This window comes from Alosa alosa, chromosome 17 (genome assembly GCF_017589495.1).
Source record: "Alosa alosa isolate M-15738 ecotype Scorff River chromosome 17, AALO_Geno_1.1, whole genome shotgun sequence".
In the NCBI taxonomy this organism is placed as follows: Eukaryota; Metazoa; Chordata; class Actinopteri; order Clupeiformes; family Clupeidae; genus Alosa; species Alosa alosa.
The window spans coordinates 4154317-4442674 of NC_063205.1; the positions used below are offsets into that span (position 1 = coordinate 4154317).

The 288358-nt window shown below is 41.0% G+C and overlaps 17 protein-coding genes and 3 long non-coding RNA genes across 35 annotated transcripts; 7 read left to right on the forward strand and 13 right to left on the reverse strand.

Annotated features, from left to right (window-relative positions):
* Positions 1 to 34430: 34430 nt before the first annotated feature.
* LOC125310850 (protein ATP6V1FNB-like) lies at positions 34431 to 35636 on the reverse strand. The gene is made up of 2 exons (XM_048268596.1): positions 35098 to 35636; positions 34431 to 34670 (listed from the first exon to the last, which is right to left on the reverse strand). Exons 1-2 carry the CDS (start codon positions 35489 to 35491, stop codon positions 34555 to 34557), a joined length of 510 nt encoding a protein of 169 aa, XP_048124553.1. The 5' UTR covers positions 35492 to 35636; the 3' UTR covers positions 34431 to 34554.
* A 1544-nt stretch (positions 35637 to 37180) lies between these two features.
* Positions 37181 to 40703, reverse strand: zgc:193726 (uncharacterized protein LOC561161 homolog). Its single transcript, XM_048268687.1, has 6 exons — positions 40647 to 40703; positions 40428 to 40478; positions 40110 to 40160; positions 39981 to 40004; positions 37720 to 37734; positions 37181 to 37561 (listed from the first exon to the last, which is right to left on the reverse strand). Exons 2-6 carry the CDS (start codon positions 40454 to 40456, stop codon positions 37447 to 37449), a joined length of 234 nt encoding a protein of 77 aa, XP_048124644.1. The 5' UTR covers positions 40457 to 40478; positions 40647 to 40703; the 3' UTR covers positions 37181 to 37446.
* A 1014-nt stretch (positions 40704 to 41717) lies between these two features.
* On the reverse strand, positions 41718 to 43943 carry atp6v1f (ATPase H+ transporting V1 subunit F). Its single transcript, XM_048268199.1, has 2 exons — positions 43624 to 43943; positions 41718 to 42866 (listed from the first exon to the last, which is right to left on the reverse strand). The coding sequence occupies exons 1-2, from the start codon at positions 43779 to 43781 to the stop codon at positions 42665 to 42667; spliced, it is 360 nt and encodes a 119-aa protein (XP_048124156.1). The 5' UTR covers positions 43782 to 43943; the 3' UTR covers positions 41718 to 42664.
* A 249-nt stretch (positions 43944 to 44192) lies between these two features.
* On the forward strand, positions 44193 to 46056 carry lamtor4 (late endosomal/lysosomal adaptor, MAPK and MTOR activator 4). 2 transcript variants are annotated; one of them, XM_048268200.1, is made up of 4 exons: positions 44193 to 44302; positions 44572 to 44652; positions 44871 to 44988; positions 45393 to 46056. In XM_048268200.1, exons 1-4 carry the CDS (start codon positions 44300 to 44302, stop codon positions 45488 to 45490), a joined length of 300 nt encoding a protein of 99 aa, XP_048124157.1. In that variant the 5' UTR covers positions 44193 to 44299; the 3' UTR covers positions 45491 to 46056. The 2 variants fall into 2 exon arrangements, with proteins under 2 accessions (XP_048124157.1, XP_048124158.1); XM_048268201.1 differs by lacking the exon at positions 44572 to 44652 and having other exon boundaries at positions 44203 to 44302.
* Positions 45818 to 52481, reverse strand: rint1 (RAD50 interactor 1). Its single transcript, XM_048268198.1, has 13 exons — positions 52232 to 52481; positions 51759 to 52000; positions 51482 to 51655; positions 51249 to 51389; positions 50940 to 51090; positions 50736 to 50846; positions 50178 to 50403; positions 49941 to 50078; positions 49495 to 49694; positions 47717 to 47934; positions 47234 to 47414; positions 46979 to 47097; positions 45818 to 46722 (listed from the first exon to the last, which is right to left on the reverse strand). Exons 1-13 carry the CDS (start codon positions 52445 to 52447, stop codon positions 46512 to 46514), a joined length of 2328 nt encoding a protein of 775 aa, XP_048124155.1. The 5' UTR covers positions 52448 to 52481; the 3' UTR covers positions 45818 to 46511.
* Positions 52482 to 88445: 35964 nt separating this feature from the next.
* On the reverse strand, positions 88446 to 92994 carry cdkn1ba (cyclin-dependent kinase inhibitor 1Ba). The gene is made up of 3 exons (XM_048268606.1): positions 91127 to 92994; positions 90530 to 90663; positions 88446 to 89791 (listed from the first exon to the last, which is right to left on the reverse strand). Exons 1-2 carry the CDS (start codon positions 91590 to 91592, stop codon positions 90539 to 90541), a joined length of 591 nt encoding a protein of 196 aa, XP_048124563.1. The 5' UTR covers positions 91593 to 92994; the 3' UTR covers positions 88446 to 89791; positions 90530 to 90538.
* A 100-nt stretch (positions 92995 to 93094) lies between these two features.
* On the reverse strand, positions 93095 to 98293 carry cdpf1 (cysteine rich DPF motif domain containing 1). The gene is made up of 4 exons (XM_048268607.1): positions 97991 to 98293; positions 97768 to 97879; positions 97447 to 97627; positions 93095 to 93449 (listed from the first exon to the last, which is right to left on the reverse strand). Exons 1-3 carry the CDS (start codon positions 98101 to 98103, stop codon positions 97508 to 97510), a joined length of 345 nt encoding a protein of 114 aa, XP_048124564.1. The 5' UTR covers positions 98104 to 98293; the 3' UTR covers positions 93095 to 93449; positions 97447 to 97507.
* A 2202-nt stretch (positions 98294 to 100495) lies between these two features.
* pparaa (peroxisome proliferator-activated receptor alpha a) lies at positions 100496 to 139777 on the reverse strand. Of its 4 annotated transcripts, XM_048267697.1 has the most exons (8): positions 139443 to 139777; positions 138403 to 138474; positions 106957 to 107193; positions 106047 to 106201; positions 104630 to 104768; positions 102165 to 102364; positions 101438 to 101900; positions 100496 to 101066 (listed from the first exon to the last, which is right to left on the reverse strand). In XM_048267697.1, exons 3-8 carry the CDS (start codon positions 107153 to 107155, stop codon positions 100822 to 100824), a joined length of 1401 nt encoding a protein of 466 aa, XP_048123654.1. In that variant the 5' UTR covers positions 107156 to 107193; positions 138403 to 138474; positions 139443 to 139777; the 3' UTR covers positions 100496 to 100821. The 4 variants fall into 4 exon arrangements, with proteins under 4 accessions (XP_048123654.1, XP_048123655.1, XP_048123652.1 ...); XM_048267698.1 differs by lacking the exons at positions 138403 to 138474; positions 139443 to 139777 and adding an exon at positions 130205 to 130394; XM_048267695.1 differs by lacking the exons at positions 138403 to 138474; positions 139443 to 139777 and adding an exon at positions 113043 to 113730.
* Positions 108873 to 109929, forward strand: LOC125310365. Its single transcript, XR_007196291.1, has 2 exons — positions 108873 to 108992; positions 109172 to 109929. It is a non-coding gene; the product is annotated as an uncharacterized LOC125310365 (long non-coding RNA).
* Positions 139778 to 148705: 8928 nt separating the features above from the next.
* wnt7ba (wingless-type MMTV integration site family, member 7Ba) lies at positions 148706 to 156248 on the forward strand. The gene is made up of 4 exons (XM_048267699.1): positions 148706 to 149316; positions 150854 to 151080; positions 153267 to 153538; positions 154416 to 156248. Exons 1-4 carry the CDS (start codon positions 149234 to 149236, stop codon positions 154893 to 154895), a joined length of 1062 nt encoding a protein of 353 aa, XP_048123656.1. The 5' UTR covers positions 148706 to 149233; the 3' UTR covers positions 154896 to 156248.
* A 102-nt stretch (positions 156249 to 156350) lies between these two features.
* On the reverse strand, positions 156351 to 165089 carry atxn10 (ataxin 10). Its single transcript, XM_048267694.1, has 11 exons — positions 163947 to 165089; positions 163583 to 163768; positions 163380 to 163465; positions 163092 to 163188; positions 162732 to 162899; positions 162540 to 162620; positions 162270 to 162432; positions 160666 to 160774; positions 159929 to 160107; positions 158556 to 158619; positions 156351 to 157845 (listed from the first exon to the last, which is right to left on the reverse strand). Exons 1-11 carry the CDS (start codon positions 164075 to 164077, stop codon positions 157661 to 157663), a joined length of 1449 nt encoding a protein of 482 aa, XP_048123651.1. The 5' UTR covers positions 164078 to 165089; the 3' UTR covers positions 156351 to 157660.
* A 528-nt stretch (positions 165090 to 165617) lies between these two features.
* LOC125310364 lies at positions 165618 to 168907 on the reverse strand. Its single transcript, XR_007196290.1, has 4 exons — positions 168633 to 168907; positions 166940 to 167806; positions 166706 to 166846; positions 165618 to 165727 (listed from the first exon to the last, which is right to left on the reverse strand). It is a non-coding gene; the product is annotated as an uncharacterized LOC125310364 (long non-coding RNA).
* Positions 168908 to 169708: 801 nt separating this feature from the next.
* LOC125310360 (fibulin-1-like) lies at positions 169709 to 175461 on the reverse strand. The gene is made up of 13 exons (XM_048267692.1): positions 174660 to 175461; positions 174372 to 174480; positions 173637 to 173772; positions 173417 to 173558; positions 172592 to 172729; positions 172343 to 172480; positions 172001 to 172144; positions 171557 to 171682; positions 171335 to 171460; positions 171134 to 171253; positions 170874 to 171005; positions 170633 to 170756; positions 169709 to 170325 (listed from the first exon to the last, which is right to left on the reverse strand). Exons 1-13 carry the CDS (start codon positions 174715 to 174717, stop codon positions 169950 to 169952), a joined length of 1869 nt encoding a protein of 622 aa, XP_048123649.1. The 5' UTR covers positions 174718 to 175461; the 3' UTR covers positions 169709 to 169949.
* A 116-nt stretch (positions 175462 to 175577) lies between these two features.
* trim24 (tripartite motif containing 24) lies at positions 175578 to 185065 on the reverse strand. Of its 2 annotated transcripts, none has more exons than XM_048267691.1 (18): positions 184143 to 185065; positions 182937 to 183055; positions 182620 to 182767; positions 182101 to 182230; positions 181890 to 182006; positions 181681 to 181795; positions 181423 to 181569; positions 181208 to 181325; positions 180691 to 181097; positions 180465 to 180605; positions 179683 to 179803; positions 179497 to 179554; positions 179242 to 179377; positions 178276 to 178562; positions 178061 to 178187; positions 177863 to 177937; positions 177613 to 177768; positions 175578 to 177496 (listed from the first exon to the last, which is right to left on the reverse strand). In XM_048267691.1, exons 1-18 carry the CDS (start codon positions 184429 to 184431, stop codon positions 176885 to 176887), a joined length of 3303 nt encoding a protein of 1100 aa, XP_048123648.1. In that variant the 5' UTR covers positions 184432 to 185065; the 3' UTR covers positions 175578 to 176884. The 2 variants fall into 2 exon arrangements, with proteins under 2 accessions (XP_048123648.1, XP_048123647.1); XM_048267690.1 differs by having other exon boundaries at positions 182101 to 182233; positions 184143 to 185064.
* Positions 185066 to 185668: 603 nt separating this feature from the next.
* On the forward strand, positions 185669 to 205507 carry kdm5a (lysine (K)-specific demethylase 5A). 2 transcript variants are annotated; one of them, XM_048267701.1, is made up of 27 exons: positions 185669 to 187337; positions 188164 to 188241; positions 188493 to 188615; positions 189066 to 189236; positions 189564 to 189755; positions 190383 to 190461; positions 190681 to 190772; positions 191428 to 191586; positions 191682 to 191801; positions 191930 to 192088; positions 192307 to 192488; positions 192647 to 192809; positions 192946 to 193065; positions 193237 to 193431; positions 193742 to 193923; positions 194389 to 194513; positions 194732 to 194882; positions 195047 to 195161; positions 195289 to 195644; positions 195884 to 196022; positions 198955 to 199134; positions 199475 to 200194; positions 200324 to 200452; positions 200585 to 200729; positions 201042 to 201262; positions 201842 to 202279; positions 204395 to 205507. In XM_048267701.1, exons 1-27 carry the CDS (start codon positions 187191 to 187193, stop codon positions 204638 to 204640), a joined length of 5127 nt encoding a protein of 1708 aa, XP_048123658.1. In that variant the 5' UTR covers positions 185669 to 187190; the 3' UTR covers positions 204641 to 205507. The 2 variants fall into 2 exon arrangements, with proteins under 2 accessions (XP_048123658.1, XP_048123659.1); XM_048267702.1 differs by having other exon boundaries at positions 194732 to 194876.
* Positions 205508 to 206588: 1081 nt separating this feature from the next.
* LOC125310369 (sodium- and chloride-dependent GABA transporter 2-like) lies at positions 206589 to 212145 on the forward strand. Its single transcript, XM_048267712.1, has 15 exons — positions 206589 to 206689; positions 206956 to 207147; positions 207572 to 207706; positions 207871 to 208011; positions 208133 to 208220; positions 208315 to 208447; positions 208602 to 208736; positions 209879 to 209982; positions 210109 to 210233; positions 210361 to 210473; positions 210606 to 210743; positions 210876 to 210978; positions 211073 to 211173; positions 211336 to 211506; positions 211595 to 212145. The coding sequence occupies exons 1-15, from the start codon at positions 206683 to 206685 to the stop codon at positions 211745 to 211747; spliced, it is 1839 nt and encodes a 612-aa protein (XP_048123669.1). The 5' UTR covers positions 206589 to 206682; the 3' UTR covers positions 211748 to 212145.
* LOC125310370 lies at positions 207042 to 213091 on the reverse strand. The gene is made up of 4 exons (XR_007196292.1): positions 212757 to 213091; positions 207774 to 208021; positions 207592 to 207677; positions 207042 to 207125 (listed from the first exon to the last, which is right to left on the reverse strand). It is a non-coding gene; the product is annotated as an uncharacterized LOC125310370 (long non-coding RNA).
* An 854-nt stretch (positions 213092 to 213945) lies between these two features.
* On the forward strand, positions 213946 to 233866 carry LOC125310367 (ubiquitin carboxyl-terminal hydrolase 15-like). Of its 9 annotated transcripts, none has more exons than XM_048267703.1 (23): positions 213946 to 214072; positions 214974 to 215101; positions 215301 to 215431; positions 216949 to 217075; positions 218027 to 218172; positions 220832 to 220951; positions 221497 to 221558; positions 223652 to 223741; positions 225757 to 225901; positions 226004 to 226177; positions 226298 to 226456; positions 226549 to 226773; positions 226894 to 226977; positions 227097 to 227191; positions 227431 to 227619; positions 228742 to 228854; positions 229027 to 229305; positions 229398 to 229468; positions 229572 to 229687; positions 229863 to 230012; positions 230704 to 230807; positions 230895 to 230983; positions 231861 to 233866. In XM_048267703.1, the coding sequence occupies exons 1-23, from the start codon at positions 213984 to 213986 to the stop codon at positions 232098 to 232100; spliced, it is 3126 nt and encodes a 1041-aa protein (XP_048123660.1). In that variant the 5' UTR covers positions 213946 to 213983; the 3' UTR covers positions 232101 to 233866. The 9 variants fall into 9 exon arrangements, with proteins under 9 accessions (XP_048123660.1, XP_048123661.1, XP_048123662.1 ...); XM_048267704.1 differs by having other exon boundaries at positions 229030 to 229305; XM_048267705.1 differs by lacking the exon at positions 223652 to 223741.
* A 9771-nt stretch (positions 233867 to 243637) lies between these two features.
* Positions 243638 to 258703, reverse strand: LOC125310371 (protein phosphatase 1H-like). Its single transcript, XM_048267714.1, has 10 exons — positions 258056 to 258703; positions 254789 to 254957; positions 251668 to 252018; positions 248426 to 248538; positions 247833 to 247917; positions 247487 to 247605; positions 245609 to 245672; positions 245380 to 245487; positions 244536 to 244687; positions 243638 to 243842 (listed from the first exon to the last, which is right to left on the reverse strand). The coding sequence occupies exons 1-10, from the start codon at positions 258286 to 258288 to the stop codon at positions 243695 to 243697; spliced, it is 1542 nt and encodes a 513-aa protein (XP_048123671.1). The 5' UTR covers positions 258289 to 258703; the 3' UTR covers positions 243638 to 243694.
* Positions 258704 to 267491: 8788 nt separating this feature from the next.
* On the forward strand, positions 267492 to 287977 carry il17rel (interleukin 17 receptor E-like). 2 transcript variants are annotated; one of them, XM_048267715.1, is made up of 18 exons: positions 267492 to 267761; positions 269231 to 269258; positions 269531 to 269674; positions 270104 to 270210; positions 272722 to 272836; positions 273090 to 273134; positions 274511 to 274650; positions 275469 to 275540; positions 275627 to 275681; positions 275814 to 275974; positions 276398 to 276442; positions 276559 to 276616; positions 277174 to 277319; positions 277660 to 277725; positions 284498 to 284555; positions 286721 to 286864; positions 286998 to 287060; positions 287161 to 287977. In XM_048267715.1, the coding sequence occupies exons 1-18, from the start codon at positions 267663 to 267665 to the stop codon at positions 287346 to 287348; spliced, it is 1734 nt and encodes a 577-aa protein (XP_048123672.1). In that variant the 5' UTR covers positions 267492 to 267662; the 3' UTR covers positions 287349 to 287977. The 2 variants fall into 2 exon arrangements, with proteins under 2 accessions (XP_048123672.1, XP_048123673.1); XM_048267716.1 differs by having other exon boundaries at positions 286721 to 286868; positions 287161 to 287271.
* Positions 287978 to 288358: the final 381 nt, after the last annotated feature.

Sequence of the window (288358 nt, forward strand, 5' to 3'; positions counted from 1 at the left end):
ATTCGAACATTACTGGGGTAAGTGTTATGGGCTATGTTTTTGATGGTAACCCCTTGTCAGTCAATAGTGAAAATAATTAACTGTGTAGAACTGTTTTATCATTGACTATGAGACCACGGTGAAGTTAGTCTCACTTTGCCTATGAGTTCAAATAATAGGTGAGTGCAGATGCAGGCTATGTATAGTTACAAACAGCTTTTAGTAGAGCAAGGTTTAGTGAAATCCCTGTTCCATACGGTCTCGCTTGCAAGCAGGGGAGACAGATTTATTATATAGATTTATTTATACAGATTTACTATGCCGATGACTCTGTCATCGTAAGCCTGCTGTAAGAAAATGAAACAGTTCATGGTCCAGTTGTCCAGTATTTTGTAGACTGGTGTGATAGGTCCTTTCTACAGATAAACATTTCCATAACAAAAAATATGTGTATAGACTTTAGGAAACTCCCCAGGGCTAAGGAAATCACCAGCATAAAGGGTCAGACAGTGGTGTGTGTCGATAAATATAAATACCTTCGGACCATCATTGACGATAAATTAAATTTTGAGGCAAACTGTTCCCTCAGCTATCAGAATGTTAAATAGCACTAGGCTATTGTTAGACTATACACTAACTTATTTAACTTATTGACTGCATAGCCGTCTTAATTTATTTTTATTTTTTTTTCTGGCTTAGCTTCTTGTGTCTGCTACGATGACTTTTATTCTGAATTTTATCCCCTGAATTTTGATACTATTGATATATACTTTTTATCTATATTTCTATGTCTGGAGCACTGTTGCCACTGTTATGTCACTGTCTTCTGTCAATGCTGTTAATGTCGTCTATGTGTGTGTAAACAACCTACTCTTTTTTACCTACAACCAAATCTACCCTTGGGTACAAATAAAGTCACCTTAAGCAGATTCATTCAAATGTCTATAAACTTTGCTCCTCTGACCATCTGTTTCTGATCGCCAAGAGCTGCCAGTGTGGGAGGGGGTGTGTGTGGGGTGCCTTTGCATTGCATGTGTGTTATCCTTTGCTTACTTCCACACCAAGGTTAGCCTACTGTACAGAGACTCAAAGACCATACTGTCAGAGCTTGTGCTGATCCTCTGAAGTGGCTAATTTCTTTTGTGTAAATAAAAACTCTCCACTGAGAGGATCTCTCTCTCTCCCCCAACCCAACCCAACTCCACTCCTCCTTATCAAACAGACAGACAGCCACACACACACACACACACACACACACACTGAAGTTATGAACAAGTGTTTGCGAAGAGTGTTATGTCTCCCTGCCAGTATTTGAGAAGTGGGAGTTGAGTGTCAGTCAGAATATATGAGTGTCAACTGAACTATCTTTGACGGCAGATCTGCCACTGTCCCCTATAGCTAAGCCCTTCATAAGGCCTTTATTAGAGTTTCTGACCAGGAAGAGGACATACAGGAGAGGGGGAGGGGCGTCCTCCACGCTGCCTGCCTGCCAGATAGCCCTGCTCAGAAACCTCATGAAAGATAGTGATTACAGGGAATGCAAGAGCGGTGACTCGCCGCCGGTGAGTTATCTCTCTCTCTCTCTCTCTCTCTCTCTCTCTCTCTCTCTCTCTCTCTCTCACACACACACACACACACACACTCACACATACACATTGATACACTAGCACTGTGTGAGCTGGAGGGGGTTTGAAGAATGCATTTGAAATGAAGCTCTCAGTAGATAAATACAGAATCATAAGCATTTCATCACTTTGCAGCAGGAGAAGGAAGCTCTACAAGGCAATGGCTAATTCTGCAACAGGTGCTCTTTAATAATGAGGGTGCAATTAGAAGCCAAATTCCAAATATATAGGCGTATGAATTTATTTATTTGTAGGCAGACAGACCTACCGACTCATATACTTTGAGACACATGACAGCAGAATTGCTTCTTTTTATGGAAAGCTCAGATACTGTATCAACCTCTCTGTTCTTTCACAGCTAAATAAGGCGAAGACATGATGTGACTGTTTTAAAACAAAATAGAATGGGTACATTTGGGGGTTTATTGAACAATACAATCAATGCAAAATCACTTTCCAAGTGACATAACAAGATTTCCATATTTCCAACCAACAGTAAATGTGTAAGAAAGGGAAAGAGCAGGATTACAAAATCTGCCAAGGACTTTCTATTTTTCAACTCTTGGTATACAAGACATTCCAAATGATCCAGCATGATAAGTGTGTGACTGTGGAGTTCTCTTGTTATGATGATGTAATTATGATTCTGCAGCCACATGTAGATGTCTCGTCTGAATTTACCAGTATGTTCTCTCCCCCCTTACACAAACACACACAGACACATCAGCGCAGACCTTTGGCAGACGAAGTCGTGCAAAATGGGCCAGGCAGCTGTTCTCTGTGGTGTGTCAGGTCTTAATTGGCATCTCCTGCATAAGTAGTGTGTGGTCAGAGCCAAAATACTGTGCCCTGCAGCTCCTCCCTCATGACCTGTGGCAGTCCTCTCACCTCTGGTCAGCATCACTGCAGGTGATGTCCAATACCTGGCTGGCTTCCAGTGACCGTTGGTGCTGAATTTCAACATTCCAACCAGCGTTGGAAGCTAATGGTCTTTTTCACACTCTTTTGTGTATATGTACTAACCATATTGTTGTATTTTCCATGTGCAGAACTGAATCATTAATGTGATTTAAATGGCAAAAAAATAAAACAAAGTATTTGGTAGGCCAACTAGATCAGACATGGACAAACAACAATAACTTTAACGATAACTATACAAAAATATCAACTTGTTGTTGTTGTCCTGTTGTCCTGAACACTTCTGAACACACTTCTGCTGCTCTTACATAACTTGCACCACTATGCCACTTGCATAAACAAAACTACCTCAGCCATTTATTGGCCTGACTTTTGCACTATTATATTGACTGTCTACTGTATGCACAATTGCACAATTTCTACCAAATTTTGCTGCTCTTATTTCTTCATTGTATGTGCCTTCTTATTTTTACTTTTTATATTGTTTACTTGAATGTTATGTTTGTCTGTGGACCTAATTGGTAAAATATGTCTTGTCTCCACCGTGGGATAGTAGGAAACGCAATTTCGATCTCTTTGTATGTCTTGACATGTGAAGAAATTGACAATAAAGCAGACTTTGACTTTGATATCATTCTAGTTCATATATATATCTAGTTCATAATGAGGACGTGAAGAACGATATCGTTGGGGATCACTTTCAGAGCAATTTTGAGAATGCTAAAAAGCTAACAGCCAATCAGAAGCCATGACATTTTAGCCATCACATGTATTAACACAAGGAGAGACTTTGCTTATTGTTGGTCAGTGTGGAAGCTATTATCATTGTGGTTATAGTTATGGTTATTGTTATCGTTCCTGGTGTGAACGGCCCTTTACTTACGGAGGAAATGAACAGTGGAATGACCTGACAGTTGTTAAATCACCAGGAATGGACTAATACTGCATCCTCCCTTCCCTTCAAATCACTGTTTGGTTGTCAGATGTTCAAAACAAGACATGCTGTGAAAGTTAAATCATGCCAAATGTTTCTTGACAGGTAAGTATGAAATAGATTCTCACAACACATTACTGATAAACTAAATTAACTAACTTTATCCGGTCATTTTCTCATTGATGCCTGTATTGTCACTGTTAATTTTCCTGGGTAAAGATAAGGCAGTTGAGGTCAGAAGGACATACTGTGCATTGCTGTTTATTGACAAATGAAGAGACTTCATTAGTGGATTGCTAGACAGAGGAAGTGAGTTTGTATAGACATGTGAACCCCACTCCTGGGACATGAGCTCTCCATTCTGGATTCCCCTGGGCCTAGTCCAATAGACATGTTTATGGAACTGGGTTTCCGTTCAGCTCATTTGCATATTTTATGCATATTCATGAAATTTGGTTCAAGAATAAGGGCATCTGTGTGTGTTAAAAATGTACATTTTCCTAATCTAGGGAAGAGTTCTGATCAAGGATCAAAACATAAGGTTGTCAGGGATTTAATGCACATTTCAAGTGTTTCCCATCAGGATTTCTTATTGAAATGGTCAAAATGTGCATTCAGAGGTTAGATGAAAACTCAGCTAGTGTCAGAAGTAGATGGCATACTTTATAGGCACATGACTATTCTTCATGCACAAAAAATTATTTGTATGCAAACATTTTGAAAGATCTTTTTTGTGTAATTTTCATACTATCCATCACATTCTAATATACGAATCTGGACCTTGAGAGTCTACTGGATACAAGGATACAAGGATACAAGGAAGTTTATTGTCACATGCATATAGTTACTGGAAGTAAGAAATGCAGTGAAATTATGTCTGGTGTCAGCCTATTTGTGCATTAAGGGCTGCATAAAAAAGGTGGGGGAGGATTGGGATTGGGTGGGGGGCACCAACAAGGAGCACCCAAGAGCAACTGGGACTGCCCTGCACATTGAAACATTAGGTAACTTTTCCTGGCACCCCAGAGTTAGAGAGATAGTTAGTTTCAGAGAGAGAGAGAGAGAGAAATATGGACAATTACACAAAACACAATAGTTATACTAAGAAGATGAAAATGCTGTGTTTACAAAGGGAACCTCAGGGTTGTTTCATTTGATGCAGATATTTGCCATATGTTTACCACAGTTGTTTATGATGATGCTCCTCTTATTGCCATGTGTTACTTGGGCAGCACGTGTATTAAAGCGCTCTCTGTATGATTTCCCATATAAATATGAGCAGGGCATTTGCATTTTTGTTTCTCAAAATTAATACGATCACAGCTGAATGCCTCCCTCCCAATTATCCTCTGATTGCCTTATTACCCAACATTATGATGAATCAAGGAACAAAACAGACATCTGTGCCTGGTGCCAGATACCATTGAACAGCATTGATGATATCTCACATCTGCCGATGTATCTTGCAAAAACAGTGTGGGAGAGCTATCACATGAATGTCAATAACACACTGAGAAGTTTGCCTCATGCAAGAAGTAAAGTTGGCATGTCTTGTGCAGCATTCGCTTTGCCAAAGCACTGAGAAGAAGTGCAACGCTGAAGAACTGGATATATGAGCTCACTGTGGCCACTTTACCCCCTCAACTGGTCTGAGTCTTGCAGGAGATCTGTAATGTGATTGCAGAGAGGACAAAAGGGCCCTCATAAAACAGCCCAAATAGTTTTACAAGGGCCATGGCTAGAACTGCCATTCTCTTTATGGCCAATTTCTGGAGCTCGTTTTGCAATGTTTTTTTATTACTCTTTTTTATTCAAGTAATAACCTCAATCCAAATATTACAAAGCAATTGATCTGACAGCAGCTGTCTGAAAAGGACTGTCATGAACAAGGGCAAAGTTTGGTGCATGACTAATTGCTGCTCATCATTAATTACACAAATCCTCAAAATAGCCGATGTAACACAACTGTTTTTCCCTCTGATTAGTGTTTCTTATGTTTAATTCCTCTACATTGGTAAAACATATCACATCAGTACAAACTATTAACAAGTCACCTGCCAGTTTGTCTTAGTTAGAGACAACAATATATGTTGAGCACATTTATTAATAATAATAATAATCTTTATTTATAGAGCTTTACTATATAAAAGAATAAACAGTATTGTTATTGTCTAAAAACAATACAAAGAAGACCATATCAACATTGGCAAGAATAATGTATCTTTTTTTGTAACAAAAAATATATGTTACTGTTAAATGCCATATGCTATATGTGCTGAGTGGATGAGATATATGTCACATGGGTGGATGGGATACATGTGTTACATGTTTTATGTGGTTTTATATGTGTTGTTGCTGTGCTATGGAACAGAAGATGTGTGGAAATGATTATCCCTATGGGACAATAAACTCTATCCATCCATCTATCTATCTATCTATCTATCTATCCATCCATCTATCTATCTATCCATCTATCTATCTATCCATCCATCTATCCATCTATCTATCTATCTATCTATCCATCCATCTATCCATCTATCCATCTATCTATCTATCTATCTATCTATCTATCCATCCATCTATCCATCTATCCATCTATCTATCTATCTATCTATCTATCTATCTATCTATCCATCCATCTATCCATCCATCTATCTATCTATCTATCTATCTATCTATCTATCTATCTATCTAAATAACAAAACACTACTAAAACAAGACAAAACAAAAATTCAACTTAAATAGACTCTTAAAAGTCATAAACTCATAAAAGGCTTTGCGGTATAAGTGAGTTTTTAAAGAGAGATTTAACCTTCTAACACTGTTCCGGTCAAAAATGACCGATTTACACATTCCCTGTACCATAAATATGCCATTTTTCATCAGATTGCTTCAAGACCTTATGATATCCTTCACAAAAGGCATTTGAACACATGAAATTCATTGTGACTAATTTCTTTGAATTTTGAGTGATTTATTCAACTTTTAAAACTTTTCAAAAATTACCGCCATAGGCGGGAAAGAGTATAATTTCATCCAGGAGTTGAAAGAACCCGCGATGCATTAGTGAGGCACCCTGTGATGAACAGTGGATGGAAGGAAGTATGAGGGGCACCTGTCTGTGTGAAGTGCATGAGTGTGCTTCATGAAGTTTTACAGAATGCCAGCATATGGTTGAATATGTGCCCTGACTACCATACCAACATCCATGGCTTTTTGGTGTTGCATTCAAGCTGTACACTTGCTACCCCATAGCCCCAAGTTTGAGGTCTGACTGATCCCTCTATTTGCTACAGTGTAGGCCTATCCCCTGTGTTTCTCTTTTGTGACAAATTACTTACTAAACTTTCACTATAGTCAGGTACAGGTCTCAGAGGGAAAGTGGATGTTGTTATGTGTGTGTGCATGGGTATACTATGCATGGGTGTACGTGCACAAACTCATGGGTGTGTGTGGGTGTTTGTGTGTGTAATATATACTCTTTTGATCCCGTGAGGGAAATTTGGTCTCTGTATTTATCCCAATCCGTGAATTAACACACTAATCCCGGCGCAGTGAGCTGCCTGCAACAACAGCGGTGCTCGGGGAGCAGTGAGGGGTTAGGTGCCTTGCTCAAGGGCACTTTAGCTGTGCCTACTGGTAGGGGTTCGAACCGGCAACCCTCCAGTCACAAGTCCGAAGCGCTAACCAGTAGGCCACGGCTGCCCCAATGTGTATACCTGAGAATGTTTGGGGAGATGTATGGAGCTTTTACTGGTTATTATAGTGGATGGAATCCACCATCTTGAAATCTCCTGGCTTCTTCTTCTTCTTCTTATAATCTTTTTTTTTTACCTTTTCAAGAATGAATGCGACTCTAACCGCTTAACGTACAGACATGTTGAAAAATAACCGTTGTGTAGGTCTGGAGTTGGACAAGAGATGCATTTTTTCAGATTTTCTTAAAAGTTTATACTTTTTAAAAAATAGGGGATTAAAAATGTCAAAAAGTTAATTTTTCCCCCATAGACTTGTATGGCTGTGATGTCATAATGGCCTAAAGCCAGCTGCACTCGTTAAGCTCCCAGAGTCACCTGTGAATTCAACTGTCTCAGCTTCTAATGCATACATAGGGTGTGTTCGAAACGGGTAAAGTTGCTGGCTTTTAAGATATCTAACTGGGGAGCAAGGCAGCAAGTGCGGTTTGAAACCGAAAAAACAAATTCTGCTGCCTTTTAAGATATCTTAGAATTCCCAAATAACGGTCATTTTTGAAGGCAGCATCGATGCACACTTCATGCTCCCTCCTACCCATAATCCCTTGCTGGCAGCGTCTGAAACAGCTGTGAAAGGTAAACAAACATGGCGGATGACATCGGTAATGGCTGCTGAATCTGTTTAAAATGTCATTTGTGTGACCTTATTTTGCTTAGATTTGTAGATTACAGATTAGAAATAAACAATTTACTATCTGATTATGCCATTGTTGTAACCATTAATAGCGTCTGGTCTGATATATCTGCCGGCCGTAAAACTAATTTATACCGTTAGCCTGCTAGCTTACGTAAGCTAATTTAGTTTAACGTTAGGCCTTTGCTAACGTCATACCGTAGTGTTAACCAAAGATTCTAGAGTCCTACGCTCATTTTTAAAAGATGCATTTAATCCAAAGTCATGTCTAGTGAGACAGCTCTCTGTGTAGGGAGGGAGGCAGTAGGCAGCTGTCTCCCGTTTCGAACACACCCTGTATAGAACTGGACAGTGTGCCGTCTGTTAAGAGTGATGCGAGTGTTAGTCCAGAGCCCCCTGGTGGCTGGCTGCAGTACAATGTGTAACTCCTCCCATCCCCATGTATTTCAATGGCCAAGTAGCCAACTTTCCGTGTCACTTTTCTCACCTAAAACTATTTTTGTATCAACAACTTTTTATTCGAAAAAATAGTTTTCAAGATGCTTCAATACACACAACCTCCACGCTAACGTTAACAAGCAGCACATCATCTTCAGCCTAACAATTGTGACAGTAACATACTAGGCCTAGCACTACTAGCGAATGTTTTATATACATTATATAAATATAATAAACTGTAACTTACTGAGAACTAAGGTAGGCCTAATATAAATGAGACTGCCATAACGTTAACGTAACATAATTTCCGATAATTTCGTTCTGGCGTAATCTCAGAAGCCTTTCAAGCGACCATTTTGCAACATTAGTAACATCTGCTTTACCTACTCCTAGCTCATTCTTGGCACTTGAGGTTAATGACGCTACAGAGACTCTCTGCTCTACACTGGCATCTTGTCTGAATGCAGCATGTCCTCTTTCCTCAAGACCTACTCGTTCTAAACCTCACCATCCATGGCTGACGAACAGTATAGTCTCAGTACGAAAGGAATTTAGAGCTGCTGAGAGGAAATGGCGTAAATCCAGAGATGGAAATGATCTTAGTAACTACCAGTCTTTGCTGTCATCCTTTTCATCCACTGTTACACTTGCAAAAGGCATTCTATCAAAGCAAGATTGAGGCGCCACTGACTGTAGAAAACTTTTTCTACTTTCAAATCTCTTCTCAATCCTCCACCACCACCATCAACTACTTCACTGTCAGTAAATGACTTTGCAACATTTTTCACTGAAAAAGTTGCTAAAATAAGTGCTCAGTTTGATGCTCCTATAAGGAGGGCTTTGCCTTGTGTTAGTATGACGCATCATTTGACTCTTTCTCTCCTCTTGATGAGGAAGCAGTCTCTCAATTGCTTCAGCGATGTCGTCCAACAACATGCCCATTAGATCCTGTCCGTCCACTCTTCTACAGTCTATCTCACCCGGCTGTTCTACCAGCAGTCACACATGTATTTAATGCTTCACTCAGTTCTGGAATAGTTCCTTATTCTTTTAAACAGGCTAGGGTTACACCTCTGCTAAAGAAAAGTACACTTAATCCAACTGAGGTGAAGAACTACAGACCTGTCTCTCTTCTTCCTTTCTTGTCAAAGGTTTTGGAGAAAGTGGTCTTCAAGCAAGTTTGTGACTTTCTTCATCAGAATAATCTACTAGACCCTATGCAGTCTGGTTTCAAGAGTGGTCATTCTACTGAAACTGCTCTTCTGTCTGTGACTGAAGCATTGAGAGTAGCTAAGTCCTCTGCTCAGTCATGAGTATTAATTCTACTAGATTTATCTGCAGCCTTTGACACTGTTAACCATGACATTCTCCTATCTATACTATCTGAACTGGGAATTTCTGGAAAAGCTCTTGACTGGTTTGAATCTTACCTTAAAGGCGTTCTTTCAACGTGTCTTGGCAGGGACAGGTATCTAAGTCTCATGACCTCACCACAGGTGTGCCTCAGGGATCAGTATTAGGACCCTTGCTTTTCTCTATTTACACCACTTCCTTAGGTGATACCATTCGCTCCCATGGATTTGACTATCACTGTTATGCAGGCGACACTCAACTTTACCTGTCTTTTCCCACCTGATGACTCTAGTGTTTCCCACCGGGTTTCTGCATGCCTTAAGGATATTTCAGCCTGGATGAAAGATCGGCACCTTCAACTTAATCTCTCAAAAACAGAGTTTTTGGTGTTTCCAACTAAAACAGCTATTCCCCAACAGATTAACATCCAGCTTGACTCAACTTCACTGACCCCAACTAGATCGGACGCGAAACTTGGGCGTTGTAATTGATGACCGACTTAACTTCTCTGAGCATATAGCTTCTATTGCAAAATCATGTTGGTTTATGCTTTACAACATTAGGAAGATCCGACCTTATCTGACACAAGATTCCACACAACTTCTTGTTCAGACCATGGTCATCTCTAAACTGGACTATTGTAATTCACTATTAGCTGGCTTACCCGCTTGTGTAACAAGATCATTACAGCTGATTCAAAATGCTGGAGCACGCCTGATCTTCAATCAGCCAAAGAGGACACATGTAACTCCTCTCCTAGTTACTCTCCATTGGCTCCCTATAGTAGCCAGAATTAAATTTAAATCTCTCACTTTGGCCTATAGGACACTAACTAGATCTGCTCCTAGTTATTTTAATTCAATAATCAAGCCTTACATCCCCAACAACCCACTGCGGTCTTCTGGTGGCGTATGTTGTATCGACCAGTCATGAAAACTGGGTCTAATTCCAGACTCTTTTCTTCAGTGGTTCCATGTTGGTGGAATGAACTGCCCAGTGCTTTCCGTTCCTGTGGTAGTTTTGGGTCGTTTAAGAGGGGTCTAAAGACATTCCTATTCAACATATACTTAGTTGTTTAAGCGCTTATGTGTTATGGTTTATATAATGTTGTTTTATTTTAATTGGGCTGTTAATTAATTTGACATTATTGTTTATTATTGATATTCTCCTTAATGTAGTCTTAGCATGTCATTGTTTTTATATTATTGATTGAATTGACATTATTGTTTTATTATTGCCTTTCCCCTTTTTTTACATTGCTTTTTTTATTAGGCTATTGCTTGAATTGATATTATTGTGTACTACAACTATTCTCCTTACTATATTTGACCTACATTTTAATCTGTTCCCTGTTCAATTTTAAATATTATTATGTTTTGTATTTATGTGTCGCTTTGGACAAAGGCGTCTGCTAAATCCATAACCATAACCATAACATAAAACATTAACGTTAATGCCACCGTCACAGCAACAGCAACTACGATAGCTAGCCTAACGTTACTTACTTAGTTGATCCAACAAGCATGGATGAGTTTGTAAGTTAGACAGTACAACGTACATAGACTGTACACATGCCCGAATTTATTGTAGTACAATTTCACAATGAAACATTAACGTTACATAAATAAATGCTTGCTTACCATTAAGGTGGAGCTGCGAACTTGACAGAGTGCTGAACACCGTTGGTCTGACTCTGACTGAACTGTTGCTCAAAAATGTCTCCCGCCGGACAGTTCAAACGTCGCGCGGTGCACGTTTCAATCCCCACGTCAAAATTTCCCAGTAAACCATAAATCCATGACTTTTCAATATATTTTCAAAATGATGATTTGGATGGAAAATCAACATAATATCAATGTCACCTTGCTATCTGGGAGCTTAACTTTGTATTTATGTGCAAAAAGAAAACAGAAAACCCTAACTGATTTTTCCGCCATGTTTTTTTCAAAATTTTCAAAAAGCTGACAAGTTAGGGAGGAGTCAGATTTATTACTGTGCTATAATTCACAGCAAATTTTTATTACTGTAGTTTGACCATTTTTGACCATAATTCATAGCAAAACCACAGCAACATACTGTATTTGTGAACACACACACACACACGTCACTGCTCCACTCCCCTCCCACCCACACAAACATCTTCACTGTCATCACTCACATACATCATCCATACAGTACTCTGCTTGCAAAAGTCCCTTCACCATACTTGCAGTACACTGCCCCCCCCCCCCCCCTACCTACACAGCACACTACACTCCCTAAAACTACACATTTTGTATTGTATGGACTCAAAGATTAAGTGAGCTGATGTTGGAGGTCAAAGGTCAAATCCATGAATACTCTGAGCGAGATATCTCAAAAATGCCTTGACATACATGCCTGACATTTCGATTGAGTGTTTGTATGGACTCAAAGATGAAGTGAATTGATGTTGGAGGTCAAATGTCAATGTGAAAAACACCTTGAGTGTTATATCTCAAGAATGCTTTGACACACAAGGTTTTTTGGTACGAGGGTTTGTATGAACTCAAAGATTAAGTGATTCAATGTTTTTTTTCCAGGAATCTCCCTACCAACATTAAGCCAGCAGCTTTCCATCCACTATTGTAATTCCTCTGGCATTACATTTTCTAGTTATAACTTCATATCTGTAAAATATTGATTTTCATTCCGCAATGGTACAATGTTGCCTGGGAGCAACAACTGAATTTAAAATTAGATTTTTGTTAAGTATGAGACTTGTACATTGAAAACCAGATACATATTTTTGTTCTATTGTTAAGTTATACAGATAGGTGTTTTAAATGAATAAGTTAGCTTTAATTCTTAAAAATAGGAATTATTTTACTTTTTATCGTTATGGTGCAATGTTGCCTTGAGGCAACATATTTTAAAAATATATGAAAATTAAAAAATATATGCATATATAAAAAATATATTTTTTTTATTGTTAAAGTGTACATTTTTAAACAGAAAAAAACAATGCCAATATTTTTTCCCACAAGGATATCATGATGGGTGGGCACCATAGAGGGTTAAAAAATACTCTTTGTCATTTGCATTGGTATTTATGTTGAAATAAGAGCAGTTCAAACTGTCTGGTCAACAGTAAATTAAGGGGGGTAGCAACGAACAGCGTTTAAAGGTTAAAAGATGTCACAGGATCTGCCAACCTTATTTGCTCAGGCATTGCATTCCAGAGCTTTGGGGCTAACACAGAAAAAGATCTATCCCCTTTAGTAGCAAGCCAGGACTCAGGAATAGTTAATAAACCATTGCCTGCAGACCTTAATGTGCATGTAGGACTATAGGGCACTAGCATATCAATAATGTAACCAGGGGGAAGGCCTTGAGGACCATTACATTTTAAAATCAATTCTTCATAGTGAGAGCCAGCGTAGTGACGCTAGAACAGGAGTGATGTGTTCATACCTTTTGGTCTTATTTAGGAGCCAGCGTAGTGATGCTAGAACAGGAGTGATGTGTTCATACCTTTTGGTCTTATTTAGGAGCCAGCGTAGTGATGCTAGAACAGGAGTGATGTGTTCATACCTTTTGGTCTTATTTAGGAGCCAGCGTAGTGATGCTAGAACAGGAGTGATGTGTTCATACCTTTTGGTCTTATTAAGGAGCCTGACAGCAGAGTTTTTATTACATTTAAGTTGTAGTTACAGCCTATTTTTATGGGGCACATTTTGGATGTGCACCCAAACTCATTCTCATATTAATTGCTGCTTGGTGTGTGTGTGTGTGTGTGTGTGTGTGTGTGTGTGCGTGTGTGTTGGTCAGTGCCATCTGCCAAGACGGTCACCCCTGCTGTGGTAAATGGTTCTTCTATTTTAAGATGTAATAATCTGCTCTTCCCTGTTACACAGGTGTGCCTTCATTGATTGACTCTTAGGCTCAATGCTTATGGGAGCATCACTGACTAAAACACTTGGACTTGCTCAGTACAGAATTTTTGTTCAAAATAAAGCATTATCATTTACCAATGAATGCTCGCAGACCAGCAAAAAGTAATATCCTTGAATTTGCCTCAAGCCACATGAGATTATATTGTATTTTATTTCACAGAATATTTTCAGTAAACATTGTTTAGGTTGGGGTGAAGATGTGGGTTACTTGAAAATTAGTACAATAAAAACACAAATCACATTCATTTTATCCTCGTTTTTGGGGAGACAATCTGAACATTTTCTGCACAGCTCTCCAGAGTGGAAGAGACCTATCCTTACATAGTCCTATATGGTCTCTTAAGTGCAAGCAAGGCTTCATATAGTTACCTAAAATGGTTCTCTGAAATGACTGCCTTAAACACTAAAGTTGTCAATTTGTGTCAACATTGTCTTTTGTACAATTGTCTTTTTTGTGTCAACATTGTCTTTTTTGTGTGTGTGTGTGTGTGTGTGTGTGTGTGTGTGTGTGTAAGTGGATGTCTAACCTATTTACCTTTTCATCTGTAACTGCGGTTAGAGGTAAGAGGGTCTAAAGCCATCCTTCTCTTCTCTCTCAGTCTCTCTCCATCTCAGAGCCTCCCTGCATTAATCTGACTCAAGGATAGGCCTCAGGCTTAACAAGCGAAAGGGAGATAGATTTCCCCAGAAGCTAGTTCAGAACTCCTGATTTCTGTGAAACTTTAAACGAGAAACTTATTTCTGATGATTCATTCCGCACTGCTGTTGATATCTCCTGGGCAAAACTAGAGAGCATGTGCAATGGGAACAGAATATCTGAGTGCTGATTTGAGCTCCCCATTCTCCACCTGAGAGGACAGTCTACTTATACGGTGTTCAAGGAGAGGAGAGTGGCTTGTTTCATACCTTGTGTCTATATCAATCCAGTTGTATGGTATTAATTAAAACCTGTCTTGGGCACTAAAGTCAAGGTCTAATTTCTATAGTAGTGAGCATGATAAATCTTTGGTGAAGCAGTGAAACTTGGACAGCGAGGATGGCTCACATACATTTAAAACTTTGTAAATGATAAATAAACCTTAAAAATGCAGAACTTACCAGGATTACCTGAACATGTGAAATATGTGTGCGCTTTGATGGATGCACAATAATCTGTCTTCTGTTTTTTGGTTAAGATATCTTTAAAAGATAAAAGAACTTCATTGGATACTTACTACAGCTTGTAAGTTAAAGGTGCCATGTGTAAGAATTGAGGTAAAAATATCCAAAAAATGAGCTACACGCATCAAAAGAATGAGAAGAAATAATGGCGATGATGTCATTAAAAAAATGACAAGGTATAGTGCTGCAGAGATATCAACCTGAATTAGCATGCTAAATTACTAGCCACAGCCCGACAGGTGTCATAATACCAGTTTCGGCCATGGGAGGCGGTATGCGGGCAACATAACAGCCAGCCAAACTGCAATACACGTGTCTCGGTTGTTACTCTAGTGTAGACCAACTCACTTTCTGGAGGTATACTGCCCCCATCTTTCATGGAATGTGGAGTATGAATTGATTTTTTGCCAGATATTACATATGGCACCTTTAATGTCTAGCAGAAGTTGAAGAATCAGGATGATAGCCTTGGAATTGTTGATGATGATTGTGCTCATCTGAACAGCTGATGTCACTACTATTCTCGATATAGATCTTTAGACACTGCAGCACTAAACATAATTTTCATGTGAGTGGTACTTACCAAATGTTGCTATTCCTGCTAAAAATATCTTCAGTTAATCATGATTGTTGATTGACAGCTTTACCTTTGCAGCTAGGCTGTAAAGCTTTAGTAGCAACATGAAGCTTTGTGGATGGTTGGATGTTATTCATATTGTCAGTCAGGAAAGGTCAATCACTCAAATGCATTCTCCATTCTCCACATGTCAGTAATGTCTGTGATGTCCATGTAAGTGGCTTCCCACAACCAATCTCCATTAGTTGTCATCCAATGGCCTACTTATTGATAGCAATACAGCGACAGGGCTTGTATCAGTCAATCATTCCCCTACCCTCACTCCCACAGCCTACTGATGTAAACCAGATTGATGACAGTGAATGGTTTTCTCTAAAATGGACTCTTTTAGATTTCATTTCTGAGAGGGCCAGTCTGATTGTCTTTGTGGAGTCTAGCCATGACTGTTTGGGTTTTAAGGAGGAGCTTATGAAATGCTATGTGCGCTGGACAGTGCACTGGACATCTGTGTGGATTATTACTGTGCAAGCATTATGAAATAAGTTTCTATTCCTTATCAGCCCAGTGAGGCTACATGCCCATGTTTCATGTGCCAAGGTATTCATGTGTCCCAGGAATTGTCAACCAAAATATGGAAAAAAATAATTTGTTGGTCACCTATGTGAAAGATTAAGGCCAGACACGGTCCTGTTTCAGCAGTGCAGACCTGCATCGCCACACATATATTATCTTGTGTGCTGTGACTCACACTCACCTGCACCCTTTTTTTTATTGCTAAACTAGCCACCCACACCCCACCACATAAGCATGTAATCAGTCAAACAGTGGGGTAGCTGCATTTCCAATCAGTTAACCCTTTCACACTGTGTGATGGATTGGCAGTAATGTCTCTTGAGGTTTCTTTTGAAGATGAGGTATGCCACTATGAGATAAATAACACACATGCGCATGAACATGTAACACATGTAAGACATTCTCCATAATTCAAGAGACTAGTGAAAAGGAAAAATGACATACATTTCAGAATTTTCATTGAAATGCAAATCAAGTTGAATTACACGCAACATTAGTCAGAGGGCTAAGTACTTTCTTAGCTAGGGAAAGTAGTTTCTACAACTAAAGTTCTCAGAGCTTGTGTGATTGATCTGCACTAGTTTATATGCCTTAACTCCCATACGGACAGGCTATATTTTAGTCCTTTTTTGGTTTTGGGGTGTATAACAATATCTGTTGATTTAACTATCTTAGCAGTAAAATATTTTTAGCCAAGAATCCATTTCATATATGGGAGACGTTAGAGATGAGGAAAAACATTGTTGCGTTTAGTTCTACCTCCGGTAGGGGTATCTCAAAAATGTGGGGTCATTGTCACTAGCCTATTAAAGACAATGCCTATTGAAAACAAGCCAGATATGTGCATACACAGCAACTAAGTTGCAAAGCATTCAAAAGACTTCACAGTACACACAACCTAAAAAGGCCAACAGTAGGCAGCTACACTCTGGCTACAGTCAGTGGTTTCTGGGTTATTAGCTGGAGTTAAGAATAAATGAACAAAATAAAATTCTCTTTGTTTAATCAATATAAGCTGTAATAGTAGAAAAAAGTCAGGATCAAATCAAACCCCATAGCACAGTTGAGCCATCTGTAGACGACATGCAGAGACTCCACACAGGGCGGCCACCCTTACTGGGATTTAACAGAGGACTCAAAACAAAATACAGTCACAAAACTCAAATCAAAAGCCCTTTTCACTTTCTTGCCCATTTGATCATTAACTTTCTAAAATTTGAGCTAGTGAAACATCGGCATTGTCAGGAAAGTGCAACAACTCCCATTTCCTCATGCAGTCCATTTTCCTCTCAGAGACTGTTTTGTAATTGAGTTCCATAGACTTCCAAGTGCCCTAGGTGCTCTCTTGAACCACAGGCCAATGTAGCATCTTCAGAAGCCTATTATTCCTTCATCAGTACACTGACTCTGTTGATTAAGTGGACAGTGTTTGAGAGCAACAGTTTTTCCCTGCATATGAGACATGCCATAACCTGTAAACAGTCAACAGATCAAGTATGCTGACCTGCCTGTTACACCTCACAGCCTAAATACTGCATTAGAGATGCACTCAAAAAGTCACAACTGAACTTGTCAAGTGCAAAGTGGAGACAAGTCCCTGACACTGTCAAAGCATGCCCAGTTTGCTTGATATTGCACTGTGTAACGCTGTTGATTGGGAAGGCATCGATGTCATGGCTACTACACTTAGAGGTGGGCACCAATCAAAAACTATTTTGTTACAAACTAATACTGGGTCATGAAATGCAACAAAATAAAATACAAAATACTGAAGTAAAAAATTAAAATACAAGTAATTAGTAATTTGAAAATACAAAATACCCAGACAATAATCATGGTAGGCTATTCCAACTTTTAAAAGAAACTGCAAGGTGTATTATTGAAAACGTATCCCAACAGACAATTCACTAGTTCGCCCATCGGTATGATTGCTATACTAGAGTGTATGGGTAAAGCATGTGTTTTGGCAAGGTAGCTGGCCGTAGTCCTGAAGTGCCTGGAGCGGAGATCGCGATAGAGTGATGACCGCTTGCACCCCAAAAAACCACAGAGGAAGGCCGCTACCAAATTACATAAGCGCTTGCTGAGCGAGTCGTAAATCCGCTAGATTGGAGCGGATGTAGGACTGGTAGGCATCCGAGGACCAACGGCCCAGTATTTTAATTTGTTCTGAGGCAGAGTTAAACATGAATATGGAGTGTCCTTTTCTGAGCTGATCGGTTTTACTCTGTTTGACCTAATGGTGTCTTGGTCTAGCTGCTGGAGATCTGCGATGCACGGGTGGACATCGGGAATGAAGAGAGACGAAGGGCACGTAAACTCGCTACATCTCAGCAGCCCAAAGAAGGCCGGTAGAAACATGACGGAGAAGGTGAAATCCAAGTGCTGTGACATGAACCCTTTGCGAAGGGTAGCGATTAACGAGGCAGGTGGCGAGAATGCTTGAGGTAATGGGAAGGTGGGAGTCTTGGGGACTGGCTGTTGCCTATGGATACCTTTAATTAACAAGCCTATCCTGGTGTCGGAGATGGAAGGGCATTCGGAGCCGTGGAGGAGTTTGTAGAAGAAATGGATGCCGACTAGGTAAACTCTGATGGAGGAGACTTTAAGCAAGTCTTTCTTTTTCACTATCCACCCTGAACATGGGCAAAATGCACCATTGGCATCAATATGTTTTGTATAGAGCTACCACAGGTTACTCTATACAACCACAGGTGGCAGTGTGGTGACTATATAAAACATATTGATGTCAATAGGGCATTTTGCCTATGTTCAGGGTGGAAAATAAAAAAGAAAGATTTGCATAAGACAAGTCAAATTGGTGTTTTCAAAAAGAAGATTTTAAAAAAATCTTTGTATATTCCCACAAGGTGTTTGGGTGCTCTGAAAATGATAACCAAAATGATTTTTTTTTTCAGACTTGTGAGGTCTGCTGTTCAGACCCTGAAGGGATTTATTTTTTGTTCATTGTTTTTTGTGAGAGTGTTTCTACTTATCGCAGTAAGAAAAATAAATCAAGAGCCTATGTTGAGTAAAAATATGTCTTCTGAAGGCTTAAACAGAGCCCAGCCAAAAACTCCAATAAAAATTTGTATCAACTTTGAGGGACAGCTATGACCATGCAGGATTATACAGACCAAACGTGACGATTTTGCTACATACTATTCCTATTTATGTACCAGCATGCACAATTTGAGCCTCCTACATGGTTTAGTTCTTGCGCTGTGGGCTTGTGAACTTTGACAAAAAAAAGAGGCCGAGCAAAATCGACACCCCCTCCCCCTATAAAACTGGCTGTATCTTGGAAAGTATTGATCTTACATAAGAGTAATTTTACAGTGTGTCTCCTGGGTAACATAGGTACACCTGGTAATTTTTTCAGAATTTTTTGAGACCTAAGTGCGTGGGCCCTGGTTGAACTGACGTGGAATGACCCGACTGTATCGAAACTGGGAAATTGTAGTGAGTGCTTTGCGTGGAACTGTTTGAAGCAGGACCTACTGGACTGCCTGGTCTTGGGTGCGAGGGCTTGAAGAGCTAGGTTGGTCGTGATGGGCTGGAGATAGCTGAGGGGGTGGTTTATAGGAAGATGGTTTCCGAAAAGCTGGGGAGTGGAGTAGGGTACGGGTCCGCCTCTGGAGCCGAGCTTCTGAATCTCTGGAAGTTAAAATGAGAGAGAGAGTCAGCAATTTCGTTGTGGCAACCTGGGACGTGTGCGGCTCTTATTATAAACTGGTAGCTGGCTGCTGTCCAGATCAAACGCCTAATAAGAGGGGAAAGCGCAGGCGATTTTGAGCTCGAGTTATTAATGACGTGCACTACAGCTTCGTTGTTGCTGTGGATTAGCACACTCTTGGAGGTCCACTCCTTCCCCCAGGTAGGGCCGCTGGGATTGTTAAGGCGCAGTTTAGAAGATGCGAAATGAAAGGGCAGCCCTGGGGAATGATTTGCACAGCGAAATTTAGGTGGCCTAGAACGGAGAGGACTTCTTGTTTGGTGTGAGATTGGGAGTTTAGAAAATTGTTCAATAGTAAAGAGATTCAGTCTTTTCTCTCTTTTGGGAATAATGATGAGAAGTCCTTGGTATGTAAAATGATGCCGAGGACTCGAGCCTAGATGCGGGACCGCATGTCTTTTCTTCTGAGAGTGGAACTCCCAGTTTTTTTAACACGTCGGTTAGCGTGGAAATGCCTAGGGCCGGTGGGTAGGATTGGGGGATAACTACGAGAAAATCCTCCAGAAGATGGACGAGAAATGTGAGCTTATAATTATTCTGGAGAATCCAGTACAGAGCTTCTGATAGTGTGTCGAATATTTTGGGACTGCTGTGACAGCCAAAAGTGAGGCCAACTGCGAAATAGTATTTCTTATGCCATTTGACTCCGAAGAGGTGCCAAAATTCGAGATTGATGGGCATGACTTCGAAGGCTGAGGTGATGTCGGCTTTAGCTAACTAGCAACGTCTACCTGCCTTTTTGATCAAAGCGATAGCGTCGTCAACAGAGTGGTAGTGCAGCGAGAACACCTCTAGGGGGATTAAGCTGTTAATGCTAAACGCTGGAGCTGCCGCTGGGAAGCCGATGTTGGGGGCTGACTAGTGGACACTCAGCCGCTCCATGGCTGGGACTATTGCAGAGGGGACAAGCAGGCTTAAGCCGGAGGAACACGCGATTATGGAGCTCCATATCGAGCGCGCCCCAATAAGGGGTTTGGTTCCAGAGGCTCACTCTGACGGTGGTAGGTGTAGAAGTGGGCGCCCCCGTAGGACACGGCTAGGCCAGTGATGATTAAGCTCTTTACGTCGGCTGGGGAAGACTGAACAAATTACTTCGGTGTAATTGGAAAAAGCTACTGTGAACTCTGGGAATTTTGGTAGCTGGGCCAGAGTGTTTAAAAGACAGAGTAAGTTTGCCGCAAACTAAATCCCGGTTATGAGAGGGGATGGGAAGGGAGGGGAGAAAGGTCTATATCTGCACCTGACAAGATGAGGCTCCTGGTGGACGGGTGGTGGCTCGAACGCTACGGCGTGAGGAGGCGGTGGGAGGGCCTTTGCTGTAGCTAGTGAATAGCTGAAGCCGGAACGGGCCGTTGTGATCTGAAGCGCTCGCAAAGATGCAAAGCACTCGCTGACGACCCACTGCGGCGGGCTGGTCTAGCACGGAGCCGGGGAAGGGATGGGGAGGGAGCGGCCTGGGACACGACCGGAAGTGGAGCGGCCTGGGACACGACCGGAAGTGGAGCGGCCTGGGACAGGGTCGCGGGAAGTGGGAGGGGGAAGGAAAGAGGGTTGGGGAGAAGTAGCGACACGGTCGCTACCGGAGACCAGGATCTCGGTAACTCGTAAGAAAAATGGGGAGCTAGTGAGGTGAATCTTTGAACGGACGTCTCTTCATGTACAGACTTAGCTCGGGGAATGGAAAGGGGAGGGGGGAAAGGGGGGAGGAAGGGGGCAGTCGTCGGAATGACTGGAGGGTGGGCAGCCCTGGACCAGGTCCTGGCTGGGGGAAGTGGATGGGGGAGGGGAAGAGGGGGCGGAGGGTGTGGCGACGCGGTCGCTACCGGGGCCGTCTGGAGAAGTGGAGTCGGATCCGGAACTACGGCGGAGATGCGGTGGGAAGGAAGTCGGCGGGAAAGAACCTGGGCCGCTGACGTGGCTGTGGCTGAAGCACCGGAGTGATACGCTCTGGAGCGTGTGGTGTAGGAGAGTGCTGTCGACGTGCCAGGTTCGCGGGGTGACTGGTGGTAATGCCTTGTGCTTCCCCTGGCTGAGTGGCCTGCAGAAGGATCCGCGCCGGAATGCCAGAAAGAGCAGCCTGCTTCCTGGTCCTGGAAGAGAACAAAGAGAGGGAGCGGGAAGGAGAAAAGACTGGGTTATAGGAGGAGACGAAGGGGATGGAATTTCCTATCCGACCTACGGAGCGAGATGCCACGGGAATGGAGAGTGCAGCGGATGCGTGCTACTGTCCAGTGGATGGGTTATCGCTTTGCTGGCGCTGGGTCCTGGTGCTGCCATGAGATGAAGCTGCTGAGCGGGAGCTGCTGCCTTGGATGGGGGCGGGGGAGGAGCGCCTTCTGTGTCCTGTGTCCTGGGTTATACACCGGCGGCGAGGGGAACAAATTGAATTGTTTTCGCCCGGCAGAGGGCCCTGGGTGTTGGGTGTTGGCAGGACGAGGTTGTCCTCCAGATTGCTGGAAGAGGTGTGGATCTCCAGTTCCATGGAAGCGTTTTGTCTGCGAGAAGCAATACTCAGACTGATTTCGCGAACGCCGGAGTGTGTGACGTGAGGAAAAGGAGGTTGGCTTAAATACCCTGGCGGCAGCAGTGGGTGAGTTAACTGCTGTCAATCATCCCTAAGACTCCTCCTGTTTAGAAAACATCATGAAATACTACTTTCTGATTGGCTAGCAGGGGGTTATCAATTCTGTACATTGGGGCTCCTATGATCTGGTAAAGAAAATGTAATCACCGTCCCATTTCAATGGAAAAGACGATTGAACTGACAACAAGCAGGCTTCGGAACAGTGGAATCAATATTAACAAAGCAAACTACCCACCATCATTTTCCGTAACCAATGAAAAGTAGTACAACAAATTGAACAGGTCGGCCTCTTTTTAAACTGAACTATTATAAATGCATGCCTATGCCTACATACATGACTGGCAACATGGGGGACGAACTGAATAACATCCTGAAAGGTGTCCCGATATAAACTTGGTGGAGTAAACTCCACTCCGTTTTGTCGGGACGCCTATCGGGACGCATATCAGGACACCTCAGCGACTGTTATCCTTAACATAAATCCTCATGTCAAATCCATTAAGTGATTTAAATACTGTCCTGTAGTGAGAATGAGGTTCAGCTGTTAGGTACTCAAGGTCATGGGGTCAAAGTTCATGGTCATATGGGGTCCATGTTGTAGCACTTGATACACCTGACAATTCAAGCTACTTTTTTTTTTGTTTTTTTAAATCAACAATCTTGTAGCTAAAACACCTGATTTTCTAACTTTTCTAGGACATATCATTAACACCAACTGGCATACAATTGTCCCCAAAGCGAGTGAAGACCATTCAATACAAGTGCAAATCCTTTTTGGGCATGACATACTATTTCAGACTATTGACTGACTACAGACTGACTTGACCACACAAAAAGGCCGACCATCCTTTCCTGTGGACCCCAGGGGTCAAAGAGTCCTTTGTGGGCTAAGACCGCCCTACACAGCACCCCTGACTTTGGCCTCCCCAATCCTGACAAGGCTTTTACTCAAACTGTTGATAAAAGGGGGGACATATTATATGACTTCTGTTCTTTTGCAGGACCATGGAGGGTGGCAGCGCCCTGTTGCTTATTTTTCAGCTAAACTTGATCCTGTGGCGGCAGGGCTGCCCTTGTGTCTCAGAGCGCTGGCAGCAGCTGAAAAGGCTGTGCTAGCCTCTAGAGACATTGTTGCTTATTCACCCTTGGTTCCTTATGCTGCATCTCTCATACTCCTTTAACAACGCACCTCTCACCTCTCTGCAGCACGATATCTCTAACACCACACAGTGTTGCTAGACATGCCTAATATCACGATAGTGAGATGCACTGTTCTTAACCCTGCTACTCTTCTCCCCACAGCTGATGATGGCGAGCCACATGACTGTGTGTCGTCGAACTTAATCATGTGTACGGTGTTCATTTTAGGACATCCTCAGACTCAGGTGTCAGACTCAGAAAAACATCGGTCATCTTCAGACAAAACAGCCTCAGCGTCAGAAAAACCTCTGTCATCTTCAGACAAAACTGCATCAGCGTCACAAAAACATCTGTCATTTTCAGACAAAACTCCCTCAGCTTCAGAAAAACTTCTGTCATCTTCAGACAAAACTGCCTCAGTGTAAGAAAAACCTCTGTCATCCTCAGATAAAACTGCTTCAAACCAAACTGCCTCAGAAAAAAAGTGGAGTCAGGTCTCAGAAAAACGCTGTCAGAAAAAAGTGGAGTCAGGTCTCAGAAAATCAGGTCTCAGAAAAACGCTGTCAGAAAAAGTGGAGTCAGGTCTCAGAAAAACGCTGTCAAAAAAAAACAGAGTCAGGCGAAAAAGTCTCAAATGAAAAGTTATTGTGGGGACAGAAGAAGACGACGGATACAGAACGGTGAGTTTAATATAATGCTTAATATGTTATTCTGTCACTGGCAGGGTAGGAATTTCACGGCGGCCACGACGGCCGTGGTAGCCCCTTGCGTTGGCCGTGAAGCCCCTTTGAAAATCATAGGTTTACAGGCCACGGTGGCCTTGGTGCCCCCTTCTTTCAATATTCTGCTTTGTGTCCTACTAATAGCGATTTTTATTTAGCCTGCGGCCTGTCAAAATAATCTTAGCATTCACAGCGCAAATTAATTTAGTCTTTTACGCAGTGGAGAAAGTGACATCGCAAGAAAGTGCGTCCAAATTCACCCATTCTTCTCAGTTGAACTACTCGCGAAGTAGCCAATTCATCACACAGACATCACAAGTGATGTCACATGAAAAACTTTTTCTCAGCTTTTAAACGATGTTAGCCGATAATTGCTGTGTTGAACGGTTCGCGAGAAAAGTAAATAATATAATTCAATTTAATCATACATTCTACTGAAGGTTTTGCGTCCATGATCTCCCTACCCATTCATCTCGGTGGAATACTTTACGAACCCTTCTTTTAACACATGACAAACCACATATCAGAATAAACAGCAGACCTCACCGAACATAAAGGTGTAAAGCAGTCCCCTGTACAGTTAGCCGTTTCAGAGTAATCCAGTTTTGAATTTGCAGTAAATTTCGACATGCACTGATGTCTCCAAATTTGGGCTTTAAGTTTTACAATGTGTTTAAATTGTTCCACACGATTTCATAACGGGCCAAATACAAAATAAATGTTACAAATATAGCCTAGATATTGGTAAATCAGAGGACAGCTGACTAAGAGTTTATGAAAGTAGCCTGATCACAAAATGCTAAGCATGCATCTAGGCTATTTGAGTTTCTTAAAGATGAGCTGTGCTTAAATTTAAATGGTTCAATACATGATTTCATAGCAGGCCAAATATAAAATAAATGTTATATATAGCCTAGATATCTGTTTTTATTAGATGATCAGATGATTTACAGTTATATGTAATATGTCATGTTTCATGTTTTTGTTATGTTTCATACAATGATGCAGGTCTACTGCAGTGAATAGGCTAAATACAACTTTGATCATTTTTATAGCCTACTACTGTATAGTTAACTTTGGCCTTGGTGCCCATGTGGCCTTTTGTGCCCCCACCAAATATGCCCAACTGAAGGCCAAGTGGCCTTGCCCCCAGAATGGTGAAATTCAAGCCTGGTCACTGGCATGTTATATTTGGTGCTTGGTTAGATGTAGAAATTATAAGTAAAAAGGTAGAAAGTGATCCAATGGTATACACATTGTAGGAAATCCATGGATGTAACTTAGCTAACCTCACTTAAGCTAGTAACATTAGCAGCTGCTGTAAGGCACATTCGAGTAAGCTCATTACTACATACAGCAAAATAATTTGTTTTTCGTAGGATTACGGTACATTCAATGAGCTAGGGAAAAGTGGGTTAAACATTTTTCCACCACGAAAGTCCAGAACGACACCTGGACCATTATTTCTTACTTTTTTGCTAACCGTTTCCCAGTTGTACACTACCTACCAGTAAGAAACCTGCATCATTATCATCACATCATTATTCCCAAACCCCCATAAAGACAAATGTGCTATGTCATGATGTAATACCATATAATACCATTATGATAATACATGAAATAGCAGGTACCAATAACAAGGCACATTTCTCTAAATAAGTTAAGATAACATCTCATATCAAATGAATTCAACAACGCTGCAGTTATTGTCCCCTGGGGATTACATTTCAAGTACCTGTCTATCTTTATGTCTGTCTATTATTGTTGTGCAATGACAATGACAACTGCTAACGTTTTATAATGGTATTATATGGTATTACATCATGGCATAGCACATTTGTCTTTATTTAATACTTAATACTTTTCTGAGACCTGATTTTCTGAGACCTGACTCCACTTTTTCTGACAGCGTTTTTCTGAGACCTGACTCCACTTTTTCTGACAGCGTTTTTTTCTGAGACCTGACTCCTTAGAGATGTTTTTCTGAGGCAGTTTGGTTTGAAGCAGTTTTATTTGAGGATGACAGAGGTTTTTCTTACGCTGAGGCAGTTTTGTCTGAAGATGACAGAGGTTTTTCTGACGCTGATGCAGTTTTGTCTGAAGATGACAGAGGTTTTTCTGACGCTGAGGCAGTTTTGTCTGAAGATGACCGATGTTTTTCTGAGTCTGACACCTGAGTCTGAGGATGTCCTAAAATGAACACCGTACATGTGTGTTCCCCCAGAGTTGACCTTGCTGATAGGCCTCTGCCAAATGCTGAACTGGCTCTAGTTTCCAGGGACCCAGCCACAGGCAGAAATGCAAATGTAAATGTCAGGCCCACACTAATGGCACTGATTCTCTGTCTTTGGGCCGCAGCTGTTCTGACCCTCGATGTGACTAAAACTTGTCCTGTATTAACCACTTCTCTCCCACAAGACTTAATTGCTATACAAACATTTTCCACTCAATGAGAACGAGAAACCTGATGCCGTAATGGTTGCATCCTTCTAAATGGGGTCTGGCAGAGTGCTGATGAAAAGCCCTGCCTACCATGTCACGTCTTCCCACATTTTAAATTAACACATGAGTTGGACGATGCGTCAAAAGGAGGGATGTTTGAGATCTCATGGAAAATTGTTCACAAAAGGTTTTACTGCATATGCCCAATCATACTGTCAAAATGTCTGATTTGCATCACTCAATATGTAGGGATAGGACAACCTCAATCACTGGCAGCCCACCCACCACCTGAAAAACCTTTTGATCATGTAATGATGGATTTCATTGAGCTTCCACCGAGTGAAGGAAAAAATATTGTTTGGTAACAGTAGATATGTTCTCAAAATGGGTAGAGGCGTTTCTCACCTCAAAACAGGATAGCACAGCAATAGCAAAGGCATTGATTGGAGTTCCCTCTAAGTTGAGCAGTCACTGTGGAAGTCTATTTGTGAACAAAGCCATTGAACATTTAACTGACATCTTAGGGATCGATTTAAACCATTACTGCTCTTACCACCCCCAGAGCGTGAGTTTACAGTAGGCCTACCAGGCTACTGCTTGTATAGCACGCAAAGATATCTACCTATCACATCTGCCAGTGCCTATTTATTTAATCACACACAACCGAGTATTGCGTCTTTTGAATCACGTCATGTAAGCTAATTTTTCTACCTGCCTATTCTACCTACACAGCCAACATTTTATAGGTCATTAAGTGTTAACTGTACTTTTGTAAAAGCGTTTAATGATAATATTGTCCTAATGCAATGTTAAGACAACTTCTCATTTTTGGTTCATCAAGTTCACTCACTATAAACACTCCAGGTAGCAATATGAATATAAGGATTTGTTGTAAAATATTGAAATTGTGGGAAGTATACATAGTTTAGGCTAAACTGTATGTTTCTTTCGTCCCCCATGCCTGTTTCATTTGTCCTGACCAGGAGGGATGAATCAAACATTGCGCATATTTCACTTTCAGTTTGGTACGATCTCTTTGAAAACTATGTTTAATTAAAAAGTGTTTCAATCATCCCAGGCATCCCCTATGGTGTCCCCTATTCAAGGGGAATATTCTCACCCCTACAGTATCTGTACACTCTGTTTAGAGGGACAAGGGGCAGGCTAGGCGCCGGGGCAGGGGGAGAATGAGAAATGGGATTAGGCATGAGGGTCTGTAGAATAGACCTCTCCAGAATAAGTCCCGCCACCTAACTTCCGTATCCATCCAACCTTCGGTCGTCAAATGTCTATGGGAAATAAGATGGCGTTTTGAAAGATCGTACCTGTCAAACTCTGTAGGTGACAAAGTAGAAAAAGCTGCTGGGCAGATTGACCTACACACTTCTGCCATCTAGTTTCCACTGGATTTTTTGATTTTCGGTGCCGTTTAAGTAGTATAGTCTATAGTATACTACTTAAACGGCACTGATAATCAAAAAATCTAGTGGAAACTAGATGGCAGAAGTGTGTAGGCCAATCTGCCCACCAGCTTTTTCTACTTCGCTACCTACAGATGTTTTACCCATAGACTGTATATACAGTCTATGGTTTTACCGGTATGATATTTCGAAACGCCATGTTATTTCCCATAGACCATCGACGCCAGGAAGTTGGATGGATACGGAAGTTACGGAGGCAGGACTTATTCTGGAGAGGTCTATTATGAATGAGCATGAGGGTCTGTAGCATTATGAATGAGAAATGGGATTAGGCATGAGGGTCTGTAGCATTATGAATGAGAAATGGGATTAGGCATGAGGGTCTGTAGCATTATGAATGAGAAATGGGATTAGGCATGAGGGTCTGTAGCATTATGAAAGAAATGGGATTAGGCATGTAGATCACTGTCTTAACCAGCAAGCCCGTTTTACATTAGGCAATAATTTAGATTAAGGTTAGTCTTTAATTTGTGTTTATTTCATTCCTGTTTATAAAAATATTTTAAGTATTTAGTTGAGAAGTGTTTGCTGATTTGTATTTGTTAAGCTCTTTGCCAGCTCAGACAAAAAAAAGCAGGTCAAATTATTTGAACAGCTACAGAAATAGATGGCCATAGATAGTTTAAGTTATTGTGGGGAAAAGTCTTGGAGGAGTATTTTTTTTCTTATCTTAATTTAATAGAATAATAGAATAGAATACAATACAACATATTTTACTGTCCCCATGGGGGAATTTGTCTTAGCACAGCATAACCCAGTGACAGACAACTTAAATAATTAACTTTAATATGTTTATTTATTTGTATATGCATTATATTACAATATGATGTAAGAGTATGGTCTTTGGCCTTCCTTTTCCTTCAGTTTGTGAGTATGGTGTTTGGTGCATGGCTTTACTGATGTATTTGGGCTAATTTAACATCTTGAGCCTGTTTCTGTTTATCTGAATGTTTTGCCTCATGCCACCCTTGAATTAATCAGTGCCCTACTAGAGACACCCTTGTTAAAAATGTTTAGAATCACCACTGGATTAGAGGGATCAAAACTCACCGCAGGTTGAAAGCTCTCTGAGTCGGGAGGAGTGATCGGGTGCCGCACTCCAAGCTTGCAACAGCCAAGAAAGAGCTGATATCGGAGGTGGTGAGGGAGGGCCCTGAAGACACTACAGAGAGGCTACAGCTGATGAGAGGCTACAGCTGATGAATTCAGGAAGAAGGGTTGTGCGAGGGGAGAGAAGTGTGAAACTGTGGAGACTAGGATTATTGACACTCTGTTTTCTAGCAGCAATAGCTCTTCTGTGTGGAGGAGTGAACAGCTCCTGTTTGAGAGCCCAAGAGCTGTGTGCCTCTGTGAAAGTTGCAGAATGGGAGGCCGATGTTTCAGCTCTGGACCTGCGAGAGGACCATTAACATCATTATGAACTGAGGTTATGGTAGAGATACGCTAGATACAAGGTGAAAGGGTGAAAGCTGTCAACATGACCACCTACTATGTGTGTTCCCACATGCCAATACTGATCCAAGGCAACCCCCTTCCGAATCTAAGATGTGAGTGACGATAAGAAGTGCCAGTTTTGATAGCATTGGCCATTCATCCTAGATATAATCGGAACTACTGGAATGCGATCTTTGACTCCCAGGCCCTGAAATGTGCCCCTGCAGAGAAAGGGACGCTCGGCTGACATAAACGTGTTGGCCTGGTCCCCTGGAGAATGTGTGCAGCTGGTAAACTTAACGGAAGTGGTTTCCTTTGGACAGTGAATTCAACACCTGTGTGGTGGCAAATGGCACTACAAAATTAGGACAGCTAAGATCGGATCAATGCAATTATGCCTGGTTCACAGTACCCTGGAAAATCCAGAGTTCCCGCAAGAGCACAATTTGAATTGTCTCTTCGAGACACTCTGGCAATGAGTAATGATGCAAGTTACTTTTACCCCTTGTATCACAGGGAGCCAATCACATCGGTGTATCTTATATATGTGGGCCAGAGGCGAGCTAAACAGATTACAGTCGTAGTGTTATCCAAATGCGTCGAAGTCCGGAATCAGTCAGTAAACATTGGTCGTATTGTGTTATCCAATTGCATGCAGTGAGATTTTCACATGCACGCTTGGTGCCGCCCCTCCAGTTGGGCCATTACATTACATTCGTGGCCAGACCCTTAATCTTTCTAGATTACCAGGGTCTGGAATCTCCAGGCTATGGTCACAGTGGCGTAGCACAAGATCCTCGGCCTTATGCATAGGCAGTCCTGATGGGCCCCATGCCCCCTCCTCATGCATATATTATATATACCTTATCTCAGACTCTCATATCAACATGTCTTCCACAGAGCACATCCACATGCAATGGCTGTGATGGTCAAATTTCATAAACCTTTGAACCATTACATCATGCACACAAATCTTGAGATAGTGAAAAATGTCAGCTGCAGCTCCCCCTACGGATATGGAAATATGTAAATTGTAATGCCCCTATGGATGTCATAGTGATTCTACATGTCAAATTTCATGCAGTTCACACCTTACATATTAAGGTGAACTGAAGTAACTGAAGTGCCCAATTTTTGTCTTTGTCTTAGTCTTTCACTAGGTGGCACAAAAAAAAATCTCTGACAAAACCTATATGACTGCACTGCACTAGTGATAGCACTGGTCGTAATAAAGGCCGCTCAAGACGGACTAGCCCATACCTACATTGAAATATGTTTAATTCCTAATTATATTTCAGTTGTGCCTCTACTGTAACTGTAGCTGGAGAAATTAGTAGCATACCTGTGAATCTTTTTTATAATAAATATACATTCTTAGGGCTTTTTGTCTTTATGCAGATAGGATGGAGAGTAATAGTTGGCAAGAGAGAGAGATATGGGTGGGATTGGGGAATGGCTGCAGGTTGGAATCAAACCCAGGTCCCCCATGGCCACTATGTGGTCAGGATGCTGCTGCTGAAACCCAGGTCCCCCATGGCCACTATGTGGAATCAAACCCAGGTCCCCCATGGCCACTATGTAGTCAGGATGCTGCTGCTGAAACCCAGGTCCCCATGGCCACTATGTAGTCAGGATGCTGCTGCTGAAACCCAGGTCCCCATGGCCACTATGTGGTCAGGATGCTGCTGCTGAAACCCAGGTCCCCATGGCCACTATGTGGAATCAAACCCAGGTCCCCATGGCCACTATGTAGTCAGGATGCTGCTGCTGAAACCTAGGTCCCCATGGCCACTATGTGGAATCAAACCCAGGTCCCCCATGGCCACTATGTAGTCAGGATGCTGCTGCTGAAACCCAGGTCCCCATGGCCACTATGTAGTCAGGATGCTGCTGCTGAAACCCAGGTCCCCCATGGCCACTATGTGGTCAGGATGCTGCTGCTGAAACCCAGGTCCCCCATGGCCACTATGTGGAATCAAACCCAGGTCCCCCATGGCCACTATGTAGTCAGGATGCTGCTGCTGAAACCTAGGTCCCCCATGGCCACTATGTGGAATCAAACCCAGGTCCCCCATGGCCACTATGTAGTCAGGATGCTGCTGCTGAAACCCAGGTCCCCCATGGCCACTATGTAGTCAGGATGCTGCTGCTGAAACCCAGGTCCCCCATGGCCACTATGTGGTCAGGATGCTGCTGCTGAAACCCAGGTCCCCCATGGCCACTATGTGGAATCAAACCTACAGTAGGTCCCCCATGGCCACTATGTGGAATCAAACCTACAGTAGGTCCCCCATGGCCACTATGTGGAATCAAACCCAGGTCCCCCATGGCCACTATGTGGTCAGGATGCTGATGCTATGGCTCCCCCATACCGAAGATACTACCTGTGATTTAATAATGGCTGTTTTGAAAATGAGACATGCTGTATGTATGACATACTATGATGATTTTGACAGGAATCAAAAATGTTAATGTTTTCAGTTCAATTTACTGTTATGGAAATGGTCCCTTTACCTTTTGACATTGTGTGTAACCATTTGTGGCACAAAACAGAGACCTGTAATCATTTTAATTACAGTGAATGTGTCAAGGATGACCTTTCATCTGTGACAAAAAGGCATTTTTTGTCTCTCTTCATCCATCCATTTCTCCTTTTCTCAGCTGTGATGAGTGGGTTGGTCAAGAATTTGTTTCTCCCTCGGAGACAGGAGGTTGAAATGTTTCACTCGGGAGTCGATAGCGGTTTTGTCGGCTGGGCTGGGAAGGTGCCCGGGCGGACATTCCACATTTATTACCTCTTAATGATCAGTCTGTATGAGGCCAGTTAACATTGTGGGAGGGGAGGGGTGTGTGTAGATGAAGAACTAAAGGGAGAGGAGAGAGACGAGACAAGAGGGATGGGAGTGCCTGTGAATCACCGTAAAGAGATTGCTGTAACAAAGGCACTCACATCATTGCTGGGACAAAGGCACAATCTGGCTTTAACTAGCTCTAATGGCAGACAAACAACCTTGAGGCAGTATCCCTTGTTGTTTCTAAATGCGCTCTTTTTTAACAACTGAGCCAAAGGTCTGTAGAAACTATTTTCGGTTCCATCTGCTTTCATTCTCAGAAGCATAATGTGTCTCCATGAGGTGACATTGGCTCTTGTTAGACTGCAGAGCAGCAGAGAGCACGTTTCACACACACTCAGCCCTAATCCACTTTGTGGTGACCTCATCTCACCATGAAAATCTGTTGTTTACCTCTGAGAGGACAGGTAATCCAAACCACCCATCCAAACTACTTGTCCAAACCACCCGAAAATGATTCACACGCTCTTAACCCCTTCATACAGCCAGGGCTGTAGCTGAAAAATAAGCAATTTCCCTGATGAAGACCTTGTGACACACATCTGATTTCCTGCATGGCACTGAAGCTCTTATATGTGACAACTGTTAATTCAGCAAGATGCAAATATTCCAAGGGGATACTTTTGTGCCATGCTAATTTTGTCAGTTTTGCAGTAAAAACACATGCACCTGTTTTCTTTTTTGTATGTCACATACATGTATGAAACAAGCGAGAAGCTGCACTGACAAAAGGGGGTGAGATTAACTGATTCTCTACAGCATCCCACTCCAGGCACAGCACAAGTGCACAGCTGCCAGATGTCCTCGTCAACAAACGTCATAACCTGACAGTGCTAAAGCAGGTGCTAAAGCAAGGGAACCACACCCCACACACAACTTGTGTGCTTTATTATGACTGTTGTGTCTCTGACATTTGACATTTGGTTTTCAGATGAGCTAGGGTTTGCATAGGTTTACACATACAAAAGTGGCAAAAAAAGAACACCTGCCATTTATACTTTATTGTATTTTAACCTTTCAAACAGCATTGGAGGATCTGACAGTTTGGTTGTGGGATAGACAAAGTAAAGATGAGAGATCTGGCAGCACTTGAGTAGGCCTGCTGTGCTTGTTGTTTGAGAGACAGGGCCTTTTTTAAGGGGAATGCTCAGGCCTATACCTATGTAGATCATTTTAGCATGTGTGAGTGGAATTAAGTGAAATCCTGCAATACTCTGACACAGAGTAATTCTCACAATGGTTAGATGAACAAAAAACAGTTTGTGTTGTCCTTAGCACATGAGATGAGATACCTGATATAGTACATGCAGACCTAGCACCCTCCAGTGGAGATAAGAGTATGTGTTCATTTTAGGAGTGTGTCAAATGTAGCCCATGATAAATAAACAAACAAATAAATAGGTTGATAAATATGTAAATGCAAATGTAATAATACTACTAATATATAAAGGAGACTAGCTAACAAATAAATAGCCTGAGGTCAATTTTACTATAGTCATACACAAGGGCTCTTAAACTTTTTTGGTTCCAAGGACCCCTTGTGGGGGAAAACATCTTCCGAGGACCCCCATCATAACTGTAACAATGAAGCATATGCCATTTGTATTCTCTGGAGGTCAATGAAGAGAGATGTCAATGAAGCCTATGCCATTTGTATTCTCTGAGATTGTGACCAGCTTCACTATCCTGTGTTTCCTGGCAGCTGTGTAACTTGGTCTTTTGTCAGCTTTGGATTTTGCATCACTTGATAACATGGACTGACTCAAACATTTCTCCATATTGGTCAGCTATAGCTAGCTGGAACATAAGCCAAGCTAAACAGCAGTAGACATGGTTCTGTGTGACCTGAGTGAAGTGATTCAAGTTAATGTGGGCGGGAGCTAATAGACACAATTTGCTTGTTGGATTGGTGAAAAGGGGTGTCATCATATGATTTTTTTAATGATGAACCACAACTTTATCAGTTTAAAGCAAATTATTTCTGCGGATCTCTTGGCTATGGGTTGCTGACCCCTGGGAGACCCCAGACCCCACTTTGAGAACCACTGCTCTAAAACTCTAACCTCCTGCAAGAACATCCAGGCTTCTTCAATAACTTAATGACTCATATTCAATGATCAAGTTCTTAGATAAGTCTAATGAAAATCCTTCTTAAATTCACTATCCACACCAAAGAGATTCATTGTAGGCTTTTTTTATTTGAAGAGGGTTTAGTCAGCTGTCAGCTCCTTGGGAAGGTGAGTGCCGTCAACACCACCAACTCCAACAGAGTTTGGCTGCTAAACTTTTGTGTTTCAATGCATCACACCACAACGTCTGAGGATGAGCTCCGGGGAAATATTCCATTTTTTCGGAAAAAACTCTCCTTTACGATGGCATTTTTGGCGTATATCGGAACATGGGCCTTGTTCATGTCTCCTACAAACAAACGTAAATAATAATGCAAATATCTGCTGTTCTTTCATTTCATATAGATAGATAGATAGATACTTTATTGATCCTCAAGGGGAAATTCAAGATATATATATATATATATATATATATATATATATATGTATGTATATATATGCTGCCCTAAATGTCTAGACAAACCTCGGAAATGTAGTCTCAGCTTTAAGCTACAATGATGACAGGAGTCTATTTTTTTCTATCAGAAGATAATATTTGACTGGTATTTCTGTGTTGTGTAGGGCCTTCTCTCCGCATTTGTTGACCATTAAAGGGCCCATTGAACACAGAAGACAGGCGACAGAGAGGAATAGTGTATTTCAGACTGGCATCATCATTATCCTGACCTGAGGCCTTTTCATATGACAAAAGTATAGGCTACTGAAGCAACACTTACCTAGGCCCCAACCATACCGCCAATTGCTGGTAATTGGGTAATGATATTTGTCCTCCGGACTCTTCCGTTTCCTTAGTGAGAGATACCTGTACCGTCCCGTCTCTTCTTTCGTGAAACCTTGATATAACTCAGTCCTGGTCTCGCTTGAAACAGGTCTCATTATATTTATATCTGAGACTGGATCAAGAGGTTTCGGTTTGGACACTTTCACCTCTGTTGTTTGACTTTGCAAAGATTTTTCTCCTGAAGGTTCAGTAACATTGGGCAATTTCACCTTGCGTTCCTTAGATGGTGGTTTAGGGTGTTTTATCCAGTTCTGACGAAACCAATTTAGTCTAAGCAGATTTTCTTTTAAAACAGCTTCTTTCCAAAAGTCTTGTCTCTGCGAGTCCATAGCCTTATAACCAAAAAGCTATTAGCCTAATGGCGAAATATTGAACAACTAAAGTGAATCACACATTAGCCTAGTGTTATGATAATTCCTACTGCCATATGGCCTTAGTCATAGCAAAGATCATAGCGGTCTTAGCTGGTCATAGCGTGTAGGTAGGCTATTCATGAAGCTGCGTCAAACAATGGTTATTACATCACAAAAGAACAAACACGAGTAGCCTAGGCTTATTCTGACTGTGCTTTATGGCCTACAGAAGGGTTTTCTCATCAAATTAATTAAAAGAGGCTAAAAGCCCAATAAATGTGCCACACATAATAGCCTAATATAAGATAACCCTTGCCTATCCCATTTCAATTAGGCAGCAAGAGTGGCAGCGTAGAGAATCCTCACTGCAGCAGACTGTTGTGGAACATTGAATGCCCTTTGTCCTCACTGATACCGTGATATGCGTCATTATCATTCAAAATAGCAGAGTAACGCGAGTGACAGAAATAAAATAAAAACAGGGCATCCGACAAAAGGTCTGCTCTAAACGTCGCGTTGCACGCCACAGCACACCACAGGCTTCACGTCGCGTACGCCTACAGACAGGATATTCCAATTGAAAACATTGATAAACTGATTTTATCGCTAATGCTTGCTCGCATCACGACTTGGTGAGAACCATGAAAAAAACACCGTCATATTTTAACAAGATAAATGATAATTGGGTAGGCTATTTAATTTGGCTTTAGCAACGTGACCACACATTTAGACTAAGCAATGCAACACTGCAACTTTAGGCCTACTGTAACGATGATAATGACTCATAAAGGGTGACCGCGGGCGACCTCTTAATTTAGGGCGGACGCGCAACGCTGGTGTGTAAAAGTCAAGCAAGCTATATAATGAATAAAATAAACATCTAATTTTGCCCACACGTGATACATTCCATGGTTAAATAACTTGTGATCTAGCACTAGACTATCTAGCAAGGTAGGCCTAACAAGCGCAAAATAGAAAGCTAAAGGATTTGGGTATAGCAACAATGAAATCTACTGTAACCTAATACTAGAATCCTTTTAGTATCAGTAGCCTACTGTAATTATCATACAAATGTGCGTGAGTGTTAGGATGATTATTTTTAAATGTTTAACTGTTTGTGGTTGTAGGTATGCCTTTGGCCCTTGGTTTGGCATGCTTGACATAATTCAGCCCTAACTATTTGGGGACCCGTGGTTTACAGTAAGGTTGTAACCATTGACATTGAATGGTCAATGCAAAAAACTCTCAGACTTCAGTGATGGCATAGCCTACTCAGCTGTGTTACGTTGGGCACATTTGTAATGACATTTTGCGCACCATTTTTGACTGCTGCGCAAATTTTGGGTAATAGCAGCACAACGTGTGATCAAGAAAGAGTGCGTGGTGATCATTTTGATGATACTATCAGCCTACCCACAAATTATGGGTCTATTCCAATTAGCCTATAGGCTACTATGAAATATTACTGTAGGAGATGTCGGCTGGGCTAGACGCATCAGCCGCCGATCCAAACGGCAATTTTGCGAGCAGAGATTTACATGCAAATAACAAAGTGGTTTCCCCCCAACAGCTTAATTGTTGGTGACAGGCGACTGACAGGCAGTGACATCTAGGCCTAATATCTGCCATGAAATAAAAAAATTAGGCCCAAACTTTTTTTTTTTTTTTTAATTAGCCTATTGTAAGGCTATTGTTTTGGAAACATTTCAATAAAGAACTTATAGCCTACTAGGCCTACACCTAGGTTATTTTAAAACAACAGAAACTCTTCACAGATACATTCTATCAATCAACACAAAAGCTCTAAATTTGCAAAACTCAGCTCAGTGAACCAGCCTGATATCAAGTAGGCTAGGCCAGGCCTATAAATATAGTCTCTCTGACATCCTGCTACAGGCTCATGTTTTAAACACAGGGTTTTTTTTTTAAATTCACTTTTTTCCAATTCCATGGGGATCTGAAGTTGAGCTGCCAGCTTCTTCATCTCCTGTGTTCAGAGAATTTCCCAGATTACTTAATGCACATGTGGGTAGAAGGCATCCATGACTAAAAACAAGAGAGACAAAGTTTAGATTATTTACATAGGCCTTCTACACCTATACAAAAATTCTTTAGTTGAAAGGCCTAATAATTGTAAGCTAATACAAATTCTGACATGTAGACTGTAGAATAGTGAAAATAAAATATCTAAAGGTTTTACTTACCCACGTTCGTAAACACTGTAACTGAATACACATATAACATGATACAATGATTTCATTAAAGCTATTATTTAGCCTAGAAACACACACACACACGCGCACACACACACACACACATGCACATATATATACTGTATATAGCTGACCTGTTGAGTAGTTTAGGTGGCTCGCTAAAAAAAAAAAAATCATGTTATTTATTCATCATAACAGCCCCCCATCTAATATGGGCCCAATATATAGCTTGTCACAGAAAAAGAAAAAAAAACACTCACATAGGCAGATCCATGAAGGTGTCGTTAAAAGTTGGGGCTATATCAGGTCTGTTAAAAAAGGATCAAACAGCATGACGGGTGAATTGTAATGATTACCTTTGCCACCATGAAAATGGCCATGGTGTTTTTTTCATGTATTTATGTTTTGCTTTTGCATTACGGAGAGGGGATGCAAAATAATTATTCTTATATCCCATTTAATATTGTATCCCTTTACAGGGCAGGGTATATTCCAAACAGGGTTTTTGAAAATAGTATGATAATAATAGAGCTGTTAAGTCCCGCCTATCCGCTAAACCCGTCATCAATAGACCTCTCCAGAATAAGTCCGCCTCCTAACTTCAGTATCCATCAACCTTTTGGTCGTCAAATGTCTATGGGAAATAAAATGGCGTTTTGAAAGATTGTACCTGTCAAACTCTGTAGGTGACAAAGTAGAAAAGCTGGTGGGCAGATTATTTTACACACTTCTGCCATCTAGTTTCACTGGATTTTTTGATTTTGATTGCCGTTTAAGTAGTATAGTCTATAGTATACTACTTAAAGCGTAACCGGATAATCAAAAATCCAATGGAAACTAGATGGCAGAAGTGTAGGCCAATCTGCCCACCAGCTTTTCTACTTCACTACCTACAGATGTTTTACCGGTATGATATTTTGAACGCTTTATGTTATTTCCCATAGACAATCCACGCCCGGAAGTTGGATGGATGTGGAAGTTACGGAGGCGGGGCTTATTCTGGAGAGGTCAATGCAAGTGAATGTGAGAAAATAATTATTTTCTGGTCCCGTTTGAATTGTGCCATGAATGTGAACATATGTTGTCTGGGAATTTTAAATATAATTTTTCATGTTACGAGTTTGACAGTATATTATATGATTCTTCGGCTATCAGTTGTGGAAAAGACATAACGAGAAAGACTACATGTCGCCTGTGACGTGAGCTAATTGCTAACATTAGCTGAGATGCTAGTTTTTGTAACGGCAGGAATAAACACACATGGTAACAAAAATATTCGAAACATGTCTAGCTTCACTCAACACATTAACACTATGATACAGTGTGATTGTAAAGTTGTATGGTTCACTGTGTTCAAAGTCGATCTTAAAAACCCTCTACATCTCGACCAACTGATGGATGTTATGGGAAACTAGTTAGCTATCGTCTAGCGGAAAGTTGTAGTCCACAAAGTGCTCTCACACAAAGTTTAACCGCATCAAACTTCTACCCGCTCAATTGTAGCATTCTTTACACAAAAATTTATATTAAAAATTCACAGACAACATATGTTCACATTCATGGCAAAATTCAAACAGGACCAGAAAATAATTAATTTATCACATTCACTTGCATTAACGATTTTTCAATCTAGAGGTCCAGCGGGGATAATAATTGGATTTTCAAAGGTCAAGGTGTTGAGTTGGTTCCATTTGTGTTCATTTCATATGATTGATTCTTACTTCTACGGTAACAAAAAATGAAATGAATTTGATTAGAAACTCTCTGAAGGAACACTAAAACATAAAGCCACTTATCTAAGAATCTTACTTTTGACAAAAAAAGATGCAAATTGATAGTTCCTAATGCAGTTCTTTTGATGAATTGGCTCTTGGTATAGTAAGTGTCTTACCTTGTATCACTCTGTGTACTGTTGAAGCTGATTGGAAATCCAAAAACACAACCGAGAAGCAAAGCACTGAGTGACCAGGCTGGACTCATAGTGTCACTGAGCATAATCAGCCACTAAAGAGGCTCTAAAGAGACCTATGGACCAAAATCTAGTCTTTTTTTTTCAATGAACGATGTTTTATATCTGTTTTGGACAACCTGACAACCTTGTCTTTGGTTAACTGATGGACATTTTGAATGACAGTACCAAGGACACAGAAGAGTAATGACTCAATGATTTCATTAGAGCTATTATTTAGCCTAGAACACACACACACACACACACACACACACACACAGCCTATATACTGTATATAGTTGACCTGTTGAGTAGTATAAGTGGCTCGCTACAAAAAAAAAATCATGTTATTTATTCATCATAACAGCCCCCCATCTAATATGGGCCCAATATATAGCTTGTCACATAAAAAGAAAAAAAGAAACTCACTCACATAAATGGCGGATCCATGAAGGTGTCGTTAAAAGTTGGGCCTATATCAGGTCTGTTAAAAAAGGATCAAACAACATGACGGGTGAATTGTAATGATTACCTTTGCCCCCATGGAAATGGCCATGGTTTTTTTTTCATGTATTTATGTTTTGCTTTTGCACTACGGAGAGGGGATGCAAAATAATTATTTTTATATCCCATTTAATACTGATCCCTTCACAGGGTATATTCCAAATAGGGTTTTTGAAAATAGTATAATAATAATAATCGTAATAATAATTTTCAATAGTAATAATAATTGGATTTTCAAAGGTCTTACGGTGTTGAGTTGGTTCCATTTGTGTTCATTTCATATGATTGATTCTTACTTCTACAGTAACGAAAAATGAAATGAATTTGATTAGAAACTCTCTGAAGGAACACTAAAACATAAAGCCACTTATCTAAGAATCTTACTTTTGACAAAAAAAGATGCAAATTGATAGTTCCTAATGCAGTTCTTTTGATGAATTGGCTCTTGGTATAGTAAGTGTCTTACCTTGTATCACTCTGTGTACTGTTGAAGCTGATTGGAAATCCAAAAACACAACCGAGAAGCAAAGCACTGAGTGACCAGGCTTGACTCATAGTGTCACTGAGCATAATCAGCCACTAAAGAGGCTCTAAAGAGACCTATGGACCAAAATCTAGTCTTTTTTTTTCAATGAACGATGTTTTATATCTGTTTTGGACAACCTGACAACCTTGTCTGGTTAACTGAAGGACATTTTGAATGACAGTACCAAGGACACAGAAGAGTAATGAGAGCACTTCTCAGTGTTGTGAAAATATTTGGACTTGGCAGACCATGGACTCGTTCTGTTTCAGAGACCCACAAGCATGGGGACGAATTTGAACCATATTGGAAGTTAACTATGCCATTTGTTGCATTGGCTCTGTCAGCCTATGCACTGTCCTTGGCTTTATGTCAAATCATGTTGATACTTTATGTCCAGTGTATCTCAGCATCATTAAAGCTGCATGACATCTCTACTGTTGACTGTCATGGAGGCATTCAATTTCATTGTTCTCAATTATAAAAGGAAAAACACTCACATAATTGGTCGTTAAAAGTTGGGCCTATATCAGGTCTGTTAAAAAAGTATCAAACAACATGACGGATGAATTGTAATGATTACCTTTGCCGTCATGGAAATGGCCATGGTATTTTTTTCCCCATGTATTTATGTTTTGCTTTTGCACTATGGAGAGGGGATGCAAAATAATTATTCTTAAAATATTTCCAGGAGGGAGCTTAATCTTTTACACATCTAATATTTTAAAGTAATTTACATTACTTAAAATATAGTTGATGTTACAAGATATTTAGAGAGTGGGGACTAGCTCATTGGTAGAGGTCATATGAGAGATAAATGTCTGCGTCGGCTTCATTGACACCCAGACTCTACATTCTAGTAATGTTTCTTCCAGCGGCCACAGAGTATTTGTCCTTTAACACTGAGATTTCAAAATTCCCACTGATGTGTAGCCTATTTTTAAAAATACATTGCAGGCACATCTACATACAATGAATGGATCCACTCATACTAAATCACTACCACAACACAAGAAAGGGCATAGTCATAGATTTTAATCAACAACTATTTTTGGATATATTTGACGGTACAATAATTTAACATGTCTAACATCAGCATAACAAACCAGTCGGCCATTTTATTATAGCCTAGGCTACTCATCCAAAAAATAAAACACCAATCTAATATGTGTCTTCATGTGTCTTGTGCCTCCTAATAACTGAATAACAATTTAACAAATTACAACTCAATTCATTTTCCTGTGAAAATAAGTTTTATGGAATGAAAACAATAAGATAATAATAGAAGTTCAACCTGGGTCTGATGTTACAAGATGTTGCATGCTCCAGTCAGCAGACAGACTCTCACTTGACTGATGATTAACCCAACCAAGTATGGTAGTGGAGGCGATGAGTCAATGGAGATGTCAAATGTTTACAAGAGCAATAATGGACCCTAGACTGAATTCTGAAATAGGTCCTTTGTGTTTTCACATCAGTATAAATTAAAAGACAAACATAAAAATAAACAAACAAAAACAAAGATACATGGGAACATATGGTTTTATACATGAATTAAACTCACCGCACAGGACAAATTAAATTCACTGCACACACAAAACAACAATATTGATAAGACATGGATGAAAACAAGAGGGTTCACTATGCCACAGCAACACAACCAACAGCATTCTGGAGACAAAAAAAATGACAATCTCCAAGTACCACAAATGATGGTGCACTAAAGTAAACAGGCCTGTCTTCTTATCAGTGTCATATGTATGGGGAAACAATGGATTCATAAAATTACAATAAACGTGACTTTCTTCTTGGATAGAGCAACGTTGTGACAAATCATAAGAGAAGAAAACAATAAAATACACTGGTACTAACAGTAAGTGACACTTATGATACACTTCACTATAGCAAGCGCATATACTCTGGCTCTCTTCTTTCTGCTTCTGTCCATGCCATATTCAGATTTATCGGAAGTCCTCAGCAGAGAACATTCCCTTGGCTCGGCGCAGGATGGAATCCTTGGAAGCATCATAAGGATGCTCTTTAGAAGGTATCTCCAGAACAGCCGGGATGGATTCCATGTGGCCATCTATGGCGTGACGAATCATCTCCGCAACAAATTGATTGATGAGAATAATTCCAATGTCATTCCGAGCAAGGAAACTCCTTTTGGACAAAAAAGAATACGAGTTAACCAATTAAAATTGAAGTAAAAGGAAAGTAAACTTGGATGCCATACCCCTGGAAGACGAGGCATCATCACGCTGACCAACAATATTTTCTAGTAGTAGCCTATAGATTTGGTTTATTTTTGGCGTAGCCTAGCCTATTATCAAAGTGACAAAGTTAATAGAATGTTCCAAGGTCGTGACTGAAGCAGGCTACATGATGTCACGTTGCTAAAACGGAAAGGTAGCCTAGTCAACAAACACGGTCAATCGAAAACTATAGCGGTAACCAAAGAAAACATTGTCGGGTAGCGTAACGTCGGTGGGAAAATACCATCCATGGCTTTTAGTTAACATATTAAACGAGACCTCTGATTATTCATAAAGCTATTGAAGTGCACAGGTTACTGGATTCCACAGCAAACCTGCGGGGAGCGAGGCTCACCTATTTAAATGGTCTGGTGGGCCTAATGATGGCTACTGTTTTTTTGTTGTTGTTTTTGTAGGTCTTGGGCAGACAGAATCAAATGTACTAGCCATTTGTCATCAAATCCCAAATGCATAGCCTAGCTGGTTAGCTAATATAATAGTAACGTAGGCAATGGTGCCCATCAATAACGCGTTTCTCTTTCTTCGCTTCACCTGTGACTGTTTAGCTAACTCACCAACTAACATTCATGAGATTGCAGGCAAGACAGACATCGGTAGGTAAAGCAGTGGGTCTTCACCCCTTCACATAATTTTAAAACACTTACTTGAACGTTTCCTCTATCTCAGTGATACTGGTGTCCTTCTCGACAACCAAGAAATTAGGCTTTCGGTTTTTGTTAAGTTCACCAATGCCACCAAGTAGAAACCCAGTACATGTATCTTCGTCGCCAATAACAGCGATTAATTTCCCTCGACCAGCCATAATCCTTATAATAAGATTTTTAGGTGGGATATTTTCTGAAGCTTTAGCATGAGTCGTATCTTGTTCCTGAATGAATCATGTGTTCTTGTCAGCTGACTGTCCTACTTCCGCTCTGAAACCCCGTGATTATTTTACTGTCAAACCAGCTACAAATAATTTCCTATATTTTTAGCTAAAGCTCCGTAAAACTAGGCCTACCTCTGTGGGGATTCACACACAAAAACCCACAATACACAAGCTAATTACTTAGTGAATATTTGAGTAAAAGGTTTGCCCTTGCAGTTTCAGATCATTGGTTTGAGTTGGTTGTTTTCTCTATTTATGCATCTACTTGCGTGTATAATTCAATTAATAAATTGATGATTTAATGTATCGTGAAAAACATTTGTTTTCCAGACAGAAGCTGCAGAGCTAGTCAGCTGATTTACTGATCTGACGTCATTAAAACGCGACTGTTATCACGTGAGACCGAGACAGTAATGACAACAGCAAGCTGAACAAAATTGTGAGACGCTAAGATGGTAAGAAACTTGTGTGGTAAAATGTTATTATAGGGGGTGTTCAACGTCAAATTCGTTTAATTTATGTTAAAACGTATTATGAACTTGCCCAGTCTGTCAGTACTTACTATTTGACTATTCCTTAGGGATATAACAGTATTGTTAACGCTTGTCATGTGTTGTCTATCTTTTCTTGTTCTTCTGTCGGCTGAGCTGATTGTGTTAGTTGAGAGTTAGGTTTTTTTAACTAGCATGTGATCGTTAACCCCCTCCCCCTCCCTCCCTCCCAGACAACTGCTTTGACGCAAGGTCTTGAGAGAATACCGGATCAAATTGGATATCTAGTCATCAGCGAGGATGGAGTATTAGCTGTAAGTACTTTTGCATGAGCGTCTGGGAAGGGACATAGTCTCTTCTCGACTTTGATAGCTAGCTTGCATGCTCGCTGATCACTGTTGCCTGTTCCGGAATTTCACCATAAGATGTTATCGACCAATATGAGTGTCATGTTGGCATGTGTCGTAAAATGGGGTGAAGCTTTGTGCAATCATTCTAAAACAACGAACTGATTGCCAATTTGTCCCTACAGTCCTCGGGTGAACTTGAGAATGATGAACATACAGCAGGAGTCATCATGCAAATGGTGCGAACTGCCTGCCGTTTTCGACTCCATGGAACACCTGAGCCTCCATTCAAACGCATGTCAGGTGAGGTGGAGTGTACCTTAAAACGCATTATTATCACCATACCAGGGGCGACGGCTTCTGACGAAACTGCTAGTGGCCGTAATAATTGAGCTTTGGAGCATTTTGAGGGGCCATTGTTTTCAGTCTTTGAATATAATGTGAGTTTTCAAACCGACTCATGAGATGATTGTATTGTTACACCCCTATTATAGCTGGTGTACAATGTTATTTTAATTTTATCCCATTTTATGTCATTTGTCATCTGGTCCAATACTATGACTTACTGAAAGTGGTTTCATACTCAGTCAAGGATTGATGGCCCATGCTCTAACTCATTTAAAGCAATACATTGCTGGGTAATTATCCTGTATCTGAATATACTTTTTTATTATTTTATTAACACCACACATGGTCTTCTTCCACAGTGATGTTTGAGGACTATGTTTATGCAGTAACAGTCTCCGGACAGAAAGTGTTTGTGGTAAAAAGACAAAACAACCAGAGAGAACCTGTGACTGTGTAGAGTGAGAACGAGGTCAGATCCCATGTGGACAGCGGCTTAATAGCCACCCAGGACCCAGGCCACGGAACGTTGAGTTTTTTTGTTTTTGTTTGTTTGTTTTTATTTTAATGCTGAATAACAGTCCTGGTGAGGAGGTTGGTTCACCTCTCTGCTTGGATTGAAGTCGTAAGGCATTCTTGTTAATTTCTTTATTCACAAATTGGATGTCATCTTTTGTGCAACAGATGTTTTTGGTTTTGAATTATGTTACCGGGTAGTAGGCTACACAGTTTTTCTTCCAAATCGATTGGTTCTGGTCAAATTAAATTAACACATTTTAGAGTTCTGTTTTACAAAAAATACTTTCTTTAATTTGGTTATTTATACATACAACTACTAGTATTTATTTAAACTATTCACAGGGCCCTAGCACTAACCAGAATTTTACAAGTGATAAACACGTGTATGTTATACATCATGACGGTTGCAAAATATATTAATGTAGTGACAAGTGTGATCATCCATGTAAACGTTCATTGCATATGACTAACAAATAAATATAACAAAGTATTTTGGGACGTTTTAAACTTGTGGTGAAGCATCTGTTTTTTGGAAGGGGTTGTAGTACCATTTGCCATTTAAAAAAAAACTCTTACTGATGATACTTTGTAATGCTTTTTTTAGCTAGTCCACAAAACTTCCAGTTTCATAAGAACATTTAATCCCAGTCTTTGTAAAGCATATTCACAGGTAAATTACCTGATTCATCAAGTGCTCGACTTATCAACATTTGCACGTCATATGAAGTAGAGAAATCTGTGTGTGTACATTTTTTTTTTGACAATCAAGCTGCAATAATTTCTGCATGATAGCTGGAATCACTGCATTTTAGGAGATACATTTGCAACAAATCCCAAACTGACATAAAAATCACAGTGATCAAACATGAGTGAGTCATTAAGTCATCTGTATCGCCACCCCAGAGGATGGTGTTTCAGGGGTAGACCATGTAAGCCCTTTGTAGGTGTTATGGGTGGTCCTTTTACTGCGCAGGCCATGATGCCCTGAGCCCCAGCAGGATGGAGACGTCATACGGAGGCAGACGATACACACCCAGCTCGTTGAGGGCAGCCTCGGGGCTGGGCTGCAGACTCTCTGGAACAAACAGTTCGTCTTCCGCCTCTCTAAGGACATCCCGCAGTAGCAGGGCAGGGCCCACATTCAGCGTCAAGATAATGCAAGCCTCCTTCACCCTAACACAGACCGAGAGAGAGAGAGACAATGTTTCCATGCATTTACATGGCATTTAAAATGTTCACGTCTACTTCCAAAGGTGGTTACTGAACTCCACCTCCCTTAAACCTGAAATGTCACCAGATCTTGAACTATTTTGATCTGACAAGCGTTTTATTTCATTAACTGATGAGTTAACAAGGCGTAAAGGTACCGTCAGCATATCTTGATGTGTAAATGAACCTCACACACAAATAGCAGCACTACTATACTCACTGTTTGAAGAAGTTTTCTGGTCTCTTGCAATAGTGTCCAAACAGAGGAAACAGGTTCCTGGTCATGTCAAACTGTAGCTGTGCAGCCCCACCCTCATTGAAATGGTTGTACAATATAAGCTGTGGCAGGTAAATGTACAAACAACCTTCATTAGTAAATCAAAAGTAATTCTGATACACTTACTGTACTTAACTTGTTTCCTTATTATTTGTGCGATAGAACATTCCATCTTAGCCTTCTCAGAACAGCACTCACGTCTTGGTAAAGGAAGAGATCCAGCCTCTCAGCCAAACCTTGCCAGAACGTCTGAAACAGAGGCAGACTCAGAAGCTGCTGTAGCTGTAGCAAATGGTCCCGCAAGCAAAGCATCATGGGACATGCAGAACTGGACAAAGACATGGTTGCCTGGTCACACTGGGAGGGCAAGGAAAGCCATCTGCAACGGACGAACCAAATGAACTTCAGATCCAAAGGTAAATTGAAGGGTCAATTCCAACTCAAGTTTCCTCCAAATACACCAGTTTGTATAGACCCTTCCAACAATAAAAACAAAAACAATGCTTGAACATTCTATTTGGTTCCCAATCTACTTCCTCTGCATTAAGATAACATATGGAATGTTAAAACGGAAGCCTTGTGGGGCCAACTATGATGCTGATAATGGAACTCTCTTGAAAGGGTCTATAACGTGTCCTTAGATTAGCAAAATCGGAGACAAGGGACAATAACTGAGTTGACCTGTCTCGTATGTAGGTCTGGGTTTTCTCCCGCACATCTCTCATGACCGTGTCCAGCAGCCGGCCCATCATATCCCCACGGAGTCGCTCCAGCAATCCCAGCAGTTCTTCAAACAGAGAGCCCTCGAGAGATGCCAGGCGGCCTGTCTCTGTGGCCCCCATGGGCCCCAACACCTCGTCACCAAGAGCCACAGCAGCCTGCTGCAGCTGCAAGAAGAACTGAGAGAGAACACAGGAGTCAGATAACTCATGTATACCACAACACATACACAAACAGAGTTGGGTGTAACGTAATCACATTACATTTGTCAGTAATGTTACATCCCTAGCTGTTTCTGTGTTCCTGCTGTTGTTTTATGTGTTTTTCAGACAGTCCAGCAGGGGGATTATTTGCTGGGCCAGCTCTATAAAAAGGTGCCGGCTGACATCACTCCTGGCCGGCTCATTTTTGGTTCCTTGTTGAACGCCACGCCACACCGCGCTTCGTCCTCCGCCCTCGCCCACACTACGTCCAGGTCTCCAGTCCATCTTAGAGTGAGAGTCTGGGAGAGAGGCCTGGAAATCGGGCGGCTTCGTTTTCACGGCCTTCTGTTGATACTTTGTTTTGAATGTTAATTTTTGCCTTTATATATGTTCTAGTTTAATTATAATAAGTTATTGATTATTTTCAAATGTATCCACCGTTGTCTGCCTTGTTTTGCCTTTGCCCTGCTTTAGTTAGTTTTGTTATAGTTCCCTGTCTCTAGCAGGGGACTTACAGTAACAGTAACAGGTTGTGTAACGTGTTACTGTTCTAAATTCAGTAATCACACTACAGTTAACAGTGTGTGAGCAAAGATTACTATATTCTCCTATTTGAGAAAAGGAAAGAGGAATTCTCCTCCTCAAGCTGTGGTCTCCATGCATGCTGCAGTGATGTGCTTTACCCTGTCATGTGGAGCAGGGTGCGTGGAATCAGACCGCGTCCTAGCACTGCCTCTGAGAAGAACTTCTTGGCTTTAGTTCTTTGCTTTCCTATTTACAATCTGTTTAATATTAATGCTGTTTATAGAGTTAGAGAATAAAAGACTAAATATTCACCTCAATAAAAAAAAAAAAAAATCAGCCGTTCAAAATGTCACGGTAGCGAGTGCATTCTTAATTAAGTTAAACTGCATTGCCGGTATTTTATGTGTTTGTGTGTGTGTGCGCACATCCTCTGGGAGGGCTACAAGACCATCGGAGTATTTGCTTACTACTGAGTGGGAGAGCAGAGAACAGCACACAATTAACTAATGACTAGTTTGAAGTCAATCACACCACGAATTGCCTCCAAAAAGATTTCAGGGTGTTATACAAGCTAGGACTGCCACTGGTTTCAGTGTGAGGGAGGGTGCGTGAGTTGGGCAGCTCTTCCATAAAGCAATTCGAATTTGCACAATTTTTAAAAGCAGCACTGAGGTGCCATGTTTGTGAACTTGAACTGAAGTCATTTTCAGCAAGACAGAGCAATGATCAGCTATCTATAAGAAATGCCTGGTAAAAAGCAACATGGAGTCTAAAAGAGTATATGCTACCTATTGTTTCACACTATGTCATTAATTAAATAATAAATAAAAGGGGACGGTATCAATAACGGTGCCAATAGAAACATTTCAATGCAGTAACACAAAAGTAATGTAACGCATTACTTTCCATAGAGAGTAAAGAAGTAATGTAAGGGATTACATTTTTTTTTACAGTAGTGAGCAATGAGTAACGACTCCAACACTGGACAGACAAACAGATAGCATAACTTACTACATTGTCACCCCAGTCAATAAGCACTGCAGAAATGTAATTGGCAGCATTGAGGATGGCACAGTAGCGTACGCCCAGTGGGTTCCGAGACTCTTCTTTCATGACTTGTGTCAGTCGGATACGGAAGTCATCCACCAGCTCCCTCTGCAGCGCCAGGAAGCTGAGCTGCGCTCGAGGGGAGGGCAGGGAGCGGTAACGGTCTGAGAGGACAGAAGAAGAAATGAGATGGTTGCTGATGGGATCCTGCGAAGTTCTTTTCATCCAGTGGGTCATTCTGTCTTGGAAATCTGAAGCACTAGAACTGAACTGCAACTGTAGAATTTGATTTACAGCTACACAATTACAAATGAATTTCACAAATTTCACACATGTTTAATATCAATTTACAACTACCGGTATTCATGTGTTGGTCACCATGTGTTATGTTTGCTTCAAATGCATGTTACCTGTAATAACCAACAGGAGTGTCATAAAGGTCTCTGCACAATCTGGAGCTTTCAACTCATCCATGTCTGTGATGTCTCTGTATTGGGAACTCCAAGCTCCTTCTGCTGACAGCATGGCATCCACTTTCTCAAGTGCCACTACAATGGAGGCATAGGCACAATTAGGAGATCAGTCCCCAACCAAAACTAACAGGGCTGACAGGACACTGCAATAGTGCTGGGCCTGACTGAGCTCACTTTTTCTCTCTACACTGAGCCACTTCTGCAAGACAGCTTCCTCCAGCAGGATGTGCAGGGCACCAGGTAAGGTGCTGGGGTAGGCATGTGTGCTGCGCAGCTCCTTTTCAAACTGAAGCACCTCATCCACCAGGTGGCAGAACAGAGCATCATCATACAGAAGCCGGGAGGCATCCAACGCTAGCTTCTCCTGAGCGAGAGAGAGGAGGCCTCGGCACAACTCCACCTAAACCAGAGAGACATTGTCCATAGTTATCAGGCTCATACTTGACAAAAAATATAATTTAGCCAACAGGAGTCATATGGTATAATCATACCCTACAGTGTATTATTCACAACAGCCTAGAAAATAGACAATTCCTTCCTGTTTTCTCATCATTTAGAAAAACCACCATAAGGTCTGAACCTGCCTTGATAATATACAAACCTGCAACATACCACTGTACTACTACTGTACTTAAACTAACATAGTTTTGAGCTTTATAAAGTCTGCAATTATGTCATTATCTAACCATCATCCGATCAAACACTGTTCAAAAATACTCCTCAAAACAACACCTTAGCATTGATGTTGGCTCGTGAGTGATCCAGAATAGGCTGAATCTTCTCTTCCATGAAGTTAGAGTTGTTCCCCATCCACATGAGGACCTGGGTTAGGTACCACTCTGGCTAGAAACAAAAAGTAGACAGAGATGGACACTGTAAAGAAAAATAGTAGTGTCAAATCTGAAAAGTGTACCTTATCGTATTTAATGTGCTGACCTTGTTTAGGGAGTTAGTTTGCCGATTCCCAGTGAAGTGGTACTTGAACCGCTTACTGAGAGGAACCAGCATAATCTTGATGGGCAAAGAGAGGGGTATAGACTGGGGAAAGCCCAAACGAGAGGAGGGCTCCTCTGATATTAGATCATCACTGGGAATGGAGTCATGGATTGTATATTCACTGGTTACTTTATATATTAACAAATAGGGTAAATATTCAGCATTGCGCTTAAGTTTTAGCTAGAATCACTTTTTCCAGTATTTCCTTGGAGAGTAGAAATATAACAGTGAACATGCATAAAAGGATACGAGGTTTGCAGGGCCAGGAGCTGAGATACCAGAAGTTCTAGCTGGCTATTGAGCTCCTGGGCATTAGCAGGTGGAGAGAGGGAAGGAGTTGGAGGAGAGATAAAAGGCCATTGCAACTGTGTGAGAACCTCTTCAAAGTCCCTAATGAGAAAGAGGGGGGGATTGAAAGGTTGAAAAACTAAATAAACCCATTATTTATGCTACATTAACTTAAACAATTTAGGTATAAATACCCTGTAAGTCTGTCTTTTAGAATCTTGTGCCAAAATCGTAGTGTTTCTCTGAGGAAAGCCTGCAGATGGCTACAGCCTGACTCCTGCAGGCTCACGTCCAACTTAGCCATAGTGCTGATGGCCCCAGCAGCTTCCCATGTGCTACTGGTCATTAAACATTGCTGAATACTGTCACTGTGAATTGGATACAAAAAAGACACAAAGCTCGCGTAAGTAGCCTACTACTTCCAAAATGTCATCGTCAGCAGATGCCCAACACGTTTCTTTGTTGACTTACCTGAGCTCTTCGATGCGGGCTAAACACTGTAAATATTTCAGGTGCTTCTCTATGGTATCCAACTGGCCGAGTGTTTGTCCAAGTCTGTCTGCCCAACTCTGTGCACCCTGAAGATGTTGTTGCAGTGTGTTAGAGAGTATCCTCTCTTTCTGAAGTAAACTTTCCAGGTTGGACTGAGATTTCTCTGCAGTTTCAAGGGCAGCAGACACCCGCAGCGGCACCGAGCTCGATGCTGTCATTACCTGTCACGTAGGGAAAAAAACATGAGCAAGCTACTGTACATATGGCATATGTTTTGTAAGCATCGTCATGCCGCGGCCATTACTCTGTAGGATCACCGTTAGCTTAATAGATGAACTGGAATCCGTTTTAATGTCATGAACATCTACAACTATCATGACACACTAATTCATTTTCTGTCATAGCTGGGAGTGGGATATTGTCTTTTACTTTAGCTGCTACCGTTAACGTACCTGTTCTTCCAGAGCCTTGTTTTCAGCCTTTAGTTTCTCAAGCATACCACTAACTTTGCTTAATGCCTTCAGGTCGCAACCAATTTCTTTTTCTACAAACTGCATTAAATAGTCTGTAACTTCATCGTCATCTGATGCAGAGGTGTTTTCAGACACTGAGAGACTGTTCATCTCTCTCTCGACGCAATTTTCTTGCTCCTCTAAGGGCGCCGCCATGTTTGCTGTGCTTCCTATTCCACGTCAACAGAATACTTCGACCCCTCGTGGTTACTACTGAAATTACAGAGATGAAGTCAGCCTGTGGCGGCCAAGCTTTAGCTTCTGCGCATGTTTTAAAAATATGTTCAATTCCATTTCTGTAGCCTACGCCTATTCAATTGATCGGTCCCCATATAGTCTGCATGTTATGTCTGTCAATATCATTGACAAGTTCAGTAATACTCTGGTTTAGATTAGGCAAAATAATCTACACATGACTGTGGTGCTAATAAATCAACAACAATGAGAAAAGTGACTCTAAGCGCTGAACAAGAATTCAGAGCATGGTCTGGATAGGCTTATAGGCTAATCGAATAATATTTCATGTGTCATGTCATATGAATATAGAACATAAAGTCATAGCCTACAGTCCCGATTGTACAGGCCTACTGCATAGACTACTATGGAGGCCAGGAGGTGACATTGTGAGAAAATGTAGCCTACACTCGTTTTACTAAAATGTGTGCTCATTTGACTCAATCATGTGCTCCTTTTCATAAATCATGTGTGTGTTTTAAATTGTGTGCTCGTTTCAATGATTTGCATCTCTTCACAGAAACTATAGACCAGCAGAATAGACCAATCTGGGATAGCCTAGGCTACATACAAAGTTCCCCATGATAATGAAGTCAGAAGCGAGTCATTGTTAAACTCAAACAATAAGCTACCTCTCTCCAAACATAGAGCTCATGACGAGCACACAGTTTGATAAATCGAAAAAAGTTAAAAATGTAAAATGAGCGCACACAAAATATCACAAATCACATCCGACAACCCTTTATATACTGGCGGGTCTGGAATAATTTAAAGCACTAACATTGTGGAAATTCTATATCATTCAACATGATTTTTAAGTATGTTGGATGGTTTTGCCATCACTGTATTATTAATGCAGACACACACACACTCACACATGCATGCCCATCCACCCCTACCTCCAGCCACCCTTTCTTTTCTGTGTGTGTGTGTGTGTGTGTGTGTGTGTGGTGTTTTGCCATCTTGTTTAGTTAGGCTATACATAGAAGGCTGAGGGATAGAGGACATTTAAAAAAAACCTAGTTTGTTTTGGATTGCATAGAGGACATGAGTAGTGGAGGATGTTTGGCTTTCAAATTGGCTGCCAAAGAAAACCTGTTTTCAAGAAGCAGCTTGGTGGACAGCCACCAGTTTTCACACAGTTGGGTTCCTTGTTGCCAAATCTGGGATGAGCATATAGAAGAGCAAAGTAGGCTACATCTGAATCCTTCTTCAGTCTTTTTGGACACATCACCCATATGGACCAGAACCACTCATGCCTTGACAACAAAATGTATAGTCTCTTGGACTAGGGCCATCAGTCATATAATGGAGATGCCATCCCATACCCACTGCATTAGTGTTTGTTGGCTATTTAGTTTAACAGTCTTAAAGGGGTGACGTTACAGAAAACCATTTTTTCTTGTTGGCTTTCCAGATTCATTCAAGATATAACATCTTATTATACCTGTGTAAGAGTGAAACTCTTGCATTTTGGTTCCTCGGCATTGCAGCCATAACAATATATTAAGTACAAAGTGAGAGAGAATGAGAGAGTGTGTGAGTGAGTGTGTACAGGGAACTTAGTAGTACTAATAGTACTTTTCCCTTCCCCGCCTGTAATGACCATAGAAAGGAAATGGTCATAGAGCACGGGTGAATTAGAAAAGCATAGTGTTTCTACATCACAGTAGGTTGATGTAGGTTCACAGCCAAATCTTGTGAAATGTGCTAATCATGCATGTTAAATTTAATATTTTATATTATATTTTGAACATTCTTTCTTACAGAGCATGCTAGAACATATGTCAAAGAGTTGCTGAAATATGACTATACTTCCTGTGATTATAGTGCCACACAGTGGTCAAAATGTACCAAATTTCTTGAGCCTCCTCCTAATTGGGTCCTGAGACCATGTACTGAGTTTGGTGTTGATACGCGAAAGCCTTGCTGAGATATCACTTCACTTCCTGTTTGCCGGCTTCGCCGCCAAACTTGATTGGTCACGACGGGCGACGGGTTTTGAATGTGGCTCCAAAAAGCAATGCGTTTGTGAGTCATGGTCTGAAGATCATCTGCGCCAAGTTTCGTGAAAATCGGAGAAACTTTCTGACCTTTGATGCCTTTTAAGTGTTTTTGATGAAATCCAATATGGCAGAAGATCCGTCATGGCGGAAATTGATGTCATGGGGTGCGTTGAGTTCGGCCTCATCCAAGGATTCCAAATATAACTCAATCTGTACGGTTAAAATGTTAAGCGCATAGATGTAATGCAAAATTTGACACATTGGTGGCGCTAGAACACTTGACCGAATCAATGTGCCAAATTTCCCAACTTTTTACTGTATGGTTCAATGGCAAATGAGCGTTTCGTTATAATAATAATAAGAAGAATACATAGAATCACTAATGGTGCCTCGCAGCTTTCTGCTTGGCCCCCAACAAAACAAAAACTGTTGTAGACAATTGAGGGCTCAAATAGACAATTGAGCACCTTGTGCTCCAAGCAGTGGCAGTAATCTCATCTGCATGAACAAGGGCTGTAAGACCAATAGATGTCGACTGCAGTGTGTCTGTGTGTGTGTGTGTGTGGACTGCAGTGGCTTACAGGACTTTAGTGGGAACTATGTCTCTAAGAAACGCACCAAATATACACTGAAAAGTCTTACTCCCCAGTCAGTTAGCATGTCAGCGTATGAACGCACTCATGGATCAAGAGATCTCTCTCTTCATTAATGCTGACCCAGTCAAGCCAGTGGGCCATGCCAGTGACAGCAAAATTGGATTTGCAGCCAAGCATTTCCAAAGGGTGCCCTGCTAACCAATAGTACATTAAGGGTACTAATAGTTGTAATATGGAAGTGGTAGTTTGTTACAGAAAATATGCCATGAAACATGCAAACTAATTAAATTTTTATATATATAGGCCAAGAAATATCTAAAGTTAAAAGAATGTGATCTCCAAAATTGAATGTCATAACAGTAGACAGTCATTTCTAATCATCTGCCAAGCAGGCCATGATCTAAGCTGCAGTTGTGGAAGCATGCATTGCCATATTATGTACTGGATGTGGTAGGCTACGTCTGATGTGTATTCCCCAACAGTATATTAGAAAACACTGCACCACTGCACTAACACATCTCTGCCTGTCGCTTCTAGCGCTGTGTTTTGTTTTCAACTCATTTCAGCACACCCTGTAGTTTCAATTATATATTTTTTCCAAGGCAGATGTTGATGTGAGTGATGTAAAATGTGGAGTCCAGAGGTTTGGCTTCTCTCCTGTTTACAATTATCAATTAGTCAGACAGAGAGAGGGGTCCTTACAGAGGCCTGGGGTGGGGGTCGATAAGGCAGGAATGTCTCTCTCGCATGCGCCGGGCAGCTTGTTTTCCTGCAGGTGCAGTGTCCAGCTGCTGCCCTGCCATGCGTGCCAATGGCATGAATCATTCTCCTCCGCCAGAGCTGCACAATCAAAGCATATGGAGGACAGAAATGAGGGGGAGATGTTTTACTTGGGCCCTCACCACTGCTCTGCTAAAGTGCATTAACAGGGACTTGGAAAAAAAGGGAGAGAGAAAGAAATATCTAGGGAGGAAGAGAGAGAAGGAATTAAGTGTCACTATAAAAAGCACAATAACTCAATAACGCATTTAAGCATTTAATGTTCTTTTCCTTTGAGTGTCCATACTCCTCTCTTGTTATTTGCCCAAGATTATTGGCACTCAACAACAAAAAGCCTACAGTATATTTACTCTGCAAAGCTGCAACAAGGAGAGAGTGGAAAACAGGGAGGCTATAGGACAGGCCAGCCAGCATGGACAGAGTGGTCATGTTAAATTCAAATTCAAAATTTCAAATTCAAAGGGGCTTTATTAGCATGACTGTTTGGTACAGTGTTGCCAAAGCTAGTGTTACAAATAACACAGTAGTATCACAAGGGAAAGAAGACAGAGATACAGCATACAATGTAGAAACATGCGAGCACAAAATAAACAGTAAATTCTTTACACCTCTCTTGAAAAAGATTGTGTGTGTGTGTGTATGTGTTTGTTTTGTTTGTGTGTGTGTGTGTGTGTGTGTTTGCATGTTAACCGAAATATATGTAGATGACTATGTAGAAACTTTACACCCAGTGTTAAAATCCATGGAAATAGTTGTGCGCCAGATGAACAGCAATCTATTTCATCTATTCCAAAGCTAAACCTGGGGAAGTACTTATTCTCTGAATTGTCTTTTATGAGGACAGTGTGATGTAGAGCTGTTTGACTGGCATAATTATGACCGTCCATAAAAATCAGAATTACAATACATGTGTGTTTTTCACATCACCATAACTATGCTTTTGCCAGCTGAGATTTCTTCATTGCAGCTCAAGCGTATCTACAGTACTTTCACAGGTGTGTAAATAGACATTTCTTCACGCACGAAAGTAATTACTAAATAATTAACCAGCATTGCCCTTTAATTCCGTAATATATTGTTCTATATTTGTTGGTGAGAACATACAAATCATTCAGATACATTTCTGTTTATTTTGTTGCTGTGATTAAAACAGAACAAATAAAATGCGTGGTGGTTTGCATTCAGATCTTTTATTTGTTTCACAGATTGGGTCCTAATTAAAATGTGGGGCAGAGTGCAAAGTATAACTACTTGAATAATGAGGCAAAATCTAAACTTAAAATCTACATTTCCTAAATGAATACCATGTGCAAGATCCAAAGCACACATATTGATGCATGGGTCCCCTCCATGCTCACTCATGCCATGGTATTGTACTTCATGCACCAGTCATGTTGTTCATTGAGTGACTTTGCACTTTGCAGAATTAGGGCTCTAACGAGTCATTTTTATCAATAATTAATGTAAATATAAAATGTAAAGCCTGAAAACTGCCTATCATCAGTTTGTATCGTTCTATTCTACCACAATCTCATTCACTATGTCATTGGCTCATACAGTATGTATGTATGAGCCTTGGCCTTTACACATTACACACACTGAATAATATATATGACACCATCATTGTTTACCGTAGTCTTGTGCATGTTTATTGCACAGAGGAGGTAGATCAAGATTTGATTTAACGGAAACCAGTTGTTCTTCAAGGGCTCTTCATGGGGAACATCAGGTGTATGTTTTTGTAGATGCAAAAGGTTTCAGTTAACCCCATTTGCAAATCACCATTAGTGGGAGGCGGAGTTGCAGTCCTGTAGTGTTAAGCATTTCCACTCAGGAAAACGTGACATGCTATGAACATTCTCCAAAGTGAATTATAAATATAATGAAACCATTCCTTGCTCCAAACTAGATCTGAATAAATAATATAGCTAAAAACCCTGGAGTGATGTCATGCAGATAAATGCGTTATGTATTGAAAATCCATCAGTCCTATGAAAAGGAAACTGTACGCAATATGTTTTCACTTATGAGGCTTGACGGTTTAGTGGAGCAGGGAGTAAGAGAAGGAGAGGACTGAATACTTGGCAGCTAGGGAGCCTGAGCGCGTGGCAGTAAGATTCAAGAGAAGGAAAGCAGGGGATTGGTTTTGGAGAGTAGCCATTCATCGTTTTTAACCCTTTCCTGGCTTCACTGTTGATGTGGGGGAAATTAAATGAACAACAAAAGTTCACAGTGTCCATGCTATTTTTTTATGCCACTAATGAAGCTTACTCAATTCTTTGGGTTTAGACAACCCCTGTCGCAAAATGCAATATGCCCTGTCTGGCAACATGAATCCCATTCATCAAATGAATGAAAAGTCATAAAAGCAGGAACACTCTTGTTTTTTTTTAGCTGGAGAGGCTTTAGCTGGCCCTCAAAGCTAACGAAGGAAGCAAAGAACAATGGCTTTACAAGGTCAAAGGGCCTCTGTATGGCTTTCAAACTAAAGTCTTTAAACTAAAGATTTGACCAACAGGGCTCTGCCTTCAATCATCTGTGTTTTAACTTGTGGTTTTATCGTGGCGTAGGCCCAGTAGGCATTTTGGTGATCTAAGGGAAATGTGCAGTATGGTGTGCAGTAGACACGTCCTCAAGTTTCTCACAGAGCATCAGGTTTTTGCCCTTCAGTTAAACACTGCTATTAGCCATTTTGGATAAGATCTGACAAAGTCCATCATTTGCATGATATCAGCCAGTTCGTTGATATCCAGAGGCATTCATGGTCCCCTTTATAAATACCATCTCCCCAACAACTTTTGCACATAACCCTAAGTGGAAGACTTAGGTACTAATAAATGTACTATATTTCATTTAAACAATCCACAATGGAAAATCACTTTATAGGTTACAATAATATGATGTCAAAGAGGGAAATAAAGGTGTGAAATATGACCTACAGTAACAAAGTCTCCAGCAAAGAGCAGCAGAACAAATAGTCTCTGAACAATGACAGAACACCTGTCCAGGAATGTGAGCAACATTTGTATCCTCCATGCCAAGGGGGGTGGAATCCATCATCAAAAACGTGGACATATAAGTAAAAGTAAGTATATATACTCTTTTGATCCCATGAGGGAAATTTGGTCTGAAACGAAACAGACACAACACACAGTGAAACACACAACACCTCTGGTTACAGGTCCGCAGTGAGGGGTTAGGTGTGCTAACCAGTGGGCCTACTGGTCGGGTTCAAACTGGCAACCCTCCGGTTACAGGTCCGAAGTGCTAACCAGTAGCCACCACTGCCCCAATATGAAGTATTGGGGGAAAGAAAAAATATTGAATGTCACTGTAGAGGTGCACTGACCACTGGCTTCCCACTGTAGAGGTGCACTGACCACTGGTTTCCCACTGTAGAGGTGCACTGACCACTGGCTTCCCACTGTGTGTTACGCCACTGTAGAGGTGCACTGACCACTGGCTTCCCACTGTAGAGGTGCACTGACCACTGGCTTCCCACTGTGTGTTACGCCACTGTAGAGGTGCACTGACCACTGGCTTCCCACTGTGTGTTACGCCACTGTAGAGGTGCACTGACCACTGGCTTCCCACTGTAGAGGTGCACTGACCACTGGCTTCCCACTGTCGAGGTGCACTGACCACTGGCTTCCCACTGTAGAGGTGCACTGACCACTGGCTTCCCACTGTGTGTTACGTCACTGTAGAGGTGCACTGACCACTGGCTTCCCACTGTGTGTTACGCCACTGTAGAGGTGCACTGACCACTGGCTTCCCACTGTAGAGGTGCACTGACCACTGGCTTCCCACTGTCGAGGTGCACTGACCACTGGCTTCCCACTGTAGAGGTGCACTGACCACTGGCTTCCCACTGTGTGTTACGTCACTGTAGAGGTGCACTGACCACTGGCTTCCCACTGTGTGTTACGTCACTGTAGAGGTGCACTGACCACTGGCTTCCCACTGTAGAGGTGCACTGACCACTGGCTTCCCACTGTCGAGGTGCACTGACCACTGGCTTCCCACTGTAGAGGTGCACTGACCACTGGCTTCCCACTGTGTCTTACGTCACTGTAGAGGTGCACTGACCACTGGCTTCCCACTGTAGAGGTGCACTGACCACTGGCTTCCCACTGTCGAGGTGCACTGGACCACTGGCTTCCCACTGTAGAGGTGCACTGACCACTGGCTTCCCACTGTGTGTTACGTCACTGTAGAGGTGCACTGACCACTGGCTTCCCACTGTGTGTTACGTCACTGTAGAGGTGCACTGACCACTGGCTTCCCACTGTGTGTTACTTATTCATTTTTATTTTTACATAGACTAAAATACCCTCTAGTGTTCATGAATGCAACTGCTGTAGGTGAAACAAACCCAGATCATTTGACATGCACACTGGTGTACTCACTTGTGTCCTGTATAGTCTACTACTACACAAGTATTTAAACTTGTAAACATGAACTGTTATGGGAGGCAACCTAGATCATGATTCATACCATTACAGATCATCAAGCTTACCTATCTACCTATGCAGGGATGTAGTGGAGGCTAAACGCAAGTAAACACAGTTTATCCACCTCTGAAATTTCAGAAATTTTATTCACCTCTTATTACAGTTTATCCACTGTCAGCTTCAAGACAGTGCTGCCACCTTTGACTTCAAGGCACCTAACCCTTAACCCTAACCATAAACATAACCCTTGATTAACACTAGCGCCTTCCAGACAGCGCTGCCTTGAAGTCGATGGTGGGGGCCCAAAAGACCACAGATCATCTGTTTGTCTACGATGCAGTCCTTTATCCTTTATATATGGGTGTGTATTGGTCTCCATGGCTCATTTCACCTAAAACAGGTGTGTGTTTGTGTTGTCATTGTTAGACAGGAGACTTACAGAAAAGACCCAATTTCTCCTCCCACACAAAGCTTACAAACAAGCAATAGCATCCTGTTGGCCACCAGGTGGCGCTATTGTTGTATCAGTGTTACTAAGAAGCCAATTGAGTGCACTATGCACTACACTGTGCAGCTGTAATTCCCCTTACCTTAAGCCTTGCATTTTCATCTCAATGTTGTGGGAAAATAGTCCATACTGTGCACAAATGTAATTTTACTGGACACTATTGTCCATCATAACAACTTCTGCAGGTTTCTGCATGCATGGTCTGCAGGGGAGATATGTGTTATATATTGTTGAAATATGTTGATGTGTAATATTGAGGGTGTCTTAGTCAAGATAATGTTGGCTACCATGTGGATGTTGCTGAAGGATTCTTTGTAAGATTACTGATTGGCTGAGTTTGTGAATACACAGATTCATGGTTTACAAGCTTGGCTATTTTAGAGAGGCTGTGTCAGCCAGGCACTGGCATGGGCCAAGCTCCTGCAGTCGTCAGTGTCAGGAAACCCTGTCCTGCTGGTGGGAAGGGAGGTGTCCTCTGGGGTTGAGGAGTGTCTTTCACACTCTACAGGAAGCTGCGGTGAGGGTGAGTGTGTGTGTGTGTGTGTGTGGCCTGTATGTATGAGTGAAAAAGAGGGACAGTGTTTGTTTGTGTGAGTGAGTAAGTGACAGAGAGACGGCAAGAGGGAGTTTCTCTGAGACTTGTGGGCTGCAGCCAATCTGGTTGTCCAGATCGGCTGCCAAAAGCAAGTCCTTGTGACCTTAAGGATTGTTGTCAAAATACACAGCTTCACTTTCAACCGTACTTTAATTTTGGTTCGTTTTTTAAAAACAATTTGCCTCCACTTTTGCTTCTTTTTTCTGTGAAAAAGGGGTTTTCACAAAAAATGGAATTTTGATCCTTTAAACTGTGTGCCTAATTTTCTGTGCTCTTTACTCTACTGTACACGTGTTTGAATGCATTTATCTACAGTACATTCATATTATATTTGAGGAAGATTATAGAGGTAGTGCCTTCAGAGTCTGGCTCCGTCTTCATTGTGATCTGGCCATTGCCAACCCCTCTGTAGTCCATAATGCAGGGTGAGAAAACATGGGGATGAGCCACGCCGAGCTGACCGCAAGAACAGAAAAAGTGTCACAACCAATTAGGCTAACCTGGTAAACACAGTTCTAAACAAACAGGTTTTTGCACAGCACATTTTCACAATTGTGAAATGCAGGGATTTGATCTTTAATCTTGTTTAATCCTTTAATAGACATAACTACTCCAGTCAAGACAAATATAATTCAGTGTATTGGTTTGCTGAAGATGAATAAAAGATCAAATGGTTTGGAATTACGATTGTATTCAATTAAAAGTATCTTTTGTATGCTACATTTCTATATTCTTTCAAAGTGATTATAAAACATTTCTTGTCAAATTTCATGGCAAATTCATCCAGCCACTGTGTTTTGTTGTTCCCTTCAAACAGGGGGACCACTCCTGCACCGAATCATCGCTTTTAATCCCCCTAATTGTTGAGTTGTTCATAGAATGCTTCTCAGTCTGCTTGGAACTAATTGTGTCTGGGTTTTCAATTGAATTCTCCACGCTGCACTGACTTCCTTTGGAGGCATGAGACTAAGAACATAGAGCCCCCATATTTCTCCAACACTGAGGCACTGTGTGCCCAGAGCAATCTCTGAAAGAGTGCTCAAAACATACCTCCCATGTTTTGACATTTACACTAATGAGTAAGGATAATGACATGAGTTACTTTGTCCTCCCTCTTCCACAAGCCCTTTTACTGTTCACTTAAAGGAAAAGCAGAAAGATGTGCCAAAACAAGCATGAAATTAATTAAAAGCGGTGGTGATATCAAAGTTCCCAAGAAAAAAGCTCTCTACTGGGCATACACCACATGTGCAAGTGTGAGACAGGTTATTCTGTAACAAGCACTTGTCTAAGTACAAGTCTAGGAATACAAATGTTTACACATTTTACAGTAATTACTTAACTATGCGTTAAGGTATTCTTTTAAGAGGATGAAAATGCTGCATATAGTAAGAACAACATCTTAAATAGTTCTAATCAAAGGTCGAGTTGTATTCTAGACTTTAAAATAAACTACTTCCTGGAGTTAATGTGCTGGAAAGACATCTGAGGGTCTTGGCATTCATTTTCTATTAACGTTACATAGAACATTACACTTCAGAATAGCAGTGGGCACAAGTCACCATAAATATACTACCAGGAATGTTTCTTAATAGCTGACTGAATTACACTATATAAACCACCACTAACCCACACATTGCATGTGATGGACATAAGATATCTTCTAAATGGGAAATCATAAGAGTATCAGTCCATGCTACTTTCATGTTTGGGTACTTTCAAGGCTCTGTATGAATCAGTGAAACAGTATTATCTCATCAGACTCAGCTGTGTCAATTGAGGTGTTGTATTGTAGTTTACATAAATGCAAAACATACATATAAATACATTTGTATATATCATGTCATATTCTGTTTATTAAAATAGCTTTGTCTCTCTCACAAAGGTCACATCTTGCCAGGATTTGGTGAAACAGGAAGTGAGATATGTGAAATGGGTCATATGTGAGTTCCTATAATCTATCACTGCTCAAACACTGCCACTGTTGATTTAAACACTGCCACTGATGTTGAAGGAGTTATTCTAGAATTGGCATATTATATAAAGTAGATAATCTACTTCAATAAATGGCTGCATAATATTTTTTCACTTTGGAAGTTATGTGTTGTTATTGCCCTGGCCAACCAGTATTTGATGTTGAACAGGCTTAATCAGTTATTCTAGTGTTTGGACTCTTTACCTCTTTAAAAGTGCTCTAGTGCTAACAGCTAACAAAACTCAATCAACAAGCATGTTTCTCTTTAGACGATTTGTAACTACACTATATAGACAAAAGTATTGAGACGCCTGCCATTACACCCACAGGAACTTCAATGGCAATCCACAGGTATTAATATGGACTTGGTCCCCCTTTACAGTTGTAACAGCTTCCCCTCTTTTGGGAAGGATTGAGAGTGTCTGTAGAATGTTTTGCCCTTTCATTCAGAAGAGTATTTGTGAGGTCAGACACTGATTTTGGACAAGAAGGCCTGGCTAGCAATGTCTGCTATACTTCATCCCAAATGTATTTGATGATGTGGAGAAACCTGTTCTCTGCAAGCCAGTCAAGTTCTTCCATACCAAAATCATATTCATAAATGCATAAAATGTAAAATGTCAGACACTGATGTTGGACAAGAAGGCCTGGCTCACAATATCTGTTCTACTTCATCCTAACGGTGTTTGATGATGTGGAAAAACCTCTGCAAGCCAGTCAAGTTCTTCCATAGCAAGATCACTTAACCTGTTGAGGAGTGAATTATTTTCCTGGTTCCTTCTAGAATTCTACGCAAACAATCTATAGTTTCAGTGTTCCTTATACAGTCTATGGGGAAAATCTCTGAGGGTAATTGTGACATCATAATGTGGAACTCTTGGTTCGCGAACATTCTAATCAGATATTTGTGACCGTACTCCTCAACAGGTTAACCCTTAAAGGAGTATGTCTCTGTAGACCAGGGTCTGTGCACTGCCTTGTGTCATGCTGGTGGAGGGATAAGGGAACAGTGGTTGTGTTTCAGGGGTTGGGCTTATAGGGGAATCTTACATCGGTATTCCAAGACAACATGGACTGTCCATGACTATCCCTCAGTGCACAAAGCAAGGTCCATAAAGACATTGTTGAGCAAGATTGGTGTGGAAGAACTTGACTGGCCCACTGAGAACAGGTTTTTTCTATGTCATCAAACATAGTTTGGGATGAACTAGAGGAAAGACTGTGAGCCAGCCTTCTTGTCAAACAATCAGTGTCATACATAATACACATTTTCATATCATCCATCCTGCATAAAATAAACACAAAAAGACATGCAATGTTACTTTTTTATGTGCCAAAATCACACTACAGTCATAGACACACACATGGATCCACAAAACACATGCATACACACACACACATGCACATGCAATAGGAGATAGACACATGCAATAAACAACACATTTATGCACATGCATGCACAATAAAGTGATGTGTAAATAATAACAGAGTGGGTAGCAGAAGCCAGAGTGGGGTTTCCTGCGTGATTGTGTTTGTTTGGGGAAGTGTGCTGTGTGCAGCTCTGTGACCTACATACCCGCGGGCCTGACACTGCAGCGCTGCAGCTGAGCGTGCAGGTGCAGGAAGTCAAGGGGCTCCGCTGGGCTCGCTCAGCTCCACGCCTACTCTCAGACCTGAACACACATGCTCTCTCTCTCTCTCTCTTTGTCGCTCTTCCTCTCTCTCTCTCTCTCTCTGTGGTATTGGATGGATGGAAAGGGTTAAATCTGTCTGATTAAGGTGTTTTGGTGTAACTGAGCAAGAGCACTTTCTGTTACTCTCTCTCTCTCTCTCTTTTCCACTCGTCTGTGTGTGTACCGGTATGTTTTTACTCTATCATTTTAGGGCTGAAAATGGTAAGTATCTGTCATAAAGTGCAGATCAAGAGTACCTGAAATGCACTCTTGAGATTGTTCACTCAGGAGAGGACTGGGCCCCCCAATGTATAAATAAGGTGCTCATGGAGCTCTGATAAAAGAGAAAATAGAATATTTGTGAATTTGAAACTTTATAAAAAATATACAGTCCTGAGAAAAATGAGTTACAGCAGGGCCGACTTTAATAAACTTACTGTTTGAATTGAGGCTTCACTGACAAATATTGTCTTTGGCTGGTTTCCAGATCTTTTTTTCCCCTTGCCTCATGAATTTATGCCAAATGAAAGCTCTTCCTGGCCTTGAGTAATCTCAAGTGGCCTCTGTGTTGTTTTGGAGATTGGTACAAAAAGGAATACCATCATGGTATCCTGCAAAGGTGGCTATTGTAATTTATTTGGTACAAACTAGCATTAAAATGAGCTTCAACTTGCAAACTGAAAGAATATGTATATAGCAGTCCACGCACAGGAGATGTTGTTCATGCATGTCACAAGTATCCTATTCTGTCCTGCAAACATATACAGTAAGAGCTGTAGGCTGATAAGGTGCTAATGGGTGAGGATGTATTGTCACTGCTTTGAACTGCCTTCTTTCCACAACAGTGTATGAAACTCCACTCAAATGAACAGGACTGCAAGGTCAAACCTTAACATATGTTTTAAATATATGCTTTAGTCAATGTATGTGATTATGTACATGGAGATGTATGTACGGTTATATAACCAAATGTGCATGTGTGTTTTATAATGTGTGTGTGTTTTTCTGTACCCTGGCAGGATACATGTGGTGTGCTGTGAGTAACTCTATAGTCTGGCCTCAGGGTGCTGTCATATTCCCATGCTCTCAGTCACACAGCCACGCTATCATGGCGAGATGTGGAATTCAGCTATTTCAGGGTTTTTATTATCATGATCATGTTTTCTCTCAAGTTCATCAGCATAGAGACCTTTCTCCAGGCTGAATTGGATTCTGGAGCTTACACTCGGGTATATTCTCTGTTGATTCAGCTGCTCAAAGTGATGATCTGTGTCCTTGTGCCATCTGGTAGCTGTGCTCTCACTGCATGCGCAGGGTAGGGTTTAATGTGGGTCAGGAGGTCAGCTGTTTAGAGCAAGAGCAAGAGGGAGCCACAGGCTGCCTGATGCTGCTTCACTGACTATGTGCGGTCAGGCAGCGTAGGACCACTGGGCACTACAGTCTCCTCCAACAGACCTGCGTGTAGCTCAGGACATTTCTTACACACAGTGTGTGTTCTGAGCAAACACTATCTCAGACCAGGCCAGGGCTTCCCTCAACGGCTCATATCTACACAACAGGCATTAAGGAACGGAATGCTAACCAGACAGAGGCATTGTGCATGTGTGATTAAAATAGTTTCTGTAGGAACAATGGATCAGTTATGTACATTTGGTGCTTGTCTGAGTATAGTACAGTTGTTTTTTTACATAGTTATAGTTGCACAAGAACAACAATATCTTCAGTCCATATTAAATCTGTGTTCGGAGATTCCAGCCACAGCTACTAACCACAATAGCCAGTAATGGCCTGTGATGTTCATGCTTTGTTCCTCTGTCCCCCTGCTTGGGTCATGGGAATGTCCTTTCCTCTGTCCCCTGGCCCCTCCTGGAAGATATTTAGGGAGAGGGGATATTTGAGTTTTATTTGTGCTACTGTACAAATTAAGCTCTTTGAAATGTGTCCTCATGGTATGCAGTAACATAATTTTAATTTTGTGGGTTTTGCTGAATTAATGTTGCAACAGAGTTAGTTGGCTAACGTATAAACAATTCCAAATAAGGTTGATGCTGATGACAGCCTTTTCCATTCCATTACTCATGTGTCTTATTAAGACATTGGCATATAAAAATGCCAGGACTTGGCCATCAATTCACTTAATTATCCCATTGAGCAAAGGCCCTTTGATACGTGACTTCCTCCCAGACAACAAACCTATCATCCATTCCTGGGGAAGCAAGGGTCAGTTCTGAGGGAGCTAAATAGGAAATTAACCCTGCTCATTAAAAAGCACTTGAGTGTCTGCCCTTCATCTCTCCAGACCAAGCCCAGGCCCAAAGGTCTTCCTGTGTCTGCTAGGGCAGCTTTGAATTCCCTCAGCTGTACAAATAAACCTGAGAGCTGCAGGTTACGCCAGGCAGGGGCTACTACTGTGCCACAGCTCTGTCACAGTACCAGAGGGAGGGGCGGACTTTCTAAAGATACATGCCATGATTTCTCATATGTTGTAATAAGTGCTGCAAATGAATGCCATAGTTTGTTCTTTGTATCAAAAATGTCATTGACAGATTGTTTTTCAAGGGGTTATGAAGGGTTTGGGAATATGAAAACATGGCTTCTGCAAAGACTTTACATTTTAGATTAATTCTGGAACTTTTCTGTGCTCATTTTTTACAAAGAGTAGCCTGTAATTCTGCCAACCAAAATATGATCAATAGAAGCTTCTTTCTTCAATGGAACAACATTGTAATCAAAAACAAACATGCAAAAATAGAAGACATTACATCCTCCTTGAAGGTTATTTTCAGTGTTCCACATTCATAAATAACATTCCAGAACAGAGGATTGTGTTGAAAAGAATGTGTGTTTATTCACTGGTTGACAAAAAAAACCCTGAAGCTTAAATTTGGCATGTTTACAGTAATTTCTCTCATTTTTTCCCATAAATCAGCCATGTCACTGTCTTGGCATTGCTGCCTCCTGGAACAAAGATTTGAATGTCTGCCTGTCAGCATAACAGGACCTGTGAGACCACTGACTTTGAATGAAAATGTGGGACTCTAGTCATCCCTCTCTGTGTTTGAGTTGACATGTGTGTGCCTATGTAATGTTTGTCCATGTGTGTGTGGATATTGGCATGCTACAATAATGTTTTTTTTTTTCTCCGTCAAATGACATAACATCTAGAGAGGAGCAATACTACACGGGCAATCAGAAGGTGGCAGTACAGACTGACCTGCCGGCCTGTCTCAAAAAGGCCAGTGAGGCTAGTGTGTAGTTTATATAAATGGAAGAGAAAAGGGGTCCATGTCTCTGCTCAGCCAAACAGTTGTGAGCAGCTTTGGTGGGCCCCTTTAACCATCTTGTAAAAATGATCAGCTGCTTGGACATTTTATTGAACCAAAAGTTGATACTGCCTTGAACATTTTTGTACATTCATAAAATGTTCTCTTTGGATTTAATAAGTCAGTTTTAAAGGTCATGTCTTGTCATGTCTCCTATTTGTAACTGTTTTCATTTAGTCAACACAGAATCTCCATGTATGAGACAGCCATGGAACACCTGAAGAGCCTTGTCTTTCATACATTCTATTAAGGTTAATTACAAAAAGCCGACAGAGATCTTGCTCTCTTGCGTCCCCACTGTTTAACGTGTGGGCTAAAGATGAGTGCATTAGGAAAGCTGGGCTGGCTAGATCCAGTCCTGCACTCCCTCTATAAACCTGTCAGGGCACGGAAGTCCAGCAGCCATGGCTCTCCTGCCAACTTTACCAACTCAAGCCAGGGGAAAGAATTTCATTCAACAGAGAACTACATCCCTGGGTGATGTCGTCAGCCTACTATGATCATTCTCTACATAGCAGCCTTCTATTGGGGCACCCTCTATGTGTCACAGCATGGATGACATTGATTAGTTTATTTTGTCAGGTTTTTTTTTAAAGTTTTTTTTATCACACTGTTAACGCAAAGACAGTGAGAGCCAAGCAGTTCTCAAGGCCCTCTTGTTGAGCAATTGACTTTTCCCCTCCCAATGTTCTGAATCATTCAAAATGTTAAAAATCCTCGCATCAAGCAACAGATTTACGAAAGCAAAAGAGAAGTTCATTTTAGGAAAATGTATTTAAACACAAAAAAGGGAAAAAAGCAAACCGTGCGGAAAGAGTTGAAATTGAGTAATGACATCTGTCGTACTGATTGTTGGGTTTATTTAACAGAGGAGAAAGTGCACCATTGGCCCTAAATGTGCTGTGAGTTTATTTTATGTGTGAAACTGACGGGGACTTTCATGTTTTCAATTATCTCCTCTGTGAAATCCTTACACCGCTTACTAAAATTGAATTTGTTTTATTACAAATTCTTCACTGGTTCTCATTTTACTCTAAAGACATAAACCACAGCACATTATACTGTAAGGTAGTGCTTATCATGAACTACATGATAAGGTTCACCATAAAACATTCCAAGTCATAAATTCAAATGGGGATATTTAAGTGACATCATCACACCATCTCTGTTTCTAGTTTGTCTTCCCCTTGTTGTTGAACTCCCTCCAATCATAAGTGCTACAGGCCTGCCAGTTGTGTTGGGCTTGACATATGGGGTTTTAGTGGCCCATAGATCAACCATTCTTTGGCTCTCCCTCCCATAATTACCTTTGCATTTTTTTTAGTCATCCATGTTTTTCTTAGTTAGTCTAAGCATATGTTTTGTGTAGTAGAGATGTAAAAAAGCTTTTCATACAACACAAGCTTTCAGAGTGCTTTTTCTTGGAACAAGAATGCTCTTTACACATCAAACATCAGCTATGATACAATTCTATATAATTTCAACTAAACTGTAATCAGTGAATGACTAAAATGTGGCAATGTCCTTTGTTATGTCAAAGCATCCCATCAAAAAATGTCCCGTCTTTTGCTTATCTCATGATATGAGAGCATGTTGACATTAAATCCAGGGCTGTTCACAAGCATTAACATGCCTTCTGCATTCTACATGAGCTCTTAATAATTTCCCTACTCCCATTTGTCCTCTTACCCCTTTCTCATTCCATATGCCACCCCCTTCTCCCTCCTCAATGGCATCTCAGAGAATGTGGTTTTAAGTTGTCTGAGAGGTGAAGTCTAATAGGAGGCTGTCTGCTAAGGCTTACTCAAGTGATGCAATCAATCCTCACATAGTTTTTCTCCCTTTCCCATTCACACACCCTGTCCACCCCCTTGAACATTTTGAGCTTTACTGTAGCTATAGGTTAGTAAGTGTGTGTGTGTGTGTTTGTGTGTGTGTGTGTGGGGGGTGGAGGTGGAGAAAGAGAGAGAATGTGTGTGTGTGTGTGTGTGTGTGTGTGTGTGTGTGCATGTGTACAGGGAAAGTGAAACAGAATACGTAAGAGAGGACAGCTTTCTGCTTTCTCATACTATGTGATTTAGCCCGTTGGCTTTAGTGGTTTTATGGAGCACTATGGTCAGCTCCAGACAGCAGTTATCCCTCCATTTTGTTTGAATGGGGATAGCAGGCAGTCACCCCTCTCTCACACATGATCTTCAAACACACATGCACGCACACGCACACACACACGCACGCACCTCTCTTTGCACGCTCACATGCACCTCTCTTTCTCAAACACTTGCCTTCTCCTATATTTAGTCTAGTTGTCTCTACCATTCTCTGAATTTTTCGTAAGGTTGCAGCCTCACAGAAATTTGCCACTTAGATAATAAGCATAATGTGTCAGGTAGGTTCTAACAGACATCATTATGACACCAACAGAGACTCTTTAAATACATTGTCAGCAAAGGAAGATGAATGTCATGCAGTGTTTGACTTGATGCACATATATAGATGTCTAATAAAGTAACAATATTTATTCCAACAAATGAATGTTTGGAAATGTCCAACCTTTTATAAATAAGAGATTAAGTATATGTTGATATTTATGTTCAGCTTAGAGTTACATAATATTCCAAACATCTTAGATATCCCTGCTGAAAAAAACAGCTAGAAACCAGCTTATGCTGGTAGCTGGTCTTTGCTGGTTTCCTTCCAGCTCTTGCTGGTTTTTGCTGGTGTAGCTGGTTAGGTCACCAGCTGGATATGCTGGTGTGACCATCTGAGGAAGCTGGTCATGCTGGTTTGACCAGCCTGTCGTGTGGGATACAGCTGGTGCAAGCTGATCATGCTGGTTTGCAAGAATGACCAACATAAGCTGGCATGGCCAGTTAAACCAGCACTATAGACCAGCAACACCAGCTAAAATTACCAGCTTGAGGTGGTACGACAAGCAAAACCAGCTGAATTACCATCATAAGCTGGGAAAACCAGCTGAAGGTCGCAAGAGTTTTGCTGGTCTAGCAGGTCAACCATCATAGGGTAGTCAAACAAGCTGCTTAACAAGCTGGTCAACCAGCAAACCACCTTTAGCTGGTCAGGCTGGTCAAACCACCTTTAGCTGGTCAGGCTGGTCAAACCACCTTTAGCTGGTAAGGCTGTTTTTTTCAGCAGGGATGGAACCTATGACACCCATGTCAAAAAGAATCTTTTGAGTGGAGGTGGACAATTAAACAGAGCATGGATTCTCTTCCCTTTCCTCCTGAGAGGTGCACATGTACAGTGAGTAGCCACAGCCATCTGCTTGTAACAGAGAAAAAGTGTTTAAAGAACCGTTTTCTGTCTGCAACCAAATGTTGTAAATCAGAGACTTAACTGCAGGCGGCCTAATCTTCCTCATGGCTTCCTGGAGAACATGGCTAAATCCCATTAGGCCGTGAGTTAGACGAGCTGAGTCAGCACCTCCGCTTTCCTCTGGTTTAACTGCAGCACTGGAGAAACTCAATCTCCCACACTGCCCGCATCACCCACATGCCCAGTCCAGTAGACTGTCTGACTCATCCTCCCTCTTTATGGAGGATGCAAGGGCTGAGCTGAAGGCTGTGTGCATCAGGGCATGTGTAGCCTACATGTTTGCATGAATGTTGTGAAGATGTGTAAATACTTTTATATTCAGCAACCTTGCTTTGAGTGTGCATGCATTGTGTGTGTGTGTGTTTTGTCAAGTCTTCATGTTCTTTGTTGTGACATGAGAGATGTAAATGTGTTGCAGATGTCCTAAGTCTCTCTACTACCCTTTCCTCTCTCTAAGATCCGCATTCATGACAAAGGACATACTTCCCATCTCTGTTAGCCATTAATGTCCCTCTTTGATGTGCTTTCTGAGCTAGCGAACCTGTGAGCAGAACTGTCTCCCGCACGTGTGGATCGAGGAGTATGGACTAACTCAGCTGTCCATGGTGTTCGAGAGAGCTAATGAATAGAGATGCCCCCAAAGGACCAGATCAGATGTGCAAACCAGCTCGGTGAAGTTTCCACGTCACATACAGTACACATGACTGGGACAGATCCACACCCAGTTTGGACCGGTGACGCATTCTTCCCAAATCCACTCAAGCATCAGCTGCCATTTGATAAGGCCTTTCACAATTTCTATGCATTTCAGTCACAGGATCAGTGACCTGGAGCAGCAGGGCTCACAGAGGGCCGGAGTTCTCCTTTAGAGTCACATTTTATGATGAAGATATTTGAAGCAATGGAGTTACCTCATAGAACATTTTGGAGCAAAGGGTGTTCAAGATTGCATTGGCCCGAAGATGACTTGCTGACCAGTGGTTGCCATTGAGACTGACATGTGACGTGGCCCACAGTGTGCACATGGCAACAGTAGACACACTGTTGTGCTTGTAGTATGGTTTCAGGGCTGAAACACCACACTCCAAATAATACTGTCACTACATCTGACAGTAATATACTGTATATCAGTATAATACCTAATTAGAAGTAACCTTCCAGACAAACATATCAGTTTGAATGTATGATTTTGGGTTTAATGCTTAGTTGATTGGATAAGACACTTTACTACAACTGTGGCTTTGGTGTCTGAGTTATTACAGGGTGGTGTGCTAAAGAAACCAGTTTCAGTTCCTCTGGCTGGACAGGATAGCCCATCAGATTGGACGTTAGGCTGTTTTATGTGCCAGAGAAGACAAAAATAGAACAAAAACACGCAAGAAAGCAGGATGCACAGCAGGCCACCTAGAGTGACCATCGACTCATGCGTAAAATAGAGCGTCAAGGTCCCCCTGGGCCCTGTTTATCAAATGTACTTGGATAGAATACACAGCACAGATTCTGACTGCTTGTTTTAATGTCGCTATGTTGTACTAATGCAGTTATTGCATTAGTCACCTCACTTGGACCTTGTGGAATATAATGCTTATAGGCAAAGTCTTTGTTTTGTACCACATGTTGTGCATAATCTTACAGTATTTTGTTTATCAAGAGTAATTACTTTACATGATGGAGGGTCCTCTAGCCAGAAGGGCTTTTATCTCTTGTGACATGCAGAAACACTCAGTAACTACCTCTTGGACTGACACCAGGTTTTTTTTTTTTTTTCAGATGTATTTGCAGTCACTCAGCTAGATCAAAGCTTTATGATCCATTTAATCCTTGTGTAACTAGTTGTGTGTTTATATGTCAAGTCTCAAATGAGACGTCTCAGAGATATCAGTTTTTTAATCTGTCTGTCATGCTCTTCTGCTCATGTTTTTTTTTTCTAGTTTTGTCGTAAGGTTTATATTTAGCTGTCTTTGATCCTTCCCTGACATCATGTCTGAAATCTGTATTTGGGGGTATTTTAGGAATGCTTATTTCTCTTAGAAATTCTCATGAATGTGTGATGGAATGTTGATGTCATGACAAGAGAATAGTTCAAACATGAAAAAATATATAGCTCTATATATGCCTACTAGTCACTAGTCCCAGAGAATTCCATCTCTGCATTGTCAGTTACATTGAGTTACATTGATGGTGAGTGTCAGTTGAATGCAATTTTGGATATATAGCATATGAGCAAACACCAGAGTCAGGTGTTTAGATTTTTTTAAGCTATCAGCATCTCTTTGATACACTGATTGTGAACAACTTACCAAACTGGATTGGAGATTCAAATCATATTTAGTGGTTAGGCATTTGTTTCACTATGACAAGCTACACTTCCAGTTCCATCATTTCATGCAAATTATGTTCCTTGAAGCACAGAACTTTACAAATGTTCCCCTGGCAGACGGTAAGCCTACAGGAATTCAGGTTAAGATGGAACTGGGCAGAAAACAGCCCGCAGGCACCTCAGAAAGCAAAACATTTCAATAAATCCTGTTGGTTCAATGTCTTAACATGACAGCATGATCCATGATTACATCCTTCCTGTCTCAGCATGGTAGACAGTTGTTTGGCTGCCACTAGCATGACAAGGTCACCTGCCTGGCCTTATGGGAGAAGGAGAGAACCGAAGAAACGGAGAAACTGCCTGTAGAAATGAGATGGTATGAAGAAAAAGATGGGTGTCAGGACATATCCCTGCAGTGAAACACCTTGTGGTGATATGAATAGAACTTATGGGAAGAATATTTATTCAAAATGTGATATATAAAAAATACCTTACTTTCACCAAATATATTGAGAAGAATGATTATGTTCAGTGATAGGATCTCGGAAAAAAATGTTGGATCCTAATTAAGAGTCTTTAGGTACTTTTTACTTTATAGTCAATTAATGTAAGTGCAGTTCCTTCTGACATTACATGTGGTATTGATTACTTAAAACATGAAGGACATTTAACACAAAGTAGGACAAATTACAGTATAGACCCTTTCAACTGGAGAACTTAATTTTCATATCTGTGTTGGTTTTGAACGTTTCAACCGGAAATCTTCTAGGAACAGATTGAAAGGGTCTATACATTACTAAATGTATGAAAAGTTGTTCATACATTACTCTGTTATACAAAAGAGGAACAAAAGCAATACGCTTTTAGACACTAAGACCAATGCTGTCAGAAACAGATCTCACGGATGTCCCTGCTCTCTTCCTGTGCTCTCACACCATCTAAAACCAAAAAACGGAGGAAGCTGGTCTCTGCAGCTCATGGGCTCAAGGTGCTCTGTTCCCTCCTGTGTTTCAGATAGATAGATAGATAGATAGATAGATACTTTATTGATCCCCAGGGGAAATTCAAGTTTCAGCCCACTACTCCCCACCAGTGTGCAGGCCTGGGCTCTGGGCGCGTGCAGACAGACGTGGGGTGGCTCACGTGGGGCCTGTTTATTTGGGAAGAGCACGTGTCTGCTAAATTAAGTCAGGTGAAGCTGGTAGGAGGAGGGGCCCACGCCAGTCACAGCAGCAGGGCTTCTATGTGTCCCAGGCCCCGCAGCTGCATGTGCACACATCACTAGTGAAACCCCTCTCCACTGCCTTCCACACACTCTATTGGATCAAACTATTATCCCATCCAACTGTACAGGCTCGGCCTGACACACATAATGTGTTAATTGAATTGGATTGAATTTCCCCACAGTAAATAGAAGCTCTGAGAAGACTAACAAGAGAAAATTATGACACTTGAGATAAACAACTTTTCCCATACTAACTGTATGTGTGTGTGCTTATGTCTGTGTTTATATATGTGTGAGTATGTGTGTGGGGGCTTATGTTTGAAGTCGGTCTCATCCCCTGCCCCCAGTTCTCACTATGTTCAGAGAGTGGATCAGTCAAGTCTAACAATGTTAGAGAGCTGTGGGATAAGATGCCGTCTTTGATTAGAAGCCAATGGCTGCAGCTCTGTCCTGCTCTGATAAGTCCGGTGCACACCAGACAGAGGACCTCTATAGCACATGCTGATCACATCAACACACAACATATGCTAATCAGGACATTGACTCATCTCTCCACTCCAACCTTGTGGGGTTGCCTTTGAAATATTTTAAATGTTGCATGAGAAAGTGTATAAAGAAAGAGTATAGCCAGTCAACTCGGGGATTTTTATCATGTGAGATTAAAGACAGAACACAGACTAAGGTGTGTGCAGACTGATTAGAGGCATCGGAGACAGCTGTCCAGCTCTACCAGTGAAGATACATCTGTTTTTGTTTAGCTCTCTGGTCCTTTCAACACTTGTAGCATTTCACAGTGTAAGTGTGGTAATTGGAGCTCTCACAAAGGAAATTAAAATTATGCATAAGCAAATGGTGGATTCTTCCATTGAATGTTGTAACAGAGTACTTATGTAAGATGTTTGGCTTCTCTCATATCCTCTGGAATTCGTTTAGTATTACTTGTTGCTGTGTGCTGTGCCAAGTAGATCAAACTCCAACTAAGCCAGACATGCACAATAATAGCTCAAACAGAATTCTGTCTCAGGTGAAAGACTGGATGGAATGTAGGTTGTCACTGGTACTTGTCTGAGGTTTTGGTGGTAGCTATGGTAGCAGACACCTTTATCATGTTGTTATGTTCATATGTGTATGTGTGATGTAACATATGCAGCATATACCAGGACTACGTTTCTGTATTTTTGTCTTGGAAGTCCTGTATGTGTTACTATGTTGCTGATAAAGCAATATTGATATGGTTATGTTTTCATTCTCACAATAGAAAATAGTTTATTAAAGTCATCTCTGTCTTTTTTATCAGAGCAGCAAGGACTGAAGTTGAATGCATTAACATCTGTAGGCTATAAAAACGTATAGTTCACATGACAGCTATTAACAAAAATGTCCTCCTATATTTTTGTTGCTGCAGAAGCAGAAACACCGTCGAGGAGATATAGGAAAAGTTTTTGAAATGGAATCATATTAACCACCTGTTACTAATCCGGGGACATTAATGGAGGAGTGGAAGTGGCGTGTGCCGCCTGTGGTTCAGACATTCCCGTGCTCCGTGTGGACACACTCTCCCCGGGCATTAAACCCGAGACGGCCCACTGAGAGAGAGGCATGCTGGGACTCATACCGCCTCAGGCATCAAAACTCCCTACAGAAGAGAAAAAATGAGCCAGAGCACCTCGCGTGCTCTCCTCCCTCATCATGTTGCAGGGCATGGTCATTACGAGCAGCCCGTGTCTCTCCTCCCTCATCATGTTGCAGGGCATGGTCATTACGAGCAGCCCAGTGCAGGCAGTGCAGCTACATTTGAAACCTGAATGCAGAACTCTAGTGCAGGTAAAAGGAGTTCTTAAAGCTCTTGGCCACCCCACTGCCCTCCCCTTGCCTGTGGATTTTGGTCTCTGCCCCTCTAAAATCTTGAAGGTAATTAGTTTTCAAGCTCTGAATTGCAGGGCTTTTTGTGTGGTGCTCAACTGTCTTCACAGACCCATTGTAATGATCAGTCATTAGCAAAGTAGCGATCATCAAACGATTTCCTGGGGGATTTTTAACCACCTCCATGTACTATATGTGAAGTAGGCTACATTACTGTGGGCGGTGAGTCAGAGAAACATGTGAAGATGAAGTATTGGAGAAAATGAGAAAATAAAAAAGAGGTTAGGTGTGGCTCAGACTCACTGGAACATTCTTATGGCAAACATCCCCTTAAAAGACAGACTCAAGAGTTAAGAACACACTCTTGCTATCTGACACATAGGGCCCAAGTTTAAATAATAATAATAATACATTTTATTTAAAGGCGCCTTTCTTGGCACTCAAGGACATTTAAATAATCAATTACAAATGTTACATATGAATTGAAATGAATGTGAATAAGTGCAATGTCAGGAAAAATGACATTATTTGCGCTTAGAATTTTGCTTGTGGTAAATTAGCAAATGCATTTTATTACATGTTATTATCGTACAACTAAATTTGCTTTACGTAGTCTTAGCACTTCGTTATTTAACAAGGTTGAGGAGTAACTTATAACATGTATCAGTTGTAGTTACTGAGAACCAATCAGAATCAGTCATACAAAATGATTACAAAGGCATTGATTTATTTTCTGTAAAACCTTTCAAACATATGTCTGGAATATAGCATATTTATTCTGTCACTTTGGATCCTTTTACCATCTAGACAGGCTCCAATCATTTGTCAGTAAACACTCAAATTTAGAGCATTTGATTGGTTCTCTCATTTGCATTAGCGCCACCTCTCATCTGCCAATCAAACCAATCACTTATAATGAGTCGCATTACTTTGAAGTCATTTCATTAAATAACTTTATTATTTCATTAAATTACATTTATACAAGGTAAGCAGTAATCTGTAACTTATCCAAAGGTAACGTCAACCCTGTAACACCACATGTAAACTAGATGCACTATCCCTATACGACCACTACGCTAGCTATGCTAGCAGCAGTCATAATTAGGGCCCAAATTGTAGGGTCTGGAGATGGATTGGAGTTTGGCAACAGTGTACATCTAGTGCATACTGCATTATCTTCACTGCAAACAACGCTAAAACAAATCAAAGTGAATTCCAGGCCCCAGAAGTCAGTAGCTGCCTCCTAATTGTTGTGAGCTGTAGCTCCCTTTCTGTTCTCAGACTACAGGGCCCAAGTTAAAGAGTGAGTCTGTGTCTTATATTCCAGCTGAAAGAGTGAGCCTGTGTCTTATATTCCGGCTGAAAGAGTGAGTCTGTGTCTTATATTCCAGCAACAATACCTGCTGTGCCAGTCTAAAAAGGGCACTTTTCCCCTTTTTGTTTATTTTTTAGATCAAATAACAAAACAAGCCCAGGGATTTTGGCAACGCCCTCACACACTCCGCCCTTGAGATTATATGGTCAAGGAGCCAGAGTTGGCTACAATAACAAATGGAGAGCTTCATTTCACAGTATGGCTGGAGTCTGTGCAGTCGTGAGGATCCCAGGGACAGGCCTATGACAGGGTGCGGCTGGGTGTTTACCACTTTTGCTCTGATATGGAAGGTGTTAGTCACGGACCACTGGAATTGTGTCTACGTTACACGACATCTCTGTTTGCTCCCTGTGTTTTGGTTGGGGTTGGGCAGCGATGACATCATGTGCCAAAACAGGGACCTTTACGTTGTAACACCCAGCATCTCAAAGGATCTGTGTTTGCCCTAGCAGCATATGTTTGCAGGAGGATGATTTCATCGTTAACTTTATTAAGTCAAAGTCTATTTGTTTAAAGTTTATTATAGCTTAATGTTGGGATAGCGTGACAATGGCAGGCTAATGGCATCTTATTTGCTTATGTGTGTACATGTGACAGACAGCCTTTGCCTATGAAGCACTGCACTGTGGTTGCCATTGGTAAACAGAGTGTGCGTGAGTGAGAGTAAGGGAAGGGGTGGGGCCAGACTAAGGCTTGGAATGTGACCCACACACCAAAGAGACATGTGTGTGACTGTGCATGTTGAACGGGCGAGTGTGAGGCTTGTCATCAGTGTTGAAGAATGATTGAGAATGATCGCATGCCATCCTAGTGCTACGGAGGCCATTTCCAGAGGGTGAGTCACCCATGGGACAAACGCTAGGAGCCAAACCGCTCACGCCCTGTCCTGCCCCACTGCCCTGGCACCAGCTCGCTGAATAGGACACACCATTAATGGCTATCATCTTGGCTATTACCCACTCCTCCCTCTTTATAACTCAATGGCACATTCTCAAAGTCTGACATCTGCAATATCAGTATTTTACAATCACCTTTTATGGCTTAACTATGTCTAGGATGACAGTTGTTTGTTTTTTTTGTGTGTCAGTGTTTCTGAGGACTGACCTGTCCTCGTGACAGTGATGAGGTATCGCTCTCGTTCCTCCCAACCATTTACAGTAGAAGTCAAAAACAATGAGGAAGCCTCACGTGTGCCCTCAAGCAACGATGCAGAACAGCTCTCAGAGAAGACAGACGAGACACAAAAGTGCCATGTTCAAAACAACAAAGCATTTCTCCATACAAAGCACCTGGCATCCTGCGCTGAATGGATGAAAGCAACCGGACAACAACATATTTCAAAGAAAATCTGGTCTGTCAGGAATTTCCTGTAAGGTGAGTTATTCAATTAACTGGTTCAAAACAAAAGTCGGCGCCAGATGATGAGCTCATAGGGGACTGGTTAATCCAACAGAATTGATTTGTCTCTCACCTGACTACCCAAAGGCCACTGGGTTTGTTTGGTTTCTGTTGACACTGGAAACCTTGAAGTGCCTCTGCATAGGAGTCCACCCATAATGTAGCCTTACTGAAAAACAGAACCATAAATAGTTTAACAAGTGTGTGACCGCAGATGTCACTGTCAATGAAGAGGTTCCATGTATCTGTCATGCCCATTAGTAAACAAGACTCTGATTTCCCAGTAACAAGTAGGCAGCAAGGGGTGGCACAAATACAGCAATTAACTATGAATTACTTCTCTCTCTCTCTCATGACACTAGACAAACAAGTATTTTTATTTTTTGTGTGTGTTGCCTGTCAGCAGCCATTTCTTGATGACACTGAAGGAATGCAATTATGAGTCACTCTCAATCAGCTCTACTATGTCACAGACTCCACTCCAAATCTCACCCTCTCCGCTGGTGCAGACGGCTACCCCAAAGTCTTGCTGTCAGCCCTTCTGCGAGCTGCTAAGCTCATTTTAGCTGAGCGAATATGACAGACTCTTGATCTCATCACTGGTCCAAACGCGAGGGCCTAAATAAGTGCTCCCTTGTACTTAGGGAAACTCTATATTTTAGAAGTTATGACGTAGTCTCATGTTGTGGTTCTAAGGGATTCACTGGAACTCTTCGCTTCAGTAATATGAGGTGGAAAAAACACAAGAATGCCTCAGTGCTAAAAATGTGTCTCCCGTAATAACCAGATGGTCTGAAAATAGACTGGGAAGGGTATTATTATTAAAAAATCATCCGAGAATGCATTGTGATTTATAAAGTGCTTTCATACAATTTTCTTTTTTATGCAGCAAGTGATTGTTTATGGCAATTGTTAAACATCAAGCAATATTATTGAATGCTTTTCAATATATCAAAGGTTAGGCTGCACACACACACACACATTCTCACATCAACACAGAGTTAATCTTCCTTTGTGTGAACTGGATGAGTGTGTGATCTCTTTTGTGGTCCAGGACTGAACTGGTTGCCATGACTCCTTGACCGCCAAGGCAACAAACATGAAGTAGCCTATAAAACCTTTCCACATTTCCTCCCTTTTCATTTTCTTTTCACTGGAACTTTCCGACCACGCTGTCTCCCCACCCTCTGTTGGGCGACCCTTTTGTGGAAGGACACCCAATGGCAAGTCTTCCATCACATAAATGAATACAAACTTGGCCAGCAACAGCAATTATCATTGAAATGTAGATGCACAAATTGCAATAGCCTGTGAAATTGGACACAGGCTCCCTGCTTTGAGTTGTATCTCTGAACCGTAAATCCCACTGCTCTTGACCCTTTCAGTGGCAAGGGTCTCTAGTCTGAGTTGAGGAGAAGACTCTACAGTGTACAGGTGCACATATATGTGGCAAGTTTCACATGTTCCTGTTGGAGGTTAGACAGGCTACATGACTGGCCTCGTGTAAACCCACATGCAGGCCAGTGAAGCAGCACCTCCCCATGTTGTGTGCTGAATACATGCTGTCAGAGATAACATGGAGCATGATGCATAGTTCACCTCAGAGGACTTGGCCAGCAGTGCAGAGTTGCCCTGTTTGGGCGCTCAGCTTGCGCTGATGAGAGCAATCTTATCTAGGCTCATGTCCCTGCGCTCTGCTTGCACGCAGAGGGCTTGTATCAGGCCAAATAGCCATCAACTACAGGTGCCAAAATCGTGTATGGTTCTCAGAGACCCCTACAGAATCTGGAGGCACATAATCAGGTTTTCACAACTTTATGTCAACCCTTACTTTATAGTTTCCTTCAAGGCATATTGTTTTGTGCTCCATCACAGATACACATACAAACCATGCCTAGAAGTTTGATTCAATATAGATATTACACTCTTAACACTAATGTGTTGTCCCTATCTGGACACAGAAATGTGTGAAAAAACAATGCAAGTTGTTTTGTTTTCAACGCAAGTTGTGTTATTTTCAACATATATTGTGTAACAAATAAGAAAGGACACAACACAAACTGTGTTGTTCCTATCTGGAGACAGAGATGTGTTAAAAACAACGCAAGTTGTGTTGTTTTCAACACATTCGTTTTAAGAGTGTATACATTTATGTTATGGCATTACAACATTTAATAATACATTTGAAATGAGACAACATGGAGGTAGAGTTTTTTTCTATAATCCTAGATAACTTTCTCAGAGTTATCAAACATCAGCCTACATAAACCTATACATATCCTGTGAATAAACATATCCACAGAGACAGAGGCTTACCAGATGTAATTGTTGCACACATGAATATCAAGTGTCTGTGTATACATGTGTGCATATTGTGTATATATGTAACCTACATACATTACAGCAGTATAGTTTGGAAGCCAATGAACATACTATTTTGGTCATTACAGATACCATATCAGATAGTAAATAGGCCCAAGGCCATAGTATCAGACAGCTATATGACATTAGAGTGATATGTCAGCGATATGGGCTTTATTGCTACGCTTAATCCAAGATACAGTATGTACCCAGTGCAGGGAAACACTCCTGGTCCCTCGCCCAAGTTCCACTGATATCAGCACACGTCAGAGTACTTAAAACATTGAAACGCTTCCCAGTTTTAGTTAACACAGCCTGGCCTTACTGTACATGTCACGTGGACATCTCTGCACGTCCAGGCTTTTGTAGGTCTCAGCCATGTGGAACTAAAACTCTGTCCTGTTAAGTACGTCACACAAAGCTCTGTGTGACCACTAGTATTTCCTCAGTACAGAAAAAAGTAGTAATACATCTTATTTAGAAGTGCCTCTCAGGTCACCCAAGGACACTGTCCAATCAAAAGGTTACATCATCTTCACTAACATGTCTCTGTTTTAAGACAATTAGCGCTTGGGTGTGCTGAGCTGGTCAAATTAGAATGAACTTAATGTTGCAATTTAGATTTTGTGCTATTAATTGGTTGCAGCACAAACTGGTAAATGTCCATTCAGTTTTTATATCCATTATTTGACCATGTATAAAAAGACCATGTATAACAAGAGCAGTTACAATCTAATGCTTCTACAAACATCCCCTATGGCATCATGGCAATTCTGTTCAGTGTCATTTTCAATAACCATTTTAATGCCTTTATGTCCCTCTCCTCCATATCTCAGAAGATCCCTCATCCTCTCCTCTTCCTCTCCTCCATATCTCAGAAGATCCCTCATCCTCTCCTCTGTCCCTCTCCCTCTGTCTCTCAGAAGATCCCTCATCCTCTCCTCTGTCTCTCAGAAGATCCCTCATGCTCTCCTCTGTCTGTCTCTCTCTCCATCTCCCTCTCAGAAGATCCCTCTCCCTGTCCTCTGTATGTCCCACCCTCTGTCCACATGTGGGGCTCCAGGCGGTCAGTCTAATTAGATTAAGGGGCTTTATGAGCTGTGCTCTATAGCCAGCTGAAAGAGAACCCTAATAAACAGGGATGTCACTCCTTCATCTGACTTTCCTGTGGAATATTCAAGTCTCCCCACTTTGCCTCGGGGATTAGTGTAACCATCAGCACGCAAACTTGTGTCTGTCTTTCATTTCTGTGTGTGTGTGTGTGTGTGTGTGTGTGTGCATGTGAGTGGGAGAGAGAGAGGGAGAGAGGTCAACAATAGAGTTCAAGCACAGAGCACAAAAGGGGTGTCCATTCCTTCAAATCTCACTACTATGAAGCCGTGATGTGATCCTCAACAGACTTTCTTCTCTCTGCAGTGGCATGATGCACATTTGGCTATGAGAAGCAACAGTCTGCATACTAAATAAAAAACAAATTGTTTTGCCTTTTCTGTTTTAAAATTCATTTTGCTCTTTTATTATTTTTCTACTCTTTTTAGACCTTGGAGGATAGTTGTCTCATTTTAGTGACCTATTGTGGTGCTTCATCTCCAGGTCAACAGGTGTAACTGTGGAGGAGACCAGAAAACACTACAAGAGGTCAATCGGAGGAGCAAAATCTAAAAAATATAGCTGAAACATGGTGTGCTCACAAGCGCATGCCCACACACACAAACACCCACACACACACAAACATGCGCACACACACAGGGTTTGTCATAAAAAAAGACACAAAGGGCATTCCCTCGAGTGTCACACATCTAACAGGGATGTCATGCCATACGGCTATAAAGATCTTCAAAGGTCATCTCTGGACTCTCTACATCAAAGGAAAAGCAAATCATCCTTCAACATCCATTACCTGACCTATCCATCTCAGTCCCTCTGAACATGCACAAACATGTCAATAAATAAAGAGAACAATGCCTGATTTATACACCTTGTTCATCATGCCTTAACTCGCATGACTGAAATGCTTGTGAGTGTAGATGTACTTAGTGCTCAGTTAGGATCTCTTTCTCTATATATGAATTGCTGTTGATAATCTGAGATTTACTCTGCAATGTTGGTATAATGTTATTTTAGTGTTTTGATAGTGGAAATAGAACAAATAGGAAACCTGAGTCATACAAAAGGCTTGAGAGTCTAGTCTGCTTTCTATGTGATGTCCCATACTGTCAGTTGTACTGGATTAGACTCTGCGCCAAAGGATGTTGCCCCCCAGTAATGAGGAAGGCAGTACTCCATTAGTTTGTGTCAACACATTCCACCATTTGGTAGTTTGTTTGGTTTTTTTGGCAGCCAAACTCATTTTCTACAACACCACAGAAAAAAAGAAACAGATTGTGGTTTCTCGTATCTGCTCTCTACAGATGGATACACATCTCTGTGCACAGCTCAGGCCATGCTGTAAAGTGCCCCCCTTGTTTTCTTTGTAGATCGGTACTACAGCTGTGGGCTGTATTGTGTGTAGTATAGATGATTTCTATTGTTCATTTTGCTATTGTCCTGAACCTACAAACAATTAGTGAAGAAACACACTACAATTGATCTGTAATAAACAGCATTTAAATCCTACTGTCATTTTCCTTCCAAAAGAGGGCAGTGTTGGAGACAAGTCTGTGCTTAACTGTGGGCAACATCATAACAATATTAACATTAAAAACTTTTCTGAGGTTTATTTCCGAACCTTCCCAGTAAATCACAAAAATAGATCAATTACAACTCATCTTTCTTTAGAATGGATGGGTGAAGGCAACATATTTTTGTTGTTCTTCTTTTAAATAAGTGATTGATGGAGTGCTTTAAAACACCTCACACAAATGTACTTGCTGTTTTCAAACAGCTTTCATCTAAAGAACAGTGGTGTATTGATTGTATGGTATGGATTGTATGGTAACTATTTTATTCTATATTGGGTCAATAGGAATGTGGTTTATTTACACTTCTTGCAGGCCCGCTAAGCATGACAACAGTGCATGCTCAACAATATGACTCTTCACTTCATCTAAACATTAACTTTAAGATCTCTACTAAAGTTACTTTAGTCCTCTGCAAAAATAGGAACTGACAACGCATGGGGAGTATTTGGATAGCACTTAACTCACAGTGAACATTCTTTTACCGCCCAGCTTTGCAAATAAGTCTCACTATTCTTATTGACAGGACTCAAACATGTTTAGCATAAGAGCATATTCTTGTTATTGATTCATCCTTCAGTATTTTTTAAAATGCTATTGCCCTAAGACTTGTCCTACTGGTGCTCTCTATGATTGTTATTACATGAAAAGTGCATTGGATGATCAGAAAAAAACTATTTCCTGTTATGGTTCTTACATATCAGATAACCTTTGGCCTTTGGACACTTCAGCCTCAGATAATTGCCACTTCATGTCGTCACCTTTTTTAAATCAGTAACTGCAGGGAGCAAGTTAGCTTGACCTCTGCAGTCCTTTTGACCGTTGAGATTTCCTCCAAATTTGTCATCTGTGAACAGAAAACAGAAACTATGACACTATGACAAGAAGTAACACAATCTTTGGACTAGCAGGTTAGTAAAGGTATGAAAAGAGCTGCAAAACAGATTTGTCTCAAGACATGGGAGGTCAATGTGTTCATGCTTTTATGCACTGACTGTGGTTAACATTTGAAGCAAGTTTAAATTGTAGCCACAGCTAGCATAGCACCTAACACCCAGCTGCTCGTGCTATGACTACTGAAGAGTCGTGTCGGTCTGTGATTAGTAGGGTCACGGATCACTTCAGGAGTTGATTGCTAGCATTATTTTAAACCATGACCCCCCCCACCCCCAAAACGCACACACGCACGCACGCACGCACGCACGCACACACACACACACACACACACACACACACACACACACACACACACACTATTCTTCTCGCTCACACAACCATGCATATATGGGCTCAGGGCTAGATGAAAGAAATGAAAACCATGTGATAAGACGAGGAATTGGAAGGAAAGTGCAGAGGCTTTCGAACACACACACACACTTAGCAAACCCAAAACACACACAGAATGCACTTGAGCTAACAGCGGGAAAACTCTGGGAGCCAAAAGTGTGTGAGAGATCCCTTGGGCAGAGGGCTTGTTTACATCCTCTTGAAACACTTTGGAAGCCAAGCTGAGATAACTTAGCCAGAGAGTCACACTCTCACTCATGCAGGTTCATAATTATACAGTTCAGCCCAAACACATGATTAGGCAAAGAGAGGTGGAAAATAAAACCTTTAGTTACCCTCATAAAACATTCAAATTAATACAAATACAAAGCAGATGGGAAGTTGCACTTCCAAAAAAACACAGATCCCCCTGCAGTGGAAATGCCAAATATGAAGTCATGTTTGAATCTCTTGCTAAATATCTATTAATAGTTCCAGCTGTAAACTAGGCTGGTTTTACTAGCCTTCCCCTCGTATTATATGCCATGCAATAAAATTAGATATTTTCTCATTTTACCTTAGGGATCAGGTTTTTTGGGCCATTTTTTGTAAACGTGCATTTTGCCCTCAGCATCCTCTATCTCATGATCTCAGGGGGCTTTTGAGGAGATGTGGGTAATGATTTACACACATTCATTCACTAAGTTGTGTTAGTGAGAGGGAGAGAAGGACCAACCCCACTCCAATTGGATGAGGTCATACCTGGCATGACACACGTGGTTCTTTTGAGTGATGTCATGTTAGGCAGTGGATGATGCTGAACTCTGCATAATGGTCTGATGATGAGGTTAAAAGTTTAAGGCTTGGCCACTGCCAGTTTTTTACAATATTATATAGTTACACAAACTAGACTTACAATTTATGGCAGAATGGCACAAAGCCAACAACAGTTCTCTGATTATAGGATGTATGTATATGGTATACAACATGTATCATCATATGACTCTTACATTTATAATTGTATATTTTTAATTATGTTTTCTTTGTCGGTTCTCTGTGGAGTTGGCTATCCAAAGAAATGTTGCAACTAATGATCAACTAATAGCCTAATCTATAAGAAGTGATGCTCAAAAAGCACTGAATGGCGAATCACTGTTATATCCGAGGTGGGGTGCCTGCGAGGCAACCAGTCTACCGTGTTTTCGTTTGCAATCTCGCAAATATTTGTAAACTTGAAGTTGCAGCTGTGATAGGGTATGATTTGACAATGCAATAAATACATTTACCCAACCATACACTTCAGATGTTAACATTGATTATATTTCCTCCGTCTGTATATCAGCGGCTTCAGGCTTCCACACAGTGTTGCTCCTGCACGGATGAAAAAAAATCACTGTCTGACCAATGGGCATACTTGAGGGCTGAACCGAGCAAAAGAACACCCTGTACCGAAAAAACTGACTCAGCGCACTTTTAAAGCAAGGGCGATCTTAGTGGCTACAACGAGTGGTGTGCTTTTCTTAATGATGACCTGATTGGACAACCCGAATGTCAGTATCTGTAACAAGTTGTCTTTCCTTTTTTTTAAAGAACGTGTCCTTGTTTTCTCAGTTGAAGAAATGTATTTGCGAATTGATAGCTCGAGCACCAGGAAGAATGCCTAGTGAGCAGCCTACATGTGGTAAATAGGCCCGGTTACCTGTATGTGTTGGCTACGGGAGAGAATATCTGAAATACGCATGCATTCAGTGCAGGTGAACCACAAAATCGGGACAAAGAACTACCAAAATTATGGAATAAAACGATGTCGACTAATCTTTATGAAGAGATGAAGTTGTGAGCTGAAATGGAGGAGGGAACTTTCAGCAAGGCGTTTTGCTGTGTTTTAGATGGCTAACTGAACACATGCAGGCTATATATAATCTATGTAGTCCAACAGTTTTTCAACAATCTTAATTAGCAATAGGCCTACAGGAGATCATACCATACTCCAGTCCAAGCGTTGTTGGTCACTGCACCCTTTTTCAGAGTGAGATATTCAAATGCTGCTCTTGGTCCAAACTGGATGTGTCCATGCATGCACCAATAGATTTTAGGCCTAGGTGTCTTTGGGGACAACAGATAACAATAGCCTACTGATAATAATAATAATTAAGAGAAAAAATGAAAATATAATAAAAAAATCAGATAATTAGGTTTTGATATTCTTTTAATATTTTTCAAACATGCAATACAAAATCCACATTTTAAAAGTAGGCTCAGTTTGCAAATTTGCACAATTTATTTATTTTTATATCTGAGAATTATGGACTTACAAAAAATGCACAAATGCCACTTTGGATAGTCATAAACAACATAAGCCTAACATAAATAAGTTAGTATAATTTCCTCAGTGTTTCCTTACATAGAAATATATACAAATAAACTTCAATATTGTACACAAATAAAAGCAGTGTAACGTCTTCGCTCCCCTATATTCGTCTCTAATCATAATGCCATGACATTATCAACACAAATACCCATGAATGTGATAACAATGACATCTTTGCATTAATGTGGTTTGAAGATGCACAACCCAGTGTTAAAAGCCAATATCATTCTCTACTGTGATTAATGCATGAAATGAAAATGAATTTATTTTTAATGTACACATAGGCGACGTATGCTACGTGGTAAGTGCTCAGTAGGATTTCTTGTAGGATTTTGACTTCTAGAAAAAAAATAAAAGAACTAATATAATATAACTGGCACAAAATAAATTTAGTGGGATATCCCAGTGATTTAATACTATTATATTCCATGAGATACACCATAGAATATAACCTTACACCACCCCTGCACACCCAGGCCACCCCCACCCCATCCTTCCAATGTATTGAAGCTTTGGCAGAACGTCATTCGCTCACAGTCATATTTAACCCCAAATAAAATCCTCTTGCCACCAACCATAATTTATACATAAACTATTTTTATCTTTGAGCTAGGCAATGTAACTGAAAGGTTATGGCCCCTCAATCCCTATTTTATGACCTACTTAAAAACGGCAACCCTCTTTTTTTTAATAACTGCACTTAACTCATGAAATAGGCACTTTTTGATTTAAAATATTTCAACCCTGATGTCAATATCTAACTAATAATTACCTGAACAGGAGAACCCTCCATTGGAAGGACCAACAGCAATTTGGGGAGACATTTTAAAACTGCACTGCAATTCTTCAAGTCACACACTGTAATAAAAACTTTATAATATTACAAGTACACAATATTACTTTGTATGTGCTACATATAAAACAAATATTTATAGATAGGTAGTAAAAAAACTGAGCAAAAAAGGACAAAATCCAATTGCACACTGCTACATAGTTTGCTTTTGAGGCAAATGTATTCCTTTGAGTGCTAAAACTTTAGTGTAAAAAATCAGTGCTTATACAAGCCCTCCCATTTTCATGTAGGGCTATGAGTCTTTTCCCACTGCAGTTCCTCATTGCTTCTTCAAGCACCAAGTGTTTCATGGAAAAGGTAGGAATTGTTAGGTCTGTGGAAAAAAAAAGACAAAATCTCAGCTTTGTCAAGTTCTCATATTTTTCTTCAAACAGCTACAAAGGATTTGCACAAGCAGAAAACTTTTTAAGCTATACAAAGAAGCAGGCCCATAATATAATTTTAAATAATGACAGTAGGCTAGTCTGTCACAAAGATATCACTGACATCAATTTAGGACAAATCTAGTTGTAGGGCACACAGATTTTACAGGGGGTTTCGTTAATCCAGTAAAACTTTTTGTTGGAAAAGGCAAGAATGTAAACAATTTTAGTTTTATTGACTCCATCTGAGATCATCACAATTCACAGTGAAATCACTTGACCACAGAGGTCAGAAAATATACTCTGCACTAGCCTATACACCTAAACTATGGGCTGTGTCCAGTCAAACCTTGCAGAGATAGGCCCAATACAGACATATCAGGTTATTGTTAAGTTGGCAGAAACTTAACTCTAGGTCGTGTAGTGAAATCCCCCAGTTTCACTCTTTCCTTCAAGTTGTTACCGTGTAATCAGACGTTCTGTAAGGATTAGCCTATGTAAAATCGTCTGTAGCCTGTTGCTGCACCTTGGTAAACCGTTTATTCTCCACCAGTGATGCTTCGTTGATAAGGGAGTGATTCGTAGGTTACTGATGATCAGTTTAACCACATCAATGGTATTCCCCCCGATAATCAGACTATGCCACAGTTGTAACCTAATTTGATGCCTACTGTCACTGAAGTACTTACCTTTGAAAGCTAACGTTCGTGGTTAGGTCCTGGACCAGATTTGTTAGGCGTCTGTTCTACAAGATCTGTCGTGTCTCGACTACGGCCGACCTCTCTGGAACTTGTGTTGGCTCTTTTACTTCGGCACGCAGACTCTGCACGGGAGAGAGAGAAAATGTCACTTGCGCGCAATGTTTGAACTGCCTGCATGTGCATAGATATAGCCTAACTGTTCTCGTGCCACAAATTGTATGTCTTCATCAAATCTAATTACGTCAAAATCTGATAAAGGCTATTCAATGAGAGATTAAAATTATAAATTAATCAGAGGCCAAATCAACAGCAGAAATAACATTCGGACATTCTATAGCTGGTTAGTTTTGGCTACTGTTGCTGATTATGTTACATTGTCAATCAAGACAGTTTTCTGAATAGGCTGCATAGGCTACTGTGTTGTTGACGTTAGGCTAACTAAAGACTTGGCCAGCTTCAGTGCACTTGTCACACGTAGCCTAGGCTACACCAGGGTAGTCTGTCGGTATAGGTATAGGCTGCTCCTAACCTATAGGCCTACCCTAGCCTGCGTTATAAGGAATATATTGGCATAGTCTATCCCACCTTGACTTGCATGTCGTTTCCTTGATGGGTTACGGGTCTCCGAAAACCCTTGTTGATTCCGATCAGCGTCGGTGTCTTCGGAGCGCCCTCCTCCACTCGCACACGGAGTAGGAAATATAGTATTCAAGTCATGATTCCCGTTATGATCCAAGCTGTCTGGGGAATCTGTGCGTATACGCGGAGGTCTGGTGTAAAATTCGGGAACGGCTCTGCCATCCACCTCGCTCCACTCGAATTTCCCATCAGACAGAGGCTCGTTATTGGCGAAATCAAAACTCCATGACTCGGTGGATGCTCTTGTCATCTCTTGCATCTGCTCCTTACAATCCTTCTTAAACTCTTCATGATCAACAGGTCCGAAAAGATTTCTGCAGACGGGGTCCCTGGTGAGATCAGTCGATCTAGAATCCACCCTTTCCAGCGTTGGACTTCCATTAGAAAGACGAACATTTGACATTTTCCACATATGAAAATGTCCGTGCGTCAATTTATGTAACCAACAGAGTCCGAGATTACCAACACTTATTGCCACAATAACCGTTTAAAGCCCACATTAAGGCCAATGCGTACATGGCCAAATTATATACGATCCAGGCGAACTCCCTTCAGTGTGTGGCAATGCGTGCAGTAGCTTACGATCACTTGAACTTGAAAACAAACTGCAGCTGAACAGGGCTGTCCTGTCAGTTTAGTCTCGTAGTAAGAGCGAAGAAAAACAGGCAAGTCATCTGAGTGGCCAATATGGCGATGGAAAAGGAAACCGACTGAGAAAAATAGACTGACAGCAAAAGCTATTTAAATAGAGAACGATATTCATTGGATAAGAATACAGGCACCGCCCATTTTAAGGCGAACATGTAGACTACGTATCCACTAAACTTTGGTGACTTTGTTGTTTTGATGCTGCTCGACTTCCCGATCCCCATTGCATTGGATTAATTGTTTTTCTATGGTCCACAGACAAGCAATAACACTCCACTCAGACGGGAGGTTTCTTTTGTGTGGAGTCTGTGCGCTGCTGTTTGCTGACATGCTTTTAAACGTGTATCATTTGACCAAAGTGGCAAAACTATGCACTTCTTCCCTCATTAAACCCTGTGAACTTCCTTGGGGATCAACACCATAACTGCATGTGTATAACCTGGGGCATGTTTTCCAAGCATGTGACTGACTAACCTAGTGGAGCCCTACGACTTTGTTCTCCAAGCAAAATAAAGCCGATTTCTCTTTAGAAGTGTTAGTTACTCTGAAATAACTTGCCGGTTAGTCCCAAACCATGTATCTGGAATACCTCCCTGGAAAAGTCAGGAGGCATTATGTCATCACCTATTTCACCTTTGTTTCACAAGTAATCTAACCAGCAGTCTTTGGGGCTATGTCATAGTTGGCAACAATCTTATCTCTGGCAGACTTTGGCACTATGTATCACGTACAAGTATTGGCAACTGCTCACATGCTACAAACACCCACCTGAAACTAATTAAGTCAAACTTTACCATGTCTGTACTCGTCTGTAATCCAGGAATCATTAAATGGCTTAGTACCTGATTACATTGTTACCACTGTGCTGCATGAATCACCAAATCATTAACAAAATAAGATGTTGCCAAAATATTATCAACCAGCAGCTTTCTTTGACAAGGCTGTTTCTCTTTCATAATACCTGAACATCCCTGGCTATACCTGTCAATACCCACACAAGCAGCTATAATCATGGATGTATGTCTACAGTAGCTCTAGCAGCAAGCACACCTCTACTGCCATCCAGTGGTTTAAAGCACACGCGTCACCATATTTTGTGAAGAAAATATTGCTTCATACCATCACATGACAGGCAGGCCGAGCAGTTCAAAGAGCCCAAAATGACAAAATTAAATTTGATGAGGTTTTCACTCTTCAGTGGTCGTGATGGTAAATCAAGTTTATTGTGTCTGTTTTGGTATTAATGTTCAAGTCAACAAGGATGTCTTTGTTGGTAATGGTAGACAAACATTTTATTTTGTTTGCATCACAAATTGCATTTCTAACAAAATACTCAAAGTACTCAGTAAAAGATCTAAATATTAACTATCGACTCATCAATGCTGAAACGTAAGCATTTTCAATATACCTCTCAAAATAGACACTAAAACAACCAATCTAATGTATCAGTTAAATCAGATAATTAAAATACACTACATTAGAATGTATATTGATGGCTTAAGTGTCCTGTGGAATTCACCTGTTTGAGTTTCTGAATCTGAGGATGTTTTTAGTAGAGTAAATGCCTGTCAGAGCAGGAGCAAGGCCATTCAGGAGACAAAGTCTGGTGCCATTCTGAGAACTGGGATGGAAGAAAGAAGAATTATTAATTATTATTATTAATTCAAAGAACATCTGTCTGTTCTTCACATATCTCTCGAACCGTCTGACCAACTTCACACTTAGCATGTGTCTTGCTAAGGGCACAAGTGAGTGTAGTGAGTGGTTGGATAAGAAATGCAAAAGATATAGTTACAAGAAGCATTTATCTGCTCTTGCCGTTCTACTCACTCCCTCTGCCTCCCCATACACAGTACAGCACTATCAGTGTGCACCTACAGAAAGTAGTGCAAGTGAGTGCTGTATCCAGGTATGTGGATAATGTTAAAAGACATCATGTCTGCTGATATAGAACCCTCCTCTATGCGGTTTGCTTGCATCAAAAGATTCTGCAGATCTCGACCTCAACCATGTCAACCAAATCAGAATTCAATGTATGTGTGTAACAACATCAAAAACAATGTGTTTGTAAACTGCTACTCCGAGCATACCGATCACATTTACTTTGGAATTTAAGTGACAATTCTGCTTTCAGAGTGTCACTCTCATGAAGAGGCATACACTGACCAGGCAGAGCATAATGTCACTTCACTTATGCCAGAGACTGTTTTTGGAAAGCTAGGCAGTTGCCAATTTCATCACAATGGATCATTCCACAAAATGGTGCTCATCATCTTTCCTATTACAAACTCTTGAATTAGGTTTAACAGAGTTTTAACCCTATGTCAAAACAGTTAGTGGTTAAGTCTGTCATTTTCATCTGTAAAAAAGTCAATTATCCTACTGAATGTTTATTATAAACATTATAGAATGCTTAATTGTAATGATGTTTTTCCAACTGTCATCCCATTGTTCGGATAAATCCCAAAGTGAGGAAACGGTCACTTGTTTACTTTCCCCATCAACTATTCCCTCAGTAAGCATACTGCCGTTGTGTTGCATTACAACAGAGATGGTAAACTTCAAAAAGAGACAGAGAGACTTTTGTTATTATGACCGATGGCCAAGGCAAGCTCTAATGAATCCCGAAAGGAGGGTAGGGCAGACACAGTTTTCTGTGAATATCTCGAGAACCGTAAGGTTTAGGAGGACCATTTTTTTTTGTATGTTGATCTCAAGGGGCCATGTCAACCCATTCCATAACCACTCATTTCATGTATAGCGCCACCTAGTTAAACACAAAAAAGCAAAAAATATTTTCATCACAATATCTCTGGCTGACATGGTCAAAACTGCACGAAATTGAAAGTGTAGGATCATTATGACACCCTCCGAATGCATGCCAAGTTTTGTGGACTTTCGTTCATGGGGGGCCTTACAATAAAATAATTTATGTGTACATTTAGTGACCGTACACCAACAAGGATTCCCGGGACACTGAAAGACCGGGGTACACGAAACTTGGTGGGCATGTAACCCCACATGGATAGCATGGAACCATCGTTTTTTGTTTTGATCTGTAGCCCCCCGCTGTACTGGACCCCCCGAAAGGAGGGTAGGGCAGACACAGTTTTCTGTGAATATCTTGAGAACCGTAGGGCCTAGGATGACCAATTTTTTCCATATGTTTGCCTCCAGGGGTCATGTTAACCCATTCCATGTGCACACATGTGCATAAACTGATACACACGCACACACATTCACAGTAATCATAAGTATGACACATACTCACACAGTAGACATATGTACGCATGCATGCACATGCACAAACACACATACGCAGGCAAACACACAAGCACGCACACACACACACACCCACACACATAAACATAAAGCGTGTACACGACACATGCACACAATTCAAGAATTTCTCAGAATTATGAACAGGCAAGATGGGGTGGGGTTGTATAAAATGAATTTCACATGTGAAATCTATGAACTAATCATGTTTTGGTACTTGTTGTCTAGCAGATACCAGTGAGAATTGAGTGTGGATAATGCATAAGACAGTCATATAGGCCTTTCAGCGTGATTTATTTTTGTGGAAAAAATGTGCTGGACTGGGCGGCGGTCATATTTTGTACCGCTCTGCGGTACATCTAGTTTTAGACAATGTTGATTTTGCCAGTAAACGCAATATTGCAGAAATGTATTTCTACAGTGCACCTTTACTGGGAATGGGCTTTGGAAAGTTTAGTTTAGTCACTGATGTCAGAACTTACTTTTCACGTGTAGCCTGCATTACTTTGGAGCAAGGTGTCAGCCAAGGGAATGAAAGTAAATGTTTACATTTGGTTTTCCAGCAAGCACTCTGATTGGTAGGAATGATACTGCTGTAGTTTATGACATCTGATCACCTACAGTTTATTTTTGGATTTTTAGAATGACAGTAAATGATAGGATGTAAAGATACATGTATTCGTACCAAACCATTTTTTGGTACAGGACTTTAGGTTCAATACAGATGATGTGTACCGAATGGTCAGCGGTTTAGCCGGTGGATTAGCTAATGTGTGCCTACTGGCTCCGACATCGAGGAAGCTAATTACTATTCTTATTTGAGTGCTTGCAAAAACATTACTGCCAAACCACGACAAATGTCCGATAATGAATGTGTAATTTACTTCCATGGCAAAAAGTTCTGAAGATATAACGCTCTATTATGAGGGTCAAAAGCGCGGCGCAAAGCGTATTCTCATCACGACGCAAAGCGTATTCTAGCGCATTATCTGTGTGTGTGTGTGTTGGTATAGAACCCCGGAGGTGTCATTGCAAGATATTTTTTGTGTATATCAAGAGAATGTGTGCTCATTATACTAAATCATGCTCTCATTTTTACTAGAGGGTCATTCCATCCCAAACGTACAAATCTCCCCACTCGACCATCACAGATTTGGCTGAAAAAAATCAAGGTGGTTCACACACTTCTTAATAGGTATAGTCCCAAATATTAGCTCTCTACTCTCAACAGTTTTGTCACAAAAACATGTTTTAGCAACTACACCCCCCCCCCCTCCCCCTGCATTTTCAGACACTTTTTAAGAAGCGTTTTCCATATTTTCTGTCTAGAGTGTGCACTGATTTTAGTAAACTAGTTCAGTGCCCGTTCAAACATGCTATTCCTGTAGAAAACCCGTAGCCCAATTAGATGCCCGCAGGGATGCCTGCTTTAAAAATAGAATGATAGGAAAAACATCATTCCAGCTAATTATTCAATAATGACTATTGAATATTATAGTATATTATATTATATTACTATATTATATTTCTATATTATATTATCCTATAATTAATGTTCTGTAAGCAGAATTTAAGCATAGCTGCATTTGACATTTTTACAGATCAAAATGACATAAGACGGCTGTTTTGAGTTAAGGCTATATGTTTATTGTTAAGCTTATTTGAATAACTTCCTGATAGAGAAGACAAACAATTTTGTGGAATGATGCATCATTGTTTAAAATTTGCAACAATGTAACTCAAGAATCTCTGGTAGCCTATAAGTAGGGTTGGGTATCGTTTGAATTTGAACGATTCCGATTCCAATTCGATTCTGATTTTTTTAAGAGGCAGGGTCAAAAAAGGTTTAGGATATTTTAAATGAGCTAGCTAACCAACGGTCTTTCTCATGGTATCTGCACATTTTCCAAAAATTAACCAAACCGTGACTTCAAAACCGAGGTACACACCAAACAGAGGCTGGTTACTGGCTTACACAAGTAACTTTGGGAGTCACCTCAAAACAATATGTCACTTCAGAAGCAACATGCAGTAAAGTGTTCTTTTGATCAGTGGTTACTCCTGAAGCCACCAGGGTAAGCCAGTAAACCTCGCTCTGAAGTGACATAGGCTAGATCCATGTTCTTTGGGATGTGGGCTAGTGTGTGCTGTGGGCAGAATGTGCTATTTCTGTTTTCATGTATGTCTGTCTTCTGTATCCCTCAATGACTGGCATCATTATGGTTTCAAGAGATATTTTTTGAGAACAAAGCTCTCCACTGCAATAGCAACCAACCAACTTAACTGCACTTCAAATCTGATTAAGTGATGAATAGAGATATGATGACGTTCTCACTTACCATTATCTCCATCTCTATCTCCGAGGGAACACACACATAGGTTGCACATTTGTAATTCAGTCTATGTGTGCTGGGGAACTTTCTTTTTCGCCAGTTCAGCCTGAATCTGTTGGGGGAACTGGTCCAGATTTTCCCTTACACATCGTAGACAAAATCGTTTGGTGTAAAATAGACTGCAATCCTGAAAGCACAAATGTATCATATGAAGCAGGTCTACATTGAGATGTTAGGTTGCTAACAACATTACAAACACGAACATAGGATCATAATTAAGAGGAAGACGAGTCTCTCAAAAATCAAATTAAACGGAGCATAGCCTACCGTGCCGATGCAAACCACCATACTGCACAAGGTGCACTTTGCGCCCAAAACGATGAACTTGTCTCTGTTAGGGCTGAAAGGATCCTTTAACACATATGATTCTTCCAGGAGCCTAATGTAAACAAAGGGGAAGGGAAGGGAAGGGGTGTATTTTTTACTGAACTGTTCAGGTAACATTCTCAGATTTAAGCTGGCAGAAAATATGTGGTTTACTTTCACCTACACTATGGCTCTTGTGTTCGGAGGCTTCTGACCATAGTATGTGAACGGCGTTGACAGGTCACACGTTTCACAAGTAAACATACCACGAACAGATCCTTCAGTACTTATCTCCATATTAAGATTTAAACTCACTAAAATACTAAGAGCTATTGAAGAAATACCGAATTAATTAAGATAAGTTATTGTATGTATGTGCCGTAATTATTTTGTATATAGCCTCAGAATTCAGTTTGAGCCGCTCCAAGGTAGGCGCAGCATCAGGGCGCGTGGACCATAGCGTGGACTCTTCGCGCTCTCCGTTCTTGGCCGACCATCGTCCGGATGAAGTTACGGCAAGGCAAAGAGAACAATCTTATTCATTTCGCGTTTTTGAACGGAGTGGGTTGATTTATGGCAATTAACTTGTAGAATCAGAGCTTGATGAAAATATACAGTATATACATAAAATATGTGCAAAGTAGGCTACTCAGCGTTTATTTATGTGTAGGCCTTGACTTGGTGGAGTGCCAATTATAGCTACTCACCTTTTACTGTAGACCTATTCTATATGTTATGTCTGTGTCAGAGTAACCAGAGTGCCAGTGCCACCTGAACCTATCGATGGCCATGTCGTGTGTGGGCCTAGTAGGCCTACTCAAAGTTGGGGAGATGTTCTTGTGAGTCTGCTATATGTGTGACTACCGGTATGTGTATGTATGTTTGTGTAGCTACTGATGTGTTTTATTGTGTCTGTGCTGTAGCCTCTCGAGGACATTAAAGTCCCCAATCCCACATTGAGTGATGAATTGCCCATTATTGGAGCAATATTAGCCTTGTCAAATAGCAATAGGTTTCTAATTCACTAAGGGCTCAAAAACTGTCTGGACAACCTGTGTTTTCTCAGAACCATATCAGTGGCCATGTTGAGGAAATAGGCATATTATTCTGATTTCCCAAAAATGAACACAAGATGATACAGCAAAGATATTTTAATGATCACAACACCAATGTTACAGTCATACTACTTTAACTATTTGCACAGTGACTCTTTTTCCATCTAACACAGGGTCACTAAGGCAGGGGCCAACCTGAGGTTTTACTATGCCAGTAATCCCTGATAATCAATGTATAAAATTGTTGTTAATAAAATGCAAACATATTATACTTGTTAGAACTTTCTATATACATTATATGATTTTTTCCAGTGAATTAAACCATAATAACCAACATACACCTGGGACTAAACACATTAGAAAAATACAGTATAATATAAAACCTGTTTAGCTTATTTTGCCTTTATTTATGTTGCTGATTTGTTGATATTGATGCTGTTATCAGGGGAATGGTAGGAGGTTTCATCAGATAAAGAATATCCATTTACTTTGGATTTTTCATTTCATTTACTATTACCCCAAAATTCTGGGGTAATACTCCCTCAATCATATCACAAAACTACAAAAACATCAGAGGTATATATTTGGAGTGACACATGATTTTGTTTAACTTTATAACATTTTGTTAGCAGTATGTGTTAGACAAAATTATAATTAAAACCAAGTTTGACTTAGTCTTCATAGTTGGACACAATGTATAAAAAAGGCCTACCACTGATTAGGTGACAAGCAATGTCAAAAAGAACCATAATGACACCAAAAAGACCCTTACGTGACAAGCAATGTCAAAAAGAACCATAATGACACCAAAAAGACCCTTACGTGACAAGCAATGTCAAAAAGAACCATAATGACACCAAAAAGACCCTTACGAAAATTCATCTCTTAATATTAAAAGCCAGTCTCATATTATTTATCAACAGGCATAAATAATCCTGACATTGATTAGTGATCTTTTTGGAGTGATACAATAGCTGTATGTATTATTTACAGATGAAGTTATTTCCATTATTTAACAAAGTGAGGTAAGAGTTGGTAAAAGGCTTGTTATTGGCTAAAACTTTTAACACACAATGAAACATGAAACAATCTCTTCTAAAATGGATGATGGAAAACATTACCACAATCCCATTGAATCAGTTCCTTATTTTTCATATAACATTATTCACAGTCAAAAATGTATTGGTGTTTTTCAACCTACTCATCAGAAGTGCTTTCTGTGCTTTTCAATCATTTCTGTACGTGGATCTCCTTAACAAAAAAAGGCACAATGTTTTAGCTTTAACAGCAGACATGTGGCCAGTGTCCCATGTTGAAATAGTTGCACGGTAACCACCAGGCAAGTTTACACTGCTTCTGGTCACTGGTGGCTGCATCAGGCAAATGTATTCATCCCAACAATCCCTTTATACAACGTATACAACAATCCCTTTATCCCTGCTGTCACTTGGATATTCCCACAGACACAACCGTGGCCCACTGGTTAGCACTCTGGACTTGTAATCGGAGGGTTGCCGGTTCGAGCCCCGACCAGTGGGCCACGGCTGAAATGCCCTTGAGCAAGGCACCTAACCCCTCACTGCTGCCTCTGTTGTTGCAGGCAGCTCACTGCGCCGGGATTAGTGTGTGCTGTGTTTCACTAATTCACGGATTGGGTTAAATGCAGAGACCAAATTTCCTTCACGGGATCAAAAGAGTATATATACTTAAAACTATATATTTTTTGCATAGGCCTAAATAACTAGCAAAATCTGTTCCTGCAGGAACCAGTACTCTTACTAGCAATTCTCTGATCTCCACCAACAGCGACTGTGGCTATATTAAGGCGGCTGTACTTTTCAGCTCTCCACCACCACTCATGACACCAAACTTTAGACTGCTCTCCACAAACCACCAAGGCCCCAGAAGTCCTCCCTGGACGATATCCCCCCAGATCTCACTCTGAGATGTAAGGCCATGCTTAATACATGTCTTTGTAAATCTCCTGAAGCAGCGGGTGCAAAGAGGCATCTTCTGTCTTCTTAATCTCCTGTACTAGACAAGCGTGCTCAGTCACAAGCTGCCGAAGGTCTGCCAGTTTCTGCAACAGCTTGGGGAAAAGGAATGTGTCATCTGGATGGTTGGCCAGCAGATGGAGCCGCAGTGCATGAATAATATTTTCCTGGATGCATTCAATGTGCGACACATTGCCCAGGCCTGGTCTGTCTGAGAGGATAAACAGAGATAACATACATGTTGAAAGACTTGACAACAAAGTACTTGACTTGATATACTAAAGTATAGCTATAAAAGCTATGCACTTTGGCTCAACTTGTTCTACAACATTTGGCATTATTGCCTATAGCGACCACCATTTAGTTTTTTAAGTGTTCCATATAGGCCTACCATAAAACGTCTCATCACATACAACTCATCAAATACTGCATATTTATGTTGCTTGTTAAGGGTTTATAGTGAAATGAAATCCCATCAAATATTTTTGAGGTTTATCATTTTCAATCACCATGCGAAGTGCAGTTTATAACATTACTCACTAGGCTATTAAAGAGTAATTTATTTTTTCTGGTCTACAGTACCTCCACAACAGATGATAGTTCCTACAAATAAAGCCAGGTCACTGTCATCTAGCTCCAGGGCATTGAATTTCGTGGCAAACTGGAACTTGGGCTCCATCATGTCGCTGAAGGGTCGGCGCAAACTCTTGAGGAACTCGCGCGTGATGAAGCCTCTGCCCTGCGCGACCAGCAGCCCGTCCTTGTTCATGCAGGAGGCCAGCAGGGCGAAGAGCGCCTCGTGTACTCCGTACTTCAGCAAAGTCACCTGGTCATTCAGGTCAAGCTCCTGGAAGCCTGGCACAGCCTTGGCAAACTCTGTGAGTTCAGTGACCGTCTCCACGGACGTGCACTGGCAACAGTGGAAGAGCCGACCCTCTGCCTGGCGCTGCAAAAGGCCGACCGCGTCTACGCTGCCTCCAAAAAGCTGGATCAGCAACGTCTTTTCTGCCAGCTGCAGAGTGTCCATGTCATGTATGACAAACGGCTTCCAAAAAAGAAAAAGAAAACATTAGGATAATGAAATGGGGAACTAAGTTGATGAGGTTGTGAGCATGTTTGTAAGACTTTTATATCAGTAAAGTGTGGAGAAGGAGGAGGAACTCTTTAGCTACCACTAGTTTATTTAAATATCCTTCACTGAAGGGATAATTGGGAGACATTTCTCTTACTCCTTCTTCCAAGGCCTGCATTTGAAACTAACTAGCAGACTTACATGTAATGAAGTGTGTGCACACTAGGGAGTATTTACCGGTGCACTGGTCTTGCCAGTGAGAAAAACTCTGGCTTTGGCTTTATTCATGGGGAAGTGCTTCAAGTAAGCCGCATGGATCAGTCGAATGAGAGCCTTCACATCAGCCAGCTGAGGCTCCACATACTGCTTCTCTCCAGTCTCCAGCTCAGCTTTCAGTTTCAACTTCTCTGACTGGGGCATCCGCCCAAAACGGATAGCTAAAATCAACCACAGTACACACATTAGTTAGTGATTACGTCCTGATGTTACTCTAAGTTACACCATGTTTTCTGCCCATTGTATTCAAAATGGTGTTCCTGTTGTTGTAATTGTAACATATATAATAATGCACTCTGCTCCGGGTTTAGTTTAGTCTTTGCGGAATCTTCTGACCTAGCTCAAGCATAGATCTAGTGAGTTGTACTTATTGCACAAGCCATGGGTAAATACATTCAAATTGCCTGCAGGGGTCAAGGTCTGCTGGTTATTAGGGTAAAACATTATTTTTTGACACACACAAACACACACACACACACACACACACACACACACACACACACACATACACACTAATTGAGCCCTGGGTGAGATATTGTGGTTAAAGTCCAAGCGCACATCCATCCACATCCATGTCAGCGGAAACAACTGGACAAATGTCTGATTGCATAGGCGACACTCACACCACTAAAACTATTCTGAACCATAATGTGTGTGATTCAATTCAGTCACATAAAGATCCTAACATAAAACACGAGCAAGTGCATACCCCATAAAACTCAAGTCCTACACAGTGAACATTTAGCTCCTTTCATTGGTTTCTGTTCACCCACAGTTTTATGCCTTCAACATTGTAAATAGAGTACTGTAAACTACATTTTATAAACAATGTTTATATATGTAAGCCACCTTAAAGTTTGGTTACTAAGACCATAACCAGAGAGGGTTAAAGCGGAGCAAGTAATCAAGGATCTTTGCCATAACTTTAGTTTTAGAATGGTTTGAGTACAATAAATATTTTAATATATAAATATGAATAAATAGAATAAATATGACGAAGTAGCAAGAACAAGAAGCTGAGTTTACATGATTATATGTATTTCTTTTTCATTCTTTTTTTGGTCTGCTTGAAAGTGCAGGTATTCTAAAATACTTTTATTGTGGTATAGTCATCTCCTAGGTGACGGGTTTGTTTTTCACTCTCGAGACTCCACTTGAATGAAATTGGTTAGACATTACTGATAATCCTCTTAAGAAAAATAATACTATCTTTATCTAACTATTATCTAACCTTTTCTAAATCTATCTATCGTATTGAATCATCTTACCTTTCCTTATCTATTTTTCTACGGATTGTTGAAGACCTGTGTTGTTTGAATCTTGAACTCCGGTGAGTTAAAATACTCTGCTAGCATCCTGCTAGCGAGTGATTAGCACCGTTAGCTGATAGTGCATTCATTTCAATAGGGTGATTAGCATGCTAGAAAACTGAGCTAACTAATTAAAAACCAATCGGAGATATGTTTTATTTGATTGTCCTTGATATTGTCTTTACGTATGTTTTTGAGTAATACAGAAGTTGTTAATGAATATATTGAATTACATGATTTTAAATATATGACCGTTGGTAGTAACAAACTCCTAAGAGATAGGAGACGTTAATATTAGAATGTTTAGAGGTGCGCGCACAGTAGTAGCTAGCATGTGTGTGAGTGAGAACGGCACCTCTTCTCTCTCATTACCAGCGACGCTAACGTCGTAGTTGTGCCTAGCTAAGTTAATAGGACTTAATTGAACTGAAACTGTAGTTGAATTGGAATTTAATGATATCTTAAGACTTTGATATTTAATATATATCCTTAATTGTATTCTCAAACTGCTGTATGCAGATTGTTTTTTTTATGTACACTGGAACACTGGATGGCGAGTCAGTCCCCTTGGATCGATTGAACTGTTCTACCCTTTCATACTGGATAATCAACCCCTTGAACTGCCCTTTCATACTGGATAACCAACTGGATAACCAACCCCTTGGATCTGTTCCCTGGATACAGATAAGCCTTCACACATACACTGACATTGTACACTCACACCACCTTACCCGGGTATTTCTTTTCTTTTGGACATTTGAGTTTTTAACTATTGATTTGATACTTTGCATTTTTAAGAGCTCTTTTATTATTTTATAGGGTTTTGTATTAATTTACTATTTATTTTCTATTTACTAATATTTCCTCTTCTTTTCTCTTAGAGAAAATATATTCTTGCATTTAATAAACCTGCATTATTTATTTATAACATTTTACATACTGGTGTCCTTGTCAATTTACTCCCCCCTTAATGCCAAACCTAGAACTGGCCTAAACTTAACAGTAACCCATAGAAGCACCTCCTTTTACTTTAAAGTACATTTTTAGAGCAGAGGGGTGCTACATATATATACCATAGAAACAATCACCTGAAATGTCAGGTTTTACTTTGCTTACCATTGTGGGACATGCCAACTGAAAGGCACTTGTGGAATCGGCAGTACTGACATTTGTTACGGTTTTTCTTCTGGATCTTGCAATTTCGCTCACATTTGTCGTATTCCAACTTAAGGCGTATGGTCCTCCTGAAGAAGCCCTGTGAACCATTAGTAAAGAGGAGGGAGTGTAGGGTTAGTATGCACAGACGCTAGCTATTGTGCTCATTATCAGTAGGCTAGCAGAAGAAACTGTAGAGATAAGTTTAAATATGAACTTTGACAACAAGACTGCATCAGAGGAAAAAACAGCTTATGGAGAGGATCTTACCAAAGAGTATATTTACTTTTGTCTGGGGTTGAAGTAGCAAAACATAGATATAATAGAATTTACAAGTGAAATAACATCCGCCATGCAAAGTAGATAATGAATGTGTGCCTCCTCCATTAATACTTGACTGACACAAACATCAAAAGATCAATTTAAGTGTTTGTGTTTTTCAATAATTACACTCACATGAGGTCAAATGGAAACTTAAAATCCATGTTGTAAATAAACATATGACAATATCCATCAATGCCCAACCCTCCCTCCCTCCCACACACGCACACACACAGGGGCCATTTAAAGCTTAAGCTGTGAGCTGTTGATATGTATGCAAAGGGTCAGTATTTTAGGCATCTCTGTTACTACATAGCCCTGTTGGGAGCCACCCAGCACATGCCTGTAAATGGAAACATCCATAAAACACACTCCTGTCGTAGTGTTCAAGATCTTCCCGGAGACATGTGACACCTTATGACATACTGTTTCTGTAGCTGAGAATACATTGGTATGAATCTCAAGATGACAGAGAAGGTTGAAGCAATCATCCCAGCGCATCGGTTTTGAAATTGGTATATGAGTCTTCCCTTTCCAACCATTCTGTCACAGTGCTTGTCCCAGAAAATAGCCCAATGAATGCTCTTTCAGTGGCTCTAGGCCTCAGGTCACAGAGGTTATGCAAAAGACTGGGGGAGTTGAACAGACTCAGCCAATGAAAACCCCTGACTACCCGGTCTCTGTAGAAACATGGATTTCCTCACAGGAATTTCCAACCATTTTTGACAGTTTTATGACCCTCAAAATATTTCTTCTTCACAGCAAATAGCCAGATGGGAGTTATTGTGATATTCCTTCCCTGTCCATGGCAGTCGGGTCAGATGAACAAAGCGTGCATACTGAGGAAGAGGAGTAACACGATGATGTTGATGATGGTGATGATGATCCACCTCTTGATGTGGCAACGCGACATCAGTTTGGTCTGTACTCATGGATGGGCTCCAAGCAGGGGAGAGGTTAAAGAGCAGCCTCTCAGAGGCATCTGTGTCCTTCGCATGACATTCCCCTTGTGAGTGAGTGAATAGGAGGGTGGGTGTACTTGTGTGAGTATTCTAACCTTGCATCCCTCACATGCGTGGACCCCATAGTGGAAGCCTGAGGCACGATCAGCACAAACGCGGCACTCCAGGTTTAGAGGGCTAGAGGACACCTCATCTCCGGTCACTATTCCAAACACCACAGAGGTCGGACTGGACGCTGGTGTTAAAAAATCTGAGGAGCAAGCAGAAATACCAGGGCTAATCATTATTGCAAAACCATTGTATACATAGAGTATAACACTTACACTCGGCGTACACCAAATGCTAAAAGTTGGCTAATGACGACTAATTTAATGCTGTAGCCTACTTCAGAGTGTAAAACCCAAACTTTCAAGTATATTGGATATCTACATGCAATAAAAATATAATATAATATGGAATTCTATGATTTATAATGAATTGTGCAAATGGTGAATGGACTCCAAACACTCAAATTTCATGCCTCAAATTCACACACACAAAACGCACACACACACACACACACACACACACACACACACACACACACACACACACACACACACACACACACACACACACACACACACACACACACATAGCGGAGGCCCCCTTGCAAGGCTGTAACCTGCACATTGGGAACTGCATCACACACTGTACCATTAGTCTACGCAACTAGCAAAGGGGAAATGTCCCATGGCATTTGTATGGAATAGAAAATCTTAAGCAAATAGCTTTCAGAAGTGTGAAAGAGTGCCCAAATACATATTGGTCATGATGTATTATAACAGACTGAAGAAGTGATGGAACGTCAGAAATGTCTTTCATAAGCAGAGTTGATTGGTACAAAACAAACCATGTGGGATTCTAGCATTCTGTTATCATTAATTAGGCTCAAACCTATGGAGTGATTCTCAAGAGTGATTTCTCATCTAACTCGTGATATGGGTGAATCAGTCAGCAGGTTACCTAATGCAGTAGAACACTCGGATCCTGTACTTGAAGACTTGTGCTCATGGATATCAAAGCTGTTGAAAGAATCATCTTCCACTGACTGAGAGAGATCTTCTAGCTCCCCCAAGTCCTGGATAAGGTCCCCGCACAGAGGACTTACCAGGACCGAGTCTCCAATAGAGGACGGACTGTAGGGACTCGGCATGTCGACCATGGTGGTGAACCATGCCAAGCACTGAATCCTTCATGAGACTAAAAAAGAACAAGTGTATACAGTTAAACTGATTGAAAAATACAAATTGATTATCTTCTTAGAGGTAGAATACAAGTTATGTAGAGTCATTCATGTCCTTCAAACTGTTTATTGATACCAGAAGAATATAAACCTGCTTCAGTCTAGTCTGTAGTCTCTTTTCAGGTCAGAATTAATAATTTCAGCCAAAAATAAAAATGGCATTTAATTTGTAATTCTTTTCAATTAAATGAAATAGATTAGAATGCTTTTATTGACACTGCACAGCTATACAATAACATTTAGAGCCTCTCCCTGAATGGTACATACAGCACAGACACTACATAGAATCTTCAAACAGATTCAAATTTCCAGCATTAACTCCTACTAAAATTATGGCTATGATTTTCTTCTAAACCCAAGTTTGTTCTACACGCAACATTTAAAAAGTTTGCACTACAAAACAAAAGTAGAGTAAAACGTCTGGAAAGTTAAAAAGCCAGGAAATTAGTATTGCTTAGCAAAGTTCTAGTTAAATTAAAAAAGAGCGGAAATTACATTTTTTAAGAAACTTGTGCCTTCTCAGGTTCGCCAGGGCCCAGTGAAGGTAAATATCCTTGACCTGTATATGAAGGGGCTCTACATGTGCTCACCTCCTTTATGGTGTAAACACTGAAGTGGCTATCACATCACCTTATCACACAATGCTCAGTTTTGGCCTCTTGCTTACTCACGGGCCAAAGAGCAAGTTACTGGCTAACAGAGAGGACAATAAAATACAGTCGTTTTTAAATACAGGAGCTTTAGGTAATTTCTTTTATTTTACAGGTCAAACATATCTGTTGGTTCATTGTACTCTACTCTACTCTAAACCACCTTCTGTAAACCAATTGTATACTACTGTCTACACTGCACTATATTTCTTGTCCTGTCTATGCACCACCTGTCTATACTTTGTATACATTGCCGTTTTCTGCTTTTTTGGACTTCTGGTTAGACACAAACTGCATTTCGTTGTCTTTGTACTTGTACTCTGCACAATGACAATAAAGTTAATCTAATCTAACCTAATCTCATCTCATCTAATCTAAATTGTTGTTTTCAGATCAGCTTTCATAGTGTCTGTAAGTGAATCAAACACATACTGCATGCTGAAATGAAGATACTCAATTCATGTGGCATCATGTAGATTTGCTTGTCAGCACACTCATAGCAGATATGTGGTTGGAGAGTGATGATGAGCAACACAATATTTGTGGCCTACAGTCATCATCTTAGAGGCTGGCCGCCTTTGTTCACACCCAACAACACAGCTGCTATTTGTAAAGCAGAGAACATCTGTCAGGCCCATTATAGAGCTGTCCAGAACCTTCATCTCTAACTCCTCTGCTATTGGATAACAGCTTCAGATGACTAGGATAGTTATTTTGAATGTCTATGCAGTCACAATTGCAACTATTATCGCAAACACAGTTTTTGAGATGTGTTTTGTTGGAGTGTTGAATGGAAACACATACAGTGTCCGCTAACAATGTATGTTAATGCTGTGATGGGCCAAATCCTCTCTCTTTAGTTGTTTGACAAGTTTTTGTTTTATTTTCCAAAACACATTGCTGACCTGTCTAGATCTTGGCCTTGGAGCTTCACGGCAGTTTTACTCCGATCGCAAAGCTGCATTTCATTAAAAGTGAAACATCAATCTTACCCAACTGTTCACATCTGTTGGCCCCCAGATGGCATGAGGATGCCTGAGTCTAGTGAGCTCCCTAGAGAACAATTTCCCTTTTCTCAGGAATGTATCTATCCCTCACAAAACAAGGTGAGCTGAGATTCACACACCATACAGTAAGTTCTGCAACAATACTCGGGCAAGTTGACAATAGGGTAATAAATTCAAGCCCATTCTTATATAAATAGGAAAATCAAGAAATCACCGCAAAGCAATCCCTGACACTAAACACTCAGTATTATGCACTCTGCCTCGATTTGTTTCCACAGGTGACATAATAAAGCAGCACACTGGGAAAGACTAAGCTAACAGGAACTAAACTACAACAGAGCAATGCAGTTATGCAGCTAACTCCTAACAGAACATCTACTCACACAGAAGGCAAAGGGGGAACTTGACAAAATCGATCACAAGCCCATGGCAGTTATTCTTCAAAAAGATAACTATGGAGTGATTTAAAGGAAACTCAGTCCACTATTTTCCTCCATTTCATTCTTCACGATCCTGTTGAAAACCAAGCCAATTCAAATTCAGAGGAGTGCAGGCATTATACAATAAAGCACTGTTTTGTTTTTTTCAGCATGTATCAGCTGAAGGAGATCCTGTTCCATTTTGGCAACGGATGCTTGCTCAACACCCCCAACTACCCCCAACTACCCCCAACCTCAAACAGACAGAGCGGCCTACGTGCCTAAGAGGACGCTGGCAGTGGAGGCCAGTGCAGAAGAAGACTGTGAAACTAATAAACACCCTCACCTGCCCACCAACCACTCCTTTCATTGTCCCCATCTCCTGTCGCGCCGGGTTTTTGCTCCCTGGAGAACAATAATCCGGGGCTGTCTTTTTGGAACAAGATGAGGGGGAAATTGGGACCGACCCAGAAATAGCTAAATTATCTGACAAGTCTACTAGGCAACTAAATCAGTCTGGCTTACATGGGGTCTTACAAGACAGGCGTGACTTGGAGGCTTATGATGACAATATAGACCCTTTCAACAATAAAAACAAAAACAATGCTTGAACGTTCTATTTGGTTCCCAATCTCCTTCCTCTGCATTAAGATAACATAATATGGAATGTTAAAACGGAAGCCTTGTGGGGCCAACTATGATGCTGATAATGGAACTCTCTTGAAAGCTTCAAAAGCCATCCTAAAACATTACTGTGGCTGAACTGTTACATCAAATAATTGTTCTAGCAAGGTTAGGTTCAGTTCCCAAATCCACATACAGTACTGATAAGATGTACATGCTGACGTTGATGTCAGTCTTTCTGGATACAAACTGTACATAGTATATAAGTATAATATTCTCTTTGGATCCTGTGAGGGAAATTTGGTCTCTGCATTTATCCCAATCCGTGAATTAGTGAAACACACTCAGCACACAGTGAACACACAGTGAGGTGAAGCACACAGTAATCCCAACGCAGTGAGCTGCCTGCTACAGCGGCGCTCGGGGAGCAGTGACGGGTTGGGTGCCTTGCTCAAGTGCACTTCAGCCGTTCCAACTGGTCGGAGTTCGAACCGGCAACCCTCCGGTTACAAGTCTGAAGCGCTAACCAGTAGGCCACGGCTGTGGCCACGGTACATTTTTGTTCTACAGATATTCTGCTCCTTTAAGGAAGTGAAGACCTACAGTTACAGTTTCCTTGAGCTGCACTTGAGAGAGTACTCTGTACATCCCCAACCGCCCACTGCGGTCTTCTGATGAGCGTCTGTTGTGTCGACCAGTCATAAACGCTAGGTCAAATTCAAGACTCTTTTCCTCAGTGGTTCCATGTTGGTGGAATGAGTTGCCCAGTGCTCTCTGTTCTTGTGATAGTTTTGGGTCGTTTAAGAGGGGTCTAAAGACATTCCTGTTCAACATGCACTTAGTTCATTAAGTGCTTCTTATGCGTTATGGTTTGTATAATATTGTTTTATTTCCATTAGGCTGTTGATTAATTTGACATTGTTGTTTACTATTGATATTCTCCTTAATGTAGTCTTACCATGTTATTGTTTTTATATTATTGATTGAATGAACATTATTGTTTTTATTATTGCTTTTTTTCTTCATTTTCATTGTTTATTTCATTAGGCTAATTGAATTGACATTGTTTATTACTGCAACATTTCAGTTTGGTCCCTGTTAAATTTAAGTATTGTATTGTTTTGTATTTGTATGTCGCTTTTGGACAAAAGCGTATCCATAACCATAACCATAATCATAACCATAACCATAACAAAACAAAGTAACCATTTTCAGTTTACACAGGCCACAAAAGCATCTTATCTTGAATGAGATGTATCCATGATGCATTAGATGTTTGGTTCATGTGGTTAACTGCTTTGCAATGTTGCAGGTAGTCGAAGTAATGAGGTTGAAAGTCAGACACCACAACCAAAAATACACACATGAAGTAATTTAGCTGTGTGCCCTGTATGTAACCCTGTGATTAATACACAGAATGTTTGATTCCAGCTATGAGCATATGTACAAGTGCAAAATTAGAGCTATTCTAGACAGACAAAGAAAACCGATATGTAATAGGACAGATTATGAACAGCATTTGCAACTGCTAAAGACCTTTGACAGTATCACTGTTCACATATACACACACGCACAAACACACACACACACGCACACACACACCTAACACACACACACACTCACAAACACACACACACACCTAACACACACACACACACACCTTACACACACCTAACACACACACCTAACACACACACACACACATACACACACAACACACACACAACACACACACACACACACATACACACACACACACACACACACCACACACACACACTCGCATGCGCGCAAAAACTCTCTGATTCACCTTAACAGTCAACAACCCAATCACATAAGAACTAATCAACGGAGTTGAAAGTGGAGAGAGAAATCTAGGCTTACCTGACAATTCACTTATGAGAAGACGACTATGGGTTTGGACCAAATAAATACACAAGCTCCACCAAGGGACAAAGTCCAAAATGACACACACTGCATGACCTGGCCTTCACAATGAACGAGATTATTTGGTGCATGGCCAATATTTGAGCTGTACTGTGAGCGATGAGCTGTGAGCATGAGATAAGACATTGTCTAAAGCTAAACAATCATACACATCCAGATGCTAAGGATAGGATGACCTCAGCTGACCCTTAAAGCTCACCCCATAAACATTTCTCCCAGGGCTGAGTCCAGTATAAAGGACAAACAATCCCATGAACACAAAATGTAGGCTTATTGGTTTCACAACATAGCATATCAATTCCAAGAATATAATAGGCCTATAAATTGGCCTTATAATGCTGGTTAATGATGCGTTACATTGAAAAGAACTTAATCAGAACACCATCAGCACAACTCAAGATTAGTATACAACCTGGTACCTACACCAGTTAGATGTGTGGAATAAGCATCAGACACACTGTATCCAGCAGAAGACAGTAAAACGTTGGGTAGAGCACAAAAGGAAGTGTCAATCTAGTCAAAATGGTCTCACACCCTTATTGTAATGCTTGATCAAAAAACTTGTCAAAGCTATTCAAAATTTTAACTCTGACAATAACAATAATGTAAAGCCAAAATACTGATCATAGGAATCCGTTTTGAAGCTATTTGAGCATCCAAATTGGACAGTTTCACAGTTTTCTTGATTAGACATTCAGAGTCAGAGGTTGGGGGAGGTAGAGTTTCCATCATTTTCGATTATTGTATAGCAGAGTACAGTAATGAAAACACTCGTGTCTACAAAACAGACTGTAATTAAGTCAAACAAATGCACAGATTTAAAAATAACTTTTACATAATTCAGTTAAACTGACAACCAGGCTGGGCATGGAATCAGCAGCAGACCAGCTAGGCTATTCATTGCATTATTACGCAACATGTGAATGCACAATATTTCGTTTTTCGGCTGTTTCTGAAAATGTTTGCCATTAAATAGCCTACCGTGTAGAATTGGTTTGCATCGGTTCGGAGAATTGACATGCAGAATTAACATGTTTTATGTCTTCATATGTTACTTTCAATGAGTGTTATAAGCCCATATTTGTAAGACGGCGTGCATTACCATTTATCTAATAGCTTGTTACATAAGACAGAACACTGTTTAGGCATGTCTGTCTACCTTAAAGCCAGCTGACCAATCCAGATCTACCATACGACTCTTTGTTGCCTGCAGCGGTTGAATCAGGAGGAGGCCGAAATATTGAAAAGTCCACACACGTTTCTTCACCCACCAGTATCCTACTACTGCCAAAACGCGTTGGTGGTAGCGAACCGTGCCGTTTCGCTCCCGGACGTGACGCTCCAATGACACTGCAGCATGCACACACCTCCTGACACACCTATAGTTTCAGCCAATAGAAATAAGTCTTTTTACTACGAAAGAACGATGTCCTATCCATGACGTCGATTCATTATGGTACACAGTTCACGATGTGAATTAATTCGTACTAGCCGATTTTGGAGCATGCACGAGCTGTGAGCTGCATGATGCGGGAAATCCTCATATCATAGTGTAGGTTGGAGGTTCTCAACCTTTTTGGAGCTAAGGCGCATCAAGGTTAAACCAAAACGCCAAGGCACACTGAGTTATGGTTATTGAGGCCAGGGAAGACAGACAGTTCATTAGATCAGTTCTTGAAACTGGGTCAGTAAAAAAGTTTTTTTTTTTTTTTTTAAGGAAACCAGGATCTAATGAGCATCTTTGAGCCTTGTCTACACAAATCTATAGCCAGGTTTAGTCATTGAGGCAAAGCATGTAGGAAAAAGGCTTATCCATTCCATATGCGTATAGCCTACACCACAGCCAATATTAATGTTATAGATACAATAAACGTGTGATACCATAATGCTATAGATACAATAATACATGTGTGATATCATAATGCTATAGATACAATAATAAACATGTGATACCATAATGCTATAGATACAATAATACACGTGTGATATCATAATAATAAACGTGTGATATCATAATGCTATAGATACAATAATAATGTGATACCATAATGCTATAGATACAATAATAAGCTCATTGTTTCTGAAAAAAGCCAACTGCATTCCCTCTAGCCTGAATGGATTCCCTCCACATATTCAGCTGCTATTTGTGGTAACTTGAACTCTAGTGCCACCCACTGTTCATAAACCTAGGGTGAAACACCAACCTTTTCCCAAAAAGTGTATCAAAACTCAATTAATGGTTAACACTCAAATGACAGGTTGTGTATAAAGTTTGACTATTGCCCTGTATGTTGGAAGCACAAACATTTCTGTGATAGGAAAGCTTGAGAGTCTGTGTCACGCTGAGCTGAAGCTGCTAAATGTCCATTTGGGTCAGAGTGCATATTTTATTTAGTGGACAAGCATCCATTTTAGCAACTGAGGAGGAGAACCACTGTTTCTTACAACAGACCTCACCATCACCCATGTGAACCTGCAGAGATCAGATGTCAGATTATTTCTGACATTCTTCATCAGTATCTATTAAACATTATTGTTTGATCTCAGAAACATCAGAAAAATAAAGATACATTAATACAGAACATTATTGTTTGATCTCAGAAACATCAGAAAAATATAGATCCATCAATAAAGATCCATCTCCAATGTATGCATGTATGCCTATAGTGAGGATGATAGGTCAGATGAATTTGTATGATGAGAGTGAGATAAAAGACAATGAGACAGAAACAATTTCAACAGGCAGGATTTCATCATTTTATTGTTTGCTTTTAAAATATACATCTGTAACACATTATTTAATGTAACACATTATGTGGTAATATAAAGTAAATATTTAAAGGATAGCAATACTTACAGTTTGTGGGTCTTTGAAGATGTAGCGTTGTTTTGCTGCCCTTCAGGGAAGGCAGTAGGTTGTATAGTTATCTCCTGATGGGGCAAAATCACAACCCTGAAACCACACAACCTACTACCTCACCCTGTACGAACATCAGTGCATCAACTTCAATTTCTCAATGAAAGGTCATGTTTTCATTTACAAATACACAAATCTACAGCATAAGCCTATGGAAATAAATCTGCATTTGCATATATGCACACCTTGCACATGTAGATCTAAAAGTAAACACGAGCATTATTAAACACATTATTGGTGTTTACAGGGTAGAATCAAATAAAAGACCAGAAAATCATGCTAAGTCAATGCAAGAGACAGTTCAATGAAACCTTTATTTTGATACATACAGAATATAAGTGAATTCCGAATGAAATGACTGGGTGTAATGACAATTTACACATTGTTTCTACAATAACTTTACATGTACCAAAATAACAATTTGTATTTATATGCAAAAAATGTTGGGGGTTTTTTCATAACTTTCCACATGATGACAATACAGCCACTTCAGGAAAGACAGTAAGTTGTATAGTTAACTCACAGCAAGGGATTGACCCTAAAACTATACAACCTACTACCTCACTTCAAAGGGCAGTTTTGGATTCCAGTGCTCTGAATGCTTGACATACCGTCCTTAGGGTAACGCCTTGACCTGTATCAACTTCAAAATGATGACTTGTTCACAACCACCAAATACAGCAAACCATACAGCCAGATGAATGAAACAAAGGATGATTTGTATAAACACCATTATGATCCATAGAAAAGAACTGTGTCCACATAGTGCATCTATGAGAGAAAGACAGGGAAAGATTCATGTTATTTTTAATTTCAGCAATGGAAAGCATAGGTGTAAAATAAATAAAATAAAATATTTATTTGTCACAGATAATTATACAAGGTACAATATGTTGTGAGATGCTTAGTCTTCTGACTTCAATGACAATGTATTAAAACAAAACAAATAAACAGAACACTGAAGATGCGTGTTACTGTGATACATACAAAAAATAGTATATATATGTATACTTCATATAATTCTATTAAATTCTATTATTATGTCATGTGGTCCTGGTCCAGTCCTCATTCAAGATGTGAAAAGATTGTGGATAGAAGCTTATTTAGTCTCACAACTGGGTTTCAGGCAGCGGTAATGTTTAATATTTGACTGGAAATATTCCACTCAAACTCACTACATTATTAATGGAAATCTTGTTTACAACTCTACTTGGCTTAGAGTTGGAAGAGTCAAGTAACACCTCTCCCTCACTAAGAAAGGAAGATCCTCACCATGTATCAAATTCTCCTCAGTTGTTTCACTTGTTGCACTTTGAAATACTCCAAATCAGGTATTGTAATGTTGTGACACTACTGGTAAATTAAGCCATCTAAATGTCTATGCCAATATTTTCTAATTGAACACACACTGAGTCAAAAGGTGAAAGGTCAATGTGAAGCTGGTAAGCACTAAGTAACGGGCGGAGACTGCCCTCAGCGCTGCTTGGGTAAGGCGACAGAGAGCAGGCTGGGCAGCTGTCATGGTTGTGAGGCCAGCGCGATGCTGTGGTCAGCGCTGAGAGTTTCCTGTGTGAGTGAGGCTGTGGTCTGCCATGTGGTTTACCTCTGGATGGGAGAGGCATACCCACAGAGGTGAGTCAGACTGCTGGGGCCTCAGAGAGGAGAGGTGTTACCACACCGCTCTCTCTCTCTCCACACACACACACACACACACACACACACGCGCACACACTCTCTCTCTCCATATATATGTATATGTCTGTGTGTGTGCGTTTGTGTCTCAGTGTGTGTGTAAAAATATATGCTCAAAGTTTGTTTTTCCAGAGCTGAAGCAATGGTTGCTGTTCACTAAATCAGTGGTTCTCAAATGGGGGTACGCGTACCCCTGGGGGTACTTGAAGGCACTCCAGAGGGTACGTGAGATTTTAAAATATACATATATTTAAAAAGTAGAATCCATGCAAAAATACTTTAAAAACAATTATTTAATAAATATTTCAGGAAAATATAAGTTCATAAAATTAATTTTATATTTCAGTAGGCTATTCAATTTCATTATCCTCCTAAAAACCCAGATTCCCCCCGATACCAGGATGGTTCAACCCAACCTGTCACATGCCACCCGCCATCACCTGTCAATCACTGTCAAAACTCAAACGATGGAGTTGTGGTTGAAGCGTAGCGGTAATTCTTGTGCGCTGGTTAGGGGGTACTTGGCTGAAAAAATATTTCACAGGGGGTACATCACTGGAAAAAGGTTGAGAACCACTGCACTAAATCATAGCATGACAAACATGCTGTTATGCATTATGTGTTTATACTACAAACACATCTCGCCAGGTACAGCAAGGTAAATGTCAAATAAAACTCATCTCTGGGTCGTCTTTTACCAGACTGCAGTATGAGACACTCGGGCAGACAGTAATTGTATGTACTTTTGACATGGAGTGTGCTGGAGTGTCCTGAAGTGACCTCTCATTGCGAGCAGTCAACAGTTCCTCACCCACCTAAATTGACTGCCCCTCTATGTCTAACAATGTTTGCCAAAGCAATAACAGGCCGCGGATAGCTTTTAATAGACTATGAGATAAATACTGCTCCTCCCTTTCCCAAACAGTCACACACACAGCCATGCCACCTTAACCTTAGATGGCACTTTCACAAACGGAACCTCTTGCAGGCAGCGCAGACAGTCCTTCACTACCGTTTGCTCTCAGATGAAAGACCTGGATTCATTCTGTGCACATGGGGAGGAAGTTAAACTGTGACTGAACACTGCAGGCCCAGTCGATAATCAGGACACTGGCACAGCCTGAGATAAGTCACTTTTCTATTAGGACTGTTACTACTGTTACCTTATCCACCAGCACGAGCTGACATGGCACACATGGAGGTCTTATTCAAACAAGATGAACATGTGACAGAGAGGAACATACCCAAGAAGCTTTCCTTCCAGGATGACTGAGAAGATAGTGAATTTAGACCACTTACAGGGATCACTATACTTCCTAGATCTTTTACCAAAGATACTTTAGTTTATCAGCTGTCTCTGCTTCTACTTAAAGCTCAGCGAAAAATAGCAAAAAAATGGTTTTGCGGCAACTAAAGTTAATTGGTGACTTTTCTGTTGTTGCATATTCACTGTCCAATAGGTGGCAATCTTCTCCAGGGCCCGTCGAGTAAACATTTTGACAATGGCATCTTTGTGCATTTAAAGGGTGCTAATCGTGGTGCCTTTGCATCTTCATTTCATCTGTGGGAGATTAAACTATAATTCACTTTTGTTCCTTCCCCTGGTCTAATGCATAAGGGTAACAATAGGCACCAATTGGCTGTTTTGGCTATAAATCTAGTCAACCACAGAATAGTGTAGGCTATAAAATTATACCAAAAAATCTTCTACAGTCATTTTACAAATGTTGTGTCATATGAAAAGCCTAGTATATCCCTAATAATGTAAACCGACTCAAGCACCTGCAATTCGAAATTGTGTGTGTCTCCCCTTACTCTTAATTAGGCATTTTATGTTGCATACACATACTCACTCACCCACAGATTATAAATCAAGCACACAGATCAAGTATACTGCAGCGGTGCTACACTAGAGTGCACTACCTGCCATCTAGATTATGCGAGTGGCCATGACATCATCTATACGCACAACAATTGAGCAACTCCACCCCAGCTTTTGTCACCTGTCAATCATGTCTTAGCGTCATTGTGAGAGCAGGCGGCACATTTGTCTAGAAGACCGCCCATCCCTGCCCCCCTCTGGGCCTGCTCACAGACCTTATACAGTCTAGCTTGGTCAGCACAACGACAGACAGAGGACTACATGTGCTTCACCAGATAAATGCTAAAGCACATTGTTTCATCTAATCAGGGGACTAGCATTCTAGAGGTTTCATTTTGCTTTAATGAAGGCAGGACGTTGTTTCATCTAATCAGGGGACTAGCATTCTAGAGGTTTCATTTTGCTTTAATGAAGGCAGGACGTTGTTTCCTTTTCAGTTTTGCAACACAAGAGGCGAACTGGAAAAAACGTTCTGGCAGCAGCAGTGACAGAGTACAGGACAGTAAGTTAGAGAATGTACAACCGACAACTGTGGAAACTATTAAACCATCACGTACATCATTGTTCTTAATTATCTTCACAAATGGTATATGTGGACAATTTTAAGGGAATTATGTAGCCAAAATAATTACAAGACATACAATTCCACCTGTTTCTGATTCATAATTCAATTATAGAGTTAACATCACAGGGCCGTGTTTCGAAAATATTCCACTTACTGTGATGAACACACACACAGACACGCACGCACTATCACACACACTCACACAATTTTTTTCTCAGTTGGCTAGTGAATATAATTAATGAATGTGAGTAGTGGATACTGGTAACAAATATTTAATGAATAGAAATCACCGAAAATAAACATCTTTATCTTCATCTTTCCAACAATTGAACATCTATATAACATCTGAATATTCAATATGAGTTATTCAAAGCTTAGGCCTTAGGACTTCTTTGAAGAATATCAATGAAAAAAAAAGTGTGCAGATTATAATTTTGTATCTCACAAATGAGGTAGAAAACAGGAATATTAAGTTATTTCCTTAAGACTACTCGGTTCATGCATTTAGCCTTTACTTTTAGACTTTACTCTTACTTAGATGAGAATATTTGGATAACAAAATGTGTTAAATTTTGGCCCAAATACGAGGGCCAGCTGCGCTTTTATTTATTCAGTGCATTTAAACCCGACTACAAAATATGGCCTTAGTCTTGATCAGACCTGCACCACGCAAACTCATGCACCAACATGCAGTTATTTTATGTGAATTTAAATAACCTTGATCATTCTAATTATTAACAAATGACAATGACTTTTCACAAGTTCTGCAATGTATACAATGTAGTTTCTTGTGCTGTACCACATACTGTTAAGTATAAAAATGTCATGTGATTAAAAAAAAAATACAAATAAGAAATATTTTACTTTTGCATACTATTTTTTGCCGTGTTTCGGTTTGTATTATGAAACTTTATAGAACAAAATGTAGGAGCCATCTGTCATCTAGATCCTAGTGAGTGTGTGTGTGTGTGTGTGTGTGTGTGTGTGTGTGTGTGTGTGTGTGTGTGTGTGTTTGTCTTGAGGTGTCTGCACCCTCCTGGCGTGGGAACCCATTTCAGCACTAAACCCAAGGTCCATTGTGGTGCACATGGCATCAAGTGTGTGCTATACATGAGAGAGCATGAGTGTGTGTCGGTGTGTGTTGCTGCAGGACAGTGAAGGAGTGTGTGGGTGTGTTTCGCAACGTGACTGTGAGGGAGTGTGTCTGCCTCTTCTCTTACACACTCATTTTTTTTTTTCAAACAATACTATCTATCATTACTAAATGTTTTGTTTTTAACCTAATACAACTTATTCATTTTTACTTCTTAGGTTATTTGTTATCTGTTATTTGTTAGGTTATCTGTTATTTCAAACTGTGATAAATGGAAGTCTGTGGTAAATGTAAAAAAAGTTTTTAATTAGGATTCTGTATACTAATGCGAACAAACATGAATGCTTATTGTCTACGCAAATTTATTTCATAATAATTTTCACAATTAAGTGCTCACCAAACTCAAGCCAATTTACAATTTTGAATAATGCCACATTCTTTAGGCTCTATAACTGACACCAACAAAGCATGCTCAATAATTTGACTTGGTTCAGCATCCATAAAAATGTATTTTTAGATCAGAATCTCTTGAAGCCATTGATTGTTCCACCTAATTTTGGAAAACTGAAAGTTGGTTCTGTGTCTGTGTGCAAGTGTGTGTGCAGGTATGCCGATGTACAGTATATGGCATGTGTTAACGTGCTGAGAACAGTGTACTTATTAAAACGAATAAGCAAACAAATGTATAACACGTGAAGGACCAAAAATGTAACATGCTTGTGAAAAAATGTAACAGAATGGAGGACATTTGCATGTAAATTATACTCCCTTCATCAACCTGAACCTATCGATGGCCATGTTGTGTGTGGGCCTAATCCTCAAAGTTGGGGAGTTGTTCTTGTGAGCCTGCTATATGTGTGAATATGTGCTTGTGTGTATGTATGTTTCGGCCTGTGATGACTCATCCATATCATCCTCCTATGATTGTCGAAGGTCCATGCAATTGAGCTTTCACAGCACAGACAAAATCATAGCCATTTCCCATTAACATTAACAGGCTTCGAAATGTAGAACCACCAGATGAAATATTTGATATACAATCAATGCTGAGGAAGTATTCTATTTTTCAATAAAATAGTAAAAAAAAATGTCGCACTGTATACAAATCAAATGAATCAAAGCTTATCTAAATATCGAACAAAATGGCGCGAGTCAGTATTTCACATTTACTGAGAAAGTGAGCATATTCAACATAAGTGTGGAATGAGTTTTGTATAGCTAGAAACTCTGTGATTACCACACTGTAAATAAATAACATTTATTTCTGAATATCAACCGTGTGAGACACCAAAATAAAGGAATTATTCACAATTTGGACGGCAATGCTAAATTGCAACAAATACTGTAAAAGGTAATGTGAACTAGAGCACGGCACTGCTTGTATGGTCTGGCACCTATCCCAGCACAGCTGCAGTCATATGAAGGTCTTTCAGAAAGGCTTTCCTTTTTCCAAGATGAGAGCAAACACACCAGTTAGCAAGCTCAGTTTGTGGACACACACACTAACAGCACAGCATCAGGCAGACACACCTCAGCACAACTAAGACAAGACATTACTGAGCTTTCCTTCCAGACAAATACTACACTTTCGTAGCGCTTCGTTTCTCTCAGGTTTGTAAGTTTACAGTATCAGTATGCTACTTTTGTACAAACCATATTACAAATATTATCAAATTATGGCAATGACAATGCTACCCCGAATATGCAAAGCATAGATGCGGCTTTTAAACCAAAACACAAGAGATATTAAACCCACTACTCCTGCAACAACACAGATTTATACACGTACAGTACCACCTCCAACACAAGACTCACCAACATGTAACCAGCAGCAACTGCTTACCTCAAATCACACAAGAGAGCCAGCGCATGACGACAATCCAGAACAACATGGCTAGACGAGGGCGTCCTCTTCCCCTCCATGTGGCTCTCTGCAGAGGGCAGCGAGAGCGGTCAGTTACCTCCACGGGCCCAGTGAGGGGCAGCGAGAGCGGTCAGTTACCTCCACGGGCCCAGTGAGGGGCAGCGGAGCACAGGAACACAGAGGCAGGCAGGCAGGGAGAGAGCTCCATCCCCTCACCCAGCCTCAGCCACAGGCCACATGCCGGCTTGCCACCTCCGAGCCTGGGGCTGCGAGGGCTTCCACAATAGGAGGCCATGAGGGTGCTGGGGAGACGCGTGTGCTGCCCGTCTGGCAGTTAACAAGTCTTTGAATGAGGAATGTTAGCAAACAGACAAACAGAATGTACGATGAATGTTAATGGCCCGGCCAGTCAGATCTCAGCATCGGCTCTGTCTTATGAATAATTCAGCAGCAAGGAATCAGAGCCCCCTCCCATACAACCCCCCCCCCCTCCAGAAAAAAAGGGGGAAAATCCTCAAATGCCTTCACTGGCTGAAAAGTGCAAGAGAGAGAAAGAGCCAGATTGGGGAGAAAAAGAAGTATTTCTAATCTTTTGCCCACTCACTACTCTGGTCTCGCTGTGCTCAACCCACTTTGCCATTCAACCATTAATGCCCACAGCAAAGAACACACATGCACAAGACATGCTCCTGGATACCACATATGATCGCCACTTTTTCGTTTCAACATGCAACATTTTTTTCTTTCAATGTCGGCATCTCTCACTCATTGCCTTTTTTATGTCTTTTGTTTGGAATTGGCACCTGTCCCAGAAAAAGCTCTGCCGTTGCACCACCCTCCTGCTCCCCTTTCACTGGAGAGAGCCAACAGGAGAGAGGGAAAGAGAGACACAGAGAATGAGAGAACGCGCGCGCGAGAGAAACAGAGAACGAGAGAGAGAGAGCAAGAGAGACACAGAGAATGAGAGAACGCGCGCGCGAGAGAAACAGAGAACGAGAGAGAGAGAGAGCAAGAGAGACACAGAGAGGGAAAGGCAGAGGGTGCGTGAGATAGAGAGGGAGAGGGGGAAATGAGAGCAGTGTGAAAGAGAGCAAGAAAAGAGAGAGGGAAGCGATAGAGAGAAAACAAACGAGAGAAAGAGAGTGCCGTATTATCCACAGAACTACTCAGAGGAGATGCAACATGTCGAGAGCTCAGCCATTTTCACTCTGCGCGGAAAAAAAAATGCCCTGCTGTAAAACCACAGACACAACAAGCACAATCATCCAGAAAGCTATTTAGCCACCTCACACTACCTGACCAGCCCCATGATTAATCTAAAAACAAGTACATTGTGACAAGAAACTAGCACGGCAGAACAAAATGCATTTGTACAAATAGCAAAAGTCACAGAAAAAGAGCCAAGTTGACTTGGAACTCTATTCCCATAGCAACTTGTTGCAGGATGTTTAAGGCAGTTCCTGCAGATAGTTAGAGGCAGAGGTTTCAAATCCAGAGAGTAGTAAAAGCCCTCCTTCTCCTGGCCCAGTCTGTCTGAGGGGGAGGACCTTGCTGTGGAAATAGCAGCAGACGCTTTTCTCTTCTCTTCTCAGCAGCTTCTCTCTTCGCTCTCTTCCTTGCATGTGGCCCAGACCAAACGAGTGAGGGAGAGAGAGAGAAACGAGGGGAAGGGAGGAGAGAGAGAGAGAGAGAGAGAGAGAGAGAGAATAGGGGGGAAGGAGCTAAGCTGATGATGAAATAGGGGCGCAGTCAAGTACGTGAGCAAGTCGCTCTTTCATTACACGTTCCACAGAGCCACTAGAGAGAGAGAGACAGACAGACAGAGAAGGGGGGGGGCACTGTCTGCCTTGCTCTCTCTATCGCACATACACAGACACACCTTGCTACATTACATGACATCTGAATAGTTAATCTCAGAGCTTATTTCTCTCACTTGTACAGTACCTAATGGTGGCCACCGCAGAAATAAAAAAAAAAAGCTTGCTTTGAGACATTCTCCACCACATACGGTTGAGCCCATTTTTTCCTCAAAGGGGGGTGAGGACACAACAGATTTCAACTTTAAATATTATTGAACCGCTCCAGCCTTGTTCAGTGTGGTGGAGCATGGGCATGGACCTCCTAGCACACACTTCTTTAACTCTCTCCCACCTCCAATCAGTCCAAACTACACCAGCGGCCTTACCACTACTACCTTTTGCCCCCTGCAACTATTTCTGCAGGGAGTCCAAACCTGATAAGAGGTTTGGGTGAGACTCCTTCACTGGCGTTCTGGAGGAAAAACAGCTGGTGAGAGCAGCACAGAAGCCTGCAGATAAGGATGAGCAGCGTATTGGACGCTTACACCAACACGCCAAGCACTACAGATCTGACCTCTGGCAGGGGCCCGCCAGGCAACGGTGCGCTTTTTAGAAGAGGGGAAAACGTCCTCACAGACAAAGCCCTCTTCTTCCTTCCTGTGCTCCCCCTTAAATAGCGATATCAAATTATTATTTATGATGTTTTACCATCAATATGCAAAGGATTATTACCATCAATATGCAAAGGATTATTATGCATTATCAAGTACAAGTTGTTAAAAAATCGCTCTGCACTGACCTGATATGTACCGAAAAATATTCCACATCCATACCACAAATGTGTTTCTCATGTGTTACTATGCCAGCTATGCAACGGATAAAAAAATACATTTAATTACACCATATGTTATGGACTGCACTGGAGCAGTGTCCAGCCAGAGAGTCATTCTGCTTTTGCAGGGTTTCAGACACTATGTTGTAATTACCAGCAGTAGCTCTCACACACTCACACACACACACACACAGAGAGAGAGACACATACAGCTTATCTTGCCTATTCTCAGAGCCCTGCCAGTCCTCGGCCGAAACCTCCCCTGCTCCGCCAGGACACTGACCCCTCACCAGAGAGCCCCGTCGCCAACCAGACTCTGAGCCACACGCCACTCAGAGCCAGCTGGAGGGCGCGAGCAAATGACAGGAACAGACACAACTATGGGTCTGCCACTGCACAATATGGAAGTGGACACGTTTCCCATCTTACTGCCCTCGTCTAATGACAATAGCGGACAGTGCACCTACTAGCTTATGACTGCCACGTCACATCTTGCCACGTTGTCTAACCAATGGGAAAGGGGATGAGCATATTAAACCAAAATTGTACTGTTCCATATACTACATTATTGTCTGTAATTGAGTGAGTGAATCATTCTTGGTTTTAATTAAATTGCAGTTATAAGCATTTGTTTTACCACTTCATTTAAGTCTAATGTTCACAATCAACTCTTGCTGATGGTCTAAGCTGTGGCAGGAATGCTCAGGCTTGGCATGCATGTTCAACTGTACATTGCATTAAGTTCACTTGAGGATACAATTTTGGTTTTGGGTTGGCTGCCAACACCCAAACAGTAAGTTTCTATGTAAGACCTCATCTTTCTCAGAGCTGACTGCTTATGGGAGCCGTTGATCAAATGCCAATCACAATAACTTCTTTATGAGAATTTGCAAAGAACAGCTTCAGTGTGGTTTTATTATGGATCACCCTGACAATTTATATGCAAGGCTTTCATGTCATAATGTCTTCAATGATAAGGGAGACAGAAAAGATGTTTACATTATATAAACATAAGAATTAACCATTCAATCTAACAATTCACCATTACTTTAACCTGGAAGTGTAAACGATTAACCTCTAAAAGGTCAACTAAAACTATACATGATTGAGTCAGTATGATTTTCTTATAAACAAGGATAGATTTTAGTCATCTACTGATTTTCAATGGAAATTCATTAGTATGATGACAGACTTCCTGATTTCATAGGAAAATAGGCAAAACGTGTCAAGTACAATGAAACTTGCAGAAGTGTAGAAAGCAACACAGCAAACAAGGACATTGTGCACTCCAAAATAACATATCTGTGTTGTTAAGCAACACTATGTGCAACATCCCACTCATTTATCAATCCTGTGCAACAAACACTGATAATGACAACCATTCCACAAACACTAATAAATGTATAACAGTGGCCGATTTCAGAGCATATTTAGAAGCACAATATTGAAGTCTTCTCCCATACATAAAGCAACACTAGAACATTCAAATACATTCTTTCACTCCGACTTTTACATAGCCACATTACTGTACCTAAATGCAAACCAAGGATATTATTATATGTATAATTAGGGATGCTGTCTTAGTAAACATTTCTGAGCCACAGCTTTCCTTTAAAGGTGAAGTTTTCCTGAGGGGAAATGAGAAGCAAACTAATTCATTCATACCTGAAGATGACTGCTACTGCAACAACAAACTACCAAGGCACAATTTGCATGTGAGCATTTCAACCGCCATATCTGGCTGACAGATACGGATATCTCATCTCTCATCCTGAATCAATGTGTTGAGAATGAGCATGAAAAAAATCTATGTGAAATCTGGAGAATGTGTTTTTTTCACATGCAAAAAAGTCAAAGACTGAACTCACATTTCAGTGAGGTGTGAGTTAACAAAGCATGCCTTCAGTACCGGCACTGGTTCCTGTCCAGTACTCCTTATTAGTTTACACTACGTTTATATGCACATTTACTCAGAAATAAAGTCCCACTGAGTAAATATATACACATTCCAACAGCCCAAGAATATCAAAAGTGTACGGAGATACACCTGTACAAATTTCATGTGCTATAATATATATAAAAATAAAACAAGATTACATCAATATAAACAAAGATCAATAGAATGCCAGGTGCACTAAAAGATTTAAACTAAATATCAATTAGCAGCAACAGTATAAGACACAACATTTTTCATGCTCTGTCTTAGCCGGCGCACGCTGTCTGTGGTGGGTCCTTCTTGGGCCCCTGAGCACGCGTGTCAAGATGACCTCTCAATTACCGCCAGGACCTCTGGGGTCACATTTTGTTGAGACGTGAACAAAGGCCATGACCCCGGGTCACAAGTGTAGGAGCAGGCCGGCCCCATTGACGGGGAGTGCACTGTTTGCTTTGAGTAGGTAAAGATCAGTCGCACGCTGCCTAATGGGGATTAAGAGGTGATCCCCTCAGGGGTGTCACTCACGGCAGTCCCAAATCAGCCTTTATTAACTCCTCTGACCTCTGAGGGCCGGCAGAGGTAGCACAGCACAGCACAGCACAGCACAGCACACACAAGGGCGACAGCCGCGAAAAGAGGCATCTACCAACAGGAGCATGTTAGACTACTTGGACAACTCGTTAAATCAAATGCAAGGAACTAAGTCAACTATAACCATACTGACCTATACCGTCCAGTCATGTGCAATACAAAAAATCTGATGCTGTCTCATTTAGTTGTCCTTGAAGTGCATAAATATGTATGACGACACAGAACACAGAAAAGGAACCGTAATCAGAAGAATAACCATTTCTGCTCATTCTGTAAAAGGTTGTTTAATGGTCCTCCCACATGATATTTTCAAATAATATTTCAAGCAACTCAGAGCTTGACGACACAGAACACAGAAAAGGAACCGTAATCAGAAGAATAACCATTTCTGCTCATTCTGTAAAAGGTTGTTTAATGGTCCTCCCACATGATATTTTCAAATAATATTTCAAGCAACTCAGAGACAAAAAAATGGTGATTAAGAGTATGCTTGAAATGAATTGCTTTAACTGGTTCCACAGACCATGATGTGTGAGGGGGTGCAGGCAGGGGGCTGTGATGTGCAACACACAACCCTCAATTTCCAATCCCAAAATGGAGGACAGAAAGAAAGACACAACATGGTGGTCACTGCATTTTTGGAGTGAATGTTAAGTCAAGGTCTTTATAACATAAAGTAAACATCTAGGACAATTTCAGTTCATTTTCACATAACTTTCCTCAAAGTTAACATAAAAGTTTCTGAGATGGACTCATTTCCAGATTTTACAGGTGCAAATGTTTGCCTGGTGAAGTTTAAACACACTGAAATCTATAACATTTACAGGATAAATATTTCTTAATCTAATTCTATGTATATTTCAACAAATATTTAACTCTTTCAATAACTCCTTTATTTAACTTTCTCAATAAAAAGTTAATTATTACCAAACTTACTTTAAATGTTTTTAAACAAAACATGGCAAGTTTTTTTGTTTCATTAATATTTATTTCTGTCAATCTTATAGGCTACATACCTTAGACTTAAAAATTAATTCACTTTATGACTAGATGTATATGCCTCAGAAAATTTGGATCAGAAGTAGACTGTTAGATTAGAGAATATCTCTCGGATCAGAAATGTAGGTTCATATTTCCCATGTGTTGGTCTCACAGAGACAGCTAGTTAAGTGTTATGTAAAATGTATGATAATTCAATCTCTAAATATTAATTTGTGAATGTACATACAAACACTAGTGAAATATTGACCTTAAGCATTTCAGCTTTCTGTCTTAAATGCTTTTACTTATTTGTTCTATTTTATCTTAAATAATTATGCAACAAATTCATACAAAACACTCATTTTTTGTATTTGCATTTTGAAATGACAGCATGACTGTGTGCTGTAATGCCCTGATCCATGACCCATGTTTAAAATGCTCCTTGATGTTAAAGTTTCAGATGAAGGCAAAAAAGATGCCACACAGAGAGGGTTCACATTTACTGCCTTCTTGTCTATAAAGGTAGAATATTGAAGTGCAAAAACAAAACATGGTGAAAATCTCAACCATGGGCTGCTCAATGAGAGCAAATATCCTTTTTTAATATAAAAAATATGATGAATGGTTAACAAAAATATATTGGTAAATCAGTCATATAAAAAGGCTTCTATTTTCTACTTTGCCACATACCTGTACTGTTTTTTGTTATCTTCATAATATTAACATTACACAATTGTGTGGTAGAATTAACACACAGTCCGCCTATATTAATCCTGATGACAAGTACAGCACCACTGCAAGTTTATACATGACTGTGGATAAATATTGATGGCTTTTGTTGACTATTTAATCTAAAATTGTAAGAATGAAACAACATACTCATAAGCAATCGATCACTGTCCAATATCCTTCACCATTACAACAAATGAAAATGAAATTGTCAAAGGCTCATCAGAGCTCTTGAAAGAGAATTGCCGAGCCTGAAGAGCAAAATAAAATAACATCTCTCAATTAAAGTAAGCATGTCTATGATTAATTTAATTCTCTGTTTGAAAGAAAAAAATACCAAATAAAATAAATCGCAAACCGTACATGCCATGTTGCACTAAATTCTCAAATAACATATTGAGAATGTCTAGTTGAATGCCAGATGTAAACTATTAACATAACTTTTAAAACAGGATATGCAAAAGGAAGTCATTCGATATGGTGTTTTAACTGATCAGCTTGTTTCTTAATCATTGGCAAAATAATTTATAATTAATTTCAGAATTCCTTTTATGTTCCTCTAATGAGCCATTTTAGCATGTGCCAGGTTTGACACACACACACACACACACACACACACACACACCTCCAGGCAGTCTGCACACAGCTTTCTTAAATCACACACGAGTAACGATACATCTTTTCAACATTATATCACATTTTGCCTTAACAGGAAAATATAAATCTCTGAGGTATTAAAATTCATTACTCTGTCTAAACGATTTCTCTCCTTCCTTTTAGGCATGAGCTTCCAGACTCTCTTAAACGATGCAATATTGGTACATGCGGTTTTGCTACACTGCGATATTATGGTGTTCTGATAATAATAACTACATGCAAATATGCCAAACAACAAACAAAAAGAGAAATACAAAAGTGAATTTGTTACCTGAAGAACATGTAATATGTATGATTTTAGATCTTAATTTCCATTTTGAACTGAAATTGACATTGAACTAGTAAGTGGTTGTTGCCTCACTATAGCCTATGATATGACCCACAATAGTGATCATCTCTTATCTCATAACATCCTGTATGCTCCTATGCATTCTACAGTCTACAGATTTAGAAATTCCTATTACTGGAAATACATGTTTCTAATGCATGTCCATGTTAAATTAACTTGACAAGAAATTGTATGAGGCAAAATGATGTCACAGAGTTTGTGCTGATAAAACGAAATCGCCACGTAATACCACTACCCTGAGGAATATTTATTTTTTAATATCATATAATCGGATATTGAACATTAAGCATGTCTATTATGTTACAAATAGCTGCATATACCCTATCAAATGTAGGTGTTGAACTGACCCCTTTGCAATAACCCTTACAAGCAGATAGCAATCATTAAATGCAACGTAGGAATTCTTTGTATCGACAGAGGCACACTGAACAAACCTTTTTCCCTGAGACCTGTTTCTGCGGAGCCCACGTGCCAGGGTCCTGTTAGGGCTGGTGCTGGTGGAACGCTAAAGGCAGCATGGACTCTCTGACTTCCCTGCATGGCAGTACGGGGCGAGAGTGTGGGGAGTGGTACGGTCCTGGGCCCAAAGCCGGTGCTGGCGTGCGCCACGTCATGGCCTTGCATGGACAGCACAGAGAGGATTCGCCCCAGCAGAGCCCGCCACACCCAATCCGCCATGCCTGTCCCAACAGCCCCCAGGGAGACACACACTCATGGACACAGGCTTGGTCCACTTATGGAGGAGATCAGACACACAAACTGCCCTACTCTGTTGAGGGGATTTTAGGGATTACACAGAGTTTTATCCTGTATGCTATCCACTACAGGCAGCCATGAGCTGCAGCTAAAACAGAGGTGGAAAAGAAGCCAAGTCTGTAACAGTTTAGTTAGTAGGCTACAGCACAGTTGATAAAATGGTGGTTAATGAGTGATTTCAACTACGGAATGCGTCCCGAGGGAGCCACGGTGACAGTACACCTCACATAGGCGCACACAGACCAGCTTCCCTGAGAACAACAAAGACCTAATAATCTTCACCTGCTACCAAAGACACTTTTTAAAGTGGCAATACTTAAAGTAATATTAGGGTAGCCATTTTAAGAATTTCCTATAATAGCTAGCAATGTAGCTAAATGTGAGCTCTTTAGTCTGTTTTTAAGTGATCAGTTTTGTCTCATGTAATATAAAATATTTTAAGGTTTACCTGACCTGATGTTAGGCCAGCAATATACTGGTCAAATGTCCAAGACACACACAGTCCCGGTCTTGACCTTCCTCACCTCTGCCATGCAATATCAGTTAGAGCACCATGTCAGTCTGGTGAGTATAAACACACAGGAGGACTCTGCCCTGCTCTTGTTTTCCAGACACAGGTCTATGTGCAAGCTTGAGAAAAAACTTTTGTGATGTAAGGCCAGCCATTATTATTATTTTTTTTAAGAAGAGTCATTATTATTTAAGTATAATCTGTATTCCACAAAGCAAGCTATAAAAATCCAAGAAAGCTGTGTTGCTATCTTTGCCTAATATTTGCAAAGTGTTACTGTGTCTGTTTCAGAGTTTACAAGGCTGCTAAAATGAAGGGCGATAAGATCAAGGGGATAAAGTTCTGCTCAAAGGCGTGAATACGTGAAGTGGAGTAAGTTGACACTTTGTTATAACGACAGAACTCCATTTTCTCACTGGGTACTGAAAGCAGTGAAATGCAAAATATTCTCTGAGACGTACAAAAAGCAGAGCATGCAGCAGAGCACCAAAGCAAGGCACATCGCTAACACGCTGTATGCGGTGGGAACGTGCTGGCAGTTGGTCCCTGCTCAGGGTTAAGGGCTCTCCTGCAGCCTGTGTTGTGTTGTGCGGTGGGGGCAGGGCAGCTGCAGGAGCCTGAGATGCTAACAGTCATGAGGACGCAGACGCTAACAAAAGGACCCTTTATGTAGTGTGCATACAGATAGAGCAGGCTCCTTTGTGCACCCTTTCACACGTCTCCAGCGGGCTGCACAGGTCCTCAGACGCCTCCTTTCACTCATGTCTCCACGACCACTATATAGGACACACACTGCCTTCTTGTGGCCACATTGAATGAAAGCAGACACACACACACACACACACACACACACACACACACATAGAAAAAGAGACTTACGTACTTCTAAATAAAATAACTAATGCAGGCCAGGAGATCAGAGAAGTACGAGACAGACATTTCTGAAAGACGAAACAGAGAGTTGGATCACTCAAACCATGCAGATCCCAGAGTCCACAGTATGATGGGCTTCATTATCAGGGACCTGAGGGTCTCATGGATGGCAATAAGGAATGTGAATTCAAACAGAGAACTGCAGCCAATTTATTTATTTTTTTTATCTATCATCTATCATAATCCCTCTGCTTGAACAGTTGGTCTAACGACTTAACTAGAACACGTAATTAAATTAGACAGCAGAAAGAGCAAATCTGTCCAATCCACACCTTAAAGAACTGTTTCCACAACTTTTCTGTCACTGGTGTCCTTTTTAGTAATGTGTCCAGTCTGATCCCTATTCCTGATTTGATATTAGAGTCCGTATTACTCTGGTTGGAGTAAACTTCTCTGTCACCCACCCTTACCTAAAACATATTTAACCCTTAAAGGTGTAGGTTTTTGAACGTTCTAAGTTCCGCAAAAAATTGAAGGTTCTAAAATTCTATGTTGAATTCAATGAACCCAGATATTCTTTAGAACGTTCATTTCTCAACATTCCGGGTTAAAAATGCAAAATATAAAACATACAAATGAGCACTATTCAAAGTTGCAAACACTCTTGACTTGGTCTTTTATCAACAGTCAAGTGAGATTTGGATATGAAAAAGGTCAAAAAGGGGAATTCACTAAGTTTTAGAACAACTACATATAGAGCAAATGTTGAAGGATGCTGATTGAAAAGCAAAGAAATATCTTGGGGCTTTGAGGTTTTTCTCAAGCCTCCGTCTCTGCTGACCTATAAACCTTTGTGACTGGAGCAGATGCAAATGTTGCTGACTTGCTCCCCCCAAAATACTAAGGGGCTATTCAAACCAGCTCTTGGCCACAATGCAGCCGTGGTTGGCCCACAGAGCAGCCCAGTCTGAGACCGAGAGGCTGCCATGAGCGCTCACATGGCCCTCTCCCTGCGTCAAGCTGGGAAAGGCCTGCCTGCCTGCGCTCATTAATTCTCCTCCTGTGACAGTTTAAAATGCCCGATTGCTACAAGTGCTATAAGTATAAGTATAAGTATAAGTATAAGTATATATACTTTTTTGATCCTGTGAGGGAAATTTGGTGATAATATCCATCTTTCTGAAATAATACAAATAGCAATGTTCTACGTGTACTATTCAGCATACAGTACAGTCTACTTTGCTATGCTGCCTTCTATAATTGTATGTCACACGCCCCACAATTTTCGATCTTCATAAATCACATTGTTAGGCATGTCCCTATAATAATATAATGCCAAATAATACAGACATAATTTTCTGACAAAAAAGGCTCCTCAACCTGACAACATGAGTTATATAAAGTTTATGCAGGTCTTCGTATCATAAACAAATGTATATTTTGTGAATGAGATTAATGTGATGTGCAGTAGTTTTTGAGCTGTTTTCAACAGAACTGTTTATATGTCTAACCCTAAAACATGAGATTCAACATTCAAAGGTAGAATCCTCCATCCTGGCCAAATATTTTTCTGATAATTAAGGTCACTACCTCCACTCCCCTCCATGCTCCTGAAGTAACGTTGATGTTTGGCTGGACTCATGCATGGGTCAATGTGGGACACTTTAGTTTCCTATTTCTTTTTTTGAGCTCTCTGGACAGATGGCTACAGGAATGTAAGTAGAATTTAGCTGAAAATGATGAAAAGTGAAATGGATGATCATCAAGGACCCCACCTTTAATTAGTCAATGAGTGTTGTCTGGCAGTGGAAAAATGAAATGGAATAAATTAGCCAGCACTCTCCAACTAAAATATAAAGTTCTGAAAGCCCAAAAACATCTCATGTTCCACACGTGAGTTAATCCAATTTGCTCATGGTTTAGTATTTCGTTCCTGTCTGTTAGCAGGCCTTTGCCAGCGACGCCAGACCTTCTATTCTCTCTGCTCTGAGAATCAGTAGATTAAATACTGAAAGGGGACTGTACTGGCTCAGCAACATCTGGAGGGCACCTGCAGAGGTCAGGTGACCTGAGACGGCCTACAGAATGACTGACATTGACTGAATAATGTGAGTCAGTGGGCCAATAGATATTCTAGGAAATATTCTAGGAAATCGTGACGTTCGTCGGAAATCGTGATCTGAAATGGGTTCTACTAAAACGTAGACCACACGATAATGATTAGTGTAACACAAGCAGGTTTGTTAAGTACGGTATCTCAGTTTGACGCATGTGATTTTGGCAGGCTATGGTTTAGATAATAATTTGGGGCAGCCGTGGCCTACTGGTTAGCGCTTTGGACTTGTAACCGGAGGGTTGCCGGTTCGAACCCTGACCAGTAGGCACGGCTGAAGTGCCCTTGAGCAAGGCACCCAACCCCTCACTGCTCCCCGAGCGCCGCCGTTGAAGCAGGCAGCTCACTGCGCCGGGATTAGTGTGTGCTTCACCTCACTGTGTGTTCACTGTTTAACTAATTCACGGATTGGGATAAATGCAGAGACCAAATTTCCCTCACGGGATCAAAAGAGTATACATACCTATACTTACTTATAATGTAATGCAGAAGTGAAACATGGTGACAGAGTGGACAGTGATGGATAAACAAAGCTAAAGATGAGTGAATAGCTTCACGAAAATACAATCCTCTCTCCTCATCCTCATCTCTTGATGAATGTGCCATGTCTGACACCAAGTTACTTAGCCATCATCATCAAAACCTTGTAGGCTATTAATCCTTGTATCTGTAGACATCGCCTACAGCACACAACAGTTGACAAATACACTGGGCTACAAATAAAGGCAAGGCTAAAAGCAGTCTAAACAATAAATAAAAATCAGAAACAGTTTATGCCTGAAAAGTGCAAAAGAGTTGTCAAGTCACAAATGAACTTAAATCATATTTCATAGTATGATGGTTAATATAGACAATAACAACTATCCTTGGGCTTCTGACAATGGAAGATAAATTACTTTTTGATTAGTGTGGTTGGGAATGTCAACATGCTGCAACAACCCTCTCCTGACAAATGGGATACTGCGTCTGACTCATCTGTGTCTGACTTTAACTGCTGACTCATTGCTGCTACGGCTCTGTGTCTGTGGGATGGAAGTAAAAGGAGTGCTTTCCCAAACTAAAAGGCCAGGTGTCTTAGTTATCTACAACAACAGTTTTAGAGCACATTTCAACATGTTTCCTCACCATTTACTGCCTTTTATGCCAGAGCAGTATGTTTTTTTGTGCACATGTATATCTACAGCAATACATGCATATTTCAAAACATCACTTCAACAGAACGTGTAAGACCAAGCTTCCGACCGTATTCTAAATGGAATACAACTACACCCTTTGCTTATTGTCATTCATACTAGATAAGAACAGAGATGACGCACACTTACATTAAATACAGATTGGATTAGTTGCATGACAGGAGGCTCCTGTTCCCAGATGTCATGTTTGTCATGCCCAAGTCAGTTTCCTTGAAATATTTAGATTGACAAGGTAAGGTGAGGTAAGGAATACCTTGTTTAAAACTGCTGTGTCACATTAGGCACTGCTCTCAATGAACCAATCCACTCTCACCTGCATTGTGGCAGCCACACCCCCTCCAGTCTATCCCTACAAATCACATGGCATCCTCAGAACTGTGAAAAACAGTCATACAGTTGTCTCAATACCCTTGTGTGAATCTCCTTTGCATACAAATCATACCACCATTAAAATAAAAGCTTGTTTTCAACTGACAATGCATCATGAGATGAATCTACATCCATTTAAAACATTAAATCTGTTCTTTCTAGAAATTAGACTTATGTGTGTCATAATCTGAAACCATATATATTCTTCTTTTTAATGTGGCTAGCACCAGGGTCCTGTTTCTTTTGAGCTCAAAACTCAGCCGGAAGAAACTGCCGAAAGTCCTGCAGAGAGAGCTGTTTAATTTGCTTGAAGTATTCATGAACTCGCTTTTGACTTGGGCCCTTGCTTCTACTTCACTGTATCCTAAAAAATAGATGTTTTCTTGGCAGTATAAAATCTGCAAGTTCAGCCAAAATAGACAATAAAGCAGTATAGGGAGCACAAACTCATGCCAGACTGCAGAGGGGCGATTCAGTGCTGGAGCCCATTTTTTTCCCCTTAAAATGATCCACAGTGGAAAGAAAAGCCTTTTCCCTGTCCTCAGATGAACTTGAACATGAGCTTCCTGTTAGAGCTGCAGAGGAAACACCCAGCACAGCGAACTTACACTAACAGAGACCGGCCTTCACTGCCCAATTCTTCACTGACTGCAAAATTAGGTCAGGCACTTAAGAGCCTGCACAAAGACACACACACATGCACACGCGCATATGCACACACACACACACACACACACACAAAAAACACATGCACCCACACACACGCACACACAAACATATACACATGCACCCACACACACGCACATACACACAAACATATACACATGCATACATATTTGTCATAGCCTTGTACATATCTCATATCTTGTACCTTGCACTAGGCTAATCATGTCGTCATATTGTGTGTAAACTGCCAGTGCTGAACAAAATGTGAGTGCCATTCTGATTCCAATCTGAATATTTATGGTATTCTCTAATGCTGTCCTCACCGCGTGAGCACGCAACAATTCTGCACACAAACACTGCATGCCACAGAGAACTGCAGTCTGTCAGAACAGAGTAAGGGCTGCTTTCAAAACTCACACTTCCAATTTTGGTCCTGCCACTAACCTGGGATAACCTGTGTTGCCACCGAATGACACACTTTAAGAAATGAATCTTAAAAAGCAAATATGACACGTCATACGACAATTCAATTTTTACACTTGACCTTACCCATGCCATTGTCAGAAATTGTGCTAATCATTCAGACAGACATTAGCTCTGTAAAATCCTAGTCTCCCAGGCCTACAATGAGTATTTGAGGCATTTGAAATATTTTGTTGATGACATGAATTCAGTACTGCAGGATGTGTTGAAATGAACACTTGTCATTTAATATTTGAGAAACCTGTGTTGGCGGGTGTGTGGTGGGGTAGGTGGCAAGAATGACTTGAATTGGATGTTCAGCGCCTGGAATTTAGCTCCGGAGGAAGAAAAACAAAAGGAACAAGGTAGAGAGAGAAAGTGAGAGAGAGAGAAAGTGAGAGAGTGAGAAAGTGAGAGAGAGAGAAAGTGAGAGAGAGAGAAAGTGAGAGAGAGAGAAAGTGAGAGAGAGAGAAAGTGAAAAAAGACGGCGATCCTACAGGCCAATTTTCTGTCATCCGTCACTGCAGTGGAGTTTGGGGAGACATTCCTGTGGGATTGACAGTTTGGCATGGTCAGGGCCCAAGCCAGTCATGGAAAGACACTTCTAGTGCACACACAGCACAAACGCGGCCAGATGTGCTGGACGCTAATGGGCCCACTGATACTCACTGCCTGCCTGCCCAAGAATAATGCCACAGTTTACTCTCCCCTGTGCTACCTGGCAGCTGGCGCATTGTAAATGACTAAAGATGTGAACTGAAAGCTTGCTTTGGCAAAGGCCACTGGATTTTGAGTGACATCCCAAGAAAAAGTGGATGACATCTGACTGACCTTTAATAAGTTCCTTTGCTTAATGTAATCCTTTCAAAATTGAAACCGAGGTAAGAAAATGCATTTCAAATCCAGCAACGCCACATCTTACATCCAGTGATAATAATATTCTAATAGTGTTTGAAAGTGAATAACGATAAGATAAATATGTAAATGATAACATTGTGAATTATGACAAAAGTGTATCATAACACCAACATGTTCTGTGTAAAGTCCGGTACTTTACTCTGAAAATCTGGCATATGCGTCACATGGCGTCGAAAGCCAAAAACCATGACTTGACATGAAAAAATACAAAAAGGGTTACATCCTTACAGTAACTAACTAAATTATATTTCCAAAATGTATAATATCCATGATGAGACAAACATGATATCAGGAGAGTGTAACTCAAACACAAAACATGTCTTAAAAAAGTATTCAAAGGCAACTCCTCTTTGAAAAAAAAAAGCCCACTCTGCTTACACAAAGAAAGGCTTGTAAATAGCGTATTTAATTATTTGGAAATGTGTTCTAAATCATGTCTATTGCAAATTAACAGTGCAGGAATACCTTCTTCTGTCCTGAACAAATGAATCAATAATCTTTCACATCACCTCAAAAAACTAATCCATGGTATTTGAACAAGGCTTAAGAGTGCATTTTGTATAACTATCAACTTAGAACAGATATGTTTTTCCTATTAAACTTGAAATGTTTAAAGTTTTTGAATGACAAATCTCACAACTGCAAACAGCAATAGTAAAGCTCTCAACCAGCCTACCAAAAACACACTGCATTTCTCCAAAGTATAAATAAACATTTGCTTTTACCTGAACCTTCTATAAAGCCTATTCAAATATATATTCTGAAACATACCTTTGTCTTTATTTTGTGTTCCATTGTTTGTGCTGTTATTCAATCAAGTTTTCTCATCTTGGAAATCTGTGTCTATGGATATAAAATATAAATGCACACACAAACACACACACACACACACACACAGAGAGAGAGAGAGAGAGAGAGAGAGAGAGAGAGAACACACACACACATGTTTTAAAATAGACTCCTTTCACTGGCTTTAAGAAAATAGAATTGAGATGACTAAGTTTACTGCAGAGCTACCACAAACACCTGAAAGTCAATAGACAACACTGCAGCTACCTACAGCCTAAATATATCACAATAATAAGAGTTAACTATTACATTTATGTGAAAGCAGATCTTACTATGTAATTTGCACTATTGCCTTCGTTAGGTGGCATGACATGATGCACTACAATCCCCATTTGACAAGATGTAGCCAAGTAGTACACCAACACAGTGCAGAATCCCTATTTACTATAAACCAATAGGCCTATCGATAATAACGCAATCGCTGATGGTGGATCGCAATTAAACTTGCACGATGAATTGTCATTTACCTTTATATTCACAGATGTAGGCTAGCATAGGTTATGCAATCAACATTTAGTGCGCTCTAATCAACCGCAACAAAGTAGCCTAGCCGACTGAAATTGAAAATGAATGCATATAGCTATTCCAGCTTGATTTCTTCGTATTCTATGGCCTACAAAACATTTGACATATTTTTTCTGATATATGATATCCTACCAAATAACCGAAGACAAATAGACAATAAACTACAATGTCAGACAATCACAAGTCGTGCCTGGCCGTTAGGTCTTTGTGTAACGAAACATTATGCTCACGGAAAACTATGTCTGTACCGTGTAAACAATGAAATTATTCCGCTGCGACTCTTAACTGTAAACTGACAATAACCCAGCCAAGACTACCCCTGCTCAAATGTAGGCTACAGTTATGATTCCCATTTCTAACATCTTCGCTGTATTAGGCTACACAGCCCATTGCTTCCAACTCTCTTAGGCGCAGAGAAATGTTTTTAAAAATCGTACCGATTACGAGTTCCTTAAACATCACTGTTAAGGTGATGTTCAAGTTCAAGATGATGAAGTCCGATTTTTGGCAAAAATGGAGTTGTCATTCTTGACGATCAATTCCTGTAGTCTCGCTTGCAGATGGTACACAGCGAAACATAAAGTAAGAGAAGGAGGCTATTTGTTGCGTATTTTCCTTCTAAGTTTAAGGGACAGCCTATCCACAATCTTGTGCAGCCAAAGAAGTTAGGCTCTTGGCTGGCACTCCATTTAAACTGTGGCTGTGTCGAGAGATCGTTTTACTGTAAATCAACAATGGCTTTTGATTCTTCGTCACATCGGCCTGACATAGCACCCGACTGCACTGACTGCGTTCTGCCGTTTCTGAACTAGGCTGGCTACGAAAGTTCATCTAGGGTGAACAGTGATTCACAGCGAGACCGTTACACAAGAGCCTGTCTGCAGGCGGCGGTATCTAGTGTCACTTTGAAAACCGGGTAGCAAATTACAACGGAATATTTAGAGTTGATAAGGGGCAGTGTGCACAACATTGAAAAGTAAATTAGACGGCATTTGCAGGCCAAGATCATCGGTAGACTTGCTTAGATTCAACAAAAAACCGAGAACGCGTTTAACGAAGACGGTCTATAATGAGTTAACAAAACAATATCTTGGCTGCAACAGAATGAAACCCCGAACTCTTTGATGTAAAAAGAAGATTTTTTTACCTACCAAAGATAGGCCTATCTCATGTAAAAGCCTGGCATAAGAGGATGATCGGAAAGCTAGCTGTTTCTCTAACAGGACAATATAGGTTGTCCAGACTGGCCATCCTGGCACGGAACCCCCATACATTTACGCACAATAGGCCTAGGCCTAATCTCAAGCGAATAGCCAACTGATATGTATCCTTGGCCTACAAAGCAGGCTAGATTGTGGCCGCCTATACCGCACACAAACTCACTTACATGTTCCCCTCAGCTGATCGCTTAATTATTGCCATCATCCTGCGTGAGTACATTCTGAAACTTGCCCTCAATCACTGTTAATTGTATAACCTACTATCTTCTGTAAAAGCAGGCTATGGTTAGGCTACTTATGGTCAGGCCACAGTCGTGGTGCTTAAAAACAAATTGTGCAATCTTATCAAGTTTGTCTAATCCATTAGCCAGCCTATTGGAAGGTCAGCTAGGCTTAAAATATGCATTAAATAGATGCATGCATTCTATATTATAAACTAAATCAATTAGGCTATGTGGAACTACCGCGGATGGAAAAAAGGAAAAAAACTAGCCTATACCACATATATGGGGATAGAAAAAAGCTTAGGTCATGAGGCAGTCAGCTTATAAAGGCCTAAACATGTTGCATGGTACCAAACAAAAAAATATCATTCTTCTTTTATTATAGGCTTTAACTTGTTAATTATTTGTATGGTTAAAAATGTCATTTGCATTTTACCACATGAGTTAAGCCACATCAACTTGTTAAAGTTAACTTGTTGAAAGAAATATAGGCATTTCATTATCTTGAATTATCGATTTAAACTTATTATATTTATAAGTGAAATACAGTTTGTTCTTTTTTCTAACTACTCTTCCCAAACAAGATGACCTACACAACAAATTGCCCACTTGGCATGCTCTATAATGTGGAGCCAGACCCGGCTGAGAGGAATGCACTCAGTGACCCTGCCTCTACTTTCACACAGACACAAGTAATGAGATTAAAGAGCTGGAGTGTCACCTGTTTGTGTGTGTGTGTGTGTGTGTGTGTGTGTGTGTGTGTGTCTGTGTTTGTGTGTGTGTGTGTGTGTGTCTGCGTGCGTGCGTGCGTATGTGTGTGTGTGTGTGTACATTTATGGTTTGTGGCCATATGTGTGAGAGAGAAACGGAGAGAGACTCCAGGAAACTCTTCTCCCTGTCATGGAGTACACCCAAGAAAATTATTGATTTTAAAATTTTACATTTATTCATTTACATTAATTCATTATCACACATACATGCAAACATTATCAATACCAAAACACATTTCTCCATTGTTATCATCAAGTTCAAAATAAGCACTGACCCCGAAGAAATACATAAATAACACCATACATGCACTACTAGTTCAGGTGAAGCTTGGCTTAATGAAAAGTCAGTTCAAGCCCAGTTCAAGTGAAACTGGTATTAATGTCTAATGTGTCTTATGTTATAATTGGTAGGCAAAGACAGGAGGTAATGAAGAAACTATTACTGATAAAGAAAATGTGAAAGCTGCAAAAATAACCCAAAGAATACAAAGGCTAAATATGACAAGACAAGGTTTACAAAAAATGGACCTGGTAAAGTCTTAAAAGGGACAAACACGATTACAACTTTGTCAGTGACAGCCTTGAAGGGATACTTCAGCACAACGGATAGCTCCTTTAGTAAGTGATCAAAGCTGGTCAATGAATTGGTCACACATTACTTATAGCTAACCACAGCAATCCTGCAAACCAAAATACGTAATAATATGTCAACATAATCTAGTCTTTAACATGACTTATTACATGACTTCTTCATAATCTAGTCTTTAACATGACTTATTACATGATTTCTAACATTACTTTACACATCTAGTCACATATACAAGTTAATAGCAAAGGAATATCTGACAACATTCTATTGATGGGCATAGCAAGATCTGTCAGTTTACAGGTCTTAAACTGCCCCAAGGAAGAAATGGCAGAAATGTCTACCAGTAAAACTGAACCATCAAAACATACTGACTATATAATGCCATTAACTCACTGGTTTTAATTATATAACAAAAACCTGTTGCAGCACTCAGTACAGTAGCCTATAAATATTCTGCATTGCTATGCATTATAAGAAACAAGAAACACACAATTAAACAAGCTAAGTAACAATAAATATAGCCAACCTTTAATCAAAAAGGTAATGGTGATTTACACACCCATATTAAATGTCATTCTCAAAAAAAGAGTTTTATCCAGTATTAATGCCGGTCTCAGTGATGAGGGAGGGGCCAGAGAGAGAAGGCTTCCATTTCACACTAGGCTGTGCTAATTTGCAATCAGACACTCACTTTGAGTTCTCTTTCTTGTGCCCCCAGACAGTCTAAATGGCAGCTGAAACAAAGCTCCCATTCTCTCAGTATGAGCCCTCTTTTAGTTTTATTTCAGGCCACTGCTCTCAGACAGAAGGGATTCTGGGAAGTCTAGGAGATGGTGAGGAGGCGGGACCCTGACAAAGTGAGTCTCCCACCCCCTGCTACATGGAATATGCTGCAGTGCCACACCCAGAAGGGTTTGCCTGTCCCACAAACTTTTAAAAGTAAAAGTGCTTGAGAACTTGCGACATTCAAAATTTGATGTGTTGGTCTCAAAATAACAAAACCAAACATTCAGACGTTCAAGACATTCTCATGCGTCATCCATCCAAAACCACATTGCAAATATTGAAAGGGGCTTAATAATTAAATATTTAAATGCTAAAAACTAAGCAAGGTGAAAATATCACATCAGGGTCAAGTTCAAGTCCCTGCAAGGTTGTACACTGGATGTAGATATGTGGTGTGGCTATTATGTTGACAATAACAGCTGGGAGAGTCACAATAGCTGACCAGAGTATGCTGCTGTCTACAAGTGAATGATTACCCTGGTGACAGGCCATGTCCTCATGTAAAGGTCACAGCCACCTCACCAGTCCTCCCACTCCAACCACTACAGAGCTGTGGATTTGACATACTGTACCGGTGGGCCACTAGCTCACTTCAAATAACACAGGGCAATGAGTTCACACGATTTCTGATTTTAAACTATGACTGAATCTTATGACAAAAACTCCAACCAAAAAAAATCAATAGAAATGGCACCGGACTTTGACTAAGTTTTTGACATTGATTGGAATCGCAATCTTCACTGGTTTTATAAAACAAGGTGTTTAGAAAGGGGACGGCGCGGTTTATCTTAAAGGCATAATCGGCGGTGGTGCCCTGGACCAGGGCATTTATGGCGTGACTGAGAGCACTTTGCCCTTGCGGTGACCCCTTGGAGAGCCGGTCCCTGGCAGCGAACAGCACAATTACTGTATGTGCTGCCGGCCCTCTCAAGCTCTGCATGATCACAAACAGCCATTGTCACAGCATACCCAAGAACAATTGACTTCTTATACCACTGATAGTCAGGGGACCGAGGCAAAAGTTTAACATTGCAACCTCACAATCAAATCATGACCTCTTCAGCCTGTTCGGCTATTGTGTAAGGAAAAAAGGGCCTTCTTGTGCAACATCACACCAGTGGTACTTGGTAAACCCAGACCAAAAATCTCTCCAACTACAGCTAGCACACTTGCTGAATATTTGTTTTCAGAAATTCAGAAAGCTGTGATACCAATGAAAGGACAATCCAGAAAAAAAATCTGAAGTTAGTCATTTAATTTGCAGGTGGTTTGTGATTTAAGCCATCATCAGTCAAAGTATAAAAGGCAAAAACATACCAATTTCACAGATACAAATTGAACGTAATGTGCCAATGTTGGCGAACTGGCTTTTCTAATTCTATCTGTTGAACAGATCTCATTGCCAAAACCAAAGCTGTCAGGTGACTGCAGACCCTCATCCCTATCATGCGATATTAACCAAAGTGACACCAAAGTGACACCAAAGCAGTCTTGTGAGATAGCATCAGACATAGAAGGCTAATGCTGCTGCAAAACTGAGCAGGTTTATCCAGGATTATTTTTTACCATAGACTCACAAAACTAGCTTCCAGATGAGGAATAAAATACTAGAAAATAAATTAGATTGTAAAAAAAGAAATGAATTCATGTAAATCCAGCACAAATCAACCCAAATTCAGCACTCTGAAAACAAAAAAGTGCAGTAAATTTGTATGGATGTGAGCCATGGGACTGTGGCAGAAGCCTGGGCCAGCGGGAACTCTCCAGTCCTCGGTCTCCTTCTAGGATAAAGTGAAGTCTCCTACCATTCCGTGCCCTCCTCCCCCACTACATGACATCATTGAACATCTGTTGTCCCCACAGGGCATCCGTCACATGGGCCACATAATGACAATCTCCCCTCTCCCTTCATCCCTCCCTCTCTCTTATCTCTGCCTCCTCCTCCAGCTCCTGCACTCCAACTATGCTCATATTACTAGTCTAGCCACTTTACTCTAGCTGTGCCCTGGCGCTAGAAAGGGGTACCGGTATTATCAAATTGCCTTACTGGATCAACATGCATGACATTCACTGAGCACAAAGAAGAGCAAACAACAATAAAGAATGCAACAACCTCGTTTCAGCTCTGATACATTGGACAGAAAGCAAGCCTACATCAATTATTATGTAGATTATTATTATACAGTATTGGATCTAATATGGAAAGGTAATGTTTAAATGAGCATGGCTAACAGTGGTAAGTTCTTCTTCAACACTGACTGACAGATATAATAATCTTTCTCTCAGAGCACCAGGCACACTTTTATTTTATATTTAAATTAAAGCATTTTCTGGTTGCAGACTGGTTTGTAAATAGTCCAAGCAATCTCCGCAACCTTATGTAACATTAACAGTATTCATTTATTTTTAGTCTTGTCAAGGAGGTGGAAAGATGACTGTTTATCAATCAATAAGGTGGGAAACAAGATGGTGGCGTCCAGAACAGGCGACGTGATCTTAGTTTTAGAGCGGTGGGGCAGTAGAGAGCCCTTGGAATAGTAATAATATGATATGCAGAGTCCCCCTGTGGTGCTTTTGAGGACTGCTCCATCTAACAGTGCTAATGTAAGCTGTAAAAGGATCTTACATTTAAATCCCTTCTGCACAATGTTTGGCAGGTATAATACATGTGGAAGTGCTGTGAATGTCTATTCAAATATACGTTTGATTCAGTAAAGGTATCCTAAGAATCTTCATTGCAATGTCCATTGCAATGACAGTGTAAAACATGTCTCCCTCCACCTAAGATTTATTTGCACAGGACAGTCTTAACTGGTAGACCTCATGGTATGGTTGCTCCTCAAATTATTATTCATGACCATCATTACATCAGTGATATAGAAAATCTCTATATGTAGTCTAATTACAACCTTTGGAGAATATGCGTTGCATGTTAATGTGAGACAGGGCTGAAAACAGAAAAAGGTCACATTAATCACTGCATGCCATATACACATTGTAATGGCTTCTAATCCTACGAGGAAACAATGATCTCTGTTATGGATAAGAGTCCTCATAAACCGAGTTTGTAGAAATAATCAAGACTGACATTTTTGACTCTTTTCTGTCTGAGAAATAAATGTAAATATTAAAGACATTGCTGCAACTAAGTATCTCCCCTAATGTTTTGATTAGTTTAGACATTTGTTTACACATTTCCTAAGGCAAACTATATTTTTCAAAAGCAGATTCATGGTTTATATGGCCTGGCATGAATGCCACAGACATAAATTACAGTGTTCTTTTTTTCTGTATCATTGCTTAAAAGGTTTCAAGATTTTGAGAAACACAGACTCAAAGCAACTATGTAAATACAAGCACACTCACTGACACAACTTAGAAAACCCATAATCACTGAAACCAAAATTGAGTACACTTGTGTTTTCCAATTGCTCATTGCATAAACATGGTTATAAAATTACCCCTGAGCATACCGGTAAGAACCTCTGGACCTATGGGATAAATCTGATTGGAGGACAAAAGTAATCAATGGCATGCTCCTCCTTGGAGCCAAGGGCTAATGGATGGAAGGAAAGGTCTACATACTTTCTTTGCATTCAGTCCCTAGTGTGAGTCCACTATTTTAAATATAGAGTGTTAGTTTTTATTTGAGCCAAATACCCATACTGTCCAACTTGAAAGTAACACTTCCTGTAAGATGAGACAAGATTAATCATTTGACATTTAAGTGATATTACACAGGGGTGTTCTGTTATACATTTATAAACTGCTAGTTACACCTGACAGCAGTAAAGTTATATTGAGTCTGTGTTGCCAGTATGACTAAGACCAGCTGAGATATTTCCATTCCAAATTTAGACAAAAATCTAGATACAATTTGGTATACCCTAGGTCCCCTGAAATAATAATAAAAAGCACTTGGGAGGACGGGTCCATCAGGAACATCTTTCAGATATCCTACAAGTAAGAAGTGTTCAAACATTTGTGACCAGAGCTTTTTCATCAGAATATTGAACAATGTGGCTTTACATCTGCAGAATGTATAGAATTTGTTTTACTCTTATAATGTTACTGTTACTACACTGGACATCCGTACATGTTCATACATTGTTCATACTGCATATAAATATTCTGCTCTTATAAGGTTACTGCTAATACACTGCACATATTTATATTTAATTTATATTACTGTAAACCACACCCCTTTCTTAACTGTATACTGTCTACACTGCACTATACTGTTTATCCAGCACCACCTACTGTGTCTATTACGCTGCACTTTTCTGCTTTTTGCACTTCTGGTTAGATGCAAACCGCATTTCGTTGTCTCTGTACTTGTACTCTGCACAATCTAATCTAAAAAAAATAATGTGAGATAATGCTTTGGTTAAACCATAATATTAACCAAATATGTTTCTACCCCATATTTGTTCTATTAATATCCTGAAATATTAATTATCTGGGCCTTGCTTTTCTGTGTCTTTTTCAGCTAGGAATATTGCAGTAGGCCTACCATCCTTTGAGTTTTTATGGTAACCTACTGACCTGTGCAGGTGGTCCTGAACACTCTGGGGTGGCAAAGTGGTTTACAGGGTCATTTTTTGGATCCTTGTGCATGCTGAATTATTCTCTTTTTTTCTGTTATTGGTCCTTCAACAACTTTAGAAAGGAGAGGTACATCTTGTAAAGAAATATGGTTTACAAAGGTTTTGCAAAGTTAACTGTGATTTAAGTCAAATACATTGCATTTAATGGGCCCCATCTTACACCGTGCGGAAAGTGCAACACAAAGCTTATTCTTATCTTACACTCAACAAAGGGATGACATTTTCACCATGCACTCCACTCTTATTTAACCTTGCGCCCAGCTGTGCGGTAATTAACCACATAAGGTGTGGTCTGGTGCATGATCCAAAAATCGCTACACCCCCTAAAAATCATTATGCCACTGACCAAGAAAAAACACTGCTGAAGATGTAGGTGGGATGTAAGATTTTTATTCAGTCATTCGGACATTATTGGGTAAAGTGTTGCTTTTTTCAGGCTATGTTTTCGATGGTAACCCCTTGTCAGTCAATAGTGAAAGTAATTAACTGTGTAGAACTGTTTTGTCATTGACTATGAGTCCAAAGTTAATTTCACTTTGCCTATGAGTTCAAATAATAGGGAGTGTGATGCATAGGCTATACTCTGGTAGTCACAAACATGTTTTAGTAAAGCAAGGTCTAGTGGAATACCTCTGTTCCATACATGGACCTCTCTCATGCAAACAGATTCCTTCAAATGCTCAGCTGACGGTCAAAATACCTATGCGCTGTTTGAAGTTGCGCTGCTCGCTGTTAATGCGAATGTCACTCTCATTGGTTTAAAAAAAACACTGCCATGACTGATTAAGAAACAGAAGAACAAACCCTTTTGAACAATGTGGCCGCCATTGAATCACAAAATCACGACATGCCCTTAAGCTTTGCGCCTCTGACCATCCGTTTCTGATCGCCAAGACAGGGCCCAATGATGTTTTGGATTGTCTGATTTCTCTCTCCTGATCGCATTTCCATGAATCGCCAAAGGGGGGAGCCCTTCTACCCTTTACACACTAGTTGAGGTAGAATAAAAAGAAAACTGTCAAAGAGATTCAAACAGCGCTTATGAATTACACAGAAAAGACACAGTGAGAAGAAGATGAAAAGCAATCAGATGCCACAAATGGCATCAGTTCTATAGACTAGATAAAATAATTACACATTTTAACAGGTGAGTCTTAATAGAAATGAACGTTTCTTCATCAACTTTGGAACATGACTTTTAATTTATTCCGCATGGGTTCGCGTCGGTTAAGCATTCGATCTTTCTTCATCCAGTACACAGACATCCCTACATCTTCCCGACCTCGCACTTTGCGGAACTGAACCCGACACCTGTCCCAACTAGCAAAGCGATGAAAGACACAGCGTGCATCGTTTACTTTTAGGATTGCAACGCGTCCATTTCGAGACCACCATTCAGTGTTTGTCATGGTCGACTTGTTCTCACTGTTAACATATATCAATGCCAACTGTTGCATTCATCCAATTAAAGTCTAGCAGGAGTCTTATGTACAGATATGTGTATAAGTGTTTTCCAATACTAAAAGGTTAAAATACAAATGCATCACATACAACACCTCGTGCAAAAGTGTAGTAGGCTATCCCATGCAAAACTGGAGATATTTTTATTTCGTCATTCTCAATGTGATTAAACGGCGAGCGACTTTTCGTGCTATCTGGATACAGTGCACCACAAAGGTGGGCGGACTGCATACCCCCCCCTCTGCCAATGGCAGAACAGAGAGACAAGATGGGCACATCCGTGATATCCTACATCTTTGAATTCACTATGCGTTGGGACCGAGGTCCTCAGTCTAAAACAACCCCTATTACTATGAGATGACGGATCCTGTCTCTGCACCCGCAGCTAGCGCATGGTCCGGGGAGCTTGGAGCTGCATAGCACCAAAGCTCCTCCGACTATCGCAGAAACGGCCACAAAGGAGCAAGGATACTCCGCTTTATTTTACATCCTTAATTCGGGAATTACAGTCGCACTAGCGCTTTTTTATTTTTCAAACAGAAAATACCGTATCCGCTTGTTCAATGTCACCATGCTCATCATCTCATCACGCAATGCTCTGCTGTCAGTCTACTACCCACAGATCTTCCTCATCCTCTCCAGCGGTAGCTACCTGTAGGTTGGCAAAACTTACTTTATACTTCGCTTTCTGACTACGGAGAATCTGAATATTAAGTAACTAGTGAATCTTTTACAGAGTTAACTGCTTTGAGTTTGTCCATTACGCGCAGCAGGTGGGTACGCTGTGCGTAGATGCGGTGAGTTGGCATCTTGGTGACATATCTAAAGCACCTGTAACGCAAAATTTACATGTGGCTATACTGATAGTAGGGCGCATCCAATGTTTAGTAGACTATGCTGTGTACTGTCTGTTACAACCTGAAGCCCTGCCTCTTGGTTTAAGATATTGTTGAGTAAGGTATAATCACTAAACTAGGTATGTAGTTGTTCTTTTAAATGTGGTGGTTGTTTTAACAGTTGTAGGTTGTAGGTATTCTGCAACCATAACATGTAGCCTATGATAACTAGATCTATCAAATAAGTGAAATATTGTTCCCAGAAAGCCAAACCCACTCAGAAGTGTTTTACGCATTACTCCATGTTCTCACGCGCTGTTTTCTGTGGTTATGACTCAAAAGACCGCATCTGGAATAGAAGGAGCTCTGTACTGCGTGGCCTGCTAACAGTAGTCAGGACTCATGGCTCTATTTTAATAACCCAATAGCTCCTCATGCAAGTTTAATCGTTGAGATAGTTCACTATTGGTATTCTAATGTATGGAGAACCCTGTGCGTTCTTTCTGGGCAAGGGCATATCTATTATTTATGTCGACACGGAATCTGGAAAGCTGCAGTTAAAGTTGGGGATTTCATTATTCGTTCGTTCTTGGGAGAGCATAGTTTGCATAAGCTACTGCTTAATATTCTGTCTTGGCCACCACAGTGTCTAACAAAGCCTATTGAAAGTGCGATAAACTGCTGCGGGTCGTGATTAATTCGCTTAATGACAGTAGGCCATGACTCTGTGGAAAACTAAAGTTACCTGGAATATGGTTTTAGGTTACATCATGAAGGATACAAATGGACATGTCAGTCCTTAAGTAACCTTTTCAGAGCATTACCACGCTGCTGTTATCTCTGGAAATGATCACAACTTTCTCTCATTTTCAGTTTAACACTGATGAGGAATTTTAAAACATTGCAAACAAAGCTGGAAATGATCCAGTGTGGATTGCTGGAATAGTCTGTTTGTTTGTATGCTTACATTCTTACTGCATGGCATATTCTGACAATTCATTGCATGTTGTTTATGTCTGTGAACCAGCACACTTTAGTAGGCTAATTTGTTTGGACTGTTTATTTTTCTGCTCACAAATTCCATTCCTTGCCTCCATGTGGGTGCCTTTATGGATCCTATTTACCAGGCAAGACAAATGTGTTCGTGTTATGCTGAAATATATTGCATCACATTCTTTTCCTGTAATAATGTTTCCATGACATTTTTTGTGTTATTCAACATTGCTTTAAACCACAAAATACCAACAAACAGCCCTTGATGATGAACAGACACTCAACCTTAACATAGTAAGGACTGGTCAATTTGTCTTTCTGCTTTTCTGACTAACGCATTTGTAAATGTCTTATCTCCAAAGGGCCCTTTCCTCAGTGGTTGCTCTGGGTGCTAACATCATCTGCAATAAGATCCCTGGCCTAGCCCCCCGTCAGAGAGCTATCTGCCAGAGCCGCCCCGATGCCATCATTGTCATTGGCGAGGGTGCCCAGCTGGGAATCAACGAGTGCCAATACCAATTCCGCTATGGGCGCTGGAACTGCTCTGCCCTTGGAGAGAGGACCGTGTTCGGTCAAGAGCTGAGAGTAGGTCAGTCTGCTGGTCATGTCGGGTACTCAGGGCTTTATTGGTAGCGAGCATTATCTCACGACATTGTCATGTTGCTTTGGGAAAATGGTGTGATGAACCTGTCTTGAGGATAAAATACTCTACAGGAATCTGCATGTTGCATGTGTAAAGAAAGGTGCTAGAGTTTGTGAAATGTATACTGAATCAATGGCAGTGGAAATCATCTGAAGAGGACAGCACAGAGAATCCTGCTTTGAGCCGACTTTCTGCACATTTATTTCTCACAGCCATGTGGTCTTAAAATACAATTTGGTGGTTTTGCATGCATTGCCTCTCAGTTTGAAACCTTTTGTTGCGGTCAGAGTGGTTTGGAAATGTGTTTTATCCGAAATAACTGTGGTAACAATCATTTGTTTGAGGTGAAGTCTGGCCAGTGTCTGATGATAATACTTCTTTTGTTAGGAATAATATGACATGCCCTCTCATACAGTTTCATCAGATCCTAAGCTTTATCTCCCATAGACACTGCTCATTCACATGGCAGATTACATGCAGACCACAATCAGACGCTCACAGAATTCTAATGTAGTTGTACAATAATTTCCTCATGTACCCCTTTTCCTATCACTCTACAGTTAGTTTAGACAGCTACCTGACAACATATGAAATTAAAGCAGAGAAGTTGACTTTGTAGCTTTGATCAAATGCCAGGGAATACGACTCTACACATATTGAGTTAAGTTTAACTACAGTATATGACAACTTGGGCTGACAGCCTGCCATAAAAGTTTGAAAAAGACCAGAGCACAGCAGGCTACTAATCATAATGCTGTAATAACATGAAATGACTTTTGGAACTGTGCAGTGGTCCACATAATGCTAGTCAGTCAATATAACACAGCTAGGACAATGCAATACGCAACTTCATAACCAGCAAGAAAGCGCCATATTTTGTTCAGAATTTGAGGTCAAGGAACCACAAAGCTGACAGTATGTCTCTGTCTCGCATGAAGCTGAGAAGCTGAGGTCTGTCCATTTGGAAGACTGCCATGCAATTACGCCTGCCATCCCGCGACGCCATGCATTAACAGTTGGGCTGTTCAGAAATGTCCAGGCCAACATATTTTGATTGAGGGTAAATAACCCTCACAGAAAACACCGGATATTGGATATTTATTTCTTCACAGTGCAGTAAGTACGAATGTGTTTATTGGAAAGTGAGACAGCCCTATTGGCCATCCTAAACGGAAGAGTTAAACTGCTCTTTAAACTGGTGATTTTATATGATAAGGATGAAGTGAAAGGCAGAATGTTTGGTGTGGTCTTCATCATGTGGAAGACTAATGTGGTCCAAGATATGCGGAGGACATTTGGGACAGATGAACAATGGAGAACACTAAAGACGCAAGCCATAGTGGCCTGTTTGGGTGGGATGTGCCATCTAGCAGTAAAAGTATGAACTGTGTTAAACTTAAAAACAATGACCCTTGTAAAGAAGAAAAGCTTTGTCTTTTATGGTCAGTTGTAATAATGGTTGTCATAATAGCAATGCCTTTGTGGCTGCCTAATAGTTTCTGTCATAATACCTATGATTTTGGTTTAAATGGTATGACAACAACGTTGCTTATCAGCCAGTTTCCCTGGTTGGAAAACTGCATTTCAGACAGTCATATACTGTTAACATAAAAACCACAATATAAAAAGAGGCCTTGGTCAGCAAGGCATCACCATTTTGAATGGAATGTTGCTTAGAAAAGTGAAGTCCCCCCAGAAACGAGACAACACAATCCCATTGTAAAAGGATCACTTTGACCATTGCTGAATTGCACATTGTGCCAAACCATAACTGTCATGCATAATATTTTTACTTCCAGCTGCATGGGAAATATTCACTAAATGTCCATCAAGCCAACCAGCAGGTGTCACTTTTTTGTCCTAACTGGTATCCGAGAATGGCGAGTGGTAATATTTGAGAGCTACCAAACATGCGACACCAGGCCATTTTTCAATGACAACCAGCAACCTTTTCTGTGTGACAGAGCCCTAAAATGTATCTCTAAATTCCATACAGCTACATTGCTTAGAGTTCCTCAATACATTCAGTAAATACTGCCGTGAACATGAACCAGTGAGGAAGATTCTGTATATGAAGTGGAAAAAAACAATCTCTGTAGCAGTCTCAAATGCTCCCATCCTGTCGTTCCCAGGCAGTAAGGAGGCTGCGTTCACATACGCCATCACTGCCGCGGGAGTGGCTCACGCCGTGACTGCGGCCTGTAGTCAGGGAAACCTCAGCCACTGTGGCTGCGACCGTGAGAAACAGGGCTACCACGACCAAGAGGAGGGCTGGAAGTGGGGTGGCTGCTCGGCCGATGTCAAGTACGGCGTGGAGTTCTCCCGCAGATTTGTGGACGCTCGGGAGATTAAAAAAAATGCACGAAGGCTGATGAATCTTCACAACAATGAGGCAGGGCGGAAGGTAAGTCAGCAAACGCAGAAAACACTGGGAGAAACACAACATTTGTGTCTGTTTAAAATTTGGTCCATTAAGCAAGATTGTAATAGTTGAAGCTGAAGGTTTCATCACAGGTTTCATCACAACCCAGGCTGGAAGCCGCCAAATGGAAGGCTGCCATAACCCTGACATCTGTACATGAATTTAGAGAGCACTAAGTTTGGATACAAGACACCACTTCAAGCCTTAATGTCCATCTAAAACAAAAACACAGTTAATTATGAAAAAGTTGGTAAACTTGCATGAGGTGGAAAACACAAAAAGGAAATGATGTGGTTCTTCAATGATGGCTTCAAAGAAACCACTGCCAGTGTTGAGCAGCACCATCCATTTGTCAGGATCAATAGGATTTAATCTCTTTGGAAGAGTCACAAATTTCCAGCTAGGAAACAGTTAAATGATCATCTGTCTGTAAAATGTATCTGTAACACATCAAAAAGCAACAGATATCCATATTTAACTCCAATGTAACTGTATCCATGGATGGTTATTTGAATCATTTTTCTCCTCATTGATGTGGCCTTGAGGAAGGTAGAGAAAATTACAGAGTGCTTCTGGCTGTAACTTATTTTTTCCCCTCGGATTTGACATATAGCTGGCACATCTTTGCAAGTCCTCAGATATTCCAAAAGAGCTTTTGTACATTTTGAGGTAACACTAAAATGTTAATGTTAAACACAGTCACATGCTAATACTATAGATGAGGACCAGGTGGCTTGTCCTGAGGCATGAAGAGGCAATTGAAATCTATGATAAGGAAAAATAATAAGGAATTCTGGTAGACTTGTAGACTCAAATGTTGTGACTGATGTCTCCATTCACCACACTCATGTGTCCTCAGGTTCTGGAGGAACGCATGAAGCTGGAGTGCAAATGTCATGGAGTCTCGGGCTCCTGCACCACCAAGACATGCTGGACGACGCTGCCCAAGTTCCGCGAGATTGGTTACGTGCTGAAGGAGCGCTACAGCACAGCGGTGCAAGTGGAGGCGGTCCGGGCCACGCGCCTACGCCAGCCCTCCTTCCTGCGCCTCAAACAGGGCCGCGGCTACCAGAAACCCACCGTGGCGGACCTGGTGTACCTTGAGCGCTCGCCCAACTACTGCGAGGAGGACGCGAGCACGGGCAGCACGGGGACGCGGGGGCGCCTGTGCAACCACACCTCCCCTCACACGGACGGCTGTAACCTCATGTGCTGTGGCCGAGGCCACAACACCCACCAGTACACCCGCGTGTGGCAGTGCAACTGCCAATTCCAGTGGTGCTGCTTCGTCAAGTGCAACACTTGCAGTGAGCGAACTGAGGTGTTTACCTGCAAATAAGGAAGAGTGGGCGGAGGACCAATCCATGAGCCAACAAAGCTGCAAAGCAAAGCAGTGGAGGAAGTAAAAAGGAGAGACAACTTCTTTTATGGTTTCATTTTGCACATGAGATACTCTTTTAGGGGAAAAGACAGCATGGGTTTAGAGAATTGGTTCCTTCAAATAAACTGTCTGTAATCTGAACTACAATTAAGGCCACCAATGGAAATATATGTTGTGAAACATATAACAAAGAAAGACAAGACAGACCAAAATCTCCTGCAATGTGGATGTTACTCCCTGAGAGAAACGATTCCAATTATGGGACAAATCAACAGTGTAGAAGAACCCATTCAAACTGGAATGCCTGTTTGGAGCTGTGGCAATGGTGCATGCCATTTGCAAATGGATGGACTCAAAGAAGGCAGTTAAGAGCTGCTGACTGAGAAATGGCAATATATTGCAGTGGTCAAGTCGCACTGTATCTGTTTGAACACTGAAGATGATTTATGTCATAGCTAGAATCTTTCCCTTCATGCATAGGTTCTGGACATTAGGCACTGAACTGGTTATTTTAGGTTTGACCTCTGAAAACTGATTTCACTGCTACTCAGCTGACAATATTAGTCAATACCAAATAATGACAAAATTTTGTTAACAGTCCAACTGTTTTTCAACTGATAACTCACATATACCGCATATAGCCAAACTTACAACGTAGGCCTATGCCATTTAGACCATATCCCAAGATGTTAAGACATCAGAACCAATAGCGTCATGATTTATTTAAGTGATATTTTCAGCAAGTTGGTGCTCTTTGGTCATGACCTGATGGAGCTTACTTTTGTCTCTGTGAGGCCACAATGAACTGGATGGACATGCAATGTTAGCATACACAGAACATTCCCACGAGTGCCAGAGACATGGAATTCCACTTCACTGGTCCTGCTTGTAAAAGGTCTTTCCAGGGGAGTTCACTTCTGCCTGAGCTGATGGAATTTGCCTAACCATACAGCTGGGGTCTAACAAGGTTAAAGGTCATCAAGCTATTTTGGGCATCATTTTTATTCAGAATTGTTTATATGAGTTTTATATGAATATAAAACTATGACAAATTTAAAAGTATATTTTTATATGTATAAGATATGGCACTTTTGTCATGCATTATTACTATTTTCCTTATCCTCATTGTTCTACTAATTTCATAGTATGTTACTATTGAATATCTGTCCCATACAAAAAGTATGTAAACATTGTTTTGTATCCCAGATTCTTCTGTTTCAAACTCCTCAAAATGATTTTTCCTGCTTTTTGTAGCCTGGTTGTAATGTTAATTGCATCAGTCCAGTATACTTCTGTCTTCACAAAACCGATTGGCAAAAATGTCAAAGACAGTCAGTAACTACTAAGAGATTTGCTGCTGACTAGGTGAACATTGTTTATGTACTGTACAAAGTACATGATCAGACAATAAAATATTGAAAGGGTTTCAGTTTTTTATTGTGCGAAGCAAAGAGATCCTTCTGACCGTTATTTTGAAAATCATATCATTTCACACTCCCATCTTTGCAGTTTGGATGCCATGAGTTTTGTAGTAAATAATCACAATAATAATAATAATAATAATAATAATAATAATAATAATAATGACACTCGAGTCACTCTGTCTGCTGTTATGCAGTAAAAGTTTGAAAAGCCACTGACTCCACCTCAGCCAGCCAGCCAGCACTCGCGCTGGTTTTCCTGTGTGTGAAAAGCATTGCAGGCAGCCAGCAGAGCAGAAGTAAAGATGTGTTTTGTTAGCCGTCTGAAATCCTGGGGACCGGAAGCGCATAAGCTCCCGTCACTATACGCTGGATTGGGGAAAGTAAACCCGATTGTTTCACACAAACATTTTGTCATTAAAAAATATGAGGCAGAGAAAACAGGGGGGCTTGAGGGAGAGGATGGGTCTGTAAAGCAGGGCATTGTAGTGGTGTCAGGACAACTCAGCTTATCCATGGGGCAAGGGGGGTCATTCTGCCAGCTCATACTTCTGGTCCGATTCACTGCGAACGACGGCTCTGTTGTTCCAGTTCGAGGCAAGAGTCAGAAGGCATATGCCATATGACACCCAGTGAAATGAGAACAGACTGATTTATGCCTGCGCATAGACTTACAGTCCTTGGGTAGGACTCAATTGGAGACAATAAAAGTGGAACCACTAGAGACTGTACTCTGGCTTGACTTTAAGTTAATGCAGATTTAGACACAGAGGCCCCTTTATTTCTTGTATTAAGATCAACTCTGATTTTATGTTTGAAGTTTGTTTACTGAAGATAGTTTCACATTATTTACCTGAAAGAGAGATAGTGTTAAGATTGCTCATCTGGGAAATAAACAGCCACAACTGATCATCTCAAAGCAACACTTAACTCAGGAAAGAGCAGTTACTTTGATCCCCATGAACTTTTAAGACCTATGACCACTGTTGGTGCAGGACATAAAATGCAGATGACTAAGTGCACATCGGTGTGTAAGCCTGAGTCTCCACTGCCAATTATCAATTCAGAAAATAATTAACAAAAAACGTAAGCAACTGATGTCAGTTTCCCTCCTGTGAACAGTGTCCTACTGGAATCCCGAACCCCTCAAATGACCCAAGACATTCATGTCTTGTGCCCAGCCAAGGCAACATTGTCCAGAGGTCTTACACTGGATCAATTAGTGGATGAAGGGGGAAGGGAGCACCTGAGCTTCCTGATGTTATGATGGCTCAGGCATGTCAGCTCTGCTCTTCAGGCGGATTAAGGGTCCTTCTTGAGAGGTCGGAGAAGCAGACTGCCATCCCTGTCCTCTACCCGGAAACCCATATCTCTCAGGGCGGAGTCATCTGCCACACCCTGCCTCTTCAGAGTCTGAAGCACTTCCTGGTTCTCCACATTGTTCTCCAGAATGTTCCGAATAGCAAATACAGCCCACTGGCTTATGACTGAAGAACAAATGGTGAAGGAAAACGTCTTGGAAACGAGTATTCATAACATTTTTGGATTGTGCTTAACAATGTATGTATGTATGTATGTAGTATGTTGAAGTGTATTTTTCATGTCTAACATTGCAAAGGTCAATATTTGATCTGACAGCAACTATAACAAGAAAAGTCTATATCTATAGACAATTTCAGAAAAACAATAAATAAAGCATGATTTCATGCTTTAGAAGGCCTTCCTTTTTCAATGTATACAACCCCCTGAACTTCAGCCAGGGCACCAGCGCTGTGAGCACATGACCCACCGGAGTCCACCGGCTGGCTACACGAGACAGAAACATCAGGAAGCTGTGTCAGAGGGATGGGACTGGGAGTCACACACTCACATTAATGCTTCATCCCTCAGTGAAAAGAGAAGCTTGCCGAATACCCCTCTCCTCTAACACAAAGCTACAGTGTTCTAAAAAGGAAAAGTGAGTAGAACAGTTGCTGCGTCAGTGCCTAAACTCACTGCACTGACAACAAAGACAACGACAATGATTATCATCATGCACACTGTACTACAGTATATAGGAGAAGAAACGACAGTTGGACATTTTCAGAAGGCAACATCTTGTTAAAATGTTCTTGTGGTAAAATAACGGCCCATTTAATTCAGACCAAAGATCGCCCACACTATACCGCCACAAACCAGCTCGGGCTTACAAGGATACAGGGATTGTTGCTATCAAGGCTGCAGTTGTCAAGAATAAGTGCTACGCCATCTAAATCTCTGACCTGAGAATGAGAGAAGAAAGGGGGGATAAGGTTAGCACTTCTGTTCAAATTCAATAACAATCACTTTCACAGAAGACAAGAAGAGGAGGAGAGAGAAACAAACAGAGAGAAAAGGCAAAATGAAGAAAACGAGCAACAGACACCAAAGTTGCACAATTCAAGGGCAGTCAGGAGCAGCCTTTTGTCATCCAAGTCTGAGGGAGTAAAAAAGAATTTCCATAAAAGAAAACACATATGTGGTTACATCCGTCATGATGGGTTGCACTGGTCTCCGTCACATCCCTAATTCTATACATTAAATTATACACAAGCTCTGCCTCTGGACCTGAATCAGGGAGAGAGAGCATTCTAGGCAGAGGAAAGTGATGAGTAGAGCAGTCAAAAGGCCAAAAGGCAAACCAATAGGCTGGCCTGTCCTTTGCTCAACTCCGCTCTGTGACTGTAGAATGTTCCACACATGATATGCTATACATGCTTAATTGGCCAAGGCAAACACATGGCAGTAACATATACTCATTACATATACTGTGCACTATCAAGGGAGAAGTGTGGATTTGAAAGATAGCAACATACATGTAATAAAAAGCAATGATTTCCATACTTCAACACAGAGGCATAAATATAGGGCCATATAGAAATATAGGGCCAAATTTCCGAAGGTTGCCTGCATTTTACTTCAGTCAACATGGAAACCTTCATTCTTGTTAAGCATAGGTTGCACATCCTAACAGTGATGAGTACAACCTACAATCATTGACTATGTTTCCATGCTCACCATAATCACCATATTCTGGTTATGGCAATATTCAGAATAAGATGTTTCCACGTGTAAGAGGAAAGGAATATTCCAGTTTACATGTTAATCAGCATATGCTGAATAAAGCAGCGGCGTGCAGCAGAAGTAGTATTGAATCATGACAGACAGACAGACCGACCGACCGACCGACAGAGACAGACAGACAGACAGACACTTTATTGATCCCCAAGGAGAAATTCAAGCACGGTATCTGTCCATGAATTTCATTCATGACTGCAAAATAGGTGTATGTGCCCAGATTACAGTCGGTATTGTTTTACACTCTAGGCTAATATTAGGCCGCTTTGAGGGGTTTTCACCGATTCTTTATCTGTCAGCAGTGCAAAACAAACAGCAAAATCTGCGTCTTTGAGCATTACTATATTTCCACCCATCAATAAATTGCATCTTGGCATTAAAACAAGCAAAACACAAACATAATAAAACCTAGTGTATTTTGTAACAGCAGAAATAAAACGACCTGATTATTGAAAGTCCAAAGGAGGAGCAAACCTTGTTCTGATTAGCAATGTTTCTGTGACACAGGTTTCCAATCAGCCGCACCAGATGGGCCTTAAAGCTGACAACGGGGTGAGAGGAGGCGCCCTCTGTCCCCATCTGAGAGAAGTTCTGAGCCGAGCTGAACACGTTCCCGCCTTCCCTCCCGAGGAAATGCACCTCTTTCAGAAGCACTGACCAGGTTGTGGGGTTGGGGAGAAATAAAGGACACCATGAAGAAAAGAACAAACAACACATTTGTCAGTCCAACACACATGCGAGTTTAGAGGCAGAGAGGCAGAACGACACTAAAGATTCATTAATCTCGGGCCAAGCATGCAGGCCTCAAGTGATTTCCTGCTTGAGATGTGGTCTAAGAGCAAGGGTGCTGACAAATGGATCTCTGAACAATGAAGAAAACAAATGAGAAGACTGGGATAGAGGTTTAGGTTTCACAAACCCTGCTTCACTTCACTAATTCACAGCTATTTAGGGGAGAGCCAAGTAGACGGCATTCAAAAGGCAGGTAGAATCTACTGCATACATTATGCTGGTAGGGAACCACCCACTGTGTTCCACTACACATATGCTGAAAAAGAATGTGGGAATTTACCCATCTTCCAGAGTGCCTTAACTCCTAACAAAACAAGAGGTCCTCAATTTCACAGGGACATTTTTTGTGCAATACTACTACATTGGTAATAACACTTATGTATTTACCAATGGTAGTTTCATAACACTTATGTATTTACCAATGGTAGTTTCCAGAAGATCTGGATAATCCTGCAGAAACATGAACATTTTCAGGTCTGAGGTCATCTCACAGAGAATATCCAGGAGTCGGATCACAACAATAGCCTCCTTTAAGAAAAAGAACAACAATTTGTACAGTCCTGCCTGTGAAAATAAACATAAACAAGCCCAGCTGCACAGCTAAGAGGGTTACAGGCTCTCTGTTTGTGTGCAGCTCTAAAATCACTGTAAGCAACGGCCTCTTGAAGCTTATTACGTACTAATAAGATTGATCTTGTCTCAGAGTGGTTTTATGTTATCCATGTTAAAGGAACACGGCAACATTTTGGGAAATGAGCTTATTCACCATCTCCCCCAGAGTTCGATAAGATGATACATACTGTACCCTTCTCTCTCTGTGCGTGCAGTAACTCAGTCTGACACATCCACCGTTAGCATAGCCAGAGACTTTCTAATGAGGAGACACAGGACTCAAAAAATCCTCCATAGAAATGCATGGGCTTAGTTTGTAACGGCAATATGTCAGTTGTCTACGCATATAACACCCAATCATGTGCTGTGTTGTGAATACATTGAGCCAATCATGCACGCGCATTTCTGCTGAATAGGATGCCGATGAGTGCCCAAAAAACGTTGCAATATGCCTGCCGAGTGGAGGGACTTGCCTAAAAGGACTTTGGTATAGCTTAGCATAGCTCATTGAGGTGGGCAGTTCCAACTAGCCCATTTCCCAAAAGTGACAAAAGACCTCAATCATTGTTGTATTTACATTATGTGACTAGTATAATTATAATGTGTATACATTTTTATACTCATTACAATGTAAAATGTAAATCTAATGTAAAAAGCAACACAGCAATTTCCTAAGCATGGAACTACATTCTTATTTAGGCAAAGCACTGCTATTGCAGCTTTTCAGGTGCTGCGTGCAAACCACTCAGTAGCAGTGCTTTTCCTGAATAAGAACATTCTTCCAAGTTTGTATATGCTTAGAAAATGTTGGATTTTTTTTGTCACTTTTGGGTGCTATAGGCCAGTTCAAACTGCCCACCCCAATGAAACTATGCTAGAGGTGGGCACTTCAGACTGAGGTACTGCACGCACAGAGAGGAGAATGCTATGCATCATCTTATCTAACTCTGGGAGAGACAGGGAATCAGCTACTTTCCCAAAATGTTGGCGTGTTCCTTTAAGTTGTAGGCTGTCAACTTAAGTATTGTACTGGTTTTTAAAAGAAATATAACTTCAACATGACCTATCTAGTAACTGTAAACCATGTATTTCTCTAGTCCTTTTTGTTCAAACACTACTGCAAAAATGTTCCTATACATCCTACTGCCCATTGCCTAGGCTGTAATCAAATAGGTAATAAGCCTATTCACACACTCACTCAACATATCACACTCACTCTCAATTAACCCTTCAGCTCTGACAAGAATTAAAAACAAAACACACCCCCCTGATCCCATCAATCCCTGTCATTTCTAAATCCCTTAACAGTGTGCCCAAGAAACTCTCCCACGCTAGTGCAACACATACTGTTAGTTGATAGTCACTCACTTTTTGCTATTGAAAAATATACATTGCTGATACACATAATCACCTCATCATCTGAAGAGGAACCAGAGTTGAGCAACAAAACTGCTTTGCAACTGTCCTTGAAGCATGAGGCCAAAAACTCTGCTGTGGATGGAAGGATTCCACACTGCTCAGACTCCTCACCCCCCTCTCCCAGGTGAGCTGAAATCAGCTCCAGCAGGGTCAACCTGGACAAGCGGGAGAACTCACATTTACTGGAGTGTAAACACATTTCACATGGTCCACTATGCTGGACACAAGCTCATCTGTGACAGCTCACCCCTTCCTAAATTACCATTCCTGCGGGCTCATTGCAGAATGCATCTTCGCAATGAGCGCTTGGGACTTGAGGAAGTGCTCCGTAACAATCAGAATCCTGCACAAACATTTAATTAACACTCATTAATCAAACTGAAAACAAACCCACAAAAGCATAAAGATGATACATAAAATGATAGAATGCCATGCTGCTCAGGAGGTAACATACGTCCAGTCTAGCTCTGGTTGTGTCCTGCAGAGCTCCATGACCTTCAGGACAACTTTAAAGCAGTCGGGCTGTTTTGTTAACTGTTCCACTTTATGCTCATTCAAGCAGGTGTGAAGAGCCATACAGGTATATGCAATGGCTTTCTCATCCTGTATGTCCAAAAGTCCCCTGCAGCCAAGCAAGAATGATTGGACAACATTTTAATTTATAGACCTACATTGTGATAATCAGACTAATTATTTGAAATACTGTAAATAATGACACGAAAATAAACAAATAATATCCATCTATCTATCAATCTGTATGTATGTATGTATAGATTAATATTATTAAATAATGTATGTGAGGAAATTCACTTACAAAAAGAGTTGAGGAAAACCATGCACCCAAATGTCATCTTTGCAGTTTTGGTTCTGCACTGCTAAATTACCAAGAAATTGGATCCCACAGCGCAAAGCTAAAGGGTAAAAAGAGTAGCAGTATCAAATGTCTACAGTAATTCAATGCCTTCCTTTTAAGAGTTGCTTCTTTACAACGAAAAGGTACACACCAAGTCTAAAATCAACAACATATCAAGATCACAGACTCCACATGCATAACCACACTTATACACACGCAGACACACACACACACACATTCATAACTTACTATCAAAGAGGTAGTCTGATTCTCGATGCTGACGTTTGTACAATACACTGAGAATTCCAACTGTCGTTTGAATGAAACCCAGTTCCCTTTGGATAAGGGACAGAAACAGTTTTCAACAGTGAGAGAAAAAGCAGACTTTTTGGCATTGGTACGGTTACATTTAGGTTCAAAAGTTGAAAGATGTTTGGGGAATTAATAGTCACCTCAATCGACATTGGTTGTGGTGACACTGGATGCATGCATTTCTCAGACTTCTGAAACATTCTGTAGCCATCTGAAGGCAAATCGATGAGTTCTCTTCCGTTTCTTCCACCACTCTCTTTATCTCAGTGAATGACTTTTCCAGCACCGTTTGGAGTCCATTAAAGACATCATCTTTAACACTATCCCTAAAAAAGGGGAACATTACAGCCAACAGCAAAGTAACGACATACCTCACTGTCCTTCTATGTAGTGGTGTAGGTAACGTTAGTCAGCTGTCACGGCACAGTAGCATCACTGTTGTTAACGAACCTTAAACACAGACAATTTCTTAGTAGTTTAGACAAAGTGATAAATATTTGATACCTGAAGTCCGGCACACGCAGGGCCGTGGTCAAACTTTTTAAAGAATTCAAATGCTTTTCACCGAACTCTTCGGTAATAGCACCTCTCATGAGCTCAACGAGGTTGGTCATCACGTCTGAAGGCTGCGCCATCTTTGTCGTTGTTTAGCTTCCGTTCTTGCTTGCTGAAATCCTGGGCGCACGAGGATAGTTTTGTGCCCCTAGTGGATGTAGTGCAACATAGCCTTCTTATCTGTATTTTTTTAGGCCATACGCTTATATGTTCACTCCTGTTAGGCCCTAGGCCAGCCTGCTTATTATGTTTTTGTTTATTGGTAGGTAGGTCAACAGATCTGAAATTTCCTCCTTGTGCCGAACTAGATGTCGATTAATATAATAAGGCATATAGTGTTTTGATTGACTCAACAACTTCACAAATGTAAGCTATGTTTAAAAAGTAGGCTAGAGTTGTGACTTTTAATATGTTGAAGCCTATGAGTAGGCTAACCTAGATTCCAGAGTAGGCCTATGCAATTAACTTTAAGAATGCTTTGATTTGGACATGTTTGAGTGTGCAGGTAGTCATAGACTAATGCACTCAAACGTCCTGTAAATCCTGAAAATGTCCTTCGTTGCATTCCAACATCTCTCCATGTGTTCTTGGACATGTATATCAGTTTTCCACAGCTCACTAAACTGCCCATGACGTAATGTAGGCTACCCTTTATACTGAGCTAAAACATCTTGCATCTTTTTTGCATCAAGTGTTCAAAAGACTTGAGATCAATCATTCCGGCTCTTTTTTTGTTTTTACAAACAAGTTGTGGGACAAGTGCTACAGCTGCAGCAACAAAAACCAAAGATTCTCTTTGAATTCTCTTGAGAGACAGAGTATTTTAGTTCCCTGGCTCTTCAATCTGTGGTGCATGTTGTATTTATTCTGGCATGTCTTCTAGTCCAAGAGGAAGATGGTGAAAACCAGAGCTTATAATTATGGTTGGTACCCCATTAGGTATCCTTTGGGTTTGGTTGGGTGCACGGTTAATAAATAAAGTGATCCTGTAATGAGGAGTGAGTACGGTGCAGTGGGCCATGTGCACATTAAGCTTCAAAATTCCAGAACTGTATTGTCACAGTGGTCAAAAATATTTTTAGAAAATTCATAAGATGGTTAGTATGTTAAAAGGGAGGTTTATTATCCATTGAAATGCAATTTATTATTTTGTTCAGTTGACGGCACATGAAATTATTGGGAATTCCACCATTTATGAATGCTGACACATCCTGTACAGAGACTAAATTAAAAGACAAGAAAACTATTTTTGGAAAGGTGCAGAATAAAAGTTTCAACCATGAGGTCAAAATGGATTTGTGAAGAACATCATCGACAGTTAAAACCAAAACTCTGAAATAAAGATGTGAATGAGGACAATGTTCCTGTAGCTGAGAACTCCATCAACGGAGTGGTCTATTGCTACTTCTAAGATAACAGGGGCAGCCGTGGCCTACAGGTTAGCACTTCGGACCTGTAACCGGAGGGTTGCCGGTTCGAACCCCGACCAGTAGGCACGGCTGAAGTGCCCTTGAGCAAGGCACCTAACCCCTCACTGCTCCCCGAGCGCCGCTGTTGATGCAGGCAGCTCACTGCGCCGGGATTTAGTGTGTGCTTCACCTCACTGTGTGTTTCACTAATTCACGGATTGGGATTAATGCAGAGACCAAATTTCCCTCACGGGATCAAAAAAGTATATATACTTATAACAGTCATTGGCCCTGTAAGAGGCTTGACCAGTCGCACAACACCTGCAAAACAGAGGACATGTAATTAGGACAGAGTATGATTGATGGTATTTTTCAATTTAGTTCATACTTGTCAAGGGTCTCAGAAATGACTGATGTCACCATCTCTATTCCTGTAGTGGCTATAGAGATCTTTATCTTCAACTATATCTGGCCTTTGTCTACCCATCAGCCAGAGGAATCTTTGTAGTATTGTAGGAATGCTGAAGTTAAAAAGAGAACATTTCTGAGGAAGCAACAAGAATCTCCCAGATCAATTTTCAATGTAGCCTAATGACTGTAAAACAGTGTAACTGTAAAACTGTAAAACAATGACTGTAGCCTAAAAATACTCAAATGAAATGGTTCTGCATAGATATATGGCAAAACAATCACCAAGTTAGTCTGTTAGAAATATATCAACAATCAAGTCTGGGGTGCACATATTCTGCCATTTGCAGATTAAATTTAAATTTAGGAAGGTCAGTTTTTCACTCCAGATGTACTGATCCAATAAACCAATCCAGCACAATTTCAGTCAAAGTCATATGTCGAAACCATCTCCACACCACAGTGAACACAGCAAAATAATGTGAAAAGACAGCCATCCATTCACAGAATGTTTCTTTTGTCTTATCCTGGAAATCACATACTAGAGCCCCTAAAGGGACATCAATATAACATGTTTCTGGTGTGCATTAGAAACGTTGTGAATGTCATTTGCACCAGAAAGGTTTGCGACTACAGCAGAAATGTTCTTGTGTGCGCCAGAAAACTTTGAGTGCACACCAGAAACTCAAACCCCCTAAGAGGACATAGGCAAAATTTTGTTTTTAAAGTTCTGTTGCACACAAGAAATGTTAAACATTTTTTGCCCATGTCCTCATAGGGGCTCTGTAAAAGAGCAATCGAACTACAGTAGTAAATTTTGTTTTCACTCTTAAACTCACAGGCTGAACTATCATTCAAGGAGGTTGCTACTCCAACATCAGTTATACTCACCCAACACATTATGGTTCTCAGGGCGCTGCAAAACATCAAAAGCGTTATGTATGTTGCCTGTCAGGATGTGAAAATTGACACGCGGTGACTTCAGGTATGGGGATGAGAATAGGAACACTGTGGTTCTGAGAAGGACAATTTCTGTGAGGAAATCAAGTTATTGTTAGTCATAATATTTGCTACACAACAACACAACTACTCATGTGACATGATCAATAGATCAAATAGCCCTACCCTCTGGTTCTCGTAGTTCTTTAAATGTGGTTAAGTAAATGACAGAGTGGGAAATTAATTTCACTGTTTCCATAGCACAGTCAGTGTCGTGGAAGTGACAGGACTTCAAACAGCGAAGTCTGTCCACACTCATATCATTGGCACTGAAAATAGACAAAAAGTACATATTTTTGTATCAACAAATGTTTGACCGTTGGGTGTGATTGTACAACAGACTATGCACAGAACAAAAACATGGAAAAACTTAAAAAGTGAAGTTTAATGCTTCATCACTGATGATTTCAAACGTGCAATTAGTTACAAGCAGGTAGGTCCAAGTTTGTCTTATGGTCTGTAAGCCACACTCTAAAAAACATTGGGTTAAAAACAACCCAATTTCAACCCATCCACTGGGTAAATAGTGGTCGAGCCCAGCACTGAGTTATATTAGCCCCGAAAATTGGGTTGTTCGGTAAACCCAATGAGTTGGGTTGATAGTCTAACCCAAACATTGGGTTATCGTAACAAAACTGTTAGGTTAAACCTACATAATTGTTGGGTAGGCTCTCTTATCCAACCCAGGATTTATATTATTTTCACTGTCATTTCTGGGTTATGCTGACCTAATTTATGGGTTATTCTAAGTATCTTATTTTTCTCCTTAATCCAATCACTATTAATTGATAATAATTCAAATAAATGTTTGCAAATCATTAAATGTTACAATGTTTTAGAATCCATCCAATGGGCAACAATAGCCATGCAATGAAATAAAACAGTTCAACATTTATTTATTTGGCAGTTTATTTTTTGAACAGATAGCTAGAAAAAGCTTGTGATACTTCCATGAAGGCAGGCAGATTCCACCGTCCGTATTGGGGATCACCCCTGTGAATCAAAGGAAAAAAAAAAGACTGCATTAATCACTGTTATTTACAGAACTTTATATCAAGATTTTCATGAACCATTATCATTGAATGATGTTGACAAACATTAAAAATCCACCAGGAGACAAAATATTAGCGCCAACACACTTTCGAAACCATGACCACCTATGGAGTTATAATAACTTGTAGCTTCTAGTTCTAGATGCTAACGTTACCGGGTAGCGTTATCTAAAATGACTGTCTGATACTACAACCAGAGCCCGTCTTCTCTGCTACAACCAAAAACACCCAGTAACGTTAAGTTACATGGCTATAATATGAAGCTACCCTGAATGAATTAATAAGATGTTGTTTGCCATTGTTATTACTGTACGTGTGGCTTGTGAAGACTAATTACTTCAACTGTGTTGGCTAATATTAGCTGACAAACGTTAGCTGCACCATAGTCTAGGCTACAATCACCACGAAGCATATTTAATTAGCATTGATGCTAGCTATATGGTCTGCTAATATTAACCAGCTTGGTATGCTCATTTTAGTTCGTTGTAAAAGTTCGTTTTGTTTCTGTCAGCAGTTCATACCCAGTGAACAAAGAACTGTGTTTTTATGAGTCTGTCTTTGTGTATATTTAACATGAACAATAATTGTAAGTTAATGTTAGCTAACGTTAGTTAGCATGAATGACACAATTGTTAACCTGTTTGAGGCTGAATGAAATTGGCAGGCAGAATATCCATTCATATCATGAAGGGTAGCTTCTACATCTCTGGGTGGACTTTTAAAATCCGTCTGGATAAAACATTTTTTAAAAAGTTAAAGATACATACCTTACGAAATCGCCTGATTTCCATTGCATGCTGACAACTGGTGGACTGGACGGTTGGAAGAATAAAGATGTTTTTTCAAACTCTCAAATAACTATGCAGCTGTGTTAAAGTCACCCAGGTGCTGGGTAGTGTCCTCCACGTCAGGTGGGAGAGAGGAGGGGCGCTGTCCTAAACAATCAACCCAACAAGCTGGGTTACAGAAAATAACCCAACATGAGTAAAAACAACCCCACAAAATGCCCTGACAGCCTCAACCCAGCGTTTGGGTTGAGAAAATAACCCAGTATTTTTTAGAGTGCAGCACAAAATAATAGTGTAGTTTACAATAACATCACTTTTCCCAGCTAGGAGTCATCCCATAAGAAATAGTATGGAAATTCACACTCATATTCATGCGTGGGCTGCTATGGATGGTAGAAATCAAACTGTCAGCAATGGAATAAAACTATAAAGTAGAAAGCCATTCACCTATGCAGACTAATTTCTGTGTTCTTCAGGTTGCACCTCAAGATAAAAAACTCCAAAGCTTTGATATGTCCAAACCATGAGCAAGAATTTGGTAATTCAACAAGCATCTGGCCCTGGTCACTCACAACTACTGTTTTCATATAATTTACAGTCAGCTCATTGATTACCACCCAAAACTAACACTGTGGGTCACTGTTCTTCTGAGCAGCGGTGCCTTCCAACCACAAATTGAGCTCTAACTGGTGCCAGAGCCTACATCTCCATAAATAGGATCTGTGTTTCTTTTCTGTCTTTTATTAAACCTCTGAAAGGGGACATCCTTATTCCTCTGTAGGTTTAATCTGGCAGAGGTATGGGAAATGTGAGTCACCAGGCCCACAGAGTATTTGCATATAAGTTGATACACCTATGGTTGATTCTTGGAAGACACAACCACAGAATTGCAAGCCAAGCCAGAAGCCAGAGCAATTCCATAATAGATAACATTTAGCTGCTGCGCACACAGGCTGCATTCTAACATTGAGGGTGCAACAGGGTTTGTAATGTAAAACAGGTTTACATTTGTGACAAGAAAACGGATTGATGATAAAAGATCATTGATCTGTATGGACATGTCTCAAAAGGAACTTTAATCATTATAACAAGCATTAGGACAGACAGCAACATTTGAAACTCAAAACATCTGTCAAGAAAATCGATTGCATAAGGGAATATTTTCTATGCTCCACCTCTGGAAGTAATCATACAGCACAATTATTTAGAGTATCATCAGGCATCAAGCATTCACAAGGCCACATAGTATTCCTTGCCATCAAGACTATGCTAAAACATACACTTGCTGTTCTCTCACTATGGCAGCCTGATGGGTGGGACAGGTTGCCCATGAGTAACAAACACAGCGATCTTGGCCAGATAGAGGCTGGCAGTGCTATAGCGTGTCAGCCTCATCTCTACACTGAGCAGGAAATCCCTTGGCTGGGTCAGAGTCCTCTGCAGGGATATTACCCCCCCATAGCCCTGTTTCTGAGCACTGAAGTAGCCCTCCTCGTTGCCTGCTACAATGGCAAGTTGGATGTTGTCCTCAGGTGTGGAATTAGAGGGTCCCATTCGGAAGACGTCAGCAGGTACTGAGAGGTAGGTAGGAAACGTGAGGTTGTAGAAGGAGATTCTCAAGGGGAGAGATAGGCACTCGCGCGGCCCTCTGCAAGGTAAGAGCTCGCAGCGGCTGGAGAGGCAGCAGGCAGCCGAAATGGAAAGAGCAGGATAAAGCAAAAGTGGCGTTACAGAGGTACAAAGAACACATTTCCATCAGCACCATCACACAGAAACCTACCTTGTCTACTCGCACAAAATAAGATATGCCTTCGCATATACGGTAATCAAAATGTAAAAGACACTAGTTCAGGATAAAATGTATACTGTATATAAGACTCACTTTTCGCACAAAATAAGATATGCCTTCGCATATACTGTAATCAAAATGTAAAAGACACTAGTTCAGGATAAAAATGTATACTGTATATAAGACTCACTTTTCAGCAATGCGGCGGAAGTTTGGAGGACACTCAAAGGACAGGCAACGGAAACCACCCTGTATATTGAAGCAGGTCTCGCTAGCATGGCATGTGTGTGTTCCAGTTGCACACTCATCAACGTCTGTAAACCAGCAGAGAAAGAGAGAGAGGAGAGAGAGAGATGCTTTGATGTGTTATCATCTATTAATATTTGTATATGAAAAGACTTTAATGTTAATACAGATTTGTATGCTCCTACCTTGACATGATCGGCCATTTGGTGCCAGGGTGTAGCCTGTGGCAGGGCATGAGCATTCAAAACTTCCCATTGTGTTTGAACACTGATAGGAACAGACCTTCCCTCCAGGGGTTAGGACACACTCATTCACATCTAGGGAAACATCAACATGGTGTTCGCTAACTGTTTCTATGGCCTATTTAAGATCAACTGTAAAATGTTGTCTGTCAAGAGTGAGACCCATGCAGTTCAGGATACATCACAACATATCTTCTTCTTACCTTCACATGTAACCCCATCAGAGTCACTAAGCTGGTAGCCAAGACGACAGTAGCATTGATAGGAGCCATAGACATTAGCACATTCCTGGTTGCAGGGATTGTTTTCACACTCGTTCACATCTGTTAAAAAATCTCAGTCATAAAGAGGTACATTTCAGTGTATGCATGCATGTCATGTTAGCAGTTATCTTATTTCTTTACCCTTGCAGTTCCTGCCATCACTGTCCAGCCTGAATCCTGTATCACAACTGCACTGGTAGGACCCAGGGGTGTTTTCACATTTGTGTGCACAAAGCTGTCCTGGATAGTGCCTGCACTCATTAATATCTATGACCAACAGGAAAAGGTGAACACGCTAATTGAACAAGCTCATGGAAATAGCAGATTTTTTATTATTCTTGTATATCACAAGGACCAGCCCACCTTCGCATACTTTGTTGATGCTGTTAAATATAAAGCCTGGTTGGCACTCGCAACGGAAAGAGCCCAGCAGGTTCACACAGCCATGACCTTCACAGGAGGGCTGGGAGCTCTTGCACTCATCAACATCTGAGGAGATGAAGAAAAAGACCAGAACAGAGCACAAGTTACAGCTCGCCTAACACCTACAGTCAGTCAGCAAACCCACCAACAGTGACCATACACACACAAACACATGCGCACAAACGCACACTCTCTCTCGCTCTCTCTCTCTTTATTCTGTCTTTCTCTTTCTCTCTCTCTATCCTTCTCTCTCTCTCACACACACACACACACACACACACACACACACACACCTGCACACTACGCAAAAAGCAAACCACAGCGGCCTTCACGCTAGCACCTACACACACACGCATACACAAACACACACAATTTCATTATTACCTAAGCACCGACTGCCATCTTCATTTAGGTGATAGCCACGTGAGCATGTCACTCTGTGCCTCTCACAGGTATAGGAGCCCAATGTGTTAACACACGTCTGACCTGGCTGACAGGGGCTCTCCAGAGTCACACACTCATTTATGTCTGATCCGGGGCAAAAGTGAGAGAGAAACGCATGAACACACACAGGAGAAGAAGTTAACACAGGGGATGGAGATGGAATAGAGACTACATTTGTGCTTACATTCTGTAATAACCAAGACATGACCAGCCTGTAGATAGTCTACAATTCACTCTGTGAATTAAGCCATTCACTCTGTAGATTATAGCCTACAATCTCACCAATGCAGTTTCCCACAGCATCCTGTAAGTATCCCTTCTCACACCGTGAGTGGGGTAGACAGCTGAAGGACCCTGGTTTATTCTCACACCGAAACTCAGGACCGCAGTTGTGGGTTCCAGTCAAGCACTCATCAATATCTGAAGATGGAATAGCATAATTAGAGATTTGAAATCGTTTTTATTTCCCAAAGACAATTGGAATTTGGGTTTCTGTGCTGTTGTAACACACAAGACATTGAGAGAATCCACCTTTGCACAGATTGGAATCTGTGAGCTCATAGCCTGTCCCACAGCTAGCCATTCTCTGGCAGCGGAACGAGCCCTCTGTGTTGATACATTGCTCCCCCTGCTGGCAAGTCGAGGAGCCAACCAGACATTCATTTACATCTGTGTGCACAGAGAGAGATGTACACAGTCCATATTTAAAACATGATGTGAATGACTGGAAGCAAATGTAGGTGATTACTGGTGGTCTAAGAGTTAATTTGGCAACTCAGCTGAATCCATCTGGCTTGAGTCTGTAACCCACAAAGCATCCACAGACCCCATTTCCAACACATAACTGAGAGCACTTTGACCCTAAGAAAGCATGCATATGCAGATATATGAAGATTACTTGTGCACATGTTCTCCATCATATCTTCTCCATCATCATCAGTTCTCCAACATTATAAATTAGTGTTCCAATACTGTCATACAAGATCATGCTTGACTGACAAAAAAATACACAAATAATCAACCAGCAACAAGGAACTAGGCACAAGAATACTTTCACATGGTGCTCTGCTTTGTTCATTTTCAGAGGTTCCTTCTTCAGAGATAATGTCAAAGACATTGACATTGACAGGAGGAAAAACAGGTTGTTAATGGATTCCACACCGAAATCACATTTTTAGCAGTCTATCTCTCCGAGTCTGTCTGACAGATTTGATCATGTGTTTATGGTACATGACTATGTCACAGGGCACGGTGCATAAATTATCCACAACTTTATGTTTTGCATGCCAACAGAGTTCAAGCCAAAATCATAGGAGGAGTTTAGGCTGTTGAGTTATAATTGTGTATGTAAAATACCTTCTTGGCTGGGGGTGTTGTCCAGCTTCACACAGCAGTTTTTAGCTACCTGCTGACAGTGCTTGTTAACAGAAATGCTTAGGTAACAGCTTTGGGCCTCTCGGCTAGCCTCAATACCCAGCATGCAACAGTCACAGCATGTCTGCAGAGAAGAGAGGTGTTACCCGTTACCAAAAGCTATTGGGAAGCTAATAAAGAAAAAAAAAGGCGGAATACAAACCTTGGCAATTCTTCTTTCCACATCATTTCCACTAAAGAAATCCATCTCACAGGTTTCATATGTTGTAGCCTGGTGTGTGCCTTTGCTGCAAAACAGGTCCTCCATGGCTGCCACGCAGCACTGCTCTTGGGCAATCCTACCAGGATATAAAGGGAATAACATGAGCAGTAAAAACAACTAGGCCATAGGAAGGGGCCTCAGGAGTTTGCAATAAGAGAGATTAACAAGAAAAGTTGAGAACTGATAGATTTTAATGACTGGATACAAAACCTCACTATATAGGGTCCTGCAAATTAAGCCAACCTTGGTTTAGGACATGCATCTCTGGCAAAGTGAGTAACATTTTAGGACACAAATGTTTTATGCCATATAACCTATATGTCCTTTTAAGAAATGACAATATTTCTTTCTTGAGCATACATGGCATTCCTCCAGAGGAATATAATGGCCATGTCAATGTTCACCCACAACATAGTTCCTGCAACACTGCTCCTTTCAATCACATAATTACAGGATGCAGTTGACCAGCAGTCAATCCTCTTCGATTCATTCTGAACTTAAACTAGACCTACTTTATGTTAACATAAGCCATCCTATATTAACTTGTCAACTTGCTGTGATTCAAAGATAACATCTGTGTCTTCATGCAAAGCTTGAAATTCCGAGAGTAATTAGTCTTCCTTTACCATGGTGTTTACAACTTTCATTATGCACCAGTGTGAATCCAGGTGTTACCTGCAGCTGGTGAGCCTGGATATTACAGGGAGAAGTGTACAGTCTTGGCGCTCTTGAGCACGTTCCCTCCCATCCTTACAACACCCCTGCACAGATGGTTGCCGAAATCCTAATGTTTTTCAAATGAAATTAAAATATATATATTTTTACCTTCAGGTTAAACACGAAACTGTAACTTTCTGTACGTCAAATTATGTTAGGCCTACAGGCCTAATTGTTTTTAAGCTAAATTTTGGTAAAATGTGTAAAACAATGTTCTTATGCTATAGCCTTGCAGTTGTTTCTTACCTTGTCCTGCCAGTGCGTAGCATAACGACATAAATACTATAATCCACAGACACATCATTTACATATAGCCTATGAAATATGTTATAGTGCTAAACTCCGGTAGGCTACAGTCGAGTTTTCAGTAACAGCAGTCAAGCAGTCACCAACAAACTGGGCGAGATGCAAATGAACAGACGAGGTTGGCTGTCTGCCTGGCTCCAGGTTCACGCCTTGAGCAGCAGTCATTTGAGGATTTCAGTCCCTCCACTGTTATCATTACACGCAACATCGATAGCGTCACTATCTTCAAAACACCGCACATTTTTTGGGGAAAACCACTCATGTCCGATAAGAAACAAAAATCTTCTGAAAGACTGATAAATACAGTAGTCTACTCATTGTGATTACGTTAACTGAAACAATAAGGTTCACTTAGACACAATCACATGCATACATATCAACCATTCATGATCTGGTGATGACATAGGCCTAGATGTAGGATAGATGTTAGGTTAGCCTACTTACTTATTGAAACCTCTTGGATACAGATTATAAATCCAGATAATACATTCGGCCATATTTTGTAGCCTACTATAAAAATGAAAGGTGTAGCAAATTGTGCAAAAAGGAATGGTGCAGAGCAAAACTATCTGCCAATCTTTTGCTTTTAATTCGAAGACTAAATGTTTTATCACCCAATGGATATTGTCTATAGTCAGGCCTATACTCTTTTCTTTCTATAGTTTTGCTTCATGCTAAATGCTGTGAAATCAACAACAAAATGCCAGCATTTTCTCTCCACAGCATCATGACAGTTGGCCAGGCAAAATAAATACTTAATCAACATAAAAGTAGCCACATTTCCACACATTGCATTTAATCCAAATAACACTAATGCCTCCAATATCTCCAAATCGTGTAAGAGTAAGCAAGATGGGCCAGGGATATCAAAATGTTTTATTTTATATTTAGATTAAAGTTACATACACAAAATCTGTTGAAATCATACAGTTATTTCCTCTATTTATAGCAGCCCTGTCTTGGCCAGATTCAGAGGGAAGCAATCTGTTCTCTGCCAGATCCCAACAAACAGGACAGTTTCAGACCCATCAAAGTCCCCTGTAATATGCATGTTTGATTGCATATACACACACACTTTTTAAACTCCAATACAGCCATGGTAACCGTAGTGAAGTGTAGTGGGGGGGTCTCGTCTGAAAGCTGACTGCAACTGTAATTATACGCTAACCATTATACCTCAAAGTATTGTACTGACCAGATCCAAGACCGACATTACGTTCATACGGGTCACAGCCAATTCAAATAAAAAAGTCCAAAAGGTCCACAATATTTTACATGTTCAAAAAACGGCCATGGACCACTCCATGGGAAAAATGAGTCCACTAGCCACTAGCACATGCACAGATCTTGACTATAGTTCTTGGAGCAACACAATCAAGATATACCTTACAAATCCTGGTCAGTTAAAGTCAAGGAGCAATACTGACAACTTAACTTGAACCATCTAAAATAGTGAAAATAAGGAAAATATCTATGCACTCTCCTACTGTACATGAAAAAAAAAAGGAAAATTCCTTGGTTGACAACACTGACCACCGCAATGGTGAGTACAGCTATTATTGATATTGATGACATGAATTCTGAGCTTAAAAACATAACATTTTGCTTCAGCTTCAATCAGCTGAATAAAGTAAATGCATTACTCTTTTTACATTAAACAAAAGCACCAGTCATTACCCTAAATAATCTAATTCAGGATAAATAATAATTATTATACATTAATGTAGATCATAAAGGGCAACATCAAACATAATAATTGTACATAATGTGTACTTCTGCAGTTCATTCATTAAGTTTGATTAGGGAAGACACACGCTTGTTTGATGTCCCCGTTGCGATTACCCTGTCAACATGTTCTTTACTACAGTAAAGATATATAATATGTTCAAGGGAAATAAAAACATGCTACAAATAAAATAAACTAGCCTTTTGCTTGGGCACTCTGTGCAGTCTGTTTAAATATGTTTTTTTTTTATTATTAATATTATTATTGCAGGAATATTAAAAACAAACTACCTAGCTTTACTAATCTTGCAGGAGGACTCCTTGTTTCAGCAAGGATTTCTAACAGCTTCACATAGACGGGAGGAAGATACAACTACTCATCATCCCTCTGTATCGCTCATCCTCCCTCTGTATCGCTCATCATCCCTCTGTATCGCTCATCATCCCTCTGTATCGCTCATCATTTCATCCTCCTTGGGTGAGTCTTCCTGGACATCAGACTCCTTGGGCTCGTCTTGACTGGACTGATCTTGACCATGTTCGTCCTGACCAGGCTCATCTTGACCGGGCTCATCTTGACCGGGCCCATCTTGACCGGGCTCATCTTGACTGGGCTCATCTTGACTGGGCCCATCTTGACAGACCTCCTCTTGACTGGGCCCATCTTGACAGGGCTCATCTTGACAGGGCTCATCTTGACCGGGTTCATCTTGACAGGGCTCATCTTGACCGGGTTCATCCTGACCAGGTTCATCCTGACCAGGTTCATCCTGACCAGGTTCATCCGGACGGACTTCAGTGGGAGGATCAGAGACTTGGTCACTGGGGGGGCTAGGGAGTGCTGGACTCTTTGGAGGTGGACTCTCAGCAGGTTCAACTGGGGCTCCATGTTCCTCACAGGGCACATCTGAGGGTACACTGCCCTCCAGAACTGAAGAGGCAGAACTTTCTTCCTTTACCTCAGGAAAAGTCTGTTCGGGGTAAAGGAGTTTCAGCTGCTCCTCAAAGAAATTCTCCAGGTTGACACCTACACTTGCCATCTCATTATCCTCCTGTCAAGACAAGCGTAATGGTCATTTTGAGTCTGTAGCTTCTACTAAACACATGCAAGAGCAGATTATACATTTTCAGTTCAAAGTGATTCTATGACAAAGACAAAAAAAAATACCTTGTGAAACTTGGCACAGTTTCTAAAGATCAGTCTGATGTCGGCGACAAAGTCATCAGGCCTCTTGTAAGCTGGACTCTGCTTTAACTCCAGCTTGCTCCTCGCCACTGAGAGGTCCATGGGAGATTTTATAATCTCATTATATTCAGGCATCGTCTTGAGATAGAAAAAAAACACGGTCAATGAAGAAAACGTGCTGGCATGGACATTTGACTGAGGTACTGAGATCTATTGTTCTGAGCTCTCTTACCGACGGTGAGACTGGCTCCTGGAAGTCAGTGCTGAGCTCATTGCAATATAGGCGAAGTAATAATCTCTCACACTTCTGTATGATCATGAAAAAAACAGGTAATACATAAACATTATCCCACCATACAAGTCATATATATATTGTATTTTAAAAATAAATGATGATGTGCCATTTTAAAGAGAGGTGAATCATACGTACCCTTTTATCTACAGGAGTTAGTCCCTCAGAATCTGGCTCCTCTTTCACGGCTTTTGTGCTGTCTCCCGTGTCATACTCCATTTCAGGCGTGGTTAGGTCTCGGCAAAACGAACAAAACCACTCCCCACTGCAACATAAAAGCATACCGAGTGAGACGAACTTGTGGCCAGAGATGAATCTTTTAGTCTCAGACATCATGAAGGTGTGTGAAGTACCTAGGAGAAGACTTGAGGCCAGGAATATGGCAGCTGAGATGGAAGACTTTAGGACACTTGTCACAACAGAGCAGCTCCCCTCCATTCTGACACACAGCACACCAGTCCTCGTTGGGATCGTCGTTGGGATCGTCGTTGGGATCGTCGTTGGGATCGTCGTTGGGCTCGACGTTGGGATCCGGGGTCTTCTCGGTCTGCTGCTCTTCACCTGGGGGAGACTCCTGACGAGGGGTCTGGGACTGGACACCAGTGCTGTCTGGCAGACTAGCTTTCACACTGGACTGGACCTGAAACACATGCATATGTTATAGGCAGCAGAGCATGCACGCACATGCACACACACACACTCGCACGCATACATGCACACACATGCACCTAAGGGTGTAGTCAACACCTTCATGTATTTTTAACATTAATGCCATTAACAGCTATACAACACACACTGTGTAATGAGGGCCTCTAGTTCTCAGCAAATGTCCTCTGTGCTTATATAAAGACTCAAAGATTGAGCCACAGAAACAGCTAAATGAAGCAATCCCATAATTCAAAAATGTGTATGTGTGTATACTGGTTATTACCACGTTCGATGCTGTCTACAGCGGTAGATAACTTACGAACTTAATCATTTATAATATGGCATTAATGGCATATTAGTTTAATGAGGGGTTCCAAACGTATTTTGGGTACCCAATGTCCCTTGAAGCAAACAAGAGACATCCTAACGTTGTATCAATTTATTCAATATACAAATAATTCAAGAGATTTTCCAGAAGAACATGCAAGGCACCTTCCAGGCCTTACATGACTAACATAAATTTGGGAAATGAATGGCAACATCAGATAAGTATTCAATGGGAAACACACTTTCCCATGCACCATTGTCCAACAGTCCAACTACTTCAACAAGCATCTGCCTGTGTGATAAATAAAGAGCTCTGCACATCGCTACTGATGAAGTCCACTTACAAAGCGAACTTCATCATCATCTTCCGGCTCATCTTTGATGACAATGATGGGCCCAGGGGATGACCTTCGTCTTCTCTTAGCAGAGGAGGTGGACGCTCCATTCGGCTGGGGGTCGGTTCGTTTCCAAGAAACAGTCCTTTACAATAGAGACATTTGTTAAATCCACATTCCATTTTCAATATGTGACAAGTATCTGAGTTAAGTCCTGTTGTGAGAAAGGCCTGCACACAGTGTTCTCTGGGTCAGTTCACCTACCCTGTCTTTCCGTCAGTAGAGTTTGCCGTTAACATGGGGGAGCTCTGATGACCTTGTGCTGGAAGAGAGAATGATTTCAAAGCAAGGCACTCAAACTGCATTCGTACTATAACTCTAGCTCTAGCTCTAGAACTAAAACCATCACTGAAATAATATGGAACTAAGAAAATAAGGGGCAGAATTTACCAGTCCTGTCAGCAATGGTGGTAGGGACAGTGTGGGGGAAATGATGTCTGGGCATGGACATTTGCAAGGGCCCAGGAGGTTCAGGTCTTCTGTTTAGGTGTATAGGGTCCATTACATTTCTCTGAAAAAGAAATCAGCAATAGGATTCAGTATTCATACATAAACATTCATAGTATGACCTAGAGTATTGACTAATGGTACGGTGCACAATTCTGGCAAAATGTATGTTTAAACTCAACAGCCAATCAAATCACACCTCTCTATTCTGTGTTATCGATTAGCAAAGCAATATGTTCAGCAGATGTTTATGGCCCGATCCAAGACACTATGGTTGTTTTCTATTTAGTCAGGAGGACTGACTATGAATGACCAGTGTTATTGTAGTGCGCACAATGAAGGGACAACTAGTGGACTATGAGGTAGGGATGTGTTCCATCATATCATTCATGATGTACTGGTCAAATTTCTCTCCATGTTAAAATCTCGTGTCATCCCGGGTTATTATCAATGCAGCGGGACCGCAACACGGAGCTCACATGAACAAGAACAAGCATTGAGGAAGGCAAAGGTCAACCCATTGGCAAAGAAGAAGAGTTCATCACTAATGATAAACTTGACTTTTTTAGATCAGTGTTTGTGCTTGCATGGCTCTCAAGTCTGTACACTGGAGTAAATTGTGGCCAAGAAGAAGATAGTGATGAAGTGATGAAATCTACTGCCCATCCCTTCCCTGGACAAACACTACCATCCAACTCACTAATCAGACAAAAAGCACCACCCACCTGATGCAGAGAGGGTTGAGGGTTGGTAAGGTGTCCACCTCCAGGTGCATTTTGGGTATATCGAGATGCACCCTGAAGCACATCCATGGGTTTGGGTGGGAAATTGGAGGAGGTGGGGGAGTTAATCATTCCTCTCAAAGTCTGAAGGAGAGACCATTTCACAAAGGTGAGGCAGACAGTAATCAGAAAATCTTTTTGCTCCTCCACAGAAAACAAGAATAGCTACCTGAGGGGCAAAGGCTGTGTTTTGCATCATGGCTGTGGGACTGCGGGTGTTTGGTTGAGGAGCAGTGTATCGCCGGCCCTGCTGAGACATGTTGGGATGGGTTTGGGAAGGAGATCCCCCCTGCATGGGCCTGGGTGGGGGCGGGCCTGGGAGCCGCATGTTGTGATACCAGGACCAGTGGTTTGGTGGTGGGTGGCGGTTGGGATGCTGCGCCAGCTTCTCCACCTGCATCTGGAGCTGTGCCAGCGTGCTCTGCCGCTGTTGAGCGGCCGTCCCCGGAAAGCCCGCTGATGGTCCTTCAGGTCTTGGTCCAGGATGGTTGGGATGGTTGGGGTGGTTGGGTTGGTTGGGGAACATCTGCATCCCACTTGGTTGGTGTCCTGGAACTTTTTCCATGACCAGAGAGCCTGGGAAAAAAAAAAAAAAAAAAAAAGTAAAATCAATGTGTTCTACTTTTTCCTCGTCATAAAAAATAATAATAATAAAAAAAAACATTTAGCGATTATTGTTTCTTTACCGAGATCAACATTTGAGGCCCAGAAGCTTGACCGACACTGGAACCGCACTGTATTCTGGGGGACATATGAGGAGGTACTGCACTTTGCCCGCATGAGGTATTGTATCTGACAGAGAATCTACAAAGAGCAAGAAATTAGAAAAAACATACATGCAAGCATACACCAGGGAGAGCAGACATAAGAAACAGTTCATATGAAAATGCTGTCTTCGTACCAGTCTTTTGCAGTAAAGGAGAGCAGTGCCACTGTTGATGGCTGTTGCCCATTTGGTGAAGGAGATCACATGATCCAGGTGTTTGGAGAGGGAAGAGACATCATCCTGCTGTTTCCTGAGTGCAGTCTCATGATCCTTGGTGAGAGCCTAGGTTATAATGATATAATCATATATTAAATGAAGTGCCTCCTAATGCAGAACAACATGCTGCAATATAAATACATTTTGGAAATGTTTCACATCACCAACGAGACATACCTCAAGTTGATTTATCAATATTTTCCCTTTTCTATTAATCTCCATAATGAGATTGCAAATGGACTTCTTGATCTCAGTGGTGACAGCCTTTCGGTTCTCATCGACCTGATGGAGACTACAAACAGAGCATGGCAATATATTCATGTAAAAGAATCCTTCAAGAATCTTGGATATGTAAACAATTTGAAAATATCTTGTCTGAAATTCACCCATTATTGATTGCGTTAGAGACATCTTCGATGGCTTTTCTTTTTTCCTGGAGCTGTCGAGTCATATTCTCCAAGTGTTCCCTGTGATTTCTGTAGGCATCTTCTAGAAACTGGTAACTAAAAGAAAAAAAAGTTGTAACAAATTTTTGCAAATGTTTGGGACAAGGTTGAAAATACTTTTCAAAATTACAAGCAACTATGAGGTAATTACTTGTGATCCTTGTGTTTGAGCAACTGACAGTCCCGACAGGTCAGACGATCACATGTCTCACAGAAAAGTTTCAAAGGCTCCTGTTTATGGACATCACAGAAAACTGGCTTCTGGGTGGAGACTCCCACTCCTTCTGTGAAAATATACAAGAATAATATTATATAAGCAAGATTTAAACTTGTATTATATAAGCAAGATATAAACTTCCTTGTATCCTTGTATTTATATAAAACAAGAATAATATTATAGACCCTTTCAAGAGAGTTCCATTATCAGCATCATAGTTGGCCCCACAAGACTTCCTTTTTAACATTCCATATGTTATCTTAATGTAGAGGAAGTAGATTGGGGCCCAAATAGAAAGTTCAAGCATTGTTTTTGTTTTTATTGTTGTAAGGGTCTATATAAGCAAGATTTCTATAAAACAAGGCCTACCCTTTCCAACAGTTACTTCAGGGTGACTAAAGATTCTCCAATTATTGAAGAAAAGATGGGCATCTGACAAAGCTAAAACAGTACCTGGAGACATTTCTTCTTTCTGTCGAATGGTGTGGTCGCGGGTAAACTTCACCCGCTGATGAGCTTCAATGCAGGTGACACAGAGAAACTCCACGCATTCCACACAATAGCCAGTGGCCTCTGTGTTGTCCTCACAACTCATACACAACTGCAAAGAGACAAACACGAATAAATATTTCACAGAAATAAGAAATGTTCTAAACCACCTCCTCCCACTTTTGGTGACATAGAACCATTAACCTTTTTTTTATGACAGCTGAGTTTAAAAATGTGCAGTAGCCTCCTGCAATAAAACTGAAGTCAACACTGGTACCCACCTGGCTTGTCTTCTCAACTGTGCTGCTTGGCACTTCCATTGAGTCTTTAACAAAGAAGTTTTCTAAAACTTCCACTTCCATACATTCCTGATGACAAACTGGACAACGAATCACGTTGACTAAAAAAGAAGGGAAAAGAGAGGTGATACTAAAGCAACACCAACATCAGCTGTTCAATATGGAAGCAACTGAAGTCTTTCATGAATTTAAACATTCAATTAAAGCTATTCCATAGTATTTTCAAATCGATATCTACGATATTCACTGTAGTGAAGCCACATAGTAAATATAATAGATCTATATATTATTAGCCTATACTTTATTTATGGAATGTAGGGAATTCTATTTTACAAGTGTACAATATTTCTCTCTCCACCCTCTCCATGTTTGAGTACTGACTGTCCACTACTGTTTTACTACTGTCCACAGCCTAATGGTTTACTACTGTTTTTACTGCTACACTGTTTTTCATGCTGTATTAGCACACATGACCAATGGCTTCTGCTACAATACTAAATGGCTGTAACCCTATTACCTCAACCTATTTTTATAGTACCTTGTCTACATTATACATTACTCTCTTATTTGTCCATATTTATTTATGCTGGTCTCTAGACCTTATTCTTGCACTGTTGGACTACTTGCACCTTCACCATGACACTCACTCTCTTAAGCACCTTACCATGCACACAGAATCACAGGCCCAGTCCCGGCCCTGCCACTGCAAGCACCTCATGCTTGTTCATCCTTAAGCACACTGTGGATTTTTTTTATTTAATTTATATAGTATATTTTGTATTTTGTTTTTCTTATGTTCTACTGTCTCTATTGTACAGTGGAGTTTTGTTATATGTATATACTTATATTTACTCTTTCTGCTGTAAGTGCATGTTGTGTGATATCTGTATGCTACTGAGACCTTGAATTTCCCCTTGGGGATCAATAAAGTATCTATCTATCTATCTCCTCGCGATCGACAGGGACTCACTGTGCGATCGACTGGTTGGGCACCCCTAATCTATAACATAAATTCAGAAGACACTTTTAGAAGACTAAAAGTTTAGTGTCCACCCAGTTGCGCATACTGTGATGTTATCATCCAGATGTGCATAATGTCATGAATTACAACGTTACCAGCCCAAACAAGTTAATTGGTAGGTTAATGGCAACCAAGAGTCAAGCGAACCAACAAACTGTAATACTTACGCGGTTTTGATGGATCTTCCACATGAAGTTGATGGTTGGCCATCATTTGGCTTGGATATAAAAAATTTCTTGACGGAGGTGGCAAGCATTTCTTACAGAAAGAGTGGAGACAAGGTAGAAGCTTGGGCTCTCTGCTATGAAAATTCAACTTGCAAATGGGACAACAGTCCATTAAACTGTGGGTACTTTGAGCCTTCTCACTTTCCTCTTGAACCGGCATGCTTTCAGCTTCATTTTCGACGATAATAACAATATCATCAGGCTCTACTTTTTCTGTACTCTCGTCCATGACTATAACAAAATGGGTCTAACGATATCTCCGGTTGATGCAGCTGTTGGAACGCTAAAGGGGAAATCAGATCGGATTTCGTGACCTCTCCAGAGAGCTTCTATTTTGTTTCCATCACGCAGGGGTTTTCTTTAGCGTCAGAAAGGCAGGGCACAAAAAACGCCTGCATAAACAATACAGTTATGTTTTCTCTGCTGATTATCTGAATCCTTTACACTGTAGTGCTACTACTGTTGACATTAAACAACAACGCACCAAAAGCTAACATAAGCAGCTAGCGTTAGCCAGCAAGCTAGCCTCCAGGACATAGAACGAGCATTAGTAAACCATAACCTATTTTATTGTGCGGAGTATTAACCATATAACATAGCGCGAGAGAAGTGCATTATAAATATGTTTGTCTGCACTACACAAAGTATATTAATAACTGCTAGGCCTCCTAATGACTTCTCACGGTCCTCCCATACAACACATAATAGGCCTTTTTACCCACTTCTCCCAGCAGGGAAATACCTAGCTACAGTAGGCGAGAGAGACCAATCTTATCAGCAACGCAGATAAAAACAAAAACGCGATTTTTAAATCGAGTTCTACATGCTATGAAAAATTGAGCTGACCATTTACAATGATAATTTGCCTTTGTTCCTGTGATTTAGTTTAGTGCATCTGGAGCAACCATATTTGTTATTTACAGACACAACCATTAAAACACTGCAACATAAATGTGTAGAAATGCTGAAAACTATTGTGAAACTGCCCTTCCGGAACTGCACTCCACTTTTAGATATAAAAAATCATTTAGGCCACTGGCACTTTTGTCTCTGCTTATATTTCGACACATGTTCCTGATACAGAAATGATAGAACACAGTTTCCCCCTGCATGTCTGTAGCAAAACACACCACTTTGATCATGCCATGATACTGTCAGTGAATAATCTGACAAACGCATTAACACTAGGAAAATGCCTATACATTCTTTGGCGACACTTCACAGACGCTTTTTGACATTTTATTACTTCCGCCATTCTCGCCAAGTTCATTTAATCAAACAATTATCAACGTGGCATGCACACCCGAACATGTCAAGTCGATATAAATAGATTAATTTGGCAAAAGACCTAAGGCACAGGGACAAACCGGACAAAGCTTTTAAAATATTTTGGTCAGACTGTTTTAGGAAGTGTTACCTTTGACCCCGGTGAGAACGCTTCACTTCATAATATCAATGCGCTGTTTCATAAATTACTTAAGATGTGACCAGCAAAGGTAACATGTTTATGAAAATGGAGAAACAAGTAATATTTTAAATGTAAAGACATATGTCTCATATCCTCAAGCCACTGTACACAACGTTTCTTAGCATCAATAACGTGGATGCTCATGACGGAAGAGAAATAAGTGCATTGTTATTTCCATGGCTGTGATTCGGTCACAGCCGTAAAGATGGGAAGTACTTGTGACTAGCATGTTTATTTATTCGCTGTTCGACTAGTTTATCGTACTCAAAAGGCATGGGGTATTTATCTAACGTTACATCTAGGGTAATTTGTGACATTGAGTATCTCCGAGCTGGTCATCTTCAGTCAACTGGATATCATTTGTCTACAAATGTTAGCGAGCTATCTTCAGTTGCTACAGGACTGTTACTGAAGTGAGCACAATCAGTTAGCAAGATTTGGCTAACGTTAATCGAAGGACACGAAGCAGATGTTAAGGACGAAGCAGATCTCTTAAGAAGCAATAGGTTGTCTTGGACTGATTTGTTACTTGACTTTGTACTTAAATATCTACATCGACGTGTCCAGTTTTTGCACTGGAAAATGTCTTGGCTGCAAGGCAGCTAACATCGGCTAGCAAACGTAAACACTTGTTAGCTGCACATAGCTATCCTGCCTACGAACTTTTCAATGAATGGACAGTCTGGTTGCTTGGCCAAGGCAGCGTAATGTTTTCTGTTTTCAAGATAATGCTCATTAACAGACACCACTGACAAGGCATCGGTGAGAGCGAATCATTTCATGCAGTGTTTACCAGGTCATGATGAAGAAAACTTCTTGAACAACGGTGGGGAATATATATCGCAAGCGAACATGGATTCTGTGGCTAACAACAGTAACCTTATCGCAATACTGGTCGATTGGATTGCCAGCTAGCTGACAACAGCTAACCTGGCATCGACGAACATCTGGATCTAATGGAAAGTCCAACAATAACTTGAGTGCGGTTTCATCCTAAACACCCAATGGTGTCAACAGATCTATTACCAGGCGTTGTGCATTAAATGCGTTGCAATTTTAATGCATCTAAATGACATCTTGGTCTTGCCCTGTGCCTCAGGTAACGTTAGCTAACTCAACTCAACCTAGTGCGCAGGGGAGTGGTTGTGTGGACTGTTCGGCCCGCAGTTTCCTTGTGATGAAACAGGGCCGTAAAAAATAACTTTTTAAGGACGACGACTTGTAGTCATAGGACATGTTTTGGACAAATTCCAGACATGCAAACCACATCTTAATGTAGGTGCCACAAACATGACGTGAACTGCGGTTGTTTTTGGCCAAGCGACTGTTGGACTGAAGACAAATCATGGAATTCTGTGGACACGAAACAGTTGTCGGAGTTCGTTGTTAAAACTAATCATGAGCAAAGACCGCGAATTGTTTTATTAGTTTTACCCATGAACTAAAGCCACAGCAGTGACTTTTATTGCAGGTAACGCTATTGTTAATGTTAGATTGACCAGATCCCATTAACCTACATCATGTCCATGTACGCCGAATTTGTACCTCCACCGGAATGTCCTGTTTTTGAGCCGAGTTGGGAAGATTTTTCAGATCCTTTAGGATTCATAAATAAGATTCGTCCCATCGCCGAGAAAACTGGGATTTGCAAAATTCGACCTCCAGTGGTAAGATTTTCATAAATATTCAGAACATGTAGGCCTAATGTATATTTAGCGTATCGTATGAAGTAATAGTGTGCATATTCATTCTGTAACTATTCTCGTTGGCTATGAACAACACAACTACAAAACATTTCAGAGGTCGAAGAGGATGTTTTCCTTCGTGCGGGCTATGGATTAATGAAGGCTATGTTTATAGCGAAGCCGACGTCATTTTAAAGTGCGGCCTAACATTGCTAGATTCTACCTTGAATTACACAAATCTATTTAAATGTGCTTTACCAATGTTATTCATACTAGACACATTCTCTATAAAACTCATGATCATTCAATTCACTCATCGGAGTTATGATCTTATTGTCAATCTTATTGTCCCTGTAATTAGGTCTGTATATGCCGCCTGACATGGCTACCTCATCATATTTAAGACAACCAATTCATAAATTTGGCGTGTATATGTTTTGCATGTATGCTGCCTCTTATCGAATTTATAAAACTGACTAAATTTGAAGTACCCAAATAATGTAGCCCACTTTTAGTTCCAGTGCATTGCTTGTTATAGTAGGAGTTGTGTAAACAGATCTGGTGAAGGTTTAGCATATGGTTCTATTAAGCATGTTTTAAAGATCTTTTGCTGATGCTTGCCCCTCACGTGTTTCATTAAGAAGTTGGTCACTTTAAGTCGAGGAGGCTATATCCTATTTATGACCATATCTTCTTCTATATATTGATGTCATAATTATGCATGTTTGTCCCTCATTTAGCCTACATTTGGGCTAATCATGTTATTGACATGGGCAAGAATGAAGTCTTTTATCTGTGGTTTCTGTAGGATTGGCAGCCTCCATTTGCCTGTGATGTGAGAAATTTCCGCTTTACACCTCGTGTCCAAAGGCTCAATGAACTGGAGGTAATATACGATGACCCTTGTGAATGGTAGTCTAGATGTTGATGTGTCTACTGTTATGTCTAGTGGTGTCTATTGGGAGTTGTTAACCATAATCATTATGTTATTGCTATTATATTACTGTTTTCAATTATTCGAAAAACACCATTGTCACTGTTGTTTGGTCCTTGAAGTCAAATGCACATGTTTGTTTGTCTTTTCTTTACTGCACTGGATAATCTTTGTGATGCAAACATTCCTCCTTTGCTCTGTAGGCACTCACCAGGGTAAAGCTCAATTTCTTGGATCAGATTGCAAAGTTTTGGGAGCTACAGGGTTGCAGACTGCGGTTTCCTCATGTGGAGAAGAAAATCCTGGACTTGTACTTGCTTAGCAAGGTGAGAAAACAAACACCTCAGAGCCCTCCATGATCCTTCATTTTATGTATTAAACGGTATATTAAGCAGAAATGCAATGGTATTGTAGCATTACTGTAGCAATGTATCAAGGATATCTCTGGATTGATTTTCTGAACATACTGTATAGTACAATAATATTGGTGATGATGCGGAGAGGATGCATGCAATGCATCCATGTACAGGATTGTCTGTGATTAATGTCTTTGAATGTGATGTTTGCATGAGTCAAAGACACACTGACCGTTTGTCTCTTGAGTGTATTTATAATCAGCTTGTCAGTGTAATGAAACATATTGTGCTTAATAATGACTGTAACATTGTAAAGAGAATTCAGTGCAGGGATATTCTGATATGAATGTGTACATTTAAAATATGCAGCATTTGAATAAGGTGTATCTATGTATGTATGTGTGTGTTTGGCTTACGCAGATAGTTTCAGCTGAAGGTGGTTTTGACACGGTGTGTAAGGAGAAGCGATGGTCCAAGGTGGCCAGTCGAATGGGCTTTCCTTCAGGGAAGGGGACCGGCTCCCTGCTTCGCTCTCATTTTGAGAAGATCCTGTATCCTTATGAGCTCTTTCAGTCTGGAGCCTCACTCACTGTAAGTGCCATGAACATGCCGGAGTAGATGTAGCATGCATCCCATGTAGAAAATCATTGTGTGTTGTTGGATTTTTTCATTTTTCATATTTCATTTTTATTTTTTTGGAATAGAGTTGGCTCACTCTTATTATCATCTAATGTCATCTACATCATATCTTAATGGTTACACAAATTATTACTCACCAGCCTTTTAATGAAGTATTTTGTGAAAAAATACTTTCTTCAGCCTAGAAAGTATTTCTTGAGCTTCATGGATGGTTTGTTTGTGTGATGACCCATCTTTAATTGGGGATTAACTGTGCTCGTTACACGCTGGGCTCCTCAGGGTCTTCAGAGACTGTATGATGAGGGAGAGGATACGGAGGACCAGGATGAAGGCATCGAGGGTGGAGCTGATGAGGATGAGGAAGAGGAGGAACGGGAGAAAGAGTGTCGTGATAGGGAGGGCCTGTGTGACCGGCCACAGAACAAGGACCAGCCTGCAACGGAAAGACGCTCCCGTCGTCTCAAATCTGAGGTGGGTACAGAGGATGATGAGACACCATACAGAGAGCACAGTTTTAAACTTTTTTTCTATCAACCTGTTGCAATCTTAGTGTGTTGTATCAATTGTGATCTGACCTATGTAGATAGATACTTTATTGATCCCCAGGGGAAATTCAAGAAATGTCTCACTTGCTTTACAAATACAAGCGAGTTTAAGATTTGCACCATGTTAGTGACTGAGACCTTGTGCTGTTCTGTCTGTGATCGCCCTGGTCGTCATAGGGGCACATGATGGGAGTAATAGCATTATCCTTTCCTGTTGTGTAACACTCGGCTTATTCTGTCTTGCAAGACATGCTGGCTAGTGTAGGCGTAAATCCATCTCAGATGCCATGTGCTGATGCAGCACAAGGCTTTCTCAATCTGACGAGCTTCAATTTGGAGATACCTTTTGATTCCCTCCCCCCTGGAGCCAGTGAGGGGGGTCATCAGGAGCTGTTCTACTGGCCCACATATCTTAGATTCCCAGCTTTACAGTGGATACCAAAGGGGAACTGATGGTTTTCATTCTTGCAAGGTCTTGCTGCACAACTGGATATTTTCTTGAGGCATAACCTTGTCATTTTCATTCTGTACTTTTTATTATTATTATTTGCAGCGAGAAAACAAGGAGCCTAAAAGCCTGCAGATCTTTGGCAGCAGCCCTAAGATGGGGGGTTTAGAGATTGTTTTGGCTGGTGAGTCTTTTTCTCTTTCATACACCAACACTGTCTGTCCACTCACTGGTCACTCGCTGATTATATGGAACCGAGACGGGCAGAAGCTCATATGGTAACAGCACTCAGTGGATTTTTCCCGGAAGTCAAATAGTTGATGAAGTGATTTCTAGATGGAGGAAATAGCTTATTGTACACTTCAGTGTTTGCTTACCTGTGCTGTTTTTGTTTACTCCAAAGATGACGCATTCCTCAAGAAGCAACGGCATCTCAAGGCCCAGGCTTTTGCCATTAAAATGCGACCACGCAAAGAAACGCTGGAGGTGAACTTTGTAAGTAGCACTTGAGGGGCATTTCTTTGATTGGTCAAATATATCTGTTTTGCATTTATGGAGCTTCCAAAAAAAGCTTGATATATTTTTAGCATTAGCTTTACCTTTATATGTTCTATAAAGCATATTGCATTGTTACACCCCCTCTATGCTTTGATAAAATCATGGCAACTTGCTGAGGTTGAGTAGAGAGAATATTAATATGAAATATGACATTGTAATTATGTTGAGAGAAGCTAAATTAACGGGCAGTCTGATATTATTATACGTACAGTAGCTTGCAGGTTATAAATTAAGTATAAACACTTACCCTGTACTTTGTTATTGGCTAAATGCTGTTAGCCTACAAGCCCGACTTGTTTAACAACATACATACATGCCTTGGGATGGCATTGTGGTAATACTCATTAAACATTCATTACCTTGGTGTTTAGGGCAAATGTAGTCATAGCAACCAAGGCTACTAATGGGAGAGAAATCGAGGCTGTCATTAGAGACCCTTATTATTGTCTCTAATGATATGTTATAGTACCATTCATCATTACCTTTAGAAGTTCTACAGAATGTTAGACTTGTACACTATCTCACTGTGGGGGGTGAGTATCCAGTGTAGGCCAGGCCTGACATACTTGTACTGTTTGACTGTGTCTTCCAGATTGATCTGTACCTGTGTCTGGTGTGTGGCCGAGGTGATGAGGAGGAGCGCCTGCTCCTGTGTGACGGCTGCGACGACAGCTACCACACGTTCTGTCTCATCCCCCCCCTGCAGGACGTCCCAAAGGGAGACTGGCGCTGTCCCAAGTGTGTGGCAGAGGTATGACGTCCCAGCATGCACATGGCCGAAACTGTACCGCGTTGCTTCACAGTGAGTTCATGCCATTGATTTGCACTGTTTTTCTGTATTTCCAGGAATGCAGTAAACCAAGGGAGGCCTTTGGCTTCGAGCAAGCTGTACGCGAGTACACTTTGCAAAGCTTCGGAGAAATGGCAGACCACTTCAAGTCAGACTACTTTAACATGCCTGTGCATGTGAGTGTAAACATCAACGAGAAGCTTTTTACTGGAATGTAATAGGTTGTTAAGCATTACTTGATGTCTAGTGCATTTTGTGCGCCACAGTTCTGCCATTGAATTCCTCCTTGTGTGTTGGCACACAGATGGTCCCTACAGAGCTGGTGGAGAAGGAGTTCTGGAGGCTGGTGAGCAGCATAGAGGAAGATGTCATCGTGGAGTACGGAGCTGATATCAGCTCCAAGGATGTGGGCAGTGGGTTCCCAGTCAGGGATGGGAAGAGGAGACTATTAGGAGATGAGGAGGTGAATATGACAAGCCTTTATTAAGACGGTTGTGTGCAGCCTGTACTTGTAGCTACAGAACAGGTACTATGTGAGTGCTGTGCTTCAAATGAATTGATCTGTTGCAGAAGCTTGATTGCTGCTTTTAGTATTGAGTTTTAGTCATGAACACTGTGCCTTTTTGAATTTAAGACAATAGAGCAGCGAGTCTAAATGTTTTTTTTTTTCTCTGTCTGTAGGAGTATGCCAACTCGGGCTGGAACCTTAACAACATGCCAGTTTTGGAGCAGTCCGTTCTCACGCACATTAACGTGGACATCTCTGGTATGAAGGTGCCCTGGCTGTACGTGGGCATGTGTTTCTCCTCCTTCTGTTGGCACATAGAGGACCACTGGAGCTACTCAATCAACTTTCTGCATTGGTGAGGAAGCACAGACTACCTTGTCTGTTTGACAGGGCCTTCCACACTGTTGGACTAATATTTTCAAACCCTAGTTAAATATCATTTGTATTGGAGGAATGAGGTTATTTATTTGGAAGCCAAAGACTCTCTTGTAATACAAACGTGTCTCCTGTTAGGGGTGAACCTAAGACGTGGTACGGTGTTCCCGCCCATGCGGCGGAGCAGCTGGAGGCGGTGATGAAGAAGCTGGCTCCAGAGCTCTTCGACTCCCAGCCTGACCTGCTGCACCAGCTGGTCACCATCATGAACCCCAACATTCTCATGGAGCATGGTGTGCCTGTGAGTCTCGCCTGCAAGTGTGTCTCTGTGGGTCTGGGTCCGGGTGTGTCCGGGTCCGGGTGTGTCTTTGGTTGTGTTTGTGTTTGGACCGTGTGATTGGCGTTTCAGTACTGTCCAATCATGTCCCATCCTGCAGGTGTTCCGGACCAATCAGTGTGCTGGGGAGTTTGTGGTGACCTTCCCAAGGGCATATCACAGTGGCTTCAATCAGGGCTACAACTTCGCTGAGGCGGTCAACTTCTGCACAGCAGACTGGGTACGTTGGGTTTTTGAGGCTGTTTGGGAGGGTTTTGATTTCAATACTCTATAGTGTCGTCAGTGCAAATCTGTAGTGCCAATGAAACTGTCTGAAAAGATGATACAGCTAGAGAGTCAGTGCTCATGAGCTGACATGATTTGATTCCAAACTTGTTGTGACTTCGCTCAGTTGCCTATGGGGCGTCAGTGTGTGGCCCACTACCGCCGCCTTCACCGCTACTGCGTCTTCTCCCACGAGGAGCTCCTCTGCAAGATGGCCGCCGACCCGGATAGTCTGGATGTGGAGCTGGCCGCGGCTGTGGTCAGGGAACTGGGCGAGGTGATTGAGGAGGAGACCAGGCTCAGGCAGGCTGTGCAGGACATGGTGAGTGAAGTGTTGGGATGGTCATACAAGTTATGGTATTGCATTACTTGAGCTACATTTGTAACAGATCGACTGTTAGAACAACTTTATTGTTACCTTCCCTTACTTCGCAGCAGTTTCCATCTACATTACATTTTTTTTCTTCTTTTATTTGTTTTTGCTTAACATACTGACATGTTTATTGCATTGTACTGGAACCTGAAAATCATAAATGAGTGAATGAGCATTTTTGATAGGAACGCGTAAGGATACAGTGTTCTTGATGAAGATCTGGACTTTCTCAGCCTGTGTTGTTGGTCTCTGCCTGCAGGGGGTGCTGTCCTCTGAGCAGGAGGTGTTTGAGCTGGTCCCAGATGATGAGCGACAGTGCCATCAGTGTAAGACCACCTGCTTCCTGTCTGCGCTGACGTGCTCCTGCAGCCCAGACCGTCTGGTCTGCCTCCACCACACCGCTGACCTCTGTGATTGTCCACTTGGCAACAAATGTCTCCGGTAATACAACACCCCCACTTTAGCAAGTCCATACTAATGTAGTTCTTATTAAAGGATAAGTCTGTTTGAATGTATACGAAGATGTCTATGTACCTGTCTGGAAGCAGAACCCAGACCCATGTCAATGCTGCTGACAGCTTTCTAGCTGCACTGTCAGTTGATACCATAATGGCCCCTAATCTAAATGTTGGGCAGAGTGCAAAGTTGATCAACTAGCAACGTTTGCGCGCATGAACTATAGCTATTGTATGGCATGTGGGAGCATTGAGCTGACTAATCAGTATTTTTGCGGTTAAAGTCTTGCCCATGGTGTTAAATTAGCAAATGGATTTAGTATAGTTATTAAATTAGCTCTAGTTAGACTGCACTTTGCCCATAATTCAAATTGGGACCCCCTGTCTACCTGTGAAATGAACCAAGATTGTGAGTTGTTTTGTGGTGGTGACTCTTTGTCTCTGTGCTTAGATACAGGTATGATTTGGAGGAGCTTCCCTCAATGCTCTATGGGGTCAAGTCTAGGGCGCAGTCCTACGACACGTGGGCCAAGAGGGTAACGGAGGCACTGGCTGCAGATCACAAGAGTAAGAAAGGTAAGTCTGGCCGCCACAGCTTCAAGTCTTTCGAACTTGTCTGGGAATTTGTCTTGATATTTACATTCTGGATTATCCAGTTGGGTTGGTCGGCACTGCGGTCTTGGCTCAGTCTCTAGAAAGATCTGGATTTTCAGGCTTCCCCTTCAGGTCGCCCCACTAGTCTTGTACCTGATTGTAACCTTTTGTGGTCTGTGACCGTCACTCTCTCCCTATAGACCTGATTGAGTTGAAGGTGATGCTGGAGGACGCCGAGGACAGGAAGTACCCGGAGAACAACCTCTTCCGCCAGCTGCGAGAGATGGTGAAGGAGGCTGAGACGTGCTCCTCAGTAGCACAGCTGCTGCTCAGCCACAAGCAGAGGCACAGGTCCATTTTATTCCCTATTTAGCTATTTGTGCTAGCTCACATTCATAGGAGTCCTTCAAATATGTTTTACACCAATGTATTCTTTTATAAAGTCATTTATAAAGCCATTTGTTCAGTTTAGAAGGTCCTTAATGTTTTTTTTTTTTTTTTTTTTGCCTGAGCAGGCAGCGGCCTGAGGTGAGCCGCACACGCAGCAAGCTGACGGTGGAGGAGTTGAAGGCATTTGTGGAGCAACTGTTTCGCCTGCCCTGTGTGATCAGCCAGGCTCGCCAGGTCCAGGTCAGTCACCTGGACCACCCTGACATGGCTTTGTCCACTCTATAGTGCAGTGCGGATAAATGCAGCCAAATGATGGGAAATTGAAAGTAAACCCCTAAACAACACTTCCTGGCTCTCTGTTAAACAGGAATTACTGGAGAACGTGGAGGAGTTCCACGAGCGTGCTCAGGAGGCTCTGGCCGACGAGACGCCCGACTCGTCGAAGCTGCAGGCCCTGCTGGACCTGGGTGCGGGGCTGGACGTGGAGCTGCCGGAGCTGCCGCGGCTCAAGCAGGAGCTGCAGCAGGCGCGCTGGCTGGACGAGGTGCGCCTCACCCTGGCCGAGCCCCAGCGGGTCACCCTGGAGCTCATGAAGAGGCTGATCGACTCGGGAGTGGGGCTGGCACCGCACCACGCCGTGGAGAAGGCCATGGCTGAGCTGCAGGAGATCCTCACGGTGTCGGAGCGCTGGGAGGATAAGGCGCGCGCCTGCCTGCAGGCCAGGTAAGGCCCAACGACATCACACACCTATGTAGTCTACACCAGTCTGGCCCACTTGTGCACGTGAGCATGGACTGTAGACTTTACAGGCTTTTGTGTTTACCAAATGAATCACTCTTTTGAAGCAATAATGTCTGGCTGATGACTTGTTTTTATAACACTCCCATGTCCATTGTCCAACTGAACTCTTTGGGTTTATGGCTTTATTAAAATAATGTTTGAATGTTATTTTTGCTCCTCAGACCCCGCCACAGCTTGGTAACCCTGGAAAGCATCGTCATCGAGGCCAAGAACATTCCTGCATACCTTCCCAATGTGTTAGCACTTAGGGATGCTCTGCAGAAAGCCAAAGAGTGGACTTGCAAAGTAGAAGCCATACAGGTACCAACACCTCTCATGACATGACATTGAGATCTATTTATTTATTTATTCTTTGGTTTACATGTCAAAGTTCTTTTCAGAACCTGATGCACTCAGTTTTAGCATGTTTGCTAATAATAATAATAATAATAATAATAATAATAATAATAATAATAATAATAATAAGCTTTATTTGTATAGCACCTTTCATACACAGAATGCAGCTCAAAGTGCTTTACATTTGAAGCATGTAACACAATAATGGTCAGTCAGTCATTATCAATCACTTTTCTTTGCTGTTTATGATCTACTCAGCAACATATCAAAAATATAGAAAATGACGTCATAAGACTGGCAGCCTTAACCCTCTTACCCCCCACAAGCATGCCATATGGCAACTGTGGCAAGGAAAAACTCCCATATTCCAGGAAGAAACCTTGAGCAGAACCTGACTTAATAGGGGGAGCCCATCTGCTTCTGGCTGGCTGTGCCCTCCAATAGTAGCAGATGTAGAATAATCTGAAAAAGTAGTCTACAGGATAAGATGAGTTAACTAAAAGCTTTCCTGTACAGGTATGTTTTCAGATCTTTTTTAAAAATATTTACTGAACCCCGCCTGCTTGATGTACAGAGGTTCCATAGTTTGGGGCATAATGGATAAACGCAGCTTCTCCACTTTGTTTGTGGAGCACTTTTAAAATGCATTAAAAGATTAGAATTGATGATCTAAGTTTCCTTTGTGGTTGATAAGATATTAAAAGCTCAGAGATATATGAAGGTGCTATGCCATTCAGAGCTTTGTAAGTAATTAACATAACCTTAAAATCAATTCTATAGGAAATAGGGAGCCAGTGCAGTTCAGCCAACACAAGGGCGATGTGTTCTCTCTTCTTAGTCTTAGTTAAAAGTCTAGCCGCAGAGTTCTGTATGAGTGCCAATTTCTTTAGATGTTTTTTGGGAAGACTAGTGAAAAGTGTATTGCAGTAGTCTAACCTGCTAGTGATAAAGGCGTGAATTAGTTTTTCTGCATCTTGTTGAGTTAAAAGGGCCGCGACTTTGGCAATGTTTCTCAAGTGGAAATAGGCTGTCTGAGTAACTTTACTGATATGGGCTTAAAACTTAACTCTGCATCTAAGATGACACCCAGGCTTGTTACTTTTGGTTTGACCTGGTGTGCCAAGTTCCCCAGATTACTAAGAATAATATCTCGCTTTTTAGTTTTGGTCCAACCAGAAGTACCTCTGTTTTGTCATCATTTAGTTTCAAAAAGTTTTGCTCATCCACTGATTAATGGAGGTTAGGCATGCAGTGAGGGAGCAAAGGCCATCTGTTAGTTGGCTCCACAGAAATATACAATTGGGTATCATCTGTGTAGCTGTGGAAGTTTACATTATGCTGACTTATGACGTTTCCCAATGGAAGCATATATAGAGAAAATAGCAGGGGACCAAGGCAGCTCCCCTGGGCCACACCAAAAGGCAAGTCATGTTTTTCAGATACATGATCTCCTAGACTGATATAAAAATCTCTTCCAGTAATGTAGGTTTGAAACCAGTTTAGAGCATTATCAGAGAGACCCACCCACTTCAAGGCGTGAATTAGGATGCTATGATCAATGGTGTCAAATGCCGCACTCAAATCCAGAAGAATAAGGATTGAGACTTTGTTTGAGTCAGTAGCTAGTCTGAGATCATTGACTATTTTTACTAGAGCCGTTTCTGTGCTGTGATTTGATCTAAAACCTGATTGGAATTTTTCAAGGATACTGTTTTCGTTGAGGAAGGTATTTAACTGATTACAAACAACTTTTTTCAAGTACTTTGCTCAAAAACCATAGATTTGATATAGGCCTGTAGTTGCTCAGATTGGTAGTGGTCAAGATTTGACTTTTTAAGTAAAGGTTTCACAACAGCGGTTTTAAAAGCAGTTGGAAATATACCTGTTTCTAATGAGGTATTTATTACCTTGAGAAAAAAAGGGAGCTAAGTTATCATATACTTTTTTTTGAGGAATGTAGTAGGGATTGGATCTAAAACACATGTTGAGGAGCCGGGTTTGAGTTTTTTACCAAGCTTAGATTGAGTAATAGTGCTAAAGGACCTTAATTTTGGGGGGGGGGCTGTTTTTGGGTGTACTATCAAACATATTACTTGTGTTACCAATAGCCTCCCTTATAGAAATCACTTTGTGTTTTGAAGAAGTCTGCAAATTCTTTTGCATCTTAGAGAGGATGCCTGACTGAGTGTATCAAAAGGTGTTTGATGCAATAGCCTATCAATGGTAGAGAACAACACCCTAGAGTTTCCACTGTTTTCAGCAATTACCTTAGAGAAGTGGTTCCTCCTCTCATTCCAAATAGCTCTATTATAATTTGCAATTTTTTCTTTTAGAATGGCACGGTGAACCTGTAACTTAGTTTTTCTCCATGTTCTCTCAGCTTTTCTACATGATCTTTTTTTAGATCATGGATATTTTCGCTCATCCAAGGTGTCAGTTTGCTATAGGGCCTTTTTTTAGTCTTTAAGGGTGCCACTCTGTCAAGCAGAGCGCCTGATTCACGATTGAGAGCCTCTACCATTTGATCAATGGGATGATGTAAAATATCTAAATTTATGGAGTCTATAAGAGCTATGAACTGCTGTTCTGCTCTAATGTCCAAGAGTCGCGATTTGATTGCAATTTCGGGATGAATTTTTGGAGTATGTAGTACTATATTAAAAGATACACAATGATGATCAGACATATTTATATCATTTACTGATAAGTCTGTGACTTCTATCCCTCTAGAAATGACTAGATCGAGGGTGTTGCCAAGGTTGTGGGTGTATGCTATGGATGTTTTAGCATGTATGCTATGTATGCTATGGATGTTTTAGCATGTATGCTATGTATGCTATGGATGTTCCTGCATAGATGAGGACTTGTTAACCTGTGTGCTCTCTTTCTGTGGCAGAATGGGACTAACTACGCGTACCTGGAGCAGCTGGAGAGTCTGCTGACGAGGGGGCGCTCCATCCCCGTCCGCCTGGACCCCCTGCCGCAGGTGGAGTCCCAGGTGGGTTCAGCCAGAGGGTGGAGGGAGAGGACGGCCCGCACCTTCCTCAAGAAGAACTCCACCTACACCTTACTGCAGGTGAGCAATCAGGACGTTCCGCCTCATCGGGACACTTGACGTGGATTTCTGTGTTGCACCTGCTTGAGAGAGTTTGTTTTAGTTTTAGTTGAGTTTATTTGTTTAGCACAAATTAGTACATCTGTGCAAGGCAGGAACGAAGCCTAGAGGCTTGTACAGAGTTCCACGCCTATTGACAAGTCATGTTAACATATTGACATGCAGGCTAAACATATAAATAATATGTTTGATCCACAATAAGGAAGCATCGGAAGCAAAATGATTAGGATCAAAGCAAAAAATAGGAAGAAAAAGACATTCTGTCAACAATGGATGTAAAGCATTTGTTTGTGTTGTGCAGGTCCTGAGCCCACGAGTGGACATCGGCATTTACGGGAACAGCAAAAGCAAGCGCAAACGGGCCAAGGAGCTGCTGGAGAAGGACCGCGGGCTGGAGCTGGAGGGCCTGAGCGACCTGGACGAGTCTCTGGAGGAGATCCGCGACCCGGCGGCCGTGGTGGCAGCCTTCAAGGCCAAGGAGCGGAAGGAGGTGGAGGCCATGCACGCGCTGCGCGCCGCCAACCTGGCCAAGATGGCCGCGGCCGACCGCATCGAGGAGGTCAAGTTCTGCTTGTGCCGCCGGACGGCCAGCGGCTTCATGCTGCAGTGCGAGCTGTGCAAGGACTGGTTCCACGGCGCCTGCGTGCCCTTGCCCAAGAGCAGCTCGCAGAAGAAGCTGAGCGCCACTGGCTGGCAGAGCAGCAGCAAGGAGTCCAAGTTCCTGTGCCCGCTGTGCCAGCGCTCGCGCCGGCCGCGCCTGGAGACCATCCTCTCGCTGCTGGTGTCCCTCCAGAAGCTGCCCGTGCGCCTGCCCGAAGGCGAGGCCCTGCAGTGCCTGACCGAGAGGGCCATGAGCTGGCAGGACCGCGCGCGGCAGTCGCTGGCCACCGACGAGCTGTCGTCCGCTCTGGCCAAGCTCTCCGTCCTCAGCCAGCGCATGGTGGAGCAGGCGGCCCGTGAGAAGACGGAGAAGATCATCAACGCTGAGCTCCAGAAAGCCGCCGCCAACCCTGACCTGCAGGTGAGGCTCCGCACAGTGGGATCCCTGGAACTCTTGCATTATTTTATTTTCTATTTACATCTATAAAGTTAGTCATGCTTCAGTTTACAAATGCTAGCAACTCTGATGTTTTTGTGATTATGGTACCAGGGTCACATTCAGACGTTCCAGCAGGCAGGCTTCAGCAGGGCTACCTCACCCAGGCCGTCTGTGGACTATGATGATGAGGAGACTGATTCAGATGAAGACATCCGGGAAACCTATGGTTATGACATCAAGGTATATAGAACATCTAGAAATGCTCTCAGTTTATACAGAGGAAAGGAAATTTCAACCCAAAAATGCATGTTGTGCCTTTCATATAATGGCAAGGAACACTGACATGTTACTCCTACACCTGTTGTCGTCCAGGACCCGGGGGAGGTGAAACCCTACCTGTTCTGCGACGAAGAGATCCCTGTGAAGTCTGAAGAGGTGGTCAGTCACATGTGGCCTGCAACGCCCTCCTTCTGTGCTGAGCACGCCTACTCCTCAGCCTCCAAGTCATGTGCCCAGAGTATGTACAATAAACACATGCCATAGCCAAGCTCCTTTAAAATGAGACATTTTATGCAGTTTATATTGGTTAGATACTCTTCTTGATGTTTTTTTTCAAAGGTGTGTTGTTGGAATGGAATATACACATAAGCTCCGTGTTAGCAAAACGTTTTTTTTTTTCATTGTCACAAAAACTGAAAAATGAAACGAACAAATGTGAAGATTCCTGAGAAATAATCCCAATTCTGCGGAAGTGTACAGCATGTGCTTTCCTTTTGTGTGATTTGCCTGATAATGAGGCACTCGTAGTGAATGCGATGTTGGTGTCCAGGTGCAGCCACCCCTCGCAAGCAGCCCAGGAAGACCCCTCTGGTGCCACGCAGCCTGGAGCCTCCGGTGCTGGAGCTGTCGCCGGCGGCCAAGGCCCAGCTGGAGGAGCTGATGATGGTGGGGGATCTGCTGGAGGTGTCCCTGGACGAGACCCAGCACATCTGGCGCATCCTGCAGGCCACACACCCACCCTCGGAGGAGCGCTTCCTGCAGGTCATGGAGGTAGGGGTTGCGGTGTGATGGCCTCTCGCTGTGACCACCGGCTCGTTGGCTTCGGAGCCAGCTGGTGAATCTGTGTCAGTGTCTGAGCAAAACACTCAGCAGGTGGACCAAATTGGGGCAGCTTGCACAATGCTTTTCACCTATATAAGTCATTGTATAACAAACACAGCAGAGTTAAACAGTGTTAGCATGCCTGTTTTGTTTGTGCGATAGTAGTTTAATAGAAACATGCAATCATAGTTGTTTGATATGAGGTATTTCTGTGGAGTTACAACTAAAATATAAGTTATATACTATAAAAATGAGTACATCATTGACACCCAGAGAATAACCTCAAGACTTTTAAACTGATCCTTAGAGGCAAAATGTGAAATCATAAGAACTATTATTGACAAATCTGGTCTGCAGTTTATGTAATAAACAGTCTCAGTGTCCTGGCCTCTGGTGTAAACAATGGACGTCAGACATAAATAGTGGATGAAGCACAAGAGGGGTTTGCTGTCTCTCCAAATCTATTCTTCATTCAAGCCTGTGTCTGTCCATATGTCCTGAATGTACTTTCTTCCCAAACGTCAACAGCCGGAGGAGACCATGATGGAGAAGCCGGTGAAGCTGAAGCTGAAGGACTCTGTGAAGAAGCGCAAGAGGAAGCTGGAGCGGGCAGAGCAGCACCTGCTGATGACCGCAGGCGGAGGCGAGGGCCGAGCCAGGTCCAAGGAGCTCAAGCGGAGCACGGAGGGCCTCAGCAAGCCCAAGAAGAAGAAGCTCAAGCTGAACATGGACAAAGCCCGCGAGCTGAAGCTGCTGGCCAAGCGCCTGGCCAAGGAGGAGAAGGAGAGGAAGAGGAAGGAGAAGGCCGCCGCCAAGGCCGAGGCCGTCAAGGAGGGTCTGGAGAAGAAGAGGGAGAAGAAGATCCTGGACATTCCCTCCAAATACGACTGGTCGGGAGCAGAGGACTCCAATGACGAGAATGCGGTGTGTGCTGCCAAGAACTGCCAGCGGCCCTGCAAAGATAAGGTGAGTTCAAACAGGTAGCCTCGAATGGAAACCATGCTCCAACGCTCTGTCTGCACATGAATTCTGTTGCATCTCACTCTAAAGCAGTGATTTTTCAACCTTTATGCCCCCAAGACCCCCCTGTGTCAAACTGATGGTACAAGGCAACCTTTTGAGCAATGTTGCTGGACCATGTTCTTGAGTATTGCTGCTCTGGCATGCTCCCATTGATATTGGGCAACTATTGCTTTTTGGAGAACATAAATCGTCTGTAGGCAAATTACCATGGTCATCTGATTAGAACTCATGGAACTGGTTATGTGGTTGCCCAGCAACATTGTTCAAAGAGTGGCTCTTTGTATCATCAGCTGTAAGTTGCTGCAGCTATCACAAGCAGAATCCACCCTCTCCATGCATGTTCTCCATTTTATATCCACACATAAGCCAAAGACTACTATACTATACTTTATGAACAACTTTAAAACAAAATATGAATGCTCTATATTTCTTGACTCATTTCTATTTAGAATTCCATTTGAATGAGTTTGGATGTTTATTCAAAAAGCTCTCCTTACAATTCTGTGTATTACAAGTCTTAAAATGAAATAATTAAGCTGATTATTTGAAATAATGTACTAGAATTTCAAGGCGCCCCTTGCAGCTCTCTGAGGCCCTTTTGGGTGTCCCGGCCCCCTGTTGTGAACCACTGCTTTGAAGGATATTTTTATTTCCATTTCAAAGCTTAAATTATAAAAGTAAATATAGAAATGTTTTGTTGGACTATTTGTTTGAGATCACTGTTGTAAAGTCGTCTGATCATCTAAGATTGTACTGTAAAATACATTTTTAAATATAGTCAAGTTTATCAGTATAACAGAAGATACCTTCTGGTTGTGAAATTGTATAAAAGGTTATGAAGTATTCACAGCTTTCTATCAACCTTGCTGTTTGGAAAAGTTAGGAAAAGTTAGGGAGCTACATCCCTCCTGATATTTGTAATAAGTTGTGCTGAGCATCTTCACCAGGTTGTGCATCATATCTAGCAATAAACACCAAATGACCATCCAAATAGTTTCCCTACACTTCCCTACCCTTCACTCAAACTAAAGTATAAAACACATATATTTAATTGTTTAATATCTAAACTTATTTGAGACCAATCTTATTTGTGTAGGCCTAAATCAGAAATTGAGAATCTAATTTTTAAGTCATGTTTCTATGCGTGCTTAGCTATGAGTTGTTCTATAACAACCATTTACAGAATGTTTATAGTTGCTCGCCCTCCAAGACACTTTTTAGCTGGTGGGTGTGCAGAGGTGATTGTCCAAACCTGTGTGGAACGGTTGAGTCATGCCATGTGCCGTTTCTGAAGGAGGCTTGTGAGGATGTGACTGCTGACCGGTGGATGCTAGTGAATGCTGTTTGCATGAATATTGTTTAACAGAGGCCAACAGGGTTCATTGTCCTCCAAGTTATCAGAATTAGCTGATTTTCTCCTGTTCCAAATATAAGGGTGACATTTTTTTTGTGTTTTTATAGACTGTTGCACAAGTGCTCTAATCAAATTATCATGCAAGTATAAATTGACACCCTTTAGTTAAGCTTTTTGAGGGATGACATAAAAAAAAGAATAAATGCATTTGCAACTTTGGAAAGATCAGTGAATATCAACAGCTGATAACAGCACTGGAACACCTTAAGGAGAGTTACACATAACGTATTAACAGGAAAGGCAGCACAGTGCAGGACCTAATTTGAAGCGAGTTCTCTGGTTAATCTGTACCTTGTTTGTTGTCAGTCATTTCATCTTGTCAGGAACACTGACAAATTCATAGACATGGCAAAACATAGCACACTGAAACATGTCAAATCCTTGTTATAGTTATACACCACATGTAGTGTTCAGATTGATTGGATTCCACCGAATGTTGTTTCATTAACACTTTGATCTCTGTTTTTGAGTGAATATAACATTCAAATTGACTGGTATTTATTAAACGCTTTTATCCAAAGTGATGCAGACTCGCGATTGCGGATTTGGAATCTTATCCCGTTACTGCAGCTCCACCACGCCTGTTGGACTATATGGTGCTGTGTTCAGTGCTAATGCTTGTGCTTTGTGTGTGTGTGCCACAGGTGGACTGGGTGCAGTGCGATGGCGGCTGTGATGAGTGGTTCCACCAGGTGTGCGTGGGCGTCACCTGCGAGATGGCCGAGAACGAGGACTACATCTGCATGGCCTGCCAGCGCAAGGCCGCCAGCCCGAGCGGAGCTGGCCAGATGTTGAAGGTCGCCATGGAGACCGTGGTGATCACGGCGCCCATCATCTGTGCCGGCTCGAGCCCGGCCATCTCCCATCCCGAGCCCGAGGAAAGCAGCTAGTGCAGAGCAGCGTCCAGTCGGAGGAGGATCCAGACGGAGGAGGATCCGCGCGCTAAAAGCCCCGCACACGCCCCCTGCCACCACGGAGCACGCCCAGGCCAGACTGTACGCCTTGAGGGACCCGACCCACGTGGCTCTCGCTCGGGCCGCTCACTAGAGGGTGGCGGGCGTTTGGTGATTGGTGAAGACGGGCTGCACGGAGGAGTGACCGATGGGGAGGTGGGACCAGCAGGCCAAGTGAAGAGTCAGGACTCCCAACCCTCGGACACTTGAACATGGATGGCTGTCAGATGCCACGGGGAGGGACAGATAGCAGGCCAAACTATCGAGGTGTCCAATTTTCTCTCGTCAACTAACTCAATTGTGAATTGCTCAGTTGTCCTTCATGTCCTGTTTTGGGGGTTTTGTTGTAAATATTGTCTGTCCACTCAGACTAAACGGCCCCCTCCATGTGTTTGCCTGAGCTGAACTTTTCCCCCCGCATCCAACAATAAATCTCATCAGAATGGAGACGGAACATTTGAACTTTTTGTATGAGTCCAGCGATGGTCCTTTCTGTAACCTAGCACCTGTACCCACAGACCCCCCAACACCACCCCCCCCCCCGCTGCCGCCACTGCTGTGCAAAGGAAGCAGTACAATAAGCTGTGCTCGTCTGCCTCTGTCCAGCGGTCATCATGAACCATACTGCACGACGGCCACTCAACAAGCTCACCTGTTTGTCCAGCCCAGAGCCAGTGTGTAGGACTAGGAAAAACAACACTTGTATGTAGTGAAGGTATTTATAATGTAAATAGGTTTTAAGGAATTAATGATCGGATGTGGCTGTTTTCTCACCTTTATTAAAATATTCTTAGCCAGATGAAACCTTTTCTCAGAGGAGTGTTTTTATTCACCTGAGAGAGATGTTTTTGTATTTGCAGCATCTATTAGTTCTGTTTGTTAGTGGCTACAGGGAGGTCCGAAACGTCCTGGTGTCACGAGTGCAATAGAGTATTTATGTGTACATCTAATGGATAACTCATTTCAGTGTTTTTAGTCAGCAGTGTAGTAAGTGGCATGGCATGGAACGTGACCTGTCTTATTGTATGGAAAGTGTAACACAACGTTTTGTACAACACAAAAATACTCAGTCTAAAACTTAGATCAGACCAGTGTTTGTGATAACTGAATATTGATGTTCTTTTGGAAATCTATAATGGTTTTAATTAAACACAATGAACGTGTGTTTCAGCAGGGTCAACTAAGAATGAAAATGAACTAGTTTAAACCGACTTACACTGCATCTGCCACCCTCATTCCTACAGGAGTGGGGGAAGGAGGAGGGGCTGGAGTGGAAGAGAGATGTATGTTATACAAGAAAGACTAAGGACAGTTTTATTATTGTTTTTTTTTTTAATGTTTTTGTCACAAATCTGATGACTGCATATGACTACAGAGTAATTTGGTATAGTTCCAACCTTATCATATCTCATACGCTTCGTCTTTAATGTGAATTCTTATGCACAATAGTGACTAAAGTGTGTATCCCATTTCATCAAAGATGGGTTAAAAAGTGAAACCAATGCTGACATAAGTTTCAGTGTTCTAACACCATAGCAGTGGACAGGTCCTCAAAATAGATACTTTCAACTGAAATGTTTAATTTAAAAGGTCAGCAATTACTGTTTTACCACATGTTCTTGTTTGAAGAATTGACCATCCGGTCCTAGTCTAAAGCAGGTTATTTCCAGATTAGGTCAGGTGTTGTGTTACGACTTATTGACCTCACTTTAATTTAGGGTCTTGGGGTGGGACCAACCCTAGTCACCTGACTTACTTCATTCATTTTGATAAATGATTGATGCTGCGCTGTCAAAGAGAGGTGGTGCTTTAGAGTAAGGAGGAGGAGGAGGAGAGGAGCCACATTGCTCCTCTGTGTAGGTTGGGCTTAATCTTAGGAGAGAACTCCCACCTCCACAACTGAGGCGTTAAATTCTGAATATCTGTTCACCGCTTTTGATGTCAAGCCAGAATCTGGAGGCAGAGCCAGACAAGACGCAATGAAAGGTAAGTGCTGCTTAAGTGTTGCCCCACATATTCAACTGCATCCACACTTTCTTTAATTTTTGTTTTAATGTGTTTGAATGCTCTCTTGTTGGGCCAGGACTAACAGATATGAGATAAAAAGATGTGTATATATATTTAGCAATGCAACATGTATCATTTCTTACTTTCTGTAAAACGCACAAGTACTATGCACATCTGATGAAAGCTTCAACATGAAGAATGTCATAATGAGTGTCTTTATAGCATCTTTTCTTTGGTTAATGCAGGGGACAAAGTAAAAGCAGGTCCTCCCAATGGAGCAAATAAGAACATGTCCAGTCCTTCAGTTCAGGATGACAAGATGCAGGAGAGAGGCCAGTGGAGCAACAAGCTGGAGTTTCTGCTGTCGGTTGCTGGGTCCATCATTGGGCTGGGGAACATGTGGCGCTTCCCTTATCTGTGTTACAAGAATGGTGGAGGTTTGCTTCAATGTCAACTCTGTCCTCTTCCTTATACTGTATGAATGCACATACACATGCACTTCTTATGATTATTAATCCATTATCTAGAAGAATAATACAGTATGTTGTAAGTGAAGTGCTTTTGTAGGTGTTCTCTTGGACATCCCTGTTTAGACAGACTTTGGGGGTAAGGTCAAAAATTCAGAAGTCAAGGAAAGGCACAGCTGTTGTTTGGACTTAGTGGCCAGGGTCTCACAGCAGCTGTCCCTGAGGGGATGTATTGTTGCTGTTTGAGGATCTTTAATATCCGGTCATTGACAAACTACATGCTATGTGTAGGGTTAATGCTTTTAATTATAGTCTTGTGAATATCTATAATCAATTTTTTTTCATATATGTTTTTATTTTATATTGTTATGACATTCTAACACTTCATTTTCAGGTGCATTTCTCATTCCATACCTGATTTTCCTTTTCACCTGTGGAGTACCACTGTTTTTTCTGGAGATTTCTCTCGGCCAGTTCACCAGTGAAGGGGGCATCACCTGCTGGAGAAAGATTAGCCCACTCTTTGAGGGTATTTAAATAATTAAACAATTACTTTACCCTTGCAGTGACAATAAAAATAATAATAAAAAACATACCTTTCTTTGCTGCGTTGTATATTGATCTCATCATGTTGACAGAAGATATTCTGCTGCAGCATTCATTGTATAATGTTATGTTCTGTTTCATACATAGGTCTTGGTTATGGTACACAGGTCATTGTCTGCCTGTTGAACTTCTATTACATCATTGTTTTGGCGTGGGGCATTTTTTATTTTTACTTTTCTTTCTCTTGGGATCTACCATGGGCCTCTTGTAACAACACCTGGAATACTGGTAAGCATGCCTAGGTTGAGATTTAGAAGGGGAGAACAAATATTAGTTTAAATTATTGATGACTTTAGTTTCTCCATGTTATCCATATTGACATGATTCACTGCACTGAATTTATTTAAAGAGACCTGTGTGGAGTTTCAAAGAAGAAACGAGTCTGTGAACATCACCCTACAGGAAAATGCTACCTCTCCTGTCATGGAATTCTGGGAGTAAGTACTTCGATCTATGACCAAATAAAACCAAAAAATTAAACAACAAACTAATGTAAAGAGAATGTCTCTTTTGTATCCATTATGTAAACAGGAGAAGGGTTTTGCGGCTTTCCCCAGGAATTGACCATATGGGGTCATTAAACTGGGATCTGGCTCTCTGTTTACTTATTGCTTGGGTCCTGTGTTACTTCTGCATTTGGAAAGGAGTTAAGTCAACTGGAAAGGTAGGATTTATGTTCATAATTCATTTTCTAAATTTCATCTAATCTTGTCCTCATATTTTTATGTTTTTCATGATGACATAAGTAAAAACATCTTCTGTTGTTATATTAAAATTGATTAAATCTTTTGTTTCTTCTACAAACATTTTTCTTGTAGGTTGTATACTTCACTGCCACCTTTCCTTATCTCATGTTGATCGTTCTACTAATCCGAGGCGTTACTTTACCTGGAGCTTACCGGGGAATTGAGTTCTACCTCTATCCTGATTTGGGACGTTTAGCAGATCCACAGGTAGAGTAGAACTGTACCATCACTCCACTATGATTGTGGTATTGCATAAATTGCGTAAACCAAATTTTTTTCAGTTTGAGAAGTATTATGTAGTTGTAACCTATAATTTGTTGTATTTACTGATTTACTATAACATACAGTTTTTTTGGCCAATTGTTCTTCAAGTTGAAAAGAACTCCTGCAGGTGCAGGTCATCTCCTTATGGTTCTCTGCTGGGAATAAACATGTCCTCTGTGTCCATCTGTGTTCAATACTGTGGCTGAAAAAGAGGAAACCTCTTCCTATGTTGCATAATAGTGCCTCTTTTAAGCTGATTAAATGGCATGCTCCCCCTTCGATTTAAAAAGTCACAACAACCCCCCCTCCCCCTTTTAAAAAAAAAAAAAAAAAAAAAAAAAAACAACTTCGGGTATCCAGTCAATAAACCGTAAACAGAAATTTAATTCCAAAGAACCTTATTTTAAAAGGTTTCAACTCGTTTTAGTGCACTTTCCTGCATGAAAGTTCAGTGTTAATCTAGTGCATCGCTGGTGTTTTCAAAGAGCTTTGCAGGAACTCGTCCAAAGTCTTGTGTTTGTCTACAGGGTGTTTGAGCCTGTTGGACTGCCAGCACTAGATCCTGCAGCCTTCGCCTGCCCAATGAAAAGAAATCCTCAGGGCAGGTACATCTTCCTTAGCCCGGGCCATCCTTAGCTCACATTCCCTTCTCCCTAGGTGATGGCTATGGTTGTGCGTTAATCAATGCGAGACACAAAGCAATCTGGTTTGCAATTGTTCGTCTGGTGTGACAGTTATAATAAATAATTAATTGACCCCTGGGAGAGGACATACACCACATGGACTCTTATTTTGTCCTACCTCCATTGCGTCTGAGAGGGCAGTAAGAATAATATAAAATATCACTCGGTTCCAGGAAGGTATAAACTTACGACTAATCTGTATTTGAAAATGATGTACGAGTTCTGCCGATTCATCTGTATTTCAACAAATCGGAACATTTTCACTGTTTCCTGAAGTGATACATTAATGTTAACAAGTCGGTGTTGTAGCAGATAAGAACCTTTCAGTTTTGTACTAAGAACAGAGACATAGTATATCAGGAGATTTGATTTTGACCAGACAGCAATTATTTCTGGCTATAGGTGTGGATGGATGCAGGCACCCAGATCTTCTTCTCATATGCTATTTGCATTGGATGCTTGACAGCACTAGGAAGTTACAATAAATACAACAATAACTGCTACAGGTCAGTCACAGTCAAGTTTGTCAAACTGTTTTGGGTACCTCAAAATAAATCTTAAGTTTACTTAAGTTTCTACATTTTCAAGCTGATTGTGTTCTGTTTATGTTTGCTCTTCATGTTGTATTGCAGGGACTGTTTGGCCTTGTGCTTTCTCAACAGTGGAACAAGCTTTGTGGCTGGCTTTGCCATTTTCTCCATCTTGGGTTTCATGTCTTATGAGCAAAATGTTCCCATTTCCGAAGTTGCCGTATCTGGTGTGTATACAGTGTGGAAGTGTATATTTTTTTGTCTTATTTCATTGGATGTATGCCTTTCGAGTCACTCTACTCTGTGGGGATGTATTAGGGTTTTAAGTACCTGCCTATTCTTGATACTTCTCAGGCCCTGGGCTTGCCTTCATTGCCTACCCACGTGCTGTATCTATGATGCCATTCTCTTCACTGTGGGCATGCTGCTTTTTCATCATGATTATCTTTCTGGGGCTAGACAGCCAGGTATATGTCAATCAACAATGTAGTTCTCATTGTAAAAAATATGTTTGATATATACAGTGTATGTTTAAATACAGTTGAATATAAAAATATATATATATTTTGTTTTTTACATTTCTCTGGTGTTTCCTCTAGTTTGTGTGTGTGGAGAGTCTGGTGACTGCTGTAGTTGATATGTATCCAGCTGTGTTCCGGCAAAAAAACCGCAGGGAGGTCTTCCTTTTGGCCCTGTCATTTATGTCCTTCTTGGTAGGGCTGATCATGCTTATGGAGGTAATGGAGTTTCCATTCATGATCTGAGAATTGCATAAATCAGTTTCTTAATTTGCTCCATCTGGCATCTGCAGCAAACAAGCGAATCTTATCAAGATGGCTTACAGGTTTGGAAAACGTGTCTTTCCACAGGGTGGCATGTATGTCTTCCAGCTCTTTGATTACTATGCTGCCAGTGGCATGTGTCTTCTCTTCATGGCCATTTTTGAGTCCGTTTGCATTGCATGGGTGTATGGTAAGTGGAATGTGAAATAATATAATAATCCTCTAGAACTTGAACAATCTATTTTATTTCATATTAAGTTAGGGATATCTTATTGCTATTTTAGGGGCTGATCGTTTCTATGACAATATTGAGGACATGATTGGATACCGTCCAGGACCTATGATAAAGTATTGTTGGAAGTTTTTCACTCCAGTGACCTGCATTGTGAGTACTTATTTAGAATGTCGGCAGAGCCATGTTGCACAGAAATACTTCAATATTGTCAAAATGTTACTGACCAGTGGCCAGAGTATTAGGTAAATCTTCTCTTCTAAGCGGACTGCTGTGGTAAGAAGTTTACTTTTGCTTATGCTTTGTCTATTGCAGGGCACTTTTGCTTTCTCCTTAATTAAGTATACTCCTCTGAAGTACAATAATGAGTATGTGTATCCGTGGTGGGGTTATATGGTTGGCTGGCTTTTGGCTCTGTCCTCCATGGTCTGCATTCCACTCTGGATGATTTTCAAAATCTGCACCACAGAAGGAACTCTGAGAGAGGTATGGTTCAGATTATTAAAAGTGTAATAATCACATTCAGCAACCGTGCCATAAGTCTCATGGTGGTTTGTTTTCCATCCCCATATAGCGTATTCAGAAGCTCACAAAAGCCTCCGAAGATTTACCCAGAACAAGGAAAGAGCAGGAGAAATTACTGGCTATTTTTGCCCCAGAGGGTGAACAGACTATGTCTTACAAAGCTGGCTATGCTCCTGTCGGCATGGAGGACTCTAAATGCTAGTTTGGGGATACATGGGCACAACTTTAAGAATTTTACAAGCCTCTTCAGTGGTTCCTCTGTTTGTGACGCTTTGCATGCAGCAACAAGATGGGAGTAAGACTAGACAATTGAATATCGAAGGCTTTTATTTTTCCAGTCAGGTGTTTCTGTGCTTTCTTCATTTCTTTGACTTTTTAAAACCTCATTAATGCATAGCAGTTTAATACATGAGTACATTTTGGTACTAATGCTGGGCCTAATGTTTTTTTTTTCTTAATGTGTTGAAGACTTCATTCATTTTTCTCACGTTGTAAATGTAGCCTAATGGTGCACAGGTAGAATAAGCAATTATCCTTGTAATGTACATTTATATGTAAAATGGAAATTACAAGTTTGATTAAAAAATGTTTTAAAATGTCCATGTTTTAATTGCCTACTTTTTACAAAGCCTAGGCTAGGCCTACAAAGAAACCGTCCTTAGTTTAGCCAAAACTGTTCATAGGCGAAACTCGCATGCCGCCGACTAAGCTGAACAAACGAGCTAAATCTATCTATAAATTACAGGAACGTCTGTCTGTTTGTTGTTTGCCTGTGTGTGTCTGTTATTCGCATCTCTCTAACCGATGGCCTGATTGATTTCAAATGTGGCAGGTGTCTTGCTACGGGCACAAGTAGGCCTAAGTGCAGTGCCAAGTTTGAAGTTTGGATAAGAAATGTAAAAGATATTGTTAAATGATCTATATATCGGTAAAATAAGCACACATTGGCTTTCTCCACTCTACTGTTTCCACTACCCCTCTCACAGTAAGCTCGCATATCATTCAGTCGAACCATTAGTCCGATTGATTTTAAACTGGATAGGTGTCTGGCTATGGGCACGAGTGCAGTGGCAAGTTTGATGTTGTTTGGATAAGTAATGCAAAAGATATTGTTAAATATATCGGTAAAAGAAGCACACATTGGCTTTCTCCACTTCACTGTAGCCACCCCCTCTCACACGAGAGGCAGTAGCAGCAAAAACTGTCCTGACCTGTTACCAGTGTCTCGAGACACCCAGCCACTGTCCCGAGTAGTGTCCCGAGACACCCAGCCACTGTCCCGAGACTGTCCTGTCCTGTTAGAAGTGTCCCGAGACATCCAGCCACTCTCCCGTGACACACAGCCACTGTCCTGTGACTGTCCTGTCCTGTTACTAGTATCCTGAGATACCCAGACACTGTCCTGTGACTGTCCTGTCCTGTTAATCGTGTCCCTAGACACCCAGCCACTGTCCCGAGACAGAGATGGTTAGAGTCGAAACTGTGCTGTACTCTTGTCGCTGTCCTGTGCCACTCGCAGTACCATCTTGCGGATGTTGTCCTGTACTTCGCAGCACTGTATTGCGGAAGTTGCTTAGTGGCATGTAGCGCTGGCTTCCGGAAGTTGCGTAGTGGCATGTTTTGGTTAAGCTTAACAATAAACATAATATAATATATAAGGTTATATTATAACCTTAACTCAAAACAGCTGTTATGCTTATGTCATATAGGCTAATATATTATAATATAATATTCAGTATGAATTCTTAAATTATTTTTTCCCCTATCAAACATCATTCCAGATAAGCATTCAATTAGATCGGACTGAATATTATAGGCTATTATAATATATATTAGCCTATGATTAATGTGCAGTAAGCAGAAGGCATGGCTGCAGGTTACATTTTTACAGATCAAAATTACATAACTCAAAACAGCTGTTATGCTTAAGGCTATATGTTTATTGTTAAGCTTATTGAATAACTTCCTGATAGTCCTACCTGCGGGCATGTAATTGGGCTACGGATTTTCTACAGTAATGGCATGCTTGAACGGGCACTGCACAAGTTATTAAAATCCTGACCATCTCAGCTCTTCTTACGAAATGAAGTGTAATTCTTATGAATCCACCAGGTGTGGAGTTCCATTTAATTTGTGCTGAGGGACTGGCTTAAAATGAAAAGTCCTAGGCTACAGCAAATTACTTAAACATTCAGGCAAAGATTCAAAACGTGGATTTATGTCTCATATATACCGGTGAAAATATCATTCATTCAGTCACCAATTCATGTGGCGTTAAGAATAATAGGCTGGGTGAAGTTGTTTTGTAGTGTAGGCCTACAATAGATGGCAGCATAGAAGAGACATTACCGAAAATTCCGCCTGTTCTTCAAACTAGCTTGAACCATAGTCAGTGACGCTCCCTGTCCCACAATGCTTTGGGTGATGTCAGAGGAAAGATGGCGGAGGGAGGAGCGGCTGATCTGGATACTCAGAGAGCAGAGGTCGCAGCGCTGCTGAAAACTCAGCTAAGGAAGGGAGATATTTGGTGAGAGTTTATTATCACGTCTTTGATGTTCCGAAGGTACCACTGACAGACTTTGTGGCGGCTGTCAAAGTTGAAGGCAAACAGAAAATGGGCGAGACAGGCCATGTTGACAGTCACCGTGCTAGCCCGGCAGCATGCTAGCTAACACTAGCTAGCAATACATTCCACAAATTTCTTTAGCTATTACTTTCAGGCTATTGCTGAACATAACGGTTTAATCTCCCCGTATTACACTATAGACGTAATGGTCTTATTCCTGGTGCGGTGTGACTCAGCTATTTGAAGGAAAGTGGTTAATCAAATGCCGGTGTCCGTATACTCGACTGGTATCTGTTGCCAGTCCATCCGGCGCTGCAGGGCGGAGTCGAGAAAAGCACCTGTCAAAATACTTAAAGTTCTCTCAAATGTGTGACATGAATTATATACGACGTTAAATTAGAATGAAATGATCTATTTCAACTGGTGTATACAGCAGTATCGTCTATCGTATTCACACAAGTAACGTCAGCTAATGTTAATTGCTAGCTGGTTGTATTTATCCACCCGACGACGTTGTCTAGCTAACACAAATCAACTCAGCCACTAATGTTAGCTATGAGGTCTGTTGGCATGTTTGATTGAAAAATATCTGTCCGTTCAGTGCAAGTATACGCATTAATGTTTTGTGATATGGTTCGTTGAAGATGGAGTATCGCCGTGGTCTCTGCTGTAAAGTTAGTGTAGCACACTTCGCTACGATAAGCGTTACAGTGCTATGCTAGTTACTCTGTGGACGGCATTCTGTTGCAACCCCATGGTTTTCTACGCGAATATTCTAATATTTCAATGCTTGATCAGCGTTGTTTTCATTTTCATATTTTGAAGATACACATGATTGATCAAGTCGTTCCTTGTTAAATAGGTACTTGGTAGACAGTCACTGGTTCAAACAGTGGAAGAAATATGTGGGCTTTGACAGCTGGGACAAGTACCAGATGGGAGATCAAAATGTCTACCCAGGCCCAGTGGACAACTCAGGACTCCTTAAAGGTATAGTGTGTTTATGTCAGGAATTCAGGTTGTTATTGATCATCAATTCCAGTGGTGTTGTTGATTTGGCCACTAAGTGGAAAGTGGATAAGGGTAGTGTGTAGTAATGTGCCTCACATCCATGATAATTTAATATTCACAATTCCAGTAAAATATGCCATGATTGCCATTGATTGATTGTTGTCGTGGCTGTTCACAGATGGTGATGTGCTTGCCATCAAGGAGCACCTTATCGATGAGCTGGACTACATCCTTGTACCCACAGAGGGTTGGAATAAGCTAGTCAGCTGGTATGGGCTGACCGAAGCCCAGGAGCCAATAGCTCGAAAGGTAAGTTTACAATTTGCTATGTGTATCTGCATGAGTTTGGGCGTTGTTGTCTCAAATGGTGGTGAAAACATGAGCAGCACCAGGGTCTGATACGATAAACATACAAATTGTGTACGTAACGTTAGGTTTGTTTGTTACATGGTCTATTGTTACTGAAAAGACTTTAATTAGCTTACATGAGGTTTTGTTTTGGGGAAGGTTTAAACTTTCAATTACAATCCAGATGCCATTGTAGGAAGAACATATGATTGATCAGATTTGTCAACTTGTTCAAGTTTTTGGCAGACATTTTCCATCATATTCCAAAGTAAATTATCTGGGTGATTATATCTGTGGTACAATGTCTGACTAACTTAATACTTTGTAACACTTCAGACACCTAAGTGATATTCTCACGTGTGGGCTGTTGTTGTTGTTTTTTTTTTGTTTTTGTTTTTTTTTAGAATTCATTTTCATTGAATTCATTTTTTCCTCATTAGTCTATAGCCTAATCTTTTATACTGATATTTCATATAGTGCAAGCCTTTTGTACTTCCGTTCTCACTAGCAGCCATCCTGCATTTTCAAATTTACCCAGTCATGGCATCATGGCTGCTGCAGTGGCTCCTCTTTCCCTGATTGATCCTCCCCCTTTTGCCATATATGTCATGGGGGGTATTGAGTAGCCCCAGCGTTTCTATTTTCAGAGGGGCTCTGGATGACTGCAACGCTTCATGGAGCAAACTACGAGACACAACATGCAGGAGGTTCTCTATTTTTCTGTCTTTTGGGTGTCTGCTTCTGTCTGGATTTCACTGTGTTGTGGCATTGGTGCACCTTTACTCTGGGTGTCCCTTGCTGCCCTTGGGTGTTTCAGTCAGGCCAGCAAGTGTGGCTCTTTCTGGGTGTCCTTGTTTTTAAAGAAGAGGAATGCCGGCTGAGGTCAAACCATGAGGGAGCGATATAGGCTTGAGAGAGACAGAGTGACGGGAAAGCGAGCGAGCGAGCAAGATAGGGAGTATGAGGAGATAGCATGGACAGGAGTGCCAGGGGATTGGAAGCTGGTGTGTAATTTCTTGTGGCTTGTCTGTAGAGGCCTGTGCTTTTCTCTGTGGCTGTTTGAAACACATGGCTGCTGCACTGTTGGGTGTGAGTAGCTTGGGGCAGTGGCTCAGGGGGGCAGCCCTGCTCGTAATGGTGGGTTGAAAGTGGAGGGGCTGGGGGAAATAAATAGGATGGGACCCCTCAGCTGTCTCCGTGCTCTGTTGCTAAATTAAGAGTCTCTTTGACTCATTTATATTGAGAGATCTACTAGCACTTTAGGCCATATGAAAGGGCCCCAAACAAGGGACCTGGTTGAAAGGAAATGGTTATTTGCTATCCGGTTTACATAACATTTTCATTGTGGGCCTACTAACTATTTAGGACTTTTTGTTCAATTATCAGTTTCTGTATGGTAACGCTAAATATGTACAAACACGTGTCCATTGTTATGCTTTTTGTTAGTGAAAAAACAATGACCTTTTGTTTGTTCGCAGGTGGTTGAGCAAGGGATGTTTGTGAAGCACTGCAAAGTGGAGGTTTACCTCACTGAACTGAAGTTATGTGAAGACGGTAATATGGAGAATGTTGTCACCAGGCGTTTCAGCAAAGCTGACACTATAGGTATGATGCCTGGCCAAGTCACCGCATATACTCCACTTGCTCTCTGTTTCACGCTAGGTACAACAGACTGACGTGTGATGTATTGGTGGCTAAGGAATCCTGTCAGTAATGATTGCTTTGATCATAGCTTTCATTAATTCATAGGGATTACCCTAATAATGTGTTTGACAAATGCTTCAAAGATTATGGTATGGTTCAGTGTATATGATAGTGTAGAAAGTGTAAACAAGGATCGTATCCCCTTCATGTTTTCACAGTCAATTCACAGGATAGCACATTATGGGAGTAATAGTGCAGCTACTGTTACTACTATGACCACCATTGTTACAACTATTACTATTATTACTACTACTACCTCCACTACAGCTACGGCTAATATTGTTAATAATTTATCTAATAATAATGTTCAGCCATTGACTAATTGAAATGTTAAAATTTAAACTAGACCATGGCTGTTAACTTCTGTGAGTCAGCCATTATTAACTTCTGTGAGTCAGCCACATGAATTGATCTTAACTTAATTATTGAAGCATATACAGTGCTACCTCTATCACATTGAAAAGAGATGTGACTTGATGGAACTTTTTAATGTGCCGTTTTAAATCCATACTTATTCAGCAATTTAGCCTAACACTCCAAATTTGTTTGTTGCTCTGTACTTTGCTTTCTGTCTATTTCCCACCTTCTCACTTTATTAGAAATCCCTGTAACCTATGGCCTTGCAAGGCTTAATGCTTCATTTTGTTGATTACCTTTTTTGATTGAAAAGCTTGCTGTAGATTAATTGCTACTTTTACTAGCTCTGCAAAGTAACTCTTCACACATTAACAGAAGACTGTATTTTTGTATTGCCATCATCATTGACTGACAGCTAGCTGAAAGCATGTGCTTATCCACATTCTTAAACTTACGAAGAATGTTGAAGCTTTTTCCGTGTCATTTATTTTGCAGACGTCATTGAGAAGGAGATGCGTAAACTGTTCAGCATTCCTGAGGAAAAGGAGACCAGGTTGTGGAACAAGTACATGAGCAACACTTTTGAGCCACTAAACAAACCGGACAGCACCATCCAAGATGCTGGCCTCTACCAAGGCCAGGTAAAGAGCACTCTCTTTTCCCGTCATAATAAGTTCATTGTCCATTTGAGGGACTACTGTAGTGCAGTGCCCGTAGCAGATCTTGTCATCTAGTGAAATTAGCACCACTCCATGATAAACACATCCAAACAATGTGATAGTCCACACTGTACGCACTTGGACTCCGAGGCATAAATCGAAAATTGTGAAGTCAATTGGATGAACGGTTCTAGAGATACGAGAAGAATACACAGTCAAGTAGATATAAGAGCTTTCTTGCTATATAGTGTGTAGGGCTGCAACAATTAATAGATGAACTATAAAATCAATCGGCAGCTATTTTGGTAATCATGCTAATCGGTTTGTGTCCATTTTAAAATTCTCTGATTGCAGTTTCACTAACATGAAGATTTTCTGCTTACTCTTCCTCCTCTGTCAAATATATTTGACAGTTGGACAAAACAAGGCTTTGAGGACATGATTTTGATCTTTCGAAAAGAGTGAAAAGATCGAGAGAAGAAATTGTAGTGATAAAACAACTAACCGATTAAACCGAGAAAATAACCGACAGATAATTCGACTATGAAAATAAATGTTAGTTGCTCACAGACTCACAGGTGATAAATTTGTTTATTTCTGGCCTGGGGCACCAATTGTAAACATTAACACACTTGGCTGGACATTAAAATAGACAGATTTAACTGAATTTTTGAAATGAAAATCAATTACATTATGGTAGTACTTGTACTAGGACAGATTAACGCCTGTGTCATTCCAACTAACATGCCAACTGTTCTGTTGTTGGTGTTTGTAAAATTTTTGTATACCTTTTCTTACGTACTCAAGTGTACAACCAAGTCACACCTTTGGTGTAATTTGTAATGACACATTGCTTTTAATTAAATTCAGTTCAATTCAATAAAAAAAAAATACACTAGGGCCATACACTAGGGGCAACTAGTATTCAACATATAGACATTACATGACCAACATGTCATGTCACCAAATCTGCCGTGTTCGGTTGCTGTAATAACCTTTCTAGTTTTGTGACATTACATTCATGCAACGTCAATACCAGTGCTTAGCAGATGCTATTAGATGGCGTTGCAGCTTCATAGGAACTTGAAAAACTTGACTTAGAATAACAGTTTGTTGAGCTGTCTAAAATGACACTGCCCTTTTATTCTAAATGTGGATTATCACTTCCATGACATTTCTTCAAGTCTTAGCTTATCATTTTAGGTGTTGCAGCTTGTAACAGAACGCATGCTGGCATGAGACGGCCTCATGTCTGCTAATGCCCTACACCACACTGTGGGGCAAATTGTGTTGTGGGCTTCAGAAAGAAATTAAGTTTAAGGACATTAACATAATACTTTTACACAAAAAGGAAACCAACAACTTAAAGACCCCTCCTGTGAATTAAGTTTTCATCCTTGTTAACATGTTCTTATGGTGTTTCTTTATATGAGGCATAACATATCTGGAGCTAAATAAATCTGGAGCTAAACTCAGGGCCATGGCTGTGTATTATATAACTGCACCTTATAACTGTCGTGTTGAAATAACAGTCTCAAAAAGGCAGTATCTGACAGCCTGGATTTCCGTATTACAAATCTAAGGAATGAAACCTGTCGATTTGTGGGCTACCCAAAGTGTCTATATGGGACAAGTTGGGAGTGAGATTGTGCCGTCAGATGCAGATCTAATGAACTCTGTTAAAACTAATTTGGCAACAGTGTAGTTAAATCCAAGCCTTTTCATGGCCATGAATAAAATAGGTTAATTAAATAAAACTTCTAGATATGATATTTTGATTCATGACTTCATGACTTGATTTTGACCTCTAGGTTCAAAAAGAGATTGGTTCAGGTTCTGGCTAGACTAATAACTCACCCCAGACCACACACAACACTTATTCATTTGTTTAAATCCCAAAATAATATTTATTTTGACATTCAAGGTTATTCAATCCTTCTATTAAATTCACTCTGTGACAGTCATTCATAAGTCATACTGTATAAGTTATGGTCTATATTGGGTCAAAAAAGATCAATAGGAAGCACAAACAAACATAGTCAGTGTTGAAGCATTACGCTAAACTCTATTAAAGGGGTTCATTTTAAAACTGTGTGTATTCTATTTAAAGACCTATTTGGAAAATGTATATTACACTATTACCGTAAACCTAATTCTGTATCATGCTGTTTAACTACTATTAGTTACTATTGTGAAAAATACTATTTTGAAAGTACCTTTGGTGTTAATACCAGTTTAGAAATGTACGCTGTAAAACAAGTTCTTAAACAATAGCTGAACAGTGAAAAAAAGAGAAAAGTAATATGATGTAATGTAAAGGACAGTTCAGTTCCTTTATGTACTGTTCTGCTCCGTGTATGTGTGTGCGTGTTAAAAGTTTTGGTCTTCAGTCCTACCACAGTCAGAGGGGCAAAGGGATGATGGTGGGTGGGACAACCCCATGGGATAGGCATGCAAGAGGGAATGGCCATGAGGGTGATACAGGATAGAGAATCACAGTGGGGAGATTCCAAGACATCCACAGGGTGTAGACATGGGGGTCGTTGAACGGTCAGGATATCTGTATTTTTTCGGTCAGGATATCTGTATTTTAAGTAATCAAGATTTCGGACGATGAGAGGTCTTTTCCTTTTGATTGCAGAAGCGGTTGACCAAGATAGAAGGATTTCAGAGGGAAGATATCTGTTTGATAGACGAGAACAGTGGATTATCATGTCGATCGATATTATTGCCAAGTTTGATGAATATGTCCGGAATACAGGTTAGATCTGTATTCTCAGATTTCATTCTCTTGATTCAGATGATTCTCAGCCCTTTTCACTTTCTCGATTTCCGTGTCAAAAGTTAAAGTGGCAGTTGCTTATTATTATTTTTGATTGTGGCACTCGTCTCGCGTACACTCTATGGGGCTATCAGAGAACTCTCAGTACATCACAATTAGTTAGTGGCTCACTACAAAATCATGTGGTTACATTTGGTTGTGTACAGCCTAATCAATGGTCATAATTATCTATATAAACTATAAACATCATTATTAAACTGTTGTCCGCCAATAATACTGTACTGTTGACACTGTAGTTACATCATTTATCCCTATTCCACCTTGAAATGTTGGTATGCCATTTAAATATATGATGATGTGAAAGAAGTTGAGCACAGACACTTCCCATTCCTTGGCCTTTTGATTGAGGTTTAGAATATTGTTTCCATGCTCAGTATGTTCAATCTGCAGATGGGTTGTTGAACCACATTGTAAGAGGAGGTATGTACTCAACTAGAATGATCATGTGTTTGTCTCCTCCACAGGTTCTAGTAATAGAGCAGAAAAATGCGGATGGAACATGGCCTCGAGGTTCCTCCACACCCAAGTAAGCGGCTCTTTTCAAGTCAGATGTTTAATAACAGCAAACATGACTAGTCACTCTTCTAATGTTCTAATAAGTGGATGTGGAGTGTGAAGGGTTTCTTTGGCAATGTAAGTTGAAGGGATGGAAGGCAATTGGCAAGAGAAAGTCAACCCTGTTTTACATTTAAGGCATATGAATGAGAGAATGAGCTTGAGGTCATATCTTCATTCAATTTTACTGGGTTGCTCCTTATTAGAAGCAGAGTGGTAATATGAACCATGTAAAAAACAATAACCAGTATAGAACACCAAATGCACATCTGCACATTTTGATAATTTAAAAGAATAATATTGCTGTGTGAGGACCTTCTTGATGTCATCTAGGGTGTGTAATGAATCCACAGATCTGTCAGGATCTTACCTGCCCTACCTGCCTGAAGGACAATGGGCCTACTTAATGTGCCTCTCATGACTACTGTTTGTCCACTCCATTCTGATCAAATCTGGGCTCGCTTTGTCTGACTATTCTGCATCTGTAGAACACTATTGAGTCATTCTGATCGGATAACATTGGTGCTGCACCATCTCAGGTTTTGTTCAGACTTTGTCTATATCATGATTGAGTCCCAAAACCAAAGCCAGGAAAGCATTCTGTTTAAATCCTAGGTCTTCTATTTCAGATATTACTTTAGTTTGATCGCCAAATGTTTGGCCATTCATATCTTGAAAAATTTTATTCATAGCAAGCCCAGTATTTGTAGGATGGAAGACAAGCATGCTCTCAGTATGACTGAACCATTAAAAGGTTGGTACTCGTTGGTTTTCAACCCAAGACCCTAGGGCTAAACGTGACATTAAGGGTACTTTAAACTTGTTTATGCATTTGATAGCAATCATTATTTTATTATTTTGTCAATATTTTGAGTTCTCGACATATAATGGGCACAACAATTTTAAATCGTTTTTAGAAGACTAAAATTGTCTGTGGGGTAGCTAGTAGGAAGTTGAACATCTATGTGGAAGTAGTATGGACATTTGATATACAAAGTATCAATGATGTACGATAGATTACTAGATAGATTTCCTCCGGAACAAGAATGGAGAAGCAGAATTATAACAAAGTAATTGACGGTGTACTTGTCTTTGAAGGAAGCATGGTACAGCTTTGAGACATCATACACTTTATTTAAATATTGAACTACCATACATATTTTCAATCTCGTACCAGCTACCCAATGAAAATGACCAAAAAAAATACACCTAGTTCCGTTTCTCAATGTTCATATGCTGTGGTGGCCTTAAATATTGGCACAACATTAATAACGTATTTTATTTGCAGGCAAAGTACAGATTGATGTGATGTACAAAAATATGAGTTTACAATATCACTCATTTCTGCACTTTGTTCCAAATCAAGGGTGTTAAACTCAATAGGGCATGCAGTACAAACTTCCAATGGTTCGGCCATACTGACAATATCTTTGTCTCCCATCCTACAAAGTGGGCAGGCTAGCAATAATACTTTTTAGTGTATTAATGTCCAAACACTGCTCCCAAGATAAGCCGTGACTGTATTGTAGACTGTAAACATCCCTGGGTAAAGAAATTATGAAAACATTCAAATTAAACAGATATTTTTGTTTGGGATCTAAACATTATGTAGAAAAGCTTTCAGCGGAATCCAAGGCAATGCAGCAACCATTTTCCTGGATTCTGTCTGATGTTACACAAAATGACCCAAGTGACCTGACAATTTCAATTTAATTTGACATATTATTTACATGTGTGCATATCACCACTGCTTCTTGTAACCAGGCAAATGACTGAATCATGTTGGGGGGCACTAAGATAAGATCATATGTAGAGAAAGGTTGATGCTGGAGCTCCTTGTGTATGATATTAGTTCTCTGAATTGGATTGGATGTCAGCCTTTTCCCCTGCGTTTCAATGTTCTCCATCCATTTGGCCATTTGTTGTAAATTTGTTCTTTGTTTGCTTTGCTTCACTTGCTGCCATAATTCTGTTACTCCATTTCTATCTCTATAGTTTAATTTTCTCTTTCCAGTTTGAATTTTTTGTTTTTGCTCTAACTCATGGTCTTCTTATCTTTTAAAGGTCATCTGGTGCTTCCAATCTCTCTGCTTTACCAAAGATCTCCCCTTCATCTCTCACAAACAATCATAACAGCAGCTTCAACAGTCGGAAGTAAGCGCCAGTGGGCGTGTTTGGAAGGGGTTGGGGTGGGGTGGGCCTGGGGTCTCTGAACAGGTTGGGCACTATGGACGTGCATAGTCCGCTCTGAGCTGGGTTGTGGAAAACACTCTGAATTAGCAGTTTTGACACAGCATTGATTTACAGTGGCTTTGAATAATGAATGCCTTCGAGCCCTGAGTAATAGCTCAAAGCCCAGCACTCCCAGATTGGCCTGGGAGTGCTCTCAGTAGTCACCCATGTTGTGGGAGCGCTCTCAATAGTCACCCATGTTGCTGAGTAGTGCATCGGTTATTGCGCAGAAAATTTTGGTTCTGCAACTCAGCATGCTGGGACAGGACAGGCTTGTTCTCAAGCTGTTGAGTCACATGGAACAGGGTTCTCAGGGTTCTCAGGGAAATCTGCGCTTTTCTGAGGCTCATGCACTCTTCTGTGCTGCAGTAACAATTGTCAGTATTCCAAGTAGATGAGTTGGGACTGTCCTTAGTGTGTCAGTAAAGTAGATGTGTTAGGACTGTCCTTAGTGTGTTTGTGTGTGTGTGTGTTTAGGGCTGGCGAGACTGGACATGTCTGTATTCAGTTCTTACTGTAGTTTGAAGATAACTTGATTAAAATAGTAACCAATAAATCATTTAATACGGGTTCTCCTTGAAAGTGTCAAAAAAAGCGTCATCATGTAAGGCTGTCTGTCTTGAGCAGCTTGTGCAGTGTAGGGAGCCAGACTAAGGGCTAGCCAGATGGATTACTCCTTTACTGGCTGTTCTTGATCAGTGTCTTTTCTCTGTGCATCTCCCTCTCTTGGTCTCTAGCGTTGTGCTGCGTAATCTGCAGTCAGTGTGACCTTCAGAATACATTGGATCTGCTCTTCTCATCTACATGCAGCACAGCACAGGCGCCACACCTCTGCTCTTTGGTTATGATTTTGAAGATCCTGTGCTGTTGGCTTTGGGATAGCTGAGTGTGGAAGTAATGCTTAGTCATCCCGTAAGACTCTTCTGGGTCTCAGCTGGTTCTCTTTGCATACTGCAGCCTCAGCTAGCTCTCATCTATCTGCTCGCCTCCCCCCTCCCTCTCTTCTCTCTCTCTCTCTCTCTCTCTCTCTCTCTCTCCTCTCTCTCTCTCCCTCTCCTCTCCCTCTCCCTCTCCCTCACCTCCCTCTCTCCCTCTCCCTCTCCCTCTCCCTCACCCTCCCTCTCTCTCTCCCTCTCTCTCTCTCCCTCCTCCCGCTCACCCTCCCTCTCTCTCTCTCCCTCCCTCTCATTCTCTACTGTACCACTGGCTCATGAGGCAGGCTGCTGCTGCTGCCGCCACTGCTATAAATATCCGGAGGAGCGCGTTAGGGACGGGACAGGACAGTGATGGTATGCTAGGCTGAAGAGGCTCCTCGGCGTGTTACCTGTGATCCGTGCCGCCGCTGCTCTGAGCTCCAGGGCCACGGCTGTCCCCCCAGTCCGGCGTGTCCCCCGCGTGCGCTCGCAGCTGGGCCGGGCATGGAGGCGGCTCCGAGAGGAGATGCTCCTGTGCTGCTGGTGGTGTCTGAGGCCAGAGAGGGTTGAGCTAGAGAGGAGGGTCGAGAGGGCGCTGAGCGCCGAGGCCGCGCAGCCTGATCAATGGGACCGCGCGTTGCACTGCACTCAGAGGTGTGCTGCTGCTGCTGCTACTACTGCTACTGCTGCTGCTGCTGCTGCTATTGGTGCTATTTGGGATTCTGATGAATTGTCTCAGATGTTTAGGAGAGCATACTGCTGGAAGGTTTCACTTTGTAGAGGAGATGCTGTTAATCAGTGCATATGTGTGTAGAGGAGATGCTGTTAATCAGTGCATATGTGTGTAGAGGAGATGCTGTTAATCAGTGCATATGTGTGTAGAGGAGATGCTGTTAATCGGTGCATATGTGTTGATGGCATGTGTTGATTTGTTTAGGGGACATGCTTTTTTTTTCTTTCTTTCTCCCTCTCTTTTTGTACTTCAGTATACTACTTCCATAACATTGTGTTTTCTTCTGGTAGTGTGAAGAACTCAAGCTACAGCCTTCCGTCCTACCCACCCTATAACAGCTATGAGTACTCGGACCATGGAAGGCACAGTGAGAAGCCTGGTCTCTGTGGACTCTCCAACCTTGGCAACACCTGTTTCATGAACTCTGCCACACAGGTGAGGAAACAAAAGTGTCTAGAGGCAGCTGTGGGGTGACATTCTTTACAAGACATCGTCTTTTTTAAACTCCCTTTTCAAACACTTTTTTTTTGCCTGCAGTGCTTAAGCAATATACCTCCGCTTACTGAGTACTTCCTGAAAGACAAGTACCAGGATGAGCTGAATGAGGATAATCCATTGGGTATGAAAGGGGAGATTGCCAAAGCCTATGCAGAGCTCACTAAGCAACTCTGGTCTGGGAAGTACAGCTACGTAACGCCAAGAGCATTCAAGGTGAGTTCCATACATGCTGGCCACATTTTAAATAGAACGATTTCATAATCTGACCACAGAAATGGGAGTGTCTGGGTCATCAGTATGTGTGCTGAATAAGAGGTATTCTGTATTGTGCAGACGCAGGTAGGCCGCTTCGCTCCACAGTTCTCAGGCTACCAGCAGCAGGACTCCCATGAGCTCCTGGCCTTTCTACTGGATGGACTCCATGAAGACCTGAACCGCATCAGGAAAAAGCCCTACATCCAGCTCATGGATGCGGACGGGAGGCCAGACAAGGTCTCACACTCCTCCGATGAACTGATTCAGTTACAGTTCAATGTGTTTATTTGAAACTCCGTGTCTGACCCTCCTATTGATGTCTCTGTCAGGTTGTTGCTGAGGAGGCCTGGGAGAATCACATCAAGAGGAACGATTCAATCATCGTAGACATTTTCCACGGTCTCTTCAAATCCACTTTAGTCTGTCCAGTGTGTGCTAAGATTTCTGTGACCTTTGACCCCTTCTGTTACCTGACGCTTCCTTTACCTATGAAAAAGGAGCGCACATTGGAGGTCTACTTGGTGCGTTTGGACCCCAGTGCCAAACCTACTCAGGTATTACCCAGCATTCTGGTCCTGCTACTGCAGGTGGACTTGGTGTACTCATCATATATCTAAAACAGATATTCATAAACTGTTTATGCATGTAACTTTTTTCTTTTGTCTTTTTTCCAGTATAAACTGACTGTACCCAAAGTTGGTTACATATCAGACCTCTGCATTTCTCTATCTACCTTATCTGATGTACCTGCTGAAAAGGTAAGAGGGTAATAATGTTAGTGCACTTCAGTATAACTTTCGTCCTTAGTATATAGCCCACACATATTCTCTTTCTCAGTTGTTACCATTAACATGCTTTCTAACTCATTTCTGTGCAGATGATTGTCACGGACATTTACAACCACCGTTTTCACCGAATCTTTGCCACCAATGAAAACTTGAGTAGCATCATGGAGCGTGACGACATCTATGTGTGAGTTCCTCTAAAATTACTGGTAGATCAAGAGGTTCGCAAGAGCAGGGGCACGAGTTTGATGTTAGTATGGTGTAAATATGGAGCCATATTCCAAACATATTATAGCAGTGAACAGAAACAATCATTTTGCTACAAATGAGACTGTGCTCGTGCAGGCTTCCTGGCTTAGAGATTTATCTGTATCAATGTTCACGCTAATCATTACTCCATGACTTTGTTCCTTTCCTGCCTTGCAGCTTTGAGGTGTCTGTAAACCGAATGGAGGACACAGGCCATGTCGTGATCCCAGTGCACCTACGAGAGAAGTTCAAGCAGTCCGGCTACAACCACACAAGCACCCCGCTGTTCGGCCAGCCTTTCCTCATCACTGTGCCCCGCACGCTAAGCGAAGACAAACTCTACAACATGCTGCTCCACCGCCTCTGGTATCTTACCCTCTGCTCTTTCATTTTTATTTTTTATTTTTGGAGGATCATGAGATCGTATCAAATCGTTTTTGTCTCTTCATGTCACCAAACTTTTATTATGACCGCCGCGCAAGCGAAGCTTTATTGAGCTTTATGTTTAGTCAAGAGTTTTTTTTTCTTTCGTATTTAAAAAAAATAAATAAAAAAATAAGTCAGTAATTATGTGTCAACGATTCCCGGGACACTGAAAGACCGGGCTGCACCAAACTTAGTGGGTATGTAGCCCCACAAGGATGACTCAGAACCACTGAATTTCGTTTTGGTCTGTAGGACCTAGGAGGACCAATTTTTTTGTATGTTGGTCTCAATGGGCCATCTCAACCCATTCCATAACCACTCATTTGCGGTGTAGCACTACATAGCTACATAGTATCTTTGGCTGAAGTGTTCAGAACTGCACAAAATTGGACATGTAAGATCACTACGACAGCCACTGAATGCATGCCGAGTTTCGTGGAATTCCGTTTATGGGGGGCCATACAATAAATTAATTTATTTGTACATTTAGTGACCGTGCACCAATCAGCCTGTAGATGGTGGAGTTGAGTGAAGGGTTGCACACACCCAAACGCACAGATGCACACACACACACACACACACACACACACACATATATAGACACACAAACACATCCACACACACAGAAACACACAAGCACACACACACACAGGCATGCACACGTACAGAAGCACGCACACACTCGCACGCACACACTCACACACACACACACAGAGAAGCACACATGTACACTAAAGCAAACACACAGATACACACACTCATTTACATGCAAGAGCATAGGATTGAGTAGGAGATGGAGACAAATTGACAAGAGTGATTTATTTTTGCGGAGATAATGTGCAGGACTGGGCAGTGGTCATATTTTGCACCGCTCTGCGGTACATCTAGTTAATACTAAGTTTGGTGTGAACTGTAGTGTAATTATGTACTGTATTATTGCCATGGACATTTCAAAATTGGTCTTGGAGAAGGCGTGTAAATGTTTGGAGTGTTATTGTGTAATGATGAAATGATGGTGTCAGGTGTCGGTCCATAAGTAATAGGAGCTATGTTTGTTTGTAGCCGTTATGTGCGCTCACCTGTTGAGGATGAGGAGTCGGAAGAGACACTTCCAGCCAAGCAGCATACTATAAATGGCAACGCCACCAATGGGATCCTGGAGGAGGGGTCTCCAAGTAAGTGTGGTTGCTAAGTCTTCACAGGGTTCAGTCAGTCACCTCAGTTTTGTCTTATTTTGCTTCATTGCATACTGTGGGCGTTACATACTTGCTGCATACTGTGGGTGTTACATACTTGCTGCATAATGTGGGTGTTACATACTCGTTTGCGTTTTCATTTGAACTGCTGAAGGTGAGATGGAGACGGACGAGCAGGACGATGAGTCCAGTCAGGACCAGGAGCTGCCCTCTGAAAATGACAACAGCCAGTCAGAGGATTCGGTGACAGGGGAAAACGAACTAGAAAATGGTGTTGGTCAGGAGAACTCGACCAAAGCCCCGCCGCAGGCAGGACACAAAAAGCGACTCTTTACATTCCAGTTTAACAACATGGGCAAGACAGACTTCAGTTTCATCAAGGAGGACTCCAGGCAGATCCGATTTGATGAAGGACACCTACGACTCAGTGGTCAGAGACAGCAAAATTTGTCTCAAAATTGTGCCTCCGATGAAGACTAGGGCTTTAACAGTTGTTCTTTTGTGTTGATATCTCTTAAACAGATCGATCTTATCTATCACTGGACTGGGAGCCAGAGATAAAGAAGAAGTACTTTGATGAGACTGTTACTGAGGTAAAGCCACTAAACCTACAAAGACCCTCTTCATTCTTGACGTCAAACATCAAATATCCACACGTGTAACAATCCAATTTCTCTTGTATCTGGTTGACAAAAGGACTTGGACAAACATGAGAGCATGGAGTACAAACCTCAGAAGAAGGCTTTCTTCAAACTGAATGACTGCATTGAACTGTTCACCACCAAAGAGAAGCTCGGAGCAGAGGACCCTTGGTGAGATGGGGGCAGCTTTTATCCTGTGGTGTCGGCATAACAAACCAGCACCTGCTGGATTCTTTCATTTTGTTAACATTTGATACTTTCTGCAGTGTCTTGTGCACAGCTTTGAATTGCTCACTTAGTGTCTCATTAGAAGTGAGTCATTGATTCTGTACTTGTCTTGTCTCAGGTACTGTCCTAACTGCAAGCAACATCAGCAGGCCACTAAGAAGCTGGACCTGTGGTCGCTGCCCCCTGTGCTGGTGGTGCATCTGAAGCGCTTCTCCTACAGTCGTTACATGAGGGATAAGCTGGACTCACTGGTCGACTTCCCCATCAGGTTAGCCCATCGCATTCCCATCACACACCCTTGGTCTCTCTGCTCCAGATCTGGCACAGTTTTATAGGTGGCAGTTTGAAAATATTCATGTTTGAAAATCCGGTTTGTTTGTCCAGTTAGCTTGGCAGAGGTATGCACTCACTGAGTAGGGCAGGGTATCGCCACTGATTTCCTGCATTGGTTAGATTTTGATTCACAAGGACTCAATTTGATCAGATGTGATTCTATTCAGTCATCATTAATTCCGCTAGCGATATTTCAGTTACAATAACAATTTTGTTTGGATATGTAATAGATTCTCAGAAAACTAATGTTGTACATTCTACAAGGTATTCTCGAACATGGTGCATTATTAAAAATATTAATGTTTACATTAAGAATTTACCCTAAAGCAGTTCTTTCTATACACGCTTCCTTCTAAAAAGGCATAAAACTATAATACATCAAAACATTCATCTCAGTATTTCATGAATCAATATTAAATCATTTAAAGACAGATTAAAGTCCATTTTTTTTTAAAACGTGTTAATCCATCCCTACTACTGACTGCCATTCTAATTTGAATGGAGATGTTGTTATTATTCAATCAGTATTGAAAGTATTGACAGTCCAGAGGTGATTTGTTTTGAACTGAAAGGCATACAAGTGTGTTGATGCACTCATGAAGAGGATATGTGTGCCTGATTCACAGAGATTTGGACATGTCTGAGTTCCTGATCAACCCTAATACCGGGCCATGCCGCTACGACCTTATTGCTGTGTCCAACCATTATGGTGGAATGGGTGGAGGCCACTGTAAGTAGCTATGCTGAGTCAAATCAAATTAGTTTGACTAACTAACACACATTGGAAATGGTCTAACTTTACATATTGGTTCTCCAGACACTGCTTACGCCAAAAACAAGGATGATGACAAATGGTACTACTTTGATGACAGCAGCGTGTCTCCTGCCAGTGAAGATCAGATCGTTGTAAGTGTGTCTCCAGTCCTACGAAATGTAATCTGAGAAAGAGTTCTTAACAGAGCTTAAAGTTCTCAGGCACTGTGCCTGAATTCAGCCATAAGACAGGCTGCTTAAGATATGAAAAGAGGTGATTAATTAGAATGCCTTTGGAAGTTTCTGATCACTTCAGGGCAGGCTCAGACATTTTCTTTGTTTTAAGCCCTGTATTTTTGCTAATGACTGTTAGCGGCGCATTATAGCGAATAATGGACATTCCAATGCCATGTTCCCTGTGCAGAAGATGATGTCCTTGAGTCCCTGCCACATTCAGTCTTACCATGATCATTAATTAAGTAGTGGTAATGCACTGTTTAGTAGGGCTGCACTATTAATTGATTTTAATCAAAGTCACTATTTGAACTAATGCAATTAGCTAATCACTAAGGCTGTAATTAATTGTGCTGCTCGCAAATCTGTCCCAATGGTTAATCTTGTCACATGTATGTTCTTTATATTGGTGTTCATTATGTTCATGTTCATTCATTCCATCCTCCCAGGCAGTGCAGCTCATCTAAAAGGAGCGCTGTGCTTGTCATGTGCTAGACGTGCTCACCAATCAGAACAGACCCAACTTAGAGCAACATTTGGAATATTGAACTGAAGCTTGACTGCCAAAAATCAAATTGCAATTGCAATATCTGTCAGAAAAAAATCGCAATTAGATATTTTCCCCAAATGTTGCATTCCTACTGACTAGTATGTTTATATATACGTTACCCTATCCTACTTTAAGAGTCATTACATTTATACCATAAAGACGGAAAATAGGTCCTCTTTCTGTGATGGCAGATGGCTTTGCAGGCTGGGAATGACTCTGGTCTGTATGTGTTTCTGCCCCATTTAGTCCAAGGCTGCATATGTGCTGTTTTATCAGCGCCAGGACACTGTAAAGGGAACAGGCTACTTTGCCTTGGACCGAGAAGAGCACGAGGACCAGCGCAGCTCCTCAGCACAGGGCGTCACCACCCAGAGTGAGGAGGAGGAGGAGGAGGAAGAGGAGGAGGAAGACCTGAATGACAATGAGAATGAGGAAGAGGAGGATGAGCCAGAACCCAATCATGATGTCACCATGAACACCAACTGAGGCGTGTGCAGAGACATGAGGGGATGCCGAAAGCCATATCCACCCAGAGCAGTGCAGGAGGCCGAGCGGAGCCGAGCCGAGCAGAGCGGCTAGCCCACACGGGGCCGTCGGAGGGAGCGCCCGCACACACGTACTGCACTGGAATATCTTAAGCAATTAGGGCCCTCCTCAGTGGTCACCAAGCCTGTCCATCATTAGAGAATGGGTAAACAAGTACATGATTACAAACTCTAAAGGCAGAAAGTGATAGTCCAGATCTTGAGCGCTAGGTATGCCTGCAGATGTCCCGCTGTAACTTCTGAGAATGTCCGCAGTGTTGTGCTAGGTTCTCCCACCCGTTTTTATTATAACTACAAGAGATATTGCATATCAGTATACCTTTATGATTACAATTTTTGGCCTTGTAAATAATTTGAATGAACACTGAATATCGGGGTTTATGAGGTGTGGAAACTTTATGGACTGTTCTTGTTTTGTTGCACAATCACTCCATTTTGTTTTTAGATTTTACTAGTGCCACACATACTGCAAGTATTTGACAGCCACTCTGTGTCATCTCACATGAAATGCTTTAAAAAAAGCTGCCTTCCTACCGTACGCAGACACCTCTACCTGAGCAGGAAGGCTCCATTGGTGTGAGCTCACATCTGTAGCTGTCCATGCTGCTGGAGGAGAAGAGGCGGAGTTTTTAGACATGCTCCAAATGTGTAATGTACGCCTTACGGGTCTCTTCACTTCAGAGCCCTGCAGATGTCAAGAAGTCAAGTCCATGAGATGAAGAGGGTGTGAACACGAGTATAGCTTTACAAAGGGTTTCAGGTATCAGCTTCATACCTCCCATCTGTTTCTTGAACATAGGGGGCTTCTTGAGATTATGAAATTTGGTGATGCATTAGATTTGGTCTCTTGTTTGGATCACCTCAGCCTTAACTCTAATCTCAGACTGTTGCCTTTTCTTTGCACATTCTATCACACTGTCTATCTGCATGTTCCTCATAAAGATACACACACCATCAACTCTTCAAGTACCTGCTCCTTACACTGAGGCCGCTTTATGTTTAAAGCTACTAGCCTATTGAGGTTGGTTGGCGGAATGTATATTGAATGACTGGGAGTATACATAACACTTGAATGATGGTCTCTTTCAAGGTAGTAACTACCCTCACCACCCCCAACCCCACCCTCTTCCATTTATGCTTTGGTTGAATGTGTAGAGAAACTGGGTGATTTGCTTTTGATATGTATTGTCCAACTCATGGGGTACTGCTGTATGTCTTTTTGGAAGACACGCGCTTTACGCTGATCTACTCACCTGGCCATGAAGAGTGGTCCTTCTCTAGGAGACAAGGGAGTGGGAGGGGGGCTTAACAGACTAAATGAGACATGATGACATAGGCTATATAAATACTGTATATAAGAGTTCACTCTGTGAGTGCACATTTGATAAATTTATTTATTTATATGTAAGCATTTAAACAACAATGTATTTAAGACCTTGGAGAGACAGAAGATGTATGGTATCTGGCTTTAGTCCTGTAGTTCAGAAGTATTGCCTTTGCTCTTCTGGTTTTGGGTCTCTTGTGAGGAGACTGGGGTGGGATGGGGATGACTGATGCTCTATTATTTGGACTTTTTGTAAAGTTGACTTGGATATCCTTGCATGAGGGGATTTCAGAGTTTGGCCGCACTTGAGTTCACTTGGGTTTACATTTGAGACGTGCATGTGTATTTATATACTGACTTCAATAAAGTTGTGTAAAGCCTTACTATTTTTCACCCCTTTGTAACATGCATTATGATGGCTATACGGCGTTAGCACATACAGCTATCTACTGAATGAATGAAATGAATTCTAGGTGTAAACATATGCAGATGCAATCGTATGGGATAGTACAGCAAAGTACAGCAACAATTGAAGTGAATAGGTGGTTTTGTCCTCACTCCCCATAGCAATATGTGGAATCAAAGTCATTTCCCCTTTTAAAGTCTGGGTTGAATTTCATTTATTGAATGTACAACTGTGGTGGTATGTGAATGGGGAAAAGTGAGTGCTAATTGAATTGCTGGGGATGATTTCAGTCCTGTAAAAAATAACATATGGGCTCATTATCACTCTTTCTCAGCAGTTATATTACATTACATTTGGCTGACACATTTTTAACCAAAGCGACTAACAACATGGTAAACAGTTTAGGTTTTAAGCAATTCTCTCAACAATTTTAGGATAAATTAAAAAAAGGTAGAGTACAGTAAGTGCATCAGAGAGTGCTGTTTTTAAACAGTTGAGTGTCAGTTCAAGACAGGTGTTAAGTGTTAGGATCAGCAAGACTAGTTGTAAGTAGTTATATGGCTTGTGTGATCTAGGCTATAGTATATATTTTGGTAGGCTTAGCTATAATTCCACATAGATTATATCAATGTTAGAATTTCTCAGTACTTTCTCAATGGAAGTTATTGGTACTCGGGCCCTTAGCAAAACGGCCTGTTTTGTGTTTTGATAGGATGTCTGCTTAATATATAATCTAACCCAGATTTTCCCAAACTGAGCTTGACACAAAACATATGGACTAAAACAAGGTCAGTGGAGCCCCCTCTACAGAGAGTTGGTAACTCAGTTAAGGTGCGTGGGTATCGAGTATGAATTTTGTGGAAAGAAATGGACAGATTGAGACAAATATGACAACCATCAACAGATTTTAGGCATCTTACAGTGAAAAAAGATGCCAATTACAAAGCATGATTATCACACATAGCGTAACCTGTTATTTGACCCTTCAAGTAATGGGTTAGCCTAGAAATCTAGACGCACCCTAGCGGCAGCAAATGTAATTTTCTACATTTTGATTTGGGTCTGGCTCGTCAGGCTAGCAATGGGTCTGAATAGGTTCCCCATTCAGATGGGCTGGATTCAGTCTGGGTGTGTGTGTGTGTGCATGCGTGTCAATTTGTCTCCATCCTCTTGCAACATTTGTTCATGCGAGTATGTGCGTCCCTGTGAGTATGTGCGTGCATGTGTGCAAGCGATCAACATTCACCACATAGCTAGATCTTTAATGGAGTAATATTTGCATGAAAATGGCCCCCCTGCCCACCTGAGGAAGTTCGTTACACAGCAATGGTAGGGGGGTCCGGGGGCATGTGATCTGTGTTATTTGACTGAGGGGCCCCATTCAAATATCATGGGGGAATAACAATATGATTGAGGGGCCCTATTGCCCATACATGACATATACATGTTCATATCAGGGGTGGAGTAGGCCTACAGTAGTGACTGAACTTCAGTTCAGGGCCCCCCCTTGGGCCCCTGGGCCTGGCCCCCGTAAGTCCATTCAGTAACCTAATCCATCCCTGAATATTTGACAAGATGTAGGCCTATACTTTCACTAAAGTGAAGGAATTGTCCTACTTTGTCCACCTCTGCCATTCAGTAATCCATCCCTGAGTGAAGTTGATGCACTAGTAAAATAAAATTTGCTCGCTACTTCTGGATGTGTGTTCAAAGTGTTTAATTTTAGTCTGACTCTATGCTTCCCTTGGCGTTGTGTCGAAAGAGGGCAGTAGAGTTGCGTTCATCACTGTGCAATATGGTGCGTTCTTCTATATCCTGTCCGATTGGATCCATGTGGCACCACTAGCATACATATAATGTCTGATGACAAACTACATACATTTCATAACTTGAAGATAATGAGGTTGCTTTCAAGTTGCAGATTTTTCGAATATCAACAAGGTGGAGCTCTTAAATCAAACAGATTTCCATCAAAGATTCTAGAGCGGCTCTGTACTAGAATCTTTGATTTCCATGTTTCCAGTGGAGGCATGTGGTCTGCGCGAGTTGGGCGTGTTTTCTCGCGCGGTCTGACGTTTCCCGCGAATTTTATGCGGAGTCTCTAACACATTTTGTCATTGTGCTCAAAACCACCGCAAAATCCTAATGTGAATGTTGAGGCTAACGTTACAGCTGGACCAGAATAATTCTTTGGAACAGAAAAGAACGTGGGTAATGTCTTGTGCGTCCTATCTACCTCGGATCGGATGCTACTAGTCTTGGCATTTTTAAGTCATAACGTGGTTCATTCATCATGGACAGTAAGCTAACTTCAGTTATTTGTTTGCCACGGCATGTTTGAGTGAGTAAACATGGCTAAATAGAGTTAAACAAATGGATTGCCTTCATATTTAATCGTATTTGAGCCATCCTGTCAAGTAGCGTAGCCTGATTTAAATAACGTTTAAGTTCATTCAATCACCTTAGCCTATTCTAACATTATATGATAACTCAAGGTTTTGCAGCACATCCAGACCAGGGTTATGTCCAAATGGAAAATAACGTCAGGTCTCATCACAAATGATTGACGTTTTAATCTGATGCACTCGGGTGTGGCGTAGCAGGCAAATGACATTCTTAGAATGTGGTAAGTTACTATCGTTTAGGTTTTTTTTAAGGTTAGGGAGAAACCAACTCCTCTTGCACACGCGTAAATGAAGAATCTGAAACCGTGCTCTGCAAGTCCGCACGAATAACCATCATTAGGCTACTGGAATATTAGGCCTATAACCTGACTGAAACGAGTGCCACATTTTGCATCATGTTCTGGCTGAGGTAGTAGTTTGTGCTGTTGTTTGGGTAGTGACATTGCCCGCTATGGAGATGACTGCGCAAACGACTGCCTTACTAGAGCTGGTGATCAAACTGCAACATGTTCCAGACCGTGGAGATCGCGTAGAATTTTCATGTATCCATAATTGTTCTGTGTGTTCGCTATTGTTATTTGTATCGATAATAAATCTCTAGTAGCCTTTAAAACTCACCATTTGCCGAATGGGTGTTTTTTTTGTTCACAGGTTATTCGTCTTATTTACATTTTTGCCATAATTTGTGCAATACTTTATAGTTAATTACTTGTTGAAGCAATTATTTAATAAGGCTACCATGTCATGTAACATATTTATGACCAAAATACAAAGTGACCCCATATTGCTATGGGGAGCGAGGACAAAACAACCTATTCACTTCAATTGTTGCTGTACATTCTACCATGATACGATTGCATCTGCATATGTTTACACCTATAATTAATTTAATTCATTCAGTAGATAGATGTATGTGCTAACGCCATAGCCATCATAATGCATGTTACAAAGGGGTGAAAAATAGTAAGGCTTTACACAACTTTATTGAAGTCAGTGTATAAATACACATGCACGTCTCAACAACTATTCTTAACACTTTTTGAAGCCATGTTTATTGGCTTTATTACTTCACTGTTTGTAAAGCTTTCTTGGAATTAATTTGAGAGGGTGGAATTTTATGTAATATGCATTTGTATTTAGTTGCAGTTTTTAAGAAAGAAGAGACTGTATTTTGCTTTGCATGTGTTATGATATCATCTCAATATTACCTGCAATTTAAAGGAACAGTCCGTAATTCTAATCTAATAGCAGAGAGGGTTGAAGTGGGGGAAAAGCCACACTATTTCAACCAATCAACATATATATTCAGGAGCATGGGAAGGTAGTAGGGTATAGTGTAATTGGCTTATGAGAACTTTGAGACAGAATTGTGGACTCCCCTTTAACTGAAATCTTGTGTCATTCATAAATATGGCAGCATGCACCGAGGGTGTGGAGTATTACAGGACTGTTGAAATGCCAGGTTGTGTGGTAGCTTATGCCACAACACTGTTTCAGACAAAGTACTTCACTTATTGATGAGAAATTCAGTTCTATCACTGCTTGTTTCCATCTTTCTTTGCAGTCCACCTGGTCTATTTGCCAAATACACTAACATGCTTAAACTGATATTACTGCGCATGACTCAATAGTCTGCTTAAATGGACACCAGGCAACGTTTTCGTGTTAATTAATCATCTTCGTAAGTCGGTATATGGTTAAATGACTCATTACTCGGCGAATGAAGGCTCTCTCGCCTGCCCCTACTGCCTGTAGGAAGAATATCCCACTTGCAAGTTCGGTGTATCCTACCCGCCGACCGAAGCAGGATCAGTTTACAGCACAGAGGCATGCTAACGAAACGCTAGAGATTGTTGCAAACGTGTGTATAATGGCAGAGCCGGCAAAGAAGCAGCGAAAACCCTTGACGGAAGACGCAAAGAAAAGGAAAAGAGCTTCAAACCGAGCGAGGGGGAGTTTCTTAGAGAAAAAGCATCAGGCTTGCCTGGTGTCCCTTTAAATACAAAATAAACAGAATGTTGCCAATTGCCCACATTTTTTATTCCTGTTTTAAAGTGTAGGCTTAATAGAGTTTTGTTGTAAATAAGACTCACAACCAGATCAATGTTTATCAATTATTATGTTTTGTATTTATTTTTTTGGAAAACCAACACTAGAGGTAAAGATTTTTCCAAGGTCTTTGCACATAAAATACCTAGAACATTAAAAATACGTTTGACTCCAGACACTGTTTACAAAATGTACAAGGCAAGATAAACAAATGAGTTTTCCAATAGCTGTCCAAACCCTCCCCAAAATATAAGATGACACTGAAAATTGTACAATAATCTCTCAAACCCACTGATCCCAAACACATATACTCCTCAAGGTAGTCAAAAGAATTGTACTCTATGTGTACAGGTTCAAACCATATACAGTGGAATGCAAAGTTTGAGCACCCCTGTGAAAAAAAAGTATTTTGTTGAAATACATTGAACACTAATTATGTCATGTGCAAAAGTTTGGGCACCCTTCCAGAACATATATCCTAACTAGTGTGTAGACTGTTATTTAATTTGTAAGGGCTAAAAGGATGGTCAGGGAGGTATTCCAAATATGTCCTAACATAGCAAGGTTTCTTTTAGGAGGTTTTCCGAAATGAATACCCGGATTTGTGACTAAACCACACACACTTAGAAGACTCCCCAGCACGTGGGACACTTACAGAAGCTGACGAAGCTATCAGAGCATATCAAAGATATCAAAGCATTTCCTGCTTGCAGTTTCCAGTTTGACTTGAGGACTATTAAAGGTAACTCAGGAAGTTAAGGCGAGATTTTGAGGATTAAGAACACTCCGATGAAACCGTATGTCAGCTTGGCAGAAAGGCCAACCAAGTTAGTCATATGACCCAGCAAGATTTATCTGACACTGGTATGGTATTGGACTATTCTGTGAATTGCTGCTTGCAGAAACATTGTCTACCTGGAAGGGCTACCAGAGGGAAACCATAATAACATCCATATTAATGTCTATAAAGCAACAACAGGTCATTTTGGAGAAAGTGCTGTAAGCAGATGGAACAAAAAAAAAGAAATGTGTGTTATTTGTCCACAATCACCAAAGGTGTTTTTGGTGAAAAAAAGAGCAGCGTTTGAAAATAACCCGTTGACAACTTTTAAGTATGTGGTGGATCTATAGTCTTTTGGGATTCTTTAGCAGCCAGTGGCACAGAACACAGAAATGAGGTAAAGAAATGATTCATGAATTCAATGTCAGTTTAAAAAATAGTAGGTAAATCAAACATGATGTACATACACAACATTCTGTTCAATAGACTAATTGCGATAGACTAATTGTGATTATTTCGATTTGCGATTTAATTTATATATTTTTTAATGTTTTTTGAATTGATGCAGTTCAATATTCCAATTGTGTCTTTAATTTATGCCACCCCTGATTGGTGAGCATGCCCGTTGCACAAGAAGCACAGCACCGCCGACTGACTGAAGCTCACCAATCAGAAATTCTGTGCCCCTCACTACGCACACTCAACCAGAAATGGCAGTCAATGAAGATAACATGAATATAAAAGTCAGAAATGTGACAAAATTAACAGCATGATTATTTGTAGCTTTTGCAATTGCGTAATTGTGTTGGTTCATATGGCGATTACGATTGTGTTTGCGATAATTGTGCAGCCCTACCATTTACTACTTATTTCCACAGTGACCAAACTTTTGCATACAGCTATTTGGGAGAGAGTGGGATTGACACTTCTTAAATAAAAGTGCTTCCAAATTAAAAATTTTGTACCGTAACACAAGGCAATTAGATTTTAAAGTTAAAAAACTCCTTGTGTTGGTGCTTGTGCAGTGACATTTTGACTATGCCTGTTCAGCATGGTACAGTGGCCTGACAGTAAAAATTAAAAATAAAATGCAGGTTATGCAGAACAACATGATCCGTTTTATATTAGGTAAACCACCTACAGTAGGTATCATGTCACTTCTAATGATTTTAAGACAGTGGACTTTCTGCCTGTGAAACTAAGGGTTGAACAGCTAAAACTGTTATGTTTAACATTATCAATGGGGTAGCCCCTAAGTATTTGGGATCCCAAATTATAATGGTGCATACTCAACATACCCATGACACAAGAGCACGTGTTCGCTCCTGTAAGGTACCATCTGTAAAGAGTGCGGCACGTATACAGGGATTATGCTACGGAATAGCCTTCCATTTAATATTAAAATGGCAGAAACAAAAAGGGTTTTTAAACAAAGGGTAAGAGTTTTTCTGTGGAATAAAGTAGAGAATTAGGTGACTTAGGAATGTGATTTTATATGTGTATATGTGATATCTGTTGCATGTGTTTGTATGTCTTGTCCTCTTCCATCAGGGACCATGTTGGAAATAAGTGTTTTTACGCTTTTACATGTAATCCCTTGGATACCCCCTTTGTCTTCCTATATCCATAAATAAACCAAACCAAAAAAAACAAAGACATAATGCTATAAAGAGATTCTGCACATCTTCCATTTACAAAGACCAAATCATTATGAAATATGACAGCATCCTCAAAATGAAGTTAACTGCGCCTCCACCCCCTTTCTAAATATTCACCTTTTGTTGCCAGGAAGACTGAAAAGGATAGGAATGAGTTTCTCTACCGTTATCTAAATGTACAAATTGTAAGAGTGGAAGTACATTACCTTTATCTTGAATAGTATGTGTCTGGATATAGCAGCATCAACTGTCTTTGCATAGCTAAAATAAACTATGATTTATGATACGATTTAAATGGACTCTTCCTGTTCCTCGTAACACAATTATAAAAGCTCAGTCCAGTTGCATGCTGACCTTAAAGTGACAAAATGTCTGCCCAAACTGAAGCATTCACTGTTAAGCCAGTGTTTTAACTGGTGTGAGTAATTTATGTACACATTGTGGCTGATAATTGTCATTTGATCTTTGGTAGACTCCCTGCCTCAGCATCAATCTTATTTGGTTACTTGCTTTTCAGACTTGGCTGACCTGCCTTCTTATCAGATCTTTCCAACAGTTGATAACAAGCCAGTAAGTTTGTTGCGTGATTTAGATAAATTTTTTAAATAACAATCTCCAGTTTGTTTTATTGTTCCTGTGTAGTTCACAAAGGGTTTATTTTTAAAAGGAGGTGGGGATTTTCATATCTGTTTTGTAGTCGAAATTTAGCATCAAAATGCAGCTAGTATCTGGATATTTCCTACATTTACACATATAAGAACCATGTGGGTGCCTATTTTCTGTATTTGTTCAGACACATGGGGGCTGACTGAAGCTCTGTGACGAATTCAAGTAGACACAATGTGGGCAGCTCATTTTGTGTAAAAAATAGATGACTAATTTGCATTGAAAAGCAGAAGGGTAAACATAGGTGTTGTTTACACAGGGTAAACACAATTAAGTGTGTTTGAATGTTAGAGATTCCAAGTTCCTTCTGGTATACTTTAAAACAAACAAAAAAATGCTACCCATTGATTACTTCAATGTTCAAGTTCAAAAACCTGAGTTAGAAAACTTCCTTTTTATAGAAACTGGCACACCATCAACAACTTGTCATATTCCCATGCACAATTGGTTTCAAGTGGCACCATCTTTAAAAAAGTTTCCCCAAAACTACCCAAAATCTTTTTCTACGAAAAACAATAAATACAATCCATTCATCCTGAAACATAGGCTATAATTGTGCAAATATGACATAGAAAACAATCAAAAAATGTCAGACCGTCGTGTCAGCGTCTGTAGATCCAGGACTTTGCTGCCATAGTTTAAATACATAAATATATATTTAGGGAGAAACATTACTTTGAGCTTGCTTAATAATAAATAACATTATACATTATTTTGAATAAAAATACAGTATTGTAGATGAGAACTTAACTCCAACACAAAAAAATATGAACTACATTTGAAATGTAGTTTGAACACTTAAAATAAAAGGAATTGTACCCTCGCAGGTAAAAATCAGTGATACCGTCTATTTGTTATATTGCTCTACAAAAGCTATTAACACACAAACACCTTACTGTACCGTAAGACTTGTAAATACAGTTTAGAACAAAATACTAACAAAACTACTGCCCCTTGCTGACATTTTGTTTTGTAAAACAATGTAATGTAAATATTAATTTCACATTCAGCAGCATGCAGGAAATGGCACATACAGAAGTGAAAATAGAAAACAGATATTCTAAAATCACATTCACTCAATCTCCATATTCAGTTTGATGACAGAATGTCCGAAAGCCATGCTGTACATCATGCCTACGGAAATATGATGAACTTCAAATAAGAAACCCGTTCTGCTCAGTCAGGTAGGGATATAACCCACATATCAGGGTCATCTGAATGAGCATGTCCACCTGGAGCATCATGCTTTCTTATGGATGATAGTAAAAAAGTTTACTATTGAATAGTAAATTCCATACTCAGTAATATTGAATTCTCAATGTTTCAGTCAACAGTTAAAACAGCTTCTGGTGAGGTCGGTGATTTCTTTTCCTAGTGCCATCACATGGAAATGCCAAAACATATAACATTAACTGCTGGTCCAGCCTGATGCTCTTCCTTATATGAACATTCCTTACATTTAGCTCCATAAACCCTGTCTTACTCCTGCTGCTGTGAACAACTTTGTTTAGAGAGCAGTCCCATCCTACTGAGTGGTAGAGTAAGTCAGCAGCAAAAATGTCTGTAACCTTATTGTACAGAACACAGGAGTAACTCAAGTACATATTCTATGTTAGAATAAATAATCAATACTTGGCCCATGTATAGATTTTACAGTAATGACAAAATATAAACAAGGCATACCCCCTCCCCCCACGCACACATAGCATCAACATAAAAATAAGCATATCTGCATACACATATCGCATCATTTAAGTCATTGCACTTTGCTCAAATTCTTCACTCCATACCATGTATCTCCTGCATAACCCCATTGCAATGCAAGTGCTGCCTAATCTTCAAACCAAAGCTGGGAAACGGTGCTTTCCTAACTACAGAATAGAACCTGCACTTACACTCAGCATGTTCAGGGAAGCTGGAAGAAGTTCTGCGAGGGACATTATATAACCTTAAAAGGCCATTCTGTGTCAAAGCACATAGTCAGTGGTCAGTCAGTAGTCGGGGCTCACATGACAAACATAGTTGAGTAAAATACAAAGTGCCTGTCATTGGTAACAGTTCATCACACAGGAAGAGACTCCAGAGGGAAGCACACGATGGGACAAGGGCAAGGAGCCTCAGTGGCAAGGACACGAGATGAACCACACTGAGGGAGAGGGGGAGGGGGGCAGGAGGAGGGGGAGGGGGGCAGGAGGAAGGGGGGGGGGGTGCAGTAGGAACCCTCTGTCTGTCGGAGGGGTCTTGTTCTAGGGTTGGCGGTTACCATACATCAAAGGGATGATGTAGACAGAGATGTCGTCTCCAGAGCCCAGCCGGTCATTGCTGATCCTCCAGCCTCGGTCCCTCAGCACTCCTCGGGCACGCATGACCAGGTCCTGGGAGGCCATGGTGTACCTGTTTATCAGCAGCAACAGACACGTTTAGGTTCCAAAGGGGCCTTTAATCAATCATTGCAAGCAGAAAACTCACCCTAGTTTGTTTTGAATCAACTGTTCTCATTGGCAGATCCCTGGACATAGTTTGCTATAGTTAATAGATGTACTGTACATGTAGGCCCACAAAACAACATAATCCCTGATTATTATGACTTGTTTATCTTGTCATTGCTTTTTTTGGCTACTGACAACACTAGATTAACCACTGTACTGCAGCACTGTGCATCTGAACTCATTTAGTATTCAATAGGCTGCAAAATGTGTACACACGTTTCCATCACAATGTTACTTGAAGCTATGCCACTGCAATGAAAACTAACCATTGAATTACGCACAAATCTGCAAAATTAAACTGACCAATATTTTGTAATTTTCCAGCAAAATATAAGCATCTTGTTAACAGTGGGGTCTTGATTCTAGTATACATTTATGCTCGAAAATACCATGGAGATGTAAGAACAGCCTTCTCAGCATGATGCTGCCAAACATCAGAACGTTATCAAAGTTATCTCCTTTTTATCCGTGCCACCTGTGTAGAGTTTGAAAGCCATTGAGAAAGTAAATATATAAGCGTGCGCACAAACACGCATAAACACGCACACACATACACATGCGCACACACACATGCACACACACACGCACACAATCTTGCCTGTGTAAGTCATCAGGGTCACAGTTGACCAGGAAAGATGTGACTGCTTCAGCTACTTCCTCATTAGACAGGACATCCCAGAGGCCGTCTGTTCCCATAACTAGTACATCATCTGCCCCGTGCTCGTACTGGGTTAGATTGTACACTTTCACCTGAAAATAAACATTTCATATGGTCAGTGACAGCACCATATTTCGTTAATAGGCTTTCTGGGAATATAGGAATCAAACCTTACAAATCACTGGAAATGCATGGGCATTGACTGACCTGCTTTTCACTGTCATTCAACTTGAGATATGTCATTGCTATGGAAACCAACGTTTTAACTTTCAAGTGAGACAGGTTATCACAAGAGGAGACCCACACTGAGCCAACTTAAGTGTCCACAAACATACACATTAACAAAAAATATCTGGATTCTTTTTTTTTTCTTCTGGATTTTCTATTTTATTGTTGTATTTCCTGTTTCCACGCAAGTAGGTAGGGGCATGAGATACAGCACATATGAAGTCAAATATGTGAACAGAGGAAATCAATGAAGTCTGCAGCTTCCTGAACTTCGGCTGAACTCAATGTGTAGTGAATTAAAGATCAAGAGAGTTCAGAAAAAAAAGATCAGACACCTTGAAGATGAAGGCTGAGAGATATGAAGTCTTTGAAACTGACAGCCAGGTGGGCATGAGTTTTCTGACAATGGCGAACAGATTCAGTGTGGATAGAAAAAGACTCATGATGGGCTTCTGCTAGCACTTTCAATGTTTACTTTCATTGTGTAAAACTACAATAAAACAAAATAACTAGAGCTGCAACACTCCTTTTCTCTTTCCTGTGAAATGTATCTCACCTCGGGACAGCAGGAGAGAAAGGGTTTGATATAAATGTTTGAATCGTGCACTTTAAGGTCATGGTCACCAAGGCCCCGAGTCACTCCAATAGTAGCCATCACCCGTGCCTAGGATAAAAACACTGTTAGCGCTGCTAAAGGCTCACGTGGTATTACATTGTATTTCTTGACTGTCTTTTGAAGTCAACTTTATGAACATCATGTCTCACTCCACACAATCACTTCTTACCTTCTTTCCTTCTCCATATATTAAAGGAAACTTCAGGTCATCATCGTCAACGGTTTTATATGCCCTAAATAAAGAAAACAAATAATGTGGTCTGATTCTGGACATAGGAGATAAAGTTTTAATAAAATGAGTTTAGGTAAGCACTTTTGATTTTGCTGGAATGGGTAGAAAAATTCTAGTATTCTAGTTATTCTAGTTATTCTAGTATCAGAAACTGAAGGATCAGCCACATTATTCAGATGACAAATGAGTTGTCCTTTCGAGGGCCTGAAACATAAACTGACAAGCCGTATATGCTAATAAGATCTCTTTCATGTTGGGAAAATGAAAGTGAGAACAAAAGGCCCACTTTCTCCTGTGAGCTCCCTGGAGTGCTATGCAGAGAGTGATTTATGAAATATTTAACACTGACCAAGTCAACCATGGTCTGATATGAGAACCATTTTACAAAGGATCTAAACAGAAGCATACAGAGATATTTAAGGTGTGCCTTGCCTTTCCTTATTTTAGGGTTTGAAGATGTATTAGTACAAAGTACATAATTCCTGTCCAAAGTAGGTCTACTGTAAACTGAATTCCTGCCCAATGCAAATCTCCAGCATCTCAGCATCTTAACAGCATCTCTTAGACACTAAATTGTTTTTATTTATTGTTTGATTTGCATTATTTATTTTAGCTTTATTTACTGTTAACTTCTTTTATCTACACTGTATATTTGAAACATTCCTGTACTATTTAATGATTTCCCTGTCTCTACATATTGTCTCCCAGGACAGAAGCCTCTCTAGGTTTGTGGTGCCGGTCAGTATTTTCTAGGAGTACTACTGTAATCACCCCAACCGGTGTCCTTCCCATCACCCTGCTGCGCCTCTCCTCTGCCCGGGTGAGACATGAATGCTAAGTGCTTGGACTTTAGCCCTCTTTGCCCGTCCCAAGGACACGCATTAGTGCGTGAGAGAGCTGTCACTGTGTGTGTGTGTGTGTGTGTGTGTGTGTGTGTGTGTGTGTGTGTGTGTCAGAGAGAGAGAGAGAGAGCGTATGTGTGTTGTATGTCCTTGTGTGTATCTGTGGTTGTGTGAGCAACATAACATATTTTGGGGCAGTCGTGGCCTACGGGTTAGGGCTTCGGGCTTGTAACCGGAGGGTTGCCGGTTGAATCCCCTACCAGTAGGCACGGCTGAAGTGCCCTTGAGCAAGGCACCTAACCCCTCACTGCTCCCCGAGCGCCGCTGTAGCAAGGCAGCTCACTGCTCCGGGTGTGCTCTGTGTGTTCACTAATTCACAGATGGGATGAATGCAGAGACCAAATTCCTTGTATACACAAAGTATACTTGGCTGAGAAACCTGATTTACATTTACATTACATTTACATATGACATGTTGGATGGAGTTCGGAATCTTGGAGATGGCCTTGCATCTGCACCTCCCTCCCTTCCCTGCCTTCACTGCTCATGCAGACCTCAACATGTGGAGCAAATGCCCCCAAGGTCATGGACTAACACACAGCAAGTACAGGTGGTTGTACTATTCCATAAAAACACCATCAACGCCCTGAACAGACTCACTGCTGATCAAGCCTAAATAGTGGTGATTTTGAAACATCCACACCCAAAATTATTTTGGCCATTGCCAATGTATCTCAGAATACAGATACGAATTGTCCATGTTCCTTTGCTTATCTTATCCGATGTTTAGAGAACACAAATAAAAGTTACCCAACATCACCAATTAATCTGTGAACTTCAACTGGTGTCTGGTCATGCCCTTAACTAGTCCTCTCCACGCAGTCAGTATTCTCCTGCATTGCTCCACCTACACACCTGATCAGGCTCATAGTGTTTTGTAGGGGGAGGCCACAGTAATCAGCATGTCACTCACCAGCCATTCATGGTGAAGTCTCTGTAGAGCATCCTCTTCCCCACCTCTTTCCTCTGCACTCGTCTAGGGAACTCCAAGTGTGTGAACTCCCCTCCCAGCAGGTGAGGCTGCATGAAGCCCTACAAGAGAGTGGAGGGGAGATGGCAGAAAACATCAAACACAAGCAAGATCTAAAGCACCGCGCCAGGTCAGGCGGAAGGCACGTCCAGGATATTTTCCAACAAAACAGATCCTTTGTAGAGTTTAAACAGTAATGACTGGATGAGTGCTTTTCAGTGAATTTCTCCACTTATTTCAAGGGAGAAAAAAGATAATAATAATAAAATGATAAATAATATAAAATTACCAGGAACTGCAGTCTCTGTCGCTCTGACTCTGGGGTGAACTCCGTGGACATGGGGATTACCTCTCCGTTTCTGATAATGATGGCCCTGGGGAGGCACGACATGCTCGCTTTAATGAGGCTTGAACGGAGAAACCACAACAGTGTTTTGGGGGGAAAAAATCTACGCTGTGTGCTTCACACCAATGACAACTCTCCCACGAGAGCGACATCAGAGAGATGATTTGGAGGTGCCTGGAGTGGACTGTAATCAAGACCCCATTTCACTGGTTGGGGGAGAGACCTGCTCCAGTTCATTTCATGTGTTTAAATAGCACACTGACAGAGCCACCCAATGAGCTCAGATATACAGCACATGGCCTCCTCCCAGTGGGAGTTATAGTGAAGTGTTATGAGGGCTGAGCATATATTTGGAGCATAACTTTTTATGACCTGCTTCACATACCCATTCAGTGATTAACACTCATACTGGGTTACACAAACATTTAATTTAAACAGAACTGTTAAGTTACATACTGCACCTGCTAAATGCAGACATCAGACCATTCTGAATCTATTGATGTCCTTGTCATACACCCGCTGAAGAGGCATCTTACCTGCTGTCCCCTGCGTTAGCCACGTAGAGCTTCCCCAGCAGGTATAGCGCAGCCAGGGCAGTGCACCCCCCAGTGATGTTGTACACAGCCTTGTCCCGCTCAATCTGGGAGTCCTAATACACAGAATCACAATCAGCTTCATATACTGTACATGCATACAGGCACAATGTCAAAGATAGGAAGGTGAGGAGAAACACACAGACCCATGATTAGAACGACTCAAGTTTAATAATATTCTATGAAAATGCAGTCTCTGCCCTGGAAACACACATGCACAGACACACATTAATACACACAAGCACAGACACACATTAATATAGACTATGATATGCACTGAACTTATGTGGTCATCTGTTTTCTACACTGGCAAACCTAAAGCCTTCTAGAGGACTCCACCAGTTCCTCTGTTGCCATACACTCCCAAGTTTTGGAAGGAGAAATTGCACTACCAATAAGACTCAAAAGTCACAGGAGTCAACACGTCAATAACTATTGCTCTGTCCACCTGGGTGTTTGACCAGGAGAAAGATAGATGGTTGATGTGATCTTTGACAGTACAAAACCACGGTATGGTGTAGTGGCTCCCCCTGCTGCCCTTCACTTAGACAGCCGTCCTCTTTTCAATGGACATTTTTCAAAGTGTTTGGAGCTTTCGTCCACTTGTAAAAAAGCACAGTACTGTAGCTCAAACGGATATTTTTTTTTAAATGCCTTCTTAAGTGAAGATTTTGTAAAACGCCGGTTTCGGATCCATGTAGACAAATGAAGACTTTAGAAACAACGACATGAAAAGAGCAACGGCAACAATGGTAATTATGTCAATGGGACATACTGTACGGTCACAATATTATTTTGTTTGTGTTCCAGTGTGTAGGGGGCAGGGCTGGAATGTCACGGCGGCCACAACAGTGGCCTTGGTGCCCAGCATGACTACTTCCCCCTTCTTCCCATATTCTGCGTTGTATCCGACTGATGCAGCGATTTTAATTTGTAAAAGCGATTGCAAAGCGGTACAAAATATGACCGCCGCTCAGTTCTGCACATTCTCTCCGCAATAATAAATCACGCTTGTCAATTTGTCTCTCTTACTCCATCCCCTACTCTTGCAACTTTTGTGTATGTAAATGAGTGTGTGCATGTGTGCGTTTGCTTTTGTGTATACTGTATGTGTGCTGCTCTGTGTGTGTTTCCAGCGTGGGGTGGGTGGGGTGACGATGATCAAAGGGATCAAAATGAAAAACAAGGGTTCTGTGTCATCCTTGTGGGGCTACATGCCCGACAAGTTTCGTGCCCCCCAGTCTTTCAGTGTCCCGGGAATCATTGACACTAAATTATTAGGGAGATATATTTTTTTTTTTTTACATATGTCATGTGGACAAAAAAAAAAAAAAATGTGGATGGAAACATATCCATTTAAGAAAGATACCTGGATATAAATAGGGTCTAAACTCAATATCCAACTACACACACACAAACCACTTCCATTTCTGTCACATGCAGAGAGATTCACACCTTATACACTATTAGATACCCAACAATCAACCCAATTCATCCTCTTAAATACAAAGATCAGTTTATTGAGTGTCTTTATCAGACTATGAATGGGTTCTCAGAGGCACAATAGTCCAGTGAGTCACACAGCCACTGGCTGGACGTTCCTCATACACCAGTCCACCACTCGATCACTTCAGATGTCTCCAATGAAGACAAAGAGCTGAGTGGAGCAGACACAGACAGTCTGAACAGAGGTGCTGTTGGAGGGGCTACAATCCCACCTTTTACCCTGGCTGCTGATCAGCCATCCAATACAGCATCACCGATGAGGACAGGCCTGGTGACCACCTTTTAACTCTGTCAGGTGATTCTCACTCCGAATAACTTTCTTAAATTAGCAATAGATACTTGAAAGATTTATACAGAGTTGTTTCCATTGCCTTTAAGGAAATAACTCAAGGAACAAATGAGATACCATCACCTTGTGCTGTTGCTTTTATACTGCATTTTATGTAAATATGTATGTAAATATGTCATTCCGGTATTTTTTAGATTATACCACTATGTGAACATACTGTACAATACCATCTAGTGGTCATATCAGAAATTATTTCAGGTGTACAGGGCAACTCCGTAGTTCCGATGGACACTGTGGCTTAGACCACAACTCACTGGAAGATTGAAGTAATGCAATTAAGGGCATTAAGGAAACGGAAGGTCAGAAAACGAAACAGGATGCAGTCACACGTGAGTGCACTCACCGTTTCAGTGACACATCAGGGTAATGACAAGCTACTGATGCTGAATATGGGAGATCCTGAGACCCAAATGTCAAGCACAGTGCAAAGAACCACAGGAGCTCTATTTCTGTTCCTCTGCAACAGAGGAGTAAAATGGAATTATTAAAGGAGGGAGTATCTGTCGTAATAAAGCCTTGTCACTACCCATCAGCATACACTGAAGAAATCAGCAGCCCACCTACTTGAAATACAGGTGCTGTGCTACACATAACTATGGAGAAAGGAGTGGGAAACGCAGTGTTTGGTTTGAAAAGGTGCTACAGCACGACCCTATGAGGACAATAAAAAGGTTCCATTATTGTCCTAAGGGCAGCGCTAACGACTCACTTTTTTCCCATTTTAATCACACTCGTTTTACAAAAGGCTACTCTAATCGCTCATATTGATCATGTGGCTAATTGTTGACTGGCTATTTGAAATTGTGAAATCCCCTTCATGTAGAAAACTAAAAGGAGCCTGTGTGAGCTGGATGTCAGCATCACCTGTACAGAGATGGCAAGATGTTTGTAGAACATCCAGAGCATTAACCTGACTCTCGCCAGATGAATTTTGTTCCGCTTAGCTCCACTCATCCATCTGGGATCGATTCATTGGAGTGGTGCTTCAGAAGGCTGGGCCTTATCAAAAAATCTTTGTATATGATTGGATAAGCCACTTGTCCGTCATCTATTGACGTGCTACTTCAACCACTCACATCGAAGCCAACCCGTGACGCTGAGAACAGTCTCACAGTCGCTTCTATGCTACGTTACATCTATGAAACTCCCGCCCTGCGTCCTGATTGGCTCTACCATACAATCTGGTGCCGAAATCACTCTCAACGGAACCGATCCCAGATGGATGTGAGTGGAGCTAGGCGGAGCTAGGGCGGAACAAAATTAATCTGGGGAGAGTGAGGTTACCAGAGCACACCCTCACTAAGAGGTCTTGAGTGACAGCTGCCTTTACCATCTCTTTGAAGGCGTTCTCCAGGGCTCCGACCACCAGACTCTCATGCTGGATCTTCTTCTCTGTGTAGAAGCGTGGAGGAGGGGTGCAGGGGGACCCTGGGGCCCCGGCGGCCCCTCTGAGGGAGGCGGCGCGTGTGAGGGCCCGATTGGTCCCTGGCGTCGGGTGGTTGTTGGGCTCCTCTCCCAGGCAGGTGGGGGGTAGGCAAGAGAAGTTGCGCAACACGTCTAAAACATCTTGCAGCTGCTCCACAATGTGATGCTGCATTAACCTGGAGGCAACCACGGCTGCCCCTGAGCCTGCATGTCCATCAAACAGGCCCCAGTAGTGAAACACCAGTCCCTCAGAGTCCTGCAGGCAAACACACATACCCACACAGACACAACACGTTATGACTGGGTTTATTTATACACCACAAACCTCTCTCTCTCTCTCTCTCTCTCTCTCTCTCTCTGATAACACATTAGCAAAGGGCAACTGACTGCACATATGTGCTGTTTTATGTAACATGTATGCATGATGCCTCACCACAGTCAGCCCGCTGTAAACGTTAGATATCAGCAGGAACGCAACATGCAATCAAATTCAATTATCTGTATGGAAAACGTGCTGGATTGGCAGATTGGTGACCGCTGCTTCCAGTATGACAAGAGCATCTGTGCCATCTAATGGAGAGCCTCTAAGCGCTGGCACATATCCATTAGGAAGAGAGAACCGTATGTTTGTCCGTAGAGAGGCATCTATAAGAGGATTATCATACACATATGACGATCAACTGAATAAACATCAATTTATATGAGGCTCCCTATATCTGTGGCATAGACAGTAATGAAGTGGCATAAAAGATTGCCACTTCAGGTTTCATCAGCGATAAAGGGATCTATTGTAATGTTCAAGCCCTCTGTCAGGTCGCATCTGTGGAAATATGTCTGCAGGGGAGAGAGGCATAAAAGAGGGGGTAGATCAAAAGGTTACCAGAAGGTCGCTAGAGCTCTTAGAATAATGACTTGCTCTCAGCTCTCTGTGTTAACTTAACTGTGTTAAGCACAGAACAGTGTGGAAAGGTTCCAGTCATCTTCGTAGGACACACAGTGAATTGTTTAAACAAAACTGGACTTAATGAATGTGTGAGCAATACATCAGAGGGTGATGTCATGCGTGATAACAAATGCATGACTTTCAAGCAGAGGGCGTTGGATGGATTTAGTGGAGCAGAAATGTCTTTTTGCCCTCACAGATGCTCACACTGTGGCCATTAGAGAATTCCCATGCTTCACCCATCAATACTATAGCTACCAATGTAGTCCACTCCCTCACTGATAAATACTACACATCTTCACAACAAGACATGCTAGACATCTGTTCTTAATTTAAATATGACTGCATTACCATGGGATCAGTCACAAGTCTTAAATAAATATTAAGAATGGCAGGAACATTAAGTTTTAAACGTTAGAAGTAGTTTCCCTAGAGCTGGGCAGAGACTATGATTTTTCTGTACAACTGTCTATTTATTTCAGTCTTTAGTCATACCACAATGACAAAGGGCCATTAGTGGCACATTCATCTGTGCAATCTGGGTGTACAGGGCACTTGAGCGCTTACTCCACCGTTTCTCTCATTCATCTCAAAGAGAGGAAAACAAGATGTAGATTTTATCACTAGTACTACCAGAAATACCAGGGGAGTTGTCATCAGCGAAGACCAAAATCATGCTGTCAGTTCCTTCGTAGCCTCTACCTCTCAACAAATATCAAAGGTCACAAAAGCCTATGACAATCCTTCATGAGAATCACAAGGAACATCTGGCTGTCGGCCTGCGTCTGGCTCAATTGAAGATGAGGTAACATACTATTCATGTAAAACTTAAAGGGACAAACAGAATAAAGATTTTGCAGCTTTGTGTATCAAGACATATAACATACATCATAACGATAGCTGTGAAGCCACCTAGTCAAGACATATAAGTATATATACTCTTTTGATCCCGTGAGGGAAATTTGGTCTCTGCATTTATCCCAATCCGTGAAATTAGTGAAACACACTCAGCACACAGTGAACACACAGTGAAGTGAAGCACACACTAATCCCGGCGCAGTGCCTGCAACAACAGCGGCGCTCGGGGAGCAGTGAAAGGTTAGGTGCCTTGCTCAAGGGCACTTTAGCCCTGCCTACTGGTCGGGGTTCGAACCGGCAACCCTCCGGTTACAAGTCTAAAGTGCTAACCAGTAGGCCACGGCTGCCCCTGTATATAGCATACATCATAACGATAGCTGTGAAGCCACCTGGTCAAGACATATAGCATACATCATAACGATAGCTGTGAAGCCACCTGGTCAAGACATATAGCATACATCATAACGATAGCTGTGAAGCCACCTGGTCAAGACATATAGCATACATCATAACGATAGCTGTGAAGCCACCTGGTCAAGACATATAGCATACATCATAACGATAGCTGTGAAGTCACTCTGGTCAAGCTTCTAACTGCTTTTGCACTTTATGGCTACAGGAGATAACAGGAATGTCCTATGTGCTGGAATTAAGTACAGTATTCTGCCAATACAGATACCATTGCTACCAGTCCTCCGGCCTGAAAAGATGTTGATATAACTTATTTTCAACACTTGTTGCTTCCTTAATGTTTGTCTTTTAAACAAGTTTCTTTTTGTATTTGTACTTGCATTTGCATTGGTTTACTGGAAGCAACACATTAATTTTATTCCATTAAATGCAACACTGCACCAGATGTCAACGTCTGTGTTAGAAAGTTAGCAGCATTTAAAAAGAAATGAACTGATGACGGGAAGCATTAAGCAGCAACATCTGTTTTACCCAGTAATTCCTTTCCCTGAAAACAATGGTGGGGTGCCATACAATGGCATTAACCGAGTATGAACAATCAATGTCTAATCCTAAGCAACCACGTAGAATCCTTGTGGTTGTGTATCCAGCACCTCCGATTTACCTCTGCTCTAACATCAACAAGACTGTAAACCTCTGTAAGCTCATCACAGATCATAAAGTACGTCATTATGGTGTGTCTGTCTGGCATTGTCTGAAAATGCCCATTAGTTCTAATTGAAACGGATGTGTGTGTGTGCCTGTTCTCCCTCACCGGCTGCTCCCTGAGACTGAGGCCCTCTCCGCTGGGCAGAGAAGATCTCCTCTTGGCTGTCGGGGTTCTGCTGGGGGTGGAGCAGCCTCCGGTTGAGCGCTTCGGCACCACCACCACCTCGCAGCATGCCTGGTCCTCATTAAGAGAGCTCTTCCCTGCATTTATCACCCTACAAGAGAAAACACACATCAAAAAAACATGACTCACAACAATGTGCGCACACAAGTGCATACACACACACACACACACACACACACACACACACACACACACACACACACACACACACACACAGCCCTACAACTCTAATCCCATTCTAGCCACATTAGCTACCCACCAAGAGCCAAGGACCCCTGAAAGTTTTCAGAAAAACACCAAACACACATCACAAACCAACACCACCCAAACCCAGACAAATCAACACATTTATTACCTTGCAAGAACAGACATACCGGTACATCAGGCATGCACTCAACCCTAACGCTAACCTCCAGATCAGATCAACACCAAAACATCAACAAAAATGCATTAAGCCGGGCTAAGAACCGAAGATCTGTGCAGCCTAACTGTTTGAAGTGGTAAAAAAACAAAGCAACAGGTTCAGTACAAGCTACTGTGCAACCAATTACTGCTGTGTAACTAGCGCCTTTCTTGAAAATCTACCCGTTTCACCTTCAAGAATAAAGAAGTCCTTCTACAAATAAGAACCATTCACATGCACTGCCTGGAATTTGCAGGTGGGAGTCATGACCGCAGCATTTCAAATAGAATAGAGGGATATTTTCAAAGTGGAATGCAACAGTCCTGTCCAAAACCAGGGAAACTCTACACAGAGGACACTACTCTATACTGCACCACCCTGTTTATTCCAATGTGAATGAAAACACACCTGCCCAAGATGAGATTATACTGGATCTCTTCCTTCTGTTATTTCTGTTAGGGGACTAATTCAGTCTAATAATGGCATTTTACTAGTAGTATCCCTCAACTGTAAGCTGTTTAGTCCCTCACTAAAAGGATTTCATTTTCTGATATGCTTTCTCTTAATTATGGTTTCAACATGTATTATCTCTATTCATTTTATTTATGTTTACTTGTATTGCAAATAGTTTTTTTTTCTCAAAGTGCAAGACACTTTGGTCAATTCTTGTTGTTTTGATGTGGTACCATTGTGAGAAAGAGTCAGTTAATTACAATGACTGATCACATCCACTCATGTGAAGGCTTTTGGGTTATCTGATAAAATCAAAACTAATGCAAACAAACTCTAATGAACAATTTTACATTTTACAATGTTCAAATGTGGTGATTATATGGTCATATTTTCTTGCTGGAAGCTGCTAAAATGGCATCTTTCTAAACTAGTGCTAATCATGAATCATGAGGGTAATACATTTCTAAAGGACTGTTAAAGCAACACCAAAGAGTTTTTTGTACCTTAAAATAATGTTTCCAAAATTGTTTCAGTGGTTAATCAACTCGTAACAGGGTGAACACTTCTGCATTCGCTTCGCGGCCCTCTATCAGCTATAACCGCACTATGTAAGTTTGCCAGATCGGGTAGCGGTTCTGTAGTTCGATGGAATGAGACATAAGAAACTACAAATTTGACTTGCATCTGATGTCGCAATACATCGTACTTTCATAAAATCATGCAACATATTCTACCTTGTCTGACATCGTTATTTCAAAGCCAGTGCTGGGTAAACAATTAGCATGCGTGCGACAGAGGAAAAGTTCTTTGGTGTTGCTTTAAAGTGATACTAACTGAATTTCAGAAACCTCTTTTTTTTGTTCATTTCAATAAAACCACAGAAGTATGATGTCATTGATGACAACAGCTTCATCAGTGACAGATGGATGTACGGAGTGAATTGAGAGAGTGGCAGGTCTATTCTTAGTCCGGATCGGTGGGTGTCTGCTAGCACTGAGCCTATTATCCCCCTACAGCAGTCTGTTTGTCAAACAATCAGCACAGTGCAGTTACAAACAGGACCATGATACATGTGCTCTCATAAAGAACACAATCTGAAGACAAAGAAAAGGCAAGCAATGGCCATCAGAAGTCAGCCTATATCATACAGTAAAACACAACCTGCTTAACGGTCATTTAAAAGAAGGTGTTAGTTGTAAATAGTTATGTTTAGTATAGAGAAGGTGTGATGAACTGTAACAAGCACAGCAAACAAAATAAACAGTATACTACTACTATAGTATGGATATCAAGGCTGAGAATATTAGACTATTCATCATTCTGCATCCCATATGTTTTCATCCCTACTACATTACTGAGCAGTCTGATATACTGGGCTTGCTCCTTTGGGCCCATGATCTGAGTTCATACTTGTGACTTCACTTCTGCACAGAGAAATACTGGTTGGAGCATCACTTATCCTTTTGCCAAAAGCAAAACAAGTTACTGAGCAAACAGATTACTATTTCTCTCCCTCTATTGCCTACACTATCACTTAATCTAAATAATGATTAGGCTAAGATACTGCACTGCAACTACATGCATTGCATCGTGGTTTAAGCTTACTTGATCATTTTTAGCCTTGTAATCACTAAATTCTATATTTTCCCTGTGTTTAAAATGCATGACAAACAAAAAAAATCCTAAGAGAAGGACAGGAGGATAGGCCCTGTGTGACGCAACTAACCACACGCAGACGCTTGTTGATGTTAAGGACTTGAACTCTCCATTCTGATGAGTGATAACATACTTCTTGGTGATAAAATGTAATGTATTTCTGACGTTTGAGTACAGTAAAGAAATGACCCGCGTTTGGTCGTTTAGTTCATTAGTAATTGACACATCAGGCATTGTCTCCAACATGTAGGCTGTATTGCAAAAACAGTAATTTTGCATAAACAACGCCAGCATCCTGACTATACTGCGCAGCAAGTAGACATACATGCACTCAGAAGCAATTTTTCAAGACTGTATGCATACAACTCACTGAGGAACAGGTGCCATAAATAACATAATTCCCTTCAGCTGCAGGATTCTCACGGGACCACAGTTTCTTTGAATCACGCGATGCTTGCAGGATACCTATAGCACCTCTCCATAAATTATTGGTGCATGCATATTATGGGAAGACAAATCACTTGAGCAAAACAGATGCAACACTTGAACAGTCGGCTGCAAACTGAAACGGCAGGTCATTATGGGTTATATCTTACAGCTAGGTTAGTCTGCTTCCGAAGCCGTAGGCTATAGCGGATCGCACTTAGTATAAGATGGACGTAGAATAGCCTACTCACTCTGCGTAACCGGTAGCCCATGGCAATCTTTTAGATTCTTTCAAAATGAGGATGGGACGAGCGATATGATCTGCGGAGCACTCTATTTCATCTGGTGACAGCCCAAGAAACTCTGGTCTCATGTAAGGGAATTTCAGTGGCAGGTCTACGCCACTGAGGTGGTCACCATTGGAAGCACCAGCCATGATGCCTCCCATAAAATTGGCCACCGCAGATTTCACCCGTGTGAGCATGTTGGCACCGCGCCGTGTATCCGTGCGATGCGTTGCACGGCTTCCCTTCCCCGAATTTCCCCCCAGCTCGGCAATGCGTTTGGACCACAGCACGATGCAGAAAAATTAATCCCAGTCCAAGGCTTCATTCAGTAGCTGCAAGAGATCTCGTGAACGCGGAAATGCTTACTTACGATTAGCGGTCATGTGACAGAAGGACAGGATTTGGTCTCAGGACTACGGTTTTAGCTCTGTCTGACAGCTGTGGGTAAAGGTAACTTCACCTGGAGACACTGTACAAGATACCCCTACATATTTACTTAGTGAGAAAATTGAAATGCAGCGGAATATATTTTGTTTTAGAATGGAGATGCTCTGAACGACTCCCTCTCTCTTTCTATCTCTCTCTCTCTCGTGTGCGCGCGCGCGCCCCCTCACACACGTCCGCGCGCACACACTGAGCCAAGAATTTCAGGGAAAACTAAATAGTTTGCATCAAGGCATCCTACCTCAAAGGACGTTCATTCAGTGTGACTGACATCAAAGCCTCATAACCTCACCACACGTGTAGGCTACTTCAAGGAAAAGTATGGCCCCTTCTGTTCTCCATTTACACCAATTCCTTAGGATGGATAGATAGATAGATACTTCATTCATCCCAAGGGAGATGGTAGAGTGTGTGCAATGGTGATAGTGAATGTAACATAATAGAATTGCTCGACAAACAAGAAAAAAATATACGTTAAGAACAATATAACAGGGAATAAGATGTAGATGTAAGACAGTCAGGTGGACAGCAGAGGAAGTGATATAATTGTAGGGGCTGAGAGAGACAGGCTCATGCTGAAAAGTCCATTTCTCCCCTTTTGTGTGGCACTGAAGAGTTGGATGGCCCTGGGGACAAAGGACCTCCTCAACCTGTCTGTTGAACATGACAGTGACAGAAGTCTGCCACTGAACATGCTCCTCTGTTTAATGAATGTGCTGTGTAGTGGGTGGCAGTCATTGTCCATGATCGCCATGAGCATCCTACTCATGGTCCATTTCTCTGCAGTTGTTTTGAGTGACTCCAGCTTTCCTTACCGCCTGTTCAGTTCGCCCAGCGTCCCTCTCCTTAATGCTGCCTCCCCAGCACACCACAGTACAAAAGAGGACACTGGCAATGACTGACTGGTAAAACATCCAGAGGAGCTTACTGCAGACATTGAATGACCGCAGCCTCTTCAGGAAGTAAAGCCGACTCTGCCCTTTCTGATACAGTGCATCTGTGTTGGCTGACCAGTCCAGTTTATTGTCCATGTGTACCCCCAGGTACTTATATGGGCTGACCACCTCCACATTAACCCCTTCAATGGAGACTGGCAGCATCATGTGGCTTAGATCTCCTGAAATCCGCCACCAACTTCTTGGTCTTTGTTGCGTTCAGCTGCAGATGGTTGAGCCTGCACCATTGCCCACCAAGTCATCCACCAGGTTCCTGTACTTGTCTTCCTGTCCATCCCTGATACAGTACGCCCCAGAATTGCAGTGTCGTCCTAAAAATTCTGCATGTGGCAAGACTCAGAGTTGTAGCTGAAGTCAGAAGTGTACAGGGTGAATATGTTCTTTCCCCCCTGCCAGTGAACATGTAGGCCAACACAGCATTGTGATGATAACTCCGAGCTGGCTGGTTTTAAGGTCCATCTGCAGACCTCAGGTGCGTCCAGTGTGTTAGAGTGGTTTTGTATGGTTCACTCTCTAACTCTTCTCTTGGCATTCTGAGATCTTTTATCAGTAAAATAGTCATGACATTTGATGTTGCTTCATTTACTTATACTAATATTTCTGTATTATTATCAGAATGGTTTCCATACTAATATTACTGTATGTTTTCAGTCACAATTCATGTACAGTAGTTAAACATTTTTGTTTCAGGAATTCTGCCTGGCATTCAGAAAATATGGCAGTGCAGCATTAAATAAATATTTTTGAGGAGATTTGTGGTAAGATCTGCATGTGATATATACATGCAATGTGCATGTGAGATCATGCAAACTGTGTGTATGTATCTCCACAGAACAAATCTCCTGAGCCCCTTATAGAAACATGTTCAATTTGTTATCTGTTGTCATGAAATCAGATAAAGAATTGTGTACAGCGGGGACAAACCCCCAATGTGTACTTGCAAATAAGCATGAATAGCTCATTCCATGAATTCAGTGTGACGTGTAATAGGTATATCGGTAGTAATAGCTGACTAAATTACAGATTATCAGTGGTTAACTTTCAGTATACCATAGCTTCACTGTAAAAAGTTTAACGTAAAATTTACAGCAACTTGCTGGCAGCAAATAACCAGCAAGTTGCTGTATTTCACTCTACAGTACACCTACTGTATATGAAATCACAGTACCTATGCCTGATACTGTAAATGCAAACTACAGTAGTACTACCAGTGCTGTAATGTATACAGTATTGAATTGTCTACCGTATTTTTAATCACAGTACTTATGGATCATACTGTAACTAAGTACAGTAGTAATACCAGTGCTGTAATATTATATACAGTAATTTTGGGAAATTCATATCCTGCTTTATCTACAGCCAGGATAAATTTGACTAGGCCTAGGTATGGTTTAGGCTACACAAACTTGCATAAATAACCATTGACAACTTGTTATCAGTTTGAAAAGCAAGTACATTTATTCACTTTTTTTCCGTTTAGAAATTCTCGTGTGCTGCATCCTAACGTTAGACCAACGGTTGCAGTCAGCCTGATCCACCACCAGTAGCAGAGTGAAGCAGCACCTAGCAGAAATAGAAGAAAAAAAGATAAACAGTGTTAGATAACAATTTTCAACTGAAACTGAAGGCTACTTACAAGTGAAACTTTAGAATAATCATTTATATATACACTGTATGTTTTTTGAGTTTACTGTCAAAATGCCAGGCTGAAGATGGTGTTAGCATAACTCAGTTTCGCACGGTATATTTAACGTTAGCCAGCTGGGTGAGCTCATTGATGATGTTTGCTTGCAGCAACAGCCATTCACGCTGTTCGTCCGAACAACGGTTAATGATAGTCAGATGTGACTTAAAGTTAACTTATATCAATATTGCTAAAGTTAGCCTATTAAACTCACAAAACCATTACATGATTACGAGGAGTTAACGTTACATAAGTTAGCTGGTAGCAGCTAAACCTCCACGTTAACGTTAACCAGCAGCACATCATCTTCAGCCTAACATTGTGACAGTAACATACTCGGCCTAGCACTAATAGCGAATGTTTTATATAAATTATATGAATATAATAAACTGTAACTTACTGAGAACTAAGGTAGGCCTAATATAAATGAGACTGCCAAAGCGTTAACGTAACATAAAACATTAACGTTAATGCCACCGCCACAGCAACAGCAACTATGATAGCTAGCCTAACGTTACTTACTTAGTTGATCCAACAAGCATGGATGAGTTTGTAAGTTAGACAGTACAGCGTACATAGACTGTACACATGCCCGAATTTAATGTAGTACAATTCCACAATGAAACATTAACGTCACATAAATAAATGCTTGCTTACCATTAAGGTGGAGCTGCGAACTTGACAGAGTGCTGAACACCGTTTGGTCTGACTGACTGAACTGTTGCTCAAAAATGATCTCCGCCCGGACAGTTCAAACGTCGTCGCGGCGGTGCACGTTTCAATCACCACGTCAAAATGTCCCAGTAAACCATAAATCCATGACTTTTCAATATCTTTTCAAAATTATGATTTGGATGGAAAATCAACATAATATCAATGTCACCTTGCTATCTGGGAGCTTAACTTTGTATTTATGTGCAAAAAGAAAACAGAAAACCCCAACTGATTTTCCGCCATGTTTTTTCAAAATTTTCAAAAAACTGACAAGTGAGGGAGGAGTCAGGTTTATTACTGTGTTATGATTCGCAGCAAATTTGTATTACTGTAGTTTGACCATTTTTGACCATAATTCATAGCGAAACCACAGCAACATACTGTATTCACAAATACAGTACACATTTTTCTCAAAAACAGCAGTGATGCTGTGAAAATCACAGAATCTTGTTACAGTGTTGCATTGTTACAGCAAAAGAGTTTCCCTTTGAGGGTAGAGGAAAGCAGGTAGCCAGTGGGTAAGTTGAGCCACCACCTGTATTTAAAAATGGTTTGCATGCTCAATTTCCATCTTGCCTGCAGGAAGCACCATGTCAATGGAGTAATTAGCATATTTTTCAGGAAAAAACTTGTTGTCGGCATTGATGTTCTTGAAGTCAAACAACTGGTTCAGCTTTTCACCTCCAGGCACTTACATTGTCTCCTAATGCGACTGGACAATTGCTACGCGCCTCCCTTACAGGAGTGTGGAGGTGAACAAAGCGTGTTGTCAACACCCTCAAGATTAGCTGCAGTTGGCAATCTGAAACCGACACTATGCTCTGACAGAACAACATAAATCAGCCGGTTTTTAGAAAACCCCCCGCACTTCTACCTCCACCTAGAGCCTGTTATTTGTTTTGCAAAATTCCACAGCTCCCGGTTCTTCTGGTCCAATCAGAGCAGGGCTGTGTGAGATCTGACTGTCAATCACAGTCAGTCTGGTGCAGTCTGGTGCGCACTGACAAGCACAAACTCGATGAGAGGGTGCTCGGTGGTAGTGAGGGAGGGGCATGAGAGTTGTAAGTCCCCTCAATCTGTCAATTCCCCTCAATTATTCTATTACATTGCTGGGATTCTTTTGTAAAGTCAGCCAGGTTTTTTGTTGAGAAAATGGCTTGGCTCATATTTCTCATAATGTTCTAACATGCTCTGAAAACTCTGTAGACTGATTTTGCAGCTGTACTTTTGTTTGGATATTAAAGCAGCACTAAAGAAGATTTGCTCTCGGGGTCTCCCTATAGTTGAGAAGCACAATAATACATTAACTAAATGTGCATCTTTGCAACAAACTATAAACATATACAATAGAGAGGGAATGACATTGATACAATATAAAGGGAATGCACCAACAGCAGTAGAAAGAGAGCCCTGAATTCCTGTTCCTACCCAAACAGCAACTTCCTACGGCTATTTTACAAGCTGTAAGACCTGCTCAAAGTGCGGCAGAAGTGCCGTTCAACCTATTAAGAGCTTATGTGCCATAGTAAAAGAAAAGGGGGGGCTTTAAACTTTACATACAAAATTGGCTTTGCTCTGATTGGCCAATGTCTTCCAGGTTGCTGATTGCTATGGCTTGTTATTGATGCAGATTGCTATGGGCAGTCCAATGTTAAAGTTGCAAGTTGCAAGTTTCATTTTGATGGTAAACTAACTTGTAATAGGGACAAAAGCGTGCCTTTCACAGCTGTACCTACCTGTACTGAGAACCAGCCTTGCAACTTCACTCTTCCCCGACCCCCCAAATTGCCTACTAGCCTACTTGTATGGAATCATGTAATTATACCATGTCAGTCGACATGGCATGACATTATCTTTGCAATGTCAGTCCATGTCAGTCGACATGGCATGACATTATGTTATTACAAAGCACGGACATTCACAACATGTGACATGTTGGCAGTGATGAATATGTTAGGTATAATGTAGACCTATAGAACGCTGGTCATTATTCAATTAAAAATTCCCGGCAGGGCGGATCGCATCCAAACACGCCAGCGGAGGTTTGTTGTCCATCGGTCATCATTGGAAAATTATCACCCGGAGAAAAGAAATACTCTTTTTTGATTGGCTGGTGGGGTGGCCATTAATTCTGATTATTACACGGCTCTTCACAAGGCAAGTAGAACGCTCCATTGACTTGAATGGGATTTCCCAAAGTTCTAGCGGTCATTATTAAAAAATTATGACCGCTGTCAATGGCTTGTGCTTCAAATTCAGGTATTTCATATCATTACAAGGACTGGAACTCATTCAAAAGTGAAAGCAGACGGTTGATCAGCTGTGTTCTAAAGAATGTTTGATTCAAGTTCAGCGTGTGTTGTTGCGAACTATTTGTTTCAGCAAATGCCACGATGAATGGTAACAAATAGGCTAGGCTATGTAGGCTAAAGTCATATCGTGGGGAGTTTATTGTTTCGTTTTGGCAAGTAGCGTGTAATAAGCGGGATAATGTATAGAACGCTGGTCTTAGGAAAATTGGGAACGCGCAGCGGAGGGGTCTTGTTCCGCCCTGAAGGGACTTATTTTGACCAGCGTTCTATACATTATCCCTTACATAACATTCCATATCAATTCTTATGAATGGTATAGACAAAGATCCTTGATTACTAGCTCCGGTTTAACCCTCTCTGGTATAGACCCTTTCAACAAGGTAAACAAAAACAATGCTTGAACGTTCTATTTGGGCCCCAATCTACTTCCTCTGCATTAAGATAACATATGGAATGTTAAAAAGGAAGCCTTGTGGGGCCAACTATGATGCTGATAATGGAACTCTCTTGAAAGGGTCCATAACTATAACAACCATAGCAGAATGACTGTTGAGCATGGAAGCAGGCTTTGCAACAATGGAATCAACTGTAAACAAGCTAACTGTCCACCACTCAGGCTGAGTTCTTTGCATTCACCGCGTCTATTAATTCGGACAATTTGGCGGCCGTTATCCCTTACATAAGTCCTGACTAGACGAACAGGACCCCGACGCGAAGCGGGCCCACAAAATGATTTTGTTACCTTTTTGTGGCTTCTGCTGAGAAAACAAATAGTTTGCCACACAAATAGAACTTGAAAGTTTCAGGTGTCTTTACTTGCTGACCTTCACTTTCAATGAAGTTCCATTGTGATAAGCTAACCAACTACACAAGGAATGATAGTACAGACGTGAATCAGAAGCACAAAACCTGTTGCCATTGACAGCGGTCATCATATACTTAACAGAAGTCATTATACGGATTTAGCAGACCTCCGAACGTTGGGAAGGCCCATTCATGTGAATGGAACTTTCTGCAGCACTCTGAAGAGCCATATAGTAATATTTATTAAAGCAATAGAAGTTACAGTAACATAAACAATCTTCTGGTCTGATTTAAGCAGGTTCATCTTAGCCACTCCCCTACATTTCCAGAACCACTTAGGAGACAGGGTAGATTACAGGAACTGCACAGACATGCCCTGGAGAGTTTTCTTATTTACCAGGCTCCTTGTATGTTCTGGACCAAATGTCTGTTATTGCTTGTCAAATACAAAAACAACTAGTCTTGTGGAACAATGAGAAGATAAGGCTCACGCAGACCCCTCAGAGTCAGGAGCTATTCTGTATACTGGTCATTTAGGAACACTGGGCATAATAACCATGGTGTCTTCCTCCTGCCCTGCTTAATGAAGAATAAGAGGAGGTGCAGAACCACTGGTATTTACTCTGTACATGTGTATGTCAGTCAGTATGTACTATACATACTGTACAAATCTATGACTGTTTGAACTAGTTGTTTAATGGCAAATTCAAAGTGAGAGGTACAGATCATATTTAAAGATTAAAAAAAAAAAGCAGTCTGTTGTTCCCAGTCATTTTGGAAGGTACAGTAATGCATAAATGCTTCCAGTAGATGGAAGCCTTACCCTTGTTATCATAAGCCATTGTAGAATGTTCATATGTTTAATATAATTATGAAATAATATAATTGAAGTTATTCATGTGGCTAATTCAGTCTGTTTTATATTTCCTATTTGGGGAAATGGGTTGGGGATAAGGGATATATTACTTGAAGTTAGGAATATCTTGAAAACAATACTACACAGAGTATTGGCATGGGTCTACACTGACATGGGTCACTATCCTAATAATATGTTTAATTATATCTGCAAGTGGCAATCATTGAGGCCCAAGCAGGTATTGCAATTTGACATGTATCCAAGATTTTGGTAGTGATGACAAGATATTAAGTACAGCCTATCAACATTTCAAAATAGTAGGTCAAGCAGTTCTTGAAATATCGAAATGTGTCAATTGTATATGGACGTACAGAAATGTGATGTGCATCTTTCATAATGTTGGAGTGGTGTGTGTTATGAAATGTGCGTCTCCTTGTCGCATAATATTGACCAGTGAAGTGCTACGTTTTTGCATAGATGTCATTCACTAGGTGGCGCTACTCCTCAAATGAGTTCTTATTAGGCAATTTACCACAAAAGGTCAGTCATTCAGTCTGAGACTGCACCTTGTTAAAACCTGAAGGTCCTCATACTTAAATTCAATTGGCGCTAATTTGAACTTTAACTAAAGGTAATTTAATAATAATAGGTAATATTTTTATTAAAGGTAATTATAGGTAACACAGCAAAATCTATTTGCTAATTTAACACCAGGGGCAAGACCTTAACTGCAAACATTGATGAGTCAGCTCAATGCTCCCACAAGTTTGCATGTTGATAAACCTGCCATTTAAATAAGGGCCATGGTGAGAGGCAACCTTTGACTTCAGCCATTTCTTTTGAAGCAAGTTGTTTCTTAAGAACCTAAGTCATTACCTGAGTCACATACTGTAACTCCTCATGGAAATCTCAGTTTACATGATGTCCATCAGGAAGTACAAATACTGCAGGACTATTCAGAAAGGAAGCAGACTCCTCTTTAGTCAACATGAATAGAGCACTGAGCATATGCTACAGCTTGCCGGAACAAGCCCATTTCCCAGCAATGGTGTCTTGCCAGAAAATGCTTCTAATTTGTGTGCCTTTGACATGCATGTGGCCTTGTGAGTGGATTAAGCAGTCTTAATGCTATTGCTTAATGCATGTGTCCACAATAACGGTTCCTATGTCATCTTAACAGCAGAGTATCAGTCCTTTCAGAGGCAGTTTTATCAGTAAGTGCCTCAGTTTAAAAGCTTAAGCATGTCTAACAATGACATAGCATATACAGTATTAGTTCATGTGACAGTGACCTTTTGAAACAATGTCCTCAATGTCAAGAACAATGAGGAATTTAATATTGCTCTTTAACAAACTTCTGTCTTCCCATTTTAGCAGAGTGTGACCTTTTATTTAACCTAAGACTTCTCTTTACCTGTGACAGTGAGTGGAGCAACATCTCACAGGTTGCCATTATAGTATTTTTAGGAAACACAAAAATATTTCAAATTCAGCATGCCTGGAAGTGTTTTACCTAAAGAATGGGAAGTTACTGCCGGGGGGTGTGTGTGTGTGGGAGAGCAGGGAGGAGAAAGAAACATATGGGGGAGGTGTTACTACGGCACACATAACTTTCTTGAGATTTGTTTGGTACAGGTTGCCAGGACTGTTAAGAAATACTATTAGAGATATTTAACAGGAATATTAATACTTGCCAGCCCTGAAAACCAGGTTTTATTTAAAATGAATTGAAGATCATTTCACTTTATTCCACTGTTAGGACAGGTGTCTGATTAGACAGTATAGCAAAGCTTAAGACAAGATGAGATCTGCTGTATTGTGGCTCCTAAGTCTCTACAGTTGTCTGTCACATGGTTACAGGATTGAGACCATCCAGCGTTGTGGATCACACTGTAATCAGGTAGGGTACCTTCATTTGTATTTATGTCTACTGTTCTCTGTAAAACTAAAGAGCCTTGATCAAACTGTACTGGTGTTTCACAAAAAGTTTGCTAATACATGTTATGCCTGTTCAATCACTTTTCACACATAGCTATGACTACTATGCTTCCACCCACCAATGAATGACATCAATGCAAAAATCTACTGTAGCACTTGACTGGTCAATATTGTATATTAAGGAGATCTAATACGCAGCACCACTCTAACATTATTTGGATGCACATCCATTTTATGCATGTGCAATGCATAATGCTTTTATTTGTCTGTGAAAACATGGCGTCTATACTTGGTCTCTATCACTTTCCATATATAGCAATGACTACACTTCAAATTTCAAATATGACCATCATCATACGAACAATAATTTGATTACGACATCCTTTGATAACCATGCGTAGATGACTCATGGTGACGGAGCTGTTATATTTTATCTCTGAAACTCTTAAGCTGAGTCATAGCTATCAGGTGAATTTATGACTCATAGGGTTGTTTATCTGTATCAGAGGAATTTGCTCCTCTTTTACTTTATGTCCAAGTGATCCTGGGCTCTGTACAACCTGTTGATTGTTAAATGGTGCTAAGTGAATAAAAATGTAGATGGATCTTCCTAGCTCCAATTTGCCATTTGTATACTGCACACTATGTAACTACTTTGCTTGGCTTACAAGTCAGTTCTGTTCAGGTCATAACACTTCATCCAAATCAAGACCGGTCTAGACTAGTGAGTATGTTTAAAGTGAGCTTAGTGAAAGAATGAAAGGTTAGAGTGATAGTGTGAACCATGGTCCTATGACAGGAGGGACCCCCAGGTTAGGTTTACCCCTGTGTGATGATGAACCCCAGAGATGGGTGAAGCACTCGTGTGTGTGTGGGCATCCATGAATGTCCATGAGTCTGGTTGGAGGATGTGTAAGGGATTCCAGGGTGTGCCGTCATTACGGTTGAATGTGTGTGACTGCCATATCAACAAGCTGTGGCTCAATGCCAGGTGAGAAAGAGAGAGAGAGAGAGAGAGAGAGAGAGATGGAGGGAGAGGGAGATTGTTATTTGTGTAAGGGAGTAAAGGAAGATATTGATTCAGACCAAACTTCTTCTAAGAGGGCAGAGTCAGTTCAGAAAATGTGCGCTCCACAGTAAATAACTAAAATTACAGTAGCTTCAGATAACATTTCATTATGAGGTTGACAGATGCACCTACTCTAAAGGGTAGTGGAGAAGCAACACTCAATGTCAATGTAACCAGGATATAGTCTACAGTCATCTGGGCAAACCCCTACAGTTAAACGTTTCCTCATACATGTGTAATCTCCAACCACCACCAGCAAGGACATGCAAATCGTAAACTCAGAGAAAGCCTTTTTGGTGCTGATTCAATAACTCCTGTCCTCAAATGCTCATTTCAGTGTTTCAATGTTGTCTCCTTGACAGGGATTGCGCTGTAAAACAAAGTCTGACTGTGAGTATTATTTTCCTATTTTCTGCCGTTTTCACACCCTTGAGTGTCATTAGACAAGCTGAATTTAAAGTTTGGTTAGATGTGCCAAACTTCTGAGCTCCCTCCCTATAATACTACAGATTTCTGTTCATGATCTTAAAGAATGTAATTTCCATAAATATCTGACCAATATGTTCTTTCCAAAATGTAAAAAAAAAAATGATGAAATTGATGTAACACAAAGTATTTCATGAACCAAAGTTTGAGGTATTTTTTTTGTGTGTTTAAAACAGTATATTTTCCACAATGCAAGAAACCTCCCAAAGGCCTCCAAGACAATGTGTCCCTCGACATGAGTGTCTCTACAGTAATGAAATGTGAAGGGCCACAGCAGTGCTCACTTTTCCTCCAAGTGAGGAGTACTTTGTTGATGAATGGTATGTAGCACTTTCTCACTGAGTAACATTTCCTGACTGAGTTGCCGCCTGTCAGGATCATATGAGTTTCACTGGAAGTTGAATGGTCGGCTGCCTGGAGGTCATGACACTTTGAAAAAAAGGGAAGTTTTCCTGTTAGAATCTGTGACGCGTATGCAAGTTAGCTATTGTAAAAGCACAGCCTTCCAGTGAAAATTGTGTGAACCCAAAGGGGGAAGTCCCTTATTGTTTTTTCTGGAGATTTTGACATCAGTGGCTCTCGTACTTTACATCCTGCTCGTGGGGCATATAAGATGGGAAAATAAATAATGATGTATGTGTACCCCAGGCAGCCCCTTCCTTGTACAAGGCAGCATGTAATCACTTACCTTTGTGAGGTTTGGCTTTAAATGACTGAGGAAGTAATGATGAGTGTGATTCCTTTCTCAGAACATGTGAAGGGTGTTTCCATATGCACAGTTGCAGCAGGCATGATGGAACGCTGCAGGACCCATGCCTTCCCTAAAGCAGTTCAGAAGCACCTCAGTACACAGCAGGTACAATGCCTCAGTCAAATCCAGAATTGCATGTTAACATATACTGTACAGTATGTAAAATAGTCTGTGACTATGGTATGAGGTATGGATAGTTTCCAAATTAATGTGACTTAGACAGTTCAGCCTTCAGGGATTTCCCATATGTAATTTCAGATATACACTGCACAAGTATGTTCATGCCTTGAGCTGTAGGAAGGGGATTACTCACCGCTGCCAATCAACATCCACAATGTTGATGCGGGCACTCACAAATACCAACAGATTCTTTAATCAATCATCTTCATTGCTGTTGATTTTTATGACCGCCGCTAGCGAAGCGGTCATATAGGGATTGTCAAAGTCCACCCCCGTCATCTACTTCCTGAATTTTTGGTCAACGATACCGGGACACGAACCACGGGGCACATGAAATTTGGTGGGTATGTAGCCCCACTAGACTTTTTACGGAAAAATTTAGTTTAGTCCCCGGGGCCCTCCCCATGCTGGGCCCCGAACCACAAAAAAAGCAGTTTTTCCTAAATAACTACCTGAACCGTGGCACTGAGGATGAAGAATCTTTAATGGTATGTTGGTCTCAAGAGCCCACATCAACCTGGCCCATAATCACTTATTTGTGATTTGCACCCCCCCGGTAAAAAATGAAAATGCAATATTATTCTGCTTTAATCGCCCCTATCTTCAGTTAAGATGTTCAGAACTGCACCAAATTTTATGTGTATGATTGACCTGGCATTCTCTGGGGGTATGCCAAGTTTCGTAGAAAAAACATTAGGTTATGTGTACATTTAGTGACTGTACACTCATTGGCCTGTAGATGGTGGTGCACACATATACATGCACACACACACAGGCACCCACATACTATCGGTATTAGAACGGCAGATACATAATTACAAATTTAGTAGGATTAAAAGAAAGCCAAAATAAATATTCATCATCATCATCATGGCTGCATTTCCAGTATTGGCGATAAGTAGTCGTTTGTCCACTAGATGGCGCATCGTTGCAGTGAGACGTAATTTTGTTGGAAGTTAAAAGTAGGTTGGAAAAACAATGGACGCTTCCTACAAGGACTGTAGTTTACCGCAGAGAACGTCTAATAAGGATAGGACGATGTTCACATGAAATGTAATTCTGTAATGTAAGATTGAGAAGCCTGTTTATTTTGTTTTAAGTGCGTGCAGGGTGTGAGAGGGGAATCGATGTGCTTTGATTCCAGCTTGGTAGTTGTAGTCTGTGAAATTAAAAAGCACGTGTGTGTGAAGTATCCAAACAATGACACCTTCATTTCATTATGGCTGCTTTAGCAACACACCTTAAGCTACTGTGTAGTGGGTCCCATTTAGAAATTACTACTTCATTCGCGCTTTCCTTGACTCATGGAGTTGTGTGAATTTTATTACAACTTTTCGCCACGATATGGCAGTTTAAGTCCGCTTGATACTGTAAGGCGTGAGCCATTGTTTCCAAAGGAGATTTTATTTGTGTCGCCAGCATAGCCTATTGACAATTTATGTTGTAAATAGGCCTACCTTATAAGCCTACCTGTAGCTGGGTGAACCCAGCCTGATCTGCCCGCTATGTATTTTTTGATTTCTTAAAAGATTGAGCTTGGTCTGGTGAAAGCCAGACTAGCCATGGACCTCAGTTACACAATGCAAGGGAACATGAATCAGCCTATATTTGCATGAACAATAACGGACAACAGCTCTTCAACTTTGGCCCGTTAAAATGTGTATGAACAGTCTAGCTTAATGATTTCATCAAGGCCCATTTGGACATGTCAGTTATTTGCACCACTGGTTAGATGTAAAACAGCATTTCGTTTCAGACTACTGTTACTTAATTTGTGCATTAACAATAACGTTTCAGACTACTGTTACTTAATTTGTGCATTGACAATAAAGTATCACATGAACTAAAGATGACTAAAATCTTATGTAGAAGAAGAAACATTCACAAAGAATCCATCCATCCAAAAATGACCTTTGTTTTTGATAGCTGTTGAAAATGGCATGGAACTGACAGAGATATTTTTGTTTATAAATAAATAAATAAATAAATAAATAAATAAATAACATTATGCTGATACCTTTTGCTTTTCCCAAATACAATGTAGCCTACAGGTGTAAGTGACCTTTCATCAATCCAGTTGCAATGGATGAACTGTGATGAACTGCCCTACTTGTGATTGTTTAGAGATTTTAAAGGTTTTATAACAATGCTACATCTTCTTTGGCTATTCTACAATCTATTCACCTTTTCAGCACCAGTAGGCTACTTTCTGTGCAGCCGCACACACACACTCAGGCATGCCAAACAAGCACAGAAGTTTCAAGAGTGGGGGATGGAGTAAAATATGGAGACAAATTGAAGTGTGATTTCTTTTCGCGGAACGGATGTACAGGACTGAGCGGCGGTCATATTTTGTACCGCTATGCGGTACATCTAGTTATGACATATTTCACACGTGTATATACATGTACACATATTTGGTTCTCTTCACATCAGGTTCAAGTTCAAGACAACTGCTTTGAAGTGGCTGTAGGACAAAACGTCCATGTTACACTGAAAACAAGCCCTGATTTCTGTCATTTGAGTGTTTCCAAAACCTACAATGTTCCAGGTAAGGGTAATCACGCACATGCCTGATCTAGCATAGCTTATTGTATGATATGAATTCTATCTAGATTACAATTATCCAATCAACATTCTGCAACTGTGATCCTACAACTGTGTGTGGCATCTGAAGAAATGTCACAATACTGTGTGATGGTAGTATCTGATGAAATGACTCAATTTTCCATGACACAAATCACTGAGCTATTCACCAAAGTAAAAAAGGCATGTCATGTGTATGGTCATTATTCTCATTTCAGGATGCAACCATGCTGATCTTCAAAACAACATCCCAGAATGCATTGGTAATTTCCAAGAACTTGGGAGCAGTCTTAGAGCACTCTACACTCTTACTATCCTACCCAAGCCAGTGATAAATGTGCTCCAGTTCATTTGAACCAATGTCAATTAAAGAAAAGGTGTGGTCTTGTTCTGTCTATCCTACACCCAAGCCAGTGATAACTTTTTCTCCATGTGCTCCAGTTCATTTGAACATTACGCCCACAGGCGTGTCAATTAAAGAAATAGGTGTGGTCAGGTGCATGATCCAAAAATCGCTGTCTTACATCCACTAAAAATCATTATGTCACTGACCAAGAAAAACCTGGTCTAAAGCGAAAAGTGCATACAAGCACAGCTATTTTGAGGGCCGTAACAAAATGTAAGCAGCCTTTAGCGATGAGTCCCAGGCAACTGAAGATTTTTATTCCGTCATTTAAACATTATTGGTGTAAGCCTGAAAAAAGCAATACTATGTTTTCAATTGTAACCCCTTGTCAGTCAATAGTGAAAGTAAATAACTAATTGTAAAAGTCTTTTGTCGTTGTCTATGAGACCACAGCCCACCAAGTTAATTTCAGTTTGGATGAGTTCAAATAATAGATGACTGCAGATGCATGTAGGCTATACTCTACTAGTCACAAGCATGTTTTAGTAAAGCAAGGTGTAAGTATCCTGGTTTAAGTTTAGTGGAATCCTGGTGTTGCATACACGGTATCACATGCAATCAGATTCCTTCAGATGCACTGACTGTTAAAATACCAACGCTTCCCTTGCTCATGAAGAAAATGACAGACTCTCATTGGTTTAATGGATGTTACGCCAAAAACACATCCATTAAAAAACATAACAACCCTTATGAACAATGCACCTGGCATCTGGTGAACTTTTTATGTCCTCAGGATAGCAATTTTGGATTGGCCACACCCTAAACGTATTTAAACATTCTGGTTCAGACCGTGTGTTTCATATCGTTAAAATAGAGCCTTTAGACTGCTTAAGGACAAAACATTTTTCATTTTCTTTATTAGAATACAACCAGAAAATACAGGAAATATGTACACAGTGAACCAGCTGTCCCCTTATGACACTGCCCATTATAACACTGCTCAAACAACAAATCTAATGATGGCCTAAAACTGGAACCAGAGCCATGTACACATTTTTGTGTGTTATTTTTTTAAATAGTGTGTATATTTTTCCTGTATATTCTTATTGTATTCTAATAAAGAGAATGAGAAATAAATATATGTGGTCGTCAGAATATTGCTAAAGCAGCAAATCTAATAGCAGCTTAAACATTTTGCACAGTACTGTACATTTTTAAAAATAATTTCCTAGCTTTGTATACAAGACCACTTATTTCTCACTCGAATCTATAATCTTCATGTCACTGTGGTAGTAGGGAAAATCACATACCAGCTGGACACTGAGAGAAGAGCGCTGTCTGTATCAGTGACCAACATGCTGGAGAACACAGACTACAACCTCAGGCTGTGTCACAAGGGATACTTCTGTCGTGGAACTGGAACCTATGTACTTGTGAGTACATCGTTTTTTTATCTTGACAAAACTCAATATCCGTTATCATTCTACATCCTAAAAAATGTTACTTAAAAAAAAATCTCATAATGGATGGGTATCATATTACATTTGTTAAAATGCTGCAAATGATGACTGATATGCAAATGAAACTTCAGCCTGTTTAGTAAACAACTTATTCACATTACTAGGCCTGTTTAGTAAACAACTTATTCACATTACTAGGTCCAATCATTAAATATTGAATGGGAACTGGAACTGTTCATAGTAAAATATGGATTCCAATGCTTGTGGTGATCCTTCACACTATAGAATTACTCAGTAACACCAGACAAACACAAAACAAATGCTATAAAAAGCAGAACTATTCCATGCAGAACACACAAAGCCACACTGCACATCAAAAAATGTGAAGTAGTTATCTGTTGATACAAGCCTTGCAAATGACAGTTAAAACTGGTAGGACTAAATCAAGTTATATAACCACCAGAATAATAAAATATACTGTACAAATACCTTGTCATTGCATTTTTCAAGTCATTGTTTAACATTTAGGAAGCACAAATTACTACTTTTTTACTACTTTTGTTTTTTTTTTTATCACCATATTGTCCTATTCACGCTCAAATAAGAATATATTTAGAAGTTGCCAAAATCTTTTGCCCCTCAAGGTGTTTACTGGGTGGGTTTCTAGCTCACCTTCCATGAAATGGTTTTCTGAGAATATGAGGTCATTTGCATGTTCATACTGCATACTGCAGCTACCGGTAATGTCTTCCATTACGCAATTGACAGATGTTTTGTGTTTATATTTCCAGTTAAAAAAGGAAGATCCGATAAAGAATGTGACACTGCAGTATGCCAGACCGCTGCCTTGTTTGTGTATTGAGGTAAGTAATAACAGTGTAACTCTTGGTTGCATATTATCATGAAAATAAACTATATGAAAATCATGAGATTCTCTTTCATTTTACAGGGTTGGTCCTCTGTGTTTGATGCACCTCGAGTACAAGTCTGTCCCTTTAAAAATAGTATGTTAAACATCCTTTTCTGAGAATTTCAATAAAATGGTTGTGTTGGCACATTTCGTGTTGACACATTGGTGTTGCTACAACAAAAGTTGATCTTGTATATGATCTGATTTGTTCAATGGTCTCTCTCAGATATGGAGGAGTTGTGGTCAGGCGTGGCCTTTGATTCAGTAGAGCAGATGTTATCATGGGAACCGGCATGTCAGACTGACGTTGATGTCACTTTGTGTCAAAGAAACGGAGAGGTCTGTGAGAATCTGCCCAAAGCCACGCAATCTGTTTCCAAGACGAAGGTGAGAGATAGTAGTCTCGATTTATATGTTCCTACACTGATGATGCACAAGGCAACTTTTTGAGCTATGTTGGGCAACATTCTTGAGTGTGGCAAGTGCAATGTTATTGGCACATCTCCATTGATATTTGGGTTTTTTCCACATCCACAGACATATTTTCATCATCCAATCAGAACACATGGAACCAGTTATGTGGTTGTCCAGCAATACCGTTCAAATAGCTGCCAGATGTACATTTATACATTGATTTTCTATTTTTTTTTTTTTTTTACCTAGATGTTAATATACAGGGACGGGTTATACATGGGACTGCATTTCTTTTCTTCATTCTTCTAGTGATTGAGGTGTGAGGCCTGTACAACACAACTAGTAATAAATATAGGCTTACTGCATATTCATGTTTTATTTTGGATTTCGTTGCAGGTTTTGTTCTCCACAGTGGATCCACACCCACAACTTTGCATGAAGGTGAAATTCTGGGAACGTCTTTGTGTCTGTAGTTTTATTTCCATAATGACATCAAGCAGCAGTGGAGTCACTCAGTGCTGACGTCAGTGTAATAATACCTGTGCTCTTTGGTTTAGTTTACTACAAAAACAGCTACCTGGATAAAGTGTCCATTTGCTGGCAGTGGTTTTACAGGTAGGTTCCTATTATTACCTATGACCTCATTTTCTATTTAAAGCGAATCTTAATGTCACACCCACCTTAAAGCAACACAATATAACAAATTGTATTTAACCCCCAAATTGTATTCAACCATTTCAATGTATGTGTACCCCTTTCGCACCATTTTTCAATGTGCAGCCTTCCATGAAAGTCTATGAAAATGAGAATTACCCTTAATGATAAGGCTGAATGAATGAGAGTGATACCTTCAACGTTAGAAAGTAATGCTAAAGGGTGTGTCAAATAATGAGGACTAGGGTCACTATGCAACACAGTAGGCCTACACAAGGCTACAGTACATAGTGCAATGGCAGAGACGCCCTTCTCCCTATTATAAATCAGTGAGCCATCAAAATGTGTTTGAGGCCATTTTGAGAGGGAAAAACAAAACTACGTTGCTGTTAAGTTAGATGCGTACCACAAACAGGTCCTGACAACACACTCATTATTTGGATATGCTCTATCCTGAAAAGAACATAAATTGAGAGTTACCAGGATGATCTTATCATGCATGTTTATTACCTTCATAGCATGGGACATAGGAGTGGCCATGGAAAATGGCAAGACGCAGCTGGTAGTGACATCAAAGATCAGACCTACGCTTTTGATAAGTTTCTGTCACATGACTGGGCCCTCAGCATGTGAGGAAAACAAAGATGCTATCACCCTCAATGTTGTGAGTCTTTCATGTCCAGTTTCATATGGCTATTTGATCAATTTATGACAAGGTACAGATTAAAATCTGCATGATTGAAGAAGTGATTAGAACACTTTGTAGAACACTGTTTATTTTAAAGTAATAATCTACTTCCATTCAGACTGATTTATTTGCTGGGGATGGGTTGAGACGTACGAAAAAAAAAACATAAAGCATAATTTTTACATTATTTATAGACCAGTGGTCTTTATGGAAAGTTTAACCATGTGTCCCACATTGGTGTTGAAAATGTTAAATTTGATATTTTGGAAAAATGTCTTTGTACTGAGAACTGAATGACTAAATTTGCTCTTAACAGGAGAAATATCAATCGGTGGTACCCAACCTCACCTTCAGCATGTGTGGTCAAAATTGTTGCATTCAGGTTTGCTGCTTTTATTCTCTGCCCTAAAGAATGTATGATATATGTACAGCGGGGGAATGTATGATATATGTACAGCGGGGGATTAAGTATTGAACGCGTCAACATTGTTTTCAGTAAGTATACATCCAGTGAGTCTATTCGCATGAAATTTTTATCAGACGTTAGTATTAACTCAGGTAATCCACACATATAAATCAAATCCAAACATTAAAGTCCACAAGTAGAGATATGTGTAATAAAGTGAAATGACAGAGGAAAAAAGTATTGAACACACTAAGAAAAAACAGTACAACAAGGCAAGGAACGAGCTGGAATCTGTAAGTAGTTAGAGAGTACTTATCCCTCCTATCTGTGCAAATTAATATAAGCTGGGTTTGTACGTATTGATGGGCTATAAAAAGGTTTTAGTCACCAAGGTGTCACACAAGAAACATCTAATGATGGATAAAAGCAAAGAGCTCTCCAAGACCTTCGCAACCTTACTGTTTCAAAACATAAAGATGGAACTGGTTACAGATGCATTTCAAAACTTCAAAATCTTCCAGTAAGCAGCATTGGGGCCATTATCTGCAAGTGGAAGGAACTGCATCATCAACCGGCCATACACAGGAGCTCCTCGCAACATTTCTGACCAGGGAATCAGAAGGATAGTCAGAAGAGTAGCCCAAGAGCAAAAACGGACGGCAGCAGGTACAACTGTTAGAGAGAAAACCATAGGTAATGCACTCCACCTCCATATGCACGCTCACCCCGCACCACTCCATTACTAAGGACAAACATGTCGAAACTTGTTTAAAGTTTGCCACACAACATTTGGACAAGCCTATACAATACTGAGAAAATATAGTCTGGTCAGAAAAAGAGCAAAACTTTTTGGATGTCACACATCATGTTTGGAGGAGAAATAGCATTGTGCATTACCCTAAAAATACCATACCAACAGTAAGGTTTGGAGCTGGAGGCATCATGGTGAGGGGCTGTTTTTTATGGAGTCAAAATAGGGTCTTTAATATTGAGAGCTTGTGAAAAGATGTTCACATGTGTAATAAAGTTTTGCAGCTGTGCAAAAGGAGTTCTTCATGTGCAAAGACATTTCGTACCTGTAGAAATATTTTGTACATGTGTGAAAAAAAGATGTACTGTACCTGTAGAAATATTATGTACTTGTGTGAAAGAAATGTGTATCTGTAAAAATATTTTGTACACGTGGGGAAAAATATGTACCTGCACAAATACTTTGTATGTGTGTGTATATTAGCCTACTCCTACGCGACGCTACGTGATTCTTTTCTTGCGCAACACTGAGGGCCCGTCCATTACCTACGATTACACTCCGTAAGATAAATATCACAACTGGTGCTGCGCAGCGCCGATAGCTTATGACTTGGTGGACTGAACACTGTTTTTTCCCAGTGTTTTTTAATGCATTCTAGCTACTGTCAGTGACGCGAGAGAACTTAAGTTATTAGGAAAGTGCGGTGTTTAGGCTACATTAATTTGTGCATTGTGCCAGTGTCATTCATTTATTTTACATGCCTTACAACATATATACATGCATTCAGTCGAGTGAAATCAGATATAAGCATACAAAGACGCTTAGAACTCACGTTAAGCTGATGGTAGCACACTGAATGCAAATGCGCGATTTGATGCAGGCAAACGTATTGACTGTTACTAACGAAGGTTTTATAGCAATATTATAAATGTGGCGACAGAATAGCCTAGAACTTGGGTAAGCCTTGCGTTTAGTAGCCTAATTGCGGTGATAGCCAAAACTAATGTGAATCATGGACTATCCTACAACCAAAGAAAGTAAAGGTGATTAGTAGGCCTACCTGCGTTAGCCAAATAAAGGACGGGACTGCACCCTTCACAAACCATAAAATAGAGTTTATTAGTTTTACAGTTGACTACAGTTGACAGTTCACCATCAGTCCACACAAACAATTCTGGTTTCCTTACACTAGCCATTTCGTCATAGCCTATTCTGTCTGTTTGTAAAGCACAAACTTTGGTCACTTTCTGTAAAGAAACAGTGCCACCTATAGGCCTGGGGTATGAAGTAACGTGTTGAGTCGTGTTGAGATGGATCCGTTTGGACGCAAATATTCTTGATGCGGTTTCAGGGAAGACGGAGGAAAAAAAGATCGGTTTCGTATGTGTGGACTAGCCCTGAAAGTATGAGCTTGTGAAACTGATTTACAATGCGTACGGACTTTTGACCCTAATTTTACTGCCTTTCTGAAGAGCCAATCAGCACATTGCTTACTGCCAACCAATCAGCGTTTCCCACCGACCACCCAGATTTTGGTGCTAAACATATCAAAGAGTATACTCAAAGCCCGTCTATAATATCTCATTAGAAATTCTCTGGTATACTCTTTGATTGGGGTTGCAAGATTATAACTTAATTAAGAGTGATGTGGTAGCTCAATTTATACTGCGATCGCAAAAAGGGTTGAAGCGGAGCCGTAATGTTAACGTTAGCTATTCCCATCCGCTTTTTAGACTGTAACGTTATACTGTAGGTTAGCTTCTAGCTAGCAGTAATGTTGACGAAATAGTTTAATTATTCATTCCATTTCCGAAAAGGTGATTCAGTGGTGTCATTCAGGATTATAAAACAGTAATACTGTACTCACATTTATGTTTATCTGCTATTATTATTTGATATGAGAATACGTTTATTTTATCACCCTTTGCAAATTAGGGTCAAAAGTCCTATAATAATAGCCTAGTGGACGGCAAAAAGACAAATCTAATGAATGGGTTGTAATGGGACATCCACAGCTAGGAGATTATAGTGAGATTTAACCGTAGTAATGCCCTTCCAGGACTGTTGGTTTATTGTTTGGAATACAACAATATTCCATTTTCCTACATAGGTACATTTTGTTTTGTTTTCTTTGTGTTTCGGGAGTATTTCACCACAATTGCACGGTTATCTCGTCAGTTTATGAAGCACAGCAGCGGTTGCTATAGCAACCATAGACTGAACAGGACGGTAGACTACCAAGCAAGCAAGCGCTTAGGCAAAGTCTGGCAAGATTTGAATGTAAATGGATAAACCCGTTCAAGCGTTTTCTTTATTTCCTATTTCTTTCAATTCTTTAACTTAAGACATGTAAGAATTAAGCCTACTTATTCGGGCAACGTACAAACGGACGAGTTACATTAGCCCTAGTAGTACACGTGTACAAAATATTTTTACAGATCCGCATTTCCCCCCCACATATGTACAAAACATTTCTACAAATACACATTTCTTTCACACAAGTAATATTTCTACATAGGTACATATTTTTTTCACACATGTACAAAATATTTCTACAGGTACGAAATGTCTTTGCACATACAGAACTCCTTTTGCACAGCTGCAAAACTTTATTACACATGTGAACATCTTTTACACAAGCTCTCAATATTAAGACCCTATTTTGACTCCATAGTTTTTCATCTCATGGTACTGGCAGACTTCATACAGTTAAAGGAGTGAAGAATGGAGCCATTTTTTTCCGGGTGAATTCACCAGGATGAGGATGAGATTTGGGTGGACCTTCCAGCAGAACCAAGATCCAAAGCATACAGCAAAGGAAACTCTCAATTGGTTTCAGAGAAAGGAAATCAAGGCCCTGAGTTTTGAAGATTTCTGGAAAGAACTAAAAATCAGGATTCACAAAAGGGATGCTACAACCCCTGGAATCTTCAAGATTTAAAGACACACCTGAATACTGCGACTTATACGTTTCGTCATACAGGAAATGTCTTAAAGCTGTCATTACAAACAAAGGCTTTTCCACAAAGTATTTAAGAAATGTTTGTAGGCGTGTTCAATACTATTTTCCTGTATCAGTCCACTTCATTACACATAACTTTATTTATGGACTTTAATGTTTGGATTTTTTTTGTGTGGATTACCTGATTTAATACTAATGTCAGGTGAAAATTGACAGATATATATATGCAGGGGCGCAGGAGGCACGGGGGACGTGGGGGATATGTCCCCCGCAGTGCTGAAGAGACGGCACGGGGGACGTGGGGAATATGTTCCCCGCAGTGCTGAAGAGACGGCACGGGGGACGTGGGGGATATGTCCCCCGCAGTGCTGAAGAGATGGCCGTCGTCCCCCTCACTTTTGATAAGGAAAAAAAGACTTATAGGTACGCCAAATAAATAATAACCTATAGGGTTTGCGCTAACTATGTAAAACTCCCCATTAACAGCATCACTTCACTAACCACAGCTATCTACAGTGTAAGACGGCACAATCTCATATTCACTCTGTTGGATATCTGAAGCCAGTTTGTCTACTAACAACCATCATAAAATAGTCCAGGCTACTTGCTTAGCGTAAATCCTCAAATGGCTGGGGTCTTTTGCAAAGCACAGCATCTTTATTTGAGGTAAGCTGGTAGGCTATTCAAGGCAGGCTTTTTTAATTTCTAACCTGCATTTAGACATGCGTTTCGTTTGGAGCGGCATACCGGTAGGCTATCAAAAGCATAACATTTTCGGTTTGGTTTGGGATTTAATTTACTTTTGGACTGTTGGATTATATTGCTAAATGTTGAGACTGATGGTCACTGAAATCTGGGAGATATTTGATGGTTCACTGTTATGTTTCATGCAGTTGAAAAAGTGTGGGGATTGTGACACTGAAGTGAAACAAGTGGCGCTGATTATTGTAAGACAAGGCAGCCATTCATTGAATAAAAAAAAGGGGTTGTGCTGTAGCTTAATAGAAACCTTTTTGTGTAGCCATGTAGCCTAAATTGAGTTATTGTTTAATTATGCATGATTTAGTACTTTTTATTAAATTCGTAGGCTGGAATGCCTTGAGTCGCGCAACAATTATCTTTAAATGTAGTAGGCTTCAGCCTGGCAATTACCTCGAAAGGGGCAGCAAGAGAGTGAGCTTGAAAACGTGTGTTGAAGACCCATGGTAGGAAAACGACTTTTCTTTGCCAACCGTAGGCTATTAATCCAACCAACAATATAATAAAATATTAAGAAGAGGTGTTATTTCATTGACTTAAATCAAAACAATGTCTTCTAGTGCTGGTGGACTGATGGCAATTGTTGGTACAGGCAATTGTTACCCCGTCTTGTATATGGGAACCTGCCTTTATGCCGGCTATAAATAGAATCAATCCCGGGCATAATTTGAGGATTTATGGTAGCCTATAGTCTCCTGCTCAACATGACATTAGCTGTTATGTTTATTAATAACAAACTCAACTAGCCTACTGATCAACTCATTTTCACTACTAGCCTAACTATAAAATACAAGTCTATACACAACGTTTTTGTTCTAAGACATTTATTTCAAAGTCAAAGTCAAAGTCAGCTTTATTGTCAATTTCTTCACATGTTCCTGACATACAAAGAGATCGAAATTACGTTTCTCACTATCCCACGGTGAAGACAAGACATATTTTACCAATTTAAGTCCACAGACAAACATAACATTCAAGTAAACAAAAAAGTAAGTAAATAAGTAAATAAGAGGGCACATATAATGAAAAAATAGGAGCAGCAAAATTTGGTTGAAATTGTGCATAGACAGTCAATAAAATACTAGTGCAAAGTCAGGCCAATAAAAGGCTGGGGTAGTTCTGTTTGACCTAAGTGAGAAAGAAAGTGGCATAGTGGTGCAAGTTATGTAAGAGCAGCAGAAGTGCTGTGTTTTCAGGACAACAACAACAAGTTGCAAAGTGTACAAGTGTGCAAGTGGAGTAGTGCAGGCGGCCATTTGTGGGTCCAATGTCCAGGATGTTATGTAGCTGAGGGTGGAGGAGGGAGAGAGTTCAGCATCCTTACAGCTTGGTGTATGAAGCTGTTGGTGAGTCTGGTAGTGCGGGAGCGCAGGCTTCAAACTTAGTTTCAAGACACAAATTGGATACGTCAATTACCTTGGTATACATCCCAGAGAGCAGGCTACCACACCCCAGATTGATGGGCCTATAGCGTTCTTACCGTTCAGTGTGGGGTATAAACAAGCTGAGAATTTAGCGGCGTCACGTCTGCCTGTCACAGACGTGAGGAGCTCTTTGAAGCTTGGGATAATGTGGTACAGTTACTAGAGTTTTAATTTTATTTTATAAATGCTTTGTTTAAATGCTGTTGGAACAAATAGTAGTAGGCTAGTCAACTTTCTGTTGCAATTTTCTGTGTTCTGGACAGGTAACTTGTTAAGCCAACATGTTCTAACGTTGCATAAATATTAACTGCAAACACAAAGTGGAGAGTTGATTTGGTTTATACCAGACAATTTAGGTATAGACCTAACTAGGCTTGATCATGTAGTCTATGTTTGGATCATAGGCATGATGATTCATTCATGGCTTCATAAAATATCAACATCCCATGTTGCTTTTAGAGTATTCTACCATTGGCTCAAATAATAAATGAAAATAAATCTAAAATAAATAAATAAAAGTAGAATTGCACATAGCAAGAAGCTGGTCTGAGGGCAGATCTGGCGTTGTGCTCATCTCACAGTTTTGACCATTTTTATCAAAAACTATTTTGAAAACAATCAATGGTATAATCTTAATATTCTCGCAAGTTAATGGTCGAAAGTGGGCCAGAGGTGGCGATCCGATATCTTGAAATCTGATCTCACTATGGGTTTGTGTTCACAATTTGGTCCCCCTCACTTTCAAAAGATCTCCTATATTATATATACACAACATGTGTGTGTGTGTGTGTGTGTGTATAGAGCATATTTATCAGAAGCATTCTCATAATATCCATTCTCCTGTTTTCACAGGTAAAAAGAGTTGATGTGAAGTATGCTGCCACAATTCTCCACTGTGACTTCAAATCCTGTAGGTTCAACTGTTGAACTATGTAACTTGCTGATGAATTGAACTGTTTAGCTGAGTAGGGACTGGGCCTGAAACCTTTGTATGTTGGGTAGAACATACCTTATCAAATCTTTATTATCTTAAATGTTGTAAAAGGGAAAAGGCTTTTAGTATTTTTGATAGAAAAGAGGTTATGCCAGAATTCAACCATTCACAATCCTTATCTGATGAGGATAAAATTGTTGATGTCCTCACCAATGTATTTTGTTACATGAGTGGCGTGTGGAGTGGTTAAGGAGAGGCTAGAGGAATGAGACTCATTGCTTGTTCATGTGGCTGACGTGACAAACAACACAAACACAACTTCATATGTGAGGTGTGTGCCAGGAGTCAATAGGGTCAGTGAAACTACCAAGCCTTCTGCCTTCTCTGTTGAGGTCAGCAGTCTCAGGGGGCTCTTTGCTTTTCATGACTGCCATATGTGACCAGAGGTTTATTAATCACAATTTCTTTATTTATGACTTGTTACGTCCGGTAGGGCAGAGGTACTGGTTGGACCCAGAACAAAGTAGGACACAAGCAAAAATGGTTACAGGTTTAACTGTAATTTAATGTTCAGTGGAAACAAGAACCGCTTCAAGAAAAAACGCAGGAAATGGCAGAGCAAAAAATGAAAGTCAATGAGTGAAGACAACACACAAGGTCCAGGTCCAAAAGCAGTAATCCCCAAAATCATGGTCAGATAACAGTCCAAGGTTTAGTAACAAAGTTCAGTCCAACAAGGTCAAAAAGTAATTCCACAGGGAAAGAGCAGCAGTAGCAACAAGATGGCGTGGCACGATAACCCTGCACTGATGGATTCCAAGAGCCCGGCCTAAATACTGTGCCTGATTAAGTAATGTTGTGTAAAAAGTCCACTTCTGAATCCAATTTTCCAATTAACAATTACCACTTGACTATTTAGTAATTTAGCACTCTGGAACAAGGCGTCCGAAGGAGACAATGTAGACAGAAGACTTTCTGAAGACTGTTGATCTTTATTCTCCATATTGCAATGATAGTACAGCCTAACCAAAGTCCAGACCAACCATCAAAGCAATAGGGAGGAGATGTCATCAGCTGGGGCCCCGACTTAAATCTGCCTCCACGGAGGGCTATACACTATATTTTATACCCCTTGGCCCTCGAGAAGTGCCACCCTCTCACGTCATTCCCCAAAAACACCTTTCACCAATCAGCATTAAGCAGGGTCACTTACATTGGTGGAAACCATCTTCCCATCATGCATAAAACTATATGCAAACCTGTCTAATGCATAGGAAACATATGTAAAATAGAGGTTTTCTGGTTCTTTCCAGTTTGGGGAAATAGGGCCTTCTTATCTGATTCTCTTCCTAGCTGGACAGGCCCTAAATCATAAGACACAACGGCCTCCTACTTCCTGTCATATCCAGTGCTCACCAGCTGGATAACACCCCCTTCTCTTGACCATGTAAGGAGGAGATGCTCTCATCCTGGTACCCCCAGTACTTTTCCACTCACCCCACTCCTCTGATAGTTGGTCTGGCCTACACAAGATACAATGACCTCACCCTGCTCACAGCACATAAAAACTTATGACACTCATGACTACATTCTTCTAAAACATGAAAACCCATCCAATATTATAAACCATTATGAAACCCATGATTACATCTCTTTAAATCATGAAAATCCACCATAGTAATCAGACACAGGTGTGCTAAGCAGCAAAGCAGGGAGACAGGAGATGCAGTAGGTCAACAGCAGAAAAACATGACATGGAGTTGATCACCTGGGAATGGAGCACCTTAAAAGTGCAGCCAGCCAGGTAGATACAGGTAGATTTCTTGAATTTCCCCTTGGGGATCAATAAAGTATCTATCTATCTATCCATCCATCCATCCATTCATCCATCTATCCATCCATCCATCTATCTATCGATACAGGAAAACCCGGCTCAGGATCTGGAAGGTCCTGGACGATATGTGACATGACTAACATTAACGGAGTGATTTATTATTAGCTGTGCAAAGTCTGAGTTGAAATGTCCAGGGATATTCCAACTCATGGAACGTCTCTCGGCCAATCAGAAACAAATAAATAGTTCCATAGAACCCAATTGTTGTGTAAAAGATTTTGACTGGTGTGTCCCCCTCATTATACAGTAGCTCCGACTGGAGAGGCACCAGCCTTTGCGCCCACCAGTAGCCACTGGGAGACTGTGTGGATAGTTGCACCAGCTGTGGGACTGCTGACTGCACTACTCGTGGTGCTCTTCGTGGTTGGAATCGCACTCACAACTATCATACGTAGGTACATCTCTCTTTTTAACGCTGTGGAAATAACCTTAGTGCTAATGTTCTGCTAAAATAAGACATCTCTACTAACATGGAGGTATTATATATACTGTAGTGTGTGCTAACATATGATGTATTGGTTTAGTTTATCTGAGGCTATGCGGTGGGACGTTGTGCAGCAATGTTGGTGCTGGTCAACTTAATGCTGGTAGGTGGGTTTTGTGAATAGATAGTAATAGCCTATCCATTCTGTGCCTGAAGACAAACTGTCATCATTTGACAATATATGTTTCTCTTTCCTTTTTCAGCCCAATGCTCAGCATCTGTTTATTCAAGGTCAAAGTCATTTATTGCAGGCTCAGTGAAATCTTCTCCATCTTCTCCTCAAAAAGCACTGCCACGCATTTACTATAATTACCCAACTACTGAGGATAATTTTGAGAATGAAAATAAAAATATATTGAATTGGGTCAAAAAAGATTTAACAGCAGTTTAATTGTATTTCTGTCACTGTAATGTCACTACTTCATGTGGGTACCGCTGATGGTGAGTTTTTCATTTAAGCCTGCAAGGATCCAAGAATTGTTCAAACTAGTGTACGTTCAAACCTAATTTGAGAGTGTAACCCATTTATGATATATTTTTTGTAGTTGTAGTTGTAGTCTTCAAACATTTCAGCATTTCAACTCTTCTAGTCATGTCTGGCTTGATGAAAGACATTTGTGAATTGAGAGCCTGGTATGGTTATCTGATTCAGTATGTACATAAGCATTGCACTAGAAATTGTATGAAAGATTTATTTTTGTTATCTATTTTTTAAAGTTTATATTTATTTATTCATATATTCATGATGGGTCATCTGAGAGTAAGAATAGCTCTTTTACAGTGGCACTCTGAGAGAATGACCACTGAAACCCTAAAGGTGTAGTCCACCATTCTAATCCCATACACCTCTTTGTTCATACACTGACACAGGTCTTTTAATGGTAAACAAACATAGTGTCTTGGACCGCGCTATAAACAACTCCACCTACGGCATGGTGCTCTAGGTGCATGGAAGGATGGGAAGGATAATGTCATTGCTGTATTGAGAATGATGTGAAGCCTGTTAATAAAACAAATTTGATAAAACACTTGAGTTCTTGCATTTATGTTTCAGCAACATTAACACTTACCGGTACTCACTAATAAGAAGTATTTCCTAGGGGTGTAAGAAAAAAATCGATACACGACGTGAGTATCACAATATTTTATTTTGCAATAGTGTATAGATTTTCAAAAACATAATTTTGAGTTTTTAATAAGTTTACATGAAAAGTTTACAAGTAATAAGTTTACATGAAAAGGATTTGTGATAGACTGTTGTTCGCCTAAGTTGTGTTTAAACCATCCACCACTAGATTAGATGCACCACTAGCATCCTCGCCTAAAAGAAGTGCTGGCGGACCCCCCTAGCTTAGCTTGTTTACCAACTTTCTGCGAATAACAGCTCTGCTACTGAAAAAA

Bases quoted from the DNA above. Each gene is read 5' to 3' on its own strand.
- LOC125310850 (XM_048268596.1), bottom strand. From the start codon at position 35,491: ATGGACTCGCAGAGACAAGACTTTTGGAAAGAAGCTGTTTTAAAAGAA. The intron at 34,671-35,097 runs GTAAGTGTTGCT...GTTTGTTTGTAG, and splicing joins GCGGTATGGTTGGGGCCTAG to GAGACATGAACAAGGCCCAT.
- zgc:193726 (XM_048268687.1), bottom strand. From the start codon at position 40,456: ATGAACACAAATGGAACCAACTCAACACC. The intron at 40,161-40,427 runs GTAAGACCTTTG...CTTTTTTAACAG, and splicing joins AATGGAACCAACTCAACACC to ACCTGATATAGGCCCAACTT. The intron at 40,005-40,109 runs GTGAGTGAGTTT...TTTTTTTTGTAG, and splicing joins TTCATGGATCCGCCATTTAT to CGAGCCACTTATACTACTCA.
- atp6v1f (XM_048268199.1), bottom strand. From the start codon at position 43,781: ATGGCTGGTCGAGGGAAATTAATCGCTGTTATTGGCGACGAAGATACA. The intron at 42,867-43,623 runs GTAAGTGTTTTA...TTTGTCCAAAAG, and splicing joins GAGATAGAGGAAACGTTCAA to GAGTTTCCTTGCTCGGAATG.
- lamtor4 (XM_048268200.1), top strand. The intron at 44,653-44,870 runs GTAAGTACTTTT...TTGTCCCTACAG, and splicing joins GCGAGGATGGAGTATTAGCT to TCCTCGGGTGAACTTGAGAA. The intron at 44,989-45,392 runs GTGAGGTGGAGT...CTTCTTCCACAG, and splicing joins TCCATTCAAACGCATGTCAG to TGATGTTTGAGGACTATGTT.
- rint1 (XM_048268198.1), bottom strand. From the start codon at position 52,447: ATGGCGGCGCCCTTAGAGGAGCAAGAAAATTGCGTCGAGAGAGAGATG. The intron at 51,390-51,481 runs GTATTTATACCT...CTTTCTCATTAG, and splicing joins CTAAAAGACAGACTTACAGG to GGACTTTGAAGAGGTTCTCA. The intron at 47,098-47,233 runs GTGAGTGCTGTT...TACCTGCCACAG, and splicing joins ATCTCTTCCTTTACCAAGAC to CTTATATTGTACAACCATTT.
- cdkn1ba (XM_048268606.1), bottom strand. From the start codon at position 91,592: ATGTGGAAAATGTCAAATGTTCGTCTTTCTAATGGAAGTCCAACGCTG. The intron at 90,664-91,126 runs GTGGGATAGACT...TCTCCCGTGCAG, and splicing joins GAAACGACATGCAAGTCAAG to AGTCTGCGTGCCGAAGTAAA.
- cdpf1 (XM_048268607.1), bottom strand. From the start codon at position 98,103: ATGGAGATAAGTACTGAAGGATCTGTTCGTGGTATGTTTACTTGTGAA. The intron at 97,880-97,990 runs GTAGGTGAAAGT...TGTTTACATTAG, and splicing joins CCGAACACAAGAGCCATAGT to GCTCCTGGAAGAATCATATG. The intron at 97,628-97,767 runs GTAGGCTATGCT...TTGTGCTTTCAG, and splicing joins TGGTGGTTTGCATCGGCACG to GATTGCAGTCTATTTTACAC.
- pparaa (XM_048267697.1), bottom strand. From the start codon at position 107,155: ATGGTCGACATGCCGAGTCCCTACAGTCCGTCCTCTATTGGAGACTCG. The intron at 102,365-104,629 runs GTAAGCAAAGTA...GGTTGATTTTAG, and splicing joins AGTTGGCATGTCCCACAATG to CTATCCGTTTTGGGCGGATG. The intron at 101,901-102,164 runs GTAAATACTCCC...CTTTTTTGGAAG, and splicing joins CTGGCAAGACCAGTGCACCG to CCGTTTGTCATACATGACAT.
- wnt7ba (XM_048267699.1), top strand. From the start codon at position 149,234: ATGCTCATCATCTCATCACGCAATGCTCTGCTGTCAGTCTACTACCCA. The intron at 149,317-150,853 runs GTAGGTTGGCAA...TTATCTCCAAAG, and splicing joins CTCTCCAGCGGTAGCTACCT to GGCCCTTTCCTCAGTGGTTG. The intron at 151,081-153,266 runs GTCAGTCTGCTG...TGTCGTTCCCAG, and splicing joins CGGTCAAGAGCTGAGAGTAG to GCAGTAAGGAGGCTGCGTTC.
- atxn10 (XM_048267694.1), bottom strand. From the start codon at position 164,077: ATGGCGCAGCCTTCAGACGTGATGACCAACCTCGTTGAGCTCATGAGA. The intron at 162,621-162,731 runs GTATGTTACCTC...ATGTTTGTGCAG, and splicing joins CAACCAGAGCTAGACTGGAC to GATTCTGATTGTTACGGAGC. The intron at 160,775-162,269 runs GTGATTATGTGT...TTTTTCTTAAAG, and splicing joins GTTCCTCTTCAGATGATGAG to GAGGCTATTGTTGTGATCCG.
- LOC125310360 (XM_048267692.1), bottom strand. From the start codon at position 174,717: ATGATGTGTCTGTGGATTATAGTATTTATGTCGTTATGCTACGCACTG. The intron at 173,773-174,371 runs GTAACACCTGGA...ATATCCTGGTAG, and splicing joins TCCAGGCTCACCAGCTGCAG to GATTGCCCAAGAGCAGTGCT. The intron at 171,254-171,334 runs GTAAAGAAATAA...ATTTTTTAACAG, and splicing joins TGATGGCAGGAACTGCAAGG to ATGTGAACGAGTGTGAAAAC.
- trim24 (XM_048267690.1), bottom strand. From the start codon at position 184,431: ATGGACGAGAGTACAGAAAAAGTAGAGCCTGATGATATTGTTATTATC. The intron at 181,326-181,422 runs GTACGAAGACAG...TGCTCTTTGTAG, and splicing joins TCCTTTACTGCAAAAGACTG to ATTCTCTGTCAGATACAATA. The intron at 178,563-179,241 runs GTAAGTGGACTT...CATGTGTTTCAG, and splicing joins ATGATGATGAAGTTCGCTTT to GTCCAGTCCAGTGTGAAAGC.
- kdm5a (XM_048267701.1), top strand. From the start codon at position 187,191: ATGTCCATGTACGCCGAATTTGTACCTCCACCGGAATGTCCTGTTTTT. The intron at 189,756-190,382 runs GTGGGTACAGAG...TATTATTTGCAG, and splicing joins CCCGTCGTCTCAAATCTGAG to CGAGAAAACAAGGAGCCTAA. The intron at 194,514-194,731 runs GTAAGTCTGGCC...CTCTCCCTATAG, and splicing joins AGATCACAAGAGTAAGAAAG to ACCTGATTGAGTTGAAGGTG.
- LOC125310369 (XM_048267712.1), top strand. The intron at 208,012-208,132 runs GTAAGCATGCCT...ATTTATTTAAAG, and splicing joins TAACAACACCTGGAATACTG to AGACCTGTGTGGAGTTTCAA. The intron at 210,744-210,875 runs GTAATGGAGTTT...GTCTTTCCACAG, and splicing joins GGCTGATCATGCTTATGGAG to GGTGGCATGTATGTCTTCCA.
- LOC125310367 (XM_048267703.1), top strand. From the start codon at position 213,984: ATGGCGGAGGGAGGAGCGGCTGATCTGGATACTCAGAGAGCAGAGGTC. The intron at 215,102-215,300 runs GTATAGTGTGTT...GGCTGTTCACAG, and splicing joins CAACTCAGGACTCCTTAAAG to ATGGTGATGTGCTTGCCATC. The intron at 226,774-226,893 runs GTATTACCCAGC...TCTTTTTTCCAG, and splicing joins CCAGTGCCAAACCTACTCAG to TATAAACTGACTGTACCCAA.
- LOC125310371 (XM_048267714.1), bottom strand. From the start codon at position 258,288: ATGCTCACACGGGTGAAATCTGCGGTGGCCAATTTTATGGGAGGCATC. The intron at 247,606-247,832 runs GTAATTTTATAT...ACTCTCTTGTAG, and splicing joins GACAGAGACTGCAGTTCCTG to GGCTTCATGCAGCCTCACCT. The intron at 244,688-245,379 runs GTGAGATACATT...GTTTATTTTCAG, and splicing joins TTCTCTCCTGCTGTCCCGAG to GTGAAAGTGTACAATCTAAC.
- il17rel (XM_048267715.1), top strand. From the start codon at position 267,663: ATGAGATCTGCTGTATTGTGGCTCCTAAGTCTCTACAGTTGTCTGTCA. The intron at 275,541-275,626 runs GTAAGTAATAAC...TTCATTTTACAG, and splicing joins TGCCTTGTTTGTGTATTGAG to GGTTGGTCCTCTGTGTTTGA. The intron at 277,726-284,497 runs GTTTGCTGCTTT...CTGTTTTCACAG, and splicing joins GTCAAAATTGTTGCATTCAG to GTAAAAAGAGTTGATGTGAA.